The sequence below is a fragment of the Vitis riparia genome, chromosome 5 (assembly GCF_004353265.1).
Source record: "Vitis riparia cultivar Riparia Gloire de Montpellier isolate 1030 chromosome 5, EGFV_Vit.rip_1.0, whole genome shotgun sequence".
Taxonomy (NCBI): Eukaryota; Viridiplantae; Streptophyta; class Magnoliopsida; order Vitales; family Vitaceae; genus Vitis; species Vitis riparia.
This window is the reverse complement of record NC_048435.1, coordinates 24,038,339-24,314,714: the sequence shown is the minus strand read 5'-3', so window position 1 is coordinate 24,314,714 and position 276,376 is coordinate 24,038,339. Positions and strand designations below refer to the sequence as shown.

The following is a 276,376-nucleotide window of genomic DNA, read 5'->3' as shown; positions in this document are numbered from 1 at the left end:
ATGGAAGCCTTAAAGAATGTTTGGAACTGTTTTCTAGACTTGAAAACACATTTGGTATTTCTTTGACGGAAAAATATATTTTTTTTTATAAATTTATTATGAAAGCAGAGTGTTTTCTATTAACATATTTTAATTATTTTTCGTTGTTTTCAATTGTTTTCTTGGGAATCTTTTAAAAAAAAATTATAAAAATATGGAGAATGATTGAAAATAAAATACAATAGATAAAAGTTATTTTCAAGAAATATTTGGAAACACAGAAAATAGGTTGAGAACATTTAAAGTTTCCAAACAAACTTTTGTTTCATATAACTGTTTTCGAAATTGTTCCTAAACAAACCCTTAATCTCTTAAAAAATGATCTAATCAACATGGTACTTATAGAGGAGATCTTAAATATCTAAATTTTTCAACAAAATACAGAAAAAGGATATTTATATACACAAGAAGCAATATTGTTTTTCTGCTATAGAGGAAGCGTCTTACTTAATGCATGCAGATCAAGGTCATATCTATATCACAACCTACCTTGATACTTTTACAAAGTAGAAATAAAGCAGGATAAATGGGATTCTATATCTTGCTCTTAAGTAACTATTAAACAACTAAAAAATAAAGACACGAGCATGAGTCCACGATATGAGAAACTTGCAGTTTAGTAAGAAAGAAATAGAAGTACTAATTGTATACCTCATCATCATCGTCATCGTCATCTTCGCCAACACCTTTGTCCTTCTTGAGGCGTGTGGTCCCACCCTCCTTGCTGATGGGTAACTTCATTGCTCCAAATGGTGTATCCACATCAATATTTCCTTTCATGGTGTACCCAGTACCTTTTCCTCTAATCATAGCCCAAAGTGCTGAGCCAAATTCCCTCGGCCTGAAGGTGATGGGAAGTTCAATGCAACTGATTCCATTTTTTTCAATTTTAGCAGATTTGGAGAGTTCTGCACCTCCAATGCTCACATCAGTTAGCCAAACCTCATAGTCCAGCCCATTGAGGCCCAAGTCAAAGTCATTCTTATTGTCCAATTTCAAATGAAGAACTGCAACAGTTTCCTCAAGAGAGAAACTCTGAAACTGTATTTTGTCAAGATCAATATCAGGCTTGTAAGGTATGGGTATCTCTCCTGTTTTCTCAAGCGGTAGAGTTAACCTTCCAAAGACAGGCACATCTACAATAAGGTTGACCTTGATCTTGTAAGGAATAATGCTCCCAGGCTTGATATCACTGTATGTGTTCTTAATGTCATCATAAATGAGACTAACTGGAATCTTGACAGTCTCTGAACCATGTGCTTTGATTGTTCCGGCATCCGGGATCAAACCAGAAACCAGTTTTCTTCCATCACTCTCAATCAAGTAATCTATGTCAACCAGAGGGATTGGAATGGGATTTGGGTTGGTAACAAGCACATCAATAACAATATCCGCTCTTTCAAGATTAATTTTAGGAATGTGAATCCCTGTAACATCTGCAGTGGGTTTCCCAAATCCAATGGCTTCTTCAATCTTCTCACCAATGTCATGAATAAAGTCCTTTACCTTTTCAATAAATCCACCCTTTTCTTCATTCTTGTCATCTTTCTCCTTAGCATCCCTTTCAACTACTTCTTCTGGCTTATCAGATGACGACATACCTTCAAAGCAAAAAAACAACACAGAAAATCATATGGATTATGCCTTGTAAGCACATTTAAAAAAAGAAAAAAGAAAAAAAGAAAAATTGTACATCAACATGAAGGCGAAAATCAACAGCAGGAGGTGCACTTATGGTTTAAGACCTTGACATAAAATACTCTATCAAGCCCCAAACAAACCATCATCTAGTAAATCACTACAATAATCAGCGGCAGATTATTGCAACACCATGTAAAGAAGTCATATGCTAAAGAATATAGACATTAATATCTCGGAAATTGGCATTCATATTAGTAGTAGCTATGAGTTTTATATCGCAAGTTGTTATTTGACTTTCAATCCGGTAAATCTATACAAATGGATCTGTAATTTAGAAATGAAGAATTTCAGTGAGTCAAGCTCTGAAACTGACAGTAATCTGAGATCGAAAAGCAAAAACCGTTGAGTGCACAAATCAATAATCTAGAACAAGAAAAACCTAAGCAGCAGAGGTCAGACGGTTTGTTGATAATTGTAGAGAAAAAGGCATGTAGATCCACCAGAGCAAGCCAGCAATACGCAAATGTGTAGCCCACCAAACTTGCGCATGGATCATCGAAAATAATAACAAAATCAAGAATTGAAAGATCGATTACACCATTTCCACATCCAAAAAAACCGAAAATGACTGATCTAGTGCAGAAAGTATAAAATTGAGAAAGAATACAGGATTCCAGATCTAGATCACAGATTTGCTTTTGATGAGATGAAAGATTAAAACAAGAGAGAGTATGGAGATCAACTAAATTAACAAGCAGTGAAAGAAATCACAAGGAATTGAAGAAGTTGAGCGTGTGACTCACTTGAAAAGAGTGAAAACCGAAGGTGAAGCAGAGAGCGAGAGAGCGAGAGAGCGAGAGAGAGAGAGAGCGCGCGCAGCGAGTAAAGTGGAGTGGAGGAAAGACGGAAGAAACGATGCGCCTTTATCGTTGTTTGGTTAGTAGGAAACGTGGCACTCTCTTATCATATCCTCTGCATTCACATTTTCTTTCCGTCTTTATTTATGATACGCGCTCTTCTAATCCTTGTGGTCACATTTCTGTCACCGTCTCATCCCAACACCTGGACAGTGCCCCCAATTTCTCGTCATTTTTGTTTTTTCTTATAAACCTAATCGATATCATGTTGCAAAATATGATGACATGTAACAACTTTATTCAAATAATTGTTATTATACTTGTATTTTTCTTTAACATTAAAGTGTTTCCATCACGCACCATTAATGTATGCAAGTATGCGTACAAGTTGTATCCTCAATTTTGTAACTGCAAATAAATTATCTGCCAAGTGTAACTAAAAGATCCAAATTATTTATCAAATATGATCAAAATTTTAAGGTACCATCATGGGAATTTAATTTTTATTCCCTCTGATGTGATTAGATTATTTTGTCCTATGATCCAAATTATTTATGAAATATGACCAAATTTTCATGATTGATATTCCATGTGTATTTCCTAATTAAGGTTGATTTCACTCTAACAAAATTTCCATTCATATGATTGCATGCTAAAGCCTATCTACCCCACACCCTAAATCTAATCTCATACTCTTTCACATTATTTGTACTCCCTCTTGCATTGTTAGTATCATTTTTCATATTCTTTATGCTCTCACTTATCTCTATGTTTTATAATGAAAATGTGATATAAAATTCAAAAAAATAAAAAATGTCATGAACAATGTTTTATATTCCCTAAGGTACAAAATATAACACAATGTTATAAAAATATTGAATTTTTTAAAAATAAATTACGAAAATATAACTTAGTAACGTAATACTCACACCTAGATTATATTATTTGTACTTTGATTACATTTTTTGAACCATGATCATACTATTCATATATTAGTCATATCATTCATATTTTAATCACATTTTTCACTTCTTAGTCACATTTTTTGTAACTCGGCTACACCATATGTGCTTAGGTTATATCTAAGTTAAAAATTGTTAAAATTTACTAATACACAATTATGGTTAGATTAGCATAAACCTAAACAAAAATTATGAAAAGTAAAACATTTTACAGAAAGCAAATAAAAAATTTTAAAAGTTAAATTTAATTTTTCAAAGAAAATAAAAAATGGATTAGGATAAAGAAATTAATAATGAATATTAACATTAAATTAGATTTTATAAACTATTGAATTTATTTTTTAATTTTATTTAAAATTTATAAAAATTACTTTTCGCTATAATACTAATATATATTATCCGAATTTGGATAATTAAAAATTCATTATAATTATTTTTTATTTATTTATAAATTTAATTTAACATTTATACCATTTTTGAGGGGGCAAATTCTGTTTTTTTTTTTTTTTTTTTTTTTTTACCAATTTTTTTTTTTTTTTTATTAAAATCATTACTAAAACAGATTAGTAAATATAGTTTTTCTAATTGAAATTTGAGAGAGAACATGACCTATACATGAGAGAGAAAAAAAGAGTTGAGGGAAATCGGTTGGGCTATTTATAGGTTTTTCTTTCAAAATCAAATGAAGGGTGAAGATTAGCTTCAAAAATCCAATGGTGAGAAATAGCCCATCCATGGGTAACGCATGGTTCCATGGAATTTTTCATAACAGAAGGGAAAAATAAATTTATATATTTCTCTAGTTTAAATGATATCATCATGCAGATCCTCCAAGAATCATTTGCACTCAGACATAATTAAAGGGCAAAATAAAAGTAGCACTAAGAAAGCTTGTTCCTGATGTTGAACCCCTCTTTAGTCTTTACCCAACACCCTTAATCCCTCCTCCCCACCTATCTTCACTCCATCCCTTGATTCTCATGCTATTTGTACAATGTTGGCACTGCCTTCACCTATGTGATCTTTTAGAATCTCCCTTAGGTAGTCAAGCTGCTCAAACCCACCTTGAAGTTCCTCCCACTGCAAAACACATAACAACAAACACATTAGACCCAGAAAGTTTCTTCGAGTCCTTCATAATTTCAGTAAGAAAATCCAATAAGTGATTACTGTTTATGCTTCCTACGTAAACATGACAGACATATGGGCTTTTTGCAGCCTAAAATGCCCCAGCATTAACAAACATTCGAGCCATATATACAAAATTTGGCCCCCTTTTATGGGGGTCAAGACTGCTGTTACTCACATGTAGCAGGTATTATGGGGCAATAATCTAATCCCTTGGTCTTTTAGTGGGATTTCACAAACTTCTCCGCCATTTTCCTGTAAAATGTGCCAGTAATTCAACTTGTTACCCAAGTCTTAACTCATTGCTCTATCTGTAGCAGGCATCAAGTTAATTTCAGATGCTCATCGGAAGTAATGGAAATCCCGCAGGGCCTGCACCTTAATATGTGTAAGGTCTCTTTCAATGCTCAACAAGGATACTTAGTTGTACATATCCCAAGGTCCTAACAAAATTGAAATAAAAATCCATACCCATGTGTCATTACTAACTTCTACTTCACTTGAACTTAGCCTCTCCCCTCTATCGTTCGATGACCTGGTGTTTTAGTGAAAGTCTAAAGAATCTGAGGACAGTTCTTTGATTTATGACTAATTATACCACCCAGCTTACTGAAATCATAATTTTTTTTTTTCTGTTAACTAAATCAAATCAATATGGACTTTATCCATCCAAGCATTGCTCTTCAGCCCTAGCAGGCTGTCCTTTGGTCTTGTTGCATCATAATGTAATTCAAGGTCCCATGATTGGTGCACATTTACTTGTTATTTTAAGATCTAATAATGTTCAACTGTATTCACTTTCTGATCATCCCTCTAAAAATAGGAAAGAAAAAAAAAACCGAAGACCAACAATCAGTCACTTTTTTTTATTAACTTCTCCTTACTTCAACCACAGTATTGAAACCATGAGATGATACACATATAAACACAACCAAGAGATGCCTCTGATGCATAGAGCAAAAAGATCAATCATCAAACAGTCAACCGACAGAAATGATGCTCACTTCTAAAGCACTTACCATGAACAAGGATGTAGGCACTCTAAAATAAAAATGGGAGAACAGTTTTATATTTTTACACGAGTGAAATCTTAAATGGAGATATTTGAAGGCACAAAAAAAAGGGTGATTCTCTAGATTCTAACTAAATGTCAGATGTTGAAGTTTATGTTTGCATGTTTGCATGCAAATAAACAAGTACTTTCATAATATGATATATAGGAACTCACCTCTTGGTGAGACACAGATGCAAGCTTCCAACCGGCAGCAGTAACGTAACGGCGTTTTAGCATGGTATGCCCCAATGGGACCCCTGCAGAGAAGCATAAAAAATTAAATTGAAAGCTAAATAGATGAAAGGAGAGTCTTCAAATGCCTCAAATGAGCATGAGATGCTACAGCATTTCATGAGTCAGGAAAACCCACCAGAATTCCTTGAAAAATGAGTAGGTCCATCAATCTCTAAGGCAACCTTCTGATCAACCAATACAGCATCCAGTGTGTACCCATCAACAACATATTCTCTGACCCAATCAAGACCAGTGCTAACAAGAAGACGAGCTACCTCCTTCTGGAAGGATGAAGTCATTTTCTGATTAAACCTCTTCGTCTTTCCTGCTCGGGCAACTTTCTCCTCAAGGTCACTCCTCAGGGATAACCGAAGATGTGGATATTCAAGCTTCAAGCACTGGTTCACTAGATGAACCTGAGATGCAAACATGATATCCTCCCTATACTGCTCTGAAATCCTTTGCTCCTCAAAATGGCTTAGAGTTTTCCAAACATGAGAAAAGAAAACCCTGTCCATTTGCCCAAGAACAGCATAAGACCAAGCTATATTCCCAAGCTGATCCCTTTTGAAATTGAGTGCAGGAGAGCCCGAAATCTCTTCCATTGCTAGATCTCCATTGTTTTCCACAACACTTTCTTCATTGTACTTCAACGTTTCTTGATCTAAGCAGCATTTAAATTGGTTTTCATCATTGAAAACATTATCTAGAGATTCAAGCAAAGGGCCAGCTGGCTCATTTAAAGAAGCAAAAGCCCACAACACCTGAGCAAGCTCTTGCTCCTGGAAAGTGTGAACTATATTGGATGCCCTTTCCGATAATTCTGAGAAGAGATCAGGAGCAGAATGCCGCATTGAGGCAAAAGCGCCTGCTACATTAGCAACATTCTGAGAATTGAATTGCTCAACCTTGGTCAGGGCCACCTCTGCAACTCTATCCATTTCTGACAAATATAGAAGCTCACCCCCAATCTTGGACAGTGCCCAAGAAATATTAGAGATACCTTGAGCTGAGCACTCTGGTAAGGCTGTCATGGCAATACCCACGAGCATTGACATCTCTTTCTGACGGGCAAAGGCCAACCTCCGACTTGTCATCATTGAAACCTTCTCCATGTTCTTAGCGATTCGGTGGAGGGCAGTGGCAATATTCAAAGGAGAGAGAGGAGACGGACTCAAGCCCTTCCCCACGGCCATGATAGTTTCAGCTGCAACCTCAAGTACTTCTTCTGCAGTCTGCGCTTCTACAATTGCTTTGTTCAAGTTGATCTCTTTCCTCCTATCAGACGGCCCTGAAAACTGTGATAGCCTTTGAACAAAAGCTTGCATTGTTTTCTCCTTCTTTTCCTCAAACATCCCACCTGCCACCATACTCACTGTCTTCCTGAGATGATCAGCACCATCAAGAGGGTTCACCCCTTTCAATTCAATATCTTCATCCGAGTCGTCTTCTTCTTCTGGCACCTTACTTTTCTTACTAATCTTGTCTTTTTTCCCCAATTTTTTCTTATTATTCTTTTTCTTCTTCACCGTAATCAAATCTTCCATGGTTCGTGTCAATCCTCTTGCCTCAATGGATTTCAATGCCATCTTCCTGGCCTTCACACACCAATCCATCCCATCAGTGTCTTCCAGCAATTTCGAACCCCGCTCTCTCTTTTTCCTCTTCTTAGGGGCTTGAAAACCCAGAGGGTCAAGCTCTCCTAGAAATTCCAATTCCCAGTCCATTTCAGATTTTTGTTTATCATTACTATCTACACTCCTGACATCAACAGTATCATTCTTCTCTATATTGCCACAATTCCTTCGAATTGTGGAAAACCCAGTTGCTATTTTCACCATTGGAAGTGTTTTCTGATGGAAAAGTAAGGGTTGCAACCGTCTCTGAGGGGAGAATATATTAAACTGTGACAACCCTTCCATTTTCGAGATTTTCTCAGATGTTTTCTAGGAAAATGAACTTCCAAACAACAACTTTAAAAAACACAGCCGAGTTGGGATACTTTACCCTTCACTGAATCTTGAGAAAATCAAACTTCACAGCAATCGGCGTGTTGAGTAGTGTGGCTGCTGATCTGAAGCAAATATGAAGGCCAAATATTTGGATAACGAGCGCGTTTCAGAGACGGAGGCACGCTGAAGCCTGAAGCAATGCGTTTTGTTACAATGTTGTGGTAAAACGGTGCGTTTTGGAGATCTTTTTCCATTTTCCCTTCCTAATCTTTGGAACTAAATTTCCGAATAAAAAAAAAATATGTTTGAAAACATTTTCGAATTCTAAAAATAAAAAGTGAAGGACTTTTCAATTATTTTTGGAAATATGAACCATAATATTCTAAAAATACAATTAAATACACCCCAAATTTGTTGTCAATCAAAACCACTTCTCAATGTAAATTTTCAAAAACAATTTTGTTATATTTTTCTTAAAACAAAACCCTATTTAAAAACATCAAAATATTCTCAACCTCTTTTCTATATCTTCTAATACTTTTTAAAAAATATATCTTATACGTAATGTTTTATTTTTAATTATTTTTTATATGTATATAATTAATTTTTTAAAATAATATTTAAAAAATAAATAAAAATAATTAAATATATGCTATCAAAAAACATCTTATTTTCATTACAAGTTTTTCAAAAATTTATCAAACGGGTTTTTAGAAAAAAGCCATATATATAACAAATATGAAAAATAAGAGCATATTTATACATGCCTTTTATAGTTCTCAAAAAAAGTTTCAAAAATTTTTCTACAAAATTTTTAAAAATCTTTTCCATTCATGAATTACCTCCATTCTAAACACCAAACTTGAGATTTTATTTTATTTTATTTTTTATTACACCAAATCTTAATTTCATACACTTAGATTTCCGATTCCAATCAACTTTCTTGCACTTTTCTTGAGAGATACTTATACTTGAAATCCTCTACACTGACAAGCGCAAGTGACATACATCCATAAGCCCAAATGAAAAAGAAAATGGTCTTTTCAACTCCGTAGGACTGACATCTAAATGGGCATTGGCACTAAATAATCTCTGTGAATCTTATACATAAAAGCAGTACAAAAATGTTAAATCTCAGTACTATTTTTTTCATCACTTTATTAGTATCCCAAAAAATATTGCTATACATGTGAGTCTGAACCTACACATCCATGTATATTCCTTTTATTTGAACTGAAAAATGAAATATGATCACAAATGGAAAAGTCTCAGAGAATGCTCCCATCTGGGATCACTGCACCCTTGAGAACCACCACTATGCCCTCACTGATGGTATATCCATGAGCCTCTCTATTCCCTTCTTGCACATTGTCTCTATTCACTATCTGCATACCACAAAACCACATTAACTGTTAATAATGTCATTAGCACCAACACTGAGTTCCATGATAAAATAGTATGCAAGATTGTTGAATTTTACAGTACCAAAACTTGTTTGCCAATCCTTGCGTTCTTGTCTACTATGGCTTTCCTTATGTGGGTATCTTCCCCAATTCCAATTGGGATGTCATTGCCCGTCCCTTTCATGCCGCTGCTAAGCTCATCCTCTGCCTGCTGAAAACACACTGATGTGAGAGGTAGGTGGAGATGGAAGCATGCCTATGGCAGTTGAAAAAGAAATGATTCGCTTTCATCTGGATGTCAAAGAGAAGAAAGATGAAAGAGTTGAGAAGGGTCTTACTTGGTAGATATCAGAGCCCATGATCACTGAATCCTCTATTACTGCCCTGTCTCCAATCTTTGTCCTCAGACCAACTATTGTACCTCTAATCTCACACCTCTACTCTTAGCAATATTCCAAAATAAAAAATAAAAAAATCCCAAGATAAGAAACAAACCAAATCAAAATTCACCATGAAGACATTTGAGAAATTATTACAATTAATAAGCCCTTCATGATTAAAATTCTACAAATTAGTCCATGTGCCCCTCTCCTCTTCCTTCTGAAATGGCATTCTCTTTTCTTGGAGTTCACTAGTTTGTTTTAGTATCATGCTTTGTTCCATTGTTTTAACTTTTAACCGTTACTTCAGTGACAGAAAAACGCCATATCAGCAGTTTTTAGCCAGAAGAAAATAATATTTCCCTTGCTTGGCCTTGGCCCTTGATACAGATATAATGGCCTTGATACAATAAAAGCATTACCAAAGTGTCAGTTATAGGCTTAATTTATTGCATCAGGCCATCTTTCCCTTTCATTTTTCAGGACCAAACTCATTTTTATCTATTGAGTTTCATCTTTGTGAGATTGAGGGAAAATTGTCCAACTCAATAAGTTAAGCTTATGAGTGTTTTTGTGCACCAAAATGAACATGATCAGTAAATCATCTTCTTGCTAAAAACACTAACCTCATTCTTCTCTGTCACTAAACTAACGCAAAAGTAGTTCTAGGTAAAATAAGTAAGCTACAAGGAAAGAAAATACCATTCCCAACACTGAAAACAAAGTCAAATACAAGTTTTTTTTATGTCTTTTTGTATCAAAATTGTTTGGCCAAATATCAGAAAGGGCGATAGACGTGAGTTACTCACATCGAGAATACACCCATCTCCAATTACACTATCTGTGATCACAGCATCGGTTATTAAAGTTGGAGGCAGATTCCGAGGTAAAGTGTAGAGAGGAGAATCCCTATCATAGAAGCTGCTACCAAAGGAAGTTTTGTGTTAGTTGGTGGGGGGAGTCCATTACTAAAGTGACGCACTCTCATTATTCTTTAAGCCTTTCCTAACAAATATATTCTAACATACTGACTTATATCCCACGTCTGTTTTCTTTGTGATTTCCATATTTGCTTGGTAGAATGCTTCAATGTTCCTCATGTCCTCCCAATACCCATCAAAGGCAAATGCTTCAACCTGATCTTTGCAACAAAGGAGAATCTTCTCTTAGATTTGCACCAAAATATACATAGTTAATTACCTAAAGGCTTACCTTCATTCCAATGGATATTGCACCTGGTATTACTTCACTTCCAAATCCATTTGCCTTGGGGAAATGCTCCCTTAGAAGCTTTATCATTATCTCTTTCTTGACCACATAGATCCCCATACTTGCCAACTTTTTGTAACCGTTATCATTTGATTTTCTTGGACTTTTTACCTGGATTTGAACAGTAAAAAAACCAACGCTTCTTTAACCCAGAAAAGTAGTGAGAAAGAGAAGAAGATAGCCCAAAATAACTTACTGAAATAATAGTTGCTGGCTCCTTTTCTGACCTCTTGCTAAACTCAACAACTTGATTTTCAGAATTGACTTCTAGAAAGCCAAAACCGGTTTCACGACTTATTTCAGCACTCAATGCCACAATAGTTATATCAGCTTTGCTTTGCTGGTGGGCCTGGATGAGTTTCTGATAGTCCATTCTGTAGAGATGATAGCCAGGAAGGACAAGAAACTCAGCCACTGGGTGCTCTTCAACTAACCACAAACATCTTCTTACAGCATCAGCAGTTCCCTAGTGTTTGAGAAGAACATACAAACTCAAAAACTCAAAAACAGTACAATAAACTAGAAAATGACCAACATTCACATTGCCATATATAGATGTATATTTTCAGTCATACCTGAAACCATCCCCTGGCTTCAGGGCTCTGATATGCTGCAACTACTTCAAGACCTACTCCAGAATAAGCTCTGCAGAGGTGGGAATTGAGTGAAGTAGAATTGAATTGAGTGAGAGCATATATCTTGGTTATGTTGCTGTTAATGCAGTTGCTCACTACTGCATCAATGAGCCTGTAACTGCCTGCTATATGAACAGCCCCTTCTGATCTTCTCTTTGTCAGCGGATATAGCTGAGACTCTGATCCATCTCCAAACACTATCGCTGCAACACTCTGAGATTAATAAATCCTTATATACCCAGCACTATAAGTAGTAAAACAAATGAAATAGCATCACTCATGTATGACATTTATATATGAGATTTAAAGCTTCAAGGAGAGTTGTTTAGACCTGACGATTTGCAGGGCGAGACGATGAAGTGGGATGTTCAGATTGCTGTGAATTGGATACACACAAGCTAGGAGGAACAGTTACTTGTTTGCCACCAAGACTCGGGAGCTTTGGACGGAGATTTGCAGAAGAAGTAGTAGGAAGAGCAAGCTGCAATATCACCATGACAAAAGAACAAGAGATTGCAGTGATGTATGCAACTCTTGTTTTATTATATCCCTTGTTCTCTTGATATCACCAATATGCTACTACATAGCTACTTAAAATTTAAAGAGAGAATATATAAGAAAAGAATATCTAGGTTTCTTCTTCACTGTGACTACTGCAGAAACAGAAACGTCTTCCATGAGTGCATGCCCTTTGATAGACTAGAATCAAGTCTTTGTTCAAGTACAGTCTGCTATGTGAACAGTACTCTTCAATGAGGCAGATTAAGGCTTATACAGCCCTCTTTATATTTTTTATTTGTAATTGATTAGCACATTTGGTTCACTTTTTTTTTGCTAATGACAGTGATTAGCACATCTGGTTCACTTTGTTTGCTAATGACAGAGAGATGGGAGAGGCAGTTTGTTGACTTGATGAAGGAATGAGGGTGGGAAGCTTTTGGGTAAATGTGGGGCATGTTGGTATAGAGTGGTTTCCAAGGCAGGCACAAGAAGTGTCTCAGCTTTTAGGCATTCAAGCCTTCTTCTAGCTGTTATTGTCTCCATAACTAGTTATACAAGGCTGATGCGAGCCTTATAGAAGAAAGGATTCTTATTTGTCTGATTTCAAAGCTAAAAATGACAATGTTTGATTTGTATTTTTGTAGGCAATCATTTGCCACATGGCAAGATCAAAAGAGTTGCGTCCTACCTACATATACCGCTCGTCACAATTGCACTGTAACTATAGCCCAATAAATGCAATTAGATGACCACCACTGGCAGAATACAACCTCTCATAAAGGACAACCCACATATCAATTACATTACAGTCTTGACTGCACAGTAATCATATTACAACCAAAATCTTAAAAGGTCATTCCATAATCACCACATAACAATCAAAGCCAATGCCTCCATTTATTACCTTCTCTAAAACAATCCACCCAAGGCAAACTGTAAAAAAGAGACCTCAATTCCAGAATAAGATAGGAAAACAATTCATTATTTATCTGTTTGTTTTCCCTTCACTCTATGGCTAACTTGATCTTCAGATGAGGATTGGCCTAATTGAACCATCCCTTCTGATCTTTGGTCTCTTTTGATCAGTAGGAGGAAGAGGATGCATAATTCAACCCCAATTTGAAGGAGTCCGCAACAATAATGGCAAGCTGCATTTTCTAAAATATATGGAACACCTAAGAAAGCATTTCACCACGTGGACAAACATATAAACAAGTGTAACCCAGATCATCCACTTTTTGGGGGGCAATTTTAAAATAGGAGAGTACAAATGGCCATGCTACCTTGTCCCTTGAAGATCTAACTTTTAGGATTCAGCCAATGTTAATGAAAAAAAAAAAAGGCAAAGCCAGCTGCTCCTGAGGGTTTTCCCTGACCAGGAAAGCATTATTTTGATCCTCCTCCTCGAACGGGGGCTTCATTTTCCCTAGTACTGAAAATTGCTTGCATTCCAAAGCTTAAATGAAAAAACACAAGGTCTGCCCGACTCTGTCTCTCCCGCAGAGCCAGAAAAGAGTCTCTGGGATACCATCCATTTGTTCAAAACCACAAAAAAAATTCATAAATATACATGCTCCAAAGTGTAATAACAGGTAGTTTAAAATTTTAAGCAGTGTAAAAGGGACTCCTGATGTGTAACACTAAGCATGCCCTCTTTAAGCGTCAGGGTAGTTTCATAGCTAGGGCAATATTTGGAATGGTAAGCACAAATATCTGATTACAGTCAGGAATCCCCTTTGCTATTCACTGGAACTCTCGACATAAAGATACTCTGGCAGCATAGAAATGGAAGGTACAAGATTTGGCACACTCCCGGGGTAAAAGAAGATACTGAGCTGAAGAAGGATTGCATTCTACTTTTGTTGCAATATTGCTACTGGATGAAATGGTGCTCGAACAAAGATGCCATCTCAATCTGCAATACAAGTCAAAATAGCCATTAAAGGACAAAATCACCCTTTTGAATAAAAGAACTATTGAGAGACATCTAATCTTCCTTTTTGACCAACACATAGCATAAGGGGAAAATTAATCAGTCAAGCTATCTTCCAAATACCTGATAGCTCAATTATTTTTTTTAATAAAGGAGAAATTTGCAATAACACCCACAGAGAAAGTACGATAAACAAAAGACTATAGAATCAGATGCTGTAACAGCCAGGAAATCAGGTCAGAACAAAAGAGATAACATAGAGGTCAAACTTGTCAGACAATGAATCCTAAAACACTCTTCTCATAACAAACAGGAAATTATTAAGATTATAAACTGCATCTTCAATTCAGGGTCCAGGGGAGGGTACTCTTGAGAACAGATCCTATGGAGCCTGTTGCTCAGAGGATTAGGTCAAAGGGCTAGGAGACAAGATGACAACCTAAGTAATTAGAGACAAGCATGGGTATCAAATCAAAATGGCAACTCAAGAACTGTGACACAAGCAACAGGACCCAATCCACATGCACATGTCAGTATGTCCACATAGCAAAAGATGTTAATAATGAATGCTCTCATTACATACATGATGGGTCCACTTGCTGAGGACACATCACTAATAGTTCCTCAAGAACTATTATAAGATAGAAATGTTCACAAGTAATAACATGTCATAAAGGAAAAGGGAAAGAGGCAAAGCATATACACAAACCATAAAGGCAAAAACCACACAATCCAAGAGAAAATAAAGAAAACACATAGCCTAGGCAAGTTATCCTAGAAAATTCAAAACTGGACAATCACTGAAACAAAATTCATCAAGAAAATCCTCCAGCATTGTGACCAGCAGTTTGAATTCTGAGATATCCTTATTAGAACCATCCATTGTTTGACAGTAAAAGAAGACCTCCAAAATTCCAGGACAAAAGACGCTACAAGAGAAGATCTTCCACTGGCTAGCCTGGTAATCTGGTATGAATAACTTGCTTTCAAATCAGCCTAAAATTCAAATGACAATCTTTCCATTAATTTTCTCACATGGAAAGGTGAGGCTTAACAAGCATTGGCTTGGAGAAATTTTGAAACTATCATTAGTTTCGCCTTGAGCATATTGCTCAAGAGTAGCCATTCACACATGATGGGGGTAACCATTTCCTTAAGGCATGAAATAAAAATGGGGTACAAAAGGAACCTACAACCAACAGGAAGTTCTATTTTGTCTCTCTTTTTTGTTGAGGCAAAACTTTATTTGAGAGTGGAAAAGAGCAAAACATAGCATGAATAAGATGTTCTTCAAATGATACAGAACAAAGCAGTAAAAACTGGAGGCAAAAGGAAAGGATGGGAAAAGTGTGAACTTCCAGCAAATCTCTCTTCCGAAGGTGGCCCTCACTAAGCTAAGAAATATCAATTGCTCCACTAGTTACATGATAAACCAAGAAAGGTGAACCAATTTCCTTGACAATCACAAGTCTTTCTCATCTAATCCCAAAATTTTTAACTCTTCAGTTCCCATATCTAACCTAAGAGATAATGCTAGATGAATCCCCTTCTAAGAGGATATTCCTCTGGCCTTGATTTCCAGTGCACCCTAGGCCTTCCAAGAGAGGCCTAATTAACCTTAATAGTAATACCATATCACATGGTAAACCAAAGGTGGTCCCTCCATCTGGTTGACTTTTTTACGGGACAAACCATATACACTCAAAATATAATGCACTAATATTGATATAATGAAATATCCTAGGACTAAAAGGCACAAAGAAAAGAAAAGCCTAAATTCTTACAAATATAAGTTGAAATAACCCTTAATCTGGCATAAAGCATTAAAGCAGTTATTTCAAACTTCAAATGCATTAAGGTAGACCATCTATGAAGCAGAACATTTGTCCATTCTCCACTCGAAAAGTTTTAAAATGCATGATGAATTTTCTTCAGTAACTTCCCATTAAGCACTCGTGATAACTACTCCCACATCTCTCTCAAACGTCAAAATTCTTGCTTGCTGTGTAGGTCCTGAGCACGATTTTTGAACCCATATAGATAAAGTAAAATGAAGCATCAAGTTGAAGAGAGTGACTAATATAAACAAAAAAAATAACCATTTTATATTAGGGAATGGAACGCATATCTATGACATGCCAAACCAAGGCATAAGCATATGCCTTGTAAATGTTTTATACTTCAAGCAATTATCTCCAAAGCACTTTCTTTTAGCCTGGCTTTACATGGCCATCCAAACAAACTCCTCAGGATGTAGGTTCATTTTTTGGTACTTTTTCTTTCTGCCCTTAGCCAGGAACAACTTGAGGCATTCTAATGCTCACCATACAATTGTGCCATCTATTCAAACTCCTCAAGATGCAGGCTCATTTCTGGCATTTCTCTTTTCTTTCTGCTTTCAGTGGGGAACAACTTGAGATATTAAAATATTTACTATATATGCATGAAGGATATCTCATCTTTTTAGCGCTCAGTTTTCAGAATTTCTTTTTTCCTATAAAATAATAAATAAATAAGAAACAGTAACAATAAAAAGGAGATTCTGGTTCTGGCAATATAACAAGTAAAAGCCAAGTCCATAAAAAAACAATCATGCATCATTCTATTATTCCAAAATCAACTTACAGCTGTCAAAGCAGCCTCTGCACCTTTATTCCCAGATTTTCCACCAGACCGATTTAAAGCCTGCAATAATCATCACAGGAATAGTCATAAATAGCATCCAAGCAAGATTATCCATGCAGCACAGCCTTAGCCACCCAGAGAATAAATATTTTGACTTTCAAAAACTTGGAGATAAAAAGCAACAATAATCAAGGAGAGAAGAAATAAAACCAGAATTCAACAAACTAAGCCTACTCTCTGGGTTGAATTGTAAGAGAATGAAGCAATGCCCTGTGCTCCTATTGAGAAAAAAAAGAAGAAGCCATGTACCAAGTTCAAGTAATGTGTGCATAACAAGCTCTTACCTGATCCATATCATCACAGGTCAGGACACCGAATATGCATGGAACTCCTTCAACATCATAAAGAAAAATTCATCAATTTTCATTAGGAAATCAAATATATGCTAAATCTGAGACAGAGCAATGATAGAGTGATATTAATTGCAATATCACCAAATGGTAAATGTGCAATTGGAGAACTAAATTTATTAGAGCTTGAGCTATGGTGCAATAATTTTTTTCCCCTTCTTAATAGGAAATGTGCTATAATTTGTTTGCCACAGGCATATAACATTGATTCAAGTTTTTCCCATGTTAAGTCATTCAGCCAAGAAAGGTAACATTATAAGATGGAGCCCCACCTTCAGGGTAAGGCCAATTTAAAGATCCACATCCATGTTCGTTACTGCTGAAAGTTGTGAGATATGTGCTATCCATCATACACTTTCTTCATTTTTTTCTATAGGACTTGTCCACCTTCTTTGTACTCACATGCTGCTATATGTCATAATTAAATTACAGATGGTATGGAACTTGTTATTTTACACCCTTTCAATAACTTTTTCTATAACCAAACATATTTTCAAGCTCACATTGGCTTACTCATCCCTCCCATGCACTACTTTTTATTTTATTTTATTTTTTTATTACAGGCAAAAAGAAAAATACATTAAAAAGGGCCGCCAAAATAGCAACCCATGGTATACAAAAGGTATACAACTACCACCAACAAACACCACGATAAACCAAGTTACAAAATAAAAAGGAACTAAGCCAGCCCACCCTCACCAAGGTGCTTCCGATCAAAGACAACAAATAAAAAGTTCACTTTTTAGACTTTGGATTGAGAGCTCTTCCCCCTCAAAGGCAATTCTATTTCTTGCCTTCCAAACTATCTGAAACAAACATAATGATCCTGCTCTCCACACCTTTCTGTGTTTCTTGTCCACAAACGATCTATGCCACCCTAATAGAGTCTCTCTAACTGACTATAGTAGCACCCAAGACACCCAAAAAGGGCAAAAAGCAACTCCCACAAGACTCTTGTCTTTACACAATGGACAAGGAGATGAAATATCTGCATACTAGAGCCGAAATATTCCTAAATGATTGCAGATTTTGAATCCGACATCTACTATTTTCATGTGAAGGCCAAAAAAAAGTAATTTTGATACCAATACTCAACTGAATACTAACCTGAATTCAGACCAGCTGAGAGTACTCCAGATGCTGCTGAATTAGCAACGGCATCATAGTGGGAAGTATCACCTCTTATCTACTGACAACAAAAATGGTTCATGGATTAGGGCCATCAACATGAACAGACTAGGCTCATCAAAGAGAAGAGAAAAACAAAAAAATACATCCTGTGCACATGTAATGTGAAGAGATACAACAGATGTGACAATCGTAACAGTATGCACTGAACAGAAGAAGGCTTGCTTCAAAGGTGGATATGTTGAGGTCATGTTAACTAAAGCAGAGCCACAGAGGAGAGATGATGATTTAAAATAATACATGACAAGGATCCAAGATAAAAGAATTTGTGTGAAAGTAACTCGTGGGATCAAGATAATTTTCTACAAGGAAACAACAGAAGTATAACACATGAGCTTTCTACAAATATATGCTCAGTGCATTGTTTTTAAGATAGTGCAGAGCTTAAATATGATGAGGCTCTACATGAGCAGCCTGGTTGAAATAACTAGTGTTCTCTGCCATGGCTGCCACTGACAAACCCATTTTGTGTAGGGTCTAGATGACTTTATGCATGATGAGCTAGCATCATATTCAAGTCTTGTACTTAAAATCATAACTGCACAACTCAAGAGAATGGAGTAAGGGAATATGATCAACCAGAAGTGTAGGATTTTCTTAAGTAGAAAACATCAACTCATGAGATTTGATCTGAGACATTATATAACATCATGAAATGCATGTACAGGCACATGGCAGTGTGTCAGATGGTAAGTCATTGAATCAAGAGAAGAAATGTATCCAACTTGAGATGATCGATTAGACATGCATAGACAGTTAGACCAGCACTAGCCTAAACATCCATACATTCTAGTCTGTAAAAATATGCATATGCAAAAAGGAAGGTGGCGAGCAACCAACATGACCAGATAATAAAAGTAAAACATTCAGCAAAGCTGAAAATCGTATTAGATTTTGTGAATAGACAGATCATACCACAGCTCCAATACACAAAATTGCTTGATATTTCTTAGACTTCCCAAGCCTTTCTGCAACAACACCAATTTCAAAACTTCCAGGAACCCACACAACCTGACGAAGAAAGAACAAAAATGATGAAACTTTGTCAAAACATAGCTGAACAAAATTAAGATTGCAGGAAAGTTTAACCATCAGAAGATATGAAATCCTTTGCATTTTTGCCGCAGTTGTCTAACAGTCTACCAATGAATCGATCCCAAACAATCACCTACAAGGCTATGACTGTGATGTAGGACAACCCTAGGATGGTTGCCTACACTCAAGGGTAGGTGGGCTAGGGTTTATTTTTAGGGTGTAAGGAGAGGAACAAGGAATAAACTTTATGGTAGAGAAAATTATAAGATAAGAAATAGAGAGAAAGAAGAAACAATGAAGAAGAGATGGAAAACCTTAGAGTCTCACTAAGGCCTTCTAGGAGTCTCACCTAGAAGAAAATCAATGGAGTCTCACCATTGAGGATTGCAACCTTGCAATGAAAGAAAATATAATATTATTCATCAAAATTCATTCCTTTGATTTACATTGATTAGCCTATTTATAGGCTTCTCTAAGAAATCCAAAGTCTACTAGGACTCTAATAACCTATTCTACTAGGACTCTAATAACCTATCATGACTCAAATTCTAATTATATTATAACTCAACTAGCTAATCCTAATTAGACTCCAACAAATATTAGTCATAATTTAATTCCAAGTAATAATAATCCTACTTTAATTACAACTAATACAAATTCCCTTTCTTGATATATATCTTGAAGATTCATCCTCATCAGACTGTGTTTTCAGAACAATGAAAACCAAAAGGCTTTCTACATGTGCAGTCCTAAGATTTGTGAGTATGCAACCAGATCTGCTGATCTTTTTCCCCTCATTATTCAACTTTTAGGTTGTCCATAATCAAACCTGCATATAGGATTTTTTATTTTTTATTTTGATAAGTAAAGAGAATTTCATATATAAAGAGGCGCCAAAAGAGCGACTCAAGGTATACAAACCTATACACCCACCACCAAAAAGGCCAAAGGAAAAACCTGCATATAGGATAACAGGCCAATATCTTTTGGGAGTGATGAGGCATAAAAAAATGTGATCCTCTGGCTATCTGATGCATGTAAAGGCATCGATAGACCAATAAATAGAAACTCAGCTTCTGAAGAAAAACAAGCCAGAGTTCAATCAGCTACAACATTAAGAGGAGGAGATGCCGAAGTAACTAAGAATCAAGGCTAAGAACACTATTTGTTATGTAACCATAACAAACAGTGATAATAATAACAATAGACAACACACACACACATACACAGGCACTCATAACAAAGAAAAAGAAATGTTCTATTCACAGTTGGTAACTACTCACATCTATGTCTTCTTCTTTAACTGAATATCTCTTGAAAGTTTCCAAAGCCCCCTCTAACAGCAGCTTCGTCACAATCTCGTTAAACCGTGCTACAACCTTTGGAGTGGAAAATAGTATTGTAATCAAATTGCAACAATGAGAACCAGTCAAATAAGCATTAAAAAGCATAACTTATGTGATGTATATAAAATATCAAAATAAATCTTACAACATATGTCATGCTTAACTAAGCTCTAAGAATCACACACCAAAAGAGCAAAAATAAGAAGCCAAACTAAAAACTTGAGGCTTCAATGTCCCCTATGAAATAAAAAAATCAGTTTCCTCTTTAAACATATTTGAGCATTTTGCTTTTGGCTCAGTTTGGATCTTGGAAAGACCAAAACACTTTGAATCTCCCCATGTTTTGGTTACAGAAAATGTGAGAATAATTGAGGAAAAAGTGAAGAAAATATTTCCTGGGGTCAGCTGTTATTTTACTCTTTCCCTTTTTTTTCTTTCCTTTCCTTCTTCCCCTTTCCTATCCGGAGTTCAGAGATCCAATAGAAGGGTTACTTTCTCAAAAAGTAGAGGTTAAAGACAGGATCAAATGATAAATGCAAATACTACATTCTGACCTGGATTCATACTGGTATTTGGTCTTGCAGGTGGCACATTAGAGCTCTTAGGCATAGTCAGATAAACCTTTTTTTTCTTTCGAAGTAGTCTTGATCCAACTTTGAAAATTTTAAAAATAAAAAAATAAAAAATAAAAAATAAAAAATAAAAATTGTATTTTTCGAAATGCTTGAGGGCTATTTGAAACCAAAACATGCTCCAACTTTTTCCTCCAAAAAAAAAACCATAAAAGGTACTTTCTAGATGTATACTTTATTCGTGTGTTCACTAGCTGAATTTCTCAAATTCATAGAAAAGCAGTAATGGAGTTTCATGGAATCGCAAGCATAGACAGAAGAAATGAAAATGAAAGGCAAAAACTGGGGAGGAATAGAGAAACTGACCACAGCGAAGCGAAGACCTTCAGCTCTGGTAAGAGATCCCATCAAATGCCGAACAGCCGCAGTTTGTACAAATGAGCCACGATCCTTCAACTCAATTGCAATACCCGCTTGGCCAAATCCTAGAATTGGAATACGCATGGTTACTATGAAAGTTAATTCCCGTTTGGTTGCCAGGAAAAACAAGTAAAACAAAAATGTTGACCATTAGATAAGCCATGAATTACAAAACCTACACAAGACAAAACCAGTAACAATCCAAAATATTCGGGATAGAAAAAAAAATCAAATGAATAAATGAGAAAAATAAAATAAAAAATTGACCTGTCATGGATGAGGAGAATGAGAGTGGTTTGTAAGATAACGATGAAATGGCTGGACGATTTGTGAGGGGTGGACATGAGCGGAAGGTGTGGGCGTGAAGGAGACGCTGAGCAGCAGGAAACGACGCCATTCGGACACCACTGCGGAGGAGAAGACGGAGATGGAGAACTATTCACTGCTTCAGTGTGAAAAGGAAGAGCCCCAAATGGTTTCCGTCAATTAACGAAAGAAACTTAAACCGCAAAGCGAGAATTTTGAATGAATATAGAAAGTCTTAAAGTGAAATTTAGAGGATGGTAAAATGGAGAGGAGAAGGTAAAGAGGAAATTACTTTTAAAAAATAGTTGTTTGAAAAATAAATACAAAAATATAATATTTTTCATTTTACACATTTTTTTTTTTGGGAAAGAAAAATTCACTTGTCATACTATATTCATTCTCTAAAAAATATAATATTTCTCTATATATATTTTATGTTCATTAGATGTCATTTTTTGTTTTTAATTATTAAAATGATTGTATTTTTTTTTTCTTCTTTAAACACGAGAGGAGTATTTTAAAAGGCATTTATGGTTGATAATTTCTAAAAATTATCATTTCACAATCTGACAGCAGTCATCTCCACAGTCAAGCGACCTCACTCCCGAAGGGCGGGGCTCTTTTGGAGGTAGGGTTTCTTATTCTTCGATCTCAATCAAGGAGTTCCCCCTCTGCGATTCCATTTCTTCTCATTTCATTCTCTCCGAATCCACTTCAATCCTTTCTTTGTCCTAGATTCGATTCCCAACCTCATAATTTCACCATAGCTGTATGTAGATTTCTTGGAACTGCCCGCATTTGTTGAATGGATGTCTTGTTATTGGCTTTTTTTTAGCTCTTGTCAGTTTTGATGTGTTTTGTTTGCTCTTCGATTGATTAATTTTGTTGGTGATCTTCGCACAGATAATGGCATTGTTTCTTAGAGTTCCAGCAAACACATTTCAACAAGATAACGTAGCGCTGTTATCTGGAGGTAGAAGGCAGAATAGTACCGCGCTGTTGTCTGGAGGTAGAAGGCGGAGTAGTGCTGTTTTTGGAAGGCGGAGATCGGCAATCCGGATATTGTCCATGTCGACCCCACCAATCCAACATCTAGAAAAACCTTCGGCTGGTTCGCAAAACCTCGGCCTCCCAATCATGGTAACCAGGAATTGATGTATAATGTCTTTCATCTCTAACTGAATGCAGTCTTTCACTCTTTCATGGCTTATAAAAAAGTACACTTTTTCCCCCCTTCCAATCGAGGGATCCTTTCCAAATTTACAGAAAATGATCAAAAAAAATAGTTGGGTGAACCTTCTCCAATATGCTGACGAGATCTACACATTGAAATAGTATCACATGAGCTTATACAATATAAAGCAACTCGTCACTCCAAAGGGGTTAACAGATCTCCTTCAAAAGGAAACCGAATCATCACTCCACTCCTTGCTATCCAAGCCCTTCTGATTTTCACACCGAATGACAATGGAGCTTAATAATATTGAGAAGAGTGTCCTTGAATGCTGTAGTAGAAGAGGCCTAAAATGAGAAATAGAAACAAATTAGAGCCCATGGCATCTCTGAAGTCCTTAGGTGAGCAAAAGTGTGATATTGCATATCTATAGTTTCAATCTATTTATATAGCTACTACCAGTTATGGTGTGACCTTATTAGTCACATGTATGTAACTTTGGTATTAAGCTTTTTTGTGGGTAAGCTATTACTGGAAAAATTGAAATGCATTTTTTCGGCATTAGGATTAGCAGTGTTTATGTTGAATTTTGTTTAGTTTAATGAGTTCGAATCCAATCTAGTGTGAAATGGCACAGGCCTAGCTAGCTGATGCATTGTTTCTGTCTCTGTTGTAAACTGAAAACTAATTTCTCCCCATTGTTTACAATTTTGTTGGTGCATTGAATAGATGTGAGATTGGATGGGCTTATTTTCCCCATGATATGCTGATCAGTATGAGACAGCTGTACATTTATCTGATGTAGTTAATCTGTCTTCTTTTTATGTGGGTTACATCTTTACTTTCTTTTTTTTTTTGTTGTCTTTTTTTTATTCACACAAACAATTTGAGGAATGGCATGACCACGGGGCTACTGTAGCTATTTGTTGTCATAGTTGAGTAATTGTAGGTTTACAATAATTAGGAAAAATGACCATCTGAGGTTCTGATGACATCTGGAACACGGATGGAGGACATTATGAAATTCTGCCATTACAGTTTCTCCAATTAAAATCCTTATGCATTTAATGTTACCAGACAGTAAAACAAGTAATATCTTGTTAACAAATTAGATCATTGTTTCCATAGTTGGTTGCCCCAGTTGAGCTCGGTAAGTCAATTACCAAGTTGGCATATTGTCTGGTTTTCTTCCTTTGTCATTGTCCATTGCAGCAATGCGTTTAGTCCATGCTGTCACTCTTCATTTCTTGACATAAATTTGATGTTTTATCTGTTCAAGAAGTCTAGTTGATGCATCTAATGCTTTGTGGTTACTGTGATCTTTTGCAGGTGAATGGTTGTACTGGAAAAATGGGGAAGGCTGTTATCCAAGCAGCCGTTTCTGCAGGACTTCACCTTGTTCCTGTATCATTTAGCTGTGCAGAGGAATCTGGCCAAACTGTGGAAGTGTGTGGAAAAGAGATTAAATTGCATGGCCCATCTGGAAGAGAAAACATTCTTGCTTCTGTAGTTGATGAATATCCAAATTTGATTGTGGTGGACTACACGGTGCCTGATGCAGTGAATGGTAAATATTCATGGATTTTTATTCTAAATGGGGTGAAAGCAAATAGATTTTAGCTGTATGTTGTTGTCTTAAAGAGAGAAGCCTTTAGTAATAGAATGATTCAGAAAAAAAATAAAAAAGAAGCTATTGTATACCCATTACATTTTGGCTTATTTCATTTATTTATTTTTTGATAAGTTTGGTTTATTTCATTTATTAACTTTACATTGATAAAATAGGCAAAATAACTAAATTTATGCCATAGAATCGAGAGATGACAGTGTCTACTTTGCTGCTCTCACTTGTCTCCTTAACAGGATAAAAATTGTATATTGTTGTATGTGTTGCTGAAATAGTATATATGCTACTATGCATTGGTATGGGTAGGAGCATTGAGCCCCCCACCCCACTCCATTTTTTGTGATAGGCAAGTAGTGAACATATATTAAGGACACCTAGTAAAAGGTGCAGCAATGTACGCAAGGTGTATACATATGACACCCACCAAAGGCGTGCTTATAAAGGAGAAAAACACAAAAATAAATCTCCCTCTCCTTACTTTAAGCCGAGCCAATCAACAAAGTCAATCATTGACAAAGAATGGTCACCTATGTACGCTCTAATCCATTCCAAAAAAAGTACTTATGAAATAGGATTTGATTTTCTTATCTGATTGTTCCGAATCTTCAAAAGACCTCATGTTCCTTTTCTTACATAGCGTCCAAAACAAGTACAAAGGGGGCAGCAATCCAAGTTTTTTTTCCATTTTTTCCCCATGAAAGATGCATGCCAACTCAAAAGATTTCCTCTTATCATGGAGTGCATCACCCAAACAACTCCAAAAAGAGAGAAAACAAGTTGTCACAGGATACTGGCTTTAGGGTAATGGAGAATTAAATGATCAACCGATTCTTCCTCATTTTTGCACATGTAACATCAATTAGGTTGGCTATGTGGAAGAGACAATACATATCCAAGGAAGGGAGGGCGACTCTAATTCGAAGCACTTTGTCAAATTTACCCATTTATTTTATGTCCTTGTTGCGCTTGCCAAGCTCAGTTAGATAGAGATTAGAGCAAATTCAAAGGGATTTTCTTTGGGGAGATGGTAATTTGGCGTGAAAGCCACATTTAGTAAGACGAGAGTTGGTGTGCTTAAGTAAGGAGAAAGGGGGTGTGGGGGTCCAATGTCTATCCAATCTCAATAAGGCTCTTCTTTGTAAATGGAATTGGTGTTTCGCAAATGAGAGAGAGGCCTTGTGGAATCAAGTGATTAGAGGGAAGTATGGGGAAGAAAGAGGGGGATGGTGCTCTCGGGAAGTGAGAGAGGCGCATGGTGTGGGGCTTTGGAAAGGAATAAGGATGAACTGGGATTTTGTGGGCTTTAGGATTTTATTCCTTGTAGATAATGGGCGGAGGTTGAGATTTTGGAGGGATAGATGGTGCGGGGATTCCCCTTTGTGTGTGTCATTCCCTTCCTTGTTTGCTTTGTCTATTGATAAGGGAGCGTGGGTGGCGGATATCTGGGCCCCATTGGCCGAGGGGGGTTGGGGGGGTTGGAATCCCTATTTTTCAAGAGTCTTCAATGATTGGGAGGTGGAAAGATTATTGGAGCGGCTTCATGAGAAGAGAGTGTATGGAGATGTGGATGATATGGTGCTTTGGACTGAAGCAAAGAGTGGAAAGTTCTCGGTCAAGTCCCTTTACCTTGCTCTAGAAGCGGGCTGCCCTTCTTTGTTTCCTTCTAGCTGCATTTGGAATGTGTGGGTGCAGCCCAAGATTAGCTTTTTTGCGTGGGAGGCTACGTGGGGCAAAGCCTTAACCCTGGATCTTATTCAGAAAAGAGAATGGGCCTTGGCAAATAGATGTTTTATGTGCCTTGAGAAAGAAGAGATCATAGACCATCTTCTTCTACATTGTACAAAAACAAGGGTCTTATGGGATTTGCTCTTTAATTTGTTTGGGGTGTCATGGGTGTTGCCTTCATCAGTTAGAGAGACTCTCCTTAGTTGACATGGTTCTTTTGTGGGCAAAAAGTGCAAGAAGGTGTGGAGAGTAGCTCCTCTTTACATTTTTTGGACAGTTTTGAAGGCAAGAAATAGATTGGCCTTCAAGGATGATGTGTTGTCAATCCAGAGGCTCAAATACTCTTTTGTTCTTTCTCTTTGGTCAGAGGCCAAGTTGTTTATAGTTGATTGCCCTCTAACTATAGTTAGTTTTATTGATTGGTTGGGTTCTAATTAAGGTTGTTTGTTGGGCCAGCTGGGTGTTTTTCTTCTTTTTTGGCTGTTTTGGCGGTGGGTGTATGGGTATTGTATACCTTGAATCACTTTTTTGGCGCCTCTTTTTATATTAGATCTTTTCTTACCTATCAAAAAAAAAAAAATGTAACATCAATTAGGTATTATCCATCCTCTCCTCTTAAGTTGATCAATTGTTAAGATCCAACCTCTAGTTGCTTCCCATGCAAAGAATCTCACCTTCATAGGTGCCTACAGATTCCAAACCATGTTAGAAGGGAAAGGCTCACTTCTTTCTCACGCTAAAGAATGGTAGAAAGCACAAGAAAGAAGTGAGCCTTTCCCCTCTAACATTGTTTGGAATCCATGGGAACTGGTGAAGGTGGTGCATGGGGGTCAGATCTTTCTTATGCTAATGATTGAGCATTGGAGCCTTTTACTTCAGAGAATGAGGATTTGGGGACATGATGGCATGTTTCCAAGGTATGTCATGGCACTATAAACTATAGAAATACTCTGTACATGATAACATTTAGTCTTAGGGCTCAAAATATATATGGTTGAGCAATCATGTTTAGCTTTATAAATTTACATGATTTACTAAGGAAAGAATTTGTTGGCAAGAACTCAATCACTACCACATGGTGGAACATAATTAACTTCCTGAAGATGAAAGAGGAAATCTAGAAATGCCGAACTAGAATCACTGAACTTTGGTGTTGCACAATGTCCAATTTGTTCAATTTTTTTAAGTGAATCTGTGAATTGCATACTTACTTTTTCTATGACCTTAAAGATTAAGGTTATGGATATACCATTCAGAACCAAAAGGAAAAATAAACTCTTGATTATGACATTTCACTGATGATCTGTTTTTTTGAGTTTATTATGTTGAATGTTTGTTGCTCTTGTTACATGCTATGCAGATAATGCTGAACTATATTGCAAAGTTGGTGTGCCCTTTGTAATGGGAACCACTGGTGGGGATAGGGAACGACTGTATAAGACTGTAAAAGATTCAAATGTTTATGCCGTAATATCCCCACAAATGGGAAAACAGGTGATCAGAATTCAATAGCCTCAAATTGGCTGTAATGTAGTGTTACATTGTGGTTCTGGCACCTGAGTCCCAATTGATCTTTGTTTTCTTGGTTTGTTCAGGTGGTAGCATTTCTTGCAGCCATGGAAATCATGGCTGAGCAATTTCCTGGAGCTTTTTCTGGGTATTCTTTACAGGTATTTTTCCTTTTTATTTATTTTCTGGAGAAAATATGAAAATGCTCCCAAGAAGTTCTTCAATCTGAAAAGAACCCAAAAAAATGAGTTCATCCAAAAAGCCATAAAACAAAAGATGCATTAAAAAAAAATTGTTTCCCAAGTCCATTTAAGTGGGTTTGGTTTTTTTGCAGTGGCTAGTGAGAGAAAGTACACCACTTCCCAAAGAAGGAGCTTTAGCTCATTCCCAAGCCTATCAAAATCTAACAATGAAAGATTCTCATCCCCGAAAGAAACATCTGAGAAAGAAAACTTGCATTAATTCCAAAAGAGACTTCAAATAGAGATCTTTTAGCTTCATAACATAACTAATAGCTCAATTCCTTCATTCCTTTGATTCCGCTATTCCTTTGAATACCACTCAAAAGAAGTCACCTTTATAAACTTTCAGCTTGCACTTCCATTGAATCATGCCAACTCAATTTCGGGTCTCCTTCACAAAGAGAGGAAGGATCCATGAAATGCTAAATATAGCAAAAAGCTGCAAGCTACTTCACAATGCATAAGAAGATGGTTAGCTGATTCCATATCATGCTTTCACATGCGCACCAGATGACCATTGTCTCCCTTATAAAAAATAGGAAGGATCTTCTCCCAAGTTGCTTCCCAAGGAAATAACCTTACTTAGAATGTATAAAGGATCCTAACACCTTCCTTGTTGGATGAGAATAGGGATTTGTCAGAAAAGGGCATTGTCAAAGGAATTAAGCAAAATGACCAATCTTAGAACACCTTCAAAGCAACCTGTCCTCTCGGTCCTCACTGGCTTCATAATCCTGAATAAAAGATAAAAATTACTACAAAAACTCCAGTTCCTAATCAGAAAAGCGAGTAATGAACCTTGAATTCCAATGGTCACAGCTCTTTTCACATGCCAAGAATCTGTTATTGTTGCTGCTCAATTGGCTGCAATTGGATCCTACAAATCAGCCTCTCCTCATATCTTATTGTACATGCACATCATGTGTATAAAATTCTGATAACTACTATTCATATATTGTAATCGATGTCATTAACAAAGATGGTTGTGTTTCATTTAGTTGATGTTGATGGTGGTATCATGTGATGCATTCCCAATTTCAGGTGATGGAATCTCATCAAGCCAGCAAATTGGACACATCCGGAACTGCCAAGGCTGTCATTTCATGCTTTCAGAAACTGGGGGTGCCTTTCAAGTTGGATCAGGTGTGTTGCTAAGGACATTCATGGTTCATTGTAGTATCGGTTTCTGTCTGTAATTATCATGAAAGACCAACATGGAATAATTGATGATCCCTTTGTTGAAGCTTTGATTTGGATAGGTGCCAACTAAAGTGAAACATATGTATTCTCACATGGATACACATACATACTGAATTGCTAGGCATTTTTTGGAGCTTCTGGTCTTGTCCTTAATCCTCTTTTGACATGTTTATCAGATTCAACAAATCCGGGATCCCAAGCAACAAGTTGAGATGGTGGGCGTCCCAGAGGAGTATCTGAATGGTCATGCATTCCATATGTATCATCTGACATCGCCTGATCAAACGTAATCTGATGAGCAACATATGTATTATCTTTTATTTACTTTTGGATTTGGCTATCAATTTCTTATTCCTTCCCAGCTAGCAATCATGACTAGTTCTTGTGTGCAGAGTTTCTTTCGAGTTTCAGCATAATGTGTGTGGTAGGTCGATATATGCTGAGGGTACCATTGATGCTACAATTTTCCTTGCCAAGAAGGTACCTATCCTTTCCTTCATCCCTGCACTACCATGCGATCTTTCTTTTCCAGTGCTTCACTCAAAGTGATAACAACCATAATGAAGCAGACTCGACAATGTTTAAACATTCAACTCTCTCCCTTCTGTAATATCTCCTTGTTCAATACACCCCTTTGGCACAAATATGCAGACTTGTAACACAGCATTATCCTACTGGTGCTGTTTGATTGTGGTAAATTGCAGATTCAATTAGGCACAGAGCAGCGGATCTACAATATGATAGATGTTCTGCGGGAGGGTAATATGCGATGATAACTAGGCCTGGATGCAGAAGTTCTGTTTACTACAAGTCATACTTGAGCCTAGGGTCTAAACTTAGAAGTTGTGACTGCTACCAGTTACAGTTGAGCTTTGATTCTGAATGCAGAAGTTTTGTTGATAATCAGTTGATACTTTTAACTTAAGATGTTTGTGTTTTTTTTAGTTGAGTAGCAACAGGCAGGCAATTTTGGATTAGTTATTAAGAGCTTGAATCTCCATTTGTTGTCATTTGCTGGTAACTGTGAGGATCAATTGAAGAGCATGATTGCAGCCAAGTGATCCAGACTGGAGGAAAAGCCACATATTGTTGTCTGAAAAATGGGGTTTACACATGAGCCATCTGTTGTATGGTCAGTCTTATGGCTCAAGCATGAAAGAATTTGGACTGGGGGAATAGACCCTCTTCTCAATGATAAATCATATGGATTATTCCAGTACAACTCCATCACTCGTTGCTCCAAGCACGGGCTCAAAATGAAGAGCAAAGACCATGTTTGGGTATTGTTTTTGAAAATATGTTATTATTAATATTATTATTTTATCCTATTTTATAAATGAGTATTTATATTAATATTCATTTAATTACTTTACAAGCTCATTTTATTTACACAATCATTTAAAAATTTTCAACATACTTAAAATACTCTATTGATTATTCTCTTTTATACTTGCCTTGTCTTTTCTTTTCTTTTTATCTCAAAAAATTTTCCTCCACAACAAGAATTTTTTTTTTTTTTTTTTGCAAATCTTGTTTGCTAACAAAAAAAAAAAGTATTTTGATCATTTTTATCAAAAAGAAAAAAAAAAATCCTTAATTCAAATGGATAGATACGGGTATTCAGGAAGATACTGGAGGATACAAAGGTTAAATACTCTTTATAGATTATTTTTAAATGTCATACCTGAATTTCTTAAAACCGAGCATGACTCTTTGAGTCTTAGACAAAAACAGTGGTGAAGAGAATGGAGAAGCGGGAAGACTTGCGATCAATACTGCCATATTTGGGAGTGGTAGTCGAAGGATCCTCAGTTCTGTGGCCATCGCCCGTGATCGAGCCGCTCAAAGCAATCAGCCGAGGTCCTGACCACAGCGGAATCCACTCCGGAGAGCTCCTATTCCTCGCCATTTCTGATCTCCGCCACTCCCTCTCTCTCTCCTCCCAACGCCTCTCCGCTTCTGCTCCTCATGGCTACGCCCTCTTCTTCGACAAGGTAACCTTGCGTCTGTTAATTTCTCTTTATCAAATTTTCTACAATTCAGAGTCCGATGATTTCAATTGCCATCCAGTTGTTGTCTAGGCCCGAATCCTCCAAATGGTTTGCAGAGGTCCTACCGGCGCTGGCCAATTTGCTCTTGCGCTTCCCCTCTCTCTTGGAATTCCACTATCGGAATGCGGACACTCTTATTGATGGAGTTCAAACAGGGCTTCGCATATTGAACTCCCAACAGTCAGGCATTGTGTTTCTCAGCCAGGTATACCTTCTGATAATGTTCCACTCCGTCCTTCATTCATTGTGTTAGCTTCATAAGATTATGGTAAGCTTGTGAATGTGTAATTGATTTGTGTCAGATGACATCGTATTTATTTTTATGTTGTTTTTGCCTTTTGGTAATTATTAGTGTACAAACTTAGTTCTGGCCCTTAACTGCAATATGGTAACAGGACGTAAATTCCCAACCTATTACAAGGTAACTTGGGAAGCCCTTGAGACTGTTGGACCAATGCATCATTGTTACTGTATCGTGTTTATTAGCATGAAATTTTCTTCTAATCATTTGTTAAAAAGATGGCTTGTTTTAATTAGGTCTACAATGAGAGATAAACTGGCTGTTCTTTTTGTATACATTCATCTGAGACTGATCCAACTATGTCTCAAGAAGTCTCTTAATTTATATTCACTGTAGTAGCATATTGGGTAGTTGTAATTTGACCTATTTTATGCTTTAACCTGTAAACCTAGAATTCATTCATAATGGGTGCACCATTTTTTTTTCTCCTTTTCTTGTTTGATTTCTATAATATATGATACTGCTGCTCTCCAGGAATTGATTGGTGCTCTTCTCACATGCTCCTTCTTCTGTCTGTTTCCAATCACCAACAGAGATGCAAAACATCTTCCAATGATCAACTTCGACCATTTGTTTTCGTATGTTGCTTTCTGTTTTTGATTTATTTCCTTCTTATTTTGATGATTTATGAATACCGATAAAATCTAGCTCAACACAATTGTTATGAATGCCAAAAAGATTGGTGATGATGCTCAGCCATATTCACATTATGATATATTCTGTTTGATCTAAATTTTGTTTCATTTTCTTGCTCCATGTAGCATGGGTGCCTAGTACCAAGTATGTGGTTAATTTTTGTTCTGTAGCTTGCATTGGATAACTAGGATGCATGTTTACCTTTTGATGATGATTCATGGGAATGAGCAGAATTAAGACAAAGGAAATTATTGGAGTCAATTCCTTGTGTATATCTTGTTTAGATTTATTGCACTCCCCTTTTTTACATCACTTTATAGTTTCTTTGCTTATCCAAAAATCATTATTTGAAGATGCCAGCATAAAAAGAAGGGGCTTAGCATCTGAGATCATTATTCTGAGGTGGATAGATTGAGAAGTATGCTATTCTTCATCTTATCTGCATCTTAAAACCTATGAGGGCTTCAATGTTACTTGACTGAAACTCTGGTAGGAAGCTGGACAGCCTGGACTATGCATGTGGGGAGTCTTTCTCAAAAAGGATTACCTTAGAAAGCAGCAAAATTATTTGTCTTAGTTGACATGATTTTATTGGTTTAGGTTTTTTTTCCCCAGATTTTTGGAGTTTCCTTTTTCTTCATGTTACTCTGTTTTCCTATTAAAATTTCATATTACATCCATGTTTAGGGCTAACTACAGAACAGGGCAATGTACTTGTTGAAGCTGTTTTGGGTTTCCTCATCAAATCCAAGGAGCTCATTGCATGCCTGCATGTGGGAAGCTGTGGAACCAACTAAAACTGCTTGGCAATAATCCATCCTGCAGAATATTGTAGTTTTTTTTTTAATTATTAGTTTGATGAATTCATTTGACAGGTGTCTTTATGACATTTACGATGAAAAGATGGAAAATAAAATAAAGTGCATTGTACACTATTTTGAGAGGATTTGTTCACAAATGCCTACTGGCCTTGTCTCATTTGAGCGGAAAGTTCTTCCTTTGGAAGATAGTCCTTTTTGTGTTACTTATCCTAAGGCTGATCTTTGGAGCAAATCTGCAGTTCCTCTCTGCCATTTTGAGGTAAGTTGGTAAATGAAGGGAAAAAAAAAGGAGAGAAGAACAATACATGTCTTTGTGAGCTTAAAATCAAATTAAGATGATTTCTCATCATGGCTTGATATAATTTATTTACAGTCATTTCTTCACTTTCAGACAATTGTTTCTTACATTTTCTTTAATTTCTTTGTAGGTTCACAGGTCAGGCCTGATAGAAGATCAATCTAAGGAAGCTCTTGAAGTGGATTTTGCGAACAGGTATATTGGAGGTGGTGCTCTCAGAAGGGGTTGTGTTCAGGTTTGCTTTACAAAATTTTGGAACAGTTGTACTTCTCTTAATTCAAGTTCTTTAGGAAGACTCAATTATATATTTTCCACTTCTTGTAGTTCCTCAGAACTATGTATTTTTCTATGCATTAATTACACTCTTGGTGCAACTCAAGCTTAATTCCAGTAAAATTGTAAAACACTGAATAAGTTGTGGTGAAATTGTAATTTTTTTCTGATCAGAGTGAAATTGTAAAGTTTTGAATTGGTTATTTGTGTTTTATATAAATCAAGCATTAATAGGAGCTGTGTTAGCATATGACAGATGGTTTTCCCCCTTGAAGTATCAATTAATGGAGGAGTAGTGATATTAGACAACCCGCCCTTTCTCTCTCTCTCTCTCTCTCTCTCTTTTTCACTAATAGGAAGTTTCAGATCCAAAATGCAGGTGGATACTTGGACCTAGGTGTACTGTGGAAGCCCCAACAACCTCACCAGCTGATCCAACATTTTTGGATAACAAATAACAGATGAGCCTCGAGAAACAATAAAATCCATGCTAAGAAACTGAAAGGATTGACAAAGAGATTGAAAGGGGGCATGTGGGGGGGTGGTGGCGGTGGTGAATAGGTAGTACTCACAATTTTAAGTGTAAATAAAATATCTTAGATTAATAACTTTTTGGCTTATCTCAGATTAATTAAATTAGATCAACTATTATTTTTAGATTATCTGGATTTAGTTGTATTGTTTATTATTTATATTAGCCTTGGGAGAATTTATACAAGACTTAACAATCCAAAACAAATTCAATCACGCACAAAACACCGAGAATACATGAAAAATCACCTACACAGATTGCCTTAACCTTTGTAGATGCAAAAACTAAAGGTCTATCTATTGCAAAAAAATCTACTAAATATGAAAGAACGAAAAACTGGATGATGTAAAATAGGAGTGAATTAAAGCTCCACTATCCTAGAAAGTCTAAATTGTTCATGTAGTCTGAGGACAAAACTCGATGACCACTTATAGACTCAACCATCCCTAGATATAATGGACTTAGGGCAATATCTTTGAGCTTGCTGTTCCTGAGATTGTTTTCTTAGTTATATGCATGCTTTCTTGTTTCTTTCCGTTGTTACATTTTTTTCACCTTTTTATGAGTCACACTGGCCATTTTTTCCTGTAAATTTCTCTTAAATAGCGGAACCTTTGATCCTAAATATTTTGTCTTCATTATTATCTCATGTAGGAAGAGATCCGTTTCATGATCAATCCCGAATTAATTGCTGGTATGCTTTTTTTGCCTTCCATGGCAGACAATGAGGCTATAGAAGTGGTTGGTCCAGAAAGATTCTCAAATTATACAGGGTAAGTATGACTCAGTGGATTATTGATTTGGCAGCTTAAGGAAATGCATCTGAGGGAAAAATTTTACTGAAAGAGTGTTCTGATATTCAATCACCATCATCATTTTATAGGTTTATTTTGTAGACCACAAAGTTTGTTTGAGATTGTGCATGTGATTCTGATTGTTGAAACACATGTGGTCTGGGAGGATGTTGAACCTATATTGCTAGAACTTCTTCAGATATGCTGGATCTATGTAGTTAAAAAAATTCTGGTGGTCATTCCCTCTCTTTTTTCAGTTTTTAGTTTTTATCTTTCACTTTGTATTCTCTCTTTCTTTGAAGGATACCTTATACTTTTCTTCTTCATACAATTTATCATTTCTCATTACTGGAAAGTGTTTGTTATCTATCTTATTATTGTTGTCCTTAGACTGCATGCTATGTTGTATTTTTAGTGTGCTATCTGCTTTGTTTTGGTAAAACAACTTCTTTGACACTTGAGAAATGCTTTGCAAAGAAGTTTAATCCTTCCTTTTTCCTTTCTAATGATCTAATTATTGTGTGAACAAAAAAAAAAAAAAAAAAATAGTACACCATGAAGTACCCATTAGAAAATAATAACGCCCATGAATGTAGAAATGCTTAATTCATCGTGACATTTTATGAGCTATTTATACAAAGAGGTGGACTAAAATAGTTTTGTTTCTTGATTATAATGATAGGATTTTTTTTTTCCTTTGTTTGTTGCTTCAACTAGTACAAATGTATATATTCGAATAATTCCATCTTCATTAATCATTCTATGAGCAATTATGCAGCAGATGTGTTAGCAAAACGTGGAGCTAGATGTATGATTTCTTTTGTAGGAAATTTTATGCCTATATAAATTATAGTTAGAATTGATATTTTGGACTAGTATACACTTATCTGCCTTTTTTTATCCTTCTTTGTATAGAGGATTCTGTACTTCTTTGAAGGATTTCTCGTCCTTCTTTGTACTTAATATTTCAATGCAATGAAATTGCTGTTTCTTATCAAAAGTAATAATAATAATTCTATGAGCAATAATCCCTTTTGAAACCTTACTTCTATCCTAAAGTAAAACCTTCTTTTATTCATATAAAGTTTGGTATATTAAGCATACGTAATATATTGATGCCATTATTTAGTTTTGAAACACATTTTGCAACCTTGAACATACAAACTCATGGGACGAATTTTTGGATAACTTATTCAGTTTTTTAGTGGTATAGGTATGCCTCATCCTTCCGTTTTGCCGGTGATTATGTGGATAAAAGGGATGTTGATTTTATGGGAAGGCGTAAAACAAAAATGATTGCAATAGATGCATTATGTGACGTGAGAATGAGACAGTACAGACTTGAATGCCTTCTCCGGTACGTAAAACTTTGTGTTTTACTCTTCTGCTTTATATAAGTTTGTGTTGCATAAATGGTGCCATCCAAAAAAACCATTTTGGCCTGACTATCTCTGCGAGGTTTTGTGTGTTATATTTGGAATTCTTAGGAGGATATGAAAAGGTGTAATCCAAAATCACCATTTTGGATGGAGTGTTTGTGTCATGTTTGTTATTATTGAAGAGTGAACTTATAGATCCACACACCCATTTTCTATCCAATCTAAAAATGTAATTCTTTACAATTATTTGCTAAATTGTATATTTTTATCTTAGTATTTCTGGAAGCTTTGAATACAGGAGAACAGGAGATTTGTGAGTAAATAATAGAGCTTTAGGAAAACAATTTACTTTGTTTTCTTAAGTTTTTTTCTTAATCCTGTTTTTTTTCTTAGATGAGAGTGGTGGTATACGGGAGAAACTGTATTTCTTGCTTGTTGTTTAATTCTAGTTTATGATTTTTAGGAAAGCATGAAGGTACTAAATTTAAATTCTATATTTTAGAAAGGTGACTGGTGTTGGCATGGTTCAAAGTCGCGGTATCGGTCATTGACTCGGAGGGTCCCGAGGCGTATCGGTCTCGGTGTATCGGTTTGGTATCGGACGATACGTAAATAAGCTAATTAGAAAATTCAAAAAATTATAAAAATATTATATAAATCATCAGAAAAATATATATAATTAAATAAACTCAAAAAATTAATAAAATAAAATTGTATTACATTTAACATTATTTAAATAGTTATAAAAGTATTTGCTCAAAGTTATTTATAATAATGTTAATAAAAATAAATATATCGGTCTCGAAATCAACTTGAAGTCAACTATAATCAATATGATCTTTAGAGGTAAGATCTATAGACAGGGGTGCATAAATAAATAAAAAAATTATCAATTTAGACTAATACATCAACATAATTATTATTTTAAGCAATTACTTAAATTATTAACCTCCTTCCGAGGTAATATTAATACATTATTCTTATATGATTCTTGAAACAAATTTTAATTTAATTTTTTTATATGTAATTAATTTTAATTATATTTGATTTTTTTATATATATATTTTTATAAAAATCATGCATGAAAATTTTATTTTTCTTAATATATTTTTGAAGAAATCATTTTTTTTCCATAAGCTTAAAACACCAAATTTTTATTTATTTATTTTTTTATACAGAAATACATGGACCACAGGCTTTTATGAATTGAACTTGGGCTGGGCCTAATCTGGTGGGCTGAACCCGTAAAAATATATCATGGTGCTGAGCCACATAGGATCAAAGACCTATCTTCTCCTATCTTCCCTCCACTGAAAGCAGAGAGTGCGATCTGCAGAGAGTGAAACCGCCATGGCCACCTCTCTCTCCTCCTATCTTGCCCTCCACCGTGGACGCTCACGACGTTGGTTTTGCCGGTGGTGCCGTCAAATCCTATTTTCTTCACTGCACAAAGCTCTTCTCTACTCCCAAACTCAGAAAGAGGGTTGTTTAGCCGGCGTTCAGTCACCGTTGCAGCACCAGCAGCGCACCAAAAATGAAAAATCTTCACTCCTGATTTCTCTAAAAATGTTGATTCTTGTTGTGATGGGTTTCAGAATCTGTTGATTGTTTTTTTTTTTTTTTTTCCGAGTCGACCGAGTTAACTCGGAATATCGGTCGAGTCATCCGAGTCCAACCGATTCAAAGCCGAGTCTAGGTATAAAATGTATCTGGTATCGGACTCGTCGCGGTCGGCGTCGAGGTGGATACGACTCGGCCGAGTCGTACCGGACTCGGCCGATATTTTGAACCTTGGGTGTTGGTTAGCATGCTCACAATATTTCCCATTGTTCTATTATTTGTTTCCCAAATTTAAGCATCTGCCATGACCTGAAAGTGGTTGTTTGTTATGCAGGGTGCATTTGTACAATTTATTCTTTTTGTATAGTTCCTGTTAATATTCAAACAAGTATCCCTACAGCTTCTTGGTTTCAACAGGGAAATAAATAAGGCATTCTGTGGCTTTTTTGATCAATCCAAATGTCAGCAGTACCAGAGATTGTTTAAAGGTGATGGACTTTGTGGGGCTCATCTTGATCAAGGGGTTCAAGGTCCTGACAGCATCTCCTGGAACAATCTTTTGGTGGGAGTTATATCTCTAACATCTGATTTTTATTATTTTTTTAAACGATTGTTTGCATCCTTTATGATTTTGGTACGATAGCTACCGTGTTTGTTTGTGTGTTGCGTATTATGTACAAAATATATGCATGTGTATTGTCTTCTGTTGGTATAGGAAGATGTGAACTTTTGGTGCATTGTATTTTTGGCTGTTTTTGTCATTGTTAACTTGCTTGTTTGGAACTGGTTTTGCTTTCCCATAGTTACAGGAAGCTCCCTATGCTTCTGTTGGAACAAATGAAGGAATATATGGGGACCAGCAGATCAGAAATGCTGAAGAAAAGGGTGGCCACTCTCTGGGCCATCGATATGATATTGGAGTTGTGACAGGGAATTGGGGTTGTGGTGCTTTTGGGGGAGATCCTGAACTTAAGACTATAATTCAGTGGCTTGCTGCCTCACAGGTGACTCTCCTGATCCACTTCATTTTGAACTTTCTACTTCCCTGTGTGATGTAGTGGGAACTGTAGCCACCATCAAAATGCTTAATTTGAAACATGGCCTTTTTAAATGCTCTAGATGGATTGAGCTATAGAAATGTGTGTTCCCCTCGTTTTGACAAAATTTACTTTTATGTTTCATTGGTCTTAGCAATGTGTTTCTCTGTTCATCTCATTTATTTCTAAAATATACAATTTTTGGTCATATCATAATGCCAAGATGTGGCTTGACAGCTGGAATAGCCAACTGTTACTCTGTTGTGATGCTTTCACAAGTTTGCAAATGCGGATTGATTGAGTTGTCTTAAGTGTCAACTTGCATGTAGATGTAATTTCTGATCGATCCTTTGATGGAAGTTTTGAAGAGATCATAGGGACCAAGCCCTAATTTCACTTTCTTAATTTTTGGTTGGATGACTGATGGCTGTGGTGTATTTTGTTTTCCAAAGAGAATCTCTAATCTTTGACCAACAAAATCTTTTAGTTGGTTCAATCTTAAACATCAATTTGGGGGGCCAGCATATGCTAAACCCCTTTTCTGGCAATCCTGCCTCATTCACTGCTATTGTGAGACCCATGATTGAGTGAGTACATTGGGGGGTCCCAAAATTTCCTGAATATGAAGTTTCTCAGGGGTTTGATGTACATGTGGAAAGAAACATTTATCAGGTCCTTGTTATTGATGGAGAACTTCAGAAAATCTGTCCCATTTCACTATTTTTGTGTTTGTATGAACAATGTTTGGAATGTTGATCTTCTGTTTTCCACAAAACAATTTTCTTTTTGTTAATATGGGTACATTTTTCTTTTCAGGCATTAAGACCTTTCATTTCATACCACACATTTGGTGTGGAGGCATTAAAGACTCTGGACAAGGTATTGTGCCTTTTTACTCTGAAAACTTCACAGTAGGTGTTTGTCTGCATTCCTGGGAATACAATGAAAATTACTTCTAAAAGTTTTTCCGTTTAGTGTTGTACAGCATCTCCATCAGTATCAATATTGTTAACTGCAGTGTTTTTTGTGAGGCAGTGAGTGCTTGCAACCAATTTACTAAATCACCTATTACAAGCCATCTACTAGCATTAAATTCCAAAATTGTGTTTTGATCTACTGAAGGTTTTGTACTTGATATAACGAGGGGCTTACCATTCAGTTTCCTCTATACTGGAAAAATAGATGACTTCCACATGACCTGAGTCCAGTCATGAAGTATGAAGACCACCTAGCTTTGGGGTCTCCAGATCACACATGTTTCATCAAAGCTTGGTCCCAATGAAATTGTTTTCTCACTAGCATTGAACCAGTTTCATTTGATTTATGTGACAGGTGATTCAATGGATTATATCTCATAAGTGGACGGTTGGTGACCTCTGGGATATGTTGGTGGAGTACTCAACCCAGAGGCTAAGGGGAGAGACTAGTCTTGGCTTCTTTACTTGGCTCCTTCCATCCCTATCTGCCCCTGATGCCACAGTGATGGACATGGCTGATTAAACACTCCCTATTCCCCTAACAGCATCAGAGTGTTCTATGGATAATTAGACACACATTCACGGTGGCAGAATCACAGGTGTTGAAGCAAGGAGGTTGATGTCTGAGTATTGTTTGGATGTAACACTAAACCATCAGAAGGAAGAAGGAGAACCTCCAGATTTTAGGTTCCACTGAATGATCTTGTGTTATTGTATTATTATTATTATAGAGACTTACGATTGAAAATCATAGAAGGAAACATAAAATTTGTGGGACAAATTAACGACTTTTCAATACTTGTCATGGCCTCCTATGTTGTCCTGTTGTCTCAATTTGAAACGGGAAGTAGATTGAAATATTGAATTCATATTATTAAAATAGGAAAAATATAGGGTACCCAATCCATATCCATCCATGGAAGTTTAAATGTGGGTTGTTTAAGGGTACATTGAAATTTAACCAGTCATTGGAGGTCCAATTTTATGGATTAAATAAAATCAAATGATTACATATAAAATACAAAATAATGGAACTTATTCAATATATATAGAAATAAGGGTTAGTAGTTTGTACCATGGTGAATATCCTTACGGAGAGGGTAAAGCCAAAAAAAATGTGATTAGAAATTTAAAATAAGTAAATTAATTCATATCCATTATCCATATCAAAATTCAAAATAAAAATAAAGGTACAAAACCCCATCGATAATTCAGATTATATATTAAAAATTCAATAATGGATATTAAAATTTTGGTAGTTCAGGATACTTTGTAGAAATTTTCTATGAATAATAATATCAACAGGGCCAAATCGGGTTGGTGGACCGTGTCTAAATCGGATTCGGGTCTTTTAATTTGAAGTTTAGAAGTGGATAGGATCATGGGATTACACGTGAAGCTGTTAACAGACGCATGGGACTGGGGTTTTAGTTGGTTAGGGTTTTAGCACTGTCTGACCGGAAGCGGAAGAACAAGTGTCGATTTCTCAATTTCAATCTCTCAGGTCCGTATCCTCTATTCCCTTGTTCATTTTGGAGTTCCTCAACATCTGGTTGCTGCTACAAATGCAAATGATTTGTGTGTTCAGAGAAAATGGCACTACAAAATACAATAACAGGGTTTCAGCATATGCTCTCTGCTGCTGTTACTCCTCGACAAACCAACCCAAGATTGGAGTCCTTTTGCCTCTCCTTCTCCTCACAAGCCTTCCCCAATTCGCCTTTCCTGGTAATACTTTCTATGCTTCCTTTGCTTTCCCTTTCTTTTCTCAGAATTTAATGTACTTGGTTGCTGAAGTTTGTTAATTTTCCGTCAAGAGCGTCAACAGAGGAAGAAGAAGAAGTGGGTTGAGAGCCTCTACAACCCCACATAAACTGAAATCCAATGATGGAGACCAAGACTCCAGTGATAGTGATAGTGAGGGTGAGAATGATGATGCTCCTATTATGAGCGATGAAGAGAGACGGGAATGGAGAAGCAAGATTAGACAAGTGATTGATGGAAACCCTGATGTCGAGGAGGAGATGGACCCAGTTCTCAAAAGGAGGATGATGCAAAAGCTTTTGGCTGATTACCCTCTTGTTGTGGAGGAGGAGGACCCCAATTGGCCTGAAGATGCTGATGGGCGGGGGTTCAACTTGGATCAATTCTTTGACAAGATTACCATCAAGAATGTCAAGAAGGATAAGGGTGATGATGATAATTACGATAGCGAGGATGAAATTGTGTGGCAGGATGATAATTATATTCGTCCCATCAAGGACATCAAGACTGCAGAGTGGGAAGAGACTGTACTTAAGGATATCAGTCCTTTAATTGTTCTCGTGCATAATCGCTACAAAAGGTTAGTTCTTCTTTTAGTTACTTAATCAATCTTAATTTTACTTTTTTTGTTTTCATGTCCCACTCTGCACCATTTGCCTTTTTTCCATTTAGATGCGATTGAAGCTTCTTTATAATGTTCATTCTTATTTTCAGACATTTTTTTGTTCATTCTTGTAGCCATATCTGCTAATTAACTAATACAAATTGAAGCAAATTGGCTATTGATAAGAAAAATGCCATCTCCATCCAATTTAATTCCTTTGTGAAACTGTGTTACATGACATAGCTATATGGTTGGATGTAGGATCAGATAGCTTGTGAAAAATTGCAGCTACGCTCTTTGTATTGACAATGTGGTTTGTGCCGATAATAGGATATGTAAATTTTAGGCAAATAATTGATACATATGCAATCCCCAAAAATATTTCTTCTAATTTAATCAAATAGTTGTTATTGGGTGTCATTGAAAGGTTTGTTGACCATCTCTTTTTTGCTCTACATTTAAAATCCAGCCGGAACAGGTTTATCTGGCAATTGGATCACCCCTGGAAGAATCTCTTCTCCTTGCCTGGCTTGAATCTAGTGTGATTTCTATTTCAAGACTTCATACAAACTAATATAATTATCAAAAAGTATTTGTATAAAAAGTTAACTAACACGGAATACATGCAAAAATGAAGTGGGCAGGAGGGGAACTACTGATACCAACTTATAAACTGTCTCCCAAAATGTGTGGAAAGGAAGGACTTCCATTGTTTCAGAGAAATCTGCCATATGAATTCCTTCAAAGAGCACAACGGTACTGGAAGGCATGATGGAAAAAGTCTTATTGGTGTAGAGCTTTTAGCATCATTAGGCTTTCCAAACCTCCCATCTACAAGGTCATGGAAGAGAGGAGCCACCAAATGACAAGCTGAATCTCTTGCAAAGTTTCATGCAGTGGCCAAAGAAAATGGACAACTAATGGGTAAATGGCTATCTGATTCAGCCTTTCAGCTATCCCCTGTCAAAATCTTGTCAATAACCATGTTATAACCAAAACCCAAAAATAGAAAGGGCAACCTGAGAAGGATTAGTGTATTCCAGATGAACTATGCTAGGAAGGAGTCCTCTCCTGCAGAAGCTGGGGACTTAAAAAAATGATTTTTTGTCAAATGGACTGAATTCCCTTGTCATAAATTGTATTGTTATGGTATGCCTGGATTCCTAACATACATGGAGCTTATGATTGATGATCACACTGTTTGCATGTCTAATTTTGTGATCTTTGTTCACTTTCTTCTTGCTGAAAACCAACTAAGACTGATCAGAGGAGTTCAGAACCGAGTGGAACTTGGTAGTAGTTAAATGTGTCTGAATTAGATGACTCATGTTTCTCCATTCCTTTATGACATTTCAAGTGGTTGGTTATTGCTTGTGGGTTGTATAGTAGTTGTGGGGTCGCTACTGAAAAAAAGGGGGTGGGATGTGAATTGTTTCGAGGTGTTCATTTAATGTTGATGTGGATGATGCATTTGAAGCAGGCAAATTATGTTGAAAAAATGCTTTGAAACTATTTTTGAGTATATATTTTCAATATGACAATTGAGAAAATGCTCATCACATATTAAAAATCTCTGATTCCTCTTCAGACCGAAGGAAAATCAGAAAATTCGGGAGGAACTGGAGAAAGCTGTGCACATCATATGGAACTGCAGGCTACCTTCACCAAGAGTAAGTACAGCCATCAAGTTGTTCAATTCCTCTCCTTTGCTCTATAAACATAATGTTTTCTAACTTTTACTTACTATTTTAAACAGTGCGTTGCCATAGATGCTGTTGTTGAGGTTGATTTGGTCTCTGCTCTCCAAGTGTCTGTTTTCCCAGAGGTCATCTTCACCAAAGCAGGAAAGATCTTACACCGAGAGAAAGGTAACTTTTTAATTGAAACAAATGGTGTAATTATCTCTTGCCTCCGCCTTGATTTGTGATTGGAGTTGTTTACTCTTCTGTTCAGTCATTCAAACGGCAGATGAGTTGTCAAAGATAATGGCGTTCTTTTACTATGGAGCAGCCAAGCCACCTTGTCTGAATGGCGCTGGAGATAGCCAAGAAGCCATCCCATTAGTCCCAATCAAGAGTTAAACACTCCTAAAACAATAGGTATAAGATTAATGCAATGGCAACAATCAGTTGCAGCTTTCTGAGGGTTAGTGATTGGTGTTGAGAATGTGGTTGTTCTTCACACAGGGGGCCTGGGAATCAGTTTTTGAATGAATATTGTGAGGGAGGTCTGTAACTGTATATCAAGGTGGTACTTGATTCCCTCAGGGGTGAGTAAGTTGTTATTTGTAAGCAAGCAAAGATGAATATGAATATGAAAATGATGGAAAATGCTGTTTCAGATTCCAATGCCTTCTTGTTTGTGACATGTGCTGGGTCTAGGAACATGGTTGGAAGCAATGTTCTCCATTTCCCTTTCTTCATACTACCTCCATGCCATGGTTGCAAAAGCTAGAGCAACTATGTTTGTTGGAGGACTAGAGCAGGTGCCTAGGCCTTGTTTGGAAACAGTTTTTGTTGTTTAGAATGGAAAACAGTTTTCTAACTCATAAAACAATTTTTTTGAGATTTTGTTCTAAAAATAGATTATTTTTTGTATAATGTTTTGAGCTATACTTGAAAATATGGAGAACATTTTTAAAAACTTTTACATTGTATGCAAGTGTATGATATCTGGAAGGAAAATCATTCAGAAAAAACTAATTTTCATATTTAAATTCTAAAGCATAATTTTATTCTTGAAAACAAGTGACAACTATTTTCAAATCTTAAATACAAATTTTCCCTTATTTTCATCACTGAAGGCTAGCAAGTAGCAGGTAGCAACCACCCCAATGCCCAATGGCAATTATGGCACAAATAAATGTTTTCCCGCGGGCTCTGCTTTGGGGCTTCAAAACGCATCGTTTTGTGAAACCCACCCCCTTTTCCCCGTTTCCAATTCGTAGCTTGGACAATCGGATCCCTTCTTCTCCCTGCCGCGTAGCTATGGAGAAAGACGAAGGTCGTGGAAGAAGGCTTTCCATCAAAGACTCTCAACGTCGTCCCCCTTGGCTCCACAAGGTTTCTTCTTTTTCAATATTTTTTTACCATCTCAATTACCGATTCTTCTGTTTGGAAAATCTGAAACTGAGGGGGAAAGTGAAAATCTCAGAAATTCGCGTTGCCTTGAATGCAGCTCAGAGAGAACTGCTTCAGAAGAGTGAAAGAAGAGCGAAATGACTTGCTTTGGAAGATGAGGTTATCTGCGGATCAGTCTTCAACTCAAAAGGCATGGATTATTATCTGGTTTTCTGCCTCTTGATTACTTATATGTTTTAGTGTCTATAGATAGTGTTGAAATTATCTTCAAACTGAAATTGTTGTTCATATTCGTTTGGTTTTTCAAGATTTTCTATCCTGGACGAGGTCTATTTCAGATCCTCTCTCTCTCTCTCTCTCTCTCTCTCTCTCTTTTGTCAAAAGTTTTACATGTTTCGTTGTCTGATTATTAATTTGGGTTTTAGGAGTTCGTGGAATCCACTGTTCGGGAAATCTTTTCTGATGAACTGCAAAGATTTAGGACCTCAGCTTTAAGTGGTTGTTCTGAAATTCCAACTTCCACTGCCAAAGTTGACGAGGACATGTTATGGGAATATGATGGTCTTCATACTGCTTCTCACTTTGAATGTGAGGAGGTTATGCTGGAACTACAAAGGATGTTCTATGAAGATATCAGGATGAATCAAACACACAGAGGTATAAGTGGCTTGCTTGAAAAAACTGTTTAAATCGTGTTTAAATTCAGTTGTGTTATTCCAGTCCTACAGCAACTTTCTCTTTGGTAACTTGACTGTCTTTCCTGTGGCTCAACCGTATGCTTGAAGTGTTCCAAGTTACAGTCCTTAAACACATAACAGCAGACTTGAAGTTTTCTAAGTTACATTCATTGAACACATATAACAGCAGATGAAAACAAACACAGTATACAGGAAAACAATAAGACGGAAAGACATTTGCCTTTTCTCGGACATGCTGAACTCCATTTACTAGAATCTTATATGGTAAATTAAATGAAGTGGTGAGGATATTTGTTGCATGTTTTCCATAACTTTTGTTTTTATTAATATATGAATATGACATACGCCTTTAAGATGGAACACTGGCTGACCAAGTTTTGAGCATGTTAAGTGATTCACTTTGAGCCATGAGTGAGGGAATTTTAGCCTCTGACAGTTATTTTTCATAAACTTCATGCATTTTAAAGTTTCTACGTTTAACTTGAAACTTTAGGTTTCTTTGTCCTTTTTTTTTTTATACTAGTAAATTTTTGAGTGTTGATAATGTATTTAAGGTTGTAAAAGTTCTACATACATCAAAAAACCGGCTGACTGAAACTATAATCCTATTTTTGTTTTTCCTTGAGGCAAAATTAGCCACGACTTTCGAATTTGAATTAGTTATTATCCAATTTTATATTGTCTTTGGTAACTTAATAATTTGGATACATTGCAAAGCTAGATGGCTGTAATGGAACTACAGAAGAAGAAGATGAGGATTACCTAGATCCTGCGATTTTTGAGAATTTGCGGCTCGAAGATGACAAGGTCTGGACAAGAAATTTAGGTTCTACACATATTTATCATGCTGTTGTGGAACACCATTATAACTTATTGTTCATTTCTCTCTCTATACACACATACATATATAGCACGTCAACATAATTCCACCTGTGTCATGCTTTAGATCTTATCCTTGGATAGGGTCCTAGAGAAAGGAGGGGGGTTTGTCAGGAATTGTGATTTTAGGATCACAATTCCTAAGGAACTTTAATAATATAAAACAGAAATCACTTAAAGCTCCTTACCTTTTTCTTATTTATGATTCCATCTATTTTCAAAAAGAATATATTGCAAATACCAAAGGACCTTTTGAGAAAATGCCCTGATGAGCCCTTATTTTTGTCAAACACTTTATTGGGCTCTTAAAATTTTGGTTGATTTGTTTATCAGTTTGTAAATTTTGTTTTAAAATCTTAATAAACTAAAGCAATTTCTTTGTTGGCAAGCTTTCTTTTCTTTAACATCTTCTGGGGTGTCATTCCACTATTTTTCTTTTCCTTGTTTATGTGGAATTCTAGTTCTCCCCTTTCCACATACTATATTTTTTTGATATATCAATGGCTTTTTTTTTAATTTCTTATTGGTCAAGTCAATTGAAATCCCTTTCAATTACTATAGCCCCTTTGCTGTTATCTCTGCCTTGTTTTTCTTTGGCTGGTAAATGAGAGTGTAAAGTATCTGATGTGAATGGTAGGGCTGCAAGGAGATATGGTGTCCCATCTGCAAGAAAGGGAAGCTACGGCAGAACAATCATCTCATCTATTGCACTCTTTGTGAGCTTGGACTTGAAAGAGGTGACCAGGTACTATGTGTCCATCATTGACTCATTGCATACTTTTTCTAAAGATACTTCTTGGTTAACTTGGTTTCTGCAAATGTCAGGTTAATTTGGACTGTTTGCAAGTTCGTCTAGGTGAGGCCTACTCAGAGCATCTTGATAGAGGCTGTAGGTTTACACCCCAGTTCCATGTATATACCCAATTCGGCCTAACTGCATTGTACATCCAATGTGAGGCTTGCAAGATATTTGAACTCATTCTATGACTTTATTTCCAGATGTACCTATTTTAAAGGTTCAGTCTGAAGTCTCAAGCTTGCAGTATAGCTCTTATGTAATAAAATATTTTCAATAATATGTTTCCTCTTTTTGCTCCATTGATTTTCATTTACTGGTTGTGTTAAATCTTTTGTGTCATTTCTTTCAAAAGCCTTGGAATACATATCAGTTTGCTTCAACTAGCATCTTACTTCAACTGCCACATCTCTTCATAGTCTACGGTATATCACCAACAGATATAGTCACTAGTGTTCATTCATATAACATAAGTCAAAATTCTATGAAGGGCACTTTGTTTGCTGACAAAAAATGGACAACTTTTCTGAAGATCAGAAAAGGAGAAAATCTGATGGATTTCCAGTTTTTGATAGCCATACAGAACATTTGTTGGATTGTGTCTTTGATCTGTGATTAAGAACCAAGTTTCTTTTTTGGTTTTCTTGCACTGCCAAGACTAGAAGAAAAATTAAGTGACACTCATGTTTGTACCTGATTGAATAAGTAGCCTGCTTTTTCCAGAAAACCTCTTTGTTTGCCAGGGTTTTGGAATATCTCGATTGATTCTTCCCCTTCCTCTTTTTGGCACCATGTAGTTATAAGCAATCCTCAAACTCAATGTCCTGGTGACTAAGTGTTGTAAGAAGCCCATCCTATGGCAATGGTGAGAGCTTAGGGAAATCACTGATTTACAATTCCTTACAAGGTGTCAGGTTATGCAGCTCACTAGGCAAAGGCCTTGCAGTTCTTGGATCCTAAGATTGAAATTCATTTCAATTGACTGGCAATTTGTCTTGAAATGGGATTCAAGGCAACTGGTGTCCTTCATTGAAGACTCAAGCTTGCCACGATTAGCAATGTCTTAGTGTTTCAAGACTCCTTTAGGTAGGTCCATGAGTTTTCTGATTTAAGAAATACACAAAGGAAATATGGTGTGGTTGTGAAATGATTCCAGTTACATTTTCTTTTCCTTTCATAATAGTAACGGACATCTAACCCATTCCTAGTTTAGAGTCATAGCTAATTTGAAAATTCTGTAGCTGAGAGAATTTGCATACTTCTAGTTCGATAAATTCTAAAAATTGTAGTGTCTTTATTGCTGGAAATCACTTAGAAATGCATTTACACTAACCTCATGGCCACATACTTGATGAATTTTGTTAAGAACCAGATGTTTGAGCAAGAGTAGCTGGTTTAGAGGGGAGGGAGGATCTTACATTTTGTGCATCTTTTTTACCATATTTTCCGCCATAAGATATTATTGTGAGCCTCTTCAAGTTCTCTTGGAACTGCCGGGATTGTGGGACATTTCCTTTTTGTACTTTTTCATTTGAGTGGCATTGTGTAAACTATATTACCTGGAGGTGGTTTGAACTCTTCAAATTGGCTTCCTCACATTCATAGGATTCGCTATGTCTTATAGTTTTGATATACAGAGAGTTCCTACTTCCTAGGGGCTGCGACAAAGTAGCAAACTTTTCTTTTCTATCCCTAATTTTCTTTCCCTGTTCCTTTCTTTTCTCTCTTTGTGACATGGATTTGAAACTGGAGCCCTTACCCACCCCAAACCCTTGCCACTTAGCTAGGCCTCAAGGGCCACAAGCAGGAGGAGAGGTTTTACAAGTAACATTCCAGTTCATGGGAACAACCCAACACAATGCACATTGACCCTAGTTGAGTTTGCAAGTGCAAAAGATAGAAGTTCTTTAAATACCATCTAGTCATTCATTTCCATGGAAGATGGCACAACTAAAAAATATAGAGAAATGAGGGGAAAATTCCAGGGATGCCTTGATGGTTGATACCATCATTATTATGAACTTCTTGTATAAGAGTTCTGAAAGCTACTTTTACTTCAGAATTGTCAGGATTGTACTTCATTAAGGAATCACTCGTTGTGAACGCCACAACAGCAGAATGCTTTGTGGTAGTGGAAGCGAAAGGCAAAGAGCTGGTAAGGATTGGAGCCATCAAATTTGCACTTTGCTACACCCACAGTTCGTTTTTTTGTCTTCCCACTAAAGACTGTAAGACATTTTCCAGTACCAAGATTGACCCAGAATCGGAATTCACGATGGTTTAATTCCTTAGGTGGGTTGATGGATTTCCAGTCTGCTTCAGCTAAGCTTTTCAGTGAGCTCAATGAGCGAAGGCTCACCTTGCCATCCTTGTCAGCAGTGAGGTAGCTCCGCCCACCTGAGCACTTGTCCATGTAGTTGCTGAACCTGCGCACCATGATGGGGTAGTCTCTGTGAGTTAAGTCCTGTCTAGAAAATGGAATGAACAGAGCCACAGCAGCATTGTGCAGGTCCAGCCTTGATATGGACTAGCATATGGTTTATATGATTGAGCCAGGGGCCAGGCTAGGGTTTGATAAGCCAAAGACTAGGCCTTATCAAACCCTAGCCCAGGTCATGCCCAAAGCTAGGATGATATGGCTGGCTCATTTTTGGACCAAACTAAGAAAGGTTTGTTAATGCATTTAGAATGTTTACAGTTACCTATGATGGCCAGAAGCAGAACCAGAAGTCGATTTCCATCCAAAATAAGAATTGTATTTATTAGATTCACCACCTTTAATGTCCGGAACTGAGTAAACCCCTCTGTCATCTGAATCCACATAGTCAGATTGTAAAGCACCAGCAATAAGAGTGTCATCATATGCCGTCATGTGGGGATAGGATTCGCTTGCAGGGCATGTGCTTGATTCACATTTGGAGCACTGGCTGCAAAGCCCATCACTCTTCAGGGAATTTACAACACAGGTGTGAATTACCGCTAGCACAAGCAGGCACAGCAGCAGACAGTTCCTATGCATGTTTGCTATTTTCCTCTCTTTCTCTCCCTTAAACAATTGGTAAGCTGAGATATACATTATACATATACATGATCATATATACAGGGCTTCTGTTCTTGATTGTATCAACTTTCCTTGTTTTCTTCTCATTTAAATTGAACTTGGTTATCTTGTACAGTTGTTAACAGAATGAATTTGTTTTTAGGGAATCCTCTAGTATGATTCTTAGATGTTTACAATCTTCAAGCTATAGTTTACATTTGGACTTATTAGCCATGCAAGATTTTCTTCATTCCCTTCTTGTCTCATTCTGATATATACATAGTCAATTGCCGCTTTCAAAATTCCTTTTATTGGTTGAGCTTTGTTGTATTTCTACTATTTTAACCCAGGAGTGTATAGATAGCAACTGCAACTTAGGTTAAGTTCGACACGCACGAAGAGAAATAGGAAATTTAGCGTCTTCATTAAGTCGTTAATAGGAAACTGGATTCTGGTTGCCTGGTTGGAGAAGCATTATTGCATTATTTGCACATGTATTTTACAAGACAGTCCGTCTGCAACCATTACAACTATCCCGTTTTCTACTTTTTATTTGACTGTGTAGCTGTGGTTTAGACAAAACACCTTATTTTTTCATGATTGACTTCTCAAAAACAATACACCAAGAGACTTCTCAGATTCTAGGCCCTATAATTAGGCTGTTAAATCAAGAGGGAGGGCTTTCATATATAGGCATTTTTCTTTCCTTTTCACTCATTTAGTACATATATGGAAACATGTTCATGGAAATTGAATAGCTTTATTGAGTTGTAGTTATTTCTGCACTAGTCTAGAATTAACTGGAATGAAAGATGACTATAATGATAAAAAAGTGATGATGACTACACATGAAACCGCAGGGTTCCATGGAGTTATGAAACTAGGATGACTCCATTTTGGAAAACAAATTCACACCTTCTAATGCATTAAAGCTAAAACATAAGGATGCCATTCATCATCTATGAGACATCCACCTGCAAAACTTAACCAAATTTAATTAGATTAATAAGGGACTCTAGTGGAAAGCTTGTGTAATGAGCGAGAATATAGACAGAATCTGAAAAGTGTAAAATATGATAACAGAGAGTAAACTAAGAGTCCGTTTGATGGTAATTCTAGAAAACGTTCTAATCTTTCTAACATTTAAATGATAAAAATTTTCAAGTATTAAAAATGTTAGAGGCGTTTCCTAAAATCACTACCAAACGAGCTCTAAGAAAATATCAATCATGAAGATGGGAATGAGATTGAAATTTGAAAGAATCTTAGAAGGAAAAAGAAAAAGACGAGAGATGATTGTGGAACCAGTATGCACTTGATCAAGGCAAGGTGGGAGTTTTCTAGCGGGTTGGTGATGGTAACCCAAAATTAGAGATGGTTTCTCTTTCAATATCTTTTAGGACCAGGTGCATGCCTGATCAATAAATCTAGCCCAAAACTGGCTATGACTACATATTCAGCAAATTCCTTGTCCTGGGAAGAAGAATAATCTTCTTGTTTTGAAAGATAAGCAGATGACATTAAAGTGCGAGAGGGGCAAAACCTAAGTACACTGGGAGTGTTCACCTAGGCTGAAAAATCTAAGTTAAAAACTTAACCATGAATACATAGATATAGATGATTTGAGTTCTTTGATGCATTTTTTTTAATGAATCATGTCTTAGGCTTGGTTTGGATAATGCCCAGATTGACATATCTTTGTGTGCTTGAGCTTAATCTGGAGCTGCCAAAATTCAATGCTGTGAAGGAGACCATACTATAGCCACGTGGCGTATTAAATCCCCAAACATAAGAGTATTTGGATCAGTTTTTTGGTTGGTCCATGATATAGAAACTGTTTGTATGGAATGGGAAGATGAGTTTCATCCTAACAGTCCATTTTGAGATCTCCCACTTCTGCTATGTCCACTGTTCCAAGTCCGGACCAACTTCCCTTCCAACCTACCAGTAAGAGGGGTTTATTCTCAAAGCATATGCTTCCTCCTTATGGAATATTCTAAGATGATGCTCTTTCTACATATTCTCATCGAACTTATGACAGATACCCATCTTCCAACGTTGTTTTTCTTGCAAAATGCTGAAGGTCTAGTATGTGTTTTGCAGCTATGAATATGTTTTGTTGCTGGTCATCTAGTCATTGTTAGTCATGTTTAACGCTCATGGCAAGATGATTAGATGATCATCAACAAACACATTCAGGATAATGCATCACATCACGGCTGTGTCTCTCCCCCCCCTCTCTCATTCATGGGTGTGCGTGCACAAATAGTTATTGTTTACTCTGAATTGGAACCTTTTTTTTTTTAGTTTGATGATCCTTCTTTTGTCTTCTGATTTTGCCTGTCTGCATAGATGGTATGTCCTTGTCTCTCAAACGCTGCAAATGATGCTCACTTTTTCTGTGTGGCCCACTAAAACTGTCATCTGCTGATTCAACATTTATCACCTTTGAGGTTTGTTATGATTTCTTATGAAGATGGAAGATGTGTTTGTATTTGGACCATTGAAAATATTTTGTTAGAAGTTGAAGGATGAGGGTTAAAGCAGTCGGACACCTCGCCTCTGAATTGTACTTCGATTCTTCCCCCTAATGGAGGGTAACAGATATAGTAATTGCTTGATCTAAATTAAACTGCATCTCTACTGCTAGTGGTAGCATTGGTTTTCAAACTCATTTTTCTGATATGCACCACAATTGTCTTCTAGGGCAACAATCAACAGCATTGTTTAGATTGATAGTATTCTTATTAATATTACCCCAAATAAGATGAGGGATAAGGACTTGAACAGATAGATATATACAGAGATGAGAGGTCTTCCTTATGAAATAGTGGCCTTGGGAACTCCCCCATTTCTAACCTCGCAATGGCAGGCTGCTAATAAAACCGTACACTTCTTTATTACCTGCATACAGATAGATTTTACCAATGAATCGTGAATTGATAACTTTTTTAATTCAATGATCGGTCCGATTCTGAAAACATTGAGGAAAACCTTGTTGAGCACCTTATTCACAATAGTCCCTTCCCATGCTCCATTACCAAGATAAAAACTAAAAGGGTTCAATAGGCCTTTATATCCTCTCCGTACCCAAGAAGGAAGCTTTGAACTTTTATCTCCACTCTACGCATCACTTCATAGTGAGTGTACTCACTACTCACTTTTTAAGTAAAAGGAAAAGTTATTCTCTATTAGCCACATTTTTTAAAACAATTCTCAAACATTAGTTTTTGACAACAGTTGTTAAAAGTTATTTTCAGTTGGTTTTAGGAACAGAATTATGTTTTATAAAATAATCTATTGTTTATGAAGCTAGCATACTTATGTGCAATACAAAAACTCAAAGACCTATTTTACATATTTTCAAAACATTTGACCAAAAACATTTAAAGAAAAAACAATTAAAAATATTTTAAATTCATTCTTAAAAATTGTCCTGTTCTTAGAATATATTCTAATAAATTGTTTTCCATCAAAAATTTGTTCAATGCATTTTTTGAACTAGAAGACAGTTTAGCAACAGTTTCCAAACAGCCTCTAATCTCTCATCCAACTCAAGTGTTGTTATAAACTCCATCTTGAATTGAAAACCATCGTCTTAAGGAGGGGCAAATTGGCTTCTACCTGACGTATCTTTGTTTGCAACACTAATAAATATGGACAAGGTGGATGAAATGGATTTGGATGGTATGGGCTCACAAATTGTAGGGTTGGGTATTCACATTTTTGGACCCGACCCATAGCTATATATCAAAGTCTCATCCAATCTCTGTGTGAACCCAATTACTCACAATCAAAGTCCACTGTGAGTCTGTGACCACACCAATATTGTTTATTTCTATGAACTTAAGAACAAGCACATAAAAACAAGAGAGCGGGTGGGTGGGAGGCGGCTGCCACATGTTGACAAACTTGATCATTGTATAAGGTGGTGTTTGTTTTTTTGGCTTTTTGCTAAAAACCATTTAGTTTTAGAATTTAGGTTGTTTGTTTTTTTACTTTTTTATGACTTATTATAAACTTTTTACTAAATAAAAAAAGCCAAAATATATAACTTTTTCTAAATAGAAAAAATAACACAATGGTTTTTTTTTAGTTTGTAATACTTAATAGAAATAAAATACTACAAAAACAAACAACCTAATATTTAATATTATTAAGTATTAAAGTTCTATTTAGAATTAAGTAAAAAAACAAATACCACCTAAGCTATTTTTGCCACCACTGACCTAATTCACTTTACCTAAACTTAGCTTCCACATTGAGCTTTGGACCATGAGCACAAAACATTTATTATACCCCCAAATATTGAGCTTTCTACAAAGCCATTATTGATAAAACAAGAAATTTAGGGTTGTTTTTTTAATAGATGAATTAAGGAAGGAGCTCTCCCGGCAAGTAGGCAACCGAGTCTTCAAGTAGTGCTTTTAAGTTCCTCTAGGCCGGTATAAGTCGTTGTACTATTTTCAAGAACTGTTTTCTGTTCTTGAAAACAAAAAACACAAAAAAACCTGTTTGGGGAACAGGATGTGTTTTTGTTTTTTGTCTTTTTCGTGTTCTCAAAAATCACTTTTTTGAAAACAATAAAAAGATGTTTTCAATGTTTTTTCTCTGTCCAAATAATATATTGTTTTTCGTGTTTTTTTTTTCTTAGTTGCTTTTTGTGTTTCCATAAAGGTGAGCTCCATCCAACCATCACATCCCCACCCACAAACCCTTTCTTCTTCCTTAAATTATTGAAATTAATATACTTATACATGGTTACAAAATCATCATTTGTTTAAGAAAATTATAATTGGTGTAAAATTTTCAAAATGGAATAAATTTTTTTAATTTAAATGAATTATGCATATAAAAATTATTTATATATCTACAATATCAAATTAATGGAAGAAAATATTTTATTAATTAAAAAAAATAACTTTCAAATATGTTTTTTGTTTTATTTATTCTTTTTTTTTTATTAACTCAGCCAAACATGTTATTTTGAACGTTTTCAGTCAGTTTCCAAATATATATATATATATATGTTTAAAACACAAAAAATTGTCCTCAAAAACCGTTTTTTACGACAGTTTTCAAAAACAACGACACAACATGCCCTTGACCTCTAGGCACTCAAGCTAGGGTCTATGAATAGGGTAAGCAGCCAGCCATGACCAAGTCGGTGAATACATGGGTTCAGGGCCAGCATTGGAGAATTAAAACCCTAGACTTGACCAAATCCAACCTGCAAATTTTGCACAAGAGTTTGAACTTTGAAAACATATTGAGGCTTCATATTGTGATTGACTTTGATGAATTTGTGGGATTTTTTTCACTAACAAACCTAAGCCGGATAGAAACAGGTTTCATTGGGACACAGGATCATGATCATGACACCAAATCTTTATCTTGCAGAGAGTAATTACACATGACACCATCGATTTAGGCTGATGTTTCCCTAGAGGCTAAAATAAAATCGGTGGACCCAAAAGGTGTAGTGGACCCATCTCCTTCCACAAGACAGCTACTCTGGTTGTCTTTTCCAAATAATGGAATAAGTATGCTAGCTGGAAAAGTTAATGTAATGCATAAATCTCTGAGACTGAGTGGAAATCGATTAGTAAAGTAGAATACAGGATTGGCTAATTCGCAGATCGGCATATATCACAGCCATAGCTGCAGATGAAGCAAGAGGACTTGCAGGCAGGTAAGTTATTATCAGCCTCAGAACCAAAGTGGAAAAAAATCATTAGTTGGTGGTAGTTGGCCTTGTGAAGTTCAACAACTGGCTTACTCGAACAACAAGCTTTAACACCCTAAAAGGTTTCAATTTTGAGATGGTCCGGGGATTGGGTATCTTCCCATAATTTTACCATGTTTGTACCTCTGTTATGCCCTGGTTGAGCTGGGTTAGAGCCCCTGGTTCATGTCAGCAGGCTGAGAAGATCTCAAGCTTCAACACAGAGCTCTGCCATATGCAGATCACATAGTTGTACTTCCAAGTTGCAGACTCCTGATTAGAACAAAAGGAGGAAAGAGGCTAGCTGCAAGCAAAGAACAAAACAACATTTCCTTTCCTTCCCAATTAAAGCAAAACAATAAAAAGTTTACAAGGGTATACAACATTTTGGTCATCATCGAATGGTGCCCCTCTAGCTTCTAGGCACCAGTTACACAAGAGAACATTCTGTGGCTCCTAAACCTCACAAGTTTCTTGGGGGGAAGAGGAGGACTACCAGCACCCTTTACCCTATCCTCCACTGAGAAGAACTGGTTGGAATAATCTCCAACTGACTTATGCCGCCGATGATCATTCCTCTCTGCATGGAAGCCTGCAATCTTCTCAGATGGGGATTCTGTATTTACATAATTCTGACTGCTGACATAGAAATCTGGAATATTGTAGCTTTGAGCAGCGCCAGAGGAGAGACATTCATATTGCCGGCGAGTCTTGCTTCTCTTGATTGCCTTGTAAACCACAGGGATGAGACCCTCCATCTAAGACCTTGGGTGTTTTCTTCTTTCCCTGTGTAGAGAAAGGAGCAGAGTATATTATGTGAAGGAAGTGGGCAATGGGAATTGGAAGACTTTGCCTTTTGTGCTTGGTTGTGATATATTTAGTCCACCACCAATTTTTTTCAGAAGTCCCCACACGTCATTTTGAATTTTTGATTATTCCTTTTTTCTGTAGTTCTATGGGCCAGCTTTGAGGTTCAAACTAGTGGTTCTACAAGCACCAAGAAAAGGGAGTTGAACTAATGACTCAACCATGATACACTTGAAAAGATCATCATTTTTGGGGTCAACAGCGACAGTTTTTTTTTTTTTTTCCCAAAAACTAGAACAAGAAGATTTTGCAAATTGGTTCCACTCAATCTTAAGATAACATATGATAATATCAGAGTGGAAAATCAAAGTGAATCCACAATTCAGATCAAGAAACGATCATGTGCATCTTCTTGGTTCATTCTTCTTATTTGGTTTTGGAGAACCAAGAAGGATATCTTTCTTTTGTTGACTCGATCAAAGCTTAGGTATGTCCACCCATTTGCCATGTCAAGCAAACACCTGCCTGCCGTCTACCAATATTCATTGCTTAATGGGGTAGGTTTGCTATAATTTCTATCGTTGTCATGTGTCATAGAAAAGGACATCCCTTATATGCACTAACTTTCACCATAAATGTTAAGATCTCTAAGATTCTAACATTTTGAACTAGTTAAGAAACACAGACTGGAGAATATAAAGTATATCCTCACAGATTGTTATTTGCTACTGTCTATGCCTATCACACTGCTGCTCTTCTCTGCTGTGCCTAATGAACATGGCTGCCTAAGGTACTAACTAATTCTTCTTCACTATATTACCAATGGTGAAAATTGTCAAAATATTGTGTGAATGGCCGAATACCTTGGCCTTGAGTTTTGTATATTATATATAAACTTTACAAGGATGCTATACATGGAAAGCAAATAAAAGCAAATAAATTCCCGCATGATTCTAGCCCTATACATGTAAACTATAATCTGTCAAATAATGTATGCTAACTGTACAGAATAATAAATAGAGAAATAAGGAAACAATTGTGAGCTAAAATAAGGAAAGAAGTGTGACCTAAAATAAGGAAAGAAGTGTGGACAACAAAGTTGTCCTTTGACAGCCCCCCTCAAATTGATGCAGGTTGATCAACAAACATCAATTTGCTACTTAGCAAGCAATGTCGATGATAAGGGAGAGCCTTGGTGAAGATATCGGTAATTTGTAAGTCAGTGGAAATATGTGGAAGAGTTATAATACGAGCTTCAAAGGCTTCACGGATAGAGTGACAATCCACTTCAATATGCTTTGTGCGTTCATGATAGACAGGATTGGTCGTGATCTGAATAGCACTTGTATTATTAGCATGTAGAGGTGTAGGATCGGTCTCAGAAAAATCTAACTCCGCAAGCAAACCTCGAAGCCAAAATGATTTCAGAACAAGCAAGAGACATCGCCCAGTACTCAGATTCCATAGATGACTTAGAGACTCTGTCTTGCTTCTTACTTTTCCAAGAGATCAATGCATCACCTAAGAACAGACACCAACCAGTGTGGAGTGATGGGTATCCGCACAACCAGCCCAATCAGCATCACTATAAGCAGCAAGGCAAGTAGAATTGCCTACAGGGAAGAACAAGCCACGAGTAGAAGTGCCTTGAACATAGTGCATGATCCTACGGACAACAGCCAAATGAAGATGACGAGGAGTCTGAAGGAATTAGCTGACTTGTCGTACAACAAAAGAAATGTCCGATCTAGTAATTATGAGATAAACAAGGCTACCCACTAACTTCCTATATAAACTGGGATCAGCAAGTAAGTCGTCCTCCTCTTTGCGAAGCTTGACATTTAATTACATGGGAGTATCAACAGAAGTAGCCCCTTGTAGACCAGCTGTAGCCACCAAGTCACTCACATACTTATGTTGATTGAGGGAAATACTAGAGGGACTATGATGCACCTCAAGACCAAGAAAATATGTGAGAAACCCAAGATCTTTCATATGAAAGGACTCAGAGAGATGAGTTTTGAGCTAACCAAGTAAAGCAGAATCGGAACCAGTGATCACAATATCATCAACATAAACCAAAAGAACAACAATACTCATGTCTGATTTTCAAAGAAATAAGGAAATGTCATACTTGCTCTGCCTGAATGAAAATTGTAATAAAGTGGTGCGGAATTTATCAAACTAGGCCCTCGGAGCCTGTTTGAGACAATAAAGAGAGTGACGAAGCTTACACACATGTGAAGTCAGAGAGGGATACAATCCCGATGGTGGCTTCATATAAATACACTCTTTAAGATCCCCATGACGAAAAACATTTTTTACATCCATTTAATGTAGTGGCCAATCATTGAAGCAGCAAGAGCTAGAATCGTACGAACAATAGTCATTTTAGCCACAAGAGCAAAAGTCTCTTAATAATTGACACCATATTCCTGATTATTCCCAAGTGCAACAAGCCGAACTTTGTAACGATCCAAACTTCCATCAGATCAGACCTTGACTAAGTAAACCCATTTGCAACCTAGAGGAACAATAATGGGAGGACAGGGCTCAATGTTCCAAGTGTGATTGGCCTCTAGAGCGGCAATTTCTTCCTGCATAGCTTGTTGCCAACAATCATGCTTGGCAACATGTGAGTAGCATGTGGGAATATCAAAATTGGACAATGCAATAGTAAGGGCTGAAATAGAATTGCCAGAACTGGAAGAGGGAAATCCATACCTATTCGGAGGTACAAACACTCGAGGAGAGCGACGTACTAAAGGTGTTGGAGGTACTGCAATTGACTGAATCTGGAGCATGGTAGGATCAGATATCGGGTGAGCCACCAAAAGAGACTATGGGCGGGAACGTCTCATATACATAATACCTGGTTGAAAGCGAGAACTAACTGGATGAAGATCTGAGAACTGCTGCTCAAAGGAGGGGAGGACCACAGTAGAAGAGGATGGCACAATAAAAGAGGATATAAGAAAGAAATGTTGATTTTCAAAGAAAATAACATTCCTAGAAATATGTGTACGATGTAATGTGGGATCATAGAAAACAAATCCCTTTTGACACATATTATATCCCAAGAAAGCACATCGAACAGATTGAGCAGATAATTTATGTCGCTCATGAGGAGGTAAATGAATAAAGCATACACAACCAAAAATACGAAGGTGATCATAACTAGGTTGCTTAGCAAATAAGCGAAAATAGGGAGACTTCATATGTAGGACTTGAGAAGGTAAACGATTAATCAAGTGAGTAGCAGTTTTCAGAGCCTCTACCCAAAACATGGATGGAACAGAAGATTCTAACAAAAGAGTACGTACCACGTCTAAGAGATGACGATTTTTGCGTTCGACAACTCCATTTTGTTGAGGAGTAGAGGGACATGAACGTTGATGAATAATACCCTTAGAAGCCAAGAATGCTTGAAACTCAGTAGACAAATACTCACCACCGGAATCTGTGCGTAATGTCTTAATAAAAGTAGAAAATTGATTGTCAACATACGCTAAAAACTCAGTGAAAGTACAAAAGACCTCAAATTTAGAGTGAAGAAAGTAGACCCAAGTAAATCTACTATGATCATCAATGAAAGTCACATAATATTTAAATTTCTCATGTGAACTAACCCTGGAAGGTCCCCAAACATCACTATGAATAAGATCAAAGCAGTGAGATGCTCTACTTGCATGCAAAGGAAATGGAAGAATTTTACTTTTACCAAGTTTGCAAGAATCACACTCAAGAGATAAAGAAGAACGATCCTTATTACCAAGTAAATCAGAGTTCAATACATGAGATAAGATCTAAGTATTGGGATTACCCCAAAGGTCTTTTCCCTTGAGAAAAAGTTCAAATTGAAATGCCCGGGTAGAATAATTTGTGACTGTAAACTTAACACACATAGGTGCGGAATCCATAGAAAATAAATAGAACCCGAGACAAAAGGATGGACCAAAAAAAAAAATTCCAGAAGAAAACTGACCCACGACAGCCACAGAAATACCGAGAAAAATGGTTGTGTTTGGGTGCAGCACGAATCAATACAGACTTGATCGAAAGACACGAGAGACACCTCCGAAACCGAAAAGACAGAAAATAATTTGAGGGAAGAAAAATTAGCAACCTTGCTCTGATATCATGTCAAAATATTGTGTGAATGGCCGAATACCTTGACCTTGAGTTTTGTATATTATATATAAACTTTACAAGGATGCTATACATGGAAAGCAAATAAAAGCAAATAAATTCTCGCATGATTCTAGCCCTATACATGTAAACTATAATCTATCAAATAATGTATGCTAACTGTACAGAATAATAAATGGAGAAATAAGGAAACAATTGTGGACTAAAATAAGAAAAGAGGTGTGGACAGCAAAGCTGCCCTTTGACAAAAACAACCTGCTTTGATAGGTTGAAAGTTTAACAAAGCAAACAGAAAGTTGTGTAACTCGCTTTCTTATGCACCAAACCCACCTTGGAAGATTTTCAAAAACCGTAATTATAAAAATTCCATGTCTCTTCCCCAACAAGAAGATTGAATAAAATTTGAAAAAAAAAACTCAATATATCAACTCTCATATCTCTATCACTACTTGTATATATGTATGTATGTGCCAACAAAGATGAAAAAATAATCTTCACCTACATCATGACTCGCGATGTTCAGAGATTTCTTGTGGAATGTGTTAATCTAAGATTTTAGATGACATGGCAACTGCTTAAGATAAGCTTAAATATGTTTAGTTGCAAAGTCGCAGTTGGACATATTTGATGTAGATGTTGCCGTCAGTTGCCATTCATCCTTATTTTTTTCAAGGCTATGTTGAAATAGCACCTGGGTTTTGTTTCCCTGGGTTCCAGTATTACAACAAAGTCGTGGTCTGATGCCTCTGATCCTAAGACAGGGAATTGGAAAAAGATGAGCAGACAGATATGTGGTTGGCAGTTTCAAAATTGGGGTTATGATCTCTCTGCATGCTTCCCCCCACCGTTATTGACTTCCTGTACAAAATTTAGGGTGTACTAGCATACAGCAAATTTAATAGGAAACCAACCAATTCTGTGTACCGCAACGACTTTAATAAGAACCCATTTTCTTATAACAACTTGTCAAAAGAAAGTAGCTTCCAGTGAACAACCCCCAAAGAAATTTCCCTCATAAGATTGGCTGAATTACAGGTCATGTCTATCACTTGATTAACACTAGGCACATGCATTCTAAATTAAGACTTACCTGGCAAAGGAACTTAGTTGAACAAGATCACACAAGGTCTAACCCTTGGTGCTACAAAAGGGGAATCCATCCTCTTAATTTTGGGCCAGTCGTGGTGCCAAAATTTTACAAGCTTCTAGGGCTTATGAGACCTAAGAACAACTCCAACCTTGTAACTTTAATTAATTCAAAGCAACTCTGCAATCTTAGCTCTTGGATTGCTCTTAATATCTTGTGATTTGAATCATTTACATTAATTAAACAAATCGCTTGACCAACAATCTGCAAAAACTAAAAGAAAAGGCATAACAGAATATCTCAAACAAAAATATGTTCTAAAGAATGAAATTTTAGGGACCTAAGGTAAGTTCATTAGTGCACCTGTTTTGTATTGGCGAGCTTTTTGGATGCCTCTGCATCACCTACTCTAAGGATGATAAATTCTTCTGATGGACAAAACTTACATGAGAACACATTCAAGGAATCTCTCATGACTAGTTCTTCAGTGATTTTCAAGGCAAGGATTCCGCTATCATGAGTTACCTTAAATTCTAGCTTGAGCAAAGTTAACAGCCCATCCCAAATGATTCAACCTCCCATAAGATGCACAGAAATTCCATCCTCTATGATGGAGTATCCTAGCAACCAACATACCCCTATGTTGTCCAGCTACCTCTCTCAGCTCCCACAGCAACCAAGCTTTCACAATTGACTTGGATCTACCTCTAGATCACAATGGGGAACATCCAAAGAGCATTTCCCATTTCAAACTTCACATAATTTCTATGAAGGACTCATGATAATGCTAAATATTAGCGCCCCATTGACATAAGAGGGAAATAATTCAACCCGGTTACTGATTCTCTCCAGCCAATCCTTAGGACCAATGGACAAATGTGAAGCAAACATGGTATCCAGTACAAAGTACAGATGCTGTTCTGTTTCCATATTTTCTTCACAAATAAAACACTAAGGGGAGCCTTAAATGATAGTGGCCGTTAGAAATTCTTATACAATGTTAAATGCCTAGGTGCCACATGATTTTTTTCCCTTCTACAATAACAATAAATAATTGGTTTCAAGTTTGGTTCTTCCTACACTCACCCACCCTTCCATATGCAAATTGGAATAAATGGGTTCATTGCTACAATAGGATTGCCAAATAAGTTCTTTCCCTGCCTACTTTTCTGCTACTCTGGCCTATAAGCGTCTAATGACATCAATCCCTTCAGTGGGTTAGTGACGAAATTAAAAGGCAAAGACCCAACCTTACACCTACTTATTGCTGCAGAATGGAGCTAACTTTACTGTGCCCCTAAGGCAGTCTCCCACCAGAGGAGTGTGATATTAAGTATGAAATCTAATCCAGATATCACAGATGGGTTCAATCCCAGCATCTCATGAGAGAACAAAAATTATTTACCAATACCATCAAAAACCAATTATTGCAGTTCTAGTGCCTTTATTCGAAAGTGTAAGCTCAGATCAGTTTTCAGTCACAAGAGAATATGAAGTAACTAATACAACCATTTTCTGAAAATCTTCATTTAGAGACAAACAATAGAAGGAAGATGTATGGATCTCTCCACCTAGCAAATCATGTCACAAGAAATAGAACTAATTCTAACATCTCTCATGAATGATAGAAAATTAAAGGAAAAAACTTAGATGACCAAATTTGAACAAAATATCTTCAGACAAAGCTTTTGGACAGGACATATATAATGCATCACAGGGAAAAATAGCGAGAACTATTTTTTATAGACATATTATCAATTATTACAATGGTTTTTGGATATTCCATCAAAGTACTTCTGTGTGGATCACTAAATTGTTTTTCTATTTGTTTTACTAATTAAACACAAATGGATTGTGACTTGTAGGACCTCAGACGCTACCAACTCTCCTAAAAGCAATTACTATCAGGAAAGGCACATGCCCTAGCCTTATAGTGCGCATTCACCCAAGTGCCCATGGCAATTGAACATAAGGGGAGTTGATGGACGCGACCAACCTCCAATCTGCCAAGAATCTCCTCCCAGCAACACCCCTGGGATTCGAACCCATGACCTTGACTCTAATACCACTTGTAGGACCTCAAACGCTACCAACTCTCCTAAAAGCAATTGCTATCAAGAAATGTGCATACCCTACCTTATAGTGCATTCACCCAAGCACCTATGGCATTCGAACATGACTACTATTGTCTATTGCACTATATTTCAAATTAACATATCAGAAGATGGTAGGAAATAAAAAGCACAAATCATTCTCTTTTGAACAGTTAAGTAAAGAGAAAAATGAGTTCCTTCCCTGTCAGGGCTAAAAAGTAAGTGAAAACCTGTGAATTGTGTTCATCATGAACTTTACAGCCTTCAACCAGATAGAAATCAGGATGAAAACACATAGAACAGTTTTCTATGAATAAATGAGCAGACATAAGTGATAATAGTTGTTTTCTTCTTACAAAACATGTTAAGGAAAAGAAATACAGACACATCCAAACACCTAATAGAACTAAATTAGAGGAAATCCATAGGTGTTCCCATCTTATTAATGCTAGCGAAGATTCACCTAAACATGATTTTGTTCAGTTACAAGCAATTTCCTTGCTAAATTTTGGTGAATTGGGTTCTACCCTTAAGAAAAATGTAGATTTCTAACAAAACAAGCAAATTATAATACTGGACTTCCTGTAACTGATTGGAATCAGGAAACTGGGCTTTCTTAGGAAACAGAAAGCTAAGAGGGGGGGGTTGGGGTTTAGTACATCAAAAGTAAAAAAAAAGTTCTAAAATTCCTAGTTCAGGTAATTTAAGTGGAGATTCTATCCTAGTAAGGTCTTCCCCTTGCTGGTTTAACACATTCCAATTGTGTAATCTAAATAAGCTTTGCCCACTATACCATGTTCAAAGCAGCAAACTGGCACTGCATACCTATCCTTAATCTGCATACTACAGAACCCTGTGCCAGGTTCTATTGGTTTCAAGCCAATAACCAGGTATTGTTATATAAAATGACATATCTATATCAGCAAGTCAGAGTTTAGCAGTCTTTCCTACCAATGCATTTTAATACCGTGTGTTGAAGATAAATATCCCAGGTATCATAAGGGATGATCGTAAATAGTGAAAGCAATTTGATTACTCAAACTACTGCCTAATAGGAGTAACTAGGTGAGTACAGAAGCGCTTATCACATTTTGTTTAGCACCTGTTAAATCAATTAACCTTTGTCTGATCCTCCAATAAATTGGTCTCTAGTTTCAGTTTCAGAGCAGAAAACACGTATAGATGCATTCCATACAATGGAATGAAGAGAAAATATAATATATGAAAGAAATTTTGTGAAACACAATTGAACATCAAATTACAGGGAAAAAAAAAATAGAATACATAAGTGATTCTTGAGTGGCTACTATTGATTACCACCAAGAGAAAACCACTTTGACCTAAGTTTAGCTGCACTTACTAAAGAAACGAAGAAAAACAAATGCAATAAATTATTCTTCAAACAAATGGTTCTTGTAGCATAAGGTCCAGTCTGAATCCCCTGAAGCGACCAGGCCACCGCCATCAGTGCTTACGGACTCTGCACAAGCAATTGGTCTCTGAGGAAGAAGCTTTTCTTTGCCTTTTCTATCAGCACCTGGTTTACAATCTAAGAATTTTGAAGACCCAAAATCTGCGGTTAAAATCTGATCATTCCCTACATCAACATTGAGTCCAGGACTTAGATGGGATTTAAGCTGGTCATCACTGCAGCCATTAGCATCTTCCTCTTCATCAGATAAGCATCTGCAGCAATCCAACTCATCCATCTCAAAAATCCGACTGATTAAACCTTCTCTCCATGATATCCTCATCTGAGAATGTGACACATTCTCTAATGTAGAACTAGAATTCCAAGAAGCCCTCTCCAACGTCTTTTGAAGTCGGCTAAGGTCGATTGAATTATAAGGTGTAGGCAGTTGATCAAACTGGGAACTCAAGCCAGATGGATCCCACATTGATATATGACTCTTTGGAGAAAAGCTTGTCATCTGAAGAACTTCTGCCAATGAGTCAAGCTCAGATTCAAATTGTCGGTCCTTACAGACATCTGCATTTAACAAAGTCGACCCAGCATGCCTATCTGAACTTGAATCTGATTGTGGAGTTTGAATAACATTCCCACTACCCAATGAATCAGTTCTCATGGATATTGGAGTACTTTCCTCAACAAGGCTATACCGGTACTTTATCTCTTCTTGTGCCTTGCAACAAGGTGTAACATGTAGTGGAGACAAGGAAGAACAACCAACCATGTAATCAGATAAAGACCCTGGAAACCCTTGAAATTCATGGAGCCCATTTGGCGAAAGCAGAGACTTCCTACTCCTCCTATCAATACTACTACTACTAGTAATGGTGTTAGTAGTTTTGTCACTAAAATTACACATATCTGAAAGCGGAGAAGGAGACAAAGCCAACCTTCCACATGGGTTTTCAGAACCTTCCTTCAGATTCTCATCCTTCTTGCCTTGAGGAGATAAGAGCCAATGCATTGAGGCTTCAGTAGGTAAAGGGACCACAGATACTCTAGAATCGTCAACAGAACCTACACCACTTTGAACATCATTATCAAAAGCCTTACATTTATCAAAGCTTAGCATATGATTTTCCCCTATTGTAAGGATCCCCCTAGCCCTGCATTTCCTCTTATCAGTGACCCCAGAAAGAACGTGGCCTGCACCATAACAAGCAGGCGTTATGGCCATCAGAGATGACCCACATTGTATCTCTGGAGATACTGAGGGCTGAACAGGAGGTGTTTTATTGTTGCTACCATTTGAGTTCTCTTCCACAGCCTTATCAAATGCAAAATCCAAACTAGACCCAGATGGTAACTTACTCACAGGAGTAGAATTTTCATCGGCAACACCTCTCAGGCTGGCCTGAATAGCCTCACCAGCCTCATCAACTCCCCTCACCAAGCACCCCTTCTGCTTCAAATCTTCAGACCCAGATGATATTTTATCTGAATTAGCATTCGGCTTTGTCTTATGGGGACCTCTTGACTGCCACTGGTAGAGGCAAGGTGGGTTTTTCTTAGGCTTATGAAGCTCATCTCCAACTGCACGTTTTGGGATGTTCTCCTTTCGGGGTTTAGATTTAGAGGGTTTCGAAATCCGGGCATTTGGGGCCGATTTGGGGGTTTTGGAGAGCGCTTTAGGCCTGTAACGGGGGGATTTGGAAGAAGAAGAATTAGAAAGAAGGAAGCGGAGACAGCCTCTAGGGACTTCAATAGACTGGGAAGAAGAGGAGGAGGAGTTGGTGCTGGAAATGGTGGTGGCAACGTGGTTGAGATCCTTCAAAGGGTTTCGAGGCCTCTGCTTCTTTCTCCGGTCCATCTTCAGATCTGCCGGTGCTGGAGACCACTTGTTTTGCAACTTTGAAGTTGAAGTTGATGATGAGGATGATGATAGTGGGGGTGGTGGGGGTAGGTTCATTGTGTAAACATGGGAAAGTAGACAAAATTAAAGAGCAAGATCTGCACTTCCCTGCTGCTACTGCTGCCTGTTTGGAAAGAAAGAAAATGATTTTGAAACAGGACTTGGAGGGATGCGGACACCCTTCATTTCTTTCTTTCTTTTATTTTCACCCCAACTTTCCTTCTCATTTTACAGTTATGCCATCTTTTATATTATCTTTTCTTCGGACCCCTTACCTTTTCATTTAAACGCCAATCAAAATGTCAACCATCCAGATTAAAATGGTCACTGAAGCCTGTACAAATAAGGGATTAATCACACATGTCATATATTTTAGTTTGAATCCAGGATTGGACCGTTAACTTACATAAACTGTCTCGTTCAGTCAATGTTATTTGGTCACAATTCAATCATATAACTTTTAAATTGAACTACTAACTTTTTCAATTCAATAATCGATCTAATTTTTAAAATATTGATAAGGTGTAATAATGGTTTCGGATTTGGATAACAAGTGTTTTTATTTATTTATTTTTATTTAATAAGAAAAACGTTAGAGCATAACTTCTTAATATAAATGAAAAAATATGTAAGTTTTATTATTTTTAATGATAAAAGGTTTGATTGAAAAATGTTTTGTTAGTTGAATAGTCTTAAAAGCATTGGATGATAGGTGATTGAGAACCCTTAAAGATGTTTATATATATATATATATATATATATATATATATGTCATTGTACAACATTAAAATTATGTTTGGTTTTTGAAAAGTATTAAATTAAAAAACACGTGTTTATGTTTTATTGTACTCTTAAAAAAAATATAAAAAAAATCAAATACAATTAAAATTAATTAAAAATTTATACAAATTTTAAATTATTATATTATTATGTAAACAAAATTAAAATAATTATTATTGTTTGACACGTGTCGCGTGTGCATTATAATTTATGGCTAGTATTATTTAAATAAAAAGTCCACTTCGTTGGAAGACACTTTTGGTAACGCTACGCGAGATGTGTATTATTTTTAATATTTTATTTGAATCAAATTCCATTAAACGGTCCTCTTTTTTGTAACCTTCGGGTTGGAGACTCACAGGCGTTTAATCGGATCCTCTGCTGTTACGTTTTGGTACAATTCATCTCCTCGCCATGGCGGAACCCAAGAAGATTATCATTGACACAGACCCTGGGATCGGTATGCTGCCTTCCTTTGCTCAGCCAAACGGATCGTCACTCCAAAATCTCAATTTTAATCCATTTCTCTCTGTAATAATCTGCCCTAATTCACTCGGTTTATCCCTCTTTCGATTTATGCATCTTCAGATGATGCCATGGCCATATTTGTGGCTCTGCAGTCACCCGAAGTGGACGTCATCGGACTCACTACCATCTACGGCAACGTCTACACCACTCTGGCCACTAGAAATGCTTTACATTTGGTAAGTTTCTTGTGTGTAATCGTAATCAATCCTATTGAGACTTTATGAATCGCTGTTACTTACGTTTTCTAATAGCTTTAGAGTAGTTTTCATCTTGTTGATTTGAATCAGTACTCTCTGTCTGAGATTGAAATTTTGATCAAGTAATAATATTGAGTGTGATTTTTGTGTTTATGGGTTTAGTTGGAGATCGCGGGGAGGACAGATATCCCAGTGGCTGAAGGATCTCATGTGACAATAACTGTATGCGCTCATCTTTTAGCATTCCACCACTTTTTTGGTTATGTGATTATGCCATGTTTGGTGCTGATCTGTTGAAAATTTTTCGTTGAAGTTTGGAGTGGAATTGGTTTCCACCACTTGTTACGTGCCTTACTGGTGTTTCTGTTTGAAGAACTGTGAAATCTGAGTCTTTTTTAGCTTACAGACATATCAAGTTTATTTTACTTAATTCATTGAATAGTTTGCTTACCTTTGTGGATAATTTACCAATTTTTTTTTATGTTAGCCCTACTTTGGAACTCATGACTAGTGATGAAACTCTTAGCCACAAAATGGAAAATACACCTGCACAAGTTAAATTATACAACTAATTTTGTGCTCTGGGTTGTGTGGCTCATGACTATCTCTGTTTTTTTTTTTTTTTCGTTTTGTGAAGAAAGGTACAAAACTCCGTATTGCTGATTTTGTCCATGGTGCGGATGGACTTGGAAACCAAAACTTCCCTCCACCAGCAGGAAAGCCAATTGAACAGTCAGCAGCTGCTTTTCTTATCGAGCAAGCTAAACTTTATCCTGGAAAAGTCACAGTGGTGGCACTGGGTCCACTTACAAATATTGCACTGGTCAGGGACTTGATCATTTGGCATGGGTTTTGAATGTAAGTTCCACCTTTTAACATTTCGTAACATATCTACTATTGGTTACAGGCTATTGAACTAGATCCTGGGTTTTCCAAAAACATTGGGCAGATTGTTCTTCTTGGTGGTGCTTTTGCTGTAAATGGGAATGTGAATCCAGCAGCTGAGGCCAATGTAAGTTTTTCAAATCTGTGTGCATGGATACAAAATGGCATCAATGTGACCTCTAAAGGCCCACAATATGTCTTACTATAGCATCCCCATTATGCATTTTTAGTTTTTAACTCTTCATTGGATTATAGTAGATGTGGTGGGTTTGCTATAATTCTGTCTCGCAGGTCTAGTAACAAGACTTGTCTAAACTGCTTCGGTTTAACATGTTTGTTGTTTCTTCATTCGTAGTCAAGAGGCAGGAGGGTGGGAGGTATCATGGTTGAGCATAACCTGTGCTGAAGTTTATCTATTTCTGCAATTATTTCTTTTATAAATAAGCTTTGAAACTAAACCTTCTGAAGCAATCTCCATTCTTCCTACCTACATTGTGATACTATTCTCTCTCTCTCTCTCTCTAATCCTCTTTGGTCTCTGGATGGAATGATCAGATATTTTGCGATCCAGAAGCTGCAGATATTGTATTCACAAGTGGAGCAGACATTCTGGCTGTGGGGATAAATGTTACCCATCAAGTTGTATTGACAGGTGACCTTTGTAATCTCATATATCCATACAGTAGGAACATTTTTTCCTTTATAGAATGGAAACAGTTCATTTTCTTTCTCTTTGAATTGATTCTGATGCATGTCTGAATGTTGTAGATGCTGATCGAGAAAAGCTGGCACAGTCCAATGGGAAATTTGCCCAGTACCTGTGCAAGATCTTAGAGGTCTATTTCTCTTATCATCGCGATGCATACAACACCAAAGGTTTGTTTATTGAAATGGGGTAGTGGAACCCTGATAATTAGTAGGAACATGATCATTTGACATGCTGATGTTAGTTTCATTGACATGCTGATGATAGTTTGGGCTTTTTGTAGGTGTTTATCTCCATGATCCAACAGCCCTTCTTGCTGCTGTTAATCCCTCACTGATCACTTACACAGAAGGTGTTGTTAGAGTACAAACAAGTGGCATCACTAGGGGCCTTACACTATTTTATAACAAACAAAAGAGGTAGATTATCTGTCCACTTAAAATCATAACTTCTTTTTTTGGGTCTTGGAAATCACATGAAAACAAAATGATCGATTGTGATTATTAGTAGTGTTGTTGCATAAATGGATTGAAACTAAAATCACAAAAATGATAGGAAAAATGCCAGTTTATTAAAAATTAGATGCTTTCTTGATATCTCGAACCAATTTTAAGGGAAGTTGATGTTTAAGGGAAAGAAGAAACAGTGTGGATCAAAATCAGTGGAAATAAAATAGATAGACTATTTTAATGCTGGAAAGTATTAACAGTTTAATTTCATTTTCATTTGGTTTCCAGATGCCATTAAGAATTTGCTCCAGGATTAGGGTGTATTCCTAGACTTATTGATCATGTCTACAATTCTTACTTACCTAATTTCAAGGTTGCTCTGCTTCATTTAAATTCAATCTTTTTAAAGCATGCTATTTATTACAATTCTTACTTATTTCAGAGATACAGCATGGTCTGCTATTATTGAGTAGGACACTGATGAAACCAACTAGTGAAGATTTTTTTTTTTTTGTAACAGAAAATAAATAAATTGAATTGTTTTTTGAAATCCATTTTTAACATCTGTGAATAAGAATTTAAGAATTCTGTTTTGTCTCCAAACGTAATGCCTTTTTGGAGAAGACATATATTAGATATGGAGAGAGAACAAAAGGAACTGAAAACTGTAGCTTGCTTTCGTGATGCCTGCTTGAGTGAGTCACTCTTCCTGCTTGCAAGGAACAAGATCTTACTGTTCCTAAAACATGCAGCAGCTAGATCTTAGAGTTCAGTGTCATATTACCCTCTTTGTATCCTCTTCACTGAATCATGTGTTTTACCATTTTGAAACAAACCAGGTTTGCTGAAGTCACCGAATGGACTGACAAACCCACAGTCAAGGTGGCAGTCACAGTTGATGCTCCCGCGGTTGTCAAGTTGGTCATGGATCGGCTTATTGATTCATAGAGAGTATAAAGACAGGAACTTACTGATATTTCAGGAGGCTTCTGCTTCTTCCATTGTTGTCATCGGTTCTCAGCATTGCCCTTCAAGTCAATGGCCTTGACTCTTGGTAGCCGCACATTGCAAAACCACTCATGTTGAATACAAACCCAAGTTTCTGATTTGGTTACTGCACCAGTCGAGTGCATCTCTGCATCTCTAAATAGTCATAAAATTGTGAAAGTACAGTTCTCTACTTGTTTCAGAAGTGTAACAGTGCTAATGTTGGTTTTAGCATATGAATTGAACCTGTAGTTGTCAATGTTGGTTCTAGAGGAAATTTGAAAGAGGTTTAAAACCATTGTTGACAATGCTATTCTAATGCATATGTACCAGATCGTATTTGATAGTGTCAGCTTTAAAATAATTTTATAAAATATTTAAAATCGATATTGATAATGTTTTCTTAAACTTTCCATAAAACCAATATCATCAACTATGATTTTAAATCTTTTTTTTTTCAATTAATTTAAAATCAATATTGTCAGAATTGGTTTTGTTATATAAAACAAAATTTTGATTGATTTTAAAAAGACTTTTAGAACGTGTTTTACAATAATTTTGGAAATTGTTTTTAGTATTTTAAAAAATTTATCCTATCTCATAAGTGTTTTTCTTTTAAAAAAAATATATATTTAGAATATGTTTAACAATTGTTTTAGCATTTTTATTACTTGAAAAAAAAATTGAAGTATTAGAAAAGTTAAAAATACTTTATAAAATCATTATCAAATGCATTTGATAGTTTCTATTTAAAGTGTTTATGGTAAAAGTGCATTTAATAGTGATTTTAAAAAACGTTTCTAACATTTCTAACATTTAAATAATATAAATTTTAAGTGTTAAAAAATTTGCAAACACAATCTAAAATGTTTCTAGCATTTATAACACTTAAATTATATATATTTTTAAGTGTTAAAAAGTTTGGACACATTTTATAAAATTATTGTTAAATGGGTTTTAAAAGTGTTTTCAAAAGATTCATATATTAAAAGATAAAAAATTTTAAGTGCCAAAAATATTAGATGCGTTTCTTATAATTATTATCAAATTGATTAATATTTCTTTAAAAAACACTGAGTGCTTTTTCAAGTGATTTTTCAAACTTTTAGAAATGTTGCTTAAATTTTATCACACCTAAATTATTTTTCAAATTAAAAATATTTTCTAAAATCACTGTAAAATAAATTTGTAAAATACCCAAAATTGGGTTTATGAAATTCAAAGTACTTCACAAATTTTACCACAGAGACTATTCAAGAGGTGTCCACTTTTATAGGATTAAATATTATTTTCTGCGTCCATATTGAAAAAGTATCTAATATTATAATTTTTTTGTAATTTATGTATGATCTCATTATATTATATTTTATTCATACTTAAGTCTTAATTTATTTATGACCTAGATTTCATTGCACATTTTAAATAGTCTAAATTCAGTAGCATTTTTATTTTTATTTTTTATTTGTTTTTAGGAGAATTTACAATTCACATATTTTTGTTAAACATTCTCATTTTTTATTATTTATTACTTCAAAATTGGAATTTAATTTTCATTTTTATCATCCCCAAAATATCGTTAATGAAATTGGAATTTTATTCGTTAATAAAAATAAATAAATAAAAATGCTGATAAAAAAAGAGTAAAATAAAATTTATTATTTTCCATTTTTAAAGTTCACTTTCATCAGTTCATGGAATAATTTCATTATTTGGTAAAACAGCAATACGCACTTCAAAGTCGTGTGTAGCTTCACTGATCTCTTTCCCTTCTCCGGCGACACACACGGAGGGAGAATGGGTGGTGGCGTTCGGAGAATCGTGTTGGACGAGTCGGTTCTATTCGGCTGCGAAGACCCTAACGGAAAAGATTCTCTATTACCTGCAGCCGAATATCTCCTCCGTAAGCTTCGCCATTCCACCATCCCCACGGTAATTCTCATCAATTCCACATTAAATCCTATGTGGCCAAATTGTCCTTTCTTTTCTTTTCACTTCTTTTCCCCATTTTCTTGCCAATCAAATGGGTGTCTGGTGTTTTTTTCCTTTAAATTTGAATTTGCTTGGTTTACGGGACTATTTCAATCAATGTGTTCGGGTTTCCTCCTTTTCTTACCAACCATGTGGGTTTTGCGTTTTTAAAATGGGCGTCTTTTGTTTTTCAGAGAATTAGTTGATTTTGGAAGAAAAACGTGTTTTTTACTTCTTATTTATTTATTTATTAATCTAGCTTCAATCAATGTTTTCAGGCTTTCCTTTTTGTTACTCACCAAATGGGTCTTCCGTTTTTAAAATGGGTATTTAGAAATGGTTGATTTTTGAAGAAAAGTCGTTTTTTTCTTCAAAATATTTTTAAATTTGGTTATTTATGGGACCATTTCATATGAAATAGGGAATCAATCAATTTTACTAAAGGGAAAAAGAGTTCAAATATTTAGTTATGTGGTTGTTTAGTGGAAACAGAACTACATTTTTTTGCCATAGATTATATTTTGTATGTGATAGTGTGGAAACACTAAGAAATGTACTTCTTTTTCATATATATAGATATGAGGATGTTATTTACCCAATTTTTCTTTATCATTTTCTTGTTTTATTATATTACACTGACTTGCATAATGTACTTCATTTTGCAGGGAATTTCTTACAGACATGATCTTTCAGCTCAAAAGGTTGTTGTCCTTGTATTATTTGAGTTATGGGAGGGAATTATATTATATGAAATACTTCTATGTCGAAATAAAATAACCTCATCTTGTTTCTTTCTTTCAATCGGATAACCAAGAAATATATGACACTTTAAATTCAACTTCTCACTTACCATTTAACTGACAGTAGGGTTTTCATCTTCCATTTGTGCAATCCTAATACTTGTAATATCAGTTTCTAACTTGCTCAATATCTGAAGGTGTTGCTTGCATCCTTGTTTATTGCTCATTTGTGTGTTTTAAATAAATTTATTGTTGAGTCCTTTGAATTTGTAAATTACTCTCCATAGTTTTAGTTTGCAAGAACTTCCTTTCTAGTGTTTTTGGTTGATACTGCAGTATTTCCAATCTTGTTTTGATGCCACAGCCTGTAGCATGGAATTATTTTACTGAAGCTTTTTAAGAAAAAATGGATTTATGGGAGAGAACTCGTTGTGGATGCCTTGGTATTGATGTTTCTTAAAGGATAAAATTATTAACCAGAAATATCAGTTTACTTGCACTGTGGTTGTTTTTGCCTTATCTTCAGCTTAAGGTTTGGTGATTTCTGGTTATCCAAGGAAGAGAGCCTTTAGAAAGTAACATAAATGGTGATGGAAATAGTTGGGAAATTCTTGGAGATATTTTAGAAAGAAAACGGATTAGCCAATGTATTGATGTTGCTGATTTATTTTATGACTGATGATATACTCTGATTGACAATTGTATCTTCATGCTTGTAGGCAAGTCTTCTTCAAGGGGTAGCTGTACAATACTCTTTTGATTGCTTTGTACTGGATGAATCTTCTACAATTGATGCTTTAAATGAAATTCAACTAGCTTGGGGTGACATTGGAGGGAGCATTTTGTATTTAGTTTCTGACAACAATGATGACCTCCTTCTTAAACTAAGGACTCATGGTTGGCTGCTTGTCATTCTAAGTAAGTGCCACTAACCTTTTTCCCACCACGGAAAATGGAATTTAGGGGGATATATGGTTTTATGTTAGGACACATGCACAACACATGGAGTTTGAGTCTTTTAGAAGGCATCAATAGTCTGTTAATGAGACTTATATGGTTAGTATGATGGATTGGGTGCCAAGATTGCTTTAAGGGACACCCAGAGGCATCCTTGGGAAGCCATTTCACAGGATATGTTAGTAAGAGGTCTAGGGTTTGCTGTTAGAAGGATTTCTGCTGGGAAGATAGCACCTTGGATACTTTGTACCTGCATCTTTTCAGACTACTCCTACAGGAGCCCCTGACATCAATTTTTCATTTGTGTGAACCCCATGTTTTTTTAAATTTTTACTTCTAGAGTAACCTTAGGGACATCTAACCCTCCATCAATGACTTTCTGAATGTTACCTCTTTGACTCTTTACCTGGGGAGTCAAGCTGGCATTTGAAAATTGTTCACTTCTCTTTTAAATTGTTTTTCCAAGGGTTGATGGGAGAGGATGGGTTCTTCTCCCTTTCCTTCAAGGAGGTTATTTTGGAAGGCTAAGGTTCTTTATAAAGTTAAGTCCTTCTCTTGGTAATGCCAAGGTTAGTACTAATGTATGCCTTTAGAGAGGAGAAAATCTTGTTATGTGTTGTTCCTATTTTGCATTTTCTAGTGCTTTTTGGTTTTGGGGTGTATCAATGTCACTCTTAAGCTCGGGGATGTATCACCCAAATGATGGTGATGTCGAATGTTATCAAAGGCTTGACCTGTCCTCATGGGACACTAATTGGTTTTCAAATGAGATGGTCAAAGCTTGATCTAAGAATTGGTATTAGAGTTAAGGATCATGGGTTCAAGTCACGGGAGTATCATGTTGGGTGAGGAATTGTTGGGGTATAATGCCGCTCTTAAGCCCTAGATGGGTCACCCCAATGATGCTAATGTCAAATGCCATAAAAGGCTTGACCTATTCTCACCAGGCACCAATATGTTTATAGATGAGATGGCCAAAGCCTGATCCAAGATTTAGCCTTTGGCAGTAGCTGTTTTTTTCAGTTGGTTTTGATGGAATGGCCCATAGAGAAGCATAGTTGATTATGGTGATTGAACCTTGTTCTTTGGATAGAGCAAGAGAGTCAAGGATGCAATGGTGTAGATATATGGGAGAGGATGATGTTCTATGTTTGGGTGTTAATTACCACAGGGTTCTACAGTATTCCTTTGAAGTTGACTTTGTTTTGATTCATGTTTGTGTCTATGGTTTGCAGTGCAGGAGACTTTTGAGTTGGATACCCCCCAACACCACCACCAAGAAGCTGAAGTCAATTTTCATGAATTTGGTCAAGGGAGTTCAGTTCAGCAAAGCATACTAGGATTATTAGGAATCACAATGGCATTATTATCTTCTCCTTCTTGATACTTGCTGAGATCGGCTTTAAGATTGAAGCAGAGATTCAGGTGGTTTTGCAAAGTTTTAGTGAAGCTACCGATAAAGGTTTTATGGGCATATCATTTAGGTTGACTCTTCTGCTGTTATCTTGTAGATGGAACAGAGGGTCCTGGGCTCATGGTGATATGGTATTTGATGAGGGAGATTAAGGATATTTTTCTTGAGTTTGTGTTTGTAGCTGAGGTGGATTGCTAGAAAGCAATTATCAAAGGGGATTCCTTAACCAGGAGAGGAGCTGCGATTCTGGAGGAGTTTAGAGGAGACATAGTTCCTAATTGTTGTTTGGGTGGTTAAGTTGTACATAGCCTTAGCAACTTAGTTTTTTGTTCCTTGGTATTCATCCTTGTTGATATCCAATTCTTCATCATTAAAGTTTCATTTCATATTGAAAAGAATGAAGTCTTAAGACATAAAGTAGGATACCCTACCAACTACTACAAAACCTGTGTCGATATCCCGAAGCAAAGTTGAAAGTGATTTGTCTCAATTCTCTTTGAGATTGGATGTGGATGGGGACTCTATACACGCAGATTGTGCTAGTTTGGATACTAATTGGAAATCTGTAGGTTTAGATTGTGGTTTTCCACTCTCTCTATTTGACCTGCTCCAACCTAGCTTCGCTGAGTTAACCTCCGTATGTTACTCTGCTGCACCTTTTCTTCCACTTCTTCTAAGTTCTCTTAGTTGGCATTTGTATTCCAAGATGTGTCGTCATTGTCCTCTCTTAAGTTCCATCTTAGAGATCTGTTGAATCAGATGGTAACTTGATCAGATGATATAACTAGGTGTGTGAAAAAGCTCCAAGTCCCATTGGGCTAGCACAAAATGTTTGGGCTTTAACCTGGTGTAGCCCTGATTTGAGAACTTCCTCTGCCCTTCTTGCACACTCCTCCACCTCAGTGACACACATGCACAAACTTAAAAGGAAAAAGGATATCCTGCCAACCACATATAAGCTTAGTGCCCATTTCTAGGACCAAGCTGGAAGCTACTTGCTTCTATTCTCTTTGGGATTGAGGACTATATAGGTCTAAATTGTGATAGTAGGATTTAGAAGGGGGAAATTGTAGTAGTTTTTCTATCTCTTTACCTGACATCCTCCAATATAGCTTCACCATGTTAACCATCCTATGTCATGTTGTCATGCCCCTTATTTGACTTCTTTAATTCTCTTGGTTGGCCTTCATATTCTGAAAAATGGCATGCAGCTGTAGCAAATGCCTTGTCTTTGTTTAAATTCCACCTTGGAGATCTGTTAGATCAGATGGTAACTTGATCAGATGATCTTATTAGGGTTGTAAAAGTGCTCCAAGGCCAGCCAGCTTAATGCAAAATGTTTGGCTTCAACATGGCCTAACCTCAAACAGAAACTGCCTCTGCCCCTTTCGCCCACTTCTCCTCCCTTGTATTCTCCATCTCCAATGCTATGCACAGCTCTCTCTCTCTCCCAAAGCCCCGTTTTTCTTCCCTTCCTTTTTCCTGGTCCCCTTCTCCTTCTTATCTCCTGCTTTCTCCACCTCCTATGCTCTGACGTTCTCTTATCAAAACCAGAAGATGACATGTATATCTCTCTGTTCCCTTTGGCCCTCCTCCTCTTCTCATCTTCCGCTCTCTCTATCTCTTACTCTTTCACTTTCCTTTATCAAAATCAGAAGAGGAAGTGGTTCCTCTTTTATGTACTTAGTAGAGAGCATAGTGGTCCAGCAATGTACTCATGGTACATATACAAGGAGTTACTGCCCATATGAGATGCCCTTCAGAAGAAATTGTTGGATCAGATATCAAGCTTTTAGGTTCTCTAAATGGTGGCTTAAGTTAGTTTTCCATTCCAGTGAAAGTGATAGTTGATTGGGCAATCATAACCCTTCAAATCTGTTTATTTTGTTTTGCCAATGCAAGATTATACTTTTTTTTGGGTATAAATAAGAATGCTTGTGACCATCTAATTGTCTTGATTTTCATTTCACAGGATCTACTGGGCAAGAATCAAAAGATGGTGCGCACCACCTCCTTCCTTGTTCATAATACATAAAGTTCTTTTTGTGTACCTTGTTCCAACCTGTATTACTCAATTCTTTGGTACTTCATTTTATAATGCCTCCTACTATATGATATTTAGTTGGGGAAAAACATTGATAGACCTTGACTTTTTGGTGCTCGAACTTCTGTTGGCCGATGAAACTGACCTTCCTATTCCTTGCAGATGTTGATGGTGGTCCTGCAAGTGAAGATTCAAGCATGTTTTATATCAATAAACTAGAAGAGTTACCTTTGACTATTTGCCGCCTGAATAAAAAGGTTGCGATTGATTATCACTATCTTCAAATCGCTTCCATTATATGCTTTCAGATTTAAGAGTTGCACTTTTCAATTATCTTTCTACAAATTCCATGTTTAGTGATTCTTTTTGAGTCGTCATTTCATGAGCTGGGTTGCTAAAAACCTCAAAATGGGTGAAGTACTTGCGTTGAGAGCTATGTTGGGTGTGGGGTAGGATTGTTTTCCAGAAACCTTTTATGCAGGTCTTAAGAGTTTCACCTCAGCAATAGAGCTCATTGCTGATCCAGTGGTGGATTATAGTTGTATCAGATATAGGTTGGCTATGATTCTTAGGCTGTTAGCTTCAATAATCAATGCAGGCCCTTGCTTCAAATCAAGGAAAAAACCTTTCTTCACTGATATAGTTCATTGTGTCAACATGGCCCATTGTCTTATAAATTGAGGAGTGTTAAATATGGTCATATGTTTACACATGAGAGATGAGAGGCAGAGTCATATGTGAACATAAAAATGAACATCTTACCTTGAAATTTTGAGGATTACAGGAAAGAGAAAATATTTGCTTATGTCAACTTTGCTAGATTGGTTTAAGGGTGACTTGGGGCAAGTGTGATTGAAGTTTCTTCATCCACGCCAACTACATAGGTGGCATCCTTAATTAGATAGATGAATGTGATACAAAGACTAGGAATTCTAATTTTCTTTTCCATATGGGTATTTTGTAAAATTTTTATTATTCAATTGCAGGGTTTGGGTCTGTTTTATTCTTTTGTAGTAGCTAGAACACATTGCTTAATGTTCCTGAGAAGGGTTTTAGGTCAATAGGCTGTGTTTGATCTTGGATTAAATAGGGTGTGGAAGCATTTAGGCTGAAATGTCTAATCATTAGCCCCCTGCTTTCTTGTGCAAAATATGACTAGGTTTCTGGTGGTCCTTGTCTGAGGTTACACGATAAATATGAAATTTAAATCTTGTGGTTTGCATGGTGATATTATGCATTGATTGTGTCCATGCTCCATATTATTTGTTATTTTTGGGGTGAATTACGTTTGGGATTTTCTTCACTATTTATAAGTACAATATCAAGGGTCTTTTGTGAATGATATCATGTTCTCTGAAGTGAAATTGTTTATGTAAATGACATTTTTTATGCATCTCGTTGCCACAGGACATAAGCAATGATGTTGTGACAGTTGGTTACATCATGAAGCCATCTCGTGAAGAAGATTTTTCTAAGGTTAGGCTTTATATAGAAAAGAAAGCTGTCAGTGCACTAGAAAGGGAAGTATCAACTGTAAGATGGTTTTATGAAGCTATAGACATGTGGTCCAATATAAAATTGTAATACTTCCCACTAAAAGGGCCTCACTTAGGCGAGACTTAGAACAGGACCCAGTACGAATGTCATTCAAAGAATTTTATGCGACTTTAGCTGCTGTATAGTGTCTTGTTCTTTTGGAAAACACCTTTTAGATTCAATGACTAATCATTTTGTCAGGAATATGAATACAACACTAAAAATTTGTAAGCTATAACTACAATTTATACAATCTTTTCATAATATAGTTTGAGCTTATATAGTGTCCTTTTTATTTTGGCAGAGAGGTGCATTCCCCATGTATCCTTCTCAAAACGGGTTGATATTTATGCCTCTCACATTTGCACTCCCTATATCATCTCAACTGCAAGAAGTTGATGTGGTACTCCACAAAGCAACTGATGAAATTATGTCCATCAAGTTGAACAGTTCTTCAGAACTCTCAAACAGAATCACTTACACCAGAGGCATGCTGGAATTGGGAATGTAATTTCTTTATCTTTTAAAATGTTCTTATATCATTTATGAAGGATGGTTTCAGAAAAAACAGGATTGACATGTATTCTTTTACCAATGTTGTCACATGCCATCATATATGAGACTATATGAAGTTTTTCATATAGAATTGTTTGTCAATTATTCTGCCTTTCTAAATTTCAAAATATATGTCTGGATTATGAACTCATTTGTTTGTTAGAGAAATAAATGAAGTTTAAACAAAGTTATTGAAAGCCAAATTCTTAGAAGTCCATATTTGCTTAGGAATTCATTGACAAACATCATTGAGAATGATAAGTCTCCACTTCCTGTGCCAACCCTTCTTTTCTTTTTCAGAGGCCAACACATGTCTCACCTCACATTTCTATCAGGCTCCAAAGCTCATGTTTCTTACTTTTTGTAGTTATATTGCTTTTAGTTGTTTGGTGATGTGTTACATGCCTTGAATTCATCTTAATCACTAGAACTGTCTGTGTTCCTGTCCTTATAAATTGGTTCATGGGTTACATTTACCTCTTGTGCTATAGTTTTTGCACATTGTTATAATCCTATACTGGACTATTCATTGCATTTATAATTGCACATTGTTATAATCATATCCTGGACTATTCATTGCATTTATAATTGCACATTGTTATAATCTTATCCTGGACTATTCATTGCATTTATAATGCCAGTTCCTATTGCATAATTCGCTCTTTGAGTCTTCTTTTTCTTGGATAAGCACCCCATTTGATATTGTTTATGAAGCATGTTGAACATCAAGCAGCAATGTAATTGATGCAGAAATTTGAAATCCCACAAACAAAAATTTAGATGAAAGTATTGAAAGGATGAATATCTACAGTAAATTTTATATCTTCTTTAACTTTATTTTAATTGATAATGTAAGATTTTTCTAATGGGTATTGATTCTTGTACAGGTATATGGAACATCACCCAGACTTCTGTTTAATTGACCCATTTAATAACATTGACCCTGTAGTGGATCGGCTAAAAATCCAACAGATTCTACTTGGATTGGAAGATATCAACAGGCCAGGTTGCTGTAGAATCAGGGGGCCATATTTTCTCAAGGTCTTTTGCCAGAATGGTATCTATTTATACTTGCATTTAAAATTGACCAGTTAATGGAGAAAAGCTGGATCATTATCCTGCTCATGTTACAAGTGGACCTTTTTAATGGCAGCATTCAGATCTCAATGCTCCTGATAGGATCTAGTTACCAATTCTCAAGCTGCATTTCATGAAATTTAGGCAGATGGATCTCGCAATCCACTACACTAAAACCATAGTAATTTGACAATTGGATGTCATTGGGTTTACTTAAAGAAGCACCAATAATATAAGCAAAAAATATAGTAACAATGCCTAGCAAAAAAGTGCACCAGAGTACATAGGTTGTATATGAAGGATGCCAAAAAGCAAATAGAAAAAAGACAAAGGGGGCAACAAAACCCCCTTCCCCCTTTACCTAGTCCCCAACCGATCTACAAACTCTGCCATGGACGTGGAATTCTCATCTATATACCTCCTAACCTACAACAAAAGATTACAAACAAACAAGGATTTTAGTGCTTGATCCAAATTCTCACACTGTCAAGCAATCTCCAATTTCTCTCCTTTCATAATGTCCAAAACACACACATAAAGGGACAACCTTCCAACCTTCTTCCTTTTTTTTCCCCTCAAAAGATCTATGCCAACCTATAAGAGTTCCTCTTACTGATGAAGATATTTCTCATGCTATCCCAAATGAAGAGAATGCCAACTTTTATAGAACTCTTGCTTTAGCACAATGCTAGAGAATGTGATCAACTCTTTTCTCCTTTGCAAAGAAAGCATCTAATCACCAAAGATCATCTTCTCCTTTTCAGTTGATCTAAACTCGAGATTTTGCCCCAAGTTGCTCAGTAAGGTCTGAGATGCATGCCCATACACATGCATCTTCCCAACAGCAGCACTTTCCTCAATTTGATATGAACTCTGAAAAAAACAATCCTATGAGTTCTCATGGTAATGAGTCTTGGAAGACGCATGCCTTCCACCCTCTCATGCATAGGAAAAGATTGAGGTGGGAGGATTTTTGGGAGCAGCTATCCATTTTTGCCTTAGAGATAAAGTAATAGCACCCAGTAGAATATTTGTTTGGGTCATCTTGGATATTTTCAAGGGTGGTATGTTTATATATATAAACACATAAGTATGTATGCATGCGTGTATGCATGTATGTATCCATGAATACTTGTTGTCTCAGTTTTAAGTCAACTTCTGCAATCAGTATTGGGTTTTGATGTTCTTGTATATTTCCATTCAAAATCTACCTTCAAACTGTGAGATGTTTCAGAAACTAAGAAACCTAAGTTCTTCCCAAGATTGTCATTGTTTTATGCCAGGGTCAAAATTATTTAGATATGTTGGAGGCTGGTAATTTGAGTGTGGTTTTTTTTTTTTTTTTTCCCAGTATATCAGTTTCTCCACCAGCTGTTATGGTCAGTGTTCTATTGAGTTAATCTTTGCAAAGTTGTGCAGTTCATTAATCATAATATGTACAAATGGACGTATGTGTACCATGTAACAAAAACTACTCTCTCTCTCTCTCTCTCTCTATTTGAGGAAGTTCTGATCTGAGGCATGGTAAAAGAAATCATTAGAGATGGTATTGTTGTTCTCTCTCTCTCTGTGGATTGGGTAGGTTCACGATAGGGTGCGGTAGCGGGTTTTTGTGTCTTTGCGCCTTTTTGTCCTTTTTTCTTCGTATGCAACGTGTATACTTTCTTTCTTTTAATACAATTCTCATTTACCTATCAAAAAAAAAAAAAATGTTGTTCTCTCTCTCTCTCTCTCTCTCCTTCTCAAAAAAATAAACAAAATTGGTCTCATAATTAAGGGATTAATTGTTGCACTAATCAATACTGTAGGTTTTTTTTTTATCATTTGATCCAGTCACAGTTCATGTTTTGAATTTTGGCAATATGGAATCTTTTTGAATTTGGCCAAATTTTCTTTTCAAATTTAGTTACATTTGGTACTCAATATGCAGGTTGACAACTTCAATGAGCTCAATTTGATACAAAGGCTATCGGAAGCTAAACTATCTCTTCCAAGTATAGTGAAACCTCAAGTTGCTTGTGGTGTAGCTGATGCTCACAGTATGGTATTGCTTTTATTCCCCGTCATTTTCCCAATTCTGGTTTTAAGTGTTTGAGTTTTTCATGTTGTTGACGTCCAAACTAGTTGAGTAACTTCAATCAATTGTGAGTTTTATTTGCTTTGACATAGAGCCTGTTTGGGAGTGATTTAAAGAGGGCTAAAAGCACTTTCTAATGCTTGAAAGTGTTTCTTTACAGAAATTAGGTATTTGACAAACTTTTAAAAATCTAAAAATTTAGAGAATCATGTAAAGTGATTTATGGACAATCACCTGGTAGGTACTTCTTCCAAAAATCACTTTTTTGTTATGTAACACATTATCAAAAACATTTTTTTTCCCATATCCAAATTCTAAGTGATTCTCCTTATAAACATTTCTAATTGAAGTACTATTGACAAGAATTCTACAGACAAACTGTTTTTACGAGAATTACTCCCAAACCGACTAATAATATCAAGACTTTTTTTCCTAACTTCTGATTGAGCTCACCAGCAAAATGTATGCTTTTATTGTTTAAGCTATCAAGTTTCTTTTTTAAATGGTCAAAGCAATTGCATATGCTGCTAAAGGGTTTTGCTTAAATAGTATAAGAAGGTGGGTTATTTATCAGGATAGAATGGTATGTGTATTAACAACTATGGATGCATTGATCATACTTATAATATTAGTCATTGTTGGGCCTTCATTTTGACTTCTTCATGTTCTCTTGCTCATAATGTTTGTAAGCCTAACACTTAGGTTCCTTATGTCAAGTTGAGCCTGTTTTGATGTATACAAGCTGTTTTACTGGTCTTGACATACCAGTGTAATAAGGTAGTCATAGTCCTTTTGGGTTGTGTTGCACTCTAACATTTTTTATTTGGTAGTTTATTTTTAGTGTGTTGAGAGGAAACTAAGATTTAACTTTTTGTTGAGCTCAAAATTGGCCTTTTGACCTTGTTTAATCAGCAAAATTAAACAGAAAAATTAGTCTATTGACCTTGTTTAATGTCAACGTAATTGGCCTGATGAAAAGTTATTATTTGAATTTTTGTGGAGCTAGTATGATAGCTTGAGCATAGGTGATGTTTCTTTCATATGCAAAGTCTTTTTCTCCCAAACACGAAATAGGCAACTTGTTGGGTTTCTGAGGTCCTCAGCAAGGAAGTAGGCAGAAAACTAGGTCCATGGGCTTTATTAGGCATTTTTGTAACAATAGGTTTAATGTTCATCTGTGGACATTGTTTGTGGGTCAATACATGGAAACTAAAGAAATCCAAATTATTATTATTATTATTTTTTGCTTTGAGACAATGCAAATTCCTTATCCTAGTTGTTTTCTCTGATTTAAAAACCTTTTTTTTTATAGGTTTCTCTGATTTAAAAACATTACCTTGCTTGTCAGGCAATTGTGTTTAGAGTTGAAGATTATAAGGATTTGAGTGTTCCTCTTCCAGCTGTTATTCAGGTAAGCTACTTTTATTATAAAAAGTGACTCCAGTTCAGTTTTAATTTCTCTAACCCTGGCAGCAACATTAACTTTTTTGACACAATGTGGATATGAGTCCTTTTTATGTGGATCAGGAGGTGGTGCCAGTTTTGCAATATGATTCATTCCAATGGTAGTTTTATTCATGGAAGGTTCACATTGTTGATGGCATATCATATTTCCAATGTCCATATTGGGCACTAATTTGGTTCTTTTTGGGCTTCTTGCACCTCAACTTTCAAGGGCATTCCCCTTAATTTGGTTCAACTAGATTGGTTAGCGGTGTGTAGTTCCAAGGGTGTGGGTTAGTAAGGAGAGGTTTCTTTTTGTAATTACTACATAGCTTTTGCTCTTGGTATTCAATTGTTTAGTTTTCATTTGTGGGAGGATTCCTCATCCTTCTTTTGTATTTCCTATCTTCTAATTCAATATATTTCTTTGTTGTTTCCTATCAAAAATAAAAAATTTAAAAAAGAATTGGGCACTAAAGACATGATGAAGAACAAGACAGTTGCATTGTGTGAATTAGATCTTTCAGGGATGATAGATGAGGGTTTGTTCCAAGACTGTTGTTTTGTTTGTATTAAGATCTTTCAAGGATAATAGAATGCTTTCTTGAGGGCTTGTTTTGTTATAATCTGCATCAAGAACTAGTGCCACTCAGCTTTATTATGGAATTCAAAAGTTTTGGTATAGCCTGATTCAATTGATCTTTCATGGGACACTAGCTGATACAGAAAATTAGTATGTTCAGAAAAGAGTTTCACGTTTATCTTTATCTGTTGGAAATAGGCCTCCATAAGCTCCATTTTTTTTTTTCCATCTAGAGATAAGTTGTGATGCCTTCCATGTTCTGGGGAGAGAATCAAGTAGAAAAATAGGTGGTTAAGATCTTGCCTTTAGAATGTGAAGCTAGATGAGTGAAATATAGTGTTAGAATATGAAATAAATATAAGTGTTGCAAGACTTGGTATATTTTTGTTTTGAACAGACATGAACATTTGTTTGTCCTCAGAAGATAGGTAGAAGGTTTTTGACACTGAGACTTCAAATAAGTAAATGCAATCACATGAACACAAAATAGGTTTTAGTGTTGAAACATGACATTTTTTTTACCATTGAGTACTATTGTTAGAACCTTTTGATTGAAAATGAAAATAACTGGAACTGCAGGAATATGTGGATCATTCATCTACTCTGTTCAAATTTTATGTCTTGGGTGAGAAAGTTTTCTATGCAGTTAAGAAGTCTACACCAAATGCAGGTACCTTGAAGAAATTATGTGAGAAAAATGAACTGAAGCCTTTAATCTTTGACAGGTATCATCCGATTTCTCTTTTCTCCTCTCTCTTTCTTTTGGTGTATATATATATTTTGTAGAGCATGCCTTTGCAACTAATAACCCTATGATTCCTCTCCACAGCTTGAAGTCTTTACCCACTGGGAAAGAAAACCAGAATGTCAATGATCAAAGTATTGATATTAAGCTAGTGACAGATGCTGCAAGCTGGCTTAGGAGAGTGCTTGATCTTACCATTTTTGGCTTTGATGTTGTTGTAAGTGGCCCAGTAATTTTCTTCAACTGATTATTTTTCATAGAATAATTAACCAAAGGTTCAATTAGCTTTTGTGAATCTTAATTTAGGTGAAAATATTCCCCGTTAGGCAAATCTGCTTCTCCTTTCTCTTCTCTTTTCCTAAAGTTCAAAATAATTGTCATGACAGATGTCCAGCTAAAGACACATCCCCTGAAAGTTAAAACAAGAAAGAAAACCCAATGAAGAATTGTCATAGAAGGGTGGTTGGGATTAATTCTTTATTGTCTAAACCTTGATAAGAACCCTATGAAACCTCCACTGCCCCCCAGTGAGCTGTGTGGATTGAAGGCAGTGGATGCAGTCATGCAACCATGCTCTTAGACACCATACTTCTGTGGCTCCATTGTTTCAAATATTTTGCACTTATTTTTCTTTCATGCCTCATAAAAGAAAGTAAATGAAATCATCCTTCAATACTTTCAAACCTTTACAAGACCAAATTTACACCTTCAAGAAGCCAAAAACATGTAAAACTCAATAGACCCCCCACAGTTTTTGTCTAAGCAGAAATCCCAAAATACTGAGGGGAAAAAAAGAATAGAGTGTCAACGGATTCTAGAGAGTCTTACACATGATACATGTATTTACATTGCCAATTCTCTGGAAATTAGGTGGTCTACTGTTATCCAACACCATTTAGTGAACAAAACTAGGCACTTTGTTAGGGTGGGAGTGTTCTAGATGGGTGATAGAAAAAACAAGGCCTAATAGGATGGATATTTGACCTTAATGATATTCATACCCTCCTATTCCAGAGTGGCTTGGTTTGCTAACGACTGCTCGATTGAATCAAGCTCCCGATCTTGTTAGTTCCTTGGGAACACCCAGCACCAAAAACCACCAAGAGAGGATTCGAGGGAAGATGCCAGGGGTTTGGGATCACCAATCATGCTTCTTTGTGATAGAAATTTAGAAAATACCTCCAATATGATGTGAAATCAATGGTTGTATTTGGTTCAGTGAATGAAAGAACAAACTTTAACACTTACCTCTTTTCCTTTCAGTTTTACTTGATTTCCTTGATCTTAAGGATTTCATCTCATTAGTAGTCATTCTTGTGGAATAAGCACCTCAAAAATGGTATTCAAATTGAGTTCAACTACATTCTAGGAGATGAGGTTTCAGGCTTTTCTTGCAGGTCCACATGATATCCTTGTGTCGATCCATCCATATTTAACTTAGCCTTGTTCCTCTGGTGTATGTTAGGCTCTGACCCTGCAGTTCATTACAACCCAAATTATGTTGCTTCACTTAAGAGGTGATTTGAATCCATGAACTTGAGTTGACTCTGCCCCTAACCATCTACCCTTTATATCATTTTTTCTTTTGATAAGAAAATAATGCCAATATATTAAAAACCGTGAAAAAGATGGTGCACTGTAGCACGCAAGACATATAGAATGAGCGTCTATAGGTGTAACCAAAAAGAGAGAACACAAAAATCAACCCCCTCTCTTAGCAAGAACCCAACCCAATCTACAAAAGCAAATGAAGGCATATAACCTATATCTATGTACATCTTCACCCATGAAAACAAATTTCTATGAAAGGAGTTTTCCAAAGCTTAATCCAAATGATCCTCGTTATCAAATGATTTTCACTCCCTTTCTTTCCTTACAGTTCCAAAGATGCACAATGGAGCTGTTTTCCAAACCTTCTTGCGATTTTTACCGACAAATGAACCATACCACCCTAAGAGTCTCTGCAACAGTAGTAGCTTGCACCCAATGAATACCAAACAAAGTGAAAAACAACTGCGAAAGGATCCTTACTTGGCAAAGTAAAGAAGGATGTGATCTATAGACTATGGATTCCTCTTGAATTCTACAAAGAAAACATCTATTGACCAACGACCACCCTCTTTTTTGAAGCTGGTTGAGGGTCAAAACTTTTCCCTAGCTAGCCTCCCAAGTGAAAAAACTAACTTTAGAAACCATCTGCCTTTATATATGCAATCTTTTAGATGCATAGGAAATAGGCAAAAACATAGAAAATAAATTATGATAGATGATTAGCTTTTAAGTTGAGCTATTTTATTTAGAAGGTAATATATGAATAGTATATATCCTGTGTTAGATTTGATATTTTGGCTTCATCATTTTTCATACCCTTTCTTATTTCTCTTTTTCTATGTTACTGTGCTGGATTGTCAGATTCAAGAAGGCAGTGGTGACCATGTCATTGTGGATGTGAACTACCTTCCCTCCTTCAAAGAAGTTCCCGATAACACGGCGATACCTGCATTTTGGGATGCGATAAAAGAGAAGTTTGAGTCAAGAAAGAAGAAACAGGCAATTAACTCTGATCAGCCGTTTGTTGATCACTGAAAATATAATTAACTAACCCGAAAAAATAAGGTTTGAGGCCTAAGTCGTGATATGATTGCACTGGATTCTGTACCTAGAATAGATGCTGCATTGCTGTGTGTTCAGCAACTGCAGCAAGTATCAGGTGGAATTGAACCCTGGTCATCCACTCAGTACGTGACTCGAGTTATAATTTGCCTTTGTTATTATCCTTCAAAGTTTCATGTTTGTATTTCCTTTTATTTTTTCTCCCTGTTTTTCTTTTTTAAACTTTCCAGGGTCCAAACATATGGCCCCCTGTTGAATTTCTAGATGGTATTCCTTCCCAAACTTTTGGTGATTGAGAATGGTTTTTATTACAATGCTTCTTTTAGAAATGCACACTTTTTGTGGAGATTCTTGTAGAAGTGCTTTTAGCCAGAGCCATTTTGGAAGTTATAATCGTAAAAGTGCTTTTAGTGCATCATACTTTTCCTATAACATTTTAGAAACGCTTTTAAGGAGAATTATATAATATTTATATATAAATAAAAAAATGTTTTTGATAATACTTTTAGCAATGTATTATATTACAAAAAATTAATTTTTAAATAAGTGTTTATCAAGTCATTGCATAGAAAATCATGATTTTTACAGGTTTATCAAACTTCTAATATCTATGAGGAAATACTTTCAAACATTAGGAGAAGTTTTTAATAATCTCAAAATCATTCATAAATGGGTTGTTATTATAGGTAGAATCTATTAGTATTTAAATAGAGTGAAAAAAGGAAGCCTTTTTAAAGTCTTTTTTTTTTTGGGAAATATAGTTAAAAATTATTTTAGGTAATAATGATTTTTCAAATTGTAAAAATAATTTTTTGATATTATTTCTATTTGAAGCGTTGCTTAGTGAAAATATTTTCTTTAAAAAAATGTTTTTATAGATAATTAACTATTCATGTTCTTCTTCGTATATTTCAATTCTAAAAATGTTTTTTAAATTTTGCTAAACTAATTTTTCTTAAAGAATATTTTTCATATTAGAAGTGTTTCCTAAAAATACAATCAAATGGCCTCTAATTTTTGTAATAAAATTGGATTCTAACCTTTCATGGGTCACTTCCAAATCAACATTTCAAATTATAATCGTAAAAAATTAGGCTCCACACGCATAGATATATATAACATTTTTTTCCATTATTTTTATATATTTCAAATTAAGGAGAAATAATTCATTCTTTGTCGAGTTTTTTTTGCATTAATTGTTAACATCAACATTATAATCAACATAATCCAATCTTATATTATCCTCTTTATAATTTATAATTTATTTCATTATTTCATGTCGTTTTTATATCTTTCACGACAAAAATTATTTCTTCCTAAAGCTTTTGTAATAACTCATGTAAGTAAACTATCAATAGTTGTTTTATAATAAGCATAGTCCAATCCATTATACATTGAAATATAAGAATTTAATATTAGTGATTTTAACCCTTTTAAGGAGTGAGTGACACCATTATTGCAAGGATCAACCAAAATAATCTCCATAAGACAAATAAAATTTTATTAAAGATTGGCTTAATTATGATCATTTAATGTTTTATATATATATAAACGTGAAAGGTAAAAATCTCATAATTTATGGATTTTAGATTACTATTATTATTTCATTAATGTGAATTAAGAAAATTAATTTGGTTTTTAAGGTTGTTGTTGCGGTGCTTGGGGGACCAAGATTCTTAACCTTTCCGAGGAGGTGCGATCGAAAGCATTAGGGAGGAGAGGTGGAGTCGACCACTGCGCATTTTTTGGCCTCTCCAATGATTCCCGAGAGCAGTGGCAGTGAGGGGTCCACCGCCTAATCTATCACCTATAAATACCCAACAACCTAGCACCCTCTGAGACCGAGAAATCCTCTCCATTGTCGTCGCCCTAAGGGGCTTTCCTATTCTCTCCCTTCACTGCACACACCCTTACTCCAGATTCTAGATCCCTCCCCAGTCAAACCCTATGGCCCAAGAAACCCTAGATTTAGATTTGCCTTCCGGCGATCTCTCTACTCCCTCCGATTCTTCCTCCCTTTCTCGGAACTCTTCCTTCAGCCGCCTCAACGCTCAGGCGCCCGAGTTCGTCCCTCGGGCGCCGCCGCGTCCCGATCTCCCCCCGCCGCGACTTGCGATGGCCCCGGCTCACGGCGTGGTCCCTGTGTATCCCGGTCCCAGTTCGCCTTTTCATGTGCCGATTCAGAACCACCACCAACATCAGCAGCACCACCACCATCATGTGCAGTATCATCAGTATCATCAGTACTATGGCGGTGGATTTGGAGATCATCCGGAGGGGGTCGGGCAAGCTCATCAAGCTTCGGCCGATTCGGATCATGTGGCGGCGTCTAGGAACGGACTCTCCGAGGAAGTTACTCAGAAGATTCTCAATCAGGCAAGCTTCGAACGGTCTAATTACTGCTCGATTTATCCGTGTTATGATCATCGCACGGAATTTTGTTCATTCACTTTCTCTATAGTTAATAGTTGATGTGGTGGTTTTTCAAGCTCTCTGAGTGGAGCATTCTCGAATAATTTCAGCACTTGATATTGCACGGCCCTGTGATAAGTTTCCATCTTTTGTAGTTGGAATTACCTCAGAAGATTTCATGTCTTGTGTTTCATTCTCTATTTTTGGTTGTTTTCTCTTTTCTCCCTAGAATCCGCGTGTTATGTCTTCCTTTTTCCTTTCAATTGAACTTTCTTCTAGGTCAACGATAATGGTTTATTTCCTCTCATTTCTAAAGAGCAGTTAAAGTGAAATTGTGAACCTTGCATTTCTAATAGGATTTGTTGTATGGTAATAGTCAAATTTCCCTCTATATGATTAGGCAACAAGTGTAAGGGTTAGGTTTTGAGGCATGAGCTAAGACAAAGCATCTCGATAGCTCCAGTAATACACGTGTTGTGGTTTGGATTTTGTGACGGGAGTAGAAGTAAAACACATCTTATTAGAAATCATGAGAAAGGTATGACTCCAAAATTTATGGGAATTGGAAAACCATGGGGAAATTTTAATGTGAAATTTCACATGAACAATAATGTGCAATTACAGTTCACGATATTGCTAGAAGAAATAGAAACATTGCTGCCACATCTTATTAGATATTTATGGAATGCATTGTAGGTGAATATAGGCATCTACTGATAAAATATGTTTCTGTATTAGTTTACATGTCAAAATGCCAAATATTAATGCATTGGAAGACACACTACACGACAATTCTACCAAAATCATCATTGATAATGCCGGACAGATTTTTGTGGGATGTTCCAGGTTCAAGTCCCATGGGAACAAATATTTACCTATACAAAAATAGATTTTTTCTTATAAAAAATAACAATAATTATGCCTCTTTCCACATCAGGATGATAATCCTTAAGTTGGTGTTTTTGACATGAACCAAAGTTTGACCCATAGAAGAATGCATTTACTTTAACAAAGTTCAATGTATTATGATTTGTAACTTTCTTCCTAAACCCTGTCTTGTGATTCTTAATTTTGAATCTTGTGTGAAAACTCTTATGCACAAATCCTAATGTGAAACCTCTCCAAGAGTTTCATTGAAAAGATCCAAAGAGACTTCCTATGGGGCGGTGCCGGCTTAGAGAAAAGACGCACTTGGTGAATTGGAGTGCGGTTTGTGCTGATATGAGATAGGGAGGCTTAGGTATTCACAGTCTTGTGGCCCTAAATAATGCTTTGCTTGAGAAATGGAGCTGGAAATTTGCTATAGAGAGAGGAATTCTTTGTGGAAACAAGTCATCATAGACAAATATGGGGTAGAGGATGGAGGTTGGTGTTCGAGAGAAGTGAGGGGAGCCTATGATGTGGGAGTGTGGAAAGCCATTAGAAAAGATTGAGAAAACATTCACTCTAGATCCTGCCTTATCGTAGGGAATGGGAGGAAGGTCAAATTTTGGAAGGATTTGTGGTGTGAGGACCAAGCTTTGAAAGATGTTTTCCCTAACTTATTCTGATTGGCGGTTAACAAGGATCAATGGGTGTGCGATGCTTGGGAGGAGGGTGGAGAGGTGGGAAGTTGGAATCCTTTGTTTTCAAGATACTTTAACGATTGGGAAATGGAAGAGGTGGAGGGCTTGCTCCGGAAACTCCATCCTTTGGTTTTGCATAGTGATGTGGAGGATGTCTTGAGTTGGAAGAATAGCAAGAATGGCTCTTTTTTGGTTAGATCTCTCTATCGCTCCCTCACAAATACCTCTAGTGAACCTTTTCCTTGGAGCATTATTTGGAGATCTTGGGCTCCCATGAGGGTAAGCTTTTTTGCTTGGGAAGCGTCTTGGAACAGAATCTTGACCATTGATCAACTTAAAAGAAGGGGTTGGAATATGCCAAATAGGTGTTATTTGTGTAAAGTGGAAGAGGAAACCAGTGACCACTTGATCCTTTTTTGTAAGAAGGCTACAATGCTATGGAGCTTGCTTTTCTCTCTTTTTGATGTGCAGTGGGTCCTGCATTCCTCAATCAAAAGGAATTTGATAGCTTGACATGGTGCTTTTGTGAGTAAGAGAAAGGAAAAGGCTTGGAGGGCTCCCCCTTTTGTTTAATGTGGACTTATGGAAGGAAAGAAATGAAAGAGTGTTCAATGATACTGAACGTTCCGACCAAGTTTTAAAACTTTTTTTTTTGTACACTTTTGTGAAAGGGGGTAGGGTGAGGATCATTCTTTGTCCTTAATTGATTTTATGGAGTGACTTTTGTCTAGATAGGAGAAAGGTTTTCTTCTTTCTTTTTGCCTAGCTTCTTAGGCGTTACTTGCATACTTCGTGTGTACTCTTTTTGCCTTTTCTAGGCTTTTCTAATACAATCTCTTATTTGCCTATAAAAAAAAAATAATAAAAGCAACGAATCTATAGCTGATAGTTGATACCTGATGTCTTTAGATTTATGACATTTTTTGACACGTCCTCTTCATTGTTATGTGTTTCATTTGCTTTTTCACCGACTATTTCCATGCATAAAAATTATCGGCCTTTTCAGGTTGTGCTTGAGAGAAACTTTTATCTATGACTCTTAATTTATTCAACAAAAAAAGAACAAAAATGGGCTTCTTGTGTGCATAATTTAATGTTTTTGGAGACAAACAAAATCTGACTAAATGTGCCAAACAAAAAAAGGTGGCTCACCCTAAGTTTTTTTGTTCCTATTTGTAACCATTTTTAGGTGTGAATTTCCAACAATATCTAGAGCAGGTGGGGGTTTTTCCTGCTTTTAATTAGAATTATGGAGTGCTTGTGCTTGGGGGAAGGATTTCTCATCCTTTTTTGTGCTTAATCCAAGATAAAAGGGGAACTGAAGGAAGGTGTGGTTCGAGGGGGAGGAAGAAACTCATCCTGCGTACACAACGAATGAACAATATGCAACAAAAAAACTAGAAAACTGAAACTCCCTATCAAAAGACAGCATTGCTTAACCTAGCTATCTTCAATTTAGACTATTGGTTCTCAATTCAATTTTAAAGTTTGGAGTTGAAAATGTGCTTGATTTTGGTAGCACTTATTCTGGCTGTGATGTTTGTATTTTCCTACATGTGCTGTGTTCTCTCAACTTATGTATTGTATCTTGTCCTATTTCTTCCATGATTAAGTATTTACAAAATGGAATGAATTTTAGGTGGAGTATTATTTTAGTGATGTGAACTTGGCGACGACAGAGCATCTTATGAGGTTCATCAACAAAGATCCTGAAGGATATGGTATGCTTTTGCTATTTTTATACGAAACTATTACATGTACATCATAGAATAATTTGTACCATAGGCCCCCTTAATTTTATGTTTGATGCATATTCACATATAGTTGCTTGTGGTGTGCTCTGTACAATTTTCATTTTGGTAGGGAAGAACTAATATAGTAAAGAATGCCAAAGGAGGGGCATTGTGTCACAGGATGCTTCAAATGACCCTCCCCATGGGCTTATATAGGAGGAGGGAAGCTTCTGGAGACTCCTGGAGCCATCTACACTAAGCCATTGGTGGGAAGAGTGTGGAAGGTTCTAGAAATGCCTAGAGATGTCCACACATCTCTACACTATGGTGGAAGGCATGAGAGAAGTCCAGGGCTTTCTAGAGAATTTTAGAGATTTCTTGTACATAAGGATGTACATAGATTAGTGTAGGGAGTTCTAGAATATTCTTGATTTGTAAGGAACCCTCCAAGGTTCCAGAGAGTTCCCTTGATGCCTATAAGTAGGTGAGGGCCTCATTTGGCCAAGGCACCACCCAAATCACTTCCTAACCAAGCAAGTGAGCATCAAAGCACTTGTAAAGACTTTCTTGAGTAATAAAGCTTCCATTCTTTAAGGAGTTGCCTACCAAGCTTCTTAAGCTTTCGAGTTGCGAGTGTTTTAGCCTAGCAAGCTAAGTATTGAAGGAGCAAGGCTGACTTAGCAAGATCAAGTGTCTTGCCTTGTCTAAGTGCCGCACGAGCTTAGTGAACGACTAAGTCCGTGACAAGTGGTATCAGAGCGCGGTTACGAGGTGGGCATAGCAAAGGAAGCATGTCGGGCTCTAACATGGAGGAGAGTAGCGAGCAAACCCGTGGGAGGGAGACCGAGCCTACTGCACGGGGCAGAGGCAAGAAGGATAAATCTCGTGATGCCGTTGCCAACATAGAGGCAAGGCTAGCCAAGGTGGAGCTAGCCATGGCGGACACCCGGGAAGGGGTGGACTTGATCGAGCAAGGCATGGAGAAGGGCTTAGAGGATCTAAGGGAGCAGATCCAGGACCTTCGCGAGGGAGTGCTAGGCTCACAAGTTCAACCGGTGTCCCACGAGGAGTTTGTGTCCTTCCAAGGAAAGGTCATGAACATGTTTGCTTGTATGGAGTCAAGGATGGAGGCCTTGGCTGCGCGCATGGAGGCCCGAGACCAGGAGATTCGGCAGGAGTTGGCCATTTACAAGGCTGCTGTGTCAGCACGGGTCATGGCCACACATGAGGCATCTAGGGTGGAGGTGCCGAAGCCACATGGGTTTAGTGGCAAGAGGGATGCCAAGGAGTTGGACAACTTCTTATGGCATATGGAGCGATACTTTGAGGCTATCGCATTGACGGATGAGGCGGCTAAGGTAAGAACTGCGACCCTCTACCTTACTGACACAACTACTCTATGGTGGCATCGAAGGTTTGCCGATATGGAGAAAGACATTTGCACCATAGAGACGTGGGAGGACTTCAAGAGGGAGATCAAGAGGCAGTTCTACCCCGAGGACGTGGCTTACCTAGCTAGGAAAAACATGAGGCGTCTCAAGCACACAAGCTCGATACGCGACTATGTCAAGGAATTCTCTTCGCTCATGCTTGAGATTCCTAACATGACTGAGGAGGAGTTATTATTCAACTTCATGGATAACCTGCAAGGGTGAGCCGAGCAGGAATTAAGGCGCCGAGGCGTTCAAGACTTAGCCACCGCTATGGCAGTAGCAGAGTCTTTAACGGATTATAGGAGGGGAGACTCCTCTAAGATTGAGTCTTTGGAGGATAGCCACGCCATGGGTGGGGGAGACGAGGTTCCAAGGGACCACAATGCTCCTAAAAATGGATCAGGCAAGACGCCTAACGTCCGAGAAGGAAGGGGTAAGGCGGAAAGGAAGGAGTTCACGCCTAAAATCAAATGCTTCCTATGTGACGGACCACATTGGGCACGGGATTGTCCAAAGAGGAAGGCGCTTAGTGCCATGATCGAGGAGAGGGAGCAGGAGGACGAAGCACATATGGGCTCAATGCAGCTACTAGGTGCCCTCCAATTCAACCCAAAGCCTAGTACGCCTAAGACCTCCTTACTAGCAGGGTTGCAAGTAAAGGAGGAAAAAGGGGAGCGAGCTGAGGTAGCCCGCACACACATGGAAGAGGTCACCAAGGGAAGGGTGAACTCAATGGGTAAGAGGAAGCAGCCCTCTAAGCATCGAAAGCGCACGGGTCTGCATCCATCTGAAGCCTCACGGGAGAAGGAGGTGAAGAATATCCTGGCTGAACGGGTCACTAGGAGACAAGGGGTCCCTCATGTGATAGAGTATCTAGTCCAATGGAAAGGACTACCTAAGAGGCAGGTAAGTTGGGAACATGCGGATGCCTTGAGAAAGTTCTGGAAACACATCGAGAGGTTTCAGAACGAGGCAACGACGAGGACGTCGACGGCATCGGTGGGGGAGAGTGTCACAGGATGCTTCAAATGACCCTCCCCATGGGCTTATATAGGAGGAGGGAAGCTTCTGGAGACTCCTGGAGCCATCTACACTAAGCCATTGGTGGGAAGAGTGTGGAAGGTTCTAGAAATGCCTAGAGATGTCCACACATCTCTACACTATGGTGGAAGGCATGAGAGAAGTCCAGGGCTTTTTAGAGAATTCTAGAGATTTCTTGTACATAAGGATGTACATAGATTAGTGTAGGGAGTTCTAGAATATTCTTGATTTGTAAGGAACCCTCCAAGGTTCCAGAGAGTTCCCTTGATGCCTATAAGTAGGTGAGGGCCTCATTTGGCCAAGGCACCACCCAAATCACTTCCTAACCAAGCAAGTGAGCATCAAAGCACTTGTAAAGACTTTCTTGAGTAATAAAACTTCCATTCTTTAAGGAGTTGCCTACCAAGCTTCTTAAGCTTTCGAGTCACGAGTGTCTTAGCCTAGCAAGCTAAGCATTGAAGGAGCAAGACTGACTTAGCAAGATCAAGCGTCTTGGCTTGTCTAAGTGCCGCACGAGCTTAGTGAACGACTAAGTCCGTGACAATTGGCTATGAATATGGGAAATGTACAGACGACGACTGAAAAGGAGGAATACAGGGGTATCTTTTAGACGTTTTTTGCCCTTGATTCTATTCTGGGGAATTTAAACTGAACATCTAGGAGGTGTTTAAGTTGCATTTGAGCATGGAACTTCACTATTTAGAGTGAGCTCAAAACAAAAATGAAGTTAATGCACATTGTCTTCTCAACAAAAATCATGACACAATTGTGAGGTTGCCAATTTTTTTAAACTTCTAAACAATGATCCATGAACAATATGTTGTGAATAACAAAATGAACTTGTTCCAAGTATTATGTAAAATACAGTAGAGTGGTTTTATTCTAAATAAGCAAACATGGTATGCCACTCAAAAGGGAGTTCTGTTTATATGTTGTCTTTTGGTAGTTGTTTGGAAAGTTGGTTTTCTCTTTCTATTAATAGACGAGTATTATATTCTATTGTAACACTATTTTCCCCCATTATTTTATAGTGCCAATATCCGTTGTTGCATCTTTTAAGAAGATTAAAGCCCTCGTAAGTAGTCATTCCCAGCTTGCTACAGTTCTTCGGAACTCAACAAAGCTGGTAAGTTCCTTCCTATGCTTATTTGAAAACTAAAGCTTCATATATTTCCATTTCCTTAATGATATCTTCTTGTTTCCCATTTTGCAATCATTTTATTAATATTTGACACCACATCTTGTAGGTGGTTAGCGAAGATGGAAAGAAAGTTAGACGCCTTCATCCCCTGACCGAGTCAGACATGGAAGAGTTGCAGGTAGGATTTCTTCATTTTTTTTTATTTGCTTTCCTTCTACCTTTGTTGGGGTGCAGATTCAAAGAATGCATGCCTTGCCTACAATGTCTCTTTGCTTCTTTAACTGATACCATATACTGGATAAACTTGTTTGTATGCTTAACTATGCACAGTAAAGATATCCTCATTCTTCCCCATACCTGTAGGGTTCATAGTAGATTTATTTATTTTATTTATTTTTTTTGGATTTTGGTGTAAGAGAGGGGTGGGGCAGAAGGGGATTTGATTTTGGTTGTGTGGTTGGGTGCTGGGGTTTTAAATAAACTTTTGAAGTATCCTAGCAACTTTCATTTTTGTTCTCTTCCAATTTTACCTCATATTTTTATTACTTACCTTGGTATCTTCAGTCTCGCATAGTTGTTGCTGAAAATCTACCCGAGGACCATTGCCACCAAAACCTCATGAAGATTTTCTCTGCTGTTGGGAGGTATAATTTTTTATTTCTTATTTATTTACGTTGTACATTTTCTATGGAGAATGTCTATTAGATTCTTGGATATTTTAATCATGTTATATGGCTCTTTGTTAGTGTGAAGACAATTCGTACCTGTCAGCCTCAAACTTCCAATGGAGGGGCCTCTTCGGCTTCTAGATCCTCAAAAACGGACAACATGCTTTTCAGCAACAAGGTATGTTTTCATCTGTTTAGTTATGGTTGGCAGCTCTTATGCCATTAAACAGATTTGGGTTTACCAGTTTAATTATGCCTTTTCAGTAACAATACAGCAAGTTAGTTTAAATGTTTGAAATGACATTGAGTTATTATGGTCTTTGAATTTTTGCATTTCCATTTGGTGGTAGAAGGGTAGAATAGATTGAAACAGGAGCTTTTTTTTCCATAGAAGATTTTTCTTTTTTGCAAAGGAAAAAAAAAAAGGGGGAAACAGGAAATTGTATCATAAAAGACTCTTATGAGGAGTTGGGAAACCATATCCTTCTGCGTTATTTGGCGTTTTGACATCTATGGGTTCTAGTATTCACCCTGTTATGTGCTTCTTGGGTTTCCTCTCACCCTATTTAATGTGCCTTGTTGTCATGGTGTGGTGGTTGTTTCTTTATGATAGACACAGAAAATTAGTTTAAGTGTTGATGTCTGTCCATCTAAGAGTTGAACTAGTCTTTCTTCGAAGTCCTTTCATTCTTCGTTCTTCTGTAGGTGACATTTTGGAACCTAACAGAAAAGGGAGGCAACCCTAGTACATTGGGAGCATACATTGACTAAAAGAGCAAGCAAGGGGAAAAAAAACAGTACTGAAAAAAGCTATATGGGCTAAACTTGATCTAATCCCTCAAATGAAATCCATTAAAGGAAGTCATCACCAAGGATCTTAGCCCATTAAAAAAGGGTTTTGAGGAAATAGTTCTTGAACACTTGGTTTGAATCTCTCTCTTCCCTAAAAATTCTATCGTGGCACTCATTTGATATACACTAAAACAAGCAAAAGAAGGCCAAATTCTGCTTCTTCTTTGCCCTTTTTTGCATTCTTGTCCAGTTCCAACCTAAGATTAGCAATTTGATAGACTTAGGAAAAATCCACTGCAAGCCAAATAAAGCTAGAACAAGGAATATGACATGTCTACTCTTCCTTGACCTTATGTGGACTGCACCAATTAACCAATATGTCCGACTCCTTGTCATAAGCTGATCAACCATCAAAATCCTCTCTTCAAACCAGCTTCAAATGCATAGAAACAAGTCCTTAAAGGAGCCCACCATTTCAGATTTGTTGAGCTGGAAACTTTTCTGAGATGTCAAAGCTTAAGGAATAATAATAATAAGACTTGACAGAAAAAACTCTCATTCTTCACCTCCCTCAATATCATTAATCTATCCCGCCCTAAACCCTGGATAGCCTCTTGCACTTCCCCATCTCCTAATCATGACAGTCCCTACTGGAAGAAGGGTTCCTCCACAAAAGAGAGAAGAACGTTCAAAGAACTGTTTTTCTGTGCATGTTTTGGTGCATTTGATGGGAGAGGTATGCAAGATTCCTTGAAGGGGTAGAACATTCTATGGTGAAGCTCAAAAATATCTCCCTTAAGTCCCTAGTTGGTTTGGGAATGCTATTGGTAAAAGGAGTGCTTGTGTCATTGATTTTGTGGACCGTATTTTATAGTTGCATTATTAGTAGTTGTTTTTTTTCCTTTTTTGTTTCTTGTTCTTCCTTTTCTTTCTCCCTTTTGTGGGGAAGAAAAGAAGGGAAATTTGGAAAACTGCTCTATTATGCATATTTTGGTGTATTTGGAAGGAGAGATATTGAAGATTCTTTGAAAGGGTAGAACTCTTTGTGGTGGAGCTCAATGATGTCTTCCTAAGTCCAAGTTCATGTGGTTTGGAGATGCTCTTTGAGGAAATAAGTGCTTCTGTGGAAATGAGTGCCTCTATTCTTGATTTTGTAGATAAAGGTGGGTTGGTACAAGTGTTCTTTAGTTGTGTGGTAGTCAGTATGTTTTCCTTTTTATCCTTTTCCTTTTCTGTCCAGCCTTGTTTATTTGATCCTCTGTATATGGCCTATGTAATGAGTTCCCCTCTCAGGGCATTCTAATATACATTCTCAGTACCTATTAATAAAGGAATACAAGTACATAGAAAGATGAAGTATTCTAAAAAGAAAGCAAGAATACAAAGGAAAAAGGTAATGATAAAAACTGAAGCAAGAGAGAGACGAGAGAACAATGTTCTTTGTCAAGGGCAGAATCTCTCAACCCAGGAGAAAGTCTTTTGTTGTTTTCATAGAAGAAATTAGAGCTACCTGAATATCCAGAGTTGTAAAGTACATGGAAATGTAACATAACCATGACAGCAAGGAAGGTTCACTAGTTCTAGTTTGTTTTGTTGCCACCTGGCACACCTTTGAGTACGGTTTACTCATGGCTGGATTGCTGTTTGGCTTTCCTCTTGATGAACCAGACATCAAAAGTCAGTCTGATTAGCAGCTCATGGTCCATTGATTTAAATTTTACCTTTTCCTTTTTTTTTTTTCTCTCCTGTTTTGTCATGAATCTGCCCTGCCTTTGTTATTCATATATTTATTTTAGATTTCTATACCAGATTACAATATGCTTGTATTTATATATGAATAAAGCTTTATTTCATGTGTAGTTGCATGCATTCGTGGAGTACGAATCCATTGAGCTGGCTGAAAAAGCAGTAAGTACTCCTGTTTTCCATGGTTTAGAAGTGTTTAATACAATGGTCATCTGAAAAAGTGAAAATGTGCATTTAATTTTGCAGGTTGTGGAGCTAAATGATGAGGGGAATTGGAGGAGTGGTCTTAGAGTTCGCTTAATGCATAGACGAGTGGTATAATCAATGCTCCTCTTCATTTTTGTTCGTATTTCACTTGAGCAACCTTTTCATTAGTCAAGCAATTCAAGAATCTTTGAAGCAAAAAAGGAGTTGGGAGGGTGTTTTGCTACCACTTAATACTCTTACTTAATGATTTAGGTTGACTTCAAGTTAAGTTATTCTTAAGTTGTTGACTTAAAACTTATCAATTGATTTTTACTTTAAGTATTAAGGTTGTTTAGTAAAGTTCAATTTTTTTTCTAAATCATCAAATTAATATATTTATTCATTAATTTTAACTAATATTTGTCCTTATTAATTTTGACTAATATTTACCTTCATTAATCTTAAGCAATATATTTGTTTGTTAAATATTCATATTAAAAGTATTGTAGGCACATAGAATAACTATAAAATATTTTCTATAAAAAATGAGTAAGATGAAGTCTCATATGGAGTCGTGGATTATAAAGAAACTCTCACTAGATGTAGGCAAAATGGGGCAAAAAAGACTTGGGATATAGAATAAGTTAATTATTTTGATTTAATATTTAAATTTATTTTTAACTTTACCAGACATACTTAATATGCTTAATGACTTATGTTAAGTTTTAAGTCATATTAAGTCATTAAGTTAATTTACCAAGAATCCTCTTATTTTAGTACATTTGAATACGAACCCAAGATATTCGCTTACTGCTTAGCGTCTGGTTCTTTAGCAAACAGTTCAACCATTCATGATGAGCATTAATAAATTGAGAATAGGGGAAAAAAGTTTGCTACTTAAATGTAATGATGATGACAAAATAAGATTGATGCTTTGAGTTAATTTTGTGTGTGTTACACAAAGTGTAGATATTTGTTATTTCATATATAATCGGGCTGGTCTGGATATCATGAAACCTACTTGTTGATTTTGTGACACTTTCTTTACCTTCTAAACTCTCTCTCCATATGTGCACACGCATGCCTCCTCCTACATTGATGATATATAGTTTTATCTTAACAAGCTAGATATATTGAGTTCTATTGAATCAAATTTTGATAGTCTTTATAAAGTTTCATCTCTTCAAAATTATCCTATTTCGTCTATCCTAGATCTTTCTTTCCCTCTTACTTGGAACCTTAGCTTTTGACGAAACCCCACCAATTCAAAGATGGAGGATTTTGAAAGACTTATGTCTATTATGTCTATTCTCATTAGTGTTAGCTTAACATTGTCATCCCTAGATGTGAGAACTTGGTCATCATAACCCTTTGACTCATTTTTGGTCAAATCTTTTTTCCTATTGCCTTTATGTAATCATTGGAAATCAAAAGCCCCATCAAAGGCTATGGCGTTTGGTTGATTAGTGACTAACAAGATGGTTGATGCTAATGACTTGCTTCGGGTGAGAAGACCTTTCAAATCCCTTAGTTCGGATTGTTGTACTTTGTGTATGGGTAGTAGAGAATCAATAGATCACCTTTTTTGGCAGTATCCTACTACTTTGGGGTTATGACATAAGTTATTTGGATTTGTCAATTTAGATTGGATTCCTCCTCGAAGTGCTAGTACATAGTCAACTTTTTGGGGTTTGGGGAAGCACTAATAGGGTTTAAGTTCTATGGCAAATAGCTTGTCTTACATTGATTTGGATAATATGATAGGAAAGAAATGCAAGGATCTTGGAGGACAAGTGGAGGACTTCCAAAATGATATGGGACCTAGTTTCTTCAGCTTTCAAGGGCATTCCTCTCAACATTATTGAACTTGATTTGCTTTTAATATGTAGATCAAAAGGTTAAAATAGCAATGTTGAGATGTTTTGGTGTCTTTTGGAATTTCTTTCTTTTCCTTTCTTTTGATCAAGTTTTGTATTGAAGGAAGAATTTTTCATCTTTCTCTCATTTTGGTCGAACCCTTCTCCTTCTTTTTCTTTTGGTTGGACTCCGGTGGGGGAGTATTACGATCATTCTAGGGCATTAAGGGAGGAAATTCAGGGAGAGAGTCTGCTGCGTATGATCATCGTAGATGGGGCTACAGAGGATGCAACCACTGCCTGTTGGGATCTGATAGAGGTAAATAGTGACAACAATAAGGAAAGGGGATTGGAGTGGAGGTCAACTCAGTCCGAGCCTCAAGAAGTTAGGGGTTGGGAGGAGAATAGATGGGAGGAAAGTAGTCTAGCAAGATTCAACCATTTTCTAGGCTTCTCAATAGAGAGATTGGAAAAGGAGATTCTAGATTTCTTGGTCAAAATTAGAAAAAGACGGGAAAGGATTCATAGTAAAGGTTTATTGGAGAAATCAAAATTTGAAAGGGAGCTAATGAAGCTCAAATTATTGAGTTGGAATGTGCGGGTTGCAAATGACAGCTCCAAAAGAAAAATAATAAAGGCCTTCTTAAGAAACCATAAGGTAGATTTATTGTGTATTCAGGAGACAAAATTTCAATTAATGACTGAGGTGTGGTGAGGAGTTTTGGAACGGGGAGATTTTAGATTGGAGGGCTTTGGATGCTTCTGGCTCTGCGGGAGGTATCTTGATCTATTGGGACAAATTCTAGATTGGGAGGTGGACCAACTTTCAATCTCTTGTAGATTCAGGAATGTGGAAGATGGTTTTGTCTGGGTGTTCACGGGAGTTTATAGTCCGTTCACTAAAGAAGAAAGGGAATGCTTGTAGGAGGAGCTTGGGGCGATTAGAGGAATTTGGGAAGAACTCTAGTGTTTAGGGGGGGACTTCAATATCATTCTATTTCAAAGGGAAAGGAGCAGACAAGGGAGGTTAACAATAGCGATGAGGAGATTTGCTTAGATAATTGATGAATTAGGGCTAGTTGATCTTCCTTTGCAAGGGGGATTGTTCACATCGAAGAGGAGGGGAGGGGGGGGGGGGGGGGGGGGGGGTCTCATAATAATCAGTTTTGGGCTAGACTAGATAGATTTCTGGTGACTCCTAGTTGGCTTGATCAGTTTAGTGGAGTCCTCCAGAGCAAGCTGCCTAGGGCTATTTCTGATCACTTCCCTATTTTGCTAAACGGTCGTAGTTTAAGAAGAGGACCCTCCCCCTTTAGATTTGAAAACATGTGGTTTAAAGTAAAGGGTCTTAAAGATCTCCAAAGGAGTTGGTTGCATGGGATGGTGGTTAGAGGTAGTGCCAGCTTTAGGTTGGCTGCAAAGTTGAAGGAGCTTAAACAAAATATAAAGTCTTGGAATAGGGATGTTTTTGGGAGGCTGGAATGCAATAAAATTTCAGCTCTTCAACAAGTGGATTTTTGGGACCTGGTGGAAAGCGAGAGAAACCTGTCAGAGGAGGAAACAAAATTAAAAAAGGAAGCAAAGGAAAATTACAAAAAGTGGGTGTTATTGGAAGAAGTTCATTGGAGACAACTTTCAAGGGAATTATGGTTAAGGGAAGGGGACATAAATACAGGTTTTTTTCCATCGTATGACAAATGCCCATCATAGAAATAATTCCCTGGACAAAATTAAGATAAATGGGGTGTGGCTGTCAGAGGAGCAAGATATGAGGGAAGGGGTAGCTAACTGTTGGGACTTTATGAAGGAGAAAGTCATGGAAATGTTTAAGGAGCTCCATGATCAAAGCTCGTTTCTCAAGAGCCTCAATACCACGTTTTTGGTTCTAATACCAAAGAAAGGAGGGGTTGAGGACCTTGGGGATTTTAGGCCTATAAGCTTGTTGGGGGCTGTATAAATTGATGGCTAAGGTGTTAGCTAATAGGCTCAAGAAAGTGATAGGAAAAGTGGTCTCCCTTGATCAGAATGCTTTTGTGATGGGTAGACAGATTTTGGATGCCTCCCTAATAGCAAACGAGGTGATTGATTCATGGCAGAAAAGAAAAGAGAAAGGGCTTATATGTAAATTGGATATCGAAAAAGCTTATGACAACATTAACTAACAGTTTTTAATGAATGTCATGCAAAAGATGGGATTTGGGTCAAAGTGGTTGGAATGGATGTGGAGATGCATCTTTACAGCTAAATTTTCTGTTTTGGTTAATGGGGTGCCAATAGGCTTCTTTTCGAGTACCAAGGGACTTCGTCAAGGAGACCCTCTGTCTCCTTACCTCTTTGTTATGGGAATGAAAGTGTTGGGTGCTCTCATTAGGAGGGCTGTTGAAGGAGGCTTTCTCTCAGGGTGCAGAATCCGGGGAAGAAGGACGGAATTGAATATCTCTCACCTGTTTTTTACTAATGATACAGTTGTTTTTTGTGAGGCAAAGAAAGAGCACCTAACTCACTTGAGCTGGACACTATTTTGGTTTGAAGCCGTGTCAGGATTAAGGATCAATTTGTCCAAAAGTGAAATCATTCCGATTGGTGAGGTGGAAGAGGTTGATGTTTTGGCAGTGGAGTTAAGGTGCAAGGTGGGTTCTTTGCCTTCATCTTATCTGGGATTGCCTTTAGGGGCTCCTAACAAGGCTATCTTTGTGTGGGATGGGGTGGAAGAGAGAGTGAGGAGGAGACTTGCGCTTTGGAAATGACAATATATTTCCAAAGGCGGGAGAATCATCCTCATAAAGAGTACGATGGCTAGTATGCCCATTTTTCAAATATCCCTCTTTTGAATGCCCAAGGTAGTAGCAAGAAGATTAGAAAAATTACAAAGAGACTTCCTTTGGGGAGGGGGAAACTTGGAGAGGAAAGCCCACTTAGTTAATTGGGAGGTGGTGTGTGCGGATAAGGAGAAGGGTGGGCTAGGCTTAAGGAAGCTAGCTCTTTTGAATAAGGCCTTGCTTGGCAAATGGGTATGGAGATTTGCATGTGACAAGGAAAATCTTTGGAAGAAGAAGGTGATTTCGGTGAAATATGGGCAAGAGGGCCTTGGTTGGAGGACAAATAAGGCTAATGGGACATTTGGAAGGAGATTTTGAAGGAAATAGATTGGTGTTGGGAAAATATAGTGTTCATAGTTGGAAATGACACTAAAATCAGATTCTGGACTGACCAGTGGTGCGGCCTTACTACGCTGTCCCAAAGTTTCCACAATTATTTGCCATGGCTGCCCATAGGAACGCTACGGTGGAGGAAGTTTGGGACCAGAATTTTGGTTAGGGAGGATAGAATCTAAGATTCCTTAGAGCTTTTAATGATTGGGAGTTGGATTTGGTTGGAAATCTACTTAATGTCTTGAGGGGTTACAGGCTTACTTTGGAGGATGACTCGGTCTCTTGGAAGGGTGGAAGAAACGGGTAGTTTGGAGTTAAGGAAGTGTACAGCTTGCTGGTTAATCCCAATGACACCTCCTTCCCAAAGAATTGCATATGGGTGGGTAGGGTTCCAACCAAAGTCGCTTTCTTTGCTTGGGAGGCTACGTGGGGGAAGGTTCTTACCTTAGATAGACTCCAAAAAAGAGGGTGCCAGCTCCCTAATCATTGTTTTTTGTATGGTTGTGAAGAAGAAACTATAAATCATATTCTTCTACACTGTATAGTGGTCAGAGTTCTTTGGGAAATTGTCCTAGTCTTGTTTGGTGTCTAGTGGGTCTTCCCAGAAACTGTAAAGGAGGTGTTATAGTTGGAGGGGCCCTTTTGTGGGAAAAAAAAAAGGAAAAATATTTGGAAATCCATACCGTTGTGCATTTTTTAGACGATTTGGAAGGAGAGGAATAGGCTAGCCTTTAGAGGGGGGGGCCGGTTCTTTAGCAATTCAGAAACTAAAAAATTCTTTTGTTTGTAATTTATGAAGTTGGGCTAAACTGTTCATTGGAGAGGAGTCGTTTTCTCTTTTAGGCTTTTTGGAGTGGTTAGCATCCAGTTAAGGGCTGGTGAGGTTTTTTGGTTTCTTAGCTTGTTTTTGAGGGTTTAGCTACCTTGTATACCCCATGTATGCAATGTGGTTGTTTACCTTTTGTTAATATATTCCTGGCTTATTTATAAAAAAAAAATACTCTTTTAATGAAAATGTTTTTCTTTTGTTTTGATTAAAAAAAATCAAGTTTTGATAGAGCAAGTCAAATGGTGTTGTTACTAGTTCTAGTTGATTCTTCCATTCATTAGTGAGGTATCAATTCTATTTGTCATTAATCAAATCTTGATTGAGTGAGTTTGATTTGGGTTTTTAACTAGTTTTTGATCATTAGGTGTTTTTTGTTAGTTGCCCCTTATGGTGTAGCTTAGTAGTAGTTCCCTCTGTCAGTGAACCATGGGTCCTGAGTTTGAGCCTCCCTAGTAATCAAGTAGGATATAGTAGAAGGATGGGCCCATGTCACTGGGGTTTAGTAAAGGGAAAAACGTTATTTATTAATTTTTTATTTTAGTTTCCTATGATGGGAAAGTTGATTAATACATATTTTATTATTCCACTTGCAGGCAAAATCTGCTCAAGCACGAAGTAGAAAGGGGCATGAAGGTGAAGCGATTTGTGAGGAAGATGATGCTTGTACATCTGAGCAGCTACCAAATGACAAACAGCCAGAAGATCCTGATGTCCATTCTCACGAGCACACTGTGAGTGCTAAAAAACTTTTGGTCCACATGAATATCTTACTACCCAACACTCTGTTCTTGCCAAAGTATTTTCAATAATTATTATGACTCAAAGCTAAACAAGAAAGTATAGGTTTTCCCAAGCTTACAATTGAATTATTCCGACTCCTTTTTAAACATTTTATTTTTTGTCAAAAACACATTAAAGTGGTGTATCATCTTGAATGGGAGAGAGTTTCAAACTATAACCAGCATGTTTGGTTAAAAGCTGTGTAATATTTAATCACAAATTCTTGTGGGCGTTGACTTGGTCCTCCATCCAACAACATTCCTTGATTGAGAGAAATGCTGAGCAATACATTTGAGAGGGCTCTGATCTTTGTTATTTTGCAGGGGGAGGAGCATATCAATGACAAGGAGGGTGCACAAAGGAAAGGGCGTAGTCGTGGGCGGGGCAAGGGTCGTGGACGGGGTCAATATCATCATCATGGTAACCGTGGAAATCATGTAGGGACTCCTCCAAATAGTTCAATCAATCACGAACAGCCAGCTGTAGCAAAGCCACCTCCAGGGCCACGCATGCCAGATGGTACGAGAGGATTTTCTATGGGCCGGGGGAAGCCAGTGGCCATTAATATTGCATGATGGCTTCTCACTCTACAGATCGGTGCATGGAGGTTTATGTTGGGGCAGGGAACCGTGTCTTCTTATATGCAGTGTTTGATGGCAGGGTTTTATAAGGGGCTATCAATCCATTGTAGTTGGTACAGGTGTTGATCTAGCAGTTTGGGTTGAGTGCTTTTTTTACGTTTTTTATTTTTGAGTGTTCTAATTTCAGGTAAGGAGAATGCGCGAGACAATTGTGCTTTTTGGTAATTTTCTTTTGGGGGGTTTTATGAATGTAGAAAGCAAAAACTGAACTCGGGGAATGAACTTATACCTATAGTCTATAGATATAACGAGTGAAACAAAAAAAAAGGAAAAAAAATGAAGCAATAGAACTGTTGTTATACATCCTTCTGTGCCTGCATTTTGAGATCCTAAACCGTCTGAATTCAAATGGAGCAAGAAAGATATTCTTAATATCCTTGCTAGAAAGATTTAAACCCTAGAGAAGCAATTGAAGACTCCTGGTCTGCATGAAAATTGACCATAATAGATCTCTGGTTTGGAACCCTAAGATACCTACCACAAGCTTTCTTTCAATCCAATCCACCCTACTTCCACCAACCCATAAAACTTACCTAACCAAATACATAAAAACGTAACCATATCAGAAATGCCCCAAACAGACAGAAAGTCTCCCCGTAAGGTTAATACCTGATTCATATGTCTATTTTGATTTCGTTATTTTGTAGGTTGCAATGGGACCTGAGTTTTTCGAAATTTATATAGTAGTGCTTTTATTTGTTTGATTTTGATCGGTGTATATATTCATATTTTTTCAAAAGTAATCCAAAGCGACTGACTGTCCATGTCTTTTCGAGGTTTCTTTATCCCGTGTGCCCCCACTTCATTTTTATTTTCAAAAAAAAAAAAATTTAAAATATCAGTTTTGAAAATAAGGTGCACAATCCCCATCTACATTTCCGCCTAAAACACCTCAACATAACTCCAAGTCTCTCCTTCTCATTCTACCCTTTTCTCTCTGAGATGGCAACAATGGTGGAAACAGCGCCACCACCAGCGCCACCACCAAGCCCTAACTCACTGGTGCCGCCCACGCCAGCGGCGGAGTCTCCCTCACCGCAGGGGCCTTGGCTGTGGCCCCGGAGACCCAGCATCAGACTGACCTCGGAATTCGACAGCGACAGCTCAATCTTCTTCCACAAAATCTCCTGCAAGCTCTTCGATAGTCTCGCCAAGCTCAAGCTTTCTTTTCAGAACAACAACGACGGCGAGATCTTCGACCCTCAGCTCGGCTTCATCTCCAAGCACCTTTCTCTCCACTATGATCTTCAGAACCACAACGCTTTCATCAAGGGTTGCTTTGATGTCGGCTCCAGACTCCACTTTAACGCCGCTCACGATGTCAAGGTCCCTCCTCCTCACTTCCTCTTGCTCCTCTCGTTCGCTCTCCGGAATTACATTCTCCCTCTCTCTCTCTTGCTTTAATTGTTTCATTTGTAGGGGTTAGAGTTTTCAAGATAGGATGTTGTTTAAGAACACAGTTCCATACATACTATGCAGTTCATTGATTTATTTATTCATTTTTGGCGAATTCTGGTCTAGGGGAGTTTACATGAAAATGTGGAATTAAGAGCTCGAATTGATTGGTTTGATTTGTTAGATTTCAAATTTTATATTTACATTGAGTGGAAGTCTTGTGTCTTCTGATTGAATTTCACTCTTGGTGAAAATTTTCAGCTGGTTCTTAGGCTTTTTTGTATTTTAAATATTTGAATACTATAGAATTCATAAAAGTCTATATGAACCCTGGAAATAGGACTTGTAGGGGTTGGTTATCAGAATCTGTTTCTCCACCACTGAACTCTATCCAGGCAATTAGAAGAAGGAAACACTATCATAGACATGGAAAAAGACCTTTGGTGCCTGCATTGAATTGAATTTAGTTGTTTTTTTTTTGCATCTAAGAGTACTGCATATACCTGAGAGATTCCTGAAGTATTTTGGTTGAAGTTATGAGCATTTGACTAAAGTGCAAAAGGTTCTATCCTACAGATTTGTGTTAGAATCATATTCTTATTACGTCACATGCTTTCCACTTTAGCTTTATGTTGAGTCCTATGATACCCTCATGGATGTGAAGTGGAATATTTATTGGATGCTTCTTCATCTTTGCTCTAGATCTTGTCATTTGATTTTGGTGGTCTTATTTTTTTTTTTAATTTTTAGCTTTCTTAAGCGAACTTTTATAGGAATTGGAAAAAGAGAGTTTCCTAGAAAACAACTTTTATAAAATGAGAAAAGGATTTCGACATTTTATTTTGATTGATTTATTTTTTTATTTTCAACCTTTTTTTTAATCAGAAGCAAAAGATGTATTAATCAAGGTAAATGATTAGGATGAGGATTCCTTCCAATAGTTTCAAAAAAGCCTTACTAAAATATGACCAAATCCTCCACTATACAAGGAGACCCATACAATATGGTTTAATCCACATAAGAATATACATAAATATCATCTCCTCAAACCCAAACTAAGCTCCTCTTATTGTTGTCCAAACCTTTTTGATCTACAAATCAAATGCCAATTGGGCTGAATAAAATTGAGAGGAATGTCTTTAAAAGCATTGGTACAAGAGGCCTGAAACAATGGATAGAAGTTAAGTAGATCCTACAACAGTTCTGTCATGCTCCATTTATTTTCAACTTTTTTTCCCATGTAATCACAGGAGAGTTTGCTGGAAATGAACTTTTATAAAAATATGGATTTGACTATTTGATTTTGATTGATTATTTATTTTTATTTTCAATTTTATTGGTTGCTCAAATGAAGTTCTATAAAAATATTATAAAGAGTAAAAGAAAAGAAAAGATAAGGATAAAATAGAAAACAAGTAAGTTATTATTATTGATATTTAACTGTTTTTTTTTCCTTTAATTACATTGTTGGGATTTTTTTTATCTGAATCCTTGTATCTGGTTTGTCACAAGTAGTGGCACCATTGCATTTGTTTATGATATCTCATATCCTTCTAAAACATTCTTGCAAAGTGTAATTTTATGAGGTTTATTTGTTGCTAGAAGTTCCCTAAACCCTCATTATGCATTTAGAATTTGAATCTCTCCCTTAGAGTGAGATTTTCTTTATAAAAAAACTAATGATATTGGATTTGATATTTTTGTAATGCCTTTTGAGCTTGAGTTGTTTCCTTTTGTTGTAATGTCTCTTGAGCATAAATTTATCCCTCGTGTTGTAATGTTTGTGATCTAATTTTCAATTGAACTCTATATTCAATGTTCTTGCCATTTCTCAAACATGCTTTCTATCATATTCTTTTAGGCACAACAAGGAGAGGTGGCCATGGTTGCCGACCTTGCTGGTCCTGGATACAAATTCGAACTGTCATCTGCTGTTCCAGCCATTGGTTTTGTGAGTATAAATTATAATTCTTAGCATGTAGGTCCTCAACATTATTAGAATTCCATATTTGAGCCTATTTTAGGAGGCTTACTGGCTATTGCTGTGAGTCTGGTAGTATGCATGTATTCTTCCAACTTCAGGTTGGTAAAGTGGCCCTGTAAAATCACTGCCCTGCATTACATTCAGTATCTTTTTCCACTTATATTGTTGGAAAAGTGTGTAGCCATTTGTTCATAATTCCTGGTTTTGCAGCCGAAAGCTACCCTTAAGTTCCCCGCTGGTGAAGTTTCATTAGAGGAGAAAGAAGAGGAAGAAGTGAAGAAAATGTTATCAATTAATGGGATCCTTCAACATCAAATTTTGAATGGGGTTTTCTCTGCTCAATTCAGGGATGATGATTTGAAACTAAGATACTTATATAAGGTGGTTTTCTGTTTGCATTACTTTTCATCAATTCTTTTATTCTTTTATTTTCATTTTGATTACTCGATTTCTTCTTTGGCTGATTTGCGATCAAATTGTAGTTCTCAAAATCAAGAATTATGGAATGGCTTGGACTGAGTAATTGAGCAAATTTTGGCTCTGAAGTCCGCCTTCCCAGAAAATTCTCAATTGGGGAATATGCTGGATCTTTGGATTTCCCCCTCTCTTGTGGGCTTCATTTGTTTGGATTATAGAATTGAGAATTTTGAATTTATTGCAGGATGAACAAGTGGCATTCATCCCAAGTATTTCCATGCCTTCAAATGCAATATCATTTGCATTTAAGCGTCGTTTTAGTCCTTCAGACAAGTTGAGGTGGGAACTCCTTTCTTCATTTATCCTAAGATTGTTTTGTGAGTCCTGTTGAATTACTAGCTTGATCACATTTCTAGGTATGTTATATGCACTCTAGTTTTTGTTTATTTATCGCATCATGACAATGGCATCCCAAAGCTTTAACTTGTGCACAAGCACGAGCATTTGAGAGATGATTTGCCTTATGTTGAGATGCAAATTTGTTATGTGATAAAGCTTACAAAAGAGATTCACTTCTCTTACCCTTGCCTAACCTAATTCTGTCACAAGCTTGTCCAAACTAGTCAAGGATCCTTAGAACTCCATTGGGAACTAATCTAACCATTATCATTTATTACCATCAACAAATTTTTACAAGGAAAATTGTATACAGCTACCAACAAACTATCACCAAACCATGTACATATGTATCACTAAAGGTGCCAATCTAATGCTATGGGCCAAAAAGATATCAAATTTATTTTCACCATGATTTTGCTAATACTTACCCAACTTGCATAACTATTAGTAGGTGTTGACATCCAAAGATTAAATAGCTATATCAATGTGCATATGATTAGACCTTATGTTAATATCATTAGGGGAGGAGTGATGAGATAGTGGTGGTGTCCCTCTTGTTGTTTGTTGATGATACTTTACCTTTTTGTAAGGATTCTGTAGTTGGCTGCTCATGTGGTTTGAAGCAATCTCAAAGCTGATATAAATTTAGAAAAAACCAAATTGATCCCAATTTTGTGAGGGGTGGGTGGCAGTGGGGGATGAGAGCTTCCATCTACTTAGGTTTGCCTTTGATTGTTCCTTTCAGATTAGTATCATTATGGGATGGAGTGGAAGAGTGGTTCCATTGAAGACCATTGAGATGAAAAGGTAATATATTTCAAAAGGGGGAGGTTCACATTAATTAGAAGCACGTTATTCAGTCTGTCTTTATGCTTGTTTTCAATTCCTAGGAAGGTCAGGTTAAGGTTTGGGAAGATTCAAAGAGATTTCCCATAGGGAGGTGGGGCATTGGTCAAAAAACCAGATTTAGTGAAATGGACTACTATTTGCATGGATAAGTGCAAGGGGCGGGGGGGGACTAAGCATTAGAAACCTTTCATTACTTAATCAAGCTCTCTCTAGGCAATGGAGTTGGGGATTTGCTTCTAAAGGGGAAGTTTGTTTGGAAACGAGTTATAGAGGGCAAGTATGGAAAGGAGGAAGTTGGCATTCTTGCAAGGTGAGACATGGGTATGAGATTGGGGTATGGAAACCTATTAGGAAGGGGTAGGGATCTTTTTCAATAATAGGGCATCCTTTGAATTGAATAATTGGTGGAGGGTGAAATTTTGGAAGGAAAATGGTGCAAGGAGTCTTTGTATGTCTCCTTTCCCTTTTTATATCCTTTAGGCTCGTCTAAAGAGGCTTGGGTGGTGAATTTTTGAGATTGATAGGTGTGGAGGGTCAATGGAATCTGTGTTTCTCTTGACACTTAAACGATTGAAAGTTGAGTATTGTTAGGACTTTTTCCTCGAAATTGCCAAATATGTCGGTGAAGAGAGAAGAAAAGTGTCAAGTGTTTTAAATGGATTTAAAGAACGATTTTTTCCATAAATTCTCTTTATTCTATTTTGGAGCTCGATGAGCATAATTTAGAATTCATGGGTCCTATCCCAAGCAAGCTTTGTCAATTAGGGAAGTGTGCTAATGTTAAATCAATTTCAAAGGAGAGGGTGACTGTTGACAAATAGGAATTAATTGATCAAATTCTCCTTCATTATGCTAAATCAAGGATTTTGTGGTAGTTGCTATTCTACTTATTTGGTGTAGCTTGGGTGTTTCCTTCTACCATCAAAGAAATTCTTTTGTTGACAGGGTTCCTTTGTGGAAAGAAAATGTATGAAGTATGGATAGTCATTCCTCTATGCATTTTTTGGATGATTTTAAAAAACAAGGAGCAGTCTTGTCAAAAGATGAAATGTTCATTCCTAAGTAACCTTTTAATTTGGGTTAAGTTGTATATAAAAGAAGACATAATGCCTTTGATTTTATAAATTGGCTGGGATCATGCTGAGAAAGAGAGACTTGTTTATTGTGTTCTCTTTTTTGGCATTGTTGTTTGTTTTACGTTGCATGCATCTCATGTACTTTGATGTACTATTTTGCCGTATCTATAAATTTTATTGCCTACAAAAAAAAAAAGGGAAAAAAAGAAAAAGACATTTGCTGTATGTATCTTAGCCTATATGCCATTACCTTATAGGACACATATCTTGTCTACCAAGATTTAGAAGTAGATATGGATGTACAATTGCAGTGAGAATCTGGTCTCTCTCATCTCTTATATTTATGCATATGCCCTTCAATTTATTTGGAAAAAATCATGCTTACTAGTTAAGGAAAGTTGAAAAGGAGAAAATACTTGATGTTTCTACCCATTGTAATAATATTTGCCAGTGGCAGTGTGGGCAGGAATGTGAAAACTCATGTTTGTAGGTTTATTGAAGTGTCAATTAGAATCTTCCCATTTTAATTTTTTTTTAAGCCTACCTTTTTATTTCTAGTATTTCTATATCCCATGTTATCTATATCCTGCTAGTTGTACATTTGGGATGGTGTTTATAATTTATTTTAATACTTGTATGGTCAGTTACTGGTACAATCTTGACTCAAACTACTGGAGCACTGTTTACAAGCACACAGTTGGCAAGGACTACAAATTTAAAGTTGGCTATGATTCTGAGGTGCGCCTTGGTTGGGCGTCTCTTTGGGTAAGAATGGATATTTGTTTGATTTCATTGCTCTTTGCTAATAAAATATTTCATCAGTAGTCTTATATCCCATTTGTTTGGTGGATTTAGATGCTGTCTGTTACCAATCTTTTAATTTTTTATTATTATTTTTTTTTATATTTTTGGTGAAGAACTGTAGAATATAGTACTCATCCCTCATCCCAGAAGAATATCCTAACCTGAATTCTATGATCCCCAATTTGTAGGGATGATGATGCCTTTACCATCATAGCTAAGATGGAAAAAATGTGGTACCATTGATATGGTATGTACAGAAGTAAAAAGGCCTGTGGAGTGGAAATGGTGTTTTCAATTTCCTTCTTGTGTTTCAATTTCACATTTGTATATTTTCTAGACTACTTGGTTCCAATTTCCCTCTATCTGGAGTTAGGATTACAAAGCAGATAGCCCTTTTGAATTTCAACATATTAGAAATCATGCATCATGATTGATAGACTTGCATGATTTGTGTTGATGTCCATGGATGCATAGCATTATCTCTTCATGAATGGCTTAGCCTTTCCAGTTAAGAGATGGACTTCTAAAAGAGTATATTCTCTTTTTCTCTTTGATGGTATAGATCAATAGTCCTCTCAAATGAAACTGGGCAAAGTCTTCTCTCAAGGCTCTTTAGATGAGATACAGCAAAAAAAATTCACTCTTGGTATTGTGAGCTCTGGTACATGTTTTTTCTGACTGTCTTTTACTGTGGCATAAATTATGACCACCCAGAAGAAAGGTCTTGATGGTTGCTTTGTTCCATGGGCACAAATTTTTTAGTATTGACCTAAAGTATTAACATGAAGTAGAAAAACTTGGCTCATGATCATTTATTTGTGTTGCATAGCTTTCTGGTGATCATGGAGCTTTCCATCAGCAAGCATGTAATCTTCTTGGATGCATTACATATACGAGCGTAAAAGCTTGTTAGTTTCATTTCCTAGGGACAAGTCATAAAGGCACCAGTCTTTCATCCAGGGTGGATGATTCCTTATTTTGTTGTGTTGCATGTCTCCCTGCAACTGTTCCTTTCTCAGGAACCCCGCCCAAAGTAGAGTAAAGAGGTTTTCTTGCAAGCTTTCAAGATATGCAGCTGTGTGAAACTTGGTTAATCGACTTATCAGCTCTAATTGTGCAAATGCTTTGATAAGCTTTGCCTTTACAGGGCCCCTGTAAGGGAAAAGAAGTTATATTCATTGTGCAGCCAAGTATTATAGTTGAGCTGTTGTCATAATATTTTTGCTGTGTGCTTGAATCCTTGGGTTTAGAGGTGCCTCAAAAGGAAGAGAAACTTTAAAAATCATCAAAGGAAAAGAAATTATATTCACTTTACTGCTTATATTTTTTTTCTGTGAACAAAAATGAGATTCTTGAAATTTGGTTTCAGGTTGGAGACGAAGGAGGCAATGCAAAGTCTACACCAATGAAGCTGAAAGTTCAGTTCATGCTCCAAGTGCCGCAAGACGACATTCACTCATCAGCTTTGATGTTCCGCGTGAAAAAGAGATGGGATATTTAGTACGCTTGGGAACAGCCACTTCTCCTTTCGGTTTTTATATGGTAGTATAGCATCGGCACCTCAATATCCTGTTGTAATGACGTTCATTGCTGCACAACAACACCCGTGTGGTTGATAAACTTATCTTAGAACAAGTTTATTAGCAGCCATGACAGGCCACAGGATGATCTAAACATGGATAACATAATTCAAAACCTTTTATTTGTTCATTTTTTCTTGTAAAGGAAAACTGCATAAGTCGGATTGACCAAGACTAACAGCTCCATATACTGCCATATTTATGGTCAGTCAAGGGTTTCAAGATTCAGCTTCTCAAAATTTATAGAAATGGTATTCTTTGTGGTCGTTGACCCAATACTCGTCCCTTACCCATGGAGTTGAAACCAAGCTGGTGTGGATTGCTTCCTTTGGTGGGCAAGGTCATCCGGGGATTTGGTATGTGGATGTGCCTAGAAATAGAATTAGCTTAAAAGGAAAATGACTGAATTCATACCACCATGTTTCTATCACAGCCTTGTGTATAAAGGTGGAAAGCATCAATTTGATAGGTTAATATTTAAGTAGTAGTCAAGTGAATTGACCCAATCAATGTTGAGATGGTTTAATGGCAATGAAATGATGCCCCTCCTAGATGAAACCTCATGATTCTTGTCTCCCTTCTATGTTGAAAAATATTATCAAAATCCTTTTCCCAAATACAAATTAAAATCAGGGATATGTGATATGTATTCTATGAAGAACTTTGAATTGTCAACAAAGGGAAAAAATTGAAATAAAAAAAAATAAACAAATGATATTTAGGGCAAGAGGATGATTTATAGACCTTGCGAATATTTTTTATGGTATTAAAAAAATTAGTTTTTGATATCAAATAGAAAAATGGTAATGAAATCATCATATCATATAAATAAAAAAAAAAAAAAGAAAGGAAAAGGGGAAGGGAAAAAGGAGAGGATAAATGTTTTTTAGATTATATTCGCATATTTATATGTTTTTCTTCTCTTTCTCTCTCCATATCTCGTGCTTGTTTTCCTAGAAAAAGAAAAAGGGAAGAGCAAAAGAGAGGAAAAGGTACCAAGAAAATCGGCGAAGGTGGTGGGATGACAACACCTTTGAGGCTAATGTTGCCTCTAACCACCGCCGCTACCACTGCCACCTTCAGTTTCTCTTCTTTTTCTTCCAAATCCCTAATATTCTTTCAATCACCAAGCCCTAGTCTCAGTTCCCCTAGCCCCAATCCCTTCAACCCCTTCCCTTCCTACTACTCTTTTTCTTCTTCTCAATCCCATCGCAGGTGTGTTCCAGAAAAAGGATCCACTCTTTCATCAAGACACAAGGTATTTCCCACTCTCCACACAGATATGTTCAAGTTTTTATGGTATTTAATGGATTTCCGAGAATTCGGAGAATTAGGTCTTGTTTGTTCTAGTGGTTGATATACGAAAATCCTTTAATTTCAATTTGGGGTTTCTTAGGTACCGTTTGATTAGCATTTCTGAAGTGATTTTGTTGCTGAAAATATGCATTGATTTTACTCTGTAAAAATGGCAGAAAGCGCTTTAAAATTTTGATTAGATAGTAGCTTAGTTTTTTAATGGAGATCCTATAACAGGGGCTACTTTTGTATGCTAGTGAATGAAACATGGGTTTCCATTATATTCTGTGTTTGTGGTTCCACAGAAAAACTTGTCCCATGAGGATTGTGGCATTAATTCGTGGTGGGTTTGATGCCAGATCAAAGCTGCTTATAAAATGGTCTTAAACCTTCATGAACTATGCTTCTTACCATATGGCCCCAAATAGTTTTTATAAGGTTCTAGTTTTCCCTGTATAATATATATATATAAATCTTTTTGGTCTAAATTCTTTTTTTCAATAAGCAATGAGAATATAAAATATATTGGAGGATCCAAAAAAGAGGTTCCAGCCAAGTATATCTGTAATAGACAAGTTCCACCTAGACCAAAAGAAAAAGGGAAATTTGAAAGAGTTGTTGGCTTTTCTGGAAATGTGTTTCTTTTCATGAAAAAAATGGAAATATGTTTGTTTCCATGAAAAAAAAAATGGAGACAAATGCATTTGCTCGGAGTTGTTGAATGAAAGAAGAAAACAGAAGTTATAATAAGAATAAATTTGAAAAGGTGCTTAACAAAAAATATCTGAGGAAAAAAGACAACAAAGAACATGAAAGGCTACCAAAATGGGCCTTGTGTCAGCCTACAGTTGTAGGCAGAGGGCTGACCTTTCACACTGATTTTCTCAGGTGGTTACAGTTTACATTTTTCTTTTAAAGATTCCTTTTGTTGGTACAAACATATTTTTGGCTGATTATTGGGGATTTCCTTGTGTTCTATTCTATGCGAAATCTAGAAATGGGTTGTTTGGTGATGTCATTCAAGGGGAGTAGGGTTATTCAAGATAAGCAATGATAATAATTCGTTGTTGGGCAATAAGGAAGAAAGACACAGCAGAAGAGAAAAGAAAACTTCCTCAAGGGAATTTTAGATTTTGTTTTTTTTTTTTGATAGGTAAAAAGCAAAATATAATATAAACTGTGCTCAAAGGCAAGCAAAGGGAAAAGAGAAAAACAAACCACAACCTAATACAAAATCAATGCCCTAAAGTTCTAGAAAAACATAGGGCACCCTTACGTCCAACTTGCAGCCAAAGCCAAACCAAATCTGCTAACTGTTGACTGAATAAAGCCTACATCTCTCCTACCCAAACTTCTAGCCACTCTTCACAACTCTTGCTTGAACACTCATAATCCACTTTCTACTGACCCTTCTAACTCCTCTCTTTTCCGCTTGATTGATTGTAGTTAATCAAGCTCTCCAACTTTCGAAGCTCCCTATCAAAACGAGACATAGACAAAATTCATTGACTCACCTCTCAACAAGAAGACAAGGCCTTACCTGTGAAACCTTATGCTTCACACGAGAGCATCATCTGCAGATGGCACTCTTACGTTAGTGATTTGTGGTGTCGTTAGGAAGCAAAGGTTTAAGGGAAGCTTCTGAACCACACATCCTTCACCAAACAGCAAAGGAAGCCTCTTAAAAGAACCTTTGGGTTGGTTCACGAAAAGATCATACAAGCCCGCTATAGGACTGGCTTGACCTGAGGCAAAGGGGGGCTCCTCTTCGACCAAAAAGGAACGGGCCAAAGAACAACAACCCAAGGGAAAGGGCTGGTCCAAGTCAAGAGGCACATAGAGCCTCCCACCTCTCGACCTGTAGGAGAAAGAGGCCTTGATATTACTAGGCCCATCGACCCAACTCAAGCCAAAAAAAGGAGGCCCAGGGACCATTCCCTCAACTAACCCATTAGCCTCCAAATATCTATTGTAGGCGGAAAAAATTATGCCAATTGATACTTGGGCAACATGCAAACACTCCTTGGGTGGTCCAATCTTTTTGCACGCTTCTCACCCTCAACCCCACCCCACCCTCACATGGCCTCCCCTTATGATCATTCTCGACCTTCATCACCCTGCAAGCCTCCTACACCGGTGGTATCTTCCACCATAATTGTATGCAAAGACTAAAAACGCTACCACCACATGTAGGATCCTAGGGACCCTTCTTCCATTGTAGCTTACTAGAATTCTAGCCCACTGTAAATGGTGTCTCTTTGTTGTATCTACATCCACAACCACAAAACTTCCACAAGCATCATCCACCCTCTTAAAGAAATCATTACCCTACAAGCAATGACAGCCCATTCACTCTCACCCAAAATGCTTTTACACAGGCCCTTTCCTTGTAACAACCAGCTTCAGGGCTCCGCCACTCCAATTGCAATCTCTTTCCTTCAAAAGAGCAAATGCCCATACACCACACCCTTTTGGCATCATAGTCGTTCCCAAAATCAAACAAAATGAGGGTGCCTCCCTACATTACCACTTGAAGATTTCCATTCAGCCTCTAGTTGATTCTAGCCCAGGATTTCATAGAGCTCAACTTTGGAACCTCAACTGCAGGGTCTACCCAACTACCCACCAAACAATGCTTCAAATGCTCCACATTAATCTTTAAATCCTCCCTCCCAAACTGGATCCAAATTGCCTCACCCAATTCCTCCTTGCCTATGGATGCCACATTTGCATAAGAAACACCTTTGCTAGGGGTATCTTTTGCACACACCCTTAGATGAAGACCATCTCCTTAGGGCTCCTTCACAAGTATGGACACTAGGGCAACACCTATACTCCTAATTCACTTTCCATGGTCTTCCACCTCCCTAGAACACCTCTAACACTAACAGAACAATGCAAGAAACAACTTGCTCTGTTGCTACAAAGCTCTAGCTTAAAAACTCTCCCCACTTCTTTCCAATCCATCCTAAAATGCTTTTTGGATGAACTGCCACAACAAAGTTCAACCCCCTCCAATATCATAACAAGGCCTCTCTCACCAAATCTGATCCACGAGGAAAAACCTCAACTCCTTTCCACAATCAGACCAACTTCCTAATATTTAACTGTCTCCTTCAAAATCTCAAAGGATTTCGAATCCACCCCAAACCAGCACTTACCCCCTATTTCTCCATGAGAACCTAGCTCCATTCTCTAACCAAATCTTTCTTCACATCTTAAAGGAGTTTAGGTTTGTTGCTTGAAGCACATTAAATCATATTGAAGAGAAGAAGAAGAAGAAGAAGAAGACAACAAAAGAAAAAAGATAATAGAAGAGAGATAAAGGAAGAAATAAACAAGGAAGGGTGCCAAGTAATCTTCCTTGAGATGATAAATGACAGAGCAATAAGATTAAATTGGTAGGAAGAGAAGAGGAAAGAAGATAGAGAAGAATAAAAATTATGAGACAAGGATAGAGAGCCAAAGCTATTTTGTAGCCATATTTGGAGCCTTAGTGTATGCTCATTTTCCAAATTTTAAAATACCAAAGAATGCCAATATGTGTGTGTGTTTTTTTTTTTTTTTGATAGGTAAAACAGGGAGTATGTGTTAAAAGGAAACGCTCAAATAGTGCCCCAAAGTATACAAGAAGTATACACTGGCCGCTAAAGGGCTTAGCCAAGTAAGGGAAGAAGAGAACAAAAAAAATCACTTGCCCTCAATTAGAACTTAGCCAATCAATGAAGCTAATAAGAGAACTAGGGTCCGCATCTACAAACTCCCTAGTCCACGACCATAAATTACAAACAAAAGAGTTTTTCATCATTTGGACCGATAACTCCACATTATTTTTTTTTATCAATAAGCAAAAGAATTGTATTACCAAGAGGCGCTAAAATAGTGACTCACATAATTACAGTATAGAGACACTCACCCTCTTACAATTGGACTCAAAACAAGAAGGAAAAACAAAAAACCTTCTCCCTCATCACAAACCCACCTAATCAATAAAATCTATTAAGGTCGAAGGACCATCTTTTATCTACAATTTGATCTCCGACCAAAGTAAATACACAAAAGAAGCTTTCAGCCTTTGGATGGACAACATGCTATCTTCAAAAGCAATTTTATTCCTTACCTTCCAAATGACCCAAAACAAGCATAACGGTCCCACTTGCCATCCAAAGCAAGAAAGTTAGAAGGACCGATAACTCAACATTATCAAAAGCAAGAAAGTTCCTTTCTTTCCAAATGGTCCAATAGATACATAACGGGGCAACTTTAAAGGCTTTTTGTGACCTTTACCTAAAAAAGACTCATGCCACCCAAGAAGCGTCTCTTTAATCGAAGAAGGGAGGGCCCGAGACACCCCAAAGAGAGTAAACAACAGTTGTCAAAGAATCCTTGTCTTTTCACAATGGATAAGAATGTGATCAACGGTTTCTTCTTCAAAGTGGCAAAAAAAACATTTGTTTGTCAAAGAAAGCCCCTTCCTCTAGACAAGGTCCAAAGTTAAGGTTTTCCCCCAAGTCGCCTCCCAAGAAAAAAAACCCATCTTGGGTGGCACACAAGAACTCCAAATGATGCTCCACAAGAACAATAAAGGATCACTAAGCTCCAAAACGGAATAAAGGAATTTGACTGAAAACTTTCCACTCTTCAAAACTGTCCAAATCATTATATCTTCTTCATCCCTTAACACCCTTTTTGCTTGAAGAAATAGTAAAAAGCGCTCCACACTTTCCACTTCCCAATCATTAAACGACCTAGAGAAGCGAGGAACCTATCCACCCCCATCAACTGTTGAGTTCCACACATTTGTCACTCATATGTCCTTAGAAACAGCAATGACAAATAAGGAGGGGAAGGAAGCACAAAGTGACTCGTCTCTACACCACTTATCCTTTCAAAATTTCACTCTCTGACCATTATCCATTGAAAAAGATATTCTACTGCTTAGAAGATCCCACTCCTTGCTTATGGCTTTCTAAATGCCAACATCATGCCCATCTCCCACCTCACAAAAGCGCCACCCCCCTTCATCTCCATCATACTTCTAGCTAATAGCTTGCTTCCAAAACGCCCCTCTCTCATTGGAAAAACACCAACTCCACTTACAAAGGAGGGCTTTGTTCATCACTAAAAGACACCTTATACCCAAGCCCCCTTTTCTTTTCCCTGAACAAACCGTCTTCCCCCTTGCTAAGTGGGGTTTTTGCACAAGAGCCCTACTGCCCAACAGAAAATCCCTTTGAATCTACTCTAACCTTAAACCAACCAGCCTTGGCATGCAAAAGAGTGACATGAAGCAAATCAACATACTAGAAAGGGTGCTTCGAATCAGAGTAAGTCTTCCTACCTTTTGAGATGTACTATCTTTTTCACATGGCTAACCTCTTAGGAAACTTTTCTTCCATCCCATCCCAAGCTGTCACATATTTATAATGGGCCCCCTATGGAAGATCCAAGTAAGAGGAAGGAATAGCTGCCACCTTATAAACCAACTCTAAGGCCAAATCATGCAGATTCTCCACACTTCCCATAGTAATTAACTCACTTTTCTCCAAATTGATTTTCAAGCCTGAAATGACCTCAAATCACATAAGCAACCAACTCAAATAAGTGATTTGATTGTGCAATGCTTCATAGAAAATGACAATATGATCCGCAAACAATAAGTGAGAGATCTGAATCCCATCTCCGCCCCTGCCCCGACTTCCATTAACAAGAATAGAGAACTTTGTTGTTGAAATGCACCATTTTATCCAACAAATTTGACTTGGAGGTTTGGAGATTGACCTTCCTTTTTTTTATTTATCATAAACAAACAAATGTATTAATTGATAATAAAAACATGAGAAAAATGAGAAGTCCTCCCCATGATGTACAAATCTAATCAAAAGAAACTAAGAAAACCTTCACAAAACAATGATGGTTATACAATAAGGACAAAAGACTTATACAAGTATAACAACACCAACCCCTATAACCTAACCCTAATATGTACAAATCGAGAACCAACTAAGCTAAATAACACTCAAAGAGTAGGGTTTAAAAATGTCTGTACAGTAAGCCCAAAAAGAAACATAGATATGAAGCAAATCCCACAACGACTCTGACGTCCTCCAAGTGTCCTTGAAAATCCATGCGTTCCTCTCTCTCCACACAGTCCATAACAGAGAGAGACATGCGATCCTCCTACGGGCCCTACCTCTAATTGAATTCTCAAAACACTTGAAGGAGATCATCATCATATTACAAATACTGTCTGGCGGAAGCTACTCCAACCCAGTCTATGAAAAAATCTTATGCCACAATCCCCTTTGTTGACTCCCCTTTGTTTAGTTTGGACTATTTGGAAACAATGATAGAAGAACCTTTGAAGGTTTAGACAATTAAAGTTGTGGAAATCCCTTCCCCAAAATATTTCACACTTAGTCCAATTGCTTGGTGGGAGTTGATGTTTTTCCCCTTCCCTTTTTTGTAGACTTTGTAGATAGCTTGAGCTTGGTTTAGTGTGGTAATGTAATTTGTTTGCTTTTGTTTGCCTTGGTGTGCTTGTATACTACATACATACTGGGTTGTATCTCCCTATTTTTTGTTAGGTTCTGTATTTATATGCACTCGTAGTTTTCATATTAAAAACAAAAAACAGGCCTTCTTGGACTAGGAGTCTTCATTCTATATATGTACAGTGTTCTTTCTAATAAGATTATTGTTTACTCAATAAATTAATTTTATTTATCAATACCTTCTCTGTTTATTTCTCAAGGAATAATCTTTACAGTTAACCTGAATACAGAATGTAGATACCTTTTATATTTCATCAACATGTGTCCAACTGAAAATAGTTTGGCTTCAAGGCTATTTGAGGCAGTTTTAAATATGTCCGTCTCTTTTACTATCTAAAACCAGCTAATAAGGTGATGAAACAGATTTGAAGTTCCCTGAAGACTGCTGTATGTCAATGGTTGTGTTTTAAACATGAATACTTTTCCACAATCTGCACATCTCAACGCTCATGTGAGCCTGAGCTTATTTTATCACCCCTTTCTGGGCAGTTGGTTTTCCCTAATGATTTACCACTGGGGCGGTGTTTTTCATGTACTGGTATAGTGGATTTGTGGACATATGAGAAAAGATCAAGACGGGGGTAGTTGGAGGGATGAAGAGGAGAACCCAGGGCGTATTTTTTGTTCTGACGAAGAGGTTGCCAGTCAAGTTCCAACTCAAGCCCAATCCCTAGTGGAAGGGTCAGGGGCGGTGCTGGTATCAGAGTTTAAACCTGTTCCTGATGTGGATTATCTGCAGGTATGTTAACTTGTCTTTTTGCTTTGAGGTTTCCTTTAGAGTCTTATGTGGGGGAGTGGATCTGTTCTTCAGTTGACATATTGTTATCCAGTGATTTATTTAATTTTTTATTCTGCCTGGGAAGGTCCCATAGCTGAGTAAGCCATAATGATCTTGTATATATTGGTCCATTCGGACCCAAAAGCAAATGCCTTCCATGTACTTTACTACAAAGTGAAGATTGGGATGATTGGATGACCTAGACAATCTGATTTACAATTTTATTTTTGTGGTTTTCTAAAACAGATTTCTAACAAAATCTTCAGAGGATCTGATAAAATATGATCTGATTGTTATTGGTAGGTCTTGGATTGCCAAAACTGTGCTTACAGTGTGGCTCTTAGTTGCAATGAGCAAGCATTCTAGGTTTTCCCCTTTCTATTGATTTTTATGAACATCTTATTGTGGATTTTAAAGTTGCTATGTGCGAATTATTTTGCAGGAGTTATTGGCCATCCAACAACAAGGGCCAAGAGCTATTGGGTTCTTTGGGACAAGGAATATGGGATTCACACATCAAGAACTTATTGAGATTCTCAGCTATGCTATGGTTATAACTGTATGATGCTGTAACTTCTATCAGTATATTTTATGTCTAACATTGTGGGTGCTTATTGAGCCCAACATGCTGCTGGGACTCTCCATTTTCATATTCATGCTTCTGAAATTCCTATGATTATTTCCTACAGAAAAACCACATTTTTACATCAGGAGCATCTGGCACTAATGCAGCTGTTATCAGAGGTGCGCTAAGAGCAGAGAAACCAGAGCTGCTTACTGTAATCTTACCTCAGAGTTTGAAGATGCAACCTCCTGAGAGCCAAGAACTACTGTCTAAAGTAAGACTTTATCATAATTGCTATTGTTTCATGCATCATTTCTTGCAAATGTGATAATCATATTTAGAATGTTTTTCTTTTCATGATTTTCAGGTGAAAAATGTAATAGAGAAGCCTTACAATGATCATCTTCCTTTGATAGAAGCCAGCAGGTTTGTAATAGCTTCCTAAAGCATTGGTCTTTGAGCAAATGATGCCTTTTAGGCATACTCTTTTTTCTAGTACAACGATCATCTGCCTTTTTCATGTTATTTAGTGATTTGATTTATTTTTTCTTTTTCATTTTTGTTGCTAAATGCTAAAAGGGGTTTTAATCTCATAGTGCCTTTCTGTGACAAAACTGCAGGCTATGTAATATGGACATCATTTCACATGTACAGCAAGTCATTTGCTTTGCTTTTCATGATAGCAAGCTTCTCATGGAAACATGCCAAGAGGCCAAAAATCTCCGGAAAATTGTGACTCTCTTCTACCTGGACTGAAGGACACAACTTTTTCATCTGTTTATACAATCTAAATGGCTTTCATTTGGCTTGTAAATTTTCATTGCAGAATGTAAAACAGAGAAAAAAGAGGGCCCATTTGAACCTCTTCCTTTAATTCCAAAGGACAATATATAAATGCAATTTTGATTTGTTCATACTCAACTCTCAAGGTTTTCAATAATTATTCCCCAAATGCCCTCGCATTGATATTATGTATGGCTCTCAAAAACCTGGGTAGCCTTTTTTCCTTGATTGTCAGTTCTCATTACATAAAAACTGCAAAGAAGATACATGGATGCTCATTATGTGAATAAATCAGCCCTTCATGAGAGACCTAGATAACTTTGAGAATAACTAATGAATAAATACATAAATGTTCATCTTTAGAAGTTAGATAAATATATTTATACACATGAATTAGCCCTAATTACTTAAACAAAGCTTCAGCTTCTCATCATCCGAGTAGTCTGCACCTATACCAAAATTTCAATCCAAAAGACAGCTGGAAAAAGCTGTCCTTGAGATTATGAGGATGCTTAGCTTTGGCACCTACATGATAGTGAGCAAAATTGCATCATGACAAAGTTAAATCAAGGCGTAAAAGCAAACTTGATATTCAAATTCAACACAGGCAAACTCTGAATACAAGCTTAGATTTTCACCAGCCACCTAAGTGCTTGACATGAAAACAACATGCTGTCAATTGGTGTTGCATCTTAATTACTCTATACAACAAATTATTATACATACAATACAAGAGCAGTTTAGCTATTTTGCGAGTTCTTTTTTGTTTTGTTTATTGTTTATTTAACTAATTCGAAACCTTTAAGTACAACCTAAAGTAGACTATGTCTTAAAGATACTTCCCCGTACATTATCAGCATAGACTATAGCCAAAAAGATACACTGCAAAAGGTGTACATGCTCAGGGAAGAAAAAAAGTTTCCAACAAAAGAAACCAAGTTCTTAGCTCCTTGCTTGGCTAACTAATCTGCAACTTGATTAGCTGAGTGAGGATCACAAGAGGAGCATCCCACCTTACTAGCAACATCTAGAATTGTCACAAAGCCAACTATCGAACTTCCATGAGATACTTTAAGATTAAAGAAAGCATTCAGAGGTTGACTTAGACTTTCTATTTTCTCCTCCATTAAACAAGCATGGCTTTCTACACTGCTCAGACTCGCATTTATGTACTAATTGGAATGAAGAGAAACTACTGTACATCTTTCACATATTTAAAAACACATTAACACTTTCCTAGGTAAGTAGGAATCTGGAAGATAGGTGGAACACATAGATAAAGAAGACAAGTATTTACTTATACAGATTCTAGTGCCCCTGCATGTTTTTTATTTTAATATTTATTTTCAATTTATGTGAGACAATGGAAAAACTCATAAATGAGATTCTAATTCTATAATCAATGAAGTATCTTCATAAAATATAAGTGTGTTTATATATATAGACACTTAATCTTTCATGTGCTAATAGTGAAATTCTTGTGGCACATAATCTTCTAGTTCTTTCGATTTATAGACACTTAATCTTTCATGTGCTAATAGTGAAATTCTTGTGGCACATAATCTTCTAGTTCTTTCGATTTGTACACATAATATGGGCAAGATAAAAACCGATTCTTGACATGATATACGTTTTGACAACCATGCTCCCACCTAACATTTTGAGCTGGTAAATTTCAAGACTCTGGGCACTCACACTGATCCAGGAAGAAAACTAGAATGTGAAAAGTTGGAAACCTTGTGATAAGGACAAAAATATAGCAAAAGAATCTTTAAGAAGGGAGGGGGGTGGTTGTGTTGGGAGCAGTGTAAGAGGGCCATATCCGATGAGTTTGAGTTATTGAAAGTTGAAACAGATGGATGCAAAGGAAAAGGACTATTGTCATATCAAGCATCAAGAATCAGGAGTCCCTAAGAATAGTTCATCAAAATGCTGTGAAACTTGCAGACAGTAAACAAATTGAACCATATGCTACAAGATCAAGATCTATGCACTTAACAGAAAAGTCAAAAATAATTTGGAATTTTGTTTCCAAAATACATGGGAATCTTTTTATAATATATAATGTAGTGGTACTTGTGCATGAACCTATCCCATGCTAAGTGTATATCTCAATACATGATAAGGAAGAGATCTAGAACATCCTTCAATGTGATGGACATGTACCAATATTGCATAATTTGCAGTTATGAATTTTTGTATTATATAATGACTGAAAATTGAAGAATAATTTAACAAACCTCTTGATATAGCTTTTGGAATTGCTTAGTAGTCATCATCATCAGAGTACTCGCCAAGACTGTCTTGCTCATATATGTGATATTCTCCATCGCTGGTGTCAGCATCTTGCACTTCACCACCACCTGCTTTTGTGAATGAGAAGCTACCAAAAAGCCCTTGCAAATAGTCCCTTGAGATGTTCTCTGCATCTAGATCTAAGATATATATAGAAAATCCAAATGATGATCGGAGAGTATTAACAGATCTTTGCACAATTTTCTACAAGTATTAGTTTTATCTAAAAACCTATTTCCAGACAAGATCCAGCAAGTTTATTTTCATACATGCTAAAGCAATGGAAAATCATGGCCAACAATGTCTCATGAGTTTTCAACCATTCCAGTTTCGAGTGGCACACTACACTGTTCTAGGAATGATAATCCTTTAAATGTGGCCATTTAAAGTAAAGAAAAGGAAGAATTCCTACCACGTTATATCTTTACCACCTTTTTCTATCCATTTAAAAAGGTGCTGCTTGACCAAATTGTTAAATGGTGAAATTTTCCCAGAGCTAGAAACACCATTTCTTGTTTTAAAGGTATGATTTCAACAAAAACATGCAAATGGAAAGTTTCAAGGATACATGAACGTGATTGCAAAGAATCTTCATCATCCTCGCCAACCTACAACAGACCACATTGTTCAACATTTAAAAAAATAAGGTAGCATATAGAGTTAAGATCAGAACATAGAGCAGTCATACAATTACCATATCTAGTGCCTCATATGCATCCAATTCCTCTTCACCATTCTCAGCCTCCATTTCATCTTCCTCATCATCATCCACATCATTGGGTTCCTCTTTATCTTTGTCACCTTCCAGTTCTACATCATTAAATTTAATTAACAGTATGAAACATGAAATTTTGGCTCCCGGAAGTGGGAAGGAGTCCTACAGCGGAGCTCATAATTTTTTTTTTGTTATTGTAGTTACTGAAATGAAAAAAAAAAGACCAAAACTTGGAAGCTGGAGAGTTTTCATATTGGAATAATTTAAACTCTTGAGAATTAATTGGAAAAAGTCAGGAACCAGCCTTTATAACTGTTCAGCAAGATTTTTAGGAATAATCTGGAGTAAAAAAAAAAAAATAAGATGAGGAATCAACAAAGGGCTAATGCATGTCAGAGAAAAAAAAAACATATTCATCATCAGGATTATTCAAATAATTTGAAAAGCATATATGACAGAATTAACTTTGAAAAATCTTAAAACAAATTAAAGACATTTTAAAAGAAAAAAAAATTGAAAACAATTCACAAAGGAAGATCAAATAAGGTTTAAAAAGGGTCAGCATACTAAGGTACTAGTAAAAAAACCACCAAGCCTTTGAGGCTTGGATCAAGTGGTAAAGGGAAGGGTTAGGATATGGAAGGTTCTAGGTTCAAATCCCAACAGGGATTAAAAAATTTATAAAAATAAAAATAAAAATGTTACCTATAAAAAGATAAAGAAAAAAAAAATCTAAGCAACTAAGAGATTTGGGTTTAAATTGAAACCTTTATTGACTTCTTGGATCCCCTCTTCATTGGGTCTCAAGTTGTTTTCATATATGTGCATCCTCTTTGACTTCTCAAATCGATCAGAAGCAGATTTCAGTAAGTATTCTGCACTTGTTTCAGGGCATATTGATAGGAACCTCACCATGACACATAACCTCAAGCTCTCCAGCACACGATATGAGAACCATCCTGTAGCACCCTGCAAACAGATTAATGTTAAAATCCACACCAAGTAGACAGCATCAAAGTCTTAGAATCAGAAATGTATATCAGATTGCAGATGCTCAACAAGACATTATTGTCACAAAATTAAGTCAACTTCATTTATGCCCCACTGCAGTAACTAGAAACACCAGTTAGACCTTCTATTTCAAATTTTCAGCTTTACAAAAAACCCCATCCATCAAACAGCAAATAGTTTTGTTAATGGAAATTGTCAATATCATAAAAGAAGTTTCTAAATACCAAAACAACCCTCATTTTAATTTAATGACAGCTCTACAAAAGAGCAGCCATAACTACCCTTCTTCCTCACTTTTTCATTAAAAAAACACATATGCACAAAAAGAAGGAGAACAAACTGCCTATGTAGCCATGACTGTGGACAATTATGGGCATACATGGCAAAGGGTACACACAGTGAAAGGATAACTAAAATGAGAATAAAAGAAAAGAGAGAGAGAGAGAGAGAGAGAGAGAGAGAGAGAGAGAGATAAGTTGATTGGAATGAATTAAAAAATTAATTGGATTGAATAAAAATGTTTCTGATTGATTTTTTTTTAAGGTGAGTTTTTCTTGGATTAGGATTTTATAAAAGATATTCTGATGTTATAGTTAGGGGTGTTTTGAATCATTAATGGCATCAGCACTGGAGCAACGTAACTGATGGTTCTAAAAGAAGGGGCCAAGGTGATGTGTAGCCTTATCATACATAAGATGTTTCCAAAAGAAAGCATTGTTCCTTTAATGTTTGTGTGAATGTACAACACAGCTCTGCATGAGAAACTGACAGTGCAGGTCGTCTGCTTTAAAGGCTTTCTTATCTCTTGTTGAATGTAATCATCAGCAAGTTCAAACAACTGCAATGATGTATGGCACTTATAAGGAAATACTCGAAATGAGCATATATCCTCCCATCTCTGCTTCAACCTGAATTAAATAAAAAAGAAGTAAAAGTATCAGAATTTTGCAGCAATTTTTGGAAAATTGCACAAGTACCTATGACCCATAAAGCTAGAAGCATAAACCTTATTCAGTGAATGGTATAATCATGAGGTTCATGATGAACAACCAGAAGACAATACAAAGCAAGAGTAAGTTCCAATAAAACAACACTTATTTATCGTTTAAACATTATGCCTGAATGTCGATGAGGAATAACCAATAGTTAAAGAGGAGCAAAACAAGTCCAGAGCAGAAAGAAATCCCAAAGTTTCAGAACAAAAAAATTCTACAAAATGCAATGCAGAATTTGTTTCATTATTATCAAACCTCAAGTGATAGTACAGAATTAAAGAAGATGGTGATCATGACAGATCTGAGAAGGGAAATCTCTAGCTTCTTTCAGCAGCTTTATTCTCATATGAGGTTCATTGTCCTGGGATTGAGAATGGGGTCTTCAAGCAGATTGATGATGATTTTATTTTATTTGTTGATAAGTAATATTTTTTTTCTTTCCCCTTTTATCCCTATTGAGACTTGAACCCGGAATCTCCCACAATTACCACTTGAGCCAAGCCTCAAGAGCCAAGCGGATTGGTGATGATGATAGAGAAGTTTTGGAGAAATTTTTTAGCGAGATGAGGTTTTGGCTGCTCTTTCTAATTTGGGAAGGGATAAAGCCCAAGTCCAGCTGATCTCATAATGGGAATTTGGCGGCGTGGTTGCGACCTTGTGTGGAGGGATTTGATGGGCATTTACAGGATTTCCACTCTTATGGGTCTTCAAAAAGGAGTTTGAATGCTACTTTTCTGGTGTTGATTCCCATAAGAAGGATGTGACGAAGGACATTAAGGATGTTGTGTCAATGGAAGCTTTACTGCAAACAATGTTCAAAAACACAAAGATAAAATGATTCACACAAAGGTACACAAGGTTTTAACATAATTCGGCCAAACATTCTACTGTACTATAGCGAATATTATAGATGATAGAAACCGGATTCAACAATTGGGTTCCCAAAACATTCCATATTTCCCCACTCCTTATATCTACACCCTGAACCACAAGCTCCCTCACTCCACCGGGTGTCTCCCATTCTTCCCCTCATGATCTAGAATACTTGTAGAGATATTCCTAATAGCCTTTTTTATTCTATAAGGAAATCTAATATTACAATAACATATCAATTTAAGAAATATTCTTTACAAAAAGGAATCTATTTTAATTAGTAATTTGAAACATTTTCCAACAATCTCCACCTTGGATCAAATTCCATTGAGGTAGTCTTCCATCTCTCCTGATACACCTTTTTGTATCACATTCCTACAAGAGAACAATCGACTTTTTTTTTTTTGATAAGCAAGCAGAATATATATAAGAAAGGCAAAGAAGCCTCAAGGCATACAGGAAGTATACGAGACTACCACCCCCTTAACAAAAAAACAACACGACCCAAACCCTATTTGGAGGCTAACCACTCCAAGAAACCTAATAGGGAATTCGACTCCATAACCATGTACACTTTAGCCCACCCCCATACATTGTATACAAACGAAGTTTTTAATTTCTGATAATCCAATACTCCCCCCTTAAAGGCTAGCCTATTCCTTTCCTTCCATATAGACCAGAAAATGAATAACGGGATTGATTTCCACACTTTTTTCCTTTTTCTCCCCACAAAAGAACCTTTCCAACTACTAAGGACCTCCTTTACAGAATTTGGAAAGACCCACTGTACACCACACAACGCAAGAATGATGTTCCACAACCCTTTTGCCACTGTACAATGTATAAGTATATGATTGATTGATTCCTCTTCGCACCCACACAAAAAACAACGATTAGGTAAATGCCACCCTCTTCTCTGGAGCCTATCCAAAGTGAGGACCTTCCCCCAAGTAGCTTCCCAAGCAAAGAAAGCAATTTTGGTTGGAACCTTGTCCACCCAAACATTGCTATGAGGAAAGTCCATTGCTATGAGGAAAGTCCACTCCTTGGGTATTTGTCAACACGTTATAAGCTTTCTTAACTTTAAACAGTCCGCCCTCGCCTTTCTTCCAACAAACCGAATCATCTTCCGAGTTTACTCTATAGTCCCTCAACACAATTAAGAGATTGTCCACCAAGCCCAACTCCCAGTCATTAAAGTCCCTTAACAGCCTTAAATTCCACCCTCCTTGACCCACATTCTGGTCCCAGCATTCCTCCACTGTGACGTTTCTATGGGCAGCCATGGAGAAGAGATTTGGGAAGCCTTGGGACAGCACAATGTTACCGCACCATCGGTCAGTCCAAAACCTTATTCTGTTGCCTTTTCCCACCTTGAAAGCCATATTTTCCCAACACCAAGTGGACTCCTTCAAAATCTCCTTCCAAGCTCCAACTCCATACACCCCGTTTGCTTTCCTTGTCCTCCACCCAAACTCTTCTTGCCCATACTTGGCCTCAATCACTTTTTTCCAAAGCTCCTCCTTAGCACGCGCATATCTCCAAATCCATTTACCAAGGAGAGCTTTGTTCAAGAGGGCTAGTTTCCTTAGACCCAATCCACCTTTTCCTTTATCCGCACACACCATCTCCCATTGGACTAAATGAACCTTGTTCCCTCCATTGGTTCCACCCCACAAAAAGTCTCTTTGAAGCTTTTCAATCCTTCTTGTCACTGTCTTAGGCATACGTAATACCGACATTTGATACAAAGGTATGCTAGACAGCGTACTCTTTATAAGAGTAATTCTCCCTCCTTTGGATAAATATTGACGTTTCCAAAGAGCAAGTTTTCGCCTCATTCTCTCCTCCACCCCATCCCATACGTAAGAGGCCCTATTTGGCGCCCCAAGGGGCAGCCCCAAATAAACAGTAGGCAGCTGCCCCACCCTACACCCAATTTCAGCCGCCATTTCAAAGACCCCTTCCACCTCCCCTACCGGAATTACCATACTTTTGTCCAAATTAATCTTCAAACCTGAGGCTGCTTCAAACCAAAAGAAGATCCAGCTCAAATGCAATAACGCCTCTTTCTTTGCCTCGCAAAAAACAATTGTATCATCCGCAAACAGGAGATGAGTAATATTGACGGCCTGCTCTCTTCCTCTCCATATCCTGCAGCCTTGGATGAAGCCCCCTTCAGCAGCCCTTGTGATGAGCACACTTAGAACTTCCATTCCCATGAGAAATAAGTAGGGGGAAAGAGGGTCCCCTTGCCTTAATCCTTTTGTGCTTGGAAAGAACCCCGCTGGAACCCCGTTCACCAGCACTAAGTACTTGACAGTGGAGATACAACTCCACATCCATCCTATCCATTTTGGACCGAACCCCGTCTTTTGCATGACCTTTAGTAAGAAATGCCAATTGATACTATCATACGCCTTCTCGATGTCCAATTTACAAATTATACCTTTCTCTCCCCTTTTTTGCCAAGAATCTATTGCCTCATTTGCGATTAAGGAACCGTCAAGGATTTGTCTCCCTTTGATGAAAGCATTCTGATCAGGAGAAATCACCTTTCCTATGACTTTTTTGAGTCTATTGGCCAGCACCTTAGCCAATAATTTATATAAACCCCCAATCAAACTGATTGGCCTATAGTCACCTAGGTCCTCCACCCCCCCTTTCTTCGGCAGCAGCACCAAAAATGTGTGATTCAGACTCTTGATGAATGAGTTCTGATCATGGAACTCCTTGAAAAAACCCAAGATGTCCTCCTTGACAACCTCCCAACAGCTTTGCCAAAAGGCCACTGTGAATTCGTCCGGGCCCGAGGCTTTGTCCCCATTCATCCCCATTAATGCTGCATGAATTTTAGTCTCAGAAAATGGATTCTCAATGCCAATCGCTTCTGAGGGGCTGATCTGTTTCAGTAAGAGACCTCCTATGTCGGCCTTCCACCCCGAATTTTCCGAAAGAAGTTGCTGATACGCATTTGCTATACCTTCCCTCATATCTTGTTCCTCTGTGAACCTCACCCCATTTATCTTAATTTTAACCATGGCATTGACTCTCCTACGGGCATTGGCCATGCGGTGAAAGAACCCCGTGTTCCTATCCCCTTCCCTTAGCCATATTTCCCTTGATAGCTGTCTCCAATGCACTTCTTCCATCGACACCCACTTTGCATAACTCTCCTTAGCTTCCTTTTTGTGGCCCAGCTCCTCCTCTGTTAGGTTTCTTACTTCTTCCACTGAATCCCACCGCTCCACTTGCTGAAGAGCTTCAGCTTTGTTTTTCTCCAATCTTCCAAAAACCTCCTTATTCCATATTTTTAACCTATGTTTCAACCCCTTCATCTTAGTCGCTAATTTGTAGCTCGGCCTACCTCTAACCTCTATCCCTTGCCACCACCCCTCTATCAGCTCTTTGAACCCTTCGACTTTGAGCCACATATTTTCGAATTTGAAAGGGGACGGGCCTCTCCTTATCCCTCCACCCTCTAGCAGAATCGGGAAATGATCCGATGTTGGGCGAGGCAGTCTTCTTTGATGAACCCTACTGAATTGGTCTAGCCAACTAGGAGTCGCTAGGAATCTATCTAGCCTGGCCCGCGATTGATTATTAAGCCCCCCGCTCCAAGTGAAAGAACCCCCTTGCAAAGGGATATCAACAAGCCCTAGGTCATCTATGATCTGGGCAAACCTCCTCATAGTTGAAGTAATCCTCCCATTTCTGCTTCTTTCAGCTTGGTACAGTGTTGTATTGAAATCTCCTCCTAAACACCACGGCTCCCCCCATATCCCTCTGATTGCCCCAAGCTCCTCCCATAAACATTCCCTATCTTCTCTGGAAAAAGGCCCATAAACCCCCGTGAAGACCCAGATTGCACCATCTCCCTCATTCCTGAATCTGCAGGAGATGGAAAATTGGCCCTCTTCCACCCCCACCATCTCCAACGATCGTTTGTCCCAACAAATCAAAACACCTTCTGCCGTCCCCATAGCATTCAAAACCTTCCAATCAAGAAATCTCCCCGGCCCTAAACTCCTCACCACCGTTTCAGACATCACTTGCACCTTCGTCTCTTGAATACAAAATAAATCCACCTTTTGTTTTCTAATAACTGATTTGATAATTCTCCTCTTGGAGTTATCATTCACACCCCTCACATTCCAACTCGAAATTTTTACATTCATTGGATACTTGCATTCTGGTTCCCTCTACCCTGAATAGGGCCTTTTTTCTTAGAATCCCCCTCATAGTTAATAGAGCACTCCAATCTCTTAAGCTCCCTTTCAAACCTTGAAGACTCCAACAGACCTTTACCTACAATCTTTTCCTTCCTTTTTCTGATTTTGCCCAGGAAACTCAGGATTTCCTTCTCCAGGCCTTCCGTGGAAAACCCTAAGAAATGACTGAATTTAATCAGGCTGTTCTCCTCCCAGTTCAGGTGCTCTTCTTTTCTACCCTCTTGAGACACCGTCTGATCTGCATTCCACCCCAAACTTCTTTCCAGAGGGTCAACACTGTTGACCTCAATCAAATCCCAGCAACCATCCCTTCTCCCTAACAGTTCTACTTCATTTGGTCTTTGTGACCCACTTCCAAGCAAAACCCCCTCCCTTCGAACCCCAGAATGGTCGTAACCCTCCCTTTCCGGAGACCGACCAAAACAAAAAGAGTTAGAGGAAGAAGACCCTTGAGCCCTGAGACCCCCCATATTTACATCTAAGTCATACCTCGCTGCTTCTTCCTCTAACATCCTTTCTGCTCTCTGATACATTAGGTCCGTCTGTTGTTTTCTCTCCGTTTCTTCCTCTCTGCATCTAATGAACTCGCAGTCCATATTGTCGTCTTTTTTATTACCGTTGGACCCAGAAGAGAAGGTTTTTAAAAGGGGCCCATCATCCACTAAAGAAGACTGGAGTATGGTGTTTTTCCCTTTTTGGTGTTGGCCCAGCCCAACGTTAGCAGCCCGCCCCAAGCTTTTTATTGTGTGCGGCCCATTCTGATCCCCCTTTGGATCTTCACGGCCTGTTATTAAAGAGAGCCCACAAGCCCAATCCTTCTCCCGGCTTGGGCCCACGTGCCCAGCATACGAACCGGACCCCCGTAAGCCCGCATGCAGCTGTGAACCCAAAGCTGCAGAGCCCATATCCTGCGTCAGGCGACCCGTCCCATTCACTGACTGATGCTGCGCCTCGAACCCCGCGCACGCCATCTCCTCCACTCTCGGCCCAGCACGTGGGGCATCATCACCCCTACCCTCTCCTCTGGACCGATCCCACAGGTCGTGCTTCCGTCCCTCTTCCAGCCTTAATGACGGAACCATCTCCCACCATAGAGATAGGGAGTAAGACAACCCTTCAACCCCTATCACCAGCGAACCAGGGATGTTCACGCCGTCCGATTTAATCAGAATCCTCGCCCACTGCAGATCCTCCATTCTCTCGTCTTTAGGTCGACATCTAGAAACCCGCCGCAAGCGTCTCCCACCCTTCTCAATATCGACGGAACCCATAGCCAAATTGGTAGCCCCACTATTCTCACCCACACTTCCCTTCTTACCTCTCCTTCTTCCATACACCCCGATCTTGGATTCCATCGCTCTAAAACCACTTGGACTCCTCCCACCGCCTTATGACCAGAGAGGTGAACCCTTCTTGCTTCTTCCGCGAACTCGAATTCCAGTAGAACACGTCCTCTTCCCATACTCGCAATCCCCATGCCTTTGCCATTTCCCAACCCAGATTTTCCAGGTCTTCCTCTTTTGTTTTGCTAGGTTTCCAATTTCCAATCAAACAATGCTCCAGCCTGCTGATGTTTCTGTTTAGCTCCTCCGATCCACCTCCACTCTAAGATATTGGTCTCCATATTCCCCCAACCCTTCACCGTGTCACAAATGACCTTCCCTTCACCATTTCCGACCGCGGCCTTCCCACTGTCCTCTCTTCTTCTTGTTGAACGTTTATGCCAACAGAGATATCCATTTGTCGGATAGCCTCCACCATCGCCGTCCAACCCCCTTTGACCCCTTTGCCCTTCGGGATACAAATACTGTATCTCTTCAACTCCACATCGACGACCCCTAGCCGCAAAAAGCAACCCGCCCTGTTATAAGCACGCACGAGAAAGAAGCTTCGCCCCTTCTCCTTCCATCCCTTTTCCCAACTTCCTATCTTCTCATCCTCAATGCACTGCAATAGACCTTCCATGAAAAGCCCTACGCTGTCCAGCCCCAATCGCACCCAAGACGATACCCCATTCTTACTTTCCGTTATGATAAGGGTTTTTCCTCCCCTTTCCACCATTTCCAACTCAAATGACTTGGATTCCACCCCGAACTTACTCGTCTTCCTCTTCCTCCTATTTTCCGCGCGACGCGCACTCCCATCGCTGGCGATCTCTCTCGCTCCCTCGCTCTTAGACTCTCTCGCACTCTTTCTCACTACCTTCAACTAAAGTTCCTTTTGTCATCCTCTTGTGTGCTCTATTCTTTTTAGTTCTTCTAGAAATATTCAACCCATGCTCTAATACCAATTATTATGTCAACAGAAGCTTTAATGAAAACAATTTTTGTTCAAGAATACAAAAATAAAATAATCCACACAAAGGTACACTAAGTTTTAATGCGGTTCGACCAAACATGTCTACATCCATGGATGATAAAGAACCATTTCATTATTGCCTAGAGAATATTATAAGGGATAGAAACCAAATATAACTATTGGGTTCTTGAAACATCCCATGTTTCCCCACTCCTCGTATCTAGACCTTGAACCATCGACTCCCTCACTCCCAGTTTTTCCCATTCTTCCTCACATATTTATCTATCTTGTATAGTTTTTACAAGTCTACCTCCATCTCATAATTTTTTCCCCTTATGATCTAGAATATTTATAGAGATATTTCTAATAACTTTCCTTATTCTATAAAGAAATAACAAATTTACAATAACTTATCAACTTAAGAAATATTCTATACAATATTTTTTACAAAAAGGAATTTTTTTTTTTTTTTTTTGATAAGAGAATGTATTAAAAAGTGCTAAAAGTGCACAAGAGTACACGGGACATATACAAAGTACACTTGGCAAAAAAATGAAAGAGGGAACACACAAAAAATACTCCCTCCCTCATTTGAGCCCCAACCAATCTAAGAAGGCAACCATATTTGTATACCCACCGCCTATATACACCTTAATCCACATAGAGAGATTGTTAAGGAAAATATTCTTTAGCCTTTCATTAGACACTTCCCCACAATCAAAGAGTCTCTTATTTCTTTCCTTCCAGATCGTCCAAAAAATGCAAGAAGGAGCGGCTCTCCAAGCCTTAATACACCTTCTATCTACAAAAGCGTTATGCCACCCTAGGAGAGTCTCCCTAACCGACTCAGATAAAACCCACCAAACACCAAAAATAAAATTCTAGCCTTACCACAATGAAGGAGGATATGATCAATGGACTCCAACTCCTCTTTGCACAAAGCACACCTGTTAGCCAACTTCCATCATCTTCTTTGAAATTATCCAACGTTCAAAACCTTTTCCCAACAAGCCTCCCAAGTTAAGAAACTCACTTTCACAAGGATCCACGAATTCCAAATTATCTTTAAAGGGAAAGGGGCGCTATGATCTATCTCCAACAAAGAGTAAAGCTCTCTTACAAAGAAGACCCCTTTATTATCTTCCTTCCACACTACTCTATCCTCCTCCTTCCTTTTCACTATCTATCCTCGGAGCTTAGAAAGGAAACTCTCCATAGGACCAACTCCTAATCATTTAAATTCCTAACAAAATGAAAGTTCCAATTTCCTCCTTCCCCACTTTGCTCCCAAAAATACTCATGCCTCCTTTGAAATAGAAAGAGCAAACAAGGAAGGGAAAATCTCACATAAGGGTTGCTTACTGCACCATCTATCTTTCCAGAACTTCACTCTATTCCCATTACCCACTTTGAAGGAAATCTTCGTATTAAAAAACTCTCAATGCTTCCCAATCTCTTTCCAAACCCCAACCCATAGGGCTCTCTGAACACTCCTGACCTCCAACCCGCTTCTTCCTACCCAAACTTTCCTTTATGATTGTCTTCCACAACAAATCTCTTTCACTAGAAAAGCACTAACAATTTTTGCAAAGAAGGGCCTTACTAAGCAAAAAAAGAGAGTGAACACCTAGTCCTCCTTTCAGTTTTGCTTTACAAACAGAAGACCACTTGACTAAGTGCATTTTGTTTTCTAAGGCTCCTCCTCCCCAAAAAGAAAATCTCTTTGAATCTTCTCCAATCTCAACCTAACAATTTTTGGGATGGTGAACAAAGACATAAAATAGATCAATAAACTAGCAAGAGTACTGCAAAGTAAAGTGAATCTTCCCCCTTTTGAGAGGTATTGTCTCTTCCATAACAAAAGCCTCTTATGAAATCGTTCTTCAACCCCATCCCAAACCACCACCAACTTGTGAAAAGCCCCCAAGGGAAGCCCTAAGTAAGAAGAAGGCAACTTTCCCACCTTGCACCTAAAGGAATATATACTAGTTAAAAATTTGAAACAACAAAGGATTTTAGTTCGTTAGTTTGGTGGGTAGTTTGTACAAGCTTCTAACCAAAGTCCTAGGAAACAAGCTTAGGAAAGATATTAGCAAGGTGGTCTTAGAAATTTAGAACGCCTTTTTTGAGGAAGACAAATTACAAATGGAATCCTTGAGGCCATTGACTCTAGATCCAAAAGCCTAAATCCTAAGGTAGTATGCAAGCTGGAATGTTGGGAAATATACAACCATGTTAAATTGATATTGTTTACTTCTAGTTTGAACAACATTGGGTCTAGGCAAAAATGGATTAGTTGGATCAAATTTGCCTAACTGTTCTCTCTCTGTGTTCATTAATGGAACTCCTAGTATTCTTTTCAAAGCTCTAGAGGCTTAAGAGGATCCCCTTTCTCCTGATTTATTCATTCTAGTAATGGAAGCTTCGATTTGTTTTGCTCATCTTTTATTGTGCATATGAGATTATTGTTTTGTGAGGCTGAGGGAATAATTGTTACACATAATTTGGGTGTTGTGGTTTTAAGTAGTCCTGGACTCAAAAGATTAGTTTAATGAAAAGTGAGCTTATTTCGGTAGGAAATGTGAGGAAGGTGGAATTGTTGGCCACCAGACTGGGATGCAGAGTAAGCAGTTTGCCCTCTAATTATCTGGGCTTGCCTCTTGGCGCAAAATTCAAGTCCTCAGTTTAGGCCAAGGAAGGGTTTAAAAAGTGGCTGACAACTTGGAAAAGACAAGTTTTGTCTAAGGATGACAAAATAGAATTGTTGAAAAGCACTCTTCTAATCTCTCAATCTATTACTTGTAGCCTTCTGTTATCCTAAGAAAGTGTGATGTAACCTAGAAGGGGCCCTTTTGGGCTATGAAGGTTCAGGCATCAGAAGTTTTGAAGAGAGATTGGAGTATGGTAAATTGTTGTCTTTGTAAACAAGATAGAATCAATAGAGCACATTCTCATCCATTGTAATCCAGCTTCTATTTTCTGCTCTTCAGTTCTCCCCCAATTTAACATGGTGTGGGTTCTGCTCCATCCAGTAAGAGAAGTATTGCTTATGTGACATGACAATTTTTTTGGAAACAAATGCAGACTAATTTGGAGTATGACTTCTTTATGTTTGTTTTGGACCAGTGATACCCAAACTCTTCAACTTCACTTAATATACCTGTGTTGACATTACAAAACTGTGATTCTCTGCATCCCTTGTATATTATCTGTGTGCATGGGATTGTACCCCTTTTTTTTGCGATGAGCTCTTATTATATTACAATTTTTCTAGTTTACGAAAAAGAAGAAAATTAATAAAATGCTTACTTTCTCAATTATTATAGAGAAACAAACCAAAATTTATTGTCAAAAGCCATATATTCAATTAAAGCATTCACTCCCCACACAATAATGACCAATTCTCAAAACTATTCTCAATAACACGCTGTTTGGCCATCTTTGTAACCATCCAATTTAACACATATTTCAGCCACCTTATTTGTTACCTATTGGGTTGCTTCTAGGTATTCCCCAATTTGCCCATCTTCAGTCACTTGTCTTCCTATTCACACCCATTTCAAAACTAATCTTATGAATGTTTTGCCTAAAAATCACCAATACTCTTCTTGAAAAAATGAAAACAAGCCAGTCTTCTCTTCAACAACCCTGTCTTTAGTGAAAGCACAAACCAACCAAAGCAACCCCTGCTACTAAATACAAGGAGACAATTTGGATTCAAACTGTTGATTGAGGACTACAGGTTATAAGGAGACATCAGGAATACTGAAGGTGGGAATTAATGTAACTGTGTTCCCTATATAAAATAAAAATATTGTGGAACTTTCATATTTGTCTGACAACTTTTCCTTCTACTTTAACTAATATTTTAAATGTGTGAAAACTGAAAACATAATATTCTATTAGTTACAGAAAAAACAAATCACAATTTCTAAAACCAAGGATAATCAAGGGAAGAACCTGCCAAAGAGAAGGAAAATTTAGTTTACACCTTAGCAACAAAAAAGCATCCATAAAACACCATGTGTTTTTTTACACGTGAAAACAATAATAATAGACACAAAATTTTAATAACATACTGAACAAAATTTTAAAAATTAAAAACAAACAAACAAACAAACAAAACAAAACAAAACAAAATTGCTCCATCTTCACTCCTTGATTTAAAGCACCAAAATCATTTAGCAAAAAATCCATAACTGTATTTCTAAACTACTGATTGAATGGGGAGGAGAAATAAAACGATAAAACCATAAGGAAATTCCAATCAAACACTACAGAGTATTAACATGTTCATAACTGAAGTTAACAGCATCATGAATTCTCCATTAACATACTAATGAGCACCTGTACTGGCCAATGCACTACCAGAAAGCATGTGACTTTTTAATATGCATCAAAATACAAATTGCAGGACAAACTCCATTTCTATGATGCTTGATCCTGAAGAGAAGACTTTGGACCTATAAAATCCTGCTTGGCACACCGTTTGGAAAACTTGAAAGAATTTTTGACAAATAAAACTTTTTTATCCTATTTTTAGCTAGCCCTTTGAGTTGAACACATTAGGGCTTAAAAGCTCTTCCAATAAAGTTATAACTGAAGATAATTGTGAGAATTTTCTTTCATATTATTTACTCTGCAGAAATATACATTTATAGGGAAATAGGAGATTACCAACAGCCTGGTAATTCCTTAAAAAGCTCTGTCAGATCCCACAAGAGAGGAAACTATCTTCTATCTATAGAAAATAATCTACAACTATTTACAGCTAGCAAATCTCTAATTACAGCCTGTAATATCTTCTAATTTCATCCTACAATCATCCATAAATCCGGAATTCCACACTCCCCCTCAAGCTGGGCAATGAATGTTAATCATTCCCAGCTTGGAGAGAAGTATGTCAAATTGGGTTCTAGGAACAGCCTTTGTCATTATATCTGCAATCTGTTGCCGTGTAGGGATGTAGTCCACTTCTATGATCTTTTGCTCTATCTTCTCTTGATGAAGTGACGATCAATCTCAACATGTTTGGTTCGATCGTGATGGACTGGATTTTTTGCGATGCTGATTGCTGCTTGATTGTCACACATCAACTTCATAGGTCTGTGAGGAGCGAGCTGGAGTTCTTCAAGCAGCCTTTTTAACCATATCCCTTCACAAATTCCATGGGCCATGGCACGAACTTCCGCTTCTGCACTGCTGCGTGCCACAACCGATTGCTTCTTACTCCTCCAAGTAACTAGATTGCCCCAAACATAGGTACAATATCTTGAAGTAGACCTTCTATCTGTTAAGGAACCAGCCTAGTCTGCATCTGAGAAGATCTCCACGTCACGGCTTGCCACTCTTTTGAAGAATAATCCTTTACCTGGAGTCATCTTTAAGTAGCGTAGTATCCTATATACGGCTTCTTGATGTTCTTCGGTGGGATTGTTCATAAATTGACTAATCATACTCACTGCAAAGTTGATGTCAGGTCTTGTGTGTGATAAGTAGATTAACCTTCCAACTAGTCTTTGATATCTTCCCTTGTCAACAGCAACCATATCTTCTTTTGAGCCTATCTTGTTGAATGGATCCATAGGAGTATTAGAGGGTTTGCATCCAAGCATTCCTGTTTCCTTTAACAAGTCAAGAGTATACTTTCATTGTGATACAAAGATACCCTTGCTTGACCTTGCTACCTCCATGCCAAGAAAATACCTCAAATTCCTAGATCTTTAATCTCAAATTCTTTACTTAGAACTGTTTTAAGTCGGGAAATTTCCTCTTCATCATTCCCGGTAACAATTATATCATCAACATAGACTATAAGAACTGTAATCTTACCACCAGACGATCTCTTAATGAAAAGAGTGTGATCAGATTGCCCTTGTGAAAATTCCTCTCCTTTAATCACCTTAGTAAACCTCTCGAACCAAGCTCTTGGGGATTGCTTAAGCCCATAGAGTGATTTCTGAAGTTTGCAGACTAGGTCGTTGCTACTGGAGAGTTTTAGGCCTGGAGGAATCTCCATGTAGACTTCTTCTTCAAGATCGCCATTGAGAAATGCGTTTTTGACGTTTAGTTGATGCAAATTCCAATCAAGGTTGGCTGCCAAGGATAGCAAGACTCGGATTGTATTTAACTTTGCAACTGGTGCAAAAATTTCTTGAAAATCAATCCCATAGGTTTGTGTAAATCCTTTGGCCACCAACCTTGCCTTGTACCGGTCTATCCTCCCATCTGCCCTGTATTTGACATTGAAGACCCACGGGGCGTTTTCCTTGTGGTAATTTCGTAATCTTCCAAGTGTCATTCTTCTGCAATGCTTGTATTTCTTCATTCACTGCCTTTCTCCACTCAGGATGTTATAAGGCCTCTTGTATGCAGTTTGGGAGAGCAATACTCTCCAGATTTGTGATGAGAGCTCGAAGATTAGGAGATAGCTTCTCATAGGACACAAATTTTGAGATGGGATGATGAGTACAAGATCTTACTCCCTTTCTATGGGCCACGGGCCTATTGAGATCATCCATAGAGTCAATGTCATCAGTAATAACAGGAGAATCAATATTACCTTGAATGACTCCGGTGGGATTTGATTTCGGGTCATCAGTTTGACAAGGCACAGGAGAAAGCTCAGGATGTAGGTCCACCGGTTTAGGGTTCTTCTAACGCCTTGAGTAAACTTGAAGTTCTTTGCCAATGGACTCCTTGTCTCCTTGAATCTGATGTGACTCTGATGGTGGTCCATCCAGTGCCATAGATGGTTCACTGGAAAAATTAGGTTTTGGCACCCCAAAGTCAGGCACGGGCACATCCCAAAACTGATATTCTGCTTGCTGATTGATTGGATTCTCCCCCTGAATATGAGTTTTGGTGTAAAAAGGTACATTCTCAAGAAAGGTCACATCCATAGTGTTATAGGTTTTCCGAGTGGAAGGACAATAGCACTTATACCCCTTTTGATAAGAGGAATAACCGATAAAGATACACTTGACAGACTTGGGATCATGTTTACTTCGCTGATGCGGAAGGAGATGAACATATGCAGAACATCCAAAGACCTTGAGAGGTATATCAGTTATAATCCGATTTAGAGGAAAGTTTTGGAAAGGGTTTGGCATGGAGTATCAATTTCAAGACTCTAGAAGGCATCCTATTTATTAGGTATGTAGCATTTAAAACAGCCTCTCCCCAGAATTGTTTTGGACATGAGTGGTAAACCTAATAGATCGGGCTACCTCTAGAAGGTGTCGATTTTTTCTCTCGGCTATCCCATTCTGTTGTGGGGTATCAATGTAGGAACTTTGGTGAATAATCCCATTTTCTAGAAGATAATTTCCGAGTATAACATTAAAGTACTCCCTGGCATTGTCTGTTCTAAACACTTGGATCTTAGCTTGAAATTGTGTTTGAATGATGGAATGAAAGAATTTGAAGATAGAACCTACCTCTGATTTTTCCTTCATGAGAAATACCCACGTAACTCGAGTATGGTCATCAACAAAGCTAACAAACCATCTAGCCCCAGAGATATTGTGAACAGGAGAGAGTCCCCAAATGTCGCTATGAATAATGGAAAAAGGTTTTGATGGTTTGTAATTTTGGGATGGACAAGAGTTACGACAATGCTTAGAAAATTGGCAAATCTCACATTGGAAAAGTTTGGGATTTTTGTTTTTAAATAGTGCTGGAAACATCTTTGATAAGTACATAAAATTTGGGTGTCCTAGGTGATAATGCAGTAACATGATGGTACTTTCTTTATTTGAATCTAAAGACAGGTTTAACCTAGGATCAGGAGTAGAGAAAGATACATGATGTGCTTAAGAGTCTTGTTTTCCAGCTACCCTAAACCAGTAGAGTCCTTTGCTTTCCTTAGCATTGCCAATCATCATCCCCAAAGCCAAATCCTGAAACAAACATGAGAGGAAGAGAATTTAGCCACACAATTTAGGTCTCGGGTAGCTTGCTGATTGATAGTAAATTGCATGAGAGCTTGGGAACCAAAAGAACTTGATTAAGAGTTAGGGTCTCGGAAATAATCACTCTTCCAATACCAGTCACAGTGGAAAGAAAGCCATCAGCAATTCTTACTTTGTAATTCTCATGGCAGGGGCTACAATCATGGAGTACTGATATATCACCTGTCATGTGGTCGGAGGCACCCGAATCGATGATCCAACCTGATGAATCTTCAATTTTTGTGTGTAAAGCAGTTAGGAAGTTACCTCTCTGAGCAGCGGATCCGGTTGAGATAACGGGCTTAGTGGATGATCCTTGGCTAAACATCTTTTGCAGCCAATCCACTTGTTCTTTGCTAAAGAGAGCAAAATCACTGGTACTTCTTTCTTTCCCTTCAGGATCTGCCACAAATGCTCGTGCCTCCTTCTCCTTGTTTGACTTCCAGTCAGTGGGCTTCCCGTGTATTTTCCAACATGTTTCTTTGGTGTGACCTGGTCTGCGGCAATGATCACACCATGGTCTTCCTTTCTTCTGCCTTGCATCATAGGTAGATCCTCGGGAAACAAGGGCAGATCCTTCTTGAATGTTTGTGGAGCCTTGGGAAATGAGTGTTGATCCTTCCTGAACATTGGAGAATGGCATTGTTCCCATCATCAGCTTCTTCCTGCTTTCTTCTCTTCTAACCTCTGAGAAAGCTTCTCGAATAGTAGGGAGAGGCTTGGTTCCAAGGATTCTCCCTCTTACTTCATCTAGGGATTTGTCTAATCCCAATAGGAACTTAAAGACCCTTTCTTTTCAATAATCCTTTTGTATCGACTAGCATCTCCTGGGCACTCCCAATCCATGATCTCAAACACATCCAATGTTGCCAAAAACGACTAAGAGTGTTATAGTAGTGAGTCACAGTCATCTCACCTTGCCTTAGATCATGTAGGGCTCCCTTGATGTCAAATAGATCAGCAGTATTGTCACTATCAGAGTATGTTTCCTTTGCTGCCATCCAGATTTCATGTGCAGTATCATAAAACAAAAAATTTTGACCTATTTCTGTGTCCATTACATGATCAGCCAAGACATAACCAGATTGTTTTCGGTGTTCCAAACCTTGAATCTTTTATCATCCTTCTTAGGCGGTTCAGTAGTGCTGAAAAGGTATTCATCCTTACCTCTGCCTGTGATAAACATCAGAACTGCCTTCGCTCATTGATGGTAATTGTGGCTAGTTAACTTGTGCCGAGTGATGAGGAATGATGAACCTTCTGCACCACCATTGCTCACGAGTTCCTGGCCAAACATGGTTCCCGTAACGCTGCTGCTGGTTTCCGAGGCCATAGGGAAAAGTAATACCTATGAGAGACTAGACTCAAAAACAAAACTTAAAGAAGTAACGAGTTGGGATGAAGAAGAAGATTGGTTTGCACCCAAAAAAATTGGTTCTGGATTAAAACCGAGAAAGAAGTGATAGGTCCAAGCGGAATTGCTCTGATACCATGAAGATAATTGTGAGAATTTTCTTTCATATTATTTACTCTGCAGAAATATACATTTATAGGGAAATAGGAGATTACCAACAGCCTGGTAATTCCTTAAAAAGCTCTGTCATATCCCACAAGAGAGGAAACTATCTTCTATCTATAGAAAATAATCTACAACTATTTACAGCTAGCAAATCTCTAATTACAACCTGTAATATCTTCTAATTTTATCCTACAATCATCCATAAATCCGGAATTCCACAATAACACATTAGTTTTTTACCAGAAGGGATGCAAAAAGCTAGTACTTGAGAAAAAATTTCAGATGGATGTTTATTTTTTTAATCTCAAAGTCATCCATATTAATAGTCCTAAAGATTTAGTGATGAACACTAACAAATCTCTTTTCAGTAAGTTCTTCCATGTAAAGATCTTTTTAAAGGACTTCATCAGAAGCTACAACTACACAAAACCAAGCTTTAGTCTACTGTTGAGTCTACACAAAATCATCAATAAGGTTCCTGCTGATAACCATATTTGTGAGGTGCTCCCTAACATCATCTCTCCCACTCAAGGGGACTTGGTTAAGGGTACACAAGTAATAGATGCTGTGTTGATGGCTAATGAAATCCTTGACTAGAAAAGACACTATGATGAGGAAGAAATGGTGCGCAAAATGATTCTTAGATGGCCCATATTCATATTGAATGGGATTTTGTAGACCATGTCATAGTACCTCAATGTTTTGGTTGGAAATGGTGTAAATAGATAAGTGATTGCCTCTCTTTGGCTAGCTTTTCCATTCTCTTTGGATTAAGGCTGCTAAGCTACCAATTTGACCCAAAATTTGAAGCTATAAAGTAGTTGGCCAATAATGCATATCAAGCTTATTTGGGATTTAGCCCTAACACCCTACTTTAGAGAGAGTAATCTTATTTTTTGCTCTTGCACATCAACTTAATAAATTGAGGGAAATAAAACATTTGTGAGGTTCAAACTCATCACCTCCATAAAGAATTTTGTTGGCCATGTTAGCATCACAATGAATTTTGTTTGAACTACCATTAGGATGAAGCGTAGTCATTTAATTCAAGTCTGGATCACATTAAATGATAAAGAACAGTACAAAATTTTATTATCTGAAAAAGGCAAATAATTTGTAAAAGAAAACTTACCCATTGGCTGCATTAGCATCACAATAACTTCGTAAGGATGGTGGTACTCGAAAATCTATTCTCTGATATCTGCCAAAGCATGTCTTCAAAAAGTAAGCATCAATCAAATAAAGAGTCCCAAAGCCTTCTCTAATTCAGATAAATACTTAAAAAGTATAATCATAAAACAAATAACCGGTAACAAATACATATATTCTTCAGTAACAAATAACTGAGTAAACTATATCATGAATCACTATTATAGCATCAAGGTGATTGTTTTTTTTTTATAAGTAAGAAGAAAGTATATTAATCAAAAAGAGGAAACACCAAACAATCAATACCCTCGAAGTATACAGGGAGTATACACACCACCTTCCCTAACTAGGAACCTATCCAGTCTAAAAAACTTACAAGAGAATAAGGGCTCTCTACTAAGGAAACCCTGACCCAAGACCAAAGATTACTTATAAAATAATATTTCAACCTTTGAAGCGAGAGTTCCTCATTCCCAAACACTATTCTATACCTTTCCTTCCATACTGTCCAAAAAATACATAAAGGAGCCATTTACCAAGCCCTCTTGCGCCTTTTCCCTACAAACCCTCCATTCCATCCAAGAAGGGTTGCCATCACTATACACGAAAGAGTTCAAGATACACCAAAAAGGGAGAAAAGAAGGTTCCACAGGACCTGCGTCTTGACACAATGAAGTAAGAGATGATCCACTGATTTTGCTTCGGATAGACAAAGAAAGCACATATTTGCCAAAGAGAACCCCCTTCTTTGAAGTTGCTCCAAAGTTAAGACTTTACCCCAGGACGCCTCCCAAGCAAAGAAAGCTACCTTTGGAGGCACTTTTACTCTCCAAATTCTTTCGCTAGGGAACATAGAAGATCCCCCCCTCTCCAACATAGAATAAAGAGACTTAACTGTGAAAGCACCATCATTTGAAGTTGTCCAAATCACTTTATCTTCCTCCTCCCTTTGAACCCTAAATGCATGGATATTATGTAACAAACGCTCCACCAAATCAATCTCCCAATCATTAAATGCCCTTGCAAAAAGAGGAGTTCAACCATCCTCATCTCCAACAGGGTTCCAAACCTCCGAAACCCAAGCATTCTTAGACATGGACATGGAGAAAAGAGAGGAGAAGGACTCACAAAGTGGCCCATCTCCGCACCACTTGTCTTTCCAGAATCTCACTCTTTGCCCATTACCCACATGGTAAGCTAACCTACCATCTAACAGTCACCACTTCTTCCTAATTGCTTTCCAAAGTCCAACACCATTTCTCCCAATTACGTCCCGAGTACGCCATCCCCCCTCCTCTTCGCCATACTTGAGGCTAATTACACGCCTCCACAACGCCTCTCTCTCATTAGCATACCTCCAATTCCCTTTGCACAAAAAAACACTATTCATCAAAGCTAAATTTCTCACACCTAGCCCACCTTTCTTTTTTTCCAAGCAAATCAAGTTCCATCTAACAAGGTGATGTTTTTGAACGAGAGCTCCCCCACCCCACAGAAAATCCCTCTGAGTCTTCTCCAATCTCAACCTCACCTTTCTTGGCAAGTAAAAGAGAGACATAAAGTAAATAGGCATGCTAGAAAGAGTGCTTCTGATTAGGGTGAGTCTCCCCCCTTTAGATATATACTGCCTCTTCCACATAGCAAGCCTTTTGCAAAAACGCTCCTCCCAGAAATCCTCTCTATCCCTACTGCACACCGGCCCATAAACTCCAATGAACACCCACCTCAGCCCATCCACACTATTCTTAAACTGACATGATATTGTAAACATCTATTCTTCCACCTCCAACAATTCAACCACTCCGTTGTCCCAAAACACCAGAACACCTCCAGCTGCCTCCCTCGAGTTTATTGTTCTCCAGTCAAGATGTCTTCTTACCCCAAGACTGCGGACAAGCCCCGCACTCATATCCTTGATTTTAGTTTCCTACAGGCACACCACATCCACTTTATTGGATTTTATGACAGACTTAATGACTTTTCTCTTATCACTATCGTTTGCCCCTCTGACATTCCATGATAAAATCCTTATCTTCATTTGCACCCCGATCCAAAAGCCCCTCCAAACTTGCCTGCATTGGTAGCCACTCTAGCTCTTTTATAGCTTACTGTCCATTCCAGCTTCTTCAATTCCCTACTGGATTTTGAAGCCGAAGACTTCGTCTTTGTATACTCCCTGTCCTGACTCTTTTGTTCAATTCTCCCCCTCATTCTCCTCAAAAGGTACAAAATTTCTTCCTCAAACCCAACTGTCGACATACCCAAACAGCGACTGAACTTCGCAAGGCAGCTAGAGCTCCATCCTTCATCTCCTTCCCCCTCTTCCAGCTGAAGGGCCATCGACTCCACTAATGAACTTTCTAAATCCACTCCAAAAGGACCTATAGCTAGCTCAAACCCACTTGCACCGCCACCCGCCTCCCGCGGAGACAAGTTCCACCCTTCACGGGCCGAGAAGACTTCCAACCTCTCTTCCCCCAAAGGAGCCCTACTCCTTGCTCCTTCCGCTGCCCCAAACATCCCATTGGAAACCCCCTCGTTCCCCACCCCAGCACCATCGAGCCCCAAGAATGGAGTAGAAGGAGAAGAAACCCCAAGCCCCAAGGAGAGAATAGGGAGTTTGAGGTGAAAAGGGTACCTAGATGCTTCGTCCAAAAGCGCTTCGTCGGTGAGCTTCAGACTGCCAAGAGACGAAACCTTGTCGCCGACGACTCCCACAGCCAAGAGCTCCTACTCCAGCCCCACATTAATCCTGACAAACTCAGAGGGAGCCCTAGAAGGGACGGGCTCCCCAAAATGACCCGGATGGGCCTTAGGAATAAAAGGCCCAAAAGGCACCTCTAGCTCCTTTCCCCAGCCCGGAACCGCAAGGCTTAAGGAAGAAAGGCCCTTGGCCCAAACCGTTACACCATTTAAAAGCGGCTCACACACGCCTTTTGAAGGCACCCAACAACCAAACTTAGGCCCAGGCCCACTCGCTGAGGAGCCCGCTGCAAGAGTTACTGTCGTCCTTCCCCTTACACCGTCAGCAATCCTTAGACCATTGCCACACGCCACCTGCACATCTGACCCCCTGTTTTGAAATTCAAATTGAGGTTCCCATACTCTAGCTTCAACGCGTGAAGCTCCCCCGCCTTCATCCTTAACCTCACACCCTTTTCTCAACTGCAACCAAGAGCTTGACTCAGTTTGCATCACCCGCGGTTAAGCTTCCCACCACAGGCTAAGCTCCCAACTAGAGTTACCAGCCTTCACCTGCAGAGACCCTGACCACTTCTTTCCCGATACTTTGACCAAAATCTGAGCCTACTGCAGTTGGGAGAAGAAAGCAGTTTCCTCATCCACAGCCACAAACCCCCCACAACACTCTCCAATTCTCTTAAAAACCTCCCTACTCCAAAGATGAAGAGGAAGACCTACAACCCTCACCCATACTTCCTTAGCAAGGCTCTCTTTCCGGGTGCACCCCACTTCTGGTCCCCATCTTTGCAAGAGAAAATCTCTATTCTTGAAACCTCAACTGCTTACCCAACAAACCTTATTTAAATCTACGAGAAACCCCAATGCCCAATCCACCCTCATCCTTGTTTGAACATACTGTTGACCACTTACTAAAAGAAATGTCCTCTCCAAATGCTGCCTGCCCCAGCCCCAATGGAGTGTCCTGCTAAATCTAATTTCTAACCTAACCTTTAAAGAAAAAGGAGTGATGGACACCAAGTAAATCCGAAGACTAGACAAAGTACCTTAATAAGTGTTAATCTTCCTCCTTCTTCCACATAATGACATATACCCTAATGGCATCAATTTAACCTTGGTGACAACAGTTTAAAACCATGCAGAAATGTAATCTGCCTATGCTTCCAACCCTATCTCCTATCAATATTCCAGCTCATCAAATATAAGATACAAGATTTTCATCCAATTATTTATTATAGTTCAGAAAAATTTGCAGTCAAAACCAATCTAGAAAAAGCATTCAGACTATATGTTCAAAAAGAAGAAAAAAAGAAAAGGACAACTGCACTGAGAAGCAATAGAATTTTATTCAGCTAGAATTCTCACATGCAAGAATCAGGATTTTTCCGAGGATCATATCCTTTTCTGATCCAAAATCTCAGGAAGGGTCCATTTGAAAAGTAGTATGCAGTTCTAAACAGAAGCCTGTAAAATCAGATGAATGCAAGGCCATAGCAAACATTAGAAATAGCCAAATGACAAAATTCAATTATAACAACCACTCTATCAAAAACTTTAATTACACCAAAGGACAAGTTTCTGGGAAGAATACCTTCTAAGTGTATAATCTCCAACATTTAGACCTTTATCAAGCAAGCGTTCAGTCAGTGCACCTTTGGGCCATATAGGCCGCTCATCAAACAGATTAGATACAGCCATCTGCCACTCCCACTGTTCAGAGCCCTTGGGTATGTATTGCTCCCAATTTACTTTCTTAGGAATCTGTGTGAATGTTAAGTACCATACAAACAAAAAGAACAAAAAAGGTGCACAAAATAGGCTGAGATATTTAAAGATTTTTCTGCTTTATGCAATCAGTAAGAAAATATATCAACTAATCCTTTTACCAATACTTCAAAGTTTTATTGGCCAGTAAAAACATTAAAATGAACCAAAAGCCACAGAAGATAAGTAAATATCACTCAAAGGAAAGGATAATAAGATAGAAGTGAATAGTGTAGACAAACATTGATTGCCTAGATATGCTTCCAATTATAATCCAGCATTCAATCTAGGAATCATTGGCATCATCCAAAACTGCATTGTAACATGCATGCATGCTCCTTAACCCTCTCACCTTAGAGAGGCTCTTCAAGATTCCACCACATTCAAAGTTTTCTCTAAGATTTTTTTTTTTTTTTTTTGTTAGATTTATTATTATGAGTTTTATTTTTATTTTTTTTGTTTCTTTTGGGATGTGTGTGTGTGTGTGTTAACCATATTTGAAGGTAAACGATTTCAACAACTTTGGTTAGGTAGATCACTTGACCCCAAAAGAAGATTTCAAGCTACAAAGAGTTGGGATTTACATCAGGAAAAATGCCCATGAATTGAATTGTACAATGAAGCAGCAACTAATATTACTCATAATCCAGCTCAACACGACACAATGAAACATATATAGCTGGCCCACCATTCAATTAAGAAGTTACGCAATGTTATAATTTGTAGACATTTTCCTGAATGAAGGTAGAAATATCTTGATGTTTTAACCAAAGGGGTGACAAGAAGTTTTAGTGGTATTCGAGAAAAAACTGGTCATATGTGATGTTATGCACATGCTTGATATAGTCTTTATCATTTGAATCCAGCCTTTATAGTTAAGTGGTGGGGATACGTATGCATCTTTATCAATATAAGCAACTATATATTGTAAAGATGATGCATTTTTACCGATATAAGCAACTATATATTATTATATTGTAAAGAGATAAAGAATTCGCAGTCTCTAGCATCCAGGTGTCTCATCTCCTCTCTTTCTTTACCTCTCTTCTCTATTTTTCTTCCAATTCACTAGCAAATCAATTGAATTTAATATCCTCATTTATCTTCATAGGAGTTAATTCCTAATTGAACTAGGATGTATGGTGCAAAGTCAATGTGTGAGAAGCTTTTATGAATAATTCATGACTTGAAAAAAGACATAGATGTTTCTATTGAACTCTTTAGGAGCAAAGTTTATAGAAATTATGAATTATTGACTAGTTCATAGAACTAGAGACTACCAAGTTCATGCTTTTTATGCATTAGTGGCTAGCCTAAAGAGAAGTAGAGATCATACAAATTCATTTTGTTTTCCCTTTCATTCTCAGATAACAGATTAGAGTAAATTATGTGATAATAGCTAAGTTTTACATAGAGGGTCCATGTATGTTACATATAAACTCCTCCAGTAGGACATAAGCATGGTATAATGGACTTCAAAATGAAGAAGACATAGGAAGTGCAAATTTAGAAGTAACACAGATTACAGTAGAGATAAAAATATAGTATCACAAACTAAATGATTAGGATATCTTTAATCTCAAAATCAATTGCAAGACATGGCTCAATACCCATCTGCATAAGAGAAATTAACTAATGCATCAGTTCCAACCATATGCGTTCTTGTTGAGATTTTAAAGATGCACATGCACAAAAGAGGGTGAATATTAGGTTCTAAAATCAGCCAATAAAATAAATAGAATCGAACAAACTATCAGGTCCTGAGCTTAAATAATAACTCTCTGGAGCCTATAAAGCTACAACCATAAATTAGAAACCCTCTCATCAAAACAAGAACCATGACTAGAGGAGCCCACAAATGGGACACAGGTAAATCCTCTTCAAGCTTGCACATGCTATGCGCAAACCACCACCACCAACAACAGAAACAAAACACAGAGGACATGGAGTTGTTATTTTTTTAGTATTATTGAGCAGTAATAGAAAGGAAGTGGTTCTGAAAAGTGGGGCCAAAGCTAGCATGAGCAGTTGCCAAAAACCGTGTTCAAGCAATAGTTTGAACATGGTTCCTCCCTTATATAATGGTATAGGCATATCTTTATACAGTAGATAAATTGATAACAAATATGAGCAATAGTTTGAAAATTAGTTGGCCTATTGACAAATACTAAAGGCTCCAAACTTAGTCCACATAAACATTAACTTCTAGTCAAAATAAAAATTTTACCTCCCAACGCTGTTGCACAACTCCCTCTTGTTTCTTTTTCAAGTTCAATGTCATTGATGGTCTTAACCTGAAAAGTAATAGAAGTGAAAATATATTCAAATGATGAACACTTTAACTAATCATTTTTCTAGTAATTTTCCATCAGAAAATCACAAACCAAACACATATTTCAAGGTTCAAGGAAATGAACATCATTTTAAAGCTTGCAAAGTCGATTAAAAGTAGTATATCAGTCTAATAAAAGATTTTTTTTCCAATGAATGGGCATGCAAAGTCAATTGAAAGTAGTATATGAGTCTAGTAAAAGATTTTATTTCCAATGAATGAGCTGTGAATAGAATAAAGATTTTTTTTTAATGCTTTAACCATGAATATTCAAAAGTTTCATTATATAAACATGAAGTGATAAACGTATCTCTTTTTTTTATACGTAAAGGCAATTGTATTAAAAGAAAAAGTACACATGGTGTATACAAAGCAATCAAGGTGCGAATACGCAAAAAACAAGCAACCACACCCAAAGAAGAACCTAACCAATCCACAAATTCTAGCAAGGACATGGGACCATCCCCAATGTACAATCTAACCCAATCCCAAAATAAATACAAAAAGGAGCTTTTAAAAGTTTGGTCTAAACGTATCTCTACAAATAATTAAATAATGTCTAAAGTTTCAAAAGGTTTTTCATGGCTCTATAACACACTTGAAAACAAGAGGCATACATTAGCTGAGAGGCCACACTAAAATCCAAACCATAAAAATCAATGTGCAACTTACATGAGAAATAAAAAATAAAAAATAAAAATAAAAACCTTTAATGGCTAGTACTTTTCTCTTTTGCCTTAAATATTACTTAAAACTTTTTTTTTTATATAGGTAAAGAAAAGTTGTATACATAGTTGTGAAAGGCACGCCTAGGTTCCAGGCGGCGCGACGCCCCTTCACAAAGGCGCCGCTTAGGCACGACGCGGTCCACAGGTGCGCCTCGATCCCCCACCTCCTTCTTCTCCTTCTCCTTCTCCTTCTCCTTCTTCTTCTTCTTCTTCTCTTTCTCTTCTTCTTCGACATCGGGTTGCAAAGGGCAGAGAGAAGCCCTAATTTCTTTTTTAATTTTTTGGGTCCAAAACGACGTTGTTTTGGCCCTTTTATTTTAAAAAGAACAAGCCAAAACAACACTGTTTTGGAGCTTGTTCCTTTAAAATTAAAAACAGGCCAAAACGACGCCTTCCAACCCCCTTTTCTAGTTGTTTTCAACCCAACAACTCTCCCAAATTTTGCCTTAACCTCAGCCGTGTAGTGGAGAAGTGAAGAAGACGAAGAAGAGGAGGAAAAATAAAGGAGAAATATATGTAAATTAAGGTGCGCCTCACTTCACTAAAGCCCGCGCCTTAGGTGCGCCTTGCGCCTTAGGCTTCAGGACTACTTTGCGCCTTGGTGCACCTTAAGCCTTTTAAAACTATGGTCGTATATAAAGAAAAAATGGGACACCAAAAAAAAACAGTGCCCTCAAAGTATACAGGAAGTATACAAAAGAAGCCAAAAGGCTCAAACCTAAATATTACTTAAACTTTACTATGTTTTAAATTTGAAATATTTAATTAATTGCACCTTTTTAAAAGAAAATTTTCTTTATCCAACTCGAATGTGAAGCTTATATCCTAAACTATTAACATAAATAGCAAATGCTTCTAAGATAGTATTTTCTTGGAGAGAGGTGAGAAGGAGGTGCGCTTTGGTAACTTTCTTATTACTGGAGATAGAGGTACATTAGAATTATATGTATGCACACCATTAAAAATTGGAAAGAGTATGTGAAGCAAGAAATTGAGAGAGGTAGGGTGTTCCTCTTCCTTTATTACTTGACTACTTTGCCCTTCATAAATGTAGAATTCAGTCCATAAAAATGGAAAAACAGAGGGTTATTTTGGGAATATTTTCAAATTGAATTAATCAACACAAACAAAAGAGGAAATGATGGATGCCAAGTAGAGGGAAAATGGAGTACCCTTAATGGTATAGAATATGGTACAGATAAACAGACACATGAACACTGAATGGAGACATCAAGAAGAGAAAAATGGGTGTTGACTTCATTTATGGTATAGGCAAAATCATAGAAGGAAGTGTTGAGTAAAGCAAGTAGGAAAAGCCAAGGCATCTTACACTAATTTCTCTGGCACATCCTTGGGTGAAAAAAGTGGAGGCAATAGTATCATCAAATCCTCTTGATCCACATCCACAAGGTCACCCTTCTCTGCACAATAGCATAAATAAATTATTTATTTATTTCATTAAAAAAAGAATAAACAGTTTAGATTTATTCAAAGTTTTGAAAACATGGAAGATAAGGCTTCACCGAGATGTGGCTCCACTTCCGCCCAATTTCTCTTTTTTCTTCGTGCAACATCAGCATGAACAGGAAGAACATGCTGGTAGTCCACCATTCCTTCAGAAATTTTAAAAACAAAACCAAAAGACACAAACAAAATGAAAACAGTAAATGCCAGTCAGAAAAGAAGGAATAAAAGATCAACCATGATAGGCAAATGGTCACAGAAGATCCATTCTAACCATTAAAATGATAAGCCTCTGACACCCGAGCAATAATATCTGCACAAAGTCTTATCGGCACTTCTCCAGATATTTGTGCTTCAACTTCTTCTCCAGTAGCAACTGATTCACCTTCAGGTTGACTGCCATGCTGCTCACTTCCTACTGATTCAGAACCACAAATTTTTTGCTTAGGATTAGTGGAGTCAGTTGGTGGACATTTTGATACCTTGCTGGAAACTTCAGCACTTTGGCCATCAGTAGATTTCTTTTTGGATATTCTCAACAGCAAATTATTACAGGGCTGAAGCTCCCCAAATGCAGGATGTGAATATGGGTCCTCAGGCCGGAAATGGAGCTCCAACTTGTTTGATTGAGAGCTCCGAGCCTACAGATCAGGGCAGGACAAAGTTGAGAAAAACTGGCTGAAAGAGTTGCTTAAGATTTTAGCAGACATTGAACTACATCAAGAACATGGTGATGGTGTAATAAAAAGGGTTTGGAATGCAACTATTGGGATTGAATAGAAGATCTAAACACCCAAGTGCCTAAGTTCATAAAAAGCATACATGAAACTAAATAAGATGTATTTCACTCACATCCATGGGTAGAACACCACACAAAGAGAAGTTCAGTGCTCTACTGACTGAGCTTTGAATGGAAATAGTCCAAGCTATCCATCACCTATCTCATGTACTTTCTCTACTATAAACATTCAAATATTTAATTTCAGCATCGCTAATTTTTTAAAAGATTATTTCACAGACACTGTCCCTCATTATAAACCATGCCCAGCATATCAAAGCGCCTCAACTATGCATCTAGCTGTGAAGACATCAAAGCACATGTCATGCCCCAAATTTTATCTTTATTTTTTTTTTGGTAGGTAAAAGCACAAGTAAATTTTATAAATGAAGAAAAAGGCCGCCCAAAGGCTAACCCAAAGCATACAGTAGTGCTAAAAGGCAAAAACAAAAAAGAAGAGAGGATACAAAAAACCTCACTCGCCCTCACCTAGAACCCAACCAATCAAAAAAGTTGATTAAAGGTAAAGGTCTTTCATCTATATACAACTTAGTCCAAGACCAAACACTACAAACAAAAGAATTCTTCATCCTATGAATCGAAAGCTCTTCATTGTCGAAGGCTATCCTGTTCCTTTCCTTCTACACTGTCCAAAAAAGGCCTAAAGGAGCCAACATCCGAGCCTATCTACGCATGCCAACCAAGGAAAGTCTCTTTAACCGAGAATGGAAGAACCCATATCACACCAAAAAGAGCAAATAATAACTCTCACAAAACCCTAGTCTTCATGCAATTGATTAAAATGTAATTAATAAACTCTTCTTCAGCAAGACAAAGAAAACATCTGTTAGCTAGGGGCCACCCCCTCCTCTTTAGCTAATCCAACATTAAGACTTTACCTCACAATGCTTCCCATGCAAAAAAAAAAGGCCCATTTTGGGAGGAACATAAGGGCTCCAAATGATTCTCCTTGAAAATAGGATTGCATTTCCAGGCTCCACTGCACTATATAGGGACTTAATAGAAAAAATCTCATCTTTCGTCTTTTTCCATAACACCCTATCCTCCAAATCTGCACTTACCCTCTTCCCTTGAATTGTCAAGAGGAGCTATTCCACCAAGTCCACCTCCCAATCATTGAAAGGCCTAGAGAAACGAAGATTTCAACTCCCCTTTTCAACCGCAAAGTCCCAAACCTGAACCACCCACGCCTTTTTTTATGCCATCAAAGCATACAAAGATGGGAAAGAATCACACAAGGCCCCATCTTCACACCATTTATCCTTCCAAATCTCACTCTTCTACCATTACCCACAGAAAACACAATGTTGTTACTCAACAAAGAACCTTCCTTCCTAATCTCTTTCCACAACCCCACTCCAAACCCCTCTCTCACTTCACGAGTATACCACCCCCCTTCATCTACCCAAACTTCCTACTAATAATTTGTTTCCAAAGAGCCTCACTTTCTTCCACGAAGCTCCAACTCCATTTACACAAGAGGGCCCTATTTATCTACCACCCAAACCACCCTTACTTTCATCTGAGCAAACAACCGCCCACTTAACAAGATGAGTCTTCCACTCCAAAGCCCCCCCACCCCAAATGAAGTCCCTTTGAATTTCCTCTAGTCTTGATCTAACCACTCTAGGCATACGCAAAAGAGACATGAAGTAAATGGGCATGCTAGACAAAGTGCTCCGAATGAGAGTGAGTTTCTCTCCTTTAAAAATAAATTGCCTCTTCCACATGGCTAATATCTTCCAAAACCTCTCCTCTACCTCATCCCAAACCACCACATATTTGTGCAAAGCAGCCAAGGGAAGCCTTAACTAAGAGGAAGGAAGCGCCCCCACCTTGCACCCAAGCTCAAGGACCAACTCCTCCAAATTCTCCACTCTCCCCACTGGTAAAATCTCAATTTTGTCCAAATTAATTCTCAAACCAAAGATGGCTTCAAACCACATTAACAACCAGCTCAAGTAAGCTGACTAGTCCCGTGAAGCTCACAAAAAACCAACGTATCATCAACATATAGCAAATGGGTAATTTGAGCCCCATCACCACCCCTCTCCTTGACCCTACAACCTATCAAAAATCCCACACTCACTGCTCCCTTGATGAGGCAGTTTAAAGCTTCCATCCCAATCACAAAGAGATAGGGCGAAAGAGGATCTTCTTGCCTCAAAACCCTAGAGTTGTGAAAGAACCCTAATGGAGTGCCATTAATCAAAATCAAGAACATCGCAATAGAAATGCACCACTTTATCCAACCTGGCCATTTCTCTTCGAACCCCGTTTTTTGCATTACTTGGAGCATAAAATCCCAATTTAAATGATATGCCTTCACTATATCAAGCTTGCACAACACTCCGCTCTCATTGCTTTTTAGCAAAGAATCTATAGCCTCATTAGTGATCAACGCAGCATCAAGGATTTGTCTTCCCTCGACGAAAGCATTTTGGGACGAAGACACCACCTTCTTTAACTTATTAGCTAACGTTAACCTTTCCTAAGAGCTTGTACAGTCCTTCCACCAAACTAATAGATCTAAAGTCTCTCAAGTCTTCAACCCCTCCTTTTTTTTGGACCAAAACTAGGAAAGTAGTATTTAGGTTCCTTACAAACCTTCCCTGCTCGTGAAATTCTCAGAAAAAAACTCATCACTTCCTCCTTTACAAACTCCTAACTAGACTGCTAGAATGCTAAGGAGTATCCATCCGGCCCCAAAGCTTGTTCCTACTCAAATCAGAGAGAGCAGAGACTACCTCTTTGACGGAGAAAGCCTCCTCCAACCTAACAACATCCTCACCTTCAATTCTTTCAAACACTAGCCCATTCAAACTTGGACACCAATCACCAAGTTCTGTCAATGGGTTCTGGAAATCACTAACCACACCCCCTTGGATCTCATGCTCTTCAAATAACCAGGTTCCATTAATTTTTATCTTGGTCAAACAATTCCTCCTTCTGTGATAGTTAGTCATTCTATGGAAAAAGCCAGTGTTCCTATCACCTTCCCTCAGCCACACTTCTCTAGATTTTTGGCTCCAAGAGATTTCCTCCATGAGGACCCATTTCTTGAATTCCTCCTTTGCCTCCTTTCTAGCCTTCACCTCTTCCACCGATAAAACTCTAGACTTCTCCTGATCATCCCAAAAATTTACTTGTTGTAACACCAAACTCCTTTTTACCCCCACCTTCCTAAACACTTCCTTGTTCCAGATTTTCAAATTGCTTTTAGAGCCTTCAACATAGCTGCCATAATGAAACAAAAGGAGTCGTTGAAATTAAACCCCTACCACCAACCTTTCATCAAATCCTTGAACTCCTCCTCCTTTAACCAAATATTCTCAAAACGAAAAGAGATTGGGCCTCTCCTCACCCCTCCCCCATCTAAGAAAATGGGAGAAAATGATTAGACATTAGTCTAGGAAGAGTGTTTTGCACTACCCCACTGAAATGGCCCTCCCAATCCTCGGAAACCAAAAAACAATCCAATCTTGACATGGATTGTCCATTCAACCCACCATTCTAGGTAAACAGACCCCTTTGCAAGGGAAGGTCTCTCAATTCCAAGTCATCAATCACCTCCAAGAACCTTCTCATAGTTGAAGCCATCCTCCCTCCTCTACTATGCTCGCTAGGGAATCTAGTCACATTGAAGTCACCTCCAACGCACCAAGGGTCATTCCACAACCCACGAATGGCTCCCAACTCCTTCCAGAAAAATTCTTTGCTTCTCTTCAAGGTAGGAGTGTAAACCCCCATAAAGATCCACATAAAACCATTCTCACAGGTTTTAAAAAGACAAGAAATCGAAAATTGGCCTAACTCCATGCCAACCAACGTTAACACTTTGTTATCCCAAAAAACAACCACCCCACCAGTTGCACCCCTCACATTCACTACTCCACACTCTAAAAATCTCCCCACACCACCCCAATAGACATCTCCTGTATTTTAGTCTCCTGTAGACAAACCAGGTCCACTAGCTCTAATTAAAGCCTTAATAATCTTCGTCTTATTACTGTCATTAGCCCCTCTTACATTCCAAGACAATAATTTTAACTTCATTTACTGTCATTAGCCCCAAATATGTTCCTCAGCCATGCTATTTAGCTGCTATAGAGTGAAAAAACACACATGCACACAAGCTAACCTTATATATGCATAAACAAAGACCAAAAAAGCAAAACTAAACTAAAGCTTCTGCAGCAGCACAAGAGTGTTCAATTTCACAATCCTAAGCAAGTGGGTCAAGGGGGGGTCAAGGGAATTCTCGAGAATAAGTGAGCATCAAATTCAAAACTAATTATTTTTCCTCAAATCACCAAAATAAACAATGCCTCAGAGGAATGGTCTCCCTGTCCTCTTCCCATAGGTTTAAAAGGTGCTAGGCACACATAAGGCACAAAAGTCTCGTACAGCTTAGGCACAAGGCACAACATAAAGTGTGTGCCTTAGTGAAGTAAAACATGACCTAACATCCATATTAATTTTATAAAATATGATTCAAAATCTAATCCAACCAATAAAATAAATAAATAAATAAATAAGATTCCAAGTATTTAAAAGAAGCATTCTGGCTCTTAACAATCTTTATGTTATGAAAGGATACGAAAATAAAAAATAATCTTATTTGGTTCTTATTTTATTTGATCAGATCAAAAAGAAACTTTGGGATTGCTGAATCATAGAGGAAATAAATATATAACGTAACGGAGCCATCATAGTATTTTTTAACTTCTCCGAAAGGAAGGGTGGTAATTGGATCATTTACCGATCTGGATCTGACAGATCCTACATTTTTCGATGGCAGGTAAAAGTCAATTCCATTGTAGAGCCGTATGCAATTCGCAAAAGATGCCTGTACGGTTGTTCAATTCTATCTTTTTTTCTTGTTATTCTTTATCTCTTCTCTTCGACTCATCATACGAGATAGAGAAATCATTTATTATGTTATATCATCAGGGTAATGATCCATCAACCGGCTGCCGCTTTTTATGAGGCACAAGCCGGAGAATTTGTCATGGAAGCGGAAGAACTACTGAAACTGCGCGAAATCATCACAAAGGTTTATGTACAAAGAACGGGCAAACCCTTATGGGTTGTATCCGAAGACCTGGAAAGGGATGTTTTTATGTCAGCAACAGAAGCCCAAACTCATGGAATTGTTGATCTTGTAGCGGTTCAATGAAAAAAGAAAGGATTTCGTGCAAATCCGTGGATAATAATAAAATTATAAAAGTTTCAACATACATTAAAAATTTTAAGAATTATAAAAATTTCAACATATCGATTAAAAATTTCAAGAATAGAAGTGTTTAAAAAGGAAAAGTAAAATAGGGAGGGGTTGCCACTTGGGCCTACTGTGCCTCCTTCACAAAAGCCTAGAAAATCAAGTCAACTCCACTTCTGACGGCATAAGAAAGCCATAACAGTAGAAACAAACCCATGACATCCACAATGCGATTCCCAACTCAGAAGTCTCAACAACAATATTCTATGAAGATGAATTATCAATTCAAAACGATACAATTTTGGAAGGTGATTATTGTCATAACCGTAAGAATTTACAGCAAAAATCAATACAAAAGTGGAAAGACAGAGAGACTACGGGAGTACCTTACGGATGGCTTGAGTTCCACCTAGGGTTTCAATGGCGCGAGCTGTGGAGGAAGGGTAAGCCGGATAGTGAACAGAAAAAGCTTCATTGCTGGGTATATATCCCGATACACTCCCCTCCTCTATCACTCCCATCTTTCGTCTCCTTCTACTATCTCCTCAAAACCTCTCTCTCTGAGTTTCCATGGATGCTTCCCAAGTTATGGCGCGTTTCATAACTTCAAAAAAAAAAGATAATTTGATTAAAAGGGGCGAAAGCATTGCATTTTGTAAATCCAACCCTTCGCTTTCTTTAACCCAAAAAGATCTGGACAAAAATACCCTTACATTTTTCTCACAAAAATAATATTTAAATAATCGATATATTAAGAGATTTATAAAATAAAATAAAAAGTTATTTTTGAAAATAAAAATATGAAAGGTTAGATTTAAAAATACTAAATCTTATCAATTATTTTACAAAAAAAAAAGCGAGTGAAGCTAATCTACAATAATAATTATGATTATAATACAAATTCGCAAAATAAGAAATAATACAAAATTATGTTTTTAAAAATAAATTTAAAAAATAGTTTTCCTTGATTTATTTAAAGTATAATTATAAGGAAATTTGGTATCAACTAAAAAAAATATGTTAAAGGGATCTCTATGTTTTTTTTTATTTAAATCAAATGTTAAAAATAGGAAAAAAAAATGATTCATCTTTATAAAAGAACTTTCAATTATTCATTTAATAATGAACTACTATATAGCTTTAATCACCTTTTAAGATTCAAACAAATTTTCTTATTCATAATTTTAAATGAATAGTTATTAATTATAAAAAATAAAAAAATAATTTAAAGATGTTTTATTTTGTGGTTTAGAAGACCATTGCATATTTCATATTCAAATTTGAGAAAGTGGGTGTTTGGAGGCAATTTTTATTTTATTTTTTAAATGATTGTTTTGTATAAAACACAATAACTCTCCTAAGCATTAAAACTATTTTAAAATTCTAAAAAATAAAAAATAATAATTTATTTTATTTTTTTACTTGCAAGTATACATACATTTTTTTTTTTCACTTTTATCCCATTATTCGTAAAAAAAATTTGTCGTAAATTTTGTATTGTTGTTCGAATATTTCATTTTATTATCATGTAAAAACTCTTTAAGCTCATATTTAGTTTATGGAAAGTAAAAATGTTAAGAAATATTATTTTCCATAATTTCCTATTATGTCCAATAACTAAAATAAGTGGAGTATGGTTGAACTAACATATTAAAATGATTTATTAATTTTAATTATATTCTTAAATTTTTTATACTTTTCCTCATTGTTTTATTTCCTTCTAATATTTCCTCGAATATTATAAAAACCAAACATTACTAAAAAGGTTATATTTTTACTTTTGACTTATTATTTAATAACATAAACAAACTATAAATCACCATAAAAATATTAAGAATATTTACATACACTAAATTTATAATAAAAGTTTTTTATTTTATTTTTTATATTTTTATCAATATTTACACACATAATATATTTGGTTGATGTTATAAAATAAGATAACATATACATATTATAAAATATCATATTTTATAAGATAGAAAATACATATTGGATATGATTTTCAATTGATTATTTATGTTTTTAGATATTAAATTTAATAAACATAATATTTTTAATAAATAGGTAGTTAGTAAGGTAAAAGACTGATCAAGCTAATGATACTTAGTTGGTCTTTTTCGGATGATTAGTGACTAAGACACGACTCGAACTCCCATGAGGGTTAGTAATGGGGAATCTAGGACAATGAGTAAAAGCTCAATCCAATAATATTGTGTTAGTAAATAAGGGAAATACCGCTTATAAAGCTTTTTGGTGGAGTGAACCATAGGATTTAACTATAATACCGAAAGGTAATTTTTCACTACCCATTGATAATGCACTACCAATCAATAATATCACATATATATTTTTTTTGTTATATAATTTATACTTTAATTTCATTTATTTGTATTATTATAATTTGATTTCATTGTTAAAATTTTTATTCAATATTCTAGATCTTATCATACATATTTAACTGTTAAATATTTATAGGTACCATTACGTTATCTTGGCATTTTCCTTACACATATCTATATAGACACATTCTATAAAAATTAAAATTGTATTTATTTACTAAAAAATATAAAAAGTAAAGAAAAAAACTCCCTTTAAAGCGCAATATATCCTTTTATTGGGCTCGTTGGCGAGCCCGGATAATCCGAAGCCGAAAGCGAGAAGTTCAGAATCAGTGATTGGTTTGTGGGTGAAAACTGTGTACCCTCCGGGAAGATCAGCGGCGGGGTCGGAGGCCTTCCGACCTGCAGTGGCCTTGCGTAGGCGAAGAATCTGGGAGTTTCTACAACACAATTGCGGATGGCGAACGACAGCACCAGCTTAGAATCGAACTCAGAGCTTCAAAAAACAAGCCAAGTCATTGGAAGCGGTTTCAATGGTAAAAGCCCACTTCAGTCCCCTGTTTGCTTCTATAGAAAATGAAGGAAAATCTTTGAGAAATGAACCCATTTGTCAACACTAACCACATTCCTCTCAAGACCCAAGAAAAAAAACTGCATTAACATTTTATTCAAACAGTGATAGGTTATTTATTTACTTTGTGGTGTGGGACAGGGTTGGTGTTTGATGAGTTAGGTGTGAATTTTTCTGGGTATTGAGCTTGTGGGTTTGGTGGTTTTTGTGTGAATAATCAGGTAGTTGGGAAGAGAAATGGCAACAAGGATTAACTCCATGGGATTTGGGAAAGGCAACACCTATAATTGAACACCTTCATCAGGCTGGAGCCCTTCCCAAAGGCAGGACTTTAATCCCTGGTTGTGGCCGTGTAAGTTCTTGCTCTACACTATATACATGCCTTGATATTCCACATTGAATAGGAGAAAAAGTTATTAACATGGTACATATATGGGATCCTCTTAATCAAATTGATGTGATAAGATGGACAATATCTACATGGTTGGGGTGGGTCGTTACAAAAATGATATTACAACTTATCCCAATGACCAGCACATTTTGTTTGAGGGGTGATTGTAATATTCCATATGGATAAGAGAAATTTTTTGACACTATATGCATATGAGCTTCTCTCAATCAAGTAGATGTGTTTTAAGGTCATAAGAACTATTGGGCTCAAAACGGACTATATTTACGTGATTGACAGTGGGTTGTTAAACATACATAATTTTTTTGATAAAGGGAATCCACCCAACACACCCCCACCTGTAGAATGCATTAAGTCTAATTGAGGAGGCTTGAATTGAATTTGGGGCCTTTGGCTCTTTGCTAGAGGACCCTACAACCCTGCCACAAGCCTACAAACATCAAATGTGTAGCATGTAATCAGAAACTAAGCTGAAATTGTGATCAGAAATGTCTTGAGATGTAGAAAGAAAAAGTTGACTTGATTGACCCCCTATTCATATGTTGATTGTTTTTCTTGACATATTTCATTAGCTTACTAATTATGTTATTTTGGCCAGTAGTAATTTGTTGTTGTGTGACAGGGATATGATGTGGTAGCAATTGCATGCCCTGAACGTTTTGTTGTGGGGTTGGACATATCAGACAGTGCCATCAAGAAAGCAAAAGAGGTAATTTAGTTATTGGGCCCATTTTTCTTCATCAAGGCTCAATATTCTCTCCAGAAGCAAACGAAATGGAAAAAGTGAATTTTAAATTTTGTCCTTTGTCTTGGTGCTTCCTTAATATGGGATACTTCACCTCGGTGATGCATTTATGCAATTTTAGTCTAGAAGCTCCATCTATATAATCTGCTTTCCTCTTGCCCCTTAGAGCCACTAACTTACGCCATCTCACTCATGTTCGATGGCAATGATTTTTGCTTAAAAACTTCACAAGATTGTCATCTTTTTCCCAGTTTATTCTACTTTATATATCATAATGACCCAAAATTCCTATCAGGGGATTCTAGGTTTTTCTCTGAATTGTTGTTGACTGAAAAGCTAGTGATTTGATTGGTTTGTTCATGCTGAGCTAGGGCCTTATCTTGGTGTTATATGCTTATATTCTCCTGGTTTCCTTGAATCCAACCGGCTATCAGATAGATCAATGAATTAATGCACCTTATTGTTGATTTGAGTCATGATGAGGAAAAAAAAAAAAAAAAAGATAGCATGGTTGTTCTGTCTTTTGATTAAGAACTTGATTTATACATTGAAACTGAAAATGCTGGCATAAAATATCTAATAGCTACTTTATAGATTTTGAGTTTCTTTTGCAATTTTAGGAACATGACATAAATAACTTTGTCTGAAATCTAACCCTTTCTTGAAAAATTCTTACTCTAATCTTCTTCATGAAATGTCAACCCAGTCATCTTCCTCATCATGGAATGCAAGTCATTTTATCTTTTTAAAGGCAGACTTCTTCACTTGGAATCCAACTGAGTTGTTTGATCTGATTTTGATTATACGTAAGTTGGCTTTTGATATTAATTATTTCCCTTTGCCTTAAAGAACTTTTCTTCTGAGAATGGAAAAACTGCAGGTTTTTTTGTGCAATTGAACCAGACATGAGACCAGCATGGGCCAGCCGAATGCAACAATTGTTAAAACCAGACGGAGAGCTCTTGACACTGATGTTTCCGGTGATTGTTACCGTTCTTTCCCTTTTCTGTCTTCCCTTCTCTCTCTGACAATTCTCATTGGAAAGTGATGAAGCATGTCTTGATCATACTGAAAGATATCTTAGTTTTAAGCTTCTGAGTTTTGTCTAATTACTAAAATAGATGTTATTTTAAGATGGGGGAAGATTCTTGGAGTCATTATTCATGTGAGATTGCTTCTAATGTTTGTATTGAAAAGTAATTTTCTGATGGCAGATCAGCGATCATGCTGGTGGCCCCCCATATAAAGTATCTATAGCCAAGTAATTCTCTTCTCTTGTTCCATTTCATTGTCTTTGGTGCAAATTTCTTTGAGTGCTTCTTAGACATCCATCAACTCGTGCTCTTTATCTTAGTGAATCTTAAATTGTGTAAGATGATTAAGACTCTATTTGGAAAATATTTTTGAAAGTAGTTCCAAAAAAAATCATTGAAAACAATTTTTAAAAACCGTTCTCTACGTTTTGTAGAACAAAAGTTTGTATCAAAACTTAAAATGTTTTTTAACTTGTTTTCTATGTTTTTAAATACATCTTAAAAGTTGTGCTTTATTTTTAATTATTTTTCATATTTGTATAATTATTTTTTAAAATAGTTCTAAAAAAACAAGTGAAAACATCTTAAAACAAAAAAAAAAAAAATCTGAAAACACCTTGTTTTTTGTTTTTAAAAATAAAAAGTTGTTCTTTGTGTTATTTGGTTACTATTTTTTTTTTCTTTCTGAAAAATAGAAAACTGTTTTTTCTTTTTTCTTTTTTATAAAAAAAAGTCAAATTGCACTTAAATTTATATGTTATGGTATATTAAACATTAATTAGCATCTATGCAGTTATGAAGAAGTGTTGCATCCAATGAGATTTAAGGCAGTTTCCATTGTGGACAACGAGATGGCCATTGGATCTCGCAAGGTACGTATGAAAGGTTAATGGCTTGAATTATGATGTTGGGGTTTGCAAATTGAGTTGTCGTGCCTAATACTGCTATTGTAAGAGATTTTCATGAAACAGAGCAACGAATTCTCTAAGACTCACAATGCACCCCACCAAATTGATTGTTGATGACATCCCACCAAATGAATAATCTAGCTTTTGACTAGTTTTGTTGTCAAAGCCTAATACTGAGTTTTATTTTATTTTATTTTTTAAAGAAAAAACAAATTTTAGGCTCTGTTGAGTAATTGTTTTCGAAAACAATTCTGAAAAATAGTTTTTGAGAACAATTTTTAAAATCAATCTTCGATGTTTTGTAAAAGAAATGTTTGTTTAATAATATAAAAAGTTTTTAACTTGTTTTCTATATTTTCAAATATGTTTTAAAAATAACTTTTATATGTAGTGATTTATTTTTAATTATTTCTATATTTATAAATCAACCTTAGAAAACAAGTGATGACAACTAAAAACAATTAAAAGACATTCTCTAAAAACACATTGTTTCTTGGTTTCAAGAATAAAAAACCGTATTCTATTTTCTAATTGTTAAATGTTTTTTTCTATTTTTTTATCCTAAAGAATAATTTTTTTTTTTGAAAACAATTACCATCAGGCCCTTTGAATACTTTTCTTATTGGAGATGCAAATGGTAAATTTCAAACAAGTTACAAACTTGTCATGAAAATTTCTTGAATTTTTTCAGGGAAGAGAGAAACTTGGAAGGTGGAAGAGGACTGATGAGCCCTTGCTGTGAAAAGCAACACCATTTGCTGACAAGAAGTATTCGAGAGAGTTGGGAACTTCTAAGTATTGTTGATTGAATTGGCATTGCTCCAATGGACAAACCCAATACTCGACCCATTCTATTGCTTTTTCTCTTTTGGTTTCCCCATCCATAACGGGGCTTGGCATACTTCAGTGTTGGCTTTGATTCTAAATAAAATTTGAATTTCTTCCTATGATAAGTTGCTGCATGCAAATGTTTATGTATTGCAGGTGTGCCATCAAGATTTTTCCCTTACTAAATCGTTGTTTGATAACCAAAAACTTATGATAAGCTATAAGAATTCTATGGGGGAATAGGACAATGAAAAAGGATCCATTTGAAGGGTGAACGAACAACTCAAGTGTCAAACTACTCTTTTATTTTGGTTAAATAATGAAAAATATTAAAGAAAATCAAGTAAAATTAAGAGTCCGTTTGATAGTTGTTTTATAAAATGTTTTAAATTTTTTTAATATTTTAAAATTTTTATTTTTTAAGTATTTACGATAAATACTTCTTTGAATTACTGTCAAACACATTCTAAGTTAGAAATTAATGTATTTTCAATTAAAAACTATATTAATTTTGTTATTTTTTTTATAAATCAATTTAAAAAGCAAAATTCATAATTTTTTAGAATTTGAAACCTTATACTCTCGTAATAAACCCAATTGATACCAACAATGTGTCTCATATGCCTATTTCTTGGAATTATTTTTTTCTAAATATGCTCAAGTAATAATATTTATTAATTAAAACTATTATTACTATTTTGATTTTCAATCTCCTATTATTTTATGATGTAAAGAAGAAACATATAAATAAAGAAGAAAAAAATTTAAAAATACTTTGTATACCATAAATTAGGAATATAATCGAATTTTTATGGTTGAATCAACATTTACATATATATATTCTATAAAAAATAAGATTATATTTATTTACCAATAAAATATAAAAAAAATTAAGAAAAAATATCCTTTAAAGCCCAATTTATCCCTTTTTGGGTTTGTTGATGGGCCCAAGAGAGCGTATGAAGCCCGAAGCGAGGACTTCAGAATCATTGACTGGGTTTGTGGGTGGATGGGACTTTGTGTGCCCTCCGGGAGGATCAGCGGCGGTGTCTGTGGCCTCCTGAGCGGCCGTAGTCTGACGTGGGCGAAGAATCTGGGAGTTTCTACAACACAATTGCGCATGTCGAACAACGGCAGCAGCATAGAATCGAACCCAAAGGTTCAAAAATTAAATCAAATCATCGGAAGCGACTCCGCTGGTAACAAACCACTTCAATTTTCTGTTTGCTTCTCTCGAAAATGAAGGAAAATCTTTGAGAAGTGAACCCATTTTTCAACACTAATCCCATTCCATTCAAAACCCAAGAAAAAGGAACATAATTCGACACGTTATTCAAACAGTGCTTAGTCATTCATTTACTTCGTTGTGAGGGATAGAGCTGGTGTTTGATGAGCTGGGTGTGAATTTTTCTGGGTATTGAACTTGTGGGTTTGGTGGTTTTTGTGTGAATAATCAGGTGGTTGGGAAAAGAGCTGGCAGCAAGGACATACTCCATGGGATTTGGGAAAGCCAACACCTATAATTCAACACCTTCATCAGACTGGAACCCTTCCCAGTGGCAGGACTTTGGTCCCTGGTTGTGGCTGTGTAAGTTGTTGCCCTTTACTACATACATAATCGGGGAGGCTTGAATTGAATTCGGGGCCTCTGGTTCATTGCTAGATGGCACTACAGCCCTGCTACAACCGGGCGTATATGAACATATGAACATTGCATATATGATACATTTTTTTTTTTTTTTACGGGTACATCTCTGGGAATTCTTGAATCAAATTGTGAATTCTGAATGAAATACAGATTTGGTAGGTTTTTTTATTAGGCTTGTATCCCTTGTTGCTAGGTGTCATTTATAAGCATTTGTTATCTTCCTATCAAAAACAATATTTTCTTAAGTCTTGGGAGTAATTGTAAGGGGAAGAGGACTATGAAGAGGGGCCTATTTTTAGCTTTATTGTGCCCTATTTGGCTTTTGACGAATGCCCGGGATCTTTGAGCATTGGAGGAGTTTGGGGACTTTTGGTTGAATGTTACCAAGGAATTCAGTGGCATTCTCTTTAGCATTCGTGAGCCCCATTCTCAAGTTGGCTTTTCCCCCTTTTCTTCATTGTAGTTTTTCTTTCTCGGTTTTTCCTTCACTGCTCTTAATTTCTTTTTTTTAGGATTCCCATTGTTATTTGTAATATCGTTTCCTCTTCTTTAAAAATGTGACTAAGGTCTAGTGACATAATAAAACATTTCCTGTATTTTTTTAATTTTTATTTTTGATAACAAGGGGAAATACGTTTATAAATAGGAGATGTTTGTGATATAGTAAATAATTTTTCAATATTTGAATCTGATATTGAATCGCAAGTATCTGCTATAAAAATGATATATACATTCAATCGGAAAGTTGAAAAACACTTTACCTGCCCAAATTGAATCCATGATGTGTGATTATGCTGTGGAAAGGATCCATTCCTCCTAGACATGCCATAGACTCATTTCACAAATGGACTTATTTTTTATAGAAATACAAAAGATGGAATGACTGAAATACCATGGACTGTCTTCAGCCGTCAAATGTCTAGCATGTAATCAGAAACTAAGCTAAAATTTCAATTGAAAATGTTTTGAAACATAGAAAGAAAAAGTAACCTGATTGATCCTCTATTTCATATGTTTATTGGTTTTCAGGATATATTCACTAGCTCATCGATTATGTTATTTTGGCCAATAGTAGTCTGTTGTTATGTGACAGGGTTATGATGTGGTAACAATTGCATGCCCTGAACGTTTTGTTGTGGGGTTGGACATATCAGACAGTGCCATCAAGAAAGCAAAAGAGGTAATTTAGTTCTTCGGCCCATTTTTCTTCATCAAGGCTTAATATTCTCTCCAAAAGCAAACAAAATGGAAAAGTTGAATTTTAATTTTTTGTCCTTTCTCTTGGTTCCTTCACACGAGATACTTTGTCTTGATATGATTCATTCTTCCAATTTTAGTCTAGAAGCTCCATCTAAATAATCTGCCTTCCTCTTGCCCTTCTAGAGCTACCAACTTAAACCATCTCACTCATGTTTGTTGGCAGTAATTTTTGTTTAAAGAACTTCAGAAGATTGCAACTTTTTTCCTGCTTTATTCCATTTTATATATTATAATGACCCAAAATGCCTATCAGGTGATTCTAGGTTGGAGTGGTTTTCTCCAAGTTGTTGTCAACTGAAAAGCTAGTGATTTGATTCATTTGTTCATGCTGAGCTAGAGCTTTATTTCTGTGTTACAGTCTCCTTGTTCCTTGAATCCAACTGGTTATCAGATAGATCAATGAAGTAATATATCTTATTGTTGATTTTAGTCATGCTAAAAAAACAAAAAGATAGTATGGTTGTTGTTCCGTCTTTTGATTAAGAACTTAACTCAGTGATTAAAGACTTGATCAATACATTGCAACTGAAAATTCTGGCATAAAAGATCTAATAAATACTTGGGTTTTGGTGACTTAAAGTTTGGCTGCTATGGATTTTGAGTTTCTTTTATAATTCTAAGAACATGACATAAATATCTTTGTCTGAAATCTACCCTTTTGTGAAAAATTCTCAATCTAACTTCTTCATGAAATGTCAAGCCAGTTATCTTCCTCGTTATGGAATGCAAATCATTTCACATTTTTAAAGGAGGACTTCTTCACTTGGAATCCCACTGAGTTGTTTGATCTGATTTTTGATTATACGTAAGTTGGCTTTAGATGTTAATTATTTTCCTTTGCCTTAAAAAACTTTTCTTCTGAGAATGGAAAAGCTGCAGGTTTTTTTGTGCAATTGAACCAGACATGAGATCAGTGTGGGCCAAACGAATGCGACATTTGTTAAAACCAGATGGAGAGCTCTTGACACTGATGTTTCCGGTGATTGTTACTGTTCTTTCCCTTTTCTATCCTTTCTTTTCTCTCTGATAATTCTCCTTCAAAAGCGAAGAAGCATATCTTGATCATATTGAAAGATACGTTAGTTAAGATGGGGCAAGATTCTTGGATACATTATATTTTGGAGATTGTTTCTAATGTTTGTATTGAAAAGTAATTTTCTGGTGGCAGATCAGCGATCATGCTGGTGGACCCCCATATAAAGTATCTGTAGCCGAGTAATTCTCTTCCCTTGTTCTATTTCATTGTCTTGGGTCCAATTTTGTTTTGAGTGCTTCTTAGACATCCATCAGCATGTACTCTCTATCTTAGTGAATATTAAATTATGTAAGATGATAAAATTTATATGTTATGATATATCAGACATAAATAATTAACATCTATGCAGTTATGAAGAAGTGCTGCATCCAATGGGATTTAAAGCAGTTTCCATTGTGGACAACAAGATGGCTATTGGACCTCGCAAGGTATGTACAGAAGGTTAATGACTTGAATTATAATGTTGGGGTTTGTAAACTGAGTTGTAATGCTTAATAATTCTCCTGCAAGAGCTCTTCGTGAAATGAGCAACAAATTCTCTTGAGACTCACAATGCACCCCACCCAATTGATTGTTGATGACAACCACAGTTCAGTCATGATACATCTATAATATTATTTTTGGTTATATACAGAGACCAAAATTTAAAATACTTTTTCTCAGTGAAGATAAAATACAACAGTAAATTTCAAGCAGGCTACAAACTTGTCATGGAAATTTCTTGATTGTTTTCAGGGAAGAGAGAAACTTGGACGGTGGAAAAGGACTCCAAGCAAATCCTTACTATGAAAAGAAACACTATTTGCTAGCAGAGGAAGCACTTGAGAGAGTTGTGAACATTTATGTTTTGTTAATTGAATTGATTGTGCTCCAATAAACAAACCCAAAACTCAATCCATTCTTTTGCTTTTTCTCCTTTTGTTTTCTTATCCACAATGGGCTTGGCATACTTCAGGATTAGCTTATATTCTGAATAAAATTTAGAATTTATTTCTAGAATAAGCTGTTGCATACAAATGTTTGTGTCACAGGGTGCCATCTAGAATTATTCCTCTCTGAATACTAATTTGATGGCCAAAAACTTATATTGGGCTAGTTTTCTCATTGTTTGGGTGATGTTGTCTTCAGCTAAAGTGGTCCTCTTTAGTTAGCATGGATCCTTTATCAGGAATAGGAGAAAGAAAGCATGGAAAGCTTCTCCCTTGTGCTTATGTTGGACCCTTTGGACGGAGAACAACCAAATCAAGCACTAGAATATTCCTCTCTGTGCATCTTTTTGGAGTATAGTGGACTTAAATGGAGTGATAATGTGAATGGTAGGAGAGAGGTTTACCAAATTTTATTTTTATTTTTTTCTCTTTTCTCTATTTCCTTCTGACACACTTTGGTATGACCCATGTACTTTGAGGTGCCTTTTTGACAGGTGTTTTTGATATATTTTTTACTTATAAAAAAAATTTATCATAAGCTATACTTTTGGTGGGCTCATTTATGTTTTGAAGTGTTGGGTTTTGATACATATATAGGTATCATCAAGTACAAGATGTATTGAGCTTGATGAAATCCCTATAGGGAAGCACAATGTATAAAATTAAATTCTACTCCCATCAGGATTTTGATTAATCTTTTTTATATAGTTTTGTGTTTCACCTCATTTTTCATCCTATCTTCAATCTTTGTTTTCATGTATCCAAACACGCCTTAATTTTATTGAAGAAATCATGTTTAGCTTGAAACCTTTTGTTTGATTAGATTTTGATCATCTTATTTAAAAACTAAAAAAAAAAAAATTGTATTCAATGAAATAAGTTGTAAAGATTATTTGACATAACAACATTTTTTAAGCTTATTTTAAGAGTTATCATTTGGTGACCTTTAAGATCAAGTATGGAATTCAATTTTATTTTATATGTTTTATTTTCTTATTTTGTGTTGTGTTAATGAGATTATGATCGTCTCATCTCATATAAGATTAAATTTTTGCATAATTACTTCATTTAAAATATATATATTTATATTTATGAATGTTACCATTTTCTTTTATGAATCAAGTTAAAAAAATTATACTCCGAGTAATAAACCGATTGATACCATGCAACATGTGTTGGATGCCTATTTCCCGGAGATTTTTTTTTTCTCTCCCTAAATATATTCGAGTAAAAACATTTCTTAATTTAAATATGTAATATTGGAAAAAATGGTGGCATGCATGGCAGTGAATATCTGGGACGTATGGAGTCAGGGGACAGTCCCATGCATGCAAAGAAACGTTCATTTGCAGGTCCGGAAAGTGTGGAATCCCATGCAACGTGTGTCCGCCTTTTGTTTCGGATCACCATTCACTTCCCACTTTCTCTCTTTCTCTACTTTTGTTTTCGGTTCTGAATTTTTGGAGTTTCTGATTTCTCAATCTCTCTATGCCCATCATCGATGGACGAACACATCGAAGACGACGAACGCGACGCCTTGGCCGCCCTCAGCTCCTCCGTCCCACGCCGCAAGACCCACTCCTACAGCCAGCAGCTCCGTGCCGGCACCGGCCAAAAGCGCCAACACCAGGTCCGCAATCACAGCCTCGACGAGGACCGCATCCCCAAAAACATTGAGCGCTACTACAACCACGATGATTCCGATGATGACTTCCACCCTCACGCCTCCGTCGCCCCCAAGTCAGGCAGCTTCTCCGCCGGAGCCGGAGAGTACCTCTCCCACCGCCTCGACCATAACCTCTGCCCCGACGGCCCCGAAGAGCCCCCCCACCCCCTCCCGGAGTTTATTGGTAGCGGTGGCGGCACTGGCATCTTCAAGGTCCCCGTCCGCGCCGGAGTCCACCCGGGTCGGCCGCCCTGTCTCGAGCTGAGGCCTCATCCGCTGAGGGAGACTCAGGTTGGGAAATTCCTGAGGACCATTGCTTGTACGGAAACCCAGTTGTGGGCTGGTCAGGAAGCTGGGGTTAGGGTTTGGAATATGACTGAGGCCTATGAGCCTGGTTGGGGGGTTGGAGGCAGAATCCGGAGGGGAGATGAAGATGCGGCCCCTTTTTTCGAGTCCGTCAACATATCGCCCACCATGTGTTTGATCGTTGATTCTGCGAATAGGTTGGTTTGGAGCGGGCACAAGGATGGGAAAATTAGGTCTTGGAAAATGGATCAGACTTTGGAGGAAAACCCTTTCAAGGAGGGTTTGTCATGGCAGGCGCATCGGGGCCCTGTTTTCTGCTTGACTCTATCATCTTATGGTATGCCAGCCTTGGTACTTTTACACCCCAACAATCAATTTTTTTCAGAAAATTGGGGCACCAAATGGAGGACTCGACTTGTTTGCAATTGCAATTATGCTCAATTTCTAACCTGATATTGCTTTTAATTTATTAAAGTTTATACACTAGCTTTCAGGATAAGCAAGAATGTGATTTTAATGAAGAAATGCAGGAATAATCAATATCAATAGTCAAGAGATGCCAATGTCCTATCTCATCATCTGAACTAATCAATAACAGGGAATTCGAATTCAATCAATTTTCTCCCATTTTTGATGTTTTTTTTCTCTGTTTAATGGGTTGATTATGTGCTGTTTGTTTTATCTTCCTTTCAAGATAAGTGGAGTTAAGGGAAAGGGGAAAAGCTCCTTTTTCACTGTTTGTTTCTTAAATAGATTTGGATCATGGAGCAGCATTAGCTTGAAAATTTGCATATAGAATGATAATTGCATCATCTTTTACTTATCATTCAAATGTTTGATATAATTGCATTGTCCTGTTACACAAATGAATAGGAAACCATGCTTCAATTTTTATCTATATTGGAGTCCTGTGGCTCTCCAATTTGCTGTTTTCACCGTCTTTTGTGTTTCTTTCATTCAGGGGATCTATGGTCAGGTTCTGAGGGTGGTGTTATTAAAATCTGGCCATGGGAATCCATGGAAAAATCTCTTTCTTTAACACAAGAGGAAAGACACATGGCTGCTCTACTAGTGGAGAGGTCATTCATTGATCTCAGAAGCCAAGTCACTGTCAATGGTGTCTGTAATATATCTTCTTCAGATGTCAAATGTTTGGTATCAGATAAAGTTAGAGCTAAAGTATGGTGTGCTGGAGCTGTGTCCTTCTCACTATGGTACTTTCCCACTTCTAACATCACCCTACTTTTGTTGATGTGTAGCTGTATTGTTCATTAGCAAGTCCTGTATCGTGTTTTTCTTATGTCTAAATTATACTAAAAATTAATTGTGTTTCAGGGATGCTCGGACGAGGGAACTCTTGAAGGTATTTAACATAGAAGGTCAGATAGAGAATCGAGTTGATGTGCAATCAGGCACAGATCAACCGGTGGAAGATGAGATGAAGGTCAAGTTTGTTTCCACATCAAAAAAAGAGAAGCCCCAGGGGTTTCTGCAAAGGTCCCGTAATGCTATAATGGGAGCTGCAGACGCTGTTCGCAGAGTTGCTAAGGGGGCAGGGGCATTTGCAGAAGACAACAAAAGAACTGAGGCGTTAACACTCACTGCAGATGGAATGATTTGGAGTGGCTGCACTAATGGCTTCATTGTGCAGTGGGATGGAAATGGCAATCGTTTGCAGGATTTCCAGCACCATCCTTATGGTGTTCAATGCTTTTGCGCATTTGGGGAACGAGTATATGTTGGATATTTGAGTGGTATGGTCCAAGTGTTGGACCTTGAGGGAAACCTGATTGCAGGATGGGTTGCTCACAGTAGTCCAGTGATAAAAATGGCCATTGGAGCTGATTATATTTTCAGCTTGGCTACTCATGGTGGCATACGCGGATGGAACATTGCATCTCCAGGACCTCTTGACACTATATTGAGATCAGAACTGGCAGCAAAAGAAACAATATGCACAAGACGAGATAATTTTAAGATCTTAGTTGGCACATGGAATGTTGGTCAGGGAAGAGCTTCCCCTGAAGGACTTAAATCATGGTTGGGTTCTCAAGCAACAGATGTTGGAATTGTTGTTGTTGGGTTGCAAGAAGTGGAAATGGGGGCTGGTTTTCTCGCCATGTCTGCTGCGAAAGAAACCGTAAGATCCTCTTTATTTAAAACTTTCTTTATTCAACAACTTGCATACTATTGCTGATTAAATTGATCTATGGCCTAATCATTCTTAGATATTAACTTAGTCTGCCATCATAGGTTGGACTTGAAGGGAGTTCTATTGGGCAATGGTGGCTGGACACAATAGGAAAGAGCTTAGATGAAGGAACTACCTTTGAGCGCATGGGCTCTAGGCAGCTGGCAGGCTTGCTCATAGCTATATGGTAAGTAACTGTAATGGGGAGATTTCTATGATGATCTATATTCATTTTTATGTTGATGATTAACCCCTTAATTATGTAGTAAACCTTCAGCTCACCTTCAATTTGGTAAGGCATGTTCCCCCCTGCCCTGCTTCTTATGTTATGAGTTGGTTTTCCCCATCTAGGGTAAGAAAGAACCTTAGAACACATGCTGGAGACATTGATGCTGCAGCAGTTCCATGTGGGTTTGGTCGTGCAATTGGTAATAAGGTATGTTTATGTTTCCCAACAGCCCCATTTGTCCTGCACTTTTGCTGAAGAAAACTATCATGTAGTGGGCTTGAGGAATGAGGATTCATGGTTCTTGTATTTTAACTTATTACTCCAGTGCTTCGTAGCATCTGTTCTTATTCCTTTTTCCCTTAAATGTTGATTAGGGAGGTGTAGGTTTGAGGCTACGAGTCTATGATCGGATAATGTGCTTTGTTAACTGTCATTTAGCTGCACATTTGGAGGCAGTCAATCGTCGCAATGCTGATTTTGATCATATCTATAGGACCATGGTTTTCAGCCGGTCATCAAACCTGCTCAACACTGCAGCTGGTATGGTGAAATACCTGTTTTTGTCTTTGTCTCTTGCCTTCCTCACATATTTATTTTGCCTGGTTTCTTCTTCTGGCTTGCCTTTGGTCCTCACTGTTGCAGCTGGTGTCACAACTGCCGTTCAAATGATTCGTGGTTCAAATGTATGTGCATTTTCTGATTGGTATTACTGCAACCAACTTACCCTCCGTGGCAACTAGTTACAAAGGCCTTCTTGCTTCACAGGTTGGCGGTCTCAACGCTGAAGAGGTGAAGCCAGAGCTCTCTGATGCAGACATGGTTGTGTTTCTTGGTGATTTTAATTACCGGCTTCATAGTATATCTTATGACGAAGCAAGGGACTTTGTTTCCCAAAGATGCTTTGACTGGCTTAGAGAAAAGGATCAGCTAAGGGCTGAGATGAAGGCAGGGAAGGTTTTCCAGGGAATGCGTGAGGCACTCATCAGATTCCCTCCAACCTATAAATTTGAAAGGCACCAGGCTGGTTTAGCAGGTATAATATAGCATACTGTCTTGACACTTGAACTTGTTCTATAAATGCATGTGGGTCTAGGCTTCTCTACAGAAACTTGACAAAATATCAACTCTTTTCAGGGTATGATTCTGGAGAAAAGAAGCGAATTCCTGCCTGGTGTGACAGAATATTATATCGTGACAACCGGGCTGCTGCAGTGTCAGAGTGCAGTTTAGAGTGCCCTGTAGTTGCTTCAATTTTGCAGTATGTTTAATCTTAAGGGTATTGTACCCTGTAAGTGTCTTTGTTCTATTGTTCTGAGACCTAGTGATTCTGCTTTTGAACAGGTATGAAGCTTGCATGGAGGTGACTGATAGCGATCACAAGCCTGTACGTTGTAAATTTAATGTTGAAATCGCCCATGTTGATAGATCAGTAAGGAGACAGGAGTTTGGAGAGATAGTCAGATCTGAGAAAATCAGAACTGTGCTTGAAGAATTTCTTCGTGTTCCAGAAACCATTGTTAGCTCTAACAGCATAAGCCTTCAAAACCAGGAGACAGCAATTCTAAAAATCACCAACAAATGTAGGCAGGAGCAGGCTGTGTTTCAGATCATTTGTGAAGGCCTGTCCACAGTCAAGGAGGAAGGACATGGATCTGAGCATCGTCCAAGAGGGTCCTATGGCTTTCCTAGATGGCTTGAGGTAACATTCCTTGCTTCTACATTTCCTGCAAATGCTTCTTTACTTCAAAACTTGAGTTTCATACTCTGTTCCCAATAGAAAAATGCATCTCTCCTTTGGATGCATGGCATCGGCAATGTTGGACCTCTGCCAATCTGTTACAGGTGCTAGAGGCCTTCACAATCACCCGTTTTAAGTTAACACGTCCTCAGAGAATGGTTAATTAAGTACCCAAGAGCTCCCTCTTAGGATCAAGGACTTAGCCATCTCATCTAAAACTTAATTAGCTTTCAGTGAGACTAAGCCAATCCTCTTTATGTGGTAATTCTGTGTCATACTCATTTGCACTCATACTGAGGCTTAATCATTCCAACACTCACAAAGGGGCTTGACCCGTCGCACACAACACAACACAACACACATATCCTGAGGCCTACAGCGAGGCCCAACCATATCTATCCTTACACCTATCCCGAGGTCTCGTAACTGTCAGTTTCCTGGGAAGCAGCATTGTTGCATGCCTAACACTTACTAATAACATTTTTGCTAGAATGGCTGAGGTCTTATTTAAAGTCTTTGACTACAAGAGATGTCCTAGGCTGTGCTCTTCAGTCTTCATGTAATGATATCCATCTAGAGCATACTAGCCCACTGGCCAAGCATATGTAGGAAAGCTTAATCTTCACTGAAGCAAGCTTATTTATTGATACTACGGTTAAACTAGGTCACACCAGCAGCGGGCATGATCAAACCTGATCAGTTTGAGGAGGTTTCAGTCCGCCATGAAGAACACCAGACACAGGAAGACTCTGCTGATGGCATCCCCCAGAACTGGTGGTCTGAAGACACCCGAGATAAGGAAGTGCTTTTAGTGGTGAGAGTAAGAGGAAGTCGCTCAACTGAGACAAAAACTCACCAAGTGAGCGTGCGCCACACCTTCACTGCTGCTAAGCCAGCCCGCATAGACTCAAAATCCAAAAACTCTAAAAAGATCCATGGAGGAGGCTCCATTAACCGGTCTGACTTCAGGCAGCTCAGCAGCTCCTCTGATGTCCATGATGATCATCGATATTTGCATAGCCCCTGAGGTAACAAAGAAACTGAAGTGTTAGGCAGTAAATATATGACATCACTTGTGGAGTGCTAAGGGAGTGATCAACTGATGCTATAGAAGCAGCCATTTCCTCTTCTGGAAGTAGTCATCAACATCTTAATGTAAATACCATGGAGCCTGCTATTATCACCATTCCTTATATTTATTATCAGGTGCAAAATTTTCGATTCTTCCATTCTTTAACTAAAGTTTTCTAGTCAAAGCACAGCACATTGTAATTTTCTTGGACAGACTATTTGTTCAAGAATATAGAAAGAAATATAAAAAGCAGCAGAAGTAACGTGACAGATTTTCTAACTAGTAAACAATGGCTTCTGTTATTCATTCTGGGTGTCAGTTTTTTTGTCTTTTTTGTCTGTAAGCAGGTAGAGGGAAGAAGAACATTGGAGCCAAATAGCTATCCTGTCACTGTTGCATTAGATTAATAAATACGGGATTTAAATCAGATTGTGATTTACTCTTTCAAACACTGTCAATTTGCAATCTGGGTGAAGTATAGGTTGAACAAACTACCAGGAGTCCGTGGTTCACCCTCTTGGTTTCAAATCCGTAATCCAAAAAACAATCAGCTTAGCGTTGTTAAATCTTCAAATAATCTATAAGATCACCCCAAATGAAATGAGTTCAACAGACTAAACATCTGCCATATAGTTGGGTTGTTGGCAATGACACAATTTTTGGTCCTACTCTTCCAGATCGATAAGTGTGCCTCTTTTGACTTGACTTCCCTATAGTCAATAACATCAAACTACAAGATATACAATTGATAAGAGTCTTAAGAGTTAGTAATGACATTTTCTCAAGCAGGGATTGAATTGAAAAAATGAAGCATTGATCCCCATTCTTTGTGGTTCCATCGTTTAGGAGTTAAAAGACAAGGAGGGCAGGTGAAAGTAAGTAGGTAAGAAGGATAACCATGAGGGCAAAAGATGCACTAGGCTATTTATAAACATCATATGTTATTACATCACAACTGGATTATGTATGAACTCAGGATACAGATACAAGAAAAACATCACCTATTGGAAACCTGTCCTGCCTATTCTTGAGTTTCAATCAAATTTGTGAGCTATCCTAGTAAAGCCATCAAATTTGAATCCTCATGTGAACTTGTTGCGATGTTAAAACCACAGATCACAAAAGAGGGGAGGAAACCAAGGTACTCTATTGGAGCATTTAGGGGAAAGTTCCTAATAAGCAGAGCAGATGATGGGGTGAATCATCTGAATGCTTCTCATTTGAATTGCTGAAGTGACCACCTGTTTCATCTCTTCGTAGTCTGCAGGTGATGAAGCCTCAGCTTGAGTTTTAATGATTGAATGGCTAATAGGGAGGAGGCAACCAGTTATTGCAACATACACATAGCTATAATAGGCCATTCAATCTTCTTTTTCGTACTGTTTTTGATCTTAAAGTGCATACATCCTTCTATATTCGCTGTTCAAAAGCTCTGACTCTGATGCCATAGACACTGAGAAAGAACGGGACCGGCTCTCAGCTTTCCTTATATTTCTCTTCTTTGCATCCGCTATTCTATTTAAAATGACACAGTAGCACATGGCGCCAATTGTAGTAAGCATGATTACGCTACCAATTACTGTTGCACACACAGCTAGCCACCTGGCATGTGAGCCCACCACCACATAAGTAAGGGAAATGAAGGCAATTGAAATGAAGAGGCAAGCCATCCACATGAGCTTGTTTATCACAAAGACGAGCTGCTTCTTTGCCTTCTGTTCAATCACGACCACAGATGTCTGGACTACAACAACAGCCAGGGAGATGAACAATGCCAAGCTGTCAAACACAAAGAAGATGAGGAAAGCAGGTGTTCTGGCAATGTAGGCTTGCCCAAGTGAAGCCCCTTTTGTTGGCACCTCAACATACTGGCCAGGCACTGTGAAGATGGCTGCGAAAGCAACAGTGGCGATGAGAACTGCAACAACAGTTGCGGAGTTAATAGCATTGTTGAGACCACTGATATGGAGCTTTTTGAGCCTCTTTGCAATATGCTGGACCCTGACACCAGTTTGTCGGGTTTGTTGGAGTTGAGACTGGACATCATGCTTTATGTCACTGACAGTCTGCTTAAGTTGCTTAGCTGCATTTGGAGGCTTTCCATGGTCTGCAGAATTGGTGGCCCCTGCTTCCCTTAGAATGGAGGCAATTTCTTGAGTTCCAAACTTTTCTGCAATATCTAGCGGGGTCTCTCCAGCCTTGTTTGTTGCATTCATCTTTATACCCTCAACAGACAATAAACATTGTACAAACTGCAAAGAATAAAACCAACCTTCAGTACAGAGTGAAGCCAAACAGCCATATTATGTTTCAGGATGAATCCATCTAGTCATCTTAACAAAATAAAACTCTGTCATCTGTTGATACCTAATTTAAGGCAGTGTCTAGTTTCGTTCTGATACTTGATTCCAATTTTGATTGTGACTTGAAGGTGATATGATATATTGCAAGGGAACTCTGACACGGACAGAGTAGCATTACATGTGTGTATATGTTGCATAGAACATAAATACGATTATGACCAACACTGGCTTCAATATGCAATATCACAAAATACTCAGCAGGATATAAGAAACAAAACATGTCCCTTTGGCCATCACTATGTAAGTAATCAATAGCTGAAGTAAAGACCTAGTAGAACACAATAAAAATGTTTTACAAAATCATTACTTCGCATAATTGCATGTCAAAAGCAATAAATGTGGACGCTCTAGTCAAACTGATGCAGATACACAATTCATGTTGACAAGAGTTTAATATCCAAACATTGACCGCATGAGAGAACTGCAGATGCTGATAGAGGAAAGGGATTAATTCCTCCCCTCTTTGCCACCTCTGCATCAAAGAACAAGGACATAGAGCCTTCCTGAACTCAAAACTGCACGAAGTACCGGGTTTTGTAACTAATCATGTGTCCACTTTATTAATGAAGAAATCTTCATTAACAAATATAACGGTATGAGTCTTAACACCAAAAATTGGAATCATGGTCTTTTAAACTTTAATTAGTTTCTATTTATAGACTTGTCCCAGTTGATCTGAAGTTTGACCTGAAGTCGAGGTCTGAGACCAATATTTCAACTTGGGCCATTTCCCAGAGAAAAAACAATTTAGCAGGAAGTAGCAGTTAAAAAGCTCAATCGAGATTTCAACATCAACATCAAATTCATACTTGCAGCCATAATTGAGAATGATGCCAACTTAGCAAGCAGAAAACCAAAAGCTGAAGGAAAATGTTTCTTTCTAGATGGACACAATCTATGTGGTGTTATCAATTTAGATCATACATTCAACCATATCAACAGTGCATTATAAATCTTTTGATGTTATGAACATTAAAACCTAGAATTAGCCATAACATGAACATGATTGGCAAGATCTGTAGCATAAATATGGATGAAAAGAAATGGGAAACACCTGACCACGACCCTTTCTTGTTGCAATATGTAATGCTGTATTTCCCTTATTGTCTTCCAAGCTCATAACTGAAGGATCAGGTTTAAGCAATGCGTGCACGATCTCCACATTTTGCCCTTTCACAGCCATGTGAAGTGCAGTTTGACCTTTCTTATCAGTCCTAAAGACGATGCTTGGATCCTTGCTTACTAGTGCTTTTAAAACTTCCAAGTGTCCCATTCTTGCTGCTGAGTGGAGGACGGTCTTACCGTTGTTTCGGGCTATCTTAGCAAGGTTTGGGTCAGTTTCAAGAAGGAGGTGCACTACATCAATGTGCCCCTGAGCAGCAGCTGTGTGTAAAGCAGTTGAATTGGATGAATCTGTGGTCATGACCAAGTTGGGGAAAAACTGCAAAAGTTCCTTCAACACCTCTGCAAGATCATTTAAGAAAATCAAATTTTGGTTCGTCAATAGAAAGAACAGCATATCATCAAGATTTTCCTAAACAAACTAGGCTTTCATCCATGTAATTTGCTTAAAAACCCAAATGGCAACATGGCCTGCAAGATAAATCAACATAATTAATCATCATTAAACTGATTGCTAAAAAGAGAATAACAATATGTGTATGCACAGTTATTTGGCTTCATTGACAGCTCAAAGTATTGAAAAAAGAAATGCAAAGAGAGAGGGAAGAAAAAGAGAGAGAGAAGAACCCAATCCATATGATATTAGGTCCTCACCAGTCCAAAATGAGAAAGCAGAAAGCAAACCAAGAATTTACAGGTGAACATATTTCAACCTTAACAAATGGCATTACCATCTTATCTTTCTCCAAAAAGAAAAAAGAGCATGTGGATATTCTAGGAAAAAAGGAAACTATTCTAACATGCTTCGCATGACGATAGACTGAGGTCAATCTGCATTTTCATATTTCTCAAAAAACCTCTTTTCTCTTCTACTGAAACTCCACTTCGATTGATAAGTTTTTCCTTCAAATACCATGGAAAATCAAATCGGATGGCTTCGGATCCAAGGATGTGTAAATGCCAACTCAGGATATCACCAAAATTGAAGAACAAGGAAAGAGAAGTGAACAAAAGCTCCAATTATTTCAATGGAAAGCAGAATCATAAAACAAAACATAACCATAATGTTGGACAAAATTGCATGTCACTGTGATCATATTACTGTAAGCTATCTTGCTAGTGAATTTGCATAACATACAATGAATAAGCCTAATCAAGTCCAGTTTATTTCCTAGACCACGACCTCCCAATACAAAGCCACAGGTTTCTTCACGGAATTACATTTCCTAAACGCTAGACAGAGCATTAATTAATACATAAAGAATGGAAAATTAGAATGATTTCTTACCAAGGTGACCCTGCTTTGTGGCGACATGAAATGGATCATAGCCATTGTTTGCTTTGATAGATGCAGTTTGAAGGTCCACATGTTCCAGAAGCTCACTAACAACTAAGGCATGCCCATTCTCTGAGGCCACATAAAGCGGGGTCTCTCCCTCCTGATTCTGCTTTGATAATAAAGCCTTCAACTCACTACTCTCACACTTCTCAATAATCTCTTTAACCCTAGTTAAATTCCCTGCTCGAGCAGCTAAATGAAGGTGCGAATCACCACGTTTTCCAGGTGACTCCTTTACCTTCTTCCTCTCACTGCTGCCACCAAAGCTTAGCTGCCTCTCCATTGCTATTCGGAAGCTCTTCTGCTTCTCCATAAACCCGCGAAAACTTTTCTGTTTTTCCATCAATCCACGAAAACTCTGCTGCTTTTCCATCACCCCCCGAAAACTTTGCTGCTTTTCCATCACCCCACGAAAACTTTGCTGCTTTTCCATGGTCACACCCCGGGAGCTGGTCGGTTTCTCCATGATCATCCACGAAATTCACAGAAATCTCACTCAATCTCCACAACAAATTACCCTCCTTGTCCTGCAACTCCAATTTTCAGATTCAAGAGCTAAAATACATACACAAATTTCACAAAAATCTTACCAAGCTTTAAGGAAGAAAATGTTTCCTCCTCCTTGGAATCACAATTTATCCAATTCCAAACCAGTGAAACTAAGTCAGTTTCTCCATGATCAGATACAAATTTCACAAAATAATCAGAAAGTCTCAATAAAAATCACTTTCTTGTACTTGGAATCCCGATTCTTAGATTCATAAGCCCACCCTCACCTAGTAGAAAACCACCCAATTCAGAGACCAAAACCCTCTTCCCCTGAAAAACTAGTTCTCATGGAAATCAAACCCTAACTGACAGGTTCATACACAGTTCAAGAAATATCAGTTCTACACCATAAATTAGAGATCTCAATACCTTGATTTTGATGTGGAAATGAAAACCCCAATGACACTTCCACAGAATCTGCAAACCCAGAAACAGATTCCCAGAAACACCAAACTTTAACAGATCAACAGCTCAAAATCAAGACCCAGGAGCTCAGATTGAGAGACAATCCCAGTAACAGAAGAAACCCACTAAGATTACCCCAACACAGTAGCTCCAACCAGATTCATTCAATCTAGCATGATTTTAGTGAGGACTCCAAAAAGAGTAAAGAGAGCAACAGCAAAACGCTTGCCACATTTAAAAAGAGACACTTTATCTTTTGGGTTAGCCAGTTTGGTTGATCAGAAAAGGAAGGAAATTAAAAGAAAATCAATATGTTGGTTTCCGTTAAGAATTCGTCACTCAGCCAGCCAAGCCAAATAATCGAATAGTGTTAAAATTGACAATTGATTGACAAGCTCTGCCTAATACAAACAACAATTATTCTGACCATTTAAATGGTCCAAACATGTATATACCCTTCACAACATGTATCATGTATGTAAGATATGGTATTTAAGTAAATAAAAGCTACTCAAAATCTTAATATTTCTATTTTTTTTTTTATAAAAAAAACCCATTTTTGAAATCAAAGAAATAAAAAATAAATAAAATAAAAGAGCATGTGTTAAGCAACGCTCAAAAAACACTGCTCCAATAATTGGCAGTTGAAAAAGAAAAAAGGGTGAGAATAAGGGTGGCCGCCGGAGGTGTGTCCTTATCATAAATGTACAAAGATAGGTGGGGTACCCCACAACCACAAATCACAAATGTGGGGGGAAGGCACGAAGGGTTAGGCATAGGCTAGCGATGTTTTGCAAAACAAAACCACTAAAGGAACCCCAACACATTGGCCATCATCACCCACTAGACTTTGGTTCATGCACGTCTTGTATCTCTTTTTTTTGACTTCCTATTCTTTTTATTCCCCCCACATTCTAAGAAGACGACAACATACTTTAAAGTATAATTATCCAACATATATTTTTAAAAAAAATTAATGGATTAAAAGATGAAATAATTTCCATATTTATGAATTTAATATTTTTTATATTTTTATTTAAAGAATAATCTAATTTTTTTTTATATAAATATTATTAATTATTTTAAATATTTACATATGAGTCTTAAAAGAAATTATTATTTTTATGAGAAAAAATATAAGAGTATTTTTTTTTTATCAAAATATAATAAAAAAATAAATGAAGGGTTAGATTTTTAATGACTTTTGTAATCAAATAATCACTTTTTCTATCAGATTTTCTTATATACCTTCTGGGTATGATTTTATTTTGAGCAATGTATTTTTTTGATACCTACTTAAATGCATGGAGTTCTAAGCTAATTTACTTTTCATCTTATATATTTAATGGTCTAAATTTTTGTTAAGAGATATCAAATTAAATTTCATTTTAAATTTTAAATATAAAAATAACTTTTAAAATTTATTTTTCATGAAAATAATATATAAGAATTCTTAAAATACTATTTATATTTTCATTTATTGTTGAAAATACTCTGCATATAATAATTAAAAAAAGTATTAAATTTATTCTAAATAATGACTATTTTTTAAAATTGAAAAACCGTTTAAAATAGAATTTATTTTTAGAAAGGTTTCTTAACCCTAGTTTCTTGAAAAATATTATTGAAATCTTGATTTTTTTATTTTTATTTTTTTTTCTTGATAAAAAACATTAATCTATCTCTCTTCAATTTTCTAGAGGTGTGGACAATCTTGCTAACATCATTGTTGACATATAAATTATAGTCATGATGACGTTACAAGAGGGATAGTGATTTCCCCTTTTCCTTATAAGAAAAATTGAATGGGGAGGAAAGAAAGGTGAAGTTAAGGGCATGTTTGATTGTTGTTTTTGAAAATTGTTCTAGAAAATAGTTTGAAAACAATTTTTAAGTATGATTTTTTGTGTTTTCAAAAGAAAAATTGTATTTGGAACTAAATTCTGAAAAACAGTTTTTGTTCTTAAAAACAAAAAATCATGTTTAGTTCAGTTAATAAAAAAATTTTTTATAATAAAAAAAAAACATGTTTGAAAGTTATTTGTTTAATTAATAAAGTATTTTCTTCCATTAATTTGATATTATAAATATATAAATAAATTTCATATGCATAATTTATTTAAATTAAAAAAATATTCAAAATTGAAAATTTATACTAGTTATAATTTTTTTAAACAAATGATGACTTTGTAATAAGGTGTAAGTATATTAATTTCAATAATTTAAGGAAGAAGAAAGGGTTTGCAGGTGGGGGTGTGATGGTTGGGTAGAGCTTACCTTTGTGAAAACACAAAAAACATATAAGAAAACACAAAAAGAAGGAAAGGAAAACAAGAAAAATAATTTATTATTTGAACAGTGAAAAAAATAATGAAAACATCTTTTTATTGTTTTGAAATTGTGGTTTTTGAGAACACAAAAAACACAAAAAACACAAAAACACACTCTCTTCCCCAAATAAGTTTTTTGTGTTTTTTATTTTCAAGAATAAAAAACAGTTCTTGAAAACAGGAATCAAATAGGCCTAAGATTTTCATATTTGATTAATGATTAAAAAAAGTAAAAATAAGTTGTTTTTAAAATAATTTTTAATTAATTAATTTTTTTTCTTCTATAAAGTATTTTAAGTAATAAATGAAGATATGAAAAATATTCTGAAAACTTTTACATATGTCTTTATGAAGAACAAGTTGAGAAAAGTAAGGTCCACTTAGAAACATTTTTCGAAAAAAGTTTTGAACATTTGTCAAATATAGGATGTTAATGCTTTCTAGAATAAAGGACTATTTGTAAAGTTAAAATATTCTCGATCTATTTTTTATATATTTTTTTATTTTTAAATTTTATTTAGAGTACTTTATTTTTAATAATTTTTAATATTTATATAATTATTTTATCAAATAATCACAAAAAAACCTGTTGAAAAAAAATTAAAATATGTTATAAAAAAAAACCACATTTTCAAAAATAATTCTCACAAAATTATTGTCTGTCAAAAACATTATCAAATGTGTATTGGAATGTGAAAAATAGTTGCAAACATACTCCTATTTTTTATGTTTAACTTCTAAATGAAATTTTATTCTTGAAAGTATGAGAATTTTTTTAAGAATTATTTTAAAATTTATTTTTGAAAATGTTCAAGTAAACTGTGAGGTCTATTTTATAATTATTTTTTATAACAATTTTTTGTTAAAAAAAAAAGATAAACATTTCTATTCTCTATTCTTAAAAATAAAAAAAAAAGCATGATATTTTTAAAAAGCATTTTTTAGTCATTTTCAGTCATTTTTACTTATTTTTCTTAAAATTGTTTTAAAAAATAACTATATAGATATAAAAATTATTATTAAAACATATTTAAAAAAAATTAAAAATAGGTTAAAAATATTTTATATTTTTAAATAGATTTTTATTGAACAAAATCTCTAAGAATAGTTTCTTTTTTTAAAAAAAATTATTTTTTCGGAATAACTTTCAAAAACAATCATCAAACAAATCCTTAGTCTTTAAGAAAATAAAACACTATGTTATATTTGGTTCTAAAAAAATACTTAAAAAATTAATTTTTTTCACACTAGATTTTAGTACAAAAAATAAAATATAATTCAAATCGGTTAAAAACACATATATTTTTAAATTATTTAATCTTTATATAGACTACTTAAAATAAATTAAACGAGTTTAACATATAAAAATAATTTATTAGTTTAATATTTTTAAAAAAAAAATTTTCTCATACTTACTCTCAACTTTTTCAAGCAACCAAATGTAGCCTATTTGGACCATTGAGCACCTTCTATTGCTCTTATCCCTCCCTTTTATAAAAATATTTTAAGGAAGAAGGAGAGAGAAGAAGAACCTTTTTTTTCATTCTTATTTTTATTCCTTTTCAATTTTCTCAAAGTCCAATAATGAGGTGGGAATGATGGGACCCACCCAAAAGGGGAATTCCTTGTCAAATTCACCAATCGGCTAATGACTCCCCCATGTGCATGGCAACAACTCTTCTTTTTGGAAGATATTTGATTGAATATTAGATCTATGATGCATGTGTGGATGGATGGTGGAAAACGTCTCTCATGTATGTCTTATTCATCTAACAATATTCACATCTTTTTCTTTTTCTTCCTATTTTATTTATTATTTATTATTAATTTTTTGCTTTGGGGAAAGCCCTGTCCTATTCATGGGCCGGGATTTCTTTCTAATATTTTCTTACCTTTCAATGTCAGCCATTCTTCATTGACTTCCCTTCTCCTCCACCCCACAATCCCACCCACCCACCCACCCACCCACCCAAATGCTCTAGAAATCATATTGGTCTATGGTAACCTTTGAGTTAAATTGAACCCATATATATATATTTAATTTTATTTATTTATTAAATCAATATGAAAAATTGCTCTAAGACCTTAAATGTTACCAACTCTCTTAAAAATAATTACTGTTAGAAAAAACGTATACCCTCACAAGCGGAGTTAATGGATGCGATCAATCCTTCGATCTGCTAACAATATCTCGTGACCTCGACTCTGATATCATTTGTAGGACTTCAAACGCTATCAACTTTACTAAAAACAATTACTGTTAGAAAAGACGCATATCATAATCTTATAGTGCATTCACCCAAGCGCCCACGATGAACACAAAAAGAATTGATGGATGTGGACAACCCTCCGATCTGTCAACACATTATTAATTGGAGGTGACTCTAATCCAACTATAAACCAGATACACATATTATACCCATTTGCTATCATCAAACCTTTGGGTAAATTGGGAACTTAATAATTGACAATATGGGTATTTAGGTTCAAAAGAGAACCAAAGCCAAAACTAGTGTGTGAAATGGGATCAAGTACGAAAAGGAGGAACAACAATGCATGCTTGTTGATACCAATTTGAATAGATACTTTTAAGAGGGTTGAAAATACTTTTTAATATTTGAAATTATTTTATTATAAAAATAATATTCCATAAAATTTTCAAAATCATTTAAAAAAAGTTTAGACAATCTTTTTTTTTTATTATAACCTAAACCCATGGTTTTCGGGGATTCATGGTTTGAATGGTTCATCCCAAACTTAAAAACTATATTATTATACCTTAATAATTTCTCCTAAAAACATTTGTAAGGGAAGTGTTATTAAACAAAATGTTAAAAATTAAAATTACTTCTATTAGAGTTACTCCGTTATAAAATGGATTCGACCTTGAGTGTAAGAATGTTTAATAGTGATTTTAAAAAGTGTTTCTAGTTTTTTAATACTTGTAAAATAAAAATTTTCAAGTCTTAAAAAGTTTAAAAACATTTCCTAAAATCATTGTCAAACATACTCTTAAAAAAATATATTTAATAATAATTTTATGAAATGTTTATAATATTTATAACACTTAAAATTTTTATCTTTTAAGTATTAAAAGTGCATTTAAAAGTGATTCTAAAAAACATTTTTAGTATTTCTAATATTTAATGATTAAAAATTTGAAGTGTTAGAAAATCAGCTCGAGGTGTTTTTAATAAAAATATATTTTAAAAAAGTGTTTTCAAGAGGTGATTTTTCATCCTTATAAAATTATTTTTCTTTTCAAAAACATTTTTTTTTAGATTAAAAATATTTTAAAAAAATCGACTCTTAATTATTTAGATCTATGGGTGCATGCTTAACGGTTTTAAAGGTTTGTTTCTGGAAGAGTCAACCGAATGTACTGCAAAGTCATCATCAAATTTCCACGTAACCCCATGACTTTTCTTCTATTATATTCATCCACTTCAACTTTGACAAAAATTAAAAATCAATGGGTTAGGTCAAATAAATCAGCTTACCACCAATTCTTTCGATTCGGAAAGATTTTTTTTCCTTTAAAAACGGTGACCAAAAGCCCACAAAGATTGAACTACGGAAAGGATATTAATTGACAGCTTTTCCCAAGAAACAAATTCTAACGTTAAATTGGATTGACTTGTGGGTCCATTCACCCACGTTTTTTAATTTTAATGCATGTTCCTTTTTCTTTTCCTAGTGAGGTGTTGGTCCAATGAGCCTTTTTACCGGTGACGAGTGACGACAGTCCAAGTCTCTTCAAGTATGATAAAATGTATCAGGTATTTGACTCAGTCCCCACCCCCCACAAGCCCATGCTTAATTTAAGTGCATTAATTTTCACAATATAAAAATGTGAAGTAATCCCCCAAGTGAAATTTCACATTTTTTTTAAAGTCCAATACCGACCTTAGCCTTAATGCCCCCTTAACCCATAGATTAAGGTGATATTTGTTTTTTGATTGAATAGAAAAAGTAAAAATATTTAGCTTTTTATTCAGTTAAAAGTAACTTATTGACATTATTTAACATAATTAAATTGAACATATTAATAATAAATTTACTTTAATTATGTTGAATGATTTCAATAAGTTACTTTTAACTGAATAAAAAAAGTTAAAATATTTAATTTTTCTATTCAGTAAAAAAACAAACAACATCTAAAAGTTTGAGTTTGAACTTTTTGGTCGGTACTAACAGTACTCTTTTGGTACCTGTAAAAAAAAAAATCATTTAATCAAAATAAAACTTATAAATAAATATGAATCAAAGGTCCTAACCAAATTGGGTTTTATCTCATACATTTTCATTTAAATTGCATACACAATATTGCTAAGCAAATCACAACATTAATACATGTGAGTTTAAAGCATTTAACACCCACGTAGAATCTGCATATCACTCCAACAAATGCTTCTAACATAAATCAAACCAAACCCCATTTCCTTCCTCCCCTTTCAAGACCAAACCCCCTTCACCATCTCTTCCTACACACAACTCCGCGGCACCACCACGCCGCTTCTCGTTCCGTGCACGTTCCTACACGTCGACGTCGCGGCCTTGTTCATGTACGTGAGATTGATGTCCTGCAGCCGAATCCCTCTACACGGATTGCTGGAACTGCAGTTGAATATCATTGCAGCTTGAGACCTTGACGTCCCCTTTATGTTCCTGTATGTCACCTGACTGACCTTCACCCCGGAACTCTATACAAATCGACATGTTGTAGTTAATAATCAGGAATAAAAAAACATTCGGATTACCACAAGAATCCCAATTCGATTAGTCGTGAATGAAATTATGAATATGGACATTCTCAATTGGGCAATTTTATTTTGTTATTGGAGAACTGAATTTCACCTGATTAGGACAGCCTTGGTTGTTGGGGCAGTAGTTTTGATCAACGATGATGGGATATTGCACTCTAGTCATAACAATGTTGCGAAACACAATGTTTGTAACAAAGCTATTGCTTGGCCTCGCCCACGACTTTATCCTTACGCCATTGTCGGATCCGATGAAAACCGAGTTCGCCACCGTCACATTCTGCACTCCATCTTCTTTTTTATCCTTCCCCAAGCTGCCAATGCTGCAAAAATGATACATACATCTTAGGCATATGGCTTGGAATTAGGCCTAATGGGCTAATGACTATGAGGCTTAATTAATTAATTAATTTGCTCTTACCTTATGCCATGTCCAGGGCCACATTTGATGTGTTCCATCCACAAGTTCCGGGTGCCGGGTCCGATCGATATGCAGTCATCTCCGGTCCCGATGGTGCTACCGGTGATGGTGACGCCGGTCGAGCCCTGGACATGGATTCCGTCTGTGTTGGGGCTCTGGTCAGGGGCGATGATCTTCACATTCCGAACAGCTACATTCTTGCAACTATTGATCACCAAGTGGCTCAACTGGCTGTTGATTGACGTTAGGCCGCTCACCACAATGTTACTGGCCCAATTGAATGTGATTGACTGCACCAGCCCACATACGATAGTGTCACAAAATTCCATTTCTCACCTCAAAACTTTATAATAAAATGAAATGACTAAACAATATTGTAACGTACCCTGGCCCCTACTGGGCAGCTTTTTCCAGATCTCCTGCAAGCCCAGTACGCAGCTCCCTTTGCATCAAGTGTGCCACCAAATATGGCAACCTTATCCACCTTAATGAACAAAATCCAGTACCCCGAGTTCCCCATCGACCGATAATCCGGCGCGACGATCGTTCCATCGATCATAATCTTGATTGTGCTCTTGCAAGGTCCACTAAACACTGCTGCCTTCACCAAAAAGCTCCCCTTGGGCACGTATATGGTGGAGGCGGTGGTCGATCGGCAGGCTGCCGCCCATGCCTTGAGGAAGGCCTGCGTCGAGTCGGTCTGGCCACCGGATTTTGCACCGAAGCTTACCACGTTGTAAGCTGCATTTGATGGGGTGGTGAAGATGAAGGGTGTGAGGAAGAGGGAAGTAATGAAGGTGAATAAGAGTCTAGCCATGGTGTTGGTAGAATAAGAGTATGGCAGTTGGAGACTTTTTTGATAATGGGAGAGGGATGAGACATGAATATTTATAATGTACGGTTGTGTGTAAGATTATTAATACAATATAGTTTTAGAGCAAAAGTCATTACTATATGGAAGAGTTATGATATGTACGGTTGGCATGTGGTAAGTTCTAAAGGACAATGGTATCCAATACGGTTTATGTTTTTTTTATTAGTTGAATACATTTGGGGGCTAATCCTATGCGACTCGGAGTTGAGTTTCATTTAGTATATAACCCGATCAAATTATGTCGTAAATTTTGATTAATCATCATTTTTATCGTTTGCTGATATAATGAATAAATATTTTGTAAAATATTTTACACTAACCATATGATTGGTGTGATAAACAGCTTCTGAATATATTCGGTGATAGTATGGGTAATCTTATTAAAAATTAAAGAAAAAAAATTCTTAAGTATTTATTTTGACACATACTTTGAAAATAATGATAAAATTCACATATTAATTTAGAAAAGGTGGCCTTACATGATGGGCGGAAGGAGAGGGAGCAGCTGAGTAGGGTGGGATGCGGAGCAGTAGAAGGTGGCTCAAGGCAGCCGCAATGATCAGAGAAGGCAGCAGAAAGCACGTAAATCCATGAAGAGTGGAAACGAAGATGGAGGCTTACGTAGGAGCTGAGATATTCTTGCATGTGATTCACTCTTTGTCTACCTCGCCGCCACGTGCCACGTGGAGGAATCCCGGAGCCTTATCAGGCGATTTGGTCGCCGACTCTGCAGCTCCATTCCTTCATCAGACACGGTCAACGATTCCCCTGTGCTGGCCGCCACAACTTCACCATGTCCTCGCAAATCAAACACGGCCACATCACCAATGGAATTGGACTTAGGACGTGGAGGAGGCTTATTGGCTGCAGGGAAAGACAAATGAGGAGGTTAGGCAGCTGATTAAGGCTTGCATGTGGGTGGACTTATTACTTAAAAAAATTAAAAATTAATAACCCAAAACTATATTTATGACCTATTGACAAATTAATTACGTGAACTTTTAATAAATGACTCAGATTTAAATTTAATTTAATTTTGCTTCTCAAATCTCAATAATTAAATTAGTATAATAATTTAAATATATTAAAAGCCAATAAATAATACTTAAATTAAAATTAAAGCCAGTAGCATTGAGAACCAGGTTTTAGTAATATTCTATTCAATTTGGTTATGGAGTGAGGTTTGGGCATGGCCACCCTAATCATACTATTGGCTTACGGTTTGGAAAATTTTAACTTCAATTAAGGGTAGCCTTTTTTTTTAATATTGTTATGATCATCAAGGTTGGATAAACTTACATATTACACAATCTCCCATTATTATTATTATTATTATAATACCATCAAAATTGGATAAACTTATAAATTTGTTTGATATTAGACTCGGGTTTAAAATTTCATTTCATTTCCATTAAAATGAGATAAAATTAATGTTAATAAAATTTTAATTACTTCTAGGAATTAGAATTTATGGATGGTCAAATGAAAATTAGTTCAAACTTGAATAAATGATTCAGAATGTGAACATGTATATTTTAGTCAACTTTATTGAGCTTTTGAGTTTTTTACGCACTCTAATTAAAAAAAAAAAAGTCTAATTTTTTATATATAAAAGTTAGAATAGACTTACATTTCAAAGTAAATTATTAATTTGAAATGTTCCCAAATTTTAATTTGCATTTTATTTTGGGTCAAAGGTAGGAATAAGAAGGCAGTAGAGTTGAATATGGGCATGGGGTTATTTTCAAACATTTCCGATCATTGTTTCATCTTATTATTGCATGACCGCCTTCACTTATCGCTTGTGTGAAATCATGTGCGCAGGCTGGCAAGTTAGTTATGAAACCTAATTTAACGTCAAATTGAACAAGAAAAAAATTGTATAAAATTCTAATATTATATATAAAATAAAGGGAAAAAAGAATTCTATTTTGTATTTATTCATTTGTCTACATAACTTATAAGAATTTTTTGTAACGATCTACTCTAATAGTGTACATATTATCCTCATGGCTTTAAAATATGCCTACAAGATTAAGAAAAACCTATATTTATATAGCGTAAAAAACTCTCTTTTCTCTCCTATTTGATGTGAAATGTCACACTCATTCTTAATGTAGATACAATATTTTTGTTGTTTTTCTATAAAATTGTAGAGTCAAACAAATAGATATTCCTTACTAGGTCAAATAAACCCCCGCATTGAGATTATGTTGGGTAAAACAAACCTACACATTGAGATCAGGGATCGACTCTAATATCATTCATAATAATTCACTCTCAATCATGTTAATGTTGTACACTCTAAATCCAAAGAGATCAGTGTTTGGTACACGAGAATAGGGAGTGGGAATAGACATCTTATTCATTTTCTCCCTTATTCCCATATTTGGATAAATGTTAAGAAGACGGAAATGAAATAAAAAATTATTCAGGCAGAAATCAAATCCAACTTATAAATAGAATTTGAATCCATTAAAAGCAGATGATATTCTGATTCATTAAACCCATTTGATAATATAAAATAACATAAATTTACTATTGTACCCTCTTATCTCATTCTTCAAGCCTGATGCTTATCTTCTTTGCAAAGCTAAAGATCCATTCATCATCTACTTCTATGCAACAAGTGATTCTCCCAAACTGAATCAATCAAATCTTCCACAACATTTAGAAAAAAAAATTTCAATTTCTAATTTAAATATTATAATTTCGGATATGATACTTGTTGAAAATTAGAATGAAATTTGAATTCTTTTATTTCCCCTTTTGGAAATAAGAAAAACATTTGCTAGCTTTGAGAATTTAAATATTTTAATAAATATATTTTTTCTTTCTTTTTGGTAAAATATATTTTATAACTACTTAAGCATGACAAATTATTCAAATTTTTAATAAAAATAATAATTGAATATTTGTACATTAGGGTTATATGAATTTTTATGGTTAATTTTTTATTTATTGAGTCTATATATATTTTTAGTCTTATTATTTAATAACAAAAAAACTCTCAAAATTTATTTTTTAAAAATAAAAAAAATATTTTAAATTATATGGAAGGATATTATTGTAAATTTATTTTTTTTTCATTTTCATTCATATTATTATCAAACATCGGAATGGAAACAAATAATCATTCTAATTTTGCATTCCTAAGTTCATCCAAATGTTAGAAATAGAATCATCAAATTCATTTATATCCACTAAGAAATAGGAATGAAAACAAAATATTCATTTTTATTCCCTATTCCGACATACCAAACACCCCTTTATGGATTTAACATACGTTTATAAAGTTAAGAAGAATCCATACTTATATAATGTTAGAAACTTTCTCCTTATCCAATGTGAGATATCACATTTTAAAATTCTAATGTTTGAAAATGAAGTTGGTTGTTATATCTTTTTAAATGTTTCCGTCTAGAAAAGATAAAAAATAATCAACTTTCAAATCTTTTCTCCATTAGGGCAGCCCATCTAGTTCATTCACTTCATTGGTCCTGAGCTCAGTTTGGAACTTTGCAGTGGGCTTGGGCTTCACTCCACTCACAAACAATGGGCTTGTGGGTTTTGTGTTATGTTTTGAGCCAGAGGCCAGCCCATCTGCATAGGCCCTAGAGAGCAAACCTAGCTGCAACCTAAGATCTAGCCCACCATAGCCAATCCAACCAAGAGCCCACAAAAAACTCATAAGTTATTGATGAAGAGAAAATTAATTTAATGCTCATAGAAATATTGAAAAAAAACTCTTAAGAAAATGTATAAAAAATAATAATAAACATATTGAGTTTTTTTTTATTAAAAAAAGGTAATACTATGATATAATTTGTGATATTCAACAACAATACTTAGAATTTGAAAACATATTTTGTACACATTGATCTAATTTGTATGTATTAAGTAACATATAAGAAATGGTTAATACATGTATAAATATTTTTTATTTTAAAATATTAATAATTATATTTATAAAGTTATATTTATTTTGTAATTGGTTATTATACAAAAGACATGATAATTAAAATTAAATTATTCACAATAATTTTATTTATAATATCTATATATGCCAAAAAAAATAATAATTTATGCACATATAATTTATAATATATATATATATGTTAGAGGTATATTTGATTGAAAAATTTAGGATGACCTAACTAAGAGGTTGTGATACATTGAAATTTGACTTCAAAATGCTAGAGGTACAAGGAATTTACAATATGAATGCATGGACTAGTTGAAGAAGAAGTCCCCATATGGTGCAGTTGGGCTAGTCCCCATTTGAAGGAAGGCCATTATATATATGGTAGGTTAGTTGAATATAGTTATAATGTAAATAATATTCCTCAACTTAGTCCACAAGATACAATTGACTAGAGAGAAATGCCATTTCCCTACCCTTTATCTTCAACACCAAGTTAACATTTAGATACATAATTTGGCATGGATATAGACCTAACTCCTCTATGCTTTCAACTCAAGGTAGAAGAAAACCTAATTTATGCTCAAGTGCCTAATGAACGCTTAGTTAGAGTAATTGTAAATCAAGTTCATAAATGCGCTACATGTATACGGGTGGTACGATTGGAAAAATTTTGGGCAACAACATTTTTATGGTTTTGTAAAAGAATAGAAAGAGAACTGCTATTGTGATTATCATTGATTTTATATTTAAGAACTATATTTTAAAAATATTATTATTGAAAATAAGGAGTAGCATTAATTTATTCTTAGCATAACATTCGAAGAAAAACAAAACACGAGTCTCCTCTTTTTAAAAGTAGAAATATAAGATTGATGTTTGAAAATTCTATTGAAACATTCTCATGTGTAATATTTCTTCCTCAAATCATTTCTTTTAGCATCAAATAGGGCTTTAAGGAGAGCTTAGCTAAAAACCCGAAAAATGGATTAGTTTGAAAAATTAGCATATATAATGATGGTTTTTTTTTTTTTTTTTTTTGGGTTGTGGAAATGTGAATAGCATGTGCCAAACCCTAGCTGTAATGGAATGAATTGTGGGGAGGTCAAACACACATCACATGCTACAAGAGCCATAAGAGAAACAAAAGTAGCCTGAAACAGGGAAGCCCTAAAAACAGGGCAACATGCATTCATGACTCATTTTCACACTCTTACACATCAACACACAATGGGTTCAAGATTCAGGGTGTGTTGGTTTCGATTATGATGAGTTGATAATTATAAATTCATGAAGATGGTGACAAAAAGGTCCATTCCTGTCTGTTCACAGATGAGACCTTTTCTCATACTTGTTTTTGTTTGTTTTAAGGACATGTCCCTGCATGTTCAAGGATATAGTGAAGTTCAAGACCTACATGCCTGCCTCCATGCATCAACCTTGAGAACTTGGCCTTTGGATCATTTGCAATTACATATCACATAACCTATTTTGCTAAATCCAATGAGAAATGAAGAACTGGATTTTATGACAAAATAGTGGAAATGGCCATATGGGTTGGGGGATTTTAGGCTCAAAACAACCTAGCTTTTCAAGGAGTGGAATATTTAGGTATACCATTGTTGACTTCACCCAAACAAATAAACAAAACACAAAAAATATAACCCTAAAACTATAGTCAAGATTGAAGGACATGTTAATGTGGGTGGAGCTCTACCATGGAACCCTAGCTATGAAATCCCCACTCCCATATTTAAAATTGAGCAATCAATCATTGAAATCACAAAATTAATTAATTCCGATTCAATGATACTAATGAACCTAATCCAAATCAACTTTTCGTATCATCAAACAACATAATACATTTCTTGATTATGAATGTAGATTAAAGATAACCTTCAAATCCCGGTACCGATGAATCTTCACATGGCATGAAATGCCAAGCCTAATTAGCTAGTATAGATTAAATCAATCTTCACATGACTATATCATTATTTTTCCTCCAAGCAAGTTATAAGCCCAAGTGTGAAGCTTCAAATTATGCTTTGCGGCGGTAGCATGATCACTCCACTAGCCTAAATTGATCTATTTTCAATATATTTAAAATTATATGTTCAAATTATTTTCAACATTAACACGTTAGTTAATGAAATGCATGAACATGATATATCATAATTTACAAAACCTTCCTTCACACAAGCATTAGATTACTATCATATTATTATTATTTTAATAAAAAATAAGAATAAAATAATTTAATAAATAAATAAGGAATTCTTTAATCTTTTCTAAAATTGTTGTAAGCCCTATTGGGATAGTTTCTTGCTTTTAACTTTTAGTTGAAAACTCGAATTAAAATAAAAATCATAAAATTTAAAATATAATAATAATATTATAAAAATTTATTAAATATAGAATATCTTATTTATATGTGAAAATAGAGCTTTTGTAAGATTTTTTTTTTTAAATTTCCATGTTGACTTTTTTTAAGTTATAAACTCTTCAAGGCTACTTCTTTTGGATGTGAATGGAGGGGAATTTAGTAATTTAACATCTTTCCAATAGCAAGGTTTTTAATTAATATATGAGTAATATAATGAAATTAATTAACATTGGGCTTTGTGCTTTATACATGGCACAAGCATTACTATCATATTATTATTTCTAATAAAGAATAAAGATAAAATAATTTAATATTTTTAAATTTTAAATAAATAAAAATTTACTTTTAGTGTTGTGTTTAAGGATAAATAAGGAATTCTTTAATCTTTTCTAAAATTGTTGTAAGCCTTATTGGGATAGTTTCTTGTTTTTAACTTTTAGTAGAAAACTTGAATTAAAATAAAAATCATAAAATTTAAAATATAATAATAAATATAGAATATCTTATTTATATGTGAAAATAGAACTTTTGTAAGATTTTTTTTTTTTTTAAATTTTCATGTTGACTTTTTATAAGTTATAAACTCTTCAAGGCTATTTTTTTGGATGTGAAAGGAGGGCAATTTAGTAATTTAACATCTTTCCAATAGCAAGGTTTTTAATTAATATATGAGTAATATAATGAAATTAATTAACATGGGGCTTTGTGCATTATACATGGTTTTTATTTTTTTATTTAATTATATATATTTTTTTTGGGTTCACATGTGGTTGGTTACTTGGGATGATTAAAATTGTGGCCAAAGTTAAAACCCAAAAGTGTGACACTTGGAAGCCGTCGAAGCCCCCTGATATCACGGCCTAAACTCATGGAAGCAACTTCAACCCATTATTATTAATTTATTATTAATTCTTCATCATATTCTAAAGTTTTGAATTTGAAGTTGAAGTTGAAGAAGCCATTACTAATTATTCAACAACAAAGGCGCAATCAAAATGGAAGCTCCCCCATCTACGTTGGTCTCTTCCTTTTATCATATTGAGGACTTCTACCTTCTTTCATGTTTATTTTACATATCTATATGTGTAAAATAATTATTAATTCTTCATCATATTCTAAAGTTTTGAATTTGAAGTTGAAGTTGAAGAAGCCATTACTAATTATTCAACAACAAAAGCTCAATCAAAATGGAAGCTCCCCCATCCACGTTGGTCTCTTCCTTTTTATCATATTGAGGACTTCTACCTTCTTTCATGTTTATTTTACATATTTATATGTGTGCATTCACACTTTGTTAAAAAATATTTTGAGATACCCTTCAATAAAATGAATGTATAAGTAAAATTAAAAATAAAAATAAATACGTATTATTAATGTAGTATAATCTAGCTCAAATTTGGAAGCAAACTGATTTTTGTTTCCATGCAAAAATTCCCGATGATTTTTAAATATAACTATATATGTATAAAAAACATAAAATATGATTTGATTATATATAAAATGATCGTTAATTTACAATCCTTGGACCTATCTTTGTGATTCTTAGATCATGTCATTATGTGATTCTCTTGTGTGGGGGAAGGGGTTCTCATCTTTAGTTTTTTGAGGCATGTACCTTAGGTACTACCTTAATAGCCCTTAAGTACCACCTTAATATACCTTAGGTACTATCTTAAGGGATTTTAGGTACTACCTTAGTTAAAATTGGGTTATACATTTTCTAAGTTTCGGACCTTCCTTTGTGACCCTTAGACTATGCTATTATGTGATTCTCTTGTGTGGTCAAGTGGTTCACCTTTAGTTTTTTAGGACTGTAACTTGGGTATTACCTTAATAGCCCTGAGGTACTACCTTAGTTAAAGTTGAGTTCTACATTTTCCAAGCCTCGGTCATTCCTTTATGACCCTTAGATCATATCATTATGTGATTCTCTTGTGTGATCAAGTGGTTTACCTTTGGTTTTTTGGGACTGTACCTTAATAGCCCTTAGGTATCACCTTAATCTACCTTAGGTACTATCTTAAGGGACATGTACTACTTTAGTTAAAGTTGGGTTCTACCTATCCCAAGCCTCCGACCGTCAATCCCGAACATTACTTGTTATATTTTAAATTTTGTAGTTTATCATTCTTAATACTTTGTATTTTAAAATAGAATATTATTTTAAATTGCACATGTTTGTTTTTTAGAATTTCCCTCAATTTCTCTAAAACATATTATTAAGTATATAAATTTTAAATCAAATTATTAATTTTTAAAAATACTTTGAAACTCAAAAAACAATTTAAGGTACTTTTTTATTTGAGTAACATAGAAAATCATGGAATTCAACAAAATAATATTAAAAAAAAAATCATAAATTAAAATTCATTTTGAATGACTTCACTAGTTTCTTCTTTATATATAATTATATTTTTGAATTTTTTTATATTTGGCAAATAAACTCTAAATCAAGCAAGACTTTGTGCATTGAATTCTTTAACTGATCTAGTAACTTTTAAAAATTAGTTAAACTCGAATAGTGATCAAATTAATATAAGAAATCTATGAACAAAAATTAATAACTTTATTGTTTATTTTCTATATAAAATCATATATATATATATATATATATATATATATATATATATATATATATATATATATATATATATATATTAATTTTGTTTACTAAAAATAATAAACTTGAAATTAAATAAAATTTAATGTATTGGATTTATTAACAAGTTTAAGTAATTTTAAAAAGTAATTTAAAAATCAAATAGTGAACTAATTAATATCATAAAATTTTGGATAAAAATTGATCTATTCTATTATTTATTTATGAACAGAGTTACATTTTTATAATTTCTTTCACTAGAAAAATAAACTTCAAATCAAACAATATTTTGTATTGAATTTATTTATTTCAAATAATACTATTAATCATTCTTATTTTTAAAATATTATTATTAATTTTAAATAAAAAATCAATTATTATTTTACAAAGATATCAATATCCATATTTTTATAATAAAGAGCAAAATAGTATAATAAATTCATTTTAAATAATATTATTTGAATTGAAAAGCAACATTGAATTTTAAGGCTTCACATAATGCCATTGCTGCCTAACGAAGACCCATCACTATGAACATAAAGGGCAAAACCAACAAGTGAAAAGGTGAAAAACTGCAGCCCATAAACACAAACATCAGTTTAAGCAAACCTAAATAAAAACCAATGGAAATTAAGTAGAATCCTAAAAAATCATAAACAAACCACAAAACCAAAATGAGAATCTTAATTTGGAAATGGAGATTCGAATCTCGTACAAGGAGAGAAACCCTATCGCTGTTTCAGTGAGAGGGGAAAAAAAGATGCCGTATGGAAAGAGAAGAAACAACAATCTGTAGTGGATTTGTAGCGCGGAGCAAGTGACTGCTCCCCCTTCTCTCCCTCTCCCCCTCTCCCCCTCTCTCTCTCTCTTCCGACTCGACAATTCCAATCTTCGCCGGCGATTCTCGGATTGGGTTTCTTTGTGTTTCAGCATTGAGAATTAGTTCAAGTTTCAAATTGTTCTGCTGACATGGAAGGATTTATTGATGACATAGAGAAATTTAGGGGCAAACTGGGAAGAGGAAAAATAAATAGGATATAGTGCACGTTTTGGATATTATTTTATCTATCAATAGTTGAATCTCATATTCTATATATTTGGGTTTTAAAACCATATATTTTCCACATCAACAACCTAAAACCTAACTTTCCCTTATTAAAATTGTGGCCAAAGTTAAAACCCAAAAGTGTGACACTTGGAAGCCGTAGAAGCCCCCTGATATCACGGCCTAAACTCATAGAAGCAACTTCAACCCATTATTAATAATTTATTATTAATTCTTTATCATATTCTAAAGTTTTGAATTTGAAGTTGCAGTTGAAGAAGCCATTACTAATTATTCAACAACAAAAGGGCAATCAAAATGGAAGCTCCCCCATCCACGTTGGTCTCTTCCTTCTATTGTATCGAGGACTTTTACCTTTTTTCATGTTTATTTTACATATCTATATGTGTGCATTCACACTTGGTTAAAAAATATTTTGAGATACCCTTCAATAAAATTAATGTAAAAGTAAAATTAAAAATAAAAATAAATACTTAATATTGATGTAGTATAATCTAGCTCAAATTTGGAAGCAAACTGATTTTTGTTTCCATGCAAAAATTTCCGATGATTTTCAAATATAACTATATATATAAAATGATCATTAATTTACAAAAATATGCTCCATCTAATCATCCAAAAAAAAAGAAAGAAAAATTTAAAGAAACGTTTACCTTCTTCATGTTTATTTACATATCCATGTGCATATTTTTTGGAAATCCTTCACCAAAATGAATGTAAAATCAAAATTCAGAAAAAAGAAAAAAGAAAAAAAAGAAACATGATAAACGAGTGACGACGTTGTTTGAATTTAGAAAATACTATTCCCCTTTTGGAAAAAGGCTACCAAAGGATGGACTTGAATTGTAAAAGTTAGGGGAAAATGAGGTAGAGGGACATAAAAAATACAGGTAGAAATGCACCTTTTGGTGTGAATTGTGGAGAGAGAGAAAAACAGGTGACGGAGTTATGATTGTCGGACTACTTTTTTTAGTTTTAGGAAACTCAAAAAACAGTGGGTTGGATGGAAGAGTAGGGTTTGGCGCACATGACGCCGATTTCTTCTCCCCTTTCTCCTCCACTTGTCACGTACAAATGCAACTTCCGCACACTCTTTTCTATTTGCCCCTCTTTCTCTCACTAATTACTTTCATTGCCATTTACCACCAACGGTTAAACCCAAACTTATAACATATAGCAATGGATTGATTATTCTAAGTTATTTTTCAAGTTAATTCAACCTTATAACTTTATTTAATTAAAATTTTGAAAAAATTCGTATTTGTGCTTTTTTTTTTTTTTAATGAATAAAAATGTTTTTAAAACACAATTCCTAAAAATAAGCTCATGTCTAAATATGATATCAAACATAAACCAAATTAAATTTCCAAAAAGAAAAAGAAAAAAAAGATGGTTTGGTAATTGAAGGGATTAGATAACCGATATATATATATAAAAAGGATGGTTTGACAATTAAAGGATTAGATAACGGATAAGGGAGATGATGTGGTAAAGAAAATTGAAAAAGGGGAAGAGGAGGAGGCGTTGATCTTGCTCTCAAAGCAAAGGGCAGAAGAGAGAGAAGGTTTGATAAAGGGGCATATATGCAATGTCACGTTAACGGTCGTGGTTCAATTTTTTGCTTTCAAAATAACTAACTCCGACGGTCCCACCCTCCCATGTTCTCCTATCCCAAGCAACCACGTACGTGCATTTGTCCTTTTTCTTCCGATCCCTCTTCCCCTCTCACGTTATCATTCATCACCCATTTTCCTTCCAGCTATTTTTCGGTTTTCCAAATATCATTCCTACGCTAACTTCACTTCGTACATGCTACCTATACGCCTATACCTAAGAGTTTGTTACCGTGAAAGAAAAAGATAACTGATAGCCGGGTATATCTTTTTCTACATTATTAATATCTATATGGATTGATTGTGGACAATTTATCAATGAATGGTCAATTTAACATCCCATTTTCAGTTTCCCACTCATAAATTCCCACCATCGGAAGGTTATTTTGCTGATTCTGTCAAACGTGATTCAAATTAAGGAAAAAGGGATAATTTGGTAAAAAGGTGGCATAAGAATAAAACAATGTCAAGAAAATCAGCCACCTTCCCTCCTTCTCCATTTTTCTTTGCTTTGTGGGTTTTGATTTCTTCATCTTCCTTACGCCTCCACCTTCTAACTTCCTAGCCTATAAATACCCACTCAAACCGCTTCAGCTCCACCACCACCACTGCCATCTTCTTCTTCATCATCAACTCCACTTTCAGTTCTATAATTCATTTCCTTTTCTTTTCCTTCTTCCATATTCGCTCACATGGGTTTTAACTCTATGATTCTAGTCTTCATTGTGGTTGTGGGGCTGTGTCCCTATTGGGCAGCTGCAGTGACGTACAATGTGGTGAATTTGGGGGCCAAAGGCGACGGAAAGACGGATTCCACCAAGGCTTTTCTCCATGCATGGACGGCGGCTTGTGCCTCCGCCTCGCCGGCCACCATCTACGTGCCGCCTGGGAGGTACTTCCTCCGCAATGCGGTGTTCAGCGGCTGCAAGAACCATGCTATCACCTTCAGAATCGATGCCACTCTGGTGGCTCCGGCTGACTACCGCGTTATCGGGAAAGCCGGAAACTGGCTCGCCTTCGAAGACGTCACCGGGGTTTCCATCCTCGGCGGCATCCTCGACGGCCAGGGGACAGGCTTGTGGGCCTGCAAGAATTCCGGCAAGAGTTGCCCCAGCGGCGCCACGGTACGTTCAATTTACACCACGATCCTTACTCTGAGCTTCGTTAGTATGGGTTGATGTGGAACAGTGGTCGGGTAGGGTAGTTCTGTCCTTTCACTGTGATAGGGCGCCAAGTTGGTTCAGTGGAAGTTACCGTTCCGTTTGGTTGCTGAGAAAATTTGAAACTCGAATAGTCCTTCCACACTTCCACTAACTTTCTGTTCATTTTCTTGCTGCCCAAACCGAAAATAGTGACGTTGACTAATTAATGAAAAGACGAATGTGTCCTCCACAAAACATGCCTTTTTTGTTTTTTTTTTTCTTGGAATTATCAGAATTCACTTGAACAGCGGACTTGGTAGTTGTAATTTCAGAGCTTCAATCCTAGGTGTCCTATGTGAGGCCCACCAAGTGGACCATATTCCACCTAGCTTTTGATGCACAGAATCACTTACGTTACAGATTCATAATATTGAGTTTTTCTTGTGCGTATGTGCAGACACTGGGATTTACCAACTCCAACAACATCCTGATCAGTGGATTAACATCACTCAACAGCCAAAAGTTCCACATTGTCATCAACGGCTGCCAGAATGTCAAACTCCAGGGAGTGAGGGTCTCCGCCTCCGGCGATAGCCCCAACACCGATGGTATCCATGTCCAATTGTCGTCCGGTGTCACGATCTTAGACACCAAGATCAAGACCGGTGATGACTGCGTCTCCATTGGCCCTGGTGCCTCCAACCTTTGGATTGAGAATGTTGCATGTGGGCCTGGCCATGGCATCAGGTAAATCCATTTGATGAATATGATGATATGTCATATAATTTTATATTGAAAATAATCCGGACATTAACTTGCATGCACCTATGTTTTTGGGCAGCGTTGGGAGTCTAGGCAAAGAGCAAAAAGAAGCTGGTGTACAAAATGTGACAGTTAAAACGGTTACTTTTACCGGTTCACAAAATGGGGTGAGGATCAAGTCATGGGCCAGGGCGAGCAGTGGATTCGCTAGGGGTATCCTTTTCCAACACATCCTCATGGTCGATGTCCAAAACCCCATTCTCATTGACCAAAATTACTGCCCCAACAACAAGAACTGTCCTGGACAGGTAAGGGTACTTTCGTAAAATCACTTACAAAATGTTGTTTAAGAAATAGACTCAGGCCATTAATGTGGTTGGGCCCAGGCCCAATGAATACTAATGGATTCAGGCCCTCATCATTAATTCCATTTTGCTGCTTCTCCATGGCCATGAAGGTTGACATTTTCATGAGTATTTCCCCTCTCATTTTCACCTCCATTTTGCAGGTCTCGGGTGTAAAAGTTAGCGATGTAACATACCAAGATATCCACGGCACATCTGCAACTGAAGTTGCAGTGAAATTCGATTGTAGCTCGAAAAATCCTTGCAGTGGGATAAACCTAAAAGATGTTAAGCTCACTTACAAGAACAAAGCTGCTGAGGCTTCATGTGCCAATGCTGATGGAAAGGCTTCTGGTTTCATCGAGCCCGAGAGCTGTTTGTAATGGAGGAAAGAGGAAAAAAAGAGCCTTAATTAAAGTATTAGAATAATGAAAAATAGGAAGAAAAACTTATGGGGTAGATTGATTTCGGCCCCCTTAATAGTAAGGAGTGTTAGTAAAATAGGTGATAGAGTTCTTGCTTGAGCCTGTGGCTGTGATGAGCCCATTGGGGCTCCATGCCTGGCCTTGCACTATCTAAAGTGGATCAAACCCCTTGTTGGGTGTTTGTTTGCTCCCACGACTTATTGTACCAGAGTGTGTTTTGTTGAATTAATATTACGTTTAGATGGTAATGTTTTGTTACATATCATGTGTTTGAAGCCTTCAAATTTTACTCACTTTTGGATTCTATTATATAAAATCATAAAATATTATTTCTTTTCTGAACAGATACAATCGTGCATGCCATAACATACTCACTTAAAGATGTGGTTAGACAAATAGCTATTTGGAAAAATTTAGAAAACACTAATTGAAAATCACTTATAAAGTTTCCTCAAGAAACACTTGATCGACGATTTTTCCAAAAACACTTATAAAGAAAATGATTCCATTAAAAACACTACGAAAAATACTTAGGGAGAAAATATTTCCATTAAAAGTACTTCAAAATAAAAAAACATCGAATACATTGACAAAGTTTTTGAGTTATTTTGTATACCTTCTTCAAATATTATTTTCTCAGTGATTCCTATCAAGTACTTTTAGAGTTAGAAAGAAAAACCATAGGCAAAGCTTTTGAGCTATTTTGTATACCTTCAAATATTCTTTTCCCCTTGATTCCTATTAACTGGTTTTAGAGTCAAAAAGAAAAACCACTATTAACTGGTTTTAGAGTCAAAAAGAAAAACCACTATTAACTGCTTTTAGAGTCAAAAAGAAAAACCACTTAATGCTTTTAGAGTCAAAAAGAAAAACCATACAAAGCTTTTGAGTTATTTTATACACCTTCTTCAAAGTTTCCTAAGAAAAACTACAAATGGTTTTTTGATTGACAATTTAAAGTGTTTTTTAAATTTAGTTAAATGCTTAAAGTGCGTTTGAGAGTAATTCTAAAAAACATTTTTAGTATTTTTAACACTTGAATAATAAATTTTTTTAAGTATTAGAAATATTAAAAACGCTTTCTAAAATCATTATTAAACATACTTTTAATTTTTTAACAAAAACATTTTTTAGTTTAGAAGTGTTTTTTAAAAACATTGTCAAACAACCTTTTAGAGTGTTTTTGACAGTAATTATAGAAAATATTTTTAATATTTTTAATACTTAAAAAATTAAAATTTCCAAGTGTTATAAATATTACAAACATTTTTTTAAATCACTAGACCACTCTTAATTTTGAATATGGGCAATCTTAGTAGTTTGGAAGACTTCAACAATTGATTGTTATGGTGGTGGTGGAGGTCTTAATCTAGACATGTAATTGATGGACGTGTGGGAGTCAATGAGGGAAAGGTTTTCTATGGTTTGGTTGAGACTTGAGGGGAATTAGTTGGGGTTGGTCTTCTCCCAGTGTGCAGCAACACCATGACCGCGTATAAAGCAACATCCTTTTCACATTTTCTCACACTTTCCTTTTAGTGGGAACTGCAAGAGACGAAATTTTAGACTTTCTACATGGCCTAATGCTGTCTTTCATTCTGCATTGTCCTCTTTTTCTAACTGGGCCTTTCTTGCAAGTGTTTTGGAGCTTTGAAGCCAAATCATCATTGAATTCCAGTTCTGAAAATACATTTCTTATACCTTCTATATCCTACTTCTGAGTAATTAATTTTTGTGAGAATCCATCAATATGTGCCTCTGCTGCCTTGGGGACCCTTTGGATCCTTCCAATGCAGCTTCAAAAGAGCTTAATTTTTTATTTCGAAGTGGGTTTGTGGAGGGTTGGGTGATTTTCACAGTTTTGGTCACAGTTGTTATCATGTTGTTTTGTTCATCAAGGGTGCCATCAAAGAAGAAAATCACCAAGAAAAACAAGAAAATGGAAGTGGCAATCCAGGGAAGAAAGTGGCCCATTACAAAAGAAACAAGTGTAGACATCAAGGTCCCTCTCTTCTCTTCAATCTACTTCCTCTTCTTTGCTCCATATCTAGTACTATTATATTAATGGTGACAGTGTTTTGATTCACAGATATCTTTGTCAGAGAAGCTGGTTGTCACAATGAGTTATGAAGAAGTCTACAGAGCAACCAACGGTTTCAGCGAGGACAATGTTGTAGGGACGGGCGACACAGGGACGACATACAAGGCAGCCCTCCCAGATGGATTGTTACTTGCTGTCAAGAGGTTCCATGTTTCGAATTGTGCTCAGGATCGATTTGAATCTGAGCTGATGACTCTGGGCAGATTGTCACACTGTAATGTAGTGCCACTACTGGGATTCAGCATGGACACTGAGAGAGTCTTGGTCTACAAATTTATGTCAAATGGGAACCTTTTCGATCTGCTGCATCGTATGCAGGTCAAGGACAGGGTCTTGGACTGGCCTTTGAGGGTAAAAATAGCAGTTGGCCTAGCCAGAGGCTTGGCATGGCTCCATTGCAACAGAAATTTCCAAGTATGCCACCACAACATAAGCTCAAAGTGTATCTTACTTGATCAGAACTTTGATCCCAAGATATCAAACTTTGGGGGGGCGAGGCTTATGAACTCAAATCACAAGGGCTCAAATGGAAGTTCCTTTCTGAATGGTGAGGCTCCAGAGCACAAGGATGTATACGGTTTCGGTATTGTGCTTCTTGAGCTGGTTACAGGGGAGGAACCAAGCAAAGTGACTAGTCAACTAGGAGTTTGGTCTTTTGGTTTCTATGAGGCTATAGATAAATCTCTGATCGGGCAGGGATACGATGGTGAGATTTTTCAGTTCCTTAGAGTTGCAGGTAGTTGCATTCGGCCTATCCAAGATGGAAGACCAACAATGCTTGATGTATACAAAACATTAAGGGCTGCAGGGGAGAGACACAGCCAGCTCACAGATGATTCTGATTTTGATTCTGATGCATCAACACAAAGGGTAATTTCTGCTACAAATACTAGTTATAGAAACAAACAAATGGGAGCTGAAATAACAGAGGAGATTGAATGAAGAAGTCATTTATAACTGTATTTTAAATATGACGAGTCATCATATGTATATTTCTAAAATTCAATGACCAATGATAGTTTCTTATGATCCTTTCTTCTTCAAAAGAGAGTTTCTATGTATTTTTACCTATGCCATAAAATATAGAATAAAAGTAAGCAACAGGTGAAAAGGACTTGAGAGAGAAACTTCAACTAACTTTATACTATCTCATTGGAAAAGTAAAGGAAGAGACTAGGAATGATTCAAGAACTGAATTTATTGAAGCAGTCCAACCCGGGCTGCTTTTCCACTTTCAATGGTAAAGGGTTGGTGCAATGGGGTTTTCAGAACACTGCAGGAAGGTGATTGGGGGTCCAATCCGCCTCTTGCGGTCTTTCTCAATTACATAGCGCCCCGATACTTAGAATACTACCATGATGCAGGCCTAGTTATAGACCTTGAAATTTCGGTGTTCATCCAACAAGATGACCAAGCTCATGGGCAGGGATAAGAAAACCATTCTTTTGCTTCTTCCTCCTTTTCTCTGCTGTCTACTGAGTACTACTAGCACAAGCTCCAGCACGGACCAAGATAATCTTTCCTGCTTGAGAAGTATAAAATCATCTGTGGAGGACCCTTTTGGGTCCTTGAACACATGGAATTTTGATAACATTGGAAATGGTGATATCTGTATGCTTAAGGGAATTACATGCTGGTCATACTATACCACCAGTGTCCAAAGTATCAAACTCCAAGGTCTTGGACTCAAGGGCAAATTCCCTCAAGGGATCAGAAACTGCACAAGCTTGACCACTTTGGATCTTTCCAACAACAATTTCTTTGGACCTATACCAGCTAACATCAACCAACTGAACCCATATGTAACAGACCTAAATCTCTCCTACAACAAATTCTCGGGTGAGATTCCATCAAGCATGGCGAGTTGTGTACGCCTGAACCACCTTGTGCTCAACAAAAATCAGTTAACAGGTCAGATTCCTCCACAACTTGGTCAGCTTTATTGGATAAAGGATCTTAATGTTGCCAACAATCGCTTGTCTGGGCCAGTTCCTACTTTTGTTAGTTATTCTGCCCTGCCTGAGAGCTATGCTAATAATAAGGGACTTTGTGGGGGACCTCTAAAAGCTTGTGAAGAGCAAGGGAAAGCTAAAGATTCATTCAAAAGCGGGTTTGCAGTTGGTTGGGCGGTCTCTGCTGTTTCAGTTACTGCAGTTTTTATGTTCGTCTGTATGCCCGGGGAACATTTAATCAAGATGCTAGTGACAAGAGGGACAAACAAGAGAAGAGAAGCCCATCAAGTGATGTTGGTCACAAGGAGGAAAATGAAGAAAAAGGAACCTCATCAAATGAGAATATTGCCAATCATAAAGGTACTATAAGAAAGGACTTTCTTTGTTGTTTCAGTTTTGCTGGTCTTTTATACTAACACGGAGCATTTTTGCTATCAGATTTCTATGATGGAGAAATTCGCTGCCAGAATGCCTTTGACAGATCTCGCTGCTGCAACGAACAATTTCAGTGCAGAGAACATCATTGGGTTTGGAAAGACAGGAACTATGTACAAAGCAGCAGTCATGAACGGCTGTTTGCCAGCAGTTAAGAGGTTCCTGGACTCCCAGCAATTTGAGAAGCAGTTTATATATGAGATACTAATCCTAGGGAGACTTAACTCATCCCAACTTGGTACCCTTATTGGGATTCTGCATCGAGAGGAATGAGAAGCTTTTGGTGTATGAACATATGAGAAATGGGAACCTTTATCAATGGTTACACCCCCACAAAGGCAAGGCCAAGATCTTGGAATGGCCTTTGAGGGGTAGAATTGGAGTTGGGCTAGCTAGAGGTTTGGCATGGCTCCACCACAACTCTATGTTCTTGGTAGGTCATGGCAATATTAACTCAAAATGCATCTTACTAGATCAGAATTTTGAGCCCCAAATTTCGAATTTTGGAAGGGCAACACTCATGAAGCCAAGCATCACTGATTCTACTAGGCGTTTATTTGTGGGTTGTGCAGATACTGAGAATAAGTGTCTGCAATGCACTCTAAAGAAAGATGTCTACAGCTTTGGAATTGTGCTCCTTGAGATGGTCACAGGGAAGAAACCTAACGAAGTTTCAGATGCTTCTCAAAGGTTTGATGGGACTTTAGTTGATTGGATCAACCATCTTTTGACTACTTCTGGCCCCTATGATGCCATTGATAAATCTTTAATCGGACAAGGATTTGATTTTGAGATCTTTGAGTTCCTTAAAGTTGCATGTAGTTGCGTTAAGGCCTCTCCCCATCAAAGGCCAACAATGCTTGAAGTTGATAAAATTCTGAGAAATACTGTAGGAAGACACCAAACTGGTGATGATTCTAAGCCATGGACACAAAATGAATGTGGGACCTCTAACGATAGAGATGAGTATACAGGGGTTGAAATAATGGAGGAATGCATTGAAATTGTGCTAGTAGACAACTCATTTTATGACATGTGGGTACCTTTGTAGTTGTTGAATTTGTTCTGTTTTTCCTCTCCCAATTTTCGGTTTTTTCTACTTCTTTGATGTAACTCATATTTGTAGCGTGTAATTGGGTTGCTCCCTTTTGGCATTTTTCTCATACATTTGCCTTTTGCCTATCCAATGAAGTGGGTTATCATGTGGGGATCTTACTATATATGACTTAGATTGATGGTCACATTCTTTACAGCCAAAACTAGTGTTTCAAGGCTCTTCCCAAATCAAATCTTGTGAAGAAACCGAGCCACCGGTGGTCCAATCACGACCTGGCATCTTTTCTTCCAGGAACAGCTAACTGCTGGTAAAATTTTCTGAGTCTCCATCTCCATCTCCATCTCCATCATATCTTAAAATGAACCAACCTACCTTTTTCTCAGTTTTCAACATCCTTGTATTGTAGCTCATGTCATGGTTGAAAGTATTCTAGATGCATTTGAATTATCAATACGCCTTTCCTTGTTCATATGTGATACGGCAGTTTGCGGTCATCTCATTGACACGCATTGGAAGAATTAGAAGAAAGAAAGATCAAACTTAGAATAGTTCTCAACCTTGAATTTGTTTGTGATTGGAGAGAGAGGTCACACTCTTCAAGCATCTTTGTATACTTTTCTGGGTACTTCTCCTTCTCATTTATAATTAGGGGAAGTTCTGGCCCCAAATGAGCACACTGACAAAAGGGGAGAGTGGAGAGAAGTTGAGCTCGAGATTGGATATATAGAAATCAATGGAAGTGAGCAACAAACGGGTGATATACAGAGACATCACTGTTTTTCTTAAGGAACCCGACTTGGTACCATAAGTTTGAAGGTGCCAGAGGATTCGAATGGGGTTATGGTAAAGAATCTTATGGACTCACATTTTTCACATGTTCCCACTATATTGTAGCTTGACCGTTTTTTATTAGAAAATACTTGAAATTACCAACTATTTTTGTTTTTGAATATGCCAACCCAGTACTAGACTGAAATTTACATCAAATCAATAAGGTTGTACTGAGATACAGTGCAATGATTTCGTGATTTTGACTAATCATCATCTTCGAGATGATTGCCATTAGCAATTGAGTTTGAAGTTCAACCAGTTTTTACATGTGCCTGCTACCAGCTTTTCCCAGCATAAAAAAAAAAAAAAAAGAGAGATACATTGCTTGCCTCAAGTTTTCCAAGCTCATATAAGTCATGGGCAACGGTTTACCTGGAATTGTTCATGCTAAGCAGATTGATCCACGGGCCCTTACAGCCAGAGAGAGGTCTTCAGATGTACCCTGTCTAAGGTGGAGAAAACCAAAAGAAGCATTTTGTGATTATGATTTCATACCTCAGCCATACCTTAGTCTGACACTCGCTAAGTCAGGCTGAAGAAGAGTTCAGGTCTGATCATCCAGTGGATGGTCTCACCATCCCTTAGCTAGAAATATAGAATCCTATCTTAGGCAGAACACTTGAAATCACTAACAACTGACCCAAAAACTAATTCTCTCCGGTTTTCAATTAGGAAAATTGGCTTGTTTGTTGTCAACCCATGTAAAATCTCTCTTTCTGAATTCCGTACAGAATATTGAGAGTCTAACCTCCTCACCAGAGAAAATTCAATTCATTTTCTCTGATGAGCACATGGTATGGTAATGACTCACAAGCTGCAGATTCATTTTCTGTAGAGCAACCAAAAAAAAAAAAAAATCTGACTAAAGGTTGATCTACTACTCCCATTTTAGAAACTAATTTCCACAACTGACTCTTGATAGGATAGTACTAACCCACCATTGATGTTCCTCATATTTCAGTATAATCTGATCTTTTAAGTTCCGTGGATGCTTCAGGTCGTAACTCACAAGCAAGAAAAGAGATACATACCATTCCAGTGCTAAATAGAGACCATGATAAAGATTCATTTCCCTGTTTTATGCAGGGCCATCATATACAATTTTAATTCCTTAGATTTGCAAAAAATCAAAAGCACTTTCATTCCCATAGACAAGAAAGGATTTTATCTACATATGATCAACATAAGTTGAATAATATTACAAGTTTAAAAAGTTGTGCATATCCATAATTCATCCAAGCCAACATTGTCATTTTCTTACTACAAATCCATGGCGCACTACTAATACAGCAGACCAGAACCAATCTTGCTACATAGGATGGGCCTCTGAACATCGTACAGTGAGTTTAAAATTGAAGTCCTAGTACCCATATGTAGTTCTCTTCATCATCCTCATGAACTCCTCAACACTGACTTCATCATCAGCTGTGGATTTCAAAATAAGAAACTTGTTACAAAAACATGCAAAACAGAGTGGAAATATTTCAAACATTAAAACAAACTCATGTTTGAGTCATATTCCCCAGTGACCAACACATTTTTTATTTGGATCACACGGGAGTTGGATCCAATGTATTAGTATAGGTTTGAACTTTGAAGATCGAAGGGCTCTCAATTTGGATTGGATCTATGAATTTTGACAATAATAGGCGCCCAAAAATCCTTCATTAACAATAGAAGATCAGCAAAATAGCGATCAGAACTCCACCCATAAATTAGAAACCTTGAACAAAATCAAAAGAACTCAAAACTCATATTAATCAAAACTAACACAGGCTTACAGAAACTCGCGTATATCCATGAACTTACTTGAGTAAACACCCCCAAAATCCCCATAAACAATCTATGCAACCCCATCAAAGCTCATCCTCCATTCTCAAATACTCCCCAATATCCGCCTGATGGAGCACAACAATCCCGTTAGGGTCTAACTTCCTACAATCCTGAGTCGACTTTGCTGCAATCCCGAACCCCAAAGGCACATCCGACATGGAAAACACCACGACCCCATCACCCGCCACAATGTTCTCCGTAATCCTCCCCAGTCCACCTTTCAAAACATGATTTCCGTACAAAAACGACATCTCCGATGTGGGTTTAAGCCAGACCTTGTGCTTGGCATTTGCGGCTAATAGATTCACCGACTGGACGGTGAGATGAAATTTACCGCCCTTGGTGAACTTGCCGATGCAGGTGCCTAGCGAGACCAGCTGGGCTCGGCCAATATTGGTGGCTCGCTTGACCAGCGACTCGCTCACGTAGTAGACTCGGTTCTTCTGGAGACGAAAGCAGTATCTGCCAGGGTTAGGATCAGGGCCTTCGTGTGATGGGTTTTCGACGATGTTCTTGAGATTGTTGCCCGTGAATTTGAAGAGCTTCTCGAACACTGCTGTAGTCTCGTTCTCGTCCAGTGGCCTCATCGTGCTTTCAAAATCCCCGTTAGGGTTTGGGATGTGGGGCTTCTGCGATGCTACCCGACCCTTTCTTTTCTCCCCCTCTTTCTCTTCACTCCTTCTAGGGTTTAGGGTTTATGAAAACTGCAAGACTAGGGTCATGCCACCACCGGCTAAAGAACTGACACAGGGTTTCAGGGAATTGAGGAGTTTTGGAACCATGGGCAATATGGGCTAGGCCCATATCAAAGTTTGATGTCCATGAAACGCAGGCAGGAAGCCTGTTGGAGCTTGATTCTAGGGACAACAAGAGGCCCACGGTCTCATGTAACGGGCTTAGATGATAATGGGCTTGTAGAGAGGTATGCAATTAAATATGCCTGGTCCATCAATTTACTGAAATAATTGCCACTTAAATAGGTTATGTTTTGTATCTTTTTTTTTTTTGTCTTTTTTGAAAATTTCATAATCTAAACATAAATTTCCTCATCAATTAATAATAAAAAATGGGTGGAGTGTACAAAACATTCAGGGCTGCAGGGGAGAGACACTGCCAGCTCACAGGTGAAGCCTAATAATGCAAAGTCATCAAGCAGATAATACTCGTAGACTTCTAAAGTTCAATGACCAATGACAGTTTCTTATGATCCTTTCTTCTTCAAAAGAGGGTTTCTATGTATTTAACTACGCCATAAGAAACAGAATAAAAATGAGAAACAGTTGGAAAGGACTTGAGAGAAAAACTTCAACTAACTTTGTCCCATCTCTTTGGAAAAGTGAAGGAAGAGACTAGGAAGGATTCAGACAGACCCCGGAGTCTTCCACTTTCAATGTCAATGGTTGGTGCAATGGGGTGCTCAGAACAATTCAGGAAGGTGAGATCCAATAGCCTCTTTCTTTCTTTCTTTCTTTCTCAATAACATAGCACTTGATATTAAAATGCTACCATGTTGCAGGCCTAGTGATTGAGCTTGAAATTTCAGTATTCATCCAACAAGGTGACTATGTTCATGAGCATGGATAAGAAAACCATTCTTTTGCCTCTTCCTTCCTTTCTCTGCTGTCTACTGAGTTCTACTAGCACAAGCTCCAGCATAGACCAAGGCGATCTTTCCTGTTTGAGAAGTATAAAATCATCTGTGGAGGACCCTTTTGGGTCCTTGAACACATGGAATTTTGATCATAACATTGGAATTGGTGATATCTGTATGCTTAACGGAATTGCATGCTGGTCATACTTTACCGACAGGGTCCAAACCATCCGACTCCAAGGTCTTGGACTCAAGGGCAAATTCCCTCAAGGCATCAGAAACTGCACAAGCTTGACGACTTTGGATCTGTCCAACAACAATTTCTTTGGACCTATACCATCTAACATCAACCAACTGATCCCATATGTAAGAGTCCTTAATCTCTCCTACAACAAATTCTCGGCTGAGATTCCATCAAGCATGGCGAGTTGTGTACGCCTGAATCACCTTGTGCTCAACAAAAATCAGTTAACAGGTCAGATTCCTCCACAACTTGGTCAGCTTTACTGGATAAAGGATCTTAATGTTGCCAACAATCGCTTGTCTGGGCCAGTTCCTACTTTTGTTAGTTATTCTGCCCTGCCTGAGAGCTATGCTAATAATAAGGGACTATGTGGGGGACCTCTAAAAGCTTGTGAAGAGCAAGAGAAAGCTAAAGATTCATTCAAAAGCGGGTTTGCAGTTGGATGGGCGGTCTCAGCTGTTTCAGTTACTGCAGTTTTTATGTTCGTCTGTATGCCCGGGGAACATTTAATCAAGATGCTAGTGACAAGAAGGAAAAACAAGAGAAGAGAAGCCCATCAAGTGATGTTGGTCACAAGGAGGAAAATGAAGAAAAAGGAACCTCATCAAATGAGAATATTGCCAATCATAAAGGTACTATAAGAGAGGACTGTCTTTGTTGTTTCAGTTTTGCTGATCTTGTGTTTTTTATACTAACATGGAGCATTTTGCTATCAGATTTCTATGATGGAGAAATTCGCTACCAGAATGCCTTTGACAGATCTCGCTGTTGCAACGAACAATTTCAGTGTAGAGAACATCATTGGGTCTGGAAAGACGGGAACTATGTACAAAGCAGCAGTCATGAATGGCTGTTTGCCAGCAGTTAAGAGGTTCCTAGGCTCCCAGCAATTTGAGAAGCAGTTTATATATGAGATACTAATCCTGGGGAGACTAACTCATCCCAACTTGGTACCCTTATTGGGATTCTGCATCGAGAGGAATGAGAAGCTTTTGGTGTATGAACATATGGCAAATGGGAACCTTTATCAATGGTTACACCCCAACAAAGCCAAGGCCAAGATCTTGGAATGGCCTTTGAGGGCTAGAATTGGAGTTGGGCTAGCTAGAGGTTTGGCATGGCTGCACCATAACTGTATGTTCTTGGTAGGTCATGGCAATATTAACTCAAAATGCATCTTACTAGATCAGAATTTTGAGCCCCAAATTTCGAATTTTGGAAGGGCAACACTCATGAAGTCGAGCATCACTGATTCTACCTGGGGTTTGTTTGTGGGTTCTGCAGATACTGAGAATAAGCGTGTGCAATGCCCTCTAAAGAAAGATGTCTACAGCTTTGGAATTGTGCTCCTTGAGATGGTCACAGGGAAGAAACCTCACAAAATTTCAGACGCTTCTCGAAGGTTTGATGGGACTTTAGTTGATTGGATCAACCATCTTTTGAGTACTTCTGGCCTCTATGATGCGATTGATAAATCTTTAATCGGACAAGGATTTGACGGCGAGATCGTTGAGTTCCTTAAAGTTGCATGTAGTTGTGTTAAGGCCTCTCCCCATCAAAGGCCAACAATGCTAGAAGTTGATAAAATCTTAAGAAATACAGTAGGAAGACACCAAATTGATGATGATTCTGAGTCATGGACACAATATGAATGCGGGACCTCTAACGATAGAGATGAGTATACAGGGGTTGAAATAATGGAGGAATCCATTGAAATTGTGCGAGTAGAGATAGCTTATTCATGACTTGGGGACCTTTGTGGTTGTTGAATTTTTTCTGTTTTTCCTTCCCAATCTTCAGTTTTTTCCACTTCTTTGATATAGCGTGTAATTGGGTTGCTCCCTTTTGGCATTTTTCTCATACATTTGCCTTTTTCCTATCCAATGAAGTTGGGAAAAACCGATGTTGGAATATAAGTGAATATGGACATATTGATATTTAGATTGTATGGATATTTCGAATATTTTCAGTGAATATTTTGACAAAAATATTAATAGAGCTGAAAATTTTCAAAATTTATGGCAATACTCCGTAAATTTAAAAATAATGATAAAATAAGTAAGAATAGAAGTATTAAATTATTTTATAAGTATAATTGAAATAGTTACCACGAATGATAATATTTATAGGTTTTTTTTATAGAAAAAATATCTTAAATTCCTTTAATTTATTTTTATTTATTTATTTTAAAAATTAAAAAAATACTTTTATTAAAACATGTTTTTTTCATAATTTAAATAAATAATTAAATCATTTCTAAGATTTATATAAAATATTATATTTGAGATTTAATTTTTAAAATTTTATTATAAATTCGTGGTGACAAATTTTTTCTATTGATATTAATTTATTTAAATAATTAAAATTATTAAAAGTCATATTAATAATTTATTTTATTAAATTAATTTTAATTTATAAAATATTATAATTTCATTATTTTTTTTATGTTTTAACAATTTTTAAATAAATTTATATTTTTAATATTATAAATAAAAACATTTAAAATTAAATAAAATTAAAAGGATAAATATGAAAAAAAAAAATAAAAAATGAAGTGATAGTAATTTTTTAAAATAGGATTAGTTTAAATCTTGTGAAGAAACCGAGCCACCAGTGGTCCAATCACGACCTGGCATCATTTCTTCAAGGAACAGCTAACTGCTGGTAAAATTTTCTGAGTCTCCATCTCCATCGTATTCTACAATGAACCATCATATTCTAATTTTTTAAAATAGGATTATTTAAAATCTTGTGAAGAAACCGAGCCACCAGTGGTCCAATCACGACCTGGCATCTTTTCTTCCAGGAACAGCTAACTGCTGGTAAAATTTTCTGAGTCTCCATCTCCATCATATTCTACAATGAACCAGCCTACCTTTTCTCAATCTTCAACATCCTTGCACTGCAGTTCATGTCATGGTCAGAAGGACTCTAGATGCATTTGAATTATCAGTAGGCCTGTCCTTGTTCATATGTAATACGGTAGTTTACGGTCATATCATTGACACGTATGAAATTGGAAAAATTAGCAGAAAGAAAGATCAAACTTAGAATAATTCTCAACCTTGAATTTGTTTGTGGTTGGGAAGAGAGGTCGCAATGTTCAAGCATCTTTGTATTATTTTCTGGGTATAATTAGGAGAAGTTCTGGCCCCAAATAAGCACACTGACAAAAGGGGAGAGCGGAGAGAGGTTGAGCTTGAGATCGGATATATAGAAATCAATGGAAGTGAGCAACAAACAGGTAATATACAGAGACTACATCACTGGTTTTCCCAAGGAAACCGACTTGGTACTCAACACTAGTACCAAAAGTTTGAAGGTGCCAGAGGAATCAAATGGGGTTCTGGTGAAGAACCTCTACTTGTCTTGTGATCCCTTCATGAGGGTTCTAATGAGAAAAGTCCCGGATAACAACCTATTCACTTGCTTCATCCCTGGTTCTGTAAGTAGATTTCCATATCCTCTCAGAAAATAAGCCCTACTTTGCATCCCTGCTCTCTCTACTCAAGCAGTACTAGTCTCTAGCTAAGCTTGTGTTAGTAACTTTTCTTGATGATACTATGCAGCCGATAACCGGGTTTGGAGTAGCTAGAGTTTTGGATTCTAGGCACCCCAACTTCAAGGAAGGAGACTTGGTCTGGGGTACAACTGCATGGGAAGAGTATAGTCTCATCACAACACCAGAAACCCTCATCAAAATTGAACATACCGATGTACCTCTTTCCTACTATACTGGAATTCTTAGTAAGTTGCTGCCTCTGATAATGATTTTAGCAGAGGCTCCTTGTTCCTTGTGCTTAAATTCAAAGTATACTAATCCTCTACACGATAGTTTAAGCATTTGTTTCTTCATAGGTATGCCTGGAATGACCGCCTATGCAGGTTTTTACGAGCTTTGCTCTCCTAGGAAAGGTGAATGTGTCTTCATTTCATCAGCTTTTGGAACAGTAGGTCAGATTGTTGGGCAGTTTGCTAAGTTGACGGGTTGCTATGTTGTTGGCAGTGCTGGAAGTAAAGAGAAGGTGAGTTATCTTTAGTTTTTTCCCCCCAACTGGCCCATTTTCTTGTTGAAATTTTACCACCTGCGTAACCCATTTGTCTTGCCTTTTTATTTCTATTAAAGGTTGATCTGTTGAAGAACAAGTTAGGGTTTGATGCAGCTTTTAATTATAAGGAAGAGCATGATCTAGATGCAGCTTTGAAAAGGTCAGTATTCATAGCTTAGAAGCAATTGCATGAGGAGGCATTCATCACCACAACCATGGTAAAAGCTTGAAACAGTGAGATTTCATGAAATCCTAATACTAGGCTCATGGCGTAAGTCCTCTAGCAGTAGTTCTCACCCACTTTAGTAGCTTCACATGGTCTAAGAAAAATAACAGAGAAAGCATACAATGTATACCAGGCAAACGCCAACTTGAGATCTAAAGTTAATGGTAGGGTCTACAGCTCCTCACTTGCAAATAGTTCTGGATCATATAACTGAGTAGTTATCAGCTATAAGAGAGACTAGAACTCAAAACCTCTGGTTAATTATAGCTTAGATGTCATATTAAACTATCAACTATCCCAAAAGCTTTTATCAGAATATGATTCAGTAACATATATCAGAGTAAAGTGATATAGTGATAAGGGAGCACGATATATATTAATATGATACTAACCATTACAATGTAATAATAGAACATTCCCAAGAAAAGCTTACAGTAATGATTTTATTAGACACTGAGTGCAAGTTGTTGTGGGATTATTATCAGGTACTGTCCTGATGGCATTCACATATACTTTGACAATGTTGGGGGAAAGATGCTTGATGCAGTGCTCCTCAACATGAGACCTCAAGGCCGCATTGCTGCATGTGGGATGGTGTCACAGTACAATCTTGAAGAACCTGAAGGGGTAAAGAACCTGATTCAAGTCATATATAAGCAAATACGCATTGAAGGACTCGTTGTTTTCAATTACTATCACCTCTACCCCAAGTTCTTAGACATGATTCTGCCTCACATTAGAGAAGGGAAGATTGTGTACTTCGAAGAGATTAATGAAGGCCTTGAGAGCGGCCCTGCAGCTCTCATCAAACTGTTAAGTGGCCGCAATGTCGGTAAACAAGTTGTTGTTGTTGCTCGCGAATAACTCAACCTTCTTCTCTAGGTCTCTAGGCCTTTAAGCCATTGATGTATCAAATAAGATGATGGGGTTGGGCTCTGAGTTTTTGTTTCCAATGGGACTTTCAATGAATGGATCACGATTACCCATCTCCCTAGTGATTCTTCTATTTTTTTTATTTTTTTATCAAAAACAAACAAATATATTAATTGATAATAAAAATATAAAAAAAATGAGAAGATCAAAAGTAACTAAGTAAACCTCCACAAAACAAGGAAGGTTATACAAAAAGGACAAAAGACTTGTACAAGTATAACACACCAACTCCTGTAACCCATGCCTAAGATGTACAAATCTAGAGCCAACTAAGTTGAATAACACTTAAAGGGTAGAGTTTAAAAATATTTGTACAAAAAACATAAAAAGAACATAGAAATGAAGCAAATCCCATAACGACTCCGGCGTTCTCCAAGCGTCCTAAAAAATTTGAGCATTCCTCTCTCTTGAGTCTCTACACAACCCACAACAAAGAGAAACACGTGATCCTCTAAAGAGCCCTACCTCTAATTGAATTCCCAAAACACTTGAAGGAGATCACACCATCGTATCACAAATGCTGCTTAATGGAACCCACTCCATCCCACCTTGTGAAGAAATCCTATTGCACAATCCCAAAATAATTGGATGATATAGGAAAAGATGATCAATCATCTCACTACTCCAACATAGAATGCAACAATCAGGATTAAGGACTTTGAAAGACCTTCTTAACTGTAATATGTCATTGGTATTTACCTTCTTAAGTACCACTAATCATGCAAAGGCCCTAACCTTAAAAGGAACTCTTGATTTCCACAAAAAATTAGCTGGATAAAAGACCTGTAGTTCACTTTTTATTTTGAATTTTTCATTGTGAAATACACAGAAAAGTGGGCCAACTTTATCATTTTCTCCACGCACCTTTGTCTACCAGTTATACTAATACATGCCAACACACATCATGTTTCAAACATCCCAAAAAAGGATTGAAACTACCATTTATGGAATGCTATCACCCGGAAGTGTTAATCCAGAAGAGTAAATAAACCTCCTAATACTGAAAAATCTCCTAATAATACTAGAGTAGAGAGAGCTTGGATCAGATATCACAACAGCAATGGCCAAGTTAGAAGTGAGCAGCAAAAGGGTGATGCTGAGAAACTATGTCACTGTTTTTCCGCAAGAGACATACCTAGAGTTGAGCCAGGGAACCATAGTTTTGAAGGTTCCACAAGGATCCAATGCAATTCTGGTCAAGAATCTCTACTTGTCATTCGATCCATTTATGCGCTATTGTATGCAAAAAGGTGAAGATGGTAACTTCAAGTTCTTTAAACCCGGTTTAGTAAGTATCCTCTCAAGTATTATATCAAATTGTTGGCATCAAAAACTCAGAATCATTCATGTAGTTCTATAAACATTACGAGCTTTTATCATCACATCTGTTCACCGAATGATAGTATAAAAAAAAAAACACATTCATAGGCCATAACTGGATATGGAGTAGCTAGAGTTCTGGATTCTGGGGACCCAAATTTCAGGGAAAGTGACTTGATTTGGGGGACGACTGGATGGGAAGAATACAGCCTCATTACAACTTCCTCCATCCGCTTTAAGATCCAACACACTGATGTGCCCCTCTCTAATTATACAGGATTTTTTGGTAAGGTTTTTACCTGCAATCTCTTGCAACTATGTATAGGGTACTGTTTATCGAAAACCTTATCTGACTTATCATGAATTGTTCAAGGTTCAAGCTGTCTCTGTAAAATCTTGGTTGGCTTTCACTTTGTTGCATCACAGGAATGCGAGGTATAACTGCTTATGCCGGTTTTTATAGATTTGTTCCCCTAAAAAGGGAGAGCATGTCTTTGTTTCAGCAGCATCTGGTGCAGTTGGTCAGTTTGCAAAGTTGGTGGGTTGCTACGTTGTTGGAAGTGTTGGGAAGTAAAGAAAAGGTAGTGTACCACATGATATTGGCAATTTTTTTAAACAATTTTTCTGCAAGATTCCTGTTTTTCTTGCTGCTAGATAAAAGAGAAATCCAGAGGTGGAAGACTCACCTTTTCATTTTCTTGTTATCATCTTCTTCTTGCCAAGGTTGATCTGCTGAAGAACAAGCTTGGTTTCAATGAAGCTTTCAATTATAAAGAAGAGCATGAGTTGGATGCAGGTTTGAAAAGGTTAACACCTGTGTTCTGCATAAAAGAAACCTAAATATTGAGTTTTGAGTCAATTTTACAGAATATAAAGAGGAATAAACATGTTACATAAAGGATCTTCAAGGCACCAAACATCATGAACCACTGTAAATTTTGTTACCTGCTTGTCACCAGGTGCTTCCCTGAAGGCATTGATATCTACTTCGATAATGTTGGCGGAAAGATGCTTGATGCAGTACTCCTCATCATGAGAACCCGTGGTTGTATTGCCGCATGTGGGATGGTTTCACAATACAACCTTGAGCAGCCTGAAAGCATCAAGAATTTGTTTAGTATCATTTCTAAGCAAGTCTGCATACAAGGATTCGTGTCCCATGAACAATATCACCTCTATCCCCAAATGTTGGACACCCTACTGCCTTACATCAGAGAGGGGAAACTAGTGTACGTGGAAGACATAGCTGAAGGACTTGAGAGAAGCCCTGCAGCTCTGGTAGGACTGTTCAGTGGTCGTAACGTGGGAAAACAAGTAGCTGCAGTTGCTCATGAATGATTTGCCTTCATCCTCATCTCCAATTTGAATGAAGGAATGTCAAGCATTGTCTAATAAGGGCTTAGAGCTCACTATCAACCCCAAAAGGGTCTATGAAGAAGTTTTAAAACCTAAAGCAAGAAAGGAAGTGTTTTTAAATATGCCAGCATAGTACTGGAGTGAAATTTACATCAAATCAATAAGGTTGCACTGAGATACAGTGCAGTAATTTAGTGATTTTTACTAATCATCATATTCCAGATGATTGCCATTAGCACTTGAGTTTGAAGTTCAACCATCTGGCGTCTGGGTGTATGTTGTTTCTACACGTGCCTGCTATCAGCTTGCCTTAAGTTTTCCAAGGGGCAACGGTTTAACTGGAATTGCTCGAGCTAAGTAGATTGATCCACGGGTCCTCACAGCTGCAGAGAGGTCTTCAGATGCACCCTGTCGCTGGAGGAAAACAAAAGAAGCATTTTGTGATTACTATTTCATACTTGAACCATTCTTCATTCCAACACAAGCTAAGTCAGGCTGAAGACAAGTTCGGGTTTGATCATCCAATGGGTGGTCTCACCATCCCTTTCAGAGAAGAAAAATCTTCATTGGTCTCACCTGTAGTTTGAAAGGCTTATGAGGAGAAATATACAATCCTATCTTAGCTAGAACATTTGAAATCTCTAACAACACTGACCCAAAAACTAATCTCACCAGTTTTCGATTGAGAAAATCGGTTTGTTTGTTGTCAACCCATATTAAAACTCTCTTTCTAAATTCTGTACAGAATAATGAGAGTCTATCCTCCTCACCAGAGAAACTTCAATTCATCTCTGTTTATCTGATGAGCTATGCTAGTGACTCACAAGCTGCAGATTCATTTTCTGTAGAGCAACCAAAAAAAAATCTGTGTAAGGTTGATCAACTACTCCCATTTTAGATACTAATTTTCACAACTGACTCTTGATAGAATAGTACTAACCCACCATTGATGTTCCTCATATTTCAGTATAATCTGATCTTTTGAGTTCTGTGGATGCTTCAGGTCGCAAGCAAGAAAAGAGATACATACCATTCCAGTGCTAAATAGAGACCATGATAAAGATTCATTTCCCTGTTTTATGCAGGCCCATCATATACAATTTTAAGTTCTTAGATTTGCAAAAAATCAAAAGCACTTTCATTCCCATAGACAAGAGAGGATTTTATCAACATATGATCAAAATAAGTTGAATCATATTACAATTTTAAAAAGTTGTGCATATCCATAATTCATCCAAGCCAACATTGTCATTTTCTTAATATAAATCCATAGCACTAATACAGCAGACCAGAACCAATCTTTCTACATAAGATGGGCCTCTGAACACCATACAGTGAGCTTAAAATTGAACTCCTAGTACCCATATGTAGTTCTCTTCATCATCTTCATGAACTCCTCAAGATTGACTTCACCATCAGCTGTGCATTTCAAAATAAGAAACATGTTACAAAAATATGCAAAACAGAGTGGAAATATTTCAAATATTAAAACAAACCCATGTTTGAGTCATATTCCCTGGTTACGAACACATTTTTTATTTGGATTACATGGGAGTTGGATCCAATGTAATAGTATAGGTTTCAACCTTGAAGATCAAAGGACTCTCAATTTGGATCTATGAATTTTAACAACAGTAAGGACCCAAAAATCCTTGTTTGACCATATCAATCTCTTTTTCATTTTTTCATTTTTTTTTTCCATGTGGTGGTTCCAGTAATGTGCAAGTTTCTTCTGGCCTTATTCCCACCATAAATGATAAACACAGCATATGCAAGAACCATTATTCCCTTTTCCTTTGATGCATCCTTATGGAGCCGCATTTGGTTAGTTCATTCAGATCACAAGCACCCAATTCTCTCAAACTTGAGCCACAAATTTGACAATTTTCAGGAGTCTTGGTCAAGTTTAGCAACAAGCCCACAATGGAATATTGAAATTCAGCAATAAATCAATAAAGCTTTTGCATGACTGAATGTAAAATGATTCAAAAACAATTTCATCAAGCACTCAAGACAAGCAAAAACTTTAAGGGTGAGACATTGCTTTAGAAGAAGGGAGATATCGAGCATAAGTAGCACAGGTAGGAGAAACTTTGAATCATCAGTAGAATAAAATGTATTAGTGAATTGTTGAAGTAGTGCCAATGAATTTAATTTTTTAAATGAACAATTAATGCAATGTCGTTTCTAAATTTCATGGAATCTAATGGATAATATCAGAACAAATGGATGAGAGTTTAGATTGAAATGAATTCAGCAAGAAAAAAGGAAAGTTTTAACTGAATGACAGCTACTAACAGTCTCATAAACTAGAATAAAGAGTTTATACACAATATTCATCAATTTTGGTCCAGTTTTCAAAGCAAAACAGTATAAACCCTCTTGTACCTAAAATAAAAGATAGGACTTACAATCTTGATCTGCTTCTCGAATCATTTCTTCAATCTCATTTGCAGTGAAGCTCTCACCCAATTCCTTTGCAACACGATGGATGTCTGTGGCAGATATTTTTCCCTAAATTTGAACAAAAGAAGACAGTTATCAACAAGATGCATCAAACTAAAATCAATATAGAGAGCACCTCACATTTTTATCTAGGTCAATAATGTGGAAGGCTTTCATGAGCTCCTCCTTAGTATCCCTTTCTCCAATCTTGGTAGTCATCATGTACACAAATTCATCAAAATCTATTGCACCACTGCCATCCTTGTCAACATCTTTAATCATTTGTTCAATTTGCTGAAATAACATCACCAATCAATATGTTAGCGATGCAGGTTAGATGATCTGAAGATTCCAGAAGAATATACAATAAAGAGGAAAGCCGCATCAGTCTCAAGTTCTCGATACAAGTCTGGATTACTTAATAAAGTACAAATTTTTATCAACTCCGGATTAGATGAATAAAAAAACAAACAAATAGTTATCAGTTTTGCACTCTCCTGAAATTTGAAGTATCCAAATCTTAGGGACAGAATTACCAACTTATTGACCAAATTTTTTGGGTTTACAATTTGCAGTTAATGGGAGAGGAAATTTAAATTAAAAGAAATAAAATGAAAAAACTTAGGAGAAAAATGAACCAGACATTTAGTTCTTTCCATAAATTTAAAAGATTAAACAAACTCATCGAACAGTTTCATTTGTTAAGTCAAGGCAATCCTTATTCAATATTATTGGTTTAAGAAGAAGCACTTGGGGGGGCTTTGAAGAGAGAATATTTGAGAAAATCCCACCACAAGATGCAACCATATCAATTACGCACAAGAGCAAATGATTCAAATTAGAAGCATCATCCTGACACACAAGCCCACCCATGCCAACATACACACTGATCAGGGACTTCCAGAAAATAGTGCTCAAGGATATAGACATTACCGCATCTGTCATTTCAAAGCCCAGGGCCCTGCAATAGAACAATTTTAGTCAAGTATTTGCAGATTTCTAACATAAAAAGCTCCAATACTTGTGATGGGATATCATACCTCATGGCCAAACTCAGCTCTTTGGCATCAATAGTGCCTAAACAACAACAGCTCTTCAAAGGTTAAATATATATATATACATCAAAGACATTTACATAATCAACCATTTTAGTTACCTGACTCATCAATGTCAAAAAGATCAAAAGCTTCTTTTATCTCTTGCTTCTTCTGCGTAGTTAACCCATGACGCCCTCTGGGTTTCTCTCTCCTTGATGCCCCCCCATACACGTTTTTCTGCTGAAGGTCTTGCAAATTTGAGAAAATACATACCAAAGGAGAACTGATTTATAAATTCTTGAAAAAGCTATTCAATGTTTGTGGACAATGGGCACTTTAAATAAGGATAGACAAATTTGTACATAGGTTGCAAGAGAAAGAACAAAAAAATTCCACACACATAATCAATTGAGATGCAACTGATATTTCATAGCTTTGCCAGATCTTGAACTCTGACTTTGGCCTTGATAGTTTGATCTTCTGCTCCAAAAAAAGAATCTCTAAATTTGAAGTCACGAACACACCATGGGAAAGACACTAAACAATAGAGGTCTTCATACATTATCTTGAACAATATTTACTCTACCATGCATTAGAATCTCCCAGATCTGTTTTACTTCGTCATTTGATCATTGAGTTCACTTTGTCATTTGATCATGGGGTGCTGCTCTATGTATTCTTCCATGTACTTGGATTGCAACCCCTTTTGCTAGAAGGATTTTTTATTTAGACTCCATTTCAATCACGGAAAATAATAAGGAAAAAAAAGAAGAAAAGAATCCAAAATCACTTGTTTGGTTTACACGGAATATAAGAGGGATAATCAAATATAGTGAAAAGAAGAAAAGAATTCAAAATTTTTATTCTTCATAAGAAATAAGAGAAATATTCTTAGAAAGTGCTAAGATCCAAAAGGAGCCTCGGCTTATGTTCACTTCTTAGAAAGTGCTAAGAAAAGGTTAAAACAAATACCAAGGAAAGATTTTCTCATGTTTGGAGACCATGAAAAATAGTAAAGGAAAAAAATGCTTAAGGGCAAAAATGCTAATCCCATTATCCTTGGAAAAAGGTGGGAAAAGTTTGAGGAAAGTGTTCCTTATAAATTTGATTCTTCCCTTCAATTTTAGAGAAATGTTTCAAATTTTCCTTCCCTTTTCTTTTCTTCTCTTGCTTGTCTCTGTTCTTGTTCCCTCCAACTAAAAAAACCATTATAACATTCTGTCTCGATCTATAATATATATAAAAGTTAAAAACCGTTTGTAGACCTTTATCTTCCCAAAATACCCCTCTTATATCACTCATTTCCCCTCATATTTCAGATCATTATTCTTTACCTAAAACAATCATTAATAAATTCACCTAAAAAATCATATAAATTCAACTTTTTATTATTTACCAATTATGACTAATTAAATTAATTCATTTCTTTATTTTGTGCTTTAAAGTGTAAGAGTTTTTATTTTTAGTTTTAGTTTTAGTTTTTTTTTTTTTGGGGGGGGTTGCTCTACCTTTTCTTCCAATGCTTCCATTTATATTGGGGTTCATTCATAGCATGGTAGGTACCATTTGTGCTTCCATGGTAAAATTAGTGAACATTTATTCAAGCCAAATCTTCTTTATATATAATCGTACAAGCTAATGTCTCCAGGTGATTAATTTCATTAAAATTCCATCTTGAGCTGTAGTCCAGAATTATTGACAGGTTAAAAGCATTCAAAGAGAAACCCTAGCCCTCTATTTGGTTTCCAAGAAAACAGGGCAATAAAAGAAAAAAACTTATTTCTCATCTTTTGCTTCCAAAAAGGAAAACTTACAACAATGGCATATCCAACTTATAAAGCACTCAGGGTGAAATCCGACCCTCTGTTTGGTTACGAAGAGAATGAAGAAAAATAAAAGAAAACCACATTTTGCTGTCAAAAATCCAAATTTTTTTTACAAAAACTCAGATCAACCACGCCAAAGAGGCTTATGAGTGTTAGGTAAAGTGCAATTTTCTGGATTCTCGAGCCCTAGATGGTGAAATTTTACAAATCAAAATTTTCTTTCATTTTCCCATTATTTCGACATTATCAAACGTATAAATCGATTGAATGAATTGGGAAAAGAGATTGGAAGAGTACCTTGAACTCAGTCATTGATCGAGATTGTTTCTTGTGAACCGAGAGATTGAATCCTTCTGTGTAAACGGTGATTGGGTACCTTCAGCTTAGGGGTCAACCAAAACGCAGCGTTTTGATAAGGGATGATGATCGGTTGCTTTTGCTTGGACAGAGATTGGGACAACGGAATTCGGCTGGATAATAAATGGCTCAAGATGGGCCGGCCCAATTTTTAAACTATTGGGCTTTAACGGGCCGATTTGCAATTTATTTATAAATCCCTTGACAAAATATTAGGGTCAATTCTAACTTCCAGGCTTTGAACTAAATGAATTTTATCACTCTTGGTTTAAAGTTTTTCAATACCTCTCTTACTTATTAATTATTTTTATATTTTATTTCAAATTTATTTCACTTATTTTTTCTTCTTGTCTATAAAGATAAAATAATATAAAAATATATAAAACCTAATTAATTTTATTAATGTTTTTTTTTAATATTGAAAATCAAATATGAAAAAAATATATGTTTTTCTCGTTCTTTTTCAAGAACCAAACATAGCCTTAAAACATTGAATCTATCTATTAGTTTAATTATATTTAAGTTGGTTTCAATCTCTTTGATATACACTTACTTTTTTAAATAAAATAAAAAGAAAGAAAGTAATAATAGAAACTTTTGATAAAAAAAAACATAATTTTTCCTTATATAGATAAAATTGCTTTAAAAACATTTAAAATTTGAGGTGACAAAAATTTTCAATATCTCAATTTTTGAAAACATAATTTTAAAAAACTATTATCTTAGTTTTTGTATTTTTATTTTTTATTTAAAAAAAAAAGCACTTAATTTCTTAAATTTATATTCATTCATATATTAAATTTATAATTAATTAATTATACCTCAAAAATGATTTAAATTGATAAAATATTAATACTATATTGAAGTTGTAGCCTCTTTATATTTTGTTTCTCCCTGATAATACTATATTTATATTTTAGAAAGATTTAAATTATATATATATATATATATATATATATTCATCTTAATTATAAATAATTATAATAGTATCTCATTTTTTTAAATTTTATTTTAAATATTTTAATTTTTTTAATTTTTAGAAACAATAAATGGGAAGAGTATCCAAACAACATTAGTTTTCTTTTTTTTTTCTTTTTTTTTTCTTTTTTTTTCCTCCTAAAAAAATTTGGGGATAAAATAGAGAGAAAAAGTAATATAAAAAGGAAAGAAAACATATAAAATAAAAAATAAATTTAAAATCAATAAAAAATCATAGTATTTCTACAATTAATTTTTCTTTTTCATTTTATTTGTACAAACTAAGTGTCTTTTTTATAATAATTTTAAGAAGTAATTTTAACATAAAAAATGTTTTGACAAGATTCAAAAAACATTTTTAAAAATACAAAAAATCACTTAGAATCGTTTTACCTTAATTTTAGGAAGTGTTTTTATCATTTATAATACTTGAAATTTTTTATTTTTCAAGCATTAAAATGATTAGAAACATTTCTCAAAATTACTGTCAAACTCACGTCTATAGTATTAGAAAATTTTGTATAGTATCTTCTAAAAAAAAAAAAGACTTAGGTGGTGTTTTTTTTTTTTTTTTTTTTTGGCTTTTTGCTCAAAGCAATTTATTTTCAAAATTTAGATTGTTTGTTTTTTTACTTTTTCATGACTTATTATAAACTTTTTATTAAATATAAAAAACCAAAATATGTAATTTTTTTCTAAATAGAAAAAATAACATATTGGTTTTTTTATATTTTTTAATATTTAATAAAAATAAAATATTACAAAAACAAATAACCTAATATTTAACATTATTAAACATTAAAGTTCTATTTAAAATTAAGTAAAAAAACAAACACCACATTTTCTAAAAATACTTTCAAAAAAATATTTATATTAAAAATATTTTGAGTAAAAATATTATCAAATACACTTTAAAAATATCAATTACTTTTCTAGTTTTCTAAAATAACTGATGACTCGTCGATGCTCTCATGATATCAATATGAAATTATAAATAATTATAATGAGATAATATCTTTTACCTATTATTATATTAAAAATTAATACGTATAACGTTGTATCATACGATTCGAGGTCTTAGTAAAACAAAAGAAGAGTGAGTGGAGTGGTTGGCTCTCTAATCTTTAAAACACTCTTTATTGTCCACACCAAAAAAAAAAAAAAATTATAAACGATTTTTAAAACCACTTTCAAAATAATTTCTTAAGAATTTATAATGTGTTCAAAAAATATTTTTCTTCAGAGTACTTTTGAGAAAAGTCTTTTTTTTTTTTTTGTTTAAAATGTTACTTTTGATTTTTAGAGAGTATTAAAAAAAATGTTAAGAAAAATATTTTTATTATATTTGATTATATCATGAAAAATATATTAAAAAAACAATGTAAATATAATTTTAAATTATTTAATTTTTGTATAGAATTAAACAAATAAAATAAGTTTAAAATAATATATAAAAAAATTTAAGTGTTAGATTAGAAACACTTTATAAAATCATTATCAAACGTATTTTATGTATTTTTTAAAAAATATTATAAATGATTTTTAAAATTTTTAAAAATATTTTATAACGGTCTTATTTTTTTTCTTTGAAAAAAATGCTTTTTATATTAAACAAAACACTATCAAACGGAACGGAGTTCTAATGCTTTTCGACTTTGACAGGCCCACGTCAAGGCTTACACAGCGCCTATTGTATATGTGAAAGACAAAGACAAAGCCAAAGGTACAAACTGAACGGACTCCTAATGCTTTTCAACGAATCAACTTTGGCAGGCCAAAGTCAAGGCTGACACAGGACCTATTGAATAAGTGAATGAGAAAGCCGAAGGCAAAACCTGCTCTCACGGACAATCGTATGCTTCAATCCACGCTATGCTTTCAGGTACATGATTGTGCTGGTCAATGTGTCAAAACACCCTTTTTTCCTTCCTTATTCAATGCTTTATGATTGACGCCGACGGTGACAAAAATATGATGAAGAACAAAAGAAGAGTCATGTTCAACCCCCAAATGACAAATGCCATGATCCCTGCAACAATTTTTAGATAGAAACCATCTGGGAACGGGGAAGTACCTATAAAATAATCAAACTCTTGGAATTTTCTAAGTCGTTGGCTCTTGTATATGGCTACCGGCTGCCCAAGTCACAATCACAAACCCCCACGTCTCTGCTCTATATATACAAACACACCTCCATGAGCCCCTCTATCTGTCTGCCCAAACTGAAATTCTGAAGAGATGGCAAGTGGGGAAGAAGTCAGCAACAAGCAGGTGGTTCTGCGAGACTATGTCAGCGGCTATCTCAAAGAATCAGACATGTGTATGGCCACAGCCACCATCACCCTCAATGTCCCAGAGGGTAATTCCAAGGCCGTTCTGGTGAAGAACCTCTATTTGTCTTGTGATCCCTACATTCGTGGCCAAACCAAAAGCATTCAGGGTGGCTATGCTGATGAATATTTCAAGCCTGGCTCTGTAAGCAACCCCTGTTTTATTGGTTTTGTTATTTGGTACTCTCTCATGTGTGGAGCCATGATCTAGCTTGTAATTGTGACTTTTGGTCTTGTAATCACACAGCCTATAGTGGGATATGGAGTGGCAAAAGTTTTGGATTCTGGGCATCCAGACTTCAAGAAAGATGACTTGGTTTGGGGATTTACAGGATGGGAAGAGTATAGTCTCATTACAGCAACTGAGTCTCTGTTTAAGATTCATCACACAGATGTGCCCCTTTCATACTACACTGGACTTCTCAGTAAGTTGTTTTCTTCTTAGAAATTAAGAAATTCTAACTAGTTTCTACTTGTGATTGAACCCCTTTTCTCCATTTTGTATCGTCTGTAAGATGTCTTGTTTAGTGTGATTTAAGACTAAGCCAGCAAACCCAATTCAACTTATGCTTTGTAGGTATGCCTGGGATGACTGCCTATACTGGTTTTTATGAGGTTTGTGCTCCTAAGAAAGGAGAGTATGTCTTCGTCTCATCCGCATTTGGAGCAGTGGGTCAGCTTGTTGGGCAGTTAGCCAAGTTGCTAGGTTGCTATGTTGTTGGAAGTGCAGGGTCAAAAGAAAAGGTGAATGATCATCACCATCATGAACTTCAACTTTTATTTTTATTTTTGAATATCAGCTGTCACAGTGTTGATTAATTATGACCATGACTGATTCAAAATAGGTTGATCTGTTGAAGACCAAGTTCGGGTTCGATGAGGCTTTCAACTATAAAGAAGAGAAGGATTATGACGCCTGTCTGAAAAGGTACATCTGACATACTGCTTTAATTTCTTTTGATCTCTAGTTCCCTGGTTTCAGCTTAATCTTCCTACATATCCTTGCATTAGAAAGGGAAAAAGTTCAACACCATATATCCATGAACTCCTATTAATCTTAGAGACGTCTTTTAAAATCGAAAAAGACTATTATATAATTAAGAGTGAATCATTCTGATCCCAATCCTGGTCAACAAAGACCCATTATACATATATGGACTTATTGTACTATATATATGTGTAGGATTTTTGGCCTTAAATCCGATAATATGTGTAGACAATTAAGAACAGGATCGTTACAAATGTCATTTGCCAGGTACTTCCCTGAAGGCATTGATATCTACTTTGATAGTGTGGGGGGAAAGATGCTTGATGCAGCGCTGCTCAACATGAGGCTCCATGGCCGCATTGCAGCGTGTGGGATGATCTCACAGTACGAGTTTGACCAGCCTGAGGGTGTGCACAACCTGTTCAATATCATCACAAAACGGGTTCGAGTGGAAGGGTTTATGGTGTTTGATTACTACCACCTCTACCCCAAGTTCCTGGACACGATGATACCTTACATCAAAGAAGGGAAGATTGTATACGAGGAAGACATAACTGAAGGCCTTGAGAGTCTCCCATCAGCCTTGGTTCGCCTCTTCTCTGGCAAAAACGCTGGAAAAGCAGTGGTTGTAGTCGCCCGTGAATGACTTAATCACTTCATCTACCTCTCGTACCAAGCAATTTTCTGGCTTTCATGGTGTATTATCTGACTGATGAAAAAGCCTTGGATCTTGTGAGACTCTGTACTAATAAGGTGGGATGACCACCACCCTTGTAGTGATCATGACCTTGCTTGTATGATTGTTTTGGTGAAGCGTATGACCTTGTTTGGTTCGCCTCTGTTCCTCTGTCCAGCCGTTGTAAGTTGTAACCTTGCTTCCGTGGAATAAATCATCTGAGCTCTTCATAAAAGAGTGGAATTCTTGGTTGGTAATTAATTGATTTGATGGGTGCAGTGCAGAGGATATCAAGTTTATTTTTTAAAAATACCAAAAAAAAAAAAAAAAAAAAAAAAAACCTCCTGACAAAATGTGTCCACATGTTTCCACAGATTTGGATAAGGACCAAAAGGGAATATCTGATCCAAACCCCACTCCAAATCATAATGATGTCTCGATTCAATAGCTCTCCAGAATGTAAAGAGTAATTTAACTAAAAATATATATATAAATATAAGCTTTAATAATATTAAAAAATATGAAAAATAAATAAATAATATTATTAAATTTCTAAAAATTATGGATTGATTGGAAATTCTCAAAAGTAATTAAAGAGGTTTAAAATTTGTTTTTTTTTTTTTTTAATTTGATTGAATATTTTTTTGAAAATAAATTTAAATATTTTTTTATAAAATGCGTTGATTCCCAAAAATATAAGGAAAATAAAATTTATTTAATTTATTTTAAAAATAAGAAAATTAATTTCTTTAACATTTTTCTTTTCCATTTGTTCTAAAATCAAATATTCCATTAGAAATATAAAGAATGCGCAAACGCTTTGGGTTTGTTTGGGAGTGAATTAAATATTTGGATCTTCCAACGGATCTACGTAATACGTGGGAGTCGCCACCTGCATCACATTAGACTTTTGGAAAGGGAAAGAGAACAGGAGTAGTGAGAGAAAGCTTGGAGTTGCAGGCAACAATGGCGGACGCTGAAGAAGTGAGCAACAAGCAGGTGATTTTCAGGGACTACGTCTCTGGTTTTCCTAAAGAATCCGACATGTACATGACCACTTCCACGATAAGCCTCAAGGTTCCAGAAGGTTCCAAGGCCGTGGTGGTGAAGAACCTCTACTTGTCGTGCGATCCCTACATGCGGCCTCGTATGAGCTACACTACGGACAGCTACATCCACTCCTTCAAGCCTGGTTCGGTAAGCAAGCGTAATTTCCTTATTTTGATGTTTTGTACTCCTGTTTGGTCCTCGGGAAAATGTTAAGAAATGAATTTTTTCAAATATCGCAAGCCCTAGGATTTTGTCTTCTCTGTAGATTTGAATTTCAGCTGAAAGTTTTCGGTATTTTTATTTGGAGTTGTTAATATATAATAAATATTATTATATACTGTGATTCGGTAAAATATTGAAGAAATTGGAGATTTATGATCAAATGAGGGCGACAGGGAAACGTTGACCCTCTGCCATCAGGCCACTCTAGGGCTATTTCACTGTAGAGGAAGATGAGGAAATTAGTCAGAAAAACTGTTGGATGTTTGGGGAAACTTTTCATTGTTCAGTACTGTGATCTCGAATTGTTGACTTTTGATCTTGATACAGGTTATAAGTGGATATGGAGTGGCAAAAGTTTTGGATTCTGGGCATCCAAACTTCAGCAAAGGGGACTTGGTTTGGGGATTTACCGGATGGGAAGAGTATACTCTCATTACAGCACCAGAGTCTCTGTTTAAAATTCCCAACAACGATGTCCCCCTTTCATACTATATTGGAATTCTTGGTAAGCTTAATGTAGAAAGCCTCTGATCAATGTTTCGGGTCTTTTTCAATACCCCATTCCTGTTTGTTCTCAGAGACTCTGCATCACCATAACACCTCTGACATAGTATTTCCATCTAGGAATCCATATTTCCTTTATATTTCCAATTATTTTTATAAGTACTTTTAATTGGTGGTGATCTTCAATGTTCGCTTCATTGCTGTGGTTCTGTACTCTGTAGGGATGCCTGGTATTACTGCATATGCTGGTTTTTACGAGATTTGCTCTCCTAAGAAAGGAGAGTATGTCTATGTTTCAGCTGCATCAGGAGCAGTGGGTCAACTTGTTGGGCAGTTTGCGAAGTTGATAGGTTGCTATGTTGTTGGAAGTGCTGGAAGTAAAGAAAAGGTGAATTGCCAACATCTGTGTTGATCGTGTCAATTCATATCATAATTTCTATTTAGTGGCTGTTGGTCCGATCAAATGATTACCTGAAATCAATGTTGTAAGTGTCTCATCGTGATTTATATTTTTTCCTTGCAATCCAAATGTCGTGCCCACACCAATGGTTTGAAACATCCTACCTTGCTGGGATGCTGCCCATTATTCTTCTCCATGAAGAGCTTTCACAGCATAATTGATAAAACAACCCTTGGAAGCATAGCCTGGCCCATGCATTTTCTTGATCCATTGATAGAAGCTAAACAAAGTTTAAATATAGTAGGTAAGATACACCCACAAAAGTGACATTTTGAACCAGCATCTGATTTCCATTTTGGTGTTGTCATTGCTTTGACATAGGTTGATCTGTTGAAAAACAAGTTTGGGTTTGATGAAGCTTTCAACTACAAAGAAGAGCAGGATTTGGTTGCATGCTTGAAAAGGTTAGTGGCGTTTTAAGAAAAATTGAAAATATCCACATAATTTCTAAGAAATGAGCTGCCGGTTTCCCACTACTGTGAGTACTCTTACTGGTCCAATTTAAGTGTAGCATTTCTAGCAACTGCCCATATGTCTCATATACTGATGTGCTGAGAAATATAACTAATTCTTTTTTTATTCCTGCTTAGCTTGATTTCCCTAGCAATGCCCTACTCTTTTTGCCAGGTACTTCCCTGAAGGCATTGATATTTACTTTGAGAATGTTGGGGGACCGATGCTTGATGCGGTTCTAGCTAACATGAGAGTCCAAGGCCGCATAGCTGCCTGTGGGATGATTTCCCAGTACAATCTTGACAAGCCCGTGGGTGTGTACAACTTGATGAATATCATCAAAAAGCAGATCAAAATGCAAGGATTTGTCGCTGGGAGCTACTTTCACCTCTACCCCAAATTTCTGGAGATGATTCTGCCTCACGTCAAAGAAGGGAAGGTTGTATATGTGGAAGACATAGCTGAAGGCCTTGAGAGTGCTCCACAGGCTCTTATTGGCCTCTTCTCCGGGCGCAATGTTGGGAAACAGGTTGTTCTAGTTGCTAGGGAATGATTTACTTCATTCTACATCCTTTTTCTTCTAGATTCCATGGAATATCATCTATGATAATGCTCCTTTTGTTCCTTTTGGAAAATAATGAGTTGATTCCTGATGTGTTATGTTCAGTGTGTGAGAGTCTGAGTTGTTAACAAAGTTCATACTTTCCAATTTCCTTGTAAATAAACTTAGATGAGATTCTTATTTTATGGGAGGTTATGAATTCGAATATTATTACTTATTTATTTTTACAGTAAAACCCACTCATCTTCTTCAAAGTTTGAACTAAATATACACATTATAGTTTGAAATTTCATCTAATACCTTTATGAGTGAAAGCGCAAATAAGATGAGGAAAGGAAGTGTTGGATGAATTTTCAAATTAATAGTGATTAAGTGTATTTGGTTCAAAATCAGCGGAGATGAATGAAATTAACTCTTTACTTTTACCATTTATTAAGTAAAACAGAACGGAAAGGATGATCCAATTGTGTTGTATAAGATATAGTTGGTCCAAACTTTTCCTTTTTCTTTTGTATGAAACAATTTGGTATCAAAACATTATTTTTCTGAAACAACAAGGTCAAATCTTACCATTCATTTATTTTCTCACTTGTAGATTTCACATGCAAGTTTGAAAAAGAAAAAAAGAAAAAAAAAACGAATACTCATGAAATAGAGGCTTTAGTTCAAATAATTTGACATTACTTATTTTTGTTTGTTGTCTTGTAATTTAAGTTATTAGATTGCACGATAATTCAGAGTTTATTTGATAATGAATTTAAAAAATGTTTTTAATTTTTCTAATACTTGAAAACAACTCTTTTAAATGTTAAAAATGTTTTATAGAATCATTATCAAACGAATTTTTATAATATGTTTAATAGTGATATTGGGAAGCATTTTTAACCTTTTTAGCATTAATAAAATACTAAAAAAAAGTAAAAACATTTTCTAAAATTATTATCAAACAAATTATTAGCAAAAAAATGATAACAAAGATTAAATTATTAGGATCAAGATAGCAAATTAACGATATATTTAGCTTGAGGTCTAGTGGATGCATAGATACTGAAAGCCCAAAGAAGAACTTCAAAGTTTCTTTTATAGTTGTTGGAAATTTTGGAAAATATAATAGTATTAAATAGATGTGGAATTGAATTTGTATTACAAATTGTTCTACAATATAGTAAAATCTGAATCATTGGACGATGATATAGAGATATTAGATTTAAATACAAAGAAATGGAATCAATGTAAGGTCTAAGTAAAAAATAAATAAATAAAAATAATAGTATGGGTTATTTTTTATAAAAGTAAGTGGAAGATGAATCTTGGGACTTTGCATAATGTCTTGCTTTTACCCTCTTTCCTTTCTTTGGAGCCTATTCATATTTTCTTAGAGAGGGAGAACAGTGTATGAAACCATGTTTCACGTGTTTCCACTTTCCACACAGTTGGATAAGCACTGAAAAAAAAAAGGCATGTCTAATCCAAATCCCACTCAATTCAATCATCTCACACTTAAAAATGGAAAATAAAATCAGAATATACTAAAAAGTATAGCAAGTTTTAAATTTTATAAATTTATTTAACTAATAAAAAGTAAAAGTAAACTTAAAAGTAATTATTATTTTGTAAAAGTAAATTTTATGATGGATTAGGAAATGTATATTAACAATTAAAATAATTAGAATAGTTTTAAAAAAAATTAATCAAATAAAAACATATTTTCCAAATGACATTTTAATTCATATTTTCATTGATTTTTGAAATTTTATTTTTTAAAAAAATTAACAAGAATTTCTATATCTATTAGATTAATTTTGTTAAAATCCTTATAATTTAAAATAGTATTTAATATAAAATAAAAATAAAAACCCAATTTTGATTTATATAAAAATTTATTTCATTTTTAATAAAACTTTTATGTTATCACTTTAATTTCTGTTTTGTGTTAAACGTAAATCTAACCATCTTAAAAATGTGTTTAATAGTAATTTTGAAAAGTATTTTTAGTTTTTTAGCATTTAAAATTTTTTATTTTTTAAATATTAAAAATATCACTAGAAACACACTCTAAACTACATTTAAGAATTTTGGAAACCCTTATATTAACAAAATTCCACTAACTCTCTTAATGAAACATTCTTAACAAATTCTAATTAAAAAATATATTTTTTATTTTTAAAAATTAATAATTATGTCATTTGAGAAGCTCCCTTGCGTTGAGGCAACAACCGACCACTAGTCAAAGTCAACTACTAACGACCATTGTAGCATAGAAGTCCGGAAAAAGAAAGAAAGCTGGAGTGGAGAAGGGAAGCTAGGGCTTGCAGGCAGGCGACAATGGCGGATGGTGAAGAAGTGGGCAACACGCAGGTGATTTTCAGAGGCTACGTCTCTGGTTTTCCCAATGAATCGGACTTGTACTTGGCTAACTCTAGAATAAGCCTGAAGGTTCCAGAAGGTTCCAAGGCCGTGGTAGTGAAGAACCTCTACTTGTCCTGCGATCCCTACATGCGCCTCCGTATGAGCTGCGACGCCAACTACTTCCAGCCCTTCAAACCCGGCTCGGTAAGCAAGTGGACTATAGTCATTTTTGTTTTTGATGTACTCCTGTTTGGCTCCTGGGAGAATGTTGAGAAATGAATTTTTGAATGTTGCACGCTCTAGGTCTTGTCTTGTCTAAAGTTTTGAATTTCAGCGAAAATTCTCGGAGATATTGATTTCGGATTAGCCTGACCGGAGTCGATATCTTGGGATGATGATGAAATGTGTTAATAGATTCTACAGGACCGACCTCAATCGATGTTTTGGAATCATAAATGAAAACGGTTCATGTCGTTTTCCATAGAACCGAATATAAAGGACGAAATATAGGGGAAGAAATGGACAAAAAGACTGGAAATATTATATGTACTATGATTTACTAAAATATTGAGAAGAAATTGGAGAAATTTTTTAAAATGAGGCGATTTAAATCTTGAAGATGATGTCATTGTGATCAAATCTACGGCAATAGGAAAATTTTGTTCAGTGAGTGCGGCTGGTGTTGTAAAAAATTGGACCTGAAATGAATTAAGACTGGAAATTTTTTTATTGTTGTTGTATCCATGACTTTTGATCTTGACACAGGTTATGACTGGAAATGGAGTGGCTAAAGTTATGGACTCTGGGCATCCAAGCTTCAGCAAAGGTGACTTGGTTTGGGGAATTACCAGATGGGAAGAGTATACTCTCGTAACAGCAACAGAGTCTCTGTTTAAAATTCCGGACACTGATGTCCCCCTTTCATACTATATTGGAATTCTTGGTAAGCTGAATATGGAAAGCCTCTGATCATTGTGGCTACTTAGGTTAGTTTACCTAACCTGATACTTTATTTTATAAAGTGATCAATCAATGGAGGCTTGTTCTTCGAGACTCTGCTTTACCATGACACTTGTGCTATAGTATTTCCATCAAGGAATTCATATCTCCTTTGTATTTCCAAGTATTTTGAATTTTGATAACTACTTGTGCTTTCTCGTGTTGTGATCTTTGATGTCCACTTAATTGCTTTGGTTCTATACTTTGTAGGTGTGCCTGGTTTGACTGCTTATGTTGGTTTTTATGAGCTTTGCACTCCTAAGAAAGGGGAGTATGTCTATGTTTCATCTGCATCAGGAGCAGTGGGTCAGCTTGTTGGGCAGTTTGCAAAGTTGTTGGGTTGCTATGTTGTTGGAAGTGCTGGAACAAAAGAAAAGGTGAATTGCCACCATTTGTGTTGATTGTGTCAATTCATGTCATGCTTTCTATTTAGTGGCTGTTGGTCCCTTGCTCAAGAGTAGGTAAGCTACACCCACAGAGGTGACATTGTTTACCGGCTTCTGATTTCCTTTTTGATTTTGCCATTGCTTTGGCATAGGTTGATTTGTTGAAAAACAAGTTTGGGTTTGATGAAGCTTTCAACTACAAAGAAGAGCAGGATTTGGCTACATGCTTGAAAAGGTTTGTATTGTTTTTAAGAGAAATTGAAAATATCCCTATCAAGTTCCCAGTAAGTTTAACCTCTAAGAAATGAGCTGCTGGTTTCCTAGTACTGTGAGTATCCTTACTGGCCTACATAATTGCAGCATTTCTAGCAACTGCCCGTAACTCTCACATGCCAATGTACTGAGAAATAAAACTACTTTTCTTTTGATTTCTCCCTGGTTTGATTTCCCTGTGTTTAAATCCAGTAACACGTTATCGATACCATCCGCTGGTTTTGCCAGGTACTTCCCTGAAGGCATTGATATTTACTTTGAGAATGTGGGGGGAGCGATGCTTGATGCAGTGTTACCTAACATGAGAGTCCATGGGCGCATAGCTGCCTGCGGGATGATTTCACAGTACAATCTTGACAAACCTGAGGGCATATACAACTTGATGAATGTTATCAGTAAACAGATCAAAATGCAGGGGTTTATCACTCCAAGCTACTTTCACCTCTATCCCAAATTCCTGGAGACGATTCTGCCTCACATCAAAGAAGGTAAGGTTGCATATGTGGAAGATGTAGCTGAAGGCCTTCAGAATGCTCCACCGGCTCTTATTGGGCTCTTCTCCGGGCACAATGTCGGAAAACAGGTAATTCAAGTTGCTATGGAATGATTTGCCTGATTTCATTTCTTTTTGTTCCGGACTTCATTGAATCCTATCTATAGTTGTGCTTTTCTCTGGGCACAAGGTATTTTATACAAGTAATATGGTCAGAAGAGAGATGAGGCCTTTATAAATGCAGACTAGGCCAACACTGTTGTTAATAGGAGTTCTACCTCTACCTCAAGATGTTGTACCTTTGTTGGTGGTAATCTTATACTTTGAGAAGTAAAAAAACTATTTGTAGTAGCAAAGTCAAGTGTTTTAGAGCACTGGTGTAATGGCCCATAGAATCTGTGTAATTGTTTGGTTGATGATTCTTCTTAAAGATTTGGGTATAAAAATTAAATTATTCATAAATTTGTATCATGACAACAAAGTTGCAATTATCATTACTTATAATTTAGAGCTTATTTGATCGTGACTTTAGGAAATATTTCATCTTTTTAGCACTTGAAAACAACTCTTTTAATAAAAAAATTTAAATGCCAAAAAAATTAGAAATGTTTTCTAGAATGGCGATCAAACAGGCTCTTAGTTGCTCATGATAAAACAAAACATTTTGAGGTAGATCAATAGGTGTTTGATATGTCTTCCATTTTAATAAGAAAATCAAGTTTGCATAAATTTGCTTACCATTCATGAAAATTAGTGACAAACTTTTAAATGTTCTTATTAGAGTGACAAGTCATGTATTTCATGGGGTTTTAAGCAAGTTTGCATGTGTGCGTATGCATGCACTAACTCGAGGGTGAGTGTTATCAAGGATATATGTGTATTTTCCATTTTTCTTACCAATAGTAGAGATACAAGGTATAGAATAATCGAAAATTTTTCCTTCTTAGTTTTATAACCCAATTTTTATTAGTTTCTCAAAAAAAAAAACCTTAAGAAGAAGATACAAAAACTTCTTCCTAAAAATGAAAGAAATTAACAAGCATACTAAATTGATTCTAGCCACAAATGAAGAAGTCACGAAATAATCATCAACACATGCACCTGCATGTATCCCTTCACAACTAATCTCCTTTCTTTTCAACCTTTCAATATTACCATCTTAGTGGTATTTGGCAATTAAGATAAAAAATGACTTTTTCTTTTTTTTGAATAAAGTGAATAAAAGTGATTCCAAGAAACGGTTTAAAACTTTTTAATATTTAAAAATATTTTTTTTATAAATTTTTTTAAATATTAAAATTGTTTCCAAAAGTTACTACCAAACTCAGGCTTCGCCACTTTTGATAAGTCTTATAAATAAATAATAATAGCAAATAGTGATAGAATAAATGATTGAAACGAAAAGGATAACCAGCCGTTCTCCTACCTTCGGAAGGAATGAAGAGATTGAAAGTTGAGGGGCATCTCCCTCCTGGTGACCTGCCTCCCCACATAGACTTCCACAGGTTTGTCAGGCGCGTGAAGAGTGGGAGCCAATGAGTAATCAGTCTAATGACGCAATCGGCTCCAACACAGTGAAAAGCTCTTAAAATAATTTTTTATAGTTTTAATTTAAAAATTCCTTAAATTTATTTTAAGAAAAATTTCATGTTTTCATATCATATTTTAAAAAATAATAATTAATAAACCGATTAGAAGTGACATTACTTACCATCATTTTAATTATTACCATTAATTTTTTTCCTAATAATAAATTTTAAATTTTATAAAAGTAATATATGTTAAAAAAAAATCTTAATATGAAATTTAATAATTCTATAAGAATAGATTTTTTTTTAAAAAAAACTTATAATATTTATTAAAATTATAAATAAATTGAAAGTCAAGGGATATCTTGCCTTTTCTTTTCTTCCTTTTAGCCCAAAATGAAAGAAAGTGTGAAAATTAAGAAAAATGATATAAATTTTCATTTGACTATAAAAATGAAGTAAAAAAATATTGATTTAAGTTTTATTCTTTTTACAAACCTTAATAAAATTTAATATAATTTAGTGATTCAAAAAAATAAAAATAAATTATTATTATTATTATTTAAAAATCATAATCTTGAAAAATATATATTTTTAAAATTGTGTATATAAAAATAACTAAAAATATATCAAATTTATTTATTTTTAAATGGTATATTTTTATAATATTTTTTTTAAAATTAATTTTTTAAAAATAATAAATTTTCAGAATAATTATTAAAAAAATTTAAGATAAAAAAGTTTCTCATTATAGTAGAAAATAATTTTAAAGGGTATATTAATCTCTTCACATTTTATATCATCTTCATCAATTATACAACTTTTATGGGCAAATCTTAATTTTTGGCCCGATGAGTAACTTTCATTTATATTTTTTTATTTCTTTTTAATCTCGTCTAGAATTTTTCTATAAATGGACTCTCCATCTACTATCCAACTTCGTGACATACCTGTCTCATCTCAGAGGAAGAGAGAAAAAGGCTTGGCAGGTAACAATGGCGGAAGTGAGCAACAAGCAGGTGATTTTCAAAGACTACGTCTCTGGTTTTCCTACAGATGCCGACATGTACATGACCACTTCCACAATGAGTCTCAAGGTTCCAGAAGGTTCCCAGGCCGTGCTGGTGAAGAACCTCTACTTGTCCTGCGATCCCTACATGCGCGCCCGTATGACCTACACTCACACCAGCTACATCGGATCCTTCAAGCCCGGTTCTGTAAGCCACCGCCGTTTCGTTATTTTTGTTATCGTGTGCTCCTGTTTGGTTCCCTAGAAAATGCTAGGAAATGAATTTTCGAATGTTTCAATCCCTAGTTTTTTTGTCTGTAGTTTTGAATTTAACTGATTATTTATGAAAACTTTGATCTCGGATTGACCTGCGGAAAATGAGAACTTTGGGATGGTGAATTTCATCGGTGTAATGATTAAAAATAAAATATTAGATAAAAATTATTATTAAAACACATTTTTAAATATTAAAAATAAATTTAAAGCATTCCAAGTTCCAAACAATTCTATAAAACATCAAAAAAATGGGTTTGTTTATCAATTATTTTCAAGAATAGTCTTTTGCTTTTTAGAATTTTTAAAAAAATGAAACACACTCTTAGCAATAAAAAAATTGGTTTATATTTGTTTTGACTGACACAACTTCGATTACAACTCAAACATGAAAGCAAGTTTTTTTAGCATATCATATTATACTAATATATATACAATACAAAAGCTTCAGATTTATTCTCCATATTTGCAATTATTTTTTGCAACACTTTGAAAGAACTCTTGAAAACTTCTTGAACTTGTTGTCAGAAATCATTGTTTTTGGAACAAATTCTCAAATATATATATATATATTCAATCTAAAATTTATTAAGATGTTTTAGAAATTTAGAAACTGTCTTCTCTTCTAAAGAGAGGGTGGAAATATAATACGATCCAATATTGAAGAAACTGGCAAACTTTTTCGAGAAAAATGCAATTAAAATATTGAAGAGGAAGCCACAATGATCAAATCAGGGCAACAGAAAACGGTGACGATTTGACCTTCTCCACCAAGCAACCATAGATGGATTTTACTGTAGAGGAAGACGAGGAAACTAGTCTCAGAAACTGCTGAATATTTGGGGAAGAAAAATTATTTTTATCATTTGATACTGCTGATGTTGTAAAATGTGAACAATTGGGTTTGAAATGATTTTAGATTGGAAGTTTTTTTGTTTGGTCTTGGATGGAAATGGAATCGCAAGTGACTTCTCATCTTAAAATTACACAGGTTTTAAATGGATTTGGAGTGGCAAAAGTTTTGGACTCTGGGCATCCCAACTTCAGCAAAGGTGACTTCATTTGGGGGTTCACCGGATGGGAAGAGTACACTCTTATCACATCAACAGAGACTCTCTTTAAGATTCCCACCACTGATGTGCCCCTTTCATACTATATCGGGATTCTTGGTAAGTAAGCTGGTTTCTTCAGATTTGCTCTCGGAAATTCTTTGGTTACAAGCACAACCTAGACACGAGCAATGGTCTGAATTGTGCTGTCTCCTACCGTGATTTTCATTGTCCTCTTAATTGTTTTGGCTCTCTACTTTGTAGGTATGCCCGGTATGACTGCTTATGCTGGTTTTTACGAGATTTGCACTCCTAAGAAGGGGGAATATGTCTATGTTTCATCTGCATCAGGAGCAGTGGGTCAGCTTGTTGGGCAGTTTGCAAAGTTGTTAGGTTGCTATGTTGTTGGAAGTGCTGGATCGAAAGAAAAGGTAAAGCATAGCCATTCCATGTATTTTCAGACAGACAAGTTCATCATAGGCAGAGGCCATTATTTTGCTTAAGAGTAGATTCAGCTACAATACTTGACTAACATCTCTAATTTTCTTTTGTTTTATCATTGCTTGAACGCAGGTTGATCTCTTGAAGGACAAGTTTGGGTTTGATGATGCTTTCAACTACAAAGAAGAGCCAGATTTGGCTTCATGTTTGAAAAGGTTAGTTTCGTTTTCCAGTTCTCACCATTTTTAGCAACTACTTCCCTTTTGTTTTCTCCCTGGTTTGCTTTTCCTCTCTGAAGTAGAATTTCCCAATCTCCAGGTACTTCCCTGAAGGCATTGATATTTACTTCGACAATGTTGGGGGAGAGATGCTTGATGCAGTGCTCCCAGGATGAGATCCCATGGCCGCATAGCCGTCTGCGGGATGATTTCACAGTACAATACGGAGAAGCCTGAGGGTCTATGCAACTTGATTTCTATCATCATAAAACAAGTTAAAATACAAGGGTTTCTGGTCCGGAGCTACTACCACCTCTATCCCAAGTACATGGAGATGGTTCTGCCCCACATCAAAGAAGGGAAGATTGTGTACGTGGAAGACACAGTTGAAGGCCTTGAGAATGCTCCACAGGCTCTTATTGGCCTCTTCTCTGGGGCCAATGTTGGAAAACAGGTTGTAGTAGTTTCTAGGGAATGATTTGTCTTATTCTTACATCTTTTTCTTATGGACTTCATGGAATATTATCCATACTAATTCTCCTGCTCTCCTCTTCAAAAAAATAACACATAATGTTATGTGCAATCTGTTGAGGGTTTTAAAAATTATATCAAAACCAAATATTGCATGTCCATTAATGTTATATTTAGAGTGCCTTTATTATTTTCTCTAAAATTATTTTCACAAGAATCGTCCTATTCATGAAACAATATAAGTGATTTTCAAATTTTTAAAAGTATTTCTTAAATTTTGTCAAACACCTTATTAATTGACATGATTGTAAAGTAATGAGTAAATGTACTGAAAGTGTTCGACGGATACCGAACAATGTATCATTTATATTGTTTTATACCAAAATATTACAATTGAGGAGTACAATAGGCATTTACAAAGAAAAATAAGACTAACGTTACAATTGAATGTGTTATACAGGAGTTTAATGTTACAATTAAAGGAGCTGAGAGCGAGCCTAAAAGTATTAGACACTCTTAACAATGATAAAATATGCATATCCAAAAATTTTATTTTCCAATCATATTTGTATTAAGAATTAAAAAAGTGAAATGCAAAACACATTATATTTTAATATTGGCTATTTAGTCATTGTTTTAGAGCAAAATAGATTGAAACTTCTGCTTTTTTTGGTTTTTTCTTTTTTTTGACAAACAACTCAATAGCTTTTAGGATTTAATTGATGAATGTTTATTAGTAATAAATAGAATTAATTAATTAAAAGGAATGAAATTATTTTAAATTTGTAAATCTAATCTCTTTGGTATTTAAATTTGAAAATTATATAATTATCTTTCAACACTTGGAATATTTAAATGAAAGTTTTAAAAGAGAATAATATTTTTATAAGGAAAAAATAAGAGCATTTTTTTTATCCAAAATAGATATTTTTTAAACTGAAAACAAAAATGGAGGGTTAAATTTTCAAATCGGGAATGATTTCATTCTTATAAATTTATTCCATTTATAAAATTTATTTTTAAAGAGATTTTATCAATAAAAATATTTTAGGTAAGCTTCTTTAATAATTTCCTAAAAAAATAATTTTATATAAAAAGTTTATTATAAGAATTAACATTCACGAAATTTGAAATCAATAATGACTTCGTGGATTTAGCCAATCAAAATATCGTCCATTAAGTTACATTTTAGAAATTAAAATATTACTTATTCAATATGGCAATAACTTAAATTTATTTTAAAATCTCTATATTTCAACCAAATAAAAGCATGAATAATCCAATACCCTTCTTCAAATATTTTCATTTTTATTTTGTAACTTATTTGTAAACACATCACGGTTTACAAATCTAAAAAAAATGGTAAATAATCAAAATATTAAAAAGGAACAACAAAATTTTAAAATTTTATAGAATTAAAAAAAGTTATAAATATAAACTTTAATAATTCTAAAAAGAGAAAAATTACAAATGGATTGAAAGTCAACTATCATTAACTTACCATCCTTTTAATTCTTTCCATTAATGGTTTTTTTTCTTATTAACAAATTTTAAATTTCATAAAAAAAATATATAAGGAAAAAAAAAGCTGTAAATATGAAATTTAATAATTCTAAAAATTGGAAAAATTATTAAATTTCTTAAAATTGTAATTAGATTAAAGTTTTCTTCCATTTTTCCATTTTTTTTTATTTTGTAAAAATCTACGAAAAGTGAATGTTAAAATATGAAACATTAAATGACGCTATTAATGTCTCAGGACACCTCATTGTGGGTGCATTTTCGGGTTTTTTTTTTTTTTTTTTTTAATTTTAAAATTTAATCTTCGGTAGATTTTTTCTATAAATATTAAATAGGCTCGCCAGTCGCCATCAACCATCGGCCCTGGTGACAGATATTATCCATCTCGGAAGAGCAGAGAAAAAGCTTGGCAGGTAACAATGGCGGAAGTGAGCAACAAGCAGGTGATTTTCAAAGACTACATCTCTGGTTTTCCCACAGATGCCGACATGTACATCACTACTTCCACGATAAGCCTCAAGGTTCCAGAAGGTTCGAAGGCCGTGCTGGTGAAGAACCTCTACTTGTCTTGCGATCCCTACATGCGCCCCCGTATGACCTACACTACGGACAGCTACGTCGACTCCTTCAAGCCTGGTTCGGTAAGCAAACGTAGTTTCCGCATTTTTGTTGTTTGTAATCCTGTTTGGTTACGGGAAAATGTTAGGAAATGACTTTTTGAATGCCGCAAACCCTAGAATTATTCTTGTCGTAGTTTCAAATTTCGGCGGAAAGTTCGATTTCGGATTAGCATAATGTAGTAGTAGATTGTAGGACGATGTATCGGAAAAGAAATACCGGATAACCGTTATTCGACCTACATTAATAATGGCTGTGTCGGTAAGGTACGGCAGTTTCGTTATTTTTGTTATCTTATACTCCTGTTTGGTTCCCGAGAAAATGCCAGGAAATGTATTTCCTAATGTTTCAATCCCTAGGTTTTTTGTCTGTAGTTTTGAACATTAAATGAATTTTTGGGAAATGATAACTTTGGGATGGTGGATGAAATCTACAGGCCAATATGTCGTGTAGTAAATTATATAGGCGGACATATCGGTATTGAAATAGTAATATAAGACTAAGAGGCAAATAAAATATTTGAGCGGAATGTCCGTAGGCTAAAGGTTTCAAAAAGGCATAGAAATATGAGAATTTATTTAGCTATGAAATCAATTGTGTAAATTGCTTTCTATAACAAAACTTTGATCAAATATGAAAACAGTTTCCTCATAGCTTTCTACTGAAAACTTATATACAATACTACAATACAGAAGCTTATGATCTATTTGTCATTTCCTCTCAAGAAGAATTGATACATAGAACAATGAAATATTAAAAAAGTTTATTATAATTAAGGGTGTGTTTGATAATAATTTTAGAAAACGTTTTTAATATTTTTAACACGATAACAATTTTCAAATGTTAGAAAGGTTCGAAACACTTCTTAGAATCACTATCAATCGGGCTGTAAATCTGAGCAACAGAAGATGGTGACCTTCTCCCCCAAGCAACAATAAATGGAGTTCATTATAGAGGAAGATGAGGAAATTAGTCACAAAAGTGTTGGATTTTTGGGTTAGGGAAGAAAGATTAGATTAATGAAAACGAAATGGGAAATTTTTTATTATTCACTACTGCTGATGTTGTATAAAATTGGTTTGGCCTTCTACAGAATCAAAAGTGACGTTTGATCCTAAACTTATATACAATACTACAATATAGAAGCTTATGATCTATTTGTCATTTCCTCTCAAGAAGAATTGATATATAGAACAATGAAATATTAAAAAAGTTATTATAATTAAGAGTGTGTTTGATAGTAATTTTAGAAAACGTTTTTAATATTTTTAACACTTGAATGATAACAATTTTCAAATGTTAGAAATGTTCGAAACACTTCTTAGAATCACTATCAAACAAGCTTTAAATCTGAACAACAGAAGATGGTGACCTTCTCCCCCAAGCAACAATAAATGGAGTTCATTATAGAGGAAGATGAGGAAATTAGTCACAAAAAGTGTTGGATATTTGGGTTGGGGAAGAAAGATTAGATTAATGAAAATGAAATGGGAAATTTTTTATTATTCACTACTGCTGATGTTGTATAAAATTGGTTTGGCCTTCTACAGAATCAAAAGTGACGTTGATCTTAAAATTACACAGGTTATTGAGGGGTATGGAGTGGCAAAAGTTTTGGACTCCGGGCATCCAAACTTCAGCAAAGGTGACTTGGTTTGGGGATTTACCAGCTGGGAAGAGTATAGTCTCATCACATCAACCGAGATGCTAATTAAAATTCCCACCACCGATGTGCCCCTTTCATACTATACTGGAATTCTTGGTAAGCTGTTTTCTTCAGATTTGGGCTCAGTAATTTATAGGTTACAACCAAAGATGCGAGCAATGGTCTGAATTATGAAATTTGTAATCTATATAATTATATCAAGAGAACACGAAATTCTAATTAAGCCTTCTCCTGCTTAATTGTTGTGGTTCTGTGCTTTGTAGGAATGCCTGGTCTGACTGCTTATGCTGGTTTTTATGAGATTTGCACTCCTAAGAAGGGGGAGTATGTCTACGTTTCAGCAGCATCAGGAGCAGTAGGTCAGCTCGTTGGGCAGTTTGCAAAGCTGTTAGGTTGCTATGTTGTTGGAAGTGCTGGATCGAAAGAGAAGGTAAATTGCCACCATCTGTGTCAATAGTGTTGATAGTGTCGATCCATATTGTAATTTCTCATCATGGTATATATTTTTTTCCCTATCAATCCAAAATACTGTGTTCAAACCAATCATTTATACATTCAACCAAGTTGATCCTCTCTTGAGTTGTTTTATATTGATGAGAAAACACCCCTTGAAATCATACCCATGGCATGTATTTCTTCTTGGTAGGCAGAGGATGAAATCTCCAATGCTATTCAGTTGATTTTTTGTTGTTGTCACACTGTTTAATGTTTATCACAATCTCACATCGCCAACTTTTCTACATCGCCCAAGGTGAAATCGTTGAACAGGATCTGATTTTCATTTTGATTTGGTTTTGTTTTATCATTGCTTGAACATAGGTAGATCTGTTGAAGAACAAGTTTGGGTTTGATGAAGCTTTCAACTATAAAGAAGAGACGGATTTGGTTGCATGTCTGAAAAGGTTAGTATTGTTTTTTAAGGATATTTGAAAATATAGATATGAAAGCATCTAAGAAAAAGGCTTCCCAGTACTGAGTACCCCTCAGTGGCATAATTAGCTCTACTATTTCTAGCAACTGCACTGCCCATATGTCTCATATACTGATATACAGAAAAATAAAACCACTTCCCTTGTGTATTCCCCTTGGTTTGCTTTTCCAATGTGAAGAAGAATTTCTCAATGCAATCCTATCGTTTTTGGCCAGGTACTTCCCTGAAGGCATTGATATTTACTTTGACAATGTTGGGGGGAAAATGCTTGATGCAGTGCTCCTCAACATGAGAGTCCATGGCCGCATTGCTGCCTGCGGGATGATCTCACAGTACAATCTTGACAAGCTCGAGGGTGTGTGCAACTTGATTAATATCATCATCAAACAGGTTCGACTGCAAGGGTTTGTCATTCTGAGCTACTATCACCTCTACCCCAAGTACCTGGAGATGGCTCTGCCTCACATCAAGGAGGGGAAGATTGTGTATGTGGAAGACACAGTTGAAGGCCTCGAGAGTGCTCCACAGGCTCTCATTGGCCTCTTCTCTGGGCGCAATGTTGGGAAACAGGTGGTTGTTGTTGCTAGAGAATGATTTACCTCATTTTTACATTTTTGTGTTCTAGGCTCGATGGAATATTTATCCATAATAAAGCTCCTGCTCTCCTCCTAAAAAGTAACGAGTTACTTTACAAAATGTTATGAGCAATCTGTTGAGAGTTTAGCAAGATTGTAATCGTCTATTTGTTCATCAAAAACAAAAATTTGCTTATATATTAAGTGTCTTTTTGTCATCTTAAGGCAGAAAGTTTCTACTTAGGTAAGGTGTTGTTGCAGGTAAAAGGTAAGTGCATAAGCTGAGGATTTAATATATATGTGTGTATTCATTCATTTCCTCCACAGTTAATAAACATTTCAATTTAATAGAATTGTTAGTTCTGATTTCTTTTCCTTTGTTTGATTCCCTTTTTCGTTTGAAGTTTAGTGAACATGTTATAATAATACTAAATACATTCATATCTCGACAACATCAACAAATCCTAGAAGTAAACTAAAAGTGACAATGAAACAAAATTGTTAAACTAAATGTTCACATACTTTTCTTCATTTGATTACATAAATCATTATTTAAAATGTGTAGAGCAATCAACATCCCTTCTCGGTGTTTCTTATTATATTGTTTATCCTTGATTTACAAAGCGGATGCGATCTCTGGCGCTTTTTTTTTTTTGTCTCTACCACCCCTACCCTAACTTTTTGGACACGGTTGTGTCACTAATCAAGGAAGGATCGTATATGGAGGACAATATGGAAACACAACGTGGACGTGCGTCACCACACACGTTTTTCATTTATTTGTGAAAAATTAATTTTTTAAAAAAGAGTTGGAGTCACCGCTTATTTTAATTATTTTTAAAAGAAAAACAAAATAAGAAAAAAAAAAACTCTGTGACTTTTTATTTGGTAAAGACATGTCTGCAAAAACATATTCAAGGTCAGATTACCCCTTTAAGCCCACATACGACATCTACTACTAAACGAATAAGTATATATAAGTTATGGTGAAAATCAATATACATAAAAATGATTTACAAGAATATACAAAATAAATAAAATGAGAATTATATAAAATGATTTATTAAACTAATTAAAAAAATATTTGAAGAAGATTAGTTTTTTGAAAATTTCAAAGGATTTTATTAAAAACAATTTTGAACGAGTGATTCAGGTTATTTATTTATAAAATATTTTCTTCAAGTGATTTGATTCAATTTCATTTGTATATAATTTTCAAAATAAAAGTTATTTACACTTATTATATCAAAAGAATTTATTACAAAATTTCAATTTAGCAACAAAAATTATTTTTACAAAAATTGAATGAATTTTTACAATTTTATTAAAAAAATATTTAAATTTATTTTCAGAAAAGTAATTTATACAAATTATTTAATATATATTGTTAGGAATTTGAGGCTAATCCAACCTATGGTAATCACCTTGAGGGGGGGGGGGGGGGGGGGTGAATAGGGTGATGGTCTCTTTTCTCAAATATAAACTATATGAATGAAGAGACAATTATATGCAAGTATATAATAAGCAATATAAAGACAATTGCATATAAATTAAAGAGTAGAAAAGAGAGAAAGCAAACACAAGAGTTTATAGTGGTTCGGCACAACCCGGCCTACATCCACTCTCCTTTAGCTTCAATCCCGAGCTTGAGGTTCCACTAATCCAAGGCTTCCAAACCAAGCCTTCAAGCAATACAATTGGATTATGATTCCAATTCACCCTCTTGGACTTTTGGCTCCAAGCACCCTTTACACTTCTCAAAAGATATCCCTTTCTTGAACAACCCCTCAAGTGATACCTCACACTTGAGAAACTTCCTTTCAAAGGTTTACAAATAAAATGATTTCTCAAAAATCCTAGCACAAGAACTTTAAGTTCAAATGATACAAGAGAAATTAGGATTGAATGGTGCACTAAAGATATGCAAGTTTTGGAATAATGGTGCACTCAAAAATACTCTTCCAAGGCTCAAATATAATCAAGAAAGATTTGGGAAGGTTAAATTTATGAAACAATGAAGATTGAAGCCTTTTTATAGAAGAAAAAAAGCTAAACTAGCCGTTGGGGGTTTGACCGGTCGAGCTAGGGGTCGACCGGTTGACTAGCCATTAGGAAAAGTGACCGTTGGGCCTCAACCGGACCTCAACCGGTTGAGGTTCAACCTTGATCGGGAAGAGAAGGCCACTGGGAGAGAGAGAAACTTTTTTGCCTCCCTCAACCGGACGAGCACAACCGATCGATTGGTTGAACCGGTTGAGCCATTTTTTGGCTCAACACCCAACCTTTTTCAACTTAAAACCTTTTAAAACAAGTTTGAAAATCATTTAACACAAGGTTTTAGTTGAAAACATGAAATCATCCAATTCTTAAGATATTTAAAACAATATTACTCTTGGATGATTTTGGTGCATAAATGAAGAATGAAATGCATGAAAGTCCTAATGCACCAACAACCTTACAAAAAGATCTTATGAAGCTTTGATCTTGAAAAACTCTTCTCTTTGAGGTGGTTTTCTTCTTCATGATTTCTCCTTGGTTTGATTTGTCTTTGGATTTCCACTTTGGAAGTCGTTTTGCCTAATCACACTTGAAATATGATCATTAGTTCTAAACCTTATTTTGTTATCATCAAAATCAAGATTAACCAAACCTTGGTTTCACACACACACACACACACACACACACACACACACACACACACACACACACACACACATATATATATATATATATATAACTTTATTTGGAAAATAATTTTTAATTAAAAAGAAAAAAATTTCAATCCCTTATTTTTTAAAATTACTTTTAATCCTATTTTAATTAAAGAAAAAGAATTTATTTAAAAAAACATTTTTTTGGACAAATTTATTAAAAATTAATTTTTGGGACAACTTTATTTACAAAACAATTTTTAGACAATTTTATTAAAAACAAATTTTCAAATTCTATTAGAAACAATTCTTTTGAATTTTTCTAAATGCATTTTTCTGAATTTTTATTAATAAAAAAATTTTAAAATTATTATTTTATTAAAACATATTTACTAAATTATTCCTCTTATTTAAACAAAATTTTCGATTTGTTCGATATTTAATTCTATACACACTCAATAAATATATACAAACAAACATTTACAAAAACTAATAAAAATAAAATAAAATAAAAGTGAAAAATAAAATATGTACCCAAACAAGCTTACAACAAGCTCAATGTTTCATTTACCGTTTTTCGAGTCTCATGAAATTTCATGCTCCATGTGTCATAAATCTGTACACAGTCAATAGAATTGCAGAATGGGCTCATGCAAAAACAAAAATAGCCCAAATGTAAATATCAAAAAATAAGAAGAGTCCAAAATAATTATTCAAGCCCAAATTCAAATTTCAAATTGGTCCAATAAATTTTTGTCAATAAAAATGAACCCAAATTAATAAATATAACCCAATAAAATTATCTTATGTTAATAACCCTAATCCAAACTTTCCAAGTTAATCATCAAAATACAACACAATTAGCCAAACCCAAAATATCATAAAACAAAATAAATTCAATTAGGTCTAAATTTAATATCTCATAATCCAAACCTAATTTAATATACACCACAATTGTCCCATATCCAAATAATTTAAATTGGTCAAACTCATATCAAATATTCAAGTTATCTAACAAATATCACCCGCATTATGGACCCAAAATTCATATCAATTAACAAATCCACATTAATAATACACATGGGCAAAGGAAATAATGTCTCAAACTCAATCCAATAAGCCCAAATAAATAACTAATAAGCAATATGTCCAAGTCCAAATAAGATAAATAACATGCATACCCAAATCTCAAAACCTAAACATATGACCCACAAACAAACATAAATGTATAAGCCCATACCCAAATCTCGAAACCCAAACATAAGGCTCACAAACAAACATAAATCCAATTTCAACAACAATCAACTATTAAAATCAAAGGGAAAAAAAAAAAAAAAAACCTTATACAATTTCAAATTTTGGAAGGAGGAGAAAGTGCGAGAAAGTTGAGGAAATGGAAGAATGAAAGAGGGAAGGAGGGAGTCACCAACCGGATGGATTGATGGGTTTTTTTTTTTTTTTTTGAAAAAAAAATGAAAAAAAAAATGGAAGGAAGGAAATGAGGAAGGGCGTCTGGCAGTGTAGTGTGGAGGAAGAAGAGGAAATGGAGATGGAGAAAAAGCGAAGAAAAAAATGGGCTAGCCACCGTGTGTGGGGGTTGGGGGAAGAAAAAAAATGCAAAAATGAAGAGAGGAGACGTGGAGCCGGCCAACTTGAGTGGAGATGGGGGCCAGACCACCTTGGGAATGGGGGAGAAGAAAAAAATAATTAAAAAAAGACAAGAAAGAGAGAAGGTGGGGGCTTTGGACGGAGTTTATAGCCAAAGTAGTACTTCTTTGGAAAAAAAAAACCCAAACTAATCCAGTTTTCAAACTATTTGCCAAAATACTCTTTTGAATCCACATCAGCAATCCACATCAACAAGCCATCTTCGTCAAACTTGTTTTTTTACTTTGGAGACCCAATTTTTTCCCGAAATCAACAATCCAGAAAGTATTCTCTTGTCTGCGGCTCCATTTTCTCTCCTCACCGGCTGCGGCTCCCACCAGCAGCTCCACCAGTAGCTAGGTAAATTTTTTTCGGGTTCATGAGTTTTTTCCCACTCATTTTCCTTAGCTTTCTCACCAACCAAACAGAGGAAAACAAGTTGTTTTGAAAATTTTAAAAATCTCAAGTTGTTTTCAATTTCATAGCTATCCAAAAAACTTGAAAAACCCTTTCCTCCACCTTGTATTCCTCTTATCCTAGAACTCGAAAAACCCTAACCTTTGCCTCATTTTCCTCTCATCTCGGAATCCTGATAACCGTCGATTTGCCCATGATTCATCTTCATCGTGATCCAAAATATGGATTTTGGATTGGATGAAGGTGGGGGAGAGAGAGAGACTTGGAGAGGTTAAGGTTTTTTCGGATTGGGGTTTCGAAAGGGAGAAAAAAAAATCTTTTTTCTATAAAAATGGAGTTAATATGTTGGAAATTAACATAGTTACAATGCATCAAGTGGCTATTAATTTTAGAAAAGAATATGTTTCAGTGAGTTCCTCAAAATTAGGACAAATGGTCTATTGCTATCTGACTTTGATTATACCTGGAATAATGATGATGTATTACAGGACAGGGCCACCCCTGATGAATTTGTGACTACAATATCATTTGGTTTATTATTTTCTATTATCCCTGCACATGAAGTGTAAATTTTTCTTTTTAGCCAATTCCAATCACAAATTGGATGATGATAACTGTTGATGATGTTTTTTCCTTTTAACTTTTCTTGGATAAGTATGTGAAAGATGTTATTATACCTTGGTTATTAAAATGAGAGTTTACTGACTGAAAGTTGAAGGGTTTGAAATTAAATATGGCCTTTAGCAGGGTGCTTAGGGGAAACCTATGAAATCCCAATATGGAATGGAAATACACTCCTGCTTAATGTAGAGCTTAATGTACTGATCTTTGCTTTACACTGATCAAAGCACGCTTTGCACATTAGTGCTAATTTTTCATATTTTTTGTGGCATATTTTACATGTTCAACTTTCTCAACCATTACTACTGGTAAAATTTCAACAGCCTTACAATTACTCGCTCCCGGATAGAAGCTTCAATTCCTCTCAAACATGGGCCTGCTATTGCTGGTTATGAGACAGTAGCTTGCTTGATCTTATCCATCAACTATTTCTAAAAGTACCTTAGTGGCTGTAAGCATGTTTGTTAGAAAACTTACAATACAATGATATAATTCATTTTCCTAATGTAAATCTTATTTATTGCTTGGTTGTATCTCATCTGAAGTGTATTTTATGGTACAAATATAATGCACAATACAATGATACACGTACAACAATACATATGAACAACAAATATTAATATTTGCCTAGTGAGAATCTGGAACTAAAATTTATAGCCAAAAATTCAAAAAGCTTTGTTTTGTGGATTTTGTAAAACACCTATGCATTAAAGTAAAAAATTGGGAAAAATGACTCATTATTTTTTGTAAGAATCTGCTTCTTCCAGGTTTAATACATATTTTTGGGAATCTTCTTGACATAAGACATATGGAAGCAACTTCAAAAAGTTACAGAAAAAGAAAAGTGAAAGCCTCTACACTTCCTAATAAATCCTTAGGGTTATGAGTTATAATTACTTGTTTATTATTAAAATATTTTATCTTCTTATTTATTATAATTACTAGATTTATTGAGAAACCATCATTACAAATGCTTAAGTTTTTCAAATTATTTTTAAATTTGTTTTCATAATTTATTAACTTTCTAAAATTGGAAGTGATTATTAAATTTATTTTTGTTTCTTTTTCTCCTCTAAAAAAATATATACTTTTTATTATATATATATATATATATATATATATTAAAAATTTATTAGGATCAAGGAGATTTGAGTGTGTCATTTTTCAATCATCATTTTTATAAAGATAATACTATTGCGCATATAACAATCTCTTCCCCATTATAGGGCTCCTAGAACTCGAATCATGACCAAACTCTAGGGCTCCTAGAACTCGAATCATTTAATGGCATGTGGAACATTTAATAGCACCTATACAAATGCTAACAACTTTATAAAACTGTAAAAAGACATGTAGAACCTAGGCTAGATCTCCAAACCATGAAAATTGCTTGTAATTATTGGTTAGCTTTTGAATTGTATCATATATTAGAAAATGCATCAAATTCTCAATTATTATAAATTCCTTTTGGTAAAGAATATTGTATAAAGTATTTTCTAAGTTAATTTATTATTGTGATATCATATTTCCTCATAGAATAAGGAAAGTTATTTAGAATATTTTTATAAATATTTTAGGCCATAGAGGGAAAAATCTATAAGATCGAGATAGACTCCTAAAGATTATAAAATATTTGAAGAACTCAATAGTTATAAATAAATAAAAAAACACTAAAACCAAATTTAATATATAGGAAATATTAGTTTTTACTTCAAATTTAACTTATTAAATTATAAATTGTAGAAATTTAATTAAATTAAAAAAATTTAAAAATTAACCAGACATAAGCAAAAGTGTATTAACTATTCCGCTTTCTCTTTTTTAATTATTTAAATGGAAAATATTAAAACATTTATAGTCGTAACTATTAATTATGTTGAATATGTACACATTACATCCATTCTTGAACAAATTTAAAAAATTTTCCCACTTAATTTGGGTAGCTTAAACAAAGACATTTTAATTGTTAATGGAAAAATAACAACCTTTTATTCAATTTTAATGGTAATAAATAATAAGAAAATATTATTAATAAAAAACATTGAATTATTTGGATATTAAGGTGTTATTTGTTATTTGATTATTGTTAATAACATACCCTATTATTGTTATTTGTTATTTCATTACAAATTGATGTTATTAGTAATGTTTTATATTGTGTAATTTTGTGGTTAAAAATGAAATTTATTTGATTTTTTTGGCTTCTTCTATAGGTAAACTATGTCTAATTTATCGGTGGCAATAGTTTGTTTTTGTAATGGGAAAATGGTGAGAACACAGACCGATGTTGATTATGTTGGGGATAGAGTTGTGGTTGAACCTATTGATGTGCCTCTTGGGACAACATATGAATAACTGTTGGAAATGATATGCTCGGTCACTGACATCAATAAAGAACATGTACCTTTGGCATCTACTTTGGTACAACCCTCACATCCACCAGTCACATCTACCTTTCCTTTATTTCAGCCATCTGCATTATTAGAGTCGCCACTTTCTCCCCCTGATGTATCCATACCAGCCTATTCACAAGGACCCGAGACTACCATACCATCTACCCTTACCCCTGTTCAGCCATCTATATCATTGGATGCACCCCCACCTATTGCAGAGTCTATTGCACCTCCACCTGTTACAGAGTCTATTGCACTTCCACCTGTTACAGAGTCCATTGCACCTCTACCTTTTCTTCAGGGGATAGCTCATGCTGCACGATTACATGTATGGGTACCTAGAGGACATCGAGCTCCACGTGTACGTTGAGTTCTACCTCCATCAGTTCCATCTATCTCGACAGCTCATGTAGATGACGTGTCACAGTCTATAGAGATGGAGACTTTTCAGATAGCACAAATGGATACAACAAATATGGCCATCTACCGTAGATGTTCACAATGAAAGAGAAAGATTCCATCATGTGGGACACATTGAGATATTTTTTCATGTTTGTAGAACTATTATACTTTGGTTTATACATTTAAGGTTATATAAAGTGTTAATTCAAATTAGTGATGTTATGTTATTTACATGTTTCCTTGATAATTTAAACAAATAAAACTCAAATGCATCCTAAAGTCTAAATGAAAGAAATTCTAACTAAATAAATTATTACAACCATTACCTATTTTTCTTTCATATAATTAAAAAATTATACATTTTAACCAAGACATAAGTTCAAATCATACTTAATAATAAATAACCTAAAATCATAATCATTGACATTAATTTTCATATGAAAATATAAAATTTTAAAATAATATAAACAATTTCTTTAGTTATTTTAAAATTTTAAAATAATATGAATAAATAATTTTCTTTAGTTCATATGTGAAAATATTTGTAAAACAAATAAATATTTTATTTACCATAAATATATAAATTTTTATGGAAATGCATGTAGACCAAATTATTTTCTCAAATTTTCAAGGAAAATATGAAAAAATAAAGATAATATATATATATATTTTAAAAACAGTCGTAACAAAAAAATTTGTGAAAAGCAAAGTTCTAAAATCCCATACTTTTTTACACATGAGTTCCCCTTAAAAATATTTGTGAAAATTACAACATAATTGTAATTTTGATAAAAAAATATTTTAAAAATAATATTAAAATTACAACACCATTAAAATAGATGCGGATTGAAAATAATTGTAAAACCACAGTTACTAACTGTGATTTTATGGTTGTTTTGATAAAAAATATTTTTAAAATAATATTAAAATTACAATACCATTAAAACAGGTGTGGATTAAAAATAATTGTAAAACCACAGTTACTAACTGTGGTTTTAAGGGAAATTGTAAAACCACGGTTTGTAACTGTGGTTTTAAGGATACTTTTTTTAAAACCATAGTTATAGTAACTATGGTTTTATGGGTATTTTGATAAAAAAAATATTTTAAAAATAATATTAAAATTACAACACCATTAAAATAGATGCGGATTGAAAATAATTGTAAAACCACAGTTAGTAACTGTGGTTTTATGGTTGTTTTGATAAAAAAATATTTTAAAAATAATATTAAAATTATAACACCATTAAAATAGGGACGGATTAAAAATAATTGTAAAACCACAGTTATTAACTGTGGTTTTAAGGGAAATTGTAAAACCACAATTTGTAACTGTGGTTTTAAGGATACTTCTTTTAAAACCACAGTTAGTAACTGTGGTTTTAAGAGAAATTGTAAAACCACAGTTTGTAAATGTGGTTTAAGGAAATTTCTGTAAGTTTTAAAACCACAGTCACCAACTGTGGTTTTTTACACTTAAAATCCATGTGGATGCTTACGTGGATAAAGAAGACTACTTTGACAAATATTTTGAAATGGATACTATTCTTATTATTTTTTTTTACAAATAAATTATTTTGGTCTTAAACTCCTTTGGACGTGGGTATGGGTACAGGGATATAGGTGGAGGAGAGAGAAGAGAGAAAAGAAAAATAAAATAAATAAATAAATATATAATAATAATAATAATAATAATAAATAAAAACTAAGAATTAAATAATGAATAGGTCTATTCAAAAATATAATATGTAATGGAGATTTAAAATTTAAAGATAAAATTGGGTTCAAAATTAACATAAAAATAAAAATTTGGACAAATTTTGGGATCTGCACACAACTAGTTATGGACCAATGGTTGATATGGATTAATAATTTTGAGACTCATCTCACCTCAAAACACAATTCTCCCAAAATTGTATTGACAATTTTCTTATTATGAGTCAAAATATTTTGCATTAATTTATCTAAATAATAAAAATTATTAATATAATATTAGAACCTCATATCTTAGTTATTTTTTTCAATAAATTTATCTTTTTAAAATTTTTAAAACACAAACATTAAAAATTGAAAAGTTAAAAGGATATATATTTTAAAATTTTGTAAAATATGGTTAACGTGGAAAATGTAAAGAGTAATTAAAATAAGAGAAAAATATGAATAAAAGGGAAATTTAAATTTAAAATAAAAAATGAAAATTAAACTAAAAGATAAATACAAAAAGATAAAAAAATATTTAGATGAAAAATTCCAAAATTTTTATCCTTGTTTATACTGGGGGTAAAAGGATTCAATATCTTTAAAAATGAAAAAAAAAATTATTGCTTTTTATTTGACATAAAATAAAAATATAAATTGGAAGAAAAAAAAAATGCAAAGAGTTAGAAATGGGTAATAAGTAATAAGAAATAGAAAAGAAAAAAATTAAAATTCACACTCGTCTATGTAGGGGTATTTTAGAGATTAATAAATAATAATATCCTTCAACTAAATTTTTATACTTTATTTGGACCATGGGTTAAATGTGTAGGGATATTATGGTCAATATTCATCTCACCTCAAAACATAATTCTTCCGAAATACTTTACCTTATTTTACATCTTTTTGTCAGAACTCATGAGATGTTATCTATATTTAATATTTAATATTTAATAATGATCCCCTCGTGTTTTGAATGTGGTTTTTGTAATATTTTAGCATTTAGCATGTGAATTGTGATTACTGATTAGGATGCAAACATGGCTGGTCCATCCCCAAAAAAACATATAGTTCAGCCGGGCGGGTAAATTCCCATACCCACTCCTTTAATGTTTTTAAATTTTTTTTTGTTTTAAAACTTTAAATTTTATTAAAAATAAACATGATTTATAAATAAAAATATATATTATAAATATTTATAATTAATTTTTATGAAAGGTGATATTTTATTTTTATTAAAAAAGTTTTAAAAAATCAATTAAAATAATATTTTATTTCATATTTTGTATAATGGGATGGACCGGAACAAAATCATACCTAAACATATGACTTTTTTAGAAACTTTTCAAATCGATACCTGATTTATTTATCCTTATCTCAAACTCTTTAAGAATGATACTTTGAAAAATCAATTTTATTATATCTCTAATTTTAATATTATTATTATTTTTTTCAAGGTAGTCACCATCATGCCAAAAAAATGTGGTTACCCTTAAAAGAGTGTGGCTAGATTAGTGGGAATTTTGTCAAAATTTTTGGCCTTGACACAAGACGTGATAATTGGAAAGTTTGCAATCATTGACCAAACAATTTGGTGGGACCACTATTAATCAATTTTAACAATGTATACAACTATAAAAAGTATATTAACATTTCGACCAAATTCAAAGTGGATACCATTCATTTTATCATATAGTTTTATGATCACTTTAGGCTTATACTATAATTTGGTATTTAATTGATGATAATTATAGAAATAATTATACATGTAGCATTTAAACAAACATATATAATATTTACCAAATTAAAAAATGTTAAAAGACTTGCAAATTTGGGAAAAAAAATTGTACATTTTATCTATACATGTATCGATTGATTATGATCTCAAAATCACCGTAGCACTTCTTCAGTCGAGTGGTGTTTCACGTTTTAGCGGTTCTAGAAAACGATTTCCACGGCAAAGGTGCGAAAAGTATGTTTTTTCACACTACGTGGTAATGGGATTCCCGAAAATTGTCCTCCACACGTTTCCAAACGCCCAGCGAGTCCAAAGACTCCAAACATGATCCTGAAGGTTCTGTCTCTCTCCCTGCACTACGATCGTAATAAAACATTAAAACTCTTTAGCTTCTCTGTTTCTTACATTTCCACGTGGAAAGGAGTTCAAACTAGAGAGAAAGCTTGGAGTTGCAGACAGCAATGGCGGATGGCGAAGCAGTGAGCAACAAGCAGGTGATTTTCAGAGACTACGTCTCCGGCTTTCCTAAAGAATCGGACATGTGCGTGACCACTTCCACAATCAGCCCCAAGGTTCCAGAAGGTTCCGAGGCCGTTTTGGTTAAGAATCTCTACTTGTCTTGCGATCCCTACATGCGCAGCCGTATGAGGAACATTCAAGGCAGCTATGTGGAGCCATTCAAGCCCGGTTCTGTAAGCTACGACATTTTAGTCATTTTTGTTGCTTTTATATTATACTATTTGGTTCCAGAAAAAATGTTAGGAAATTAATTTTTTTTTCTCCCGGTTTTCGATGCAATCTGTTCAATAATTTGATGGCTAGGATTTTCGAGGAACTGTTAGGAAAACCGCAATTAGGATTTATCGGTAGTTTCGAGCCAGAGGAAAATTTTGGCTCGGAACCGATATTCCGTGTATATCAGGGACGAGATATCGGAGAAAAAACAGACGTTTTATGTCGTATGATTGAATAAAATATTGAAGAAATTGGAGAACTTTTTAAGGAGGAAATTAAAATAATGAGATAACGCTACTGTGATCAAACTAGGGCATAGCGGAGTAGCATCGGTTGTTGAAACGGTGCCGCTTTGACCAACTCTATGGTATTTCACTGTAGAGGAAGATCACGAAGTGAGGAAGCTGGTTGAGCTGGAGCCTAACTCTCAATTTGTAGATCAATCCGTTAAATCCGGATTTCACGGATTTTCAAAACCATAACTAGAACTCTAGATCCAGCCTTACATAATTGGGAAGAAAAAGATGAGATCCATAAAAGTGAAATGGGAATTTTGATTATTTGGCTAACCCAAGGAAATAGATTAGATGTTTCAATGCTTACAGACTGGAATTTTTCTGATTTATAATCTAAGAGTCATGAGTTTTGCTCTGAAATCACACAGCCTATAACTGGATACGGCGTGGCAAAAGTTTTGGACTCTCGTCATCCCGACTTCAAGAAGGGTGACTTGGTTTGGGGAATTACTGGATGGGAAGAGTACAGTCTCATTACAACAAACGAGCTACTGTTCAAAATTCAGCACACTGATGTGCCGCTCTCTTACTATACTGGAATTCTTGGTAAACTATTCTCTTCAAATCTGTAATTGGGAATTTGTTCATTACCACAAAATATATGCAAGTTATTTGAATGATGGTTCGGAACTTGTTTCTATAGGATGTTGATTGATGTAGACTCTTGTTATAACTTGAGCACCATTACTTAATTCTTTGTCAAATCTCTTTCCAACTACATTATTTTGCAAAATGTATGACTGATTCTGAATATATGCCAACCTGAATTTTAAAATTTTAGACGGTATCGGATAACTGCAAGGGCCTCATTAGTAAACTATTTTGGACTTTGCTATGTACCTCATTCCTTTATTTTTTAGGTTGGTTAGTAAATTGTTCTGAAATTCTTTGTTAGTTTGATTTTATAACTAAGCTAGCTAATGCAAAAGCATGCTTTTTCAATCTACTTCATAGATTAATGGTACCATGTGCTGCTTGGATGGCAGCTAATCAGGTTTCATTCTTGGAGACCCTCTGTTGCTATTGTATTTGAGTCTATGAACCTATATTTTCATTATATTTCCATGGGTATTTTTATTTGTGTTTCTTCTATTGGCATCTTCAATGGCTACTTCCTTGTGATTTTATACTTTGTAGGTATGCCTGGTATGACCGCTTATGCTGGTTTTTATGAAATATGCTCTCCTAAGAAAGGAGAGTATGTCTTCATTTCTGCGGCATCTGGAGCAGTGGGTCAGCTTGTTGGGCAGTTTGCGAAGTTGTTAGGCTGCTATGTTGTTGGAAGTGCTGGAACCAAGGAAAAGGTGAATTGCCATCATTAGTATTCATATCGTAATTTCCATTTAGCTGTTGTTGCTTGAACCGAATGATTATCCCAATTCAATCCTGCAAGTGTTCTTTCATGGTACAAATTATTTTACTTGGAACCCGAAGACTGCAACAGTTTGTGCCATCCAACCTACCTGTGCTTAAACCTCTGGTTTTAACATTGATGTGCCTGCCTCTTATTCTTCTGCATGAAGAGCTTGATCTCTAATTGACTGGACCCCTTGACAGCATAACTTGTTGCATTTACTTCTTGATATGCTCAATTGCATCAAAGGACGGAATCTCGGTTATCATATGATTGATTCTTTTTGTGTATATTAGTTGGTTGACTGCTAAATTCCCCAATTATTGAAGAGTAGGTAAGCTAAACCCAAAAGGGTGACCTTATTAACTAAAGCCTCATTCTCTTCTCATTTTGTTACTTTTACATTGCTTGATCATAGGTTGATCTGTTGAAGAACAAGTTTGGTTTTGATGAGGCTTTCAACTATAAAGAAGAGCAGGATTTGGAAGCTTGTTTGAAAAGGTTAGTATTAATTTTATTCTAGAAAAACTAACAGTATCCCTTTGAAGTTCTAATCAATTTTAAGCTCAAAGAAATGGACAAAGACCACACCCCCCCTCCCCCACTCCTCCCCCCTCTTTGGCCAAAGCTCTTCCTCTATCCAGCAGCTTAATGAAATTACCGTATTTTTTTGGATATTGTGAGTATCCTCACTGACCCTAATTAACTGTTACAACTTCTACCACATATGTTATATTGAGATATAGTCAACAAACTTTTTCGCAGCTTTCTAATCTCCCAGATTTTATTTGTAATACCCAGGTACTTCCCTGAAGGCATTGATATCTACTTTGAGAATGTAGGGGGAAAGATGCTTGATGCAGTGCTAGTTAACATGAGACTCCATGGCCGCATTGCAGCCTGCGGGATGATCTCACAGTACAACCTTGAGGAGCCTGAGGGTGTTCGCAACTTATTCACCATTGTCACAAAGCGGATCCGCATGGAAGGGTTTATAGTTTTTGATTACTATCACCTTTACCCCAAGTTCTTGGACCTGATTATGCCTTACATCAGAGAAGGGAAGATTGTGTATGTGGAAGACATAGCCGAAGGCCTCGAGAATGCCCCCACAGCTCTCATCGGGCTCTACTCTGGCCGCAATGTTGGAAAACAGGTAGTTGTAGTTGCTCGGGAATGAATTGCTTGATTTTACTCTTTTCTGTTCTAGACAATATCATCTATCTAGAATAATCCCATCACACTTTTATAAACTAGGAGTCCTTTCATACTAAGAATTTATATAGAACTCATAATAAGTTGAGACTCCTTTCATGAATTGGATTCTTTAAATTTAAGAGAAGTTTACCTTTTAATCCCATTTCATTTTCTAATAATTTGTAAACATTTCAAAGAAATTCTGAATTCTGATTTTGAATTTTATATTTTCTTAGCAGTGTGATTTGCTTTCTTTCATATTCTATTTCTTTCATTCCTTTTTCTTTATATTTCCTTTTCTCTCATGCCTTTTTTTTTTTTTTCATAAAAGTTTACCTATTTTACAATATTCTAAAGGAATAGTTTTTTGAAAACATTCTTTTAAAATCACTTCTTGATTAATAAGTAAAATTTTGTTT

The 276,376-nt window shown here is 36.0% G+C and overlaps 34 protein-coding genes, 2 long non-coding RNA genes and 2 pseudogenes across 49 annotated transcripts in view; 24 read left to right on the top strand and 14 right to left on the bottom strand.

The window, feature by feature from the left end:
* The window catches only part of LOC117914560, a 5,694-nt gene extending 3,105 nt beyond the window's left edge, over positions 1-2,589 (bottom strand). The window contains exons 1-2 of the mRNA XM_034829921.1: positions 2,484-2,589; positions 691-1,640 (exon numbers count right to left, since the gene is read on the bottom strand). Of these exons, the coding sequence (XP_034685812.1) occupies positions 691-1,638 (948 nt within the window). The 5' untranslated portion in view covers positions 1,639-1,640; positions 2,484-2,589. The remainder of the gene's footprint in view (positions 1-690; positions 1,641-2,483) is intronic.
* Positions 2,590-4,258: 1,669 nt separating this feature from the next.
* LOC117915334 (RAP domain-containing protein, chloroplastic) lies at positions 4,259-8,057 on the bottom strand. The gene is made up of 3 exons (XM_034830882.1): positions 6,052-8,057; positions 5,856-5,938; positions 4,259-4,579 (listed from the first exon to the last, which is right to left on the bottom strand). Exons 1-3 carry the CDS (start codon positions 7,835-7,837, stop codon positions 4,478-4,480), a joined length of 1,971 nt encoding a protein of 656 aa, XP_034686773.1. The 5' UTR covers positions 7,838-8,057; the 3' UTR covers positions 4,259-4,477.
* Positions 8,058-8,949: 892 nt separating this feature from the next.
* LOC117915047 (inactive glucose-1-phosphate adenylyltransferase small subunit 2, chloroplastic) lies at positions 8,950-13,403 on the bottom strand. Of its 3 annotated transcripts, none has more exons than XM_034830598.1 (9): positions 11,886-13,403; positions 11,495-11,767; positions 11,116-11,385; positions 10,863-11,030; positions 10,683-10,786; positions 10,460-10,571; positions 9,609-9,707; positions 9,353-9,481; positions 8,950-9,252 (listed from the first exon to the last, which is right to left on the bottom strand). In XM_034830598.1, exons 1-9 carry the CDS (start codon positions 12,048-12,050, stop codon positions 9,136-9,138), a joined length of 1,437 nt encoding a protein of 478 aa, XP_034686489.1. In that variant the 5' UTR covers positions 12,051-13,403; the 3' UTR covers positions 8,950-9,135. The 3 variants fall into 3 exon arrangements, with proteins under 3 accessions (XP_034686489.1, XP_034686490.1, XP_034686491.1); XM_034830599.1 differs by having other exon boundaries at positions 9,353-9,478; XM_034830600.1 differs by lacking the exons at positions 10,460-10,571; positions 10,683-10,786.
* A 186-nt stretch (positions 13,404-13,589) lies between these two features.
* Positions 13,590-22,083, bottom strand: LOC117915048 (6,7-dimethyl-8-ribityllumazine synthase, chloroplastic). The gene is made up of 8 exons (XM_034830601.1): positions 21,852-22,083; positions 21,531-21,649; positions 20,530-20,625; positions 19,127-19,222; positions 18,131-18,209; positions 16,958-17,004; positions 16,614-16,673; positions 13,590-13,970 (listed from the first exon to the last, which is right to left on the bottom strand). Exons 1-8 carry the CDS (start codon positions 21,979-21,981, stop codon positions 13,929-13,931), a joined length of 669 nt encoding a protein of 222 aa, XP_034686492.1. The 5' UTR covers positions 21,982-22,083; the 3' UTR covers positions 13,590-13,928.
* Positions 22,084-22,526: 443 nt separating this feature from the next.
* LOC117915118 (4-hydroxy-tetrahydrodipicolinate reductase 1, chloroplastic) lies at positions 22,527-30,424 on the top strand. Its single transcript, XM_034830692.1, has 9 exons — positions 22,527-22,659; positions 22,794-23,030; positions 24,394-24,631; positions 27,777-27,910; positions 28,012-28,086; positions 29,209-29,310; positions 29,544-29,653; positions 29,760-29,847; positions 30,072-30,424. Exons 2-9 carry the CDS (start codon positions 22,797-22,799, stop codon positions 30,138-30,140), a joined length of 1,050 nt encoding a protein of 349 aa, XP_034686583.1. The 5' UTR covers positions 22,527-22,659; positions 22,794-22,796; the 3' UTR covers positions 30,141-30,424.
* A 471-nt stretch (positions 30,425-30,895) lies between these two features.
* On the top strand, positions 30,896-40,895 carry LOC117915117 (poly(ADP-ribose) glycohydrolase 1-like). Its single transcript, XM_034830691.1, has 11 exons — positions 30,896-31,361; positions 31,438-31,623; positions 32,194-32,297; positions 33,231-33,435; positions 33,605-33,709; positions 34,934-35,052; positions 36,287-36,430; positions 38,430-38,574; positions 38,816-39,016; positions 39,866-39,928; positions 40,382-40,895. The coding sequence occupies exons 1-11, from the start codon at positions 31,113-31,115 to the stop codon at positions 40,547-40,549; spliced, it is 1,689 nt and encodes a 562-aa protein (XP_034686582.1). The 5' UTR covers positions 30,896-31,112; the 3' UTR covers positions 40,550-40,895.
* Positions 40,896-41,336: 441 nt separating this feature from the next.
* On the top strand, positions 41,337-44,742 carry LOC117915119 (thioredoxin-like fold domain-containing protein MRL7L, chloroplastic). The gene is made up of 6 exons (XM_034830693.1): positions 41,337-41,530; positions 41,615-41,754; positions 41,844-42,370; positions 43,983-44,064; positions 44,151-44,262; positions 44,348-44,742. Exons 2-6 carry the CDS (start codon positions 41,620-41,622, stop codon positions 44,473-44,475), a joined length of 984 nt encoding a protein of 327 aa, XP_034686584.1. The 5' UTR covers positions 41,337-41,530; positions 41,615-41,619; the 3' UTR covers positions 44,476-44,742.
* Positions 44,743-45,201: 459 nt separating this feature from the next.
* On the top strand, positions 45,202-48,149 carry LOC117915121. The gene is made up of 6 exons (XM_034830695.1): positions 45,202-45,456; positions 45,572-45,664; positions 45,900-46,131; positions 46,894-46,979; positions 47,689-47,796; positions 47,877-48,149. The coding sequence occupies exons 1-6, from the start codon at positions 45,235-45,237 to the stop codon at positions 48,036-48,038; spliced, it is 903 nt and encodes a 300-aa protein (XP_034686586.1). The 5' UTR covers positions 45,202-45,234; the 3' UTR covers positions 48,039-48,149.
* Positions 48,150-49,797: 1,648 nt separating this feature from the next.
* Positions 49,798-50,901, bottom strand: LOC117915444. The gene is made up of 2 exons (XM_034831035.1): positions 50,550-50,901; positions 49,798-50,273 (listed from the first exon to the last, which is right to left on the bottom strand). The coding sequence occupies exons 1-2, from the start codon at positions 50,864-50,866 to the stop codon at positions 49,937-49,939; spliced, it is 654 nt and encodes a 217-aa protein (XP_034686926.1). The 5' UTR covers positions 50,867-50,901; the 3' UTR covers positions 49,798-49,936.
* A 6,016-nt stretch (positions 50,902-56,917) lies between these two features.
* On the bottom strand, positions 56,918-57,533 carry LOC117913961. Its single transcript, XM_034829098.1, has one exon. It carries the CDS (start codon positions 57,368-57,370, stop codon positions 57,032-57,034), a length of 339 nt encoding a protein of 112 aa, XP_034684989.1. The 5' UTR covers positions 57,371-57,533; the 3' UTR covers positions 56,918-57,031.
* Positions 57,534-59,493: 1,960 nt separating this feature from the next.
* On the bottom strand, positions 59,494-61,526 carry LOC117913962. Of its 3 annotated transcripts, none has more exons than XR_004651189.1 (3): positions 61,405-61,526; positions 60,743-60,892; positions 59,494-60,331 (listed from the first exon to the last, which is right to left on the bottom strand). It is a non-coding gene; the product is annotated as an uncharacterized LOC117913962 (long non-coding RNA). The 3 variants fall into 3 exon arrangements; XR_004651188.1 differs by having other exon boundaries at positions 59,494-60,334; positions 61,405-61,524; XR_004651190.1 differs by having other exon boundaries at positions 59,494-60,291; positions 61,405-61,524.
* A 4,401-nt stretch (positions 61,527-65,927) lies between these two features.
* LOC117914157 lies at positions 65,928-68,215 on the bottom strand. Its single transcript, XM_034829378.1, has one exon. The coding sequence runs from the start codon at positions 68,126-68,128 to the stop codon at positions 66,140-66,142; it is 1,989 nt and encodes a 662-aa protein (XP_034685269.1). The 5' UTR covers positions 68,129-68,215; the 3' UTR covers positions 65,928-66,139.
* A 957-nt stretch (positions 68,216-69,172) lies between these two features.
* On the top strand, positions 69,173-72,945 carry LOC117913940 (probable uridine nucleosidase 2). The gene is made up of 9 exons (XM_034829073.1): positions 69,173-69,311; positions 69,440-69,555; positions 69,739-69,798; positions 70,214-70,399; positions 70,484-70,588; positions 71,017-71,113; positions 71,230-71,337; positions 71,451-71,586; positions 72,456-72,945. Exons 1-9 carry the CDS (start codon positions 69,266-69,268, stop codon positions 72,562-72,564), a joined length of 963 nt encoding a protein of 320 aa, XP_034684964.1. The 5' UTR covers positions 69,173-69,265; the 3' UTR covers positions 72,565-72,945.
* A 1,368-nt stretch (positions 72,946-74,313) lies between these two features.
* On the top strand, positions 74,314-90,684 carry LOC117915109 (inositol 1,3,4-trisphosphate 5/6-kinase 4). Its single transcript, XM_034830680.1, has 13 exons — positions 74,314-74,532; positions 75,237-75,272; positions 76,031-76,229; positions 79,655-79,681; positions 79,889-79,983; positions 81,134-81,202; positions 81,567-81,769; positions 82,705-82,858; positions 84,825-84,938; positions 86,320-86,382; positions 87,577-87,722; positions 87,827-87,959; positions 90,155-90,684. The coding sequence occupies exons 1-13, from the start codon at positions 74,398-74,400 to the stop codon at positions 90,326-90,328; spliced, it is 1,548 nt and encodes a 515-aa protein (XP_034686571.1). The 5' UTR covers positions 74,314-74,397; the 3' UTR covers positions 90,329-90,684.
* Positions 90,685-92,100: 1,416 nt separating this feature from the next.
* On the top strand, positions 92,101-110,631 carry LOC117914630 (la-related protein 6B). Its single transcript, XM_034830041.1, has 10 exons — positions 92,101-92,731; positions 95,972-96,053; positions 99,571-99,665; positions 99,787-99,858; positions 100,245-100,324; positions 100,427-100,526; positions 103,001-103,048; positions 103,133-103,201; positions 109,503-109,640; positions 110,013-110,631. The coding sequence occupies exons 1-10, from the start codon at positions 92,303-92,305 to the stop codon at positions 110,262-110,264; spliced, it is 1,365 nt and encodes a 454-aa protein (XP_034685932.1). The 5' UTR covers positions 92,101-92,302; the 3' UTR covers positions 110,265-110,631.
* A 93-nt stretch (positions 110,632-110,724) lies between these two features.
* Positions 110,725-118,964, top strand: LOC117914631 (outer envelope pore protein 37, chloroplastic). Its single transcript, XM_034830042.1, has 6 exons — positions 110,725-111,656; positions 113,587-113,676; positions 113,920-114,090; positions 114,371-114,465; positions 117,095-117,215; positions 118,624-118,964. Exons 1-6 carry the CDS (start codon positions 111,273-111,275, stop codon positions 118,753-118,755), a joined length of 993 nt encoding a protein of 330 aa, XP_034685933.1. The 5' UTR covers positions 110,725-111,272; the 3' UTR covers positions 118,756-118,964.
* An 808-nt stretch (positions 118,965-119,772) lies between these two features.
* Positions 119,773-128,941, top strand: LOC117913813. Its single transcript, XM_034828864.1, has 6 exons — positions 119,773-120,092; positions 127,229-127,423; positions 127,905-128,021; positions 128,152-128,301; positions 128,395-128,453; positions 128,648-128,941. Exons 1-6 carry the CDS (start codon positions 119,856-119,858, stop codon positions 128,781-128,783), a joined length of 894 nt encoding a protein of 297 aa, XP_034684755.1. The 5' UTR covers positions 119,773-119,855; the 3' UTR covers positions 128,784-128,941.
* A 29-nt stretch (positions 128,942-128,970) lies between these two features.
* On the bottom strand, positions 128,971-167,450 carry LOC117913812 (transcription factor tau subunit sfc1-like). 3 transcript variants are annotated; one of them, XM_034828860.1, is made up of 15 exons: positions 167,244-167,450; positions 161,112-161,478; positions 160,897-160,986; positions 160,704-160,794; positions 158,541-158,607; positions 157,885-157,927; positions 156,141-156,312; positions 155,915-156,013; positions 151,833-151,901; positions 133,601-133,739; positions 132,588-132,789; positions 131,800-131,915; positions 131,674-131,713; positions 131,051-131,245; positions 128,971-129,335 (listed from the first exon to the last, which is right to left on the bottom strand). In XM_034828860.1, exons 1-14 carry the CDS (start codon positions 167,376-167,378, stop codon positions 131,076-131,078), a joined length of 1,800 nt encoding a protein of 599 aa, XP_034684751.1. In that variant the 5' UTR covers positions 167,379-167,450; the 3' UTR covers positions 128,971-129,335; positions 131,051-131,075. The 3 variants fall into 3 exon arrangements, with proteins under 3 accessions (XP_034684751.1, XP_034684752.1, XP_034684754.1); XM_034828861.1 differs by lacking the exon at positions 157,885-157,927 and having other exon boundaries at positions 156,141-156,310; XM_034828863.1 differs by lacking the exons at positions 128,971-129,335; positions 131,051-131,245; positions 131,674-131,713; positions 131,800-131,915 and having other exon boundaries at positions 132,614-132,789; positions 133,474-133,739.
* Positions 167,451-169,498: 2,048 nt separating this feature from the next.
* LOC117914119 lies at positions 169,499-173,844 on the top strand (annotated as a pseudogene).
* Positions 173,845-174,680: 836 nt separating this feature from the next.
* Positions 174,681-178,640, top strand: LOC117913909 (probable thiol methyltransferase 2). Its single transcript, XM_034829025.1, has 8 exons — positions 174,681-174,893; positions 175,152-175,282; positions 176,436-176,522; positions 177,307-177,407; positions 177,482-177,581; positions 177,771-177,817; positions 177,988-178,066; positions 178,374-178,640. The coding sequence occupies exons 1-8, from the start codon at positions 174,704-174,706 to the stop codon at positions 178,425-178,427; spliced, it is 789 nt and encodes a 262-aa protein (XP_034684916.1). The 5' UTR covers positions 174,681-174,703; the 3' UTR covers positions 178,428-178,640.
* A 1,056-nt stretch (positions 178,641-179,696) lies between these two features.
* On the top strand, positions 179,697-186,038 carry LOC117914204 (type I inositol polyphosphate 5-phosphatase 12-like). Of its 2 annotated transcripts, XM_034829434.1 has the most exons (11): positions 179,698-180,876; positions 181,501-181,753; positions 181,875-182,679; positions 182,793-182,917; positions 183,082-183,166; positions 183,334-183,499; positions 183,602-183,642; positions 183,725-183,992; positions 184,094-184,217; positions 184,301-184,658; positions 185,362-186,038. In XM_034829434.1, the coding sequence occupies exons 1-11, from the start codon at positions 180,069-180,071 to the stop codon at positions 185,722-185,724; spliced, it is 3,396 nt and encodes a 1,131-aa protein (XP_034685325.1). In that variant the 5' UTR covers positions 179,698-180,068; the 3' UTR covers positions 185,725-186,038. The 2 variants fall into 2 exon arrangements, with proteins under 2 accessions (XP_034685324.1, XP_034685325.1); XM_034829433.1 differs by having other exon boundaries at positions 179,697-180,876; positions 183,334-183,642.
* Positions 186,039-186,668: 630 nt separating this feature from the next.
* On the bottom strand, positions 186,669-191,922 carry LOC117914206 (ankyrin repeat-containing protein At5g02620-like). 4 transcript variants are annotated; one of them, XM_034829438.1, is made up of 4 exons: positions 191,010-191,922; positions 190,543-190,979; positions 189,187-189,596; positions 186,669-188,021 (listed from the first exon to the last, which is right to left on the bottom strand). In XM_034829438.1, the coding sequence occupies exons 1-4, from the start codon at positions 191,063-191,065 to the stop codon at positions 187,161-187,163; spliced, it is 1,764 nt and encodes a 587-aa protein (XP_034685329.1). In that variant the 5' UTR covers positions 191,066-191,922; the 3' UTR covers positions 186,669-187,160. The 4 variants fall into 4 exon arrangements, with proteins under 4 accessions (XP_034685329.1, XP_034685327.1, XP_034685328.1 ...); XM_034829436.1 differs by having other exon boundaries at positions 190,543-191,120; positions 191,184-191,922; XM_034829437.1 differs by having other exon boundaries at positions 190,543-191,120; positions 191,512-191,922.
* A 6,228-nt stretch (positions 191,923-198,150) lies between these two features.
* On the bottom strand, positions 198,151-199,902 carry LOC117914903 (polygalacturonase-like). Its single transcript, XM_034830420.1, has 4 exons — positions 199,447-199,902; positions 199,062-199,351; positions 198,735-198,963; positions 198,151-198,580 (listed from the first exon to the last, which is right to left on the bottom strand). Exons 1-4 carry the CDS (start codon positions 199,876-199,878, stop codon positions 198,362-198,364), a joined length of 1,170 nt encoding a protein of 389 aa, XP_034686311.1. The 5' UTR covers positions 199,879-199,902; the 3' UTR covers positions 198,151-198,361.
* Positions 199,903-212,108: 12,206 nt separating this feature from the next.
* LOC117914213 (polygalacturonase-like) lies at positions 212,109-214,451 on the top strand. Its single transcript, XM_034829443.1, has 4 exons — positions 212,109-212,642; positions 213,118-213,407; positions 213,502-213,730; positions 213,931-214,451. The coding sequence occupies exons 1-4, from the start codon at positions 212,211-212,213 to the stop codon at positions 214,147-214,149; spliced, it is 1,170 nt and encodes a 389-aa protein (XP_034685334.1). The 5' UTR covers positions 212,109-212,210; the 3' UTR covers positions 214,150-214,451.
* Positions 214,452-215,819: 1,368 nt separating this feature from the next.
* Positions 215,820-217,290, top strand: LOC117915356 (probably inactive leucine-rich repeat receptor-like protein kinase At5g48380). The gene is made up of 2 exons (XM_034830917.1): positions 215,820-216,193; positions 216,281-217,290. The coding sequence occupies exons 1-2, from the start codon at positions 215,942-215,944 to the stop codon at positions 217,232-217,234; spliced, it is 1,206 nt and encodes a 401-aa protein (XP_034686808.1). The 5' UTR covers positions 215,820-215,941; the 3' UTR covers positions 217,235-217,290.
* Positions 217,291-217,698: 408 nt separating this feature from the next.
* LOC117915324 (probably inactive leucine-rich repeat receptor-like protein kinase At5g48380) lies at positions 217,699-219,730 on the top strand. Its single transcript, XM_034830873.1, has 3 exons — positions 217,699-218,604; positions 218,683-218,917; positions 219,252-219,730. Exons 1-3 carry the CDS (start codon positions 217,699-217,701, stop codon positions 219,728-219,730), a joined length of 1,620 nt encoding a protein of 539 aa, XP_034686764.1.
* A 1,953-nt stretch (positions 219,731-221,683) lies between these two features.
* Positions 221,684-223,147, bottom strand: LOC117913920 (60S ribosome subunit biogenesis protein NIP7 homolog). The gene is made up of 2 exons (XM_034829043.1): positions 222,377-223,147; positions 221,684-221,992 (listed from the first exon to the last, which is right to left on the bottom strand). Exon 1 carries the CDS (start codon positions 222,985-222,987, stop codon positions 222,424-222,426), a length of 564 nt encoding a protein of 187 aa, XP_034684934.1. The 5' UTR covers positions 222,988-223,147; the 3' UTR covers positions 221,684-221,992; positions 222,377-222,423.
* Positions 223,148-225,059: 1,912 nt separating this feature from the next.
* On the top strand, positions 225,060-225,980 carry LOC117915323 (probable inactive receptor kinase At1g27190). Its single transcript, XM_034830872.1, has 2 exons — positions 225,060-225,369; positions 225,520-225,980. The coding sequence occupies exons 1-2, from the start codon at positions 225,060-225,062 to the stop codon at positions 225,978-225,980; spliced, it is 771 nt and encodes a 256-aa protein (XP_034686763.1).
* A 1,111-nt stretch (positions 225,981-227,091) lies between these two features.
* Positions 227,092-229,498, top strand: LOC117913959 (2-alkenal reductase (NADP(+)-dependent)-like). Its single transcript, XM_034829097.1, has 5 exons — positions 227,092-227,680; positions 227,805-227,982; positions 228,094-228,260; positions 228,362-228,444; positions 228,996-229,498. The coding sequence occupies exons 1-5, from the start codon at positions 227,459-227,461 to the stop codon at positions 229,372-229,374; spliced, it is 1,029 nt and encodes a 342-aa protein (XP_034684988.1). The 5' UTR covers positions 227,092-227,458; the 3' UTR covers positions 229,375-229,498.
* A 637-nt stretch (positions 229,499-230,135) lies between these two features.
* Positions 230,136-232,354, top strand: LOC117914906 (2-alkenal reductase (NADP(+)-dependent)-like). 2 transcript variants are annotated; one of them, XM_034830425.1, is made up of 4 exons: positions 230,136-231,049; positions 231,137-231,344; positions 231,487-231,569; positions 231,723-232,354. In XM_034830425.1, exons 2-4 carry the CDS (start codon positions 231,192-231,194, stop codon positions 232,099-232,101), a joined length of 615 nt encoding a protein of 204 aa, XP_034686316.1. In that variant the 5' UTR covers positions 230,136-231,049; positions 231,137-231,191; the 3' UTR covers positions 232,102-232,354. The 2 variants fall into 2 exon arrangements, with proteins under 2 accessions (XP_034686316.1, XP_034686315.1); XM_034830424.1 differs by having other exon boundaries at positions 230,136-231,344.
* LOC117914908 lies at positions 231,277-231,947 on the bottom strand. The gene is made up of 2 exons (XR_004651324.1): positions 231,709-231,947; positions 231,277-231,584 (listed from the first exon to the last, which is right to left on the bottom strand). It is a non-coding gene; the product is annotated as an uncharacterized LOC117914908 (long non-coding RNA).
* A 906-nt stretch (positions 232,355-233,260) lies between the features above and the next one.
* LOC117914907 (probable calcium-binding protein CML20) lies at positions 233,261-237,878 on the bottom strand. Of its 2 annotated transcripts, none has more exons than XM_034830426.1 (7): positions 237,725-237,878; positions 235,721-235,841; positions 235,605-235,641; positions 235,498-235,525; positions 234,706-234,858; positions 234,531-234,633; positions 233,261-233,538 (listed from the first exon to the last, which is right to left on the bottom strand). In XM_034830426.1, exons 1-7 carry the CDS (start codon positions 237,737-237,739, stop codon positions 233,474-233,476), a joined length of 522 nt encoding a protein of 173 aa, XP_034686317.1. In that variant the 5' UTR covers positions 237,740-237,878; the 3' UTR covers positions 233,261-233,473. The 2 variants fall into 2 exon arrangements, with proteins under 2 accessions (XP_034686317.1, XP_034686318.1); XM_034830427.1 differs by having other exon boundaries at positions 235,721-235,838.
* A 3,086-nt stretch (positions 237,879-240,964) lies between these two features.
* LOC117914760 (2-alkenal reductase (NADP(+)-dependent)-like) lies at positions 240,965-243,007 on the top strand. Its single transcript, XM_034830218.1, has 5 exons — positions 240,965-241,237; positions 241,340-241,517; positions 241,670-241,836; positions 241,938-242,020; positions 242,348-243,007. The coding sequence occupies exons 1-5, from the start codon at positions 241,001-241,003 to the stop codon at positions 242,724-242,726; spliced, it is 1,044 nt and encodes a 347-aa protein (XP_034686109.1). The 5' UTR covers positions 240,965-241,000; the 3' UTR covers positions 242,727-243,007.
* A 574-nt stretch (positions 243,008-243,581) lies between these two features.
* LOC117914762 (2-alkenal reductase (NADP(+)-dependent)-like) lies at positions 243,582-246,228 on the top strand. Its single transcript, XM_034830219.1, has 5 exons — positions 243,582-243,953; positions 244,356-244,533; positions 244,754-244,920; positions 245,314-245,396; positions 245,620-246,228. The coding sequence occupies exons 1-5, from the start codon at positions 243,723-243,725 to the stop codon at positions 245,996-245,998; spliced, it is 1,038 nt and encodes a 345-aa protein (XP_034686110.1). The 5' UTR covers positions 243,582-243,722; the 3' UTR covers positions 245,999-246,228.
* Positions 246,229-248,264: 2,036 nt separating this feature from the next.
* On the top strand, positions 248,265-250,937 carry LOC117914025 (2-alkenal reductase (NADP(+)-dependent)-like). Of its 2 annotated transcripts, XM_034829182.1 has the most exons (6): positions 248,278-248,365; positions 248,444-248,560; positions 249,122-249,299; positions 249,566-249,732; positions 249,894-249,976; positions 250,243-250,937. In XM_034829182.1, the coding sequence occupies exons 1-6, from the start codon at positions 248,333-248,335 to the stop codon at positions 250,619-250,621; spliced, it is 957 nt and encodes a 318-aa protein (XP_034685073.1). In that variant the 5' UTR covers positions 248,278-248,332; the 3' UTR covers positions 250,622-250,937. The 2 variants fall into 2 exon arrangements, with proteins under 2 accessions (XP_034685072.1, XP_034685073.1); XM_034829181.1 differs by having other exon boundaries at positions 248,265-248,560.
* A 2,079-nt stretch (positions 250,938-253,016) lies between these two features.
* Positions 253,017-255,504, top strand: LOC117915062 (annotated as a pseudogene).
* A 1,881-nt stretch (positions 255,505-257,385) lies between these two features.
* On the top strand, positions 257,386-261,051 carry LOC117914092 (2-alkenal reductase (NADP(+)-dependent)-like). The gene is made up of 5 exons (XM_034829281.1): positions 257,386-257,659; positions 259,221-259,398; positions 259,566-259,732; positions 260,122-260,204; positions 260,449-261,051. The coding sequence occupies exons 1-5, from the start codon at positions 257,438-257,440 to the stop codon at positions 260,825-260,827; spliced, it is 1,029 nt and encodes a 342-aa protein (XP_034685172.1). The 5' UTR covers positions 257,386-257,437; the 3' UTR covers positions 260,828-261,051.
* An 11,611-nt stretch (positions 261,052-272,662) lies between these two features.
* On the top strand, positions 272,663-276,120 carry LOC117915350 (2-alkenal reductase (NADP(+)-dependent)-like). The gene is made up of 5 exons (XM_034830910.1): positions 272,663-273,067; positions 273,775-273,952; positions 274,544-274,710; positions 275,179-275,261; positions 275,562-276,120. The coding sequence occupies exons 1-5, from the start codon at positions 272,837-272,839 to the stop codon at positions 275,938-275,940; spliced, it is 1,038 nt and encodes a 345-aa protein (XP_034686801.1). The 5' UTR covers positions 272,663-272,836; the 3' UTR covers positions 275,941-276,120.
* The last annotated feature ends 256 nt before the right edge of the window (positions 276,121-276,376 follow it).

What these genes read in the sequence shown, in the direction of transcription:
- LOC117914762 (XM_034830219.1), top strand. Translation starts at nt 243,723, where the DNA reads ATGGCGGACGCTGAAGAAGTGAGCAACAAGCAGGTGATTTTCAGGGAC. An exon ending in ACTCCTTCAAGCCTGGTTCG is followed by an intron (nt 243,954 to 244,355) that starts GTAAGCAAGCGT and finishes ATCTTGATACAG; the next exon opens with GTTATAAGTGGATATGGAGT. An exon ending in ATACTATATTGGAATTCTTG is followed by an intron (nt 244,534 to 244,753) that starts GTAAGCTTAATG and finishes TGTACTCTGTAG; the next exon opens with GGATGCCTGGTATTACTGCA.
- LOC117914903 (XM_034830420.1), bottom strand. Translation starts at nt 199,878, where the DNA reads ATGGCTAGACTCTTATTCACCTTCATTACTTCCCTCTTCCTCACACCC. An exon ending in GCTGCCCAGTAGGGGCCAGG is followed by an intron (nt 199,352 to 199,446) that starts GTACGTTACAAT and finishes GGGCTGGTGCAG; the next exon opens with TCAATCACATTCAATTGGGC. An exon ending in ACCAAGGCTGTCCTAATCAG is followed by an intron (nt 198,581 to 198,734) that starts GTGAAATTCAGT and finishes CGATTTGTATAG; the next exon opens with AGTTCCGGGGTGAAGGTCAG.
- LOC117915048 (XM_034830601.1), bottom strand. Translation starts at nt 21,981, where the DNA reads ATGGCGTCGTTTCCTGCTGCTCAGCGTCTCCTTCACGCCCACACCTTC. An exon ending in AAGGTCTTCGCTTCGCTGTG is followed by an intron (nt 20,626 to 21,530) that starts GTCAGTTTCTCT and finishes TCCACTCCAAAG; the next exon opens with GTTGTAGCACGGTTTAACGA. An exon ending in TTTTGTGTATTGGAGCTGTG is followed by an intron (nt 18,210 to 19,126) that starts GTATGATCTGTC and finishes TGTTGTCAGTAG; the next exon opens with ATAAGAGGTGATACTTCCCA.
- LOC117915350 (XM_034830910.1), top strand. Translation starts at nt 272,837, where the DNA reads ATGGCGGATGGCGAAGCAGTGAGCAACAAGCAGGTGATTTTCAGAGAC. An exon ending in TTACTATACTGGAATTCTTG is followed by an intron (nt 273,953 to 274,543) that starts GTAAACTATTCT and finishes TATACTTTGTAG; the next exon opens with GTATGCCTGGTATGACCGCT. An exon ending in TTGGAAGCTTGTTTGAAAAG is followed by an intron (nt 275,262 to 275,561) that starts GTTAGTATTAAT and finishes TGTAATACCCAG; the next exon opens with GTACTTCCCTGAAGGCATTG.
- LOC117913959 (XM_034829097.1), top strand. Translation starts at nt 227,459, where the DNA reads ATGGAAGTGAGCAACAAACAGGTAATATACAGAGACTACATCACTGGT. An exon ending in GTGCTGGAAGTAAAGAGAAG is followed by an intron (nt 228,261 to 228,361) that starts GTGAGTTATCTT and finishes TTTCTATTAAAG; the next exon opens with GTTGATCTGTTGAAGAACAA. An exon ending in CTAGATGCAGCTTTGAAAAG is followed by an intron (nt 228,445 to 228,995) that starts GTCAGTATTCAT and finishes GATTATTATCAG; the next exon opens with GTACTGTCCTGATGGCATTC.
- LOC117915109 (XM_034830680.1), top strand. Translation starts at nt 74,398, where the DNA reads ATGGGTGGTGGCGTTCGGAGAATCGTGTTGGACGAGTCGGTTCTATTC. An exon ending in CTCTTCCAGCTGTTATTCAG is followed by an intron (nt 86,383 to 87,576) that starts GTAAGCTACTTT and finishes CTGGAACTGCAG; the next exon opens with GAATATGTGGATCATTCATC. An exon ending in TTTTTGGCTTTGATGTTGTT is followed by an intron (nt 87,960 to 90,154) that starts GTAAGTGGCCCA and finishes CTGGATTGTCAG; the next exon opens with ATTCAAGAAGGCAGTGGTGA.
- LOC117913961 (XM_034829098.1), bottom strand. Translation starts at nt 57,370, where the DNA reads ATGGAGGGTCTCATCCCTGTGGTTTACAAGGCAATCAAGAGAAGCAAG.
- LOC117913813 (XM_034828864.1), top strand. Translation starts at nt 119,856, where the DNA reads ATGACAACACCTTTGAGGCTAATGTTGCCTCTAACCACCGCCGCTACC. An exon ending in CTCTTTCATCAAGACACAAG is followed by an intron (nt 120,093 to 127,228) that starts GTATTTCCCACT and finishes GTACTGGTATAG; the next exon opens with TGGATTTGTGGACATATGAG. An exon ending in GCTATGCTATGGTTATAACT is followed by an intron (nt 128,022 to 128,151) that starts GTATGATGCTGT and finishes TATTTCCTACAG; the next exon opens with AAAAACCACATTTTTACATC.
- LOC117914025 (XM_034829181.1), top strand. Translation starts at nt 248,333, where the DNA reads ATGGCGGATGGTGAAGAAGTGGGCAACACGCAGGTGATTTTCAGAGGC. An exon ending in AGCCCTTCAAACCCGGCTCG is followed by an intron (nt 248,561 to 249,121) that starts GTAAGCAAGTGG and finishes ATCTTGACACAG; the next exon opens with GTTATGACTGGAAATGGAGT. An exon ending in GTGCTGGAACAAAAGAAAAG is followed by an intron (nt 249,733 to 249,893) that starts GTGAATTGCCAC and finishes GCTTTGGCATAG; the next exon opens with GTTGATTTGTTGAAAAACAA.
- LOC117915356 (XM_034830917.1), top strand. Translation starts at nt 215,942, where the DNA reads ATGTGCCTCTGCTGCCTTGGGGACCCTTTGGATCCTTCCAATGCAGCT. An exon ending in AAACAAGTGTAGACATCAAG is followed by an intron (nt 216,194 to 216,280) that starts GTCCCTCTCTTC and finishes TTTGATTCACAG; the next exon opens with ATATCTTTGTCAGAGAAGCT.
- LOC117915117 (XM_034830691.1), top strand. Translation starts at nt 31,113, where the DNA reads ATGGAGAAGCGGGAAGACTTGCGATCAATACTGCCATATTTGGGAGTG. An exon ending in AACTTCGACCATTTGTTTTC is followed by an intron (nt 32,298 to 33,230) that starts GTATGTTGCTTT and finishes TTCATTTGACAG; the next exon opens with GTGTCTTTATGACATTTACG. An exon ending in AGATTCTCAAATTATACAGG is followed by an intron (nt 35,053 to 36,286) that starts GTAAGTATGACT and finishes TTAGTGGTATAG; the next exon opens with GTATGCCTCATCCTTCCGTT.
- LOC117915444 (XM_034831035.1), bottom strand. Translation starts at nt 50,866, where the DNA reads ATGCATAGGAACTGTCTGCTGCTGTGCCTGCTTGTGCTAGCGGTAATT. An exon ending in TCTGCTTCTGGCCATCATAG is followed by an intron (nt 50,274 to 50,549) that starts GTAACTGTAAAC and finishes CATGGTGCGCAG; the next exon opens with GTTCAGCAACTACATGGACA.
- LOC117915324 (XM_034830873.1), top strand. Translation starts at nt 217,699, where the DNA reads ATGACCAAGCTCATGGGCAGGGATAAGAAAACCATTCTTTTGCTTCTT. An exon ending in GAATATTGCCAATCATAAAG is followed by an intron (nt 218,605 to 218,682) that starts GTACTATAAGAA and finishes TTTTGCTATCAG; the next exon opens with ATTTCTATGATGGAGAAATT. An exon ending in ACTTAACTCATCCCAACTTG is followed by an intron (nt 218,918 to 219,251) that starts GTACCCTTATTG and finishes TGGGTTGTGCAG; the next exon opens with ATACTGAGAATAAGTGTCTG.
- LOC117914760 (XM_034830218.1), top strand. Translation starts at nt 241,001, where the DNA reads ATGGCAAGTGGGGAAGAAGTCAGCAACAAGCAGGTGGTTCTGCGAGAC. An exon ending in GTGCAGGGTCAAAAGAAAAG is followed by an intron (nt 241,837 to 241,937) that starts GTGAATGATCAT and finishes GATTCAAAATAG; the next exon opens with GTTGATCTGTTGAAGACCAA. An exon ending in TATGACGCCTGTCTGAAAAG is followed by an intron (nt 242,021 to 242,347) that starts GTACATCTGACA and finishes GTCATTTGCCAG; the next exon opens with GTACTTCCCTGAAGGCATTG.
- LOC117915118 (XM_034830692.1), top strand. Translation starts at nt 22,797, where the DNA reads ATGGCATTGTTTCTTAGAGTTCCAGCAAACACATTTCAACAAGATAAC. An exon ending in ACCTCGGCCTCCCAATCATG is followed by an intron (nt 23,031 to 24,393) that starts GTAACCAGGAAT and finishes GATCTTTTGCAG; the next exon opens with GTGAATGGTTGTACTGGAAA. An exon ending in GGTGCCTGATGCAGTGAATG is followed by an intron (nt 24,632 to 27,776) that starts GTAAATATTCAT and finishes CATGCTATGCAG; the next exon opens with ATAATGCTGAACTATATTGC.
- LOC117914213 (XM_034829443.1), top strand. Translation starts at nt 212,211, where the DNA reads ATGGGTTTTAACTCTATGATTCTAGTCTTCATTGTGGTTGTGGGGCTG. An exon ending in GGGCCTGGCCATGGCATCAG is followed by an intron (nt 213,408 to 213,501) that starts GTAAATCCATTT and finishes GTTTTTGGGCAG; the next exon opens with CGTTGGGAGTCTAGGCAAAG. An exon ending in ACAAGAACTGTCCTGGACAG is followed by an intron (nt 213,731 to 213,930) that starts GTAAGGGTACTT and finishes TCCATTTTGCAG; the next exon opens with GTCTCGGGTGTAAAAGTTAG.
- LOC117914157 (XM_034829378.1), bottom strand. Translation starts at nt 68,128, where the DNA reads ATGAACCTACCCCCACCACCCCCACTATCATCATCCTCATCATCAACT.
- LOC117913812 (XM_034828860.1), bottom strand. Translation starts at nt 167,378, where the DNA reads ATGGGAGTGATAGAGGAGGGGAGTGTATCGGGATATATACCCAGCAAT. An exon ending in CATATGAGGCACTAGATATG is followed by an intron (nt 131,714 to 131,799) that starts GTAATTGTATGA and finishes GGTCTGTTGTAG; the next exon opens with GTTGGCGAGGATGATGAAGA. An exon ending in TTCTTTGCAATCACGTTCAT is followed by an intron (nt 131,246 to 131,673) that starts GTATCCTTGAAA and finishes TATATATCTTAG; the next exon opens with ATCTAGATGCAGAGAACATC.
- LOC117914092 (XM_034829281.1), top strand. Translation starts at nt 257,438, where the DNA reads ATGGCGGAAGTGAGCAACAAGCAGGTGATTTTCAAAGACTACATCTCT. An exon ending in ATACTATACTGGAATTCTTG is followed by an intron (nt 259,399 to 259,565) that starts GTAAGCTGTTTT and finishes TGTGCTTTGTAG; the next exon opens with GAATGCCTGGTCTGACTGCT. An exon ending in TTGGTTGCATGTCTGAAAAG is followed by an intron (nt 260,205 to 260,448) that starts GTTAGTATTGTT and finishes GTTTTTGGCCAG; the next exon opens with GTACTTCCCTGAAGGCATTG.
- LOC117914630 (XM_034830041.1), top strand. Translation starts at nt 92,303, where the DNA reads ATGGCCCAAGAAACCCTAGATTTAGATTTGCCTTCCGGCGATCTCTCT. An exon ending in CAGACATGGAAGAGTTGCAG is followed by an intron (nt 99,859 to 100,244) that starts GTAGGATTTCTT and finishes TGGTATCTTCAG; the next exon opens with TCTCGCATAGTTGTTGCTGA. An exon ending in ATTTTCTCTGCTGTTGGGAG is followed by an intron (nt 100,325 to 100,426) that starts GTATAATTTTTT and finishes GCTCTTTGTTAG; the next exon opens with TGTGAAGACAATTCGTACCT.
- LOC117915334 (XM_034830882.1), bottom strand. Translation starts at nt 7,837, where the DNA reads ATGGAAGGGTTGTCACAGTTTAATATATTCTCCCCTCAGAGACGGTTG. An exon ending in TCATTTTTCAAGGAATTCTG is followed by an intron (nt 5,939 to 6,051) that starts GTGGGTTTTCCT and finishes GCTTCTCTGCAG; the next exon opens with GGGTCCCATTGGGGCATACC. An exon ending in CATCTGTGTCTCACCAAGAG is followed by an intron (nt 4,580 to 5,855) that starts GTGAGTTCCTAT and finishes TGTGTTTTGCAG; the next exon opens with TGGGAGGAACTTCAAGGTGG.
- LOC117915047 (XM_034830598.1), bottom strand. Translation starts at nt 12,050, where the DNA reads ATGGTGATATTGCAGCTTGCTCTTCCTACTACTTCTTCTGCAAATCTC. An exon ending in AAAACAGACGTGGGATATAA is followed by an intron (nt 10,572 to 10,682) that starts GTCAGTATGTTA and finishes CTTTGGTAGCAG; the next exon opens with CTTCTATGATAGGGATTCTC. An exon ending in GGATTGGCAAACAAGTTTTG is followed by an intron (nt 9,253 to 9,352) that starts GTACTGTAAAAT and finishes TGTGGTATGCAG; the next exon opens with ATAGTGAATAGAGACAATGT.
- LOC117914204 (XM_034829433.1), top strand. Translation starts at nt 180,069, where the DNA reads ATGGACGAACACATCGAAGACGACGAACGCGACGCCTTGGCCGCCCTC. An exon ending in GCTGTGTCCTTCTCACTATG is followed by an intron (nt 181,754 to 181,874) that starts GTACTTTCCCAC and finishes ATTGTGTTTCAG; the next exon opens with GGATGCTCGGACGAGGGAAC. An exon ending in GTAGTTGCTTCAATTTTGCA is followed by an intron (nt 184,218 to 184,300) that starts GTATGTTTAATC and finishes GCTTTTGAACAG; the next exon opens with GTATGAAGCTTGCATGGAGG.
- LOC117915119 (XM_034830693.1), top strand. Translation starts at nt 41,620, where the DNA reads ATGGCACTACAAAATACAATAACAGGGTTTCAGCATATGCTCTCTGCT. An exon ending in TCCCCAATTCGCCTTTCCTG is followed by an intron (nt 41,755 to 41,843) that starts GTAATACTTTCT and finishes TTTTCCGTCAAG; the next exon opens with AGCGTCAACAGAGGAAGAAG. An exon ending in GTGCATAATCGCTACAAAAG is followed by an intron (nt 42,371 to 43,982) that starts GTTAGTTCTTCT and finishes ATTCCTCTTCAG; the next exon opens with ACCGAAGGAAAATCAGAAAA.
- LOC117913920 (XM_034829043.1), bottom strand. Translation starts at nt 222,987, where the DNA reads ATGAGGCCACTGGACGAGAACGAGACTACAGCAGTGTTCGAGAAGCTC.
- LOC117914206 (XM_034829435.1), bottom strand. Translation starts at nt 191,065, where the DNA reads ATGATCATGGAGAAACCGACCAGCTCCCGGGGTGTGACCATGGAAAAG. An exon ending in CACAAAGCAGGGTCACCTTG is followed by an intron (nt 189,597 to 190,542) that starts GTAAGAAATCAT and finishes ATGATCTTGCAG; the next exon opens with AGGTGTTGAAGGAACTTTTG. An exon ending in CAAGAAAGGGTCGTGGTCAG is followed by an intron (nt 188,022 to 189,186) that starts GTGTTTCCCATT and finishes TATTCTTTGCAG; the next exon opens with TTTGTACAATGTTTATTGTC.
- LOC117913909 (XM_034829025.1), top strand. Translation starts at nt 174,704, where the DNA reads ATGGGACTTTGTGTGCCCTCCGGGAGGATCAGCGGCGGTGTCTGTGGC. An exon ending in CATCGGAAGCGACTCCGCTG is followed by an intron (nt 174,894 to 175,151) that starts GTAACAAACCAC and finishes GTGAATAATCAG; the next exon opens with GTGGTTGGGAAAAGAGCTGG. An exon ending in TCTTGACACTGATGTTTCCG is followed by an intron (nt 177,582 to 177,770) that starts GTGATTGTTACT and finishes TTCTGGTGGCAG; the next exon opens with ATCAGCGATCATGCTGGTGG.
- LOC117915323 (XM_034830872.1), top strand. Translation starts at nt 225,060, where the DNA reads ATGTACAAAGCAGCAGTCATGAATGGCTGTTTGCCAGCAGTTAAGAGG. An exon ending in GGCATGGCTGCACCATAACT is followed by an intron (nt 225,370 to 225,519) that starts GTATGTTCTTGG and finishes TGGGTTCTGCAG; the next exon opens with ATACTGAGAATAAGCGTGTG.
- LOC117914631 (XM_034830042.1), top strand. Translation starts at nt 111,273, where the DNA reads ATGGCAACAATGGTGGAAACAGCGCCACCACCAGCGCCACCACCAAGC. An exon ending in AGTCCTTCAGACAAGTTGAG is followed by an intron (nt 114,466 to 117,094) that starts GTGGGAACTCCT and finishes TTGTATGGTCAG; the next exon opens with TTACTGGTACAATCTTGACT. An exon ending in TTGGTTGGGCGTCTCTTTGG is followed by an intron (nt 117,216 to 118,623) that starts GTAAGAATGGAT and finishes ATTTGGTTTCAG; the next exon opens with GTTGGAGACGAAGGAGGCAA.
- LOC117915121 (XM_034830695.1), top strand. Translation starts at nt 45,235, where the DNA reads ATGGCAATTATGGCACAAATAAATGTTTTCCCGCGGGCTCTGCTTTGG. An exon ending in GTCCCCCTTGGCTCCACAAG is followed by an intron (nt 45,457 to 45,571) that starts GTTTCTTCTTTT and finishes CCTTGAATGCAG; the next exon opens with CTCAGAGAGAACTGCTTCAG. An exon ending in TGCGGCTCGAAGATGACAAG is followed by an intron (nt 46,980 to 47,688) that starts GTCTGGACAAGA and finishes TGTGAATGGTAG; the next exon opens with GGCTGCAAGGAGATATGGTG.
- LOC117914907 (XM_034830426.1), bottom strand. An exon ending in GAGCTGAGTTTGGCCATGAG is followed by an intron (nt 235,526 to 235,604) that starts GTATGATATCCC and finishes GTTCTATTGCAG; the next exon opens with GGCCCTGGGCTTTGAAATGA. An exon ending in TTATTGACCTAGATAAAAAT is followed by an intron (nt 234,634 to 234,705) that starts GTGAGGTGCTCT and finishes GTTCAAATTTAG; the next exon opens with GGAAAAATATCTGCCACAGA.
- LOC117913940 (XM_034829073.1), top strand. Translation starts at nt 69,266, where the DNA reads ATGGCGGAACCCAAGAAGATTATCATTGACACAGACCCTGGGATCG. An exon ending in TGACACAGACCCTGGGATCG is followed by an intron (nt 69,312 to 69,439) that starts GTATGCTGCCTT and finishes ATGCATCTTCAG; the next exon opens with ATGATGCCATGGCCATATTT. An exon ending in CTAGAAATGCTTTACATTTG is followed by an intron (nt 69,556 to 69,738) that starts GTAAGTTTCTTG and finishes TTATGGGTTTAG; the next exon opens with TTGGAGATCGCGGGGAGGAC.
- LOC117914906 (XM_034830425.1), top strand. Translation starts at nt 231,192, where the DNA reads ATGCGAGGTATAACTGCTTATGCCGGTTTTTATAGATTTGTTCCCCTA. An exon ending in TGTTGGGAAGTAAAGAAAAG is followed by an intron (nt 231,345 to 231,486) that starts GTAGTGTACCAC and finishes CTTCTTGCCAAG; the next exon opens with GTTGATCTGCTGAAGAACAA. An exon ending in TTGGATGCAGGTTTGAAAAG is followed by an intron (nt 231,570 to 231,722) that starts GTTAACACCTGT and finishes GCTTGTCACCAG; the next exon opens with GTGCTTCCCTGAAGGCATTG.